The sequence below is a fragment of the Rhipicephalus microplus genome, chromosome 8, assembly GCF_043290135.1.
Source record: "Rhipicephalus microplus isolate Deutch F79 chromosome 8, USDA_Rmic, whole genome shotgun sequence".
NCBI classification, from domain to species: Eukaryota; Metazoa; Arthropoda; class Arachnida; order Ixodida; family Ixodidae; genus Rhipicephalus; species Rhipicephalus microplus.
The window spans coordinates 36,154,015-36,442,372 of NC_134707.1; the positions used below are offsets into that span (position 1 = coordinate 36,154,015).

The 288,358-nt window shown below is 44.4% G+C and overlaps 7 protein-coding genes and 3 long non-coding RNA genes across 11 annotated transcripts; 5 read left to right on the forward strand and 5 right to left on the reverse strand.

The window, feature by feature from the left end:
- The first annotated feature begins 19,628 nt into the window (after positions 1-19,628).
- On the forward strand, positions 19,629-26,900 carry LOC119164375 (uncharacterized). Its single transcript, XM_037416552.2, has 4 exons — positions 19,629-20,090; positions 20,594-20,630; positions 25,062-25,391; positions 26,456-26,900. The coding sequence occupies exons 1-4, from the start codon at positions 19,821-19,823 to the stop codon at positions 26,770-26,772; spliced, it is 954 nt and encodes a 317-aa protein (XP_037272449.2). The 5' UTR covers positions 19,629-19,820; the 3' UTR covers positions 26,773-26,900.
- Positions 26,901-28,252: 1,352 nt separating this feature from the next.
- On the forward strand, positions 28,253-31,005 carry LOC142768942 (uncharacterized). The gene is made up of 2 exons (XR_012885575.1): positions 28,253-28,895; positions 30,562-31,005. It is a non-coding gene; the product is annotated as an uncharacterized LOC142768942 (long non-coding RNA).
- A 5,379-nt stretch (positions 31,006-36,384) lies between these two features.
- On the reverse strand, positions 36,385-109,450 carry LOC119165321 (endothelin-converting enzyme homolog). 2 transcript variants are annotated; one of them, XM_075871544.1, is made up of 6 exons: positions 109,244-109,450; positions 106,651-106,691; positions 73,513-73,598; positions 43,291-43,728; positions 40,877-41,578; positions 36,385-38,296 (listed from the first exon to the last, which is right to left on the reverse strand). In XM_075871544.1, the coding sequence occupies exons 4-6, from the start codon at positions 43,687-43,689 to the stop codon at positions 37,313-37,315; spliced, it is 2,085 nt and encodes a 694-aa protein (XP_075727659.1). In that variant the 5' UTR covers positions 43,690-43,728; positions 73,513-73,598; positions 106,651-106,691; positions 109,244-109,450; the 3' UTR covers positions 36,385-37,312. The 2 variants fall into 2 exon arrangements, with proteins under 2 accessions (XP_075727659.1, XP_075727660.1); XM_075871545.1 differs by lacking the exon at positions 73,513-73,598.
- On the forward strand, positions 62,962-81,629 carry LOC142768943 (uncharacterized). Its single transcript, XR_012885576.1, has 4 exons — positions 62,962-63,052; positions 66,174-66,197; positions 72,030-72,079; positions 81,458-81,629. It is a non-coding gene; the product is annotated as an uncharacterized LOC142768943 (long non-coding RNA).
- On the forward strand, positions 101,722-103,855 carry LOC142768464 (uncharacterized). The gene is made up of 2 exons (XR_012885299.1): positions 101,722-101,963; positions 103,561-103,855. It is a non-coding gene; the product is annotated as an uncharacterized LOC142768464 (long non-coding RNA).
- A 3,839-nt stretch (positions 109,451-113,289) lies between the features above and the next one.
- Positions 113,290-128,577, reverse strand: LOC142768944 (uncharacterized). The gene is made up of 8 exons (XM_075871547.1): positions 128,344-128,577; positions 126,047-126,218; positions 125,235-125,472; positions 123,489-123,644; positions 121,455-121,758; positions 120,004-120,364; positions 118,745-119,093; positions 113,290-116,966 (listed from the first exon to the last, which is right to left on the reverse strand). The coding sequence occupies exons 1-8, from the start codon at positions 128,527-128,529 to the stop codon at positions 115,094-115,096; spliced, it is 3,639 nt and encodes a 1,212-aa protein (XP_075727662.1). The 5' UTR covers positions 128,530-128,577; the 3' UTR covers positions 113,290-115,093.
- A 7,773-nt stretch (positions 128,578-136,350) lies between these two features.
- On the reverse strand, positions 136,351-163,368 carry LOC119165773 (uncharacterized). Its single transcript, XM_075871548.1, has 8 exons — positions 162,987-163,368; positions 156,526-156,697; positions 155,815-156,088; positions 153,534-153,686; positions 145,386-145,707; positions 144,217-144,577; positions 142,658-143,006; positions 136,351-140,232 (listed from the first exon to the last, which is right to left on the reverse strand). Exons 1-8 carry the CDS (start codon positions 163,170-163,172, stop codon positions 138,321-138,323), a joined length of 3,729 nt encoding a protein of 1,242 aa, XP_075727663.1. The 5' UTR covers positions 163,173-163,368; the 3' UTR covers positions 136,351-138,320.
- A 72,695-nt stretch (positions 163,369-236,063) lies between these two features.
- LOC142768465 (uncharacterized) lies at positions 236,064-238,939 on the forward strand. The gene is made up of 2 exons (XM_075870444.1): positions 236,064-236,425; positions 238,692-238,939. Exons 1-2 carry the CDS (start codon positions 236,164-236,166, stop codon positions 238,919-238,921), a joined length of 492 nt encoding a protein of 163 aa, XP_075726559.1. The 5' UTR covers positions 236,064-236,163; the 3' UTR covers positions 238,922-238,939.
- Positions 238,940-250,239: 11,300 nt separating this feature from the next.
- On the reverse strand, positions 250,240-260,875 carry LOC119165337 (uncharacterized). The gene is made up of 9 exons (XM_075870445.1): positions 260,780-260,875; positions 260,200-260,309; positions 258,280-258,429; positions 257,465-257,586; positions 255,571-255,739; positions 254,960-255,082; positions 253,473-253,832; positions 252,033-252,128; positions 250,240-250,667 (listed from the first exon to the last, which is right to left on the reverse strand). The coding sequence occupies exons 1-9, from the start codon at positions 260,785-260,787 to the stop codon at positions 250,357-250,359; spliced, it is 1,449 nt and encodes a 482-aa protein (XP_075726560.1). The 5' UTR covers positions 260,788-260,875; the 3' UTR covers positions 250,240-250,356.
- Positions 260,876-262,739: 1,864 nt separating this feature from the next.
- LOC119165338 (proclotting enzyme) lies at positions 262,740-271,250 on the reverse strand. The gene is made up of 6 exons (XM_075870190.1): positions 271,212-271,250; positions 268,542-268,639; positions 267,345-267,486; positions 266,417-266,531; positions 265,186-265,325; positions 262,740-263,019 (listed from the first exon to the last, which is right to left on the reverse strand). The coding sequence occupies exons 1-6, from the start codon at positions 271,248-271,250 to the stop codon at positions 262,822-262,824; spliced, it is 732 nt and encodes a 243-aa protein (XP_075726305.1). The 3' UTR covers positions 262,740-262,821.
- Between the last annotated feature and the right edge of the window lie 17,108 nt (positions 271,251-288,358).

The window sequence follows — 288,358 nt, forward strand, 5'->3', positions numbered from 1 at the left end:
GTAAAGTTCTTCAATGCCAACTTGTGGCAAAAACACAAGAGGCACAAAGAACCTGAATCTCGAGATAACCGCTCCCACGCTATGTGGAGGCGCGCCTCCACATAGCACGGGATCGCGTGGTCCGCGCGCTTCGGCGGCTGCTAATAACACGCGCAAGTGGTGGCGAGAGCAACCACAGCTTCTTTTTGCGTCATTTCGAGGCAAGCAGCAGAATCATTCATAGCTAATATAAAACCAGCGGCAAGATGGTAACATCTTTTTTTTTTCAAGTAGATTATAGGCCTCTTGCGTAGTTGCCTTTCTTGTAGTTTTTTATTTGCAAATAGTGAGTGCATAGTTTACAATTTCATATTGTGACGGAGTCACGTCAGTGTAGCCATGGTGTATCAAACACTTTTCTAAAGAAAAAAAAACGTCCTAGCGCAGATGGCAAACAAAAGCGCAGCCCTCCCATCGCGCAGGGAACCAGCTTCTTGTAACACGGAAGGCAAGTGAACACTGGTGTGTGAATGATTTTGGGGCTTTTAACGCGACAGCGTTAAAGAGCTTGTTTTGCGGAAAACCCGCCGCTGGCGTCGGTTGCGAGCAAGAAATCGTCTGTGCGTTCATGACAGAAAAATCAAATTACCGAGATAGCCGTGGGAGGCCGCTACTTGTCCACGTGTGCGCGTGCGATCACACTGAAAAAGCCGTGCATTCGAAGAAAAAAAAATAAAAGCTCAAGATCACGAGGCGCAATAGTTTTGTTGTCTTGCCACCCCTCCCTACTTAGCTTCCAGCGCTTTCTTCGGGACGAGAGAAGAGATAATGCAATTGCAGCATGCAAAAAACCTTTGCAACTCCACTCACACTGGACGAATTCTTAAAATTTTTGCGGTGTTAAATTCGTGAGGTATTAAGCTAATCTAGTGAATTCATTCCATGGTTACATAAAAAAGTGTTTCACGGCCCCTTAACGCATTTGTTCGACAGGTGTCACTATGAAAACAAGCCCATTCGGCGATAACAGCGCGCGCTGGTCCAATCTACTGTGTGCGTCTTTGTGTGCGTGCGTGCGTATGTAAGAAAAGATAACAAGTATGCACTTACCGGTTGAAGCAGGGGAGTGAAACTTCCTATACCCTCCATGGAACGCGATATTCGCTCGCAGCGCCGGACGAACGCCTGGTGTTTGGGGGCGGTACGAAAACATGGCGGCGCATTGCAGACATGCACTGGGGGACGCCATCTTGATGAGGACTGAGGATCCGATTGGCGAGGGGGGGGGGATTCAGCGCCAAATTCAATTGGGATGCACCAGCAAGCCAAATTGAGCGAGTGGAAGGTATTCATATGGCGAGCACGCGACCTTCTTCCTGTTGCGCAACCCGCCACATGATGAAAACGGCCTTCATTGCGTTCTGATTGATAGTCTGCCCATCCACCTATTTGTGCACTACTTATTCTAAGTAAGACGTTGTTTTTGTTTACGTGTACACATAAATTAGACAAGAATAAAGAGCAAAGTTTGAATGTTTTATTGCCTAGACGTACGGTTCATGCAGTACAAATACAACTTGAATGTTTTACGTTTTTGGTCGCATACAAAAGTGGACCGCACATGCCAGCATGCTAATAACCTAGTATCAATCCTGTGCACATTGCCGCACATACGTATATACAAAGACAAAAGAAAAACAGTAATAACTATACACAAGTTCACAGCACGTATCCCGATATAAGTCATCCCATGAGTGGGACAAGATAATACGGCACACCGCACACTTAGGATGCAAGAGGAAATGATACAAAAACCATAAGGTACCGGAGTTAGACATTGCTACATTTTCTATTCAGCATCAGGTTTCTTTATAAAAGCTTAAGCAAAAATTTACAAAATACTGACGCCACTACAGAGTGTTCTCATAAAATAACACGAAAGGTTTATGCTTTCTTCAGCGTAACTTACCTATATTGCTTAATGAAAAAAACAAAAAGAAAATACAAGCAGACAAATAGTACACACAAATTTCCGCTTCAGAGGCAGAAAATGGTGACCTCAGCTATAGAAGTAGCGGTGACTCAAAGACTCAAAAATATGGAAGTAGCGCCTACTTTTGCGCACATGTGTGTCTTTTTGTCGTCCGTGTTTTCAGACTGCTCAGTTTTTCAAGACCTCAAATATGCAAACAGAATCCTAAAAGTTACAAAAAACTTCCGCATTTTTTGTGCTGCAGCAGATTTTCTGGTGCGTTGTTTAGCCAAGGAGATGTTCACGAAGCGAATATGCCACAACCGGCGAATCCTTGCAAAGAGGTGCACAAAGGCTTTCTTGCATTCTTCAGAGCAGAATTATTGCCTTCCCATACAACTGTGCAAAATGCCTGCCAAAACTCCACTCACATTAGGCAGGTGCGCCACAACACCGATATATTCCAAAAAGCAAGCTTCCATGGCCTTAATATCCTGAAAGCAATCGTCAGAAGGCATTGTTACATTGCCAAATAAATCTGAGGAGATGTTGCTTGCCTTAAACATAGCAAAATACTGGTGTGATGCACAAAGCTGGCGGTCGGCATTCTTTAAAAGGGTGTTGCACACGCAGTGTGCAACACCCTTTTACGGCACTTTTTCTTTTTGTTGCCTGTGCAACAAAAAGAAAAAGTGCCGTACGAGATATCCCCCAACATAGTAGAGAACGTTATCCTCTACTATATCATGGCTAACGGGCTGTTCCTCATCAGGAAGCATATCGACTGTTGGTGCTGCATCACAAGTAGTAGGAAGCGAATGAGGTGGCTCTGACATTTGTGCCAACACAGTGCTGCGATCCTGTTCACAGTTTCCTTCTGAAAAAAGGGCAACCAGTTTGCCAACAGAAATATGTTTGAGACCTGATGTGAACTGAAGCACATTTGGGTTGTCATTGCTGCCATGCTTTAACCTAAGAAGCCCGAAAAGGTTCTCCAGGGGGTCCTGCTGTAGCCAGCGAGTCAAGAGAACACGAAAATCAAAATCTTGGAAGAGGTCGTCCCAGAAGAGAAGGATAGCCTTTAAGGTGACCTTCCATGCCTCAACTGTGTGTGGTTGCGGGGGCCCGTCAAATTTCCACCTTTCAACCCATGACAGGCACTCCCGCAAAAAGGCTAGGTGTTCGGACCCTTCCGAAATTGCATAGCGTAACTTGTCACTGGCTTTTTTTTTACAGAAGAGCTATTCAGACAGTCGAATAACTTATCTATCTTCTCGAGAAAATCATCTGTTGGTTTGGCGGATGCCGGCAACACGCCAAGAGCAATGAATACATCAATGGCCACTGAGACCGATTCGCTCATCACCTGGCTGGCATATTTAACTTTCATGTTATTGAAAGGCTTCCGGTAAATGTGGTTGTCGGTTAGTTTCTTCGCCAATTTGAGTTTGAGAGGATGCAAGCTTTCGTATAGTTGCGTAATGAAAGACCAATCCACAATTTCTTGCCCGATATGGAGCTTCTGAGGTGCGCGGAGATTATTCCTTGTGCATTTCAGTAAGTGTGGTGTGTCATATAGGAAATAAATCTTGCGGCCTTCAAGCACAAAAAGCAGCTCTTCAGGCGTCACACCTAGCTTACTTGCCAAAGTGATGTTGCTTCCCCCCTGGTCGCAGATGAGCGCCTTCAAAAACAACCGGGCTCCCTGCAGCTGCTTGATTAATGTTATGATCAGATGATGAAGAGTATATGCGGGCGTTTTGGTCCTTGATACTGTGTAAGCAACAGGCTAAATCCACGTTTTTGAAATGCCTGCCACAAGTATCAGGAGCGCTGAATTTGCCATGGTTGATGTTCTTTGCCTACCGTCATCGGAGAATCCCATCACAATGTCATGCTTTGCATCATACTGCAGATGTTCCTTCAAGGACATTTCGTCAAATATTAATGCGCACGCACGATCTGTTAAATGCCAATTTTGGGTAGCTTCTTCGACGGCTTCAATAGCGGTTGGAATAACTCCGGGATTCATCGGAATATTTGATAACCACTGCTTTAGCGACCTCACAGTTGGCATGTCAAGCAGTCTTGACAAATGTCTGTACGCTTTCGGACCATGAAAGTATAAGTTTAAAGCGAACTGGTGGTGCTCGGGCGACCACCTCCGTCCTCTACGTTTCACGCCATTAATTTTAACTTGAGTCTCAAGCAATCTAAAGAATGTCTTGCGGACGTAGGGCCTGATAGCATTCAACGCCTCGAACTGGGAAAGCTTTTTAACCTTTTTCTTGCCAATTCTTGACAGTGCCTTCCGAAGCCTTGAATTTAGCTTCTCCAGGTTCTTCATTTTTCTGGCTGTCCGGGGCGAGCACCTAGAAGGCTTGTGTTGTCGACCCGCTGGATTGGAACCTGAAAGATTTAGAAAAAAAGCTCATTTATACTGTGTTTTTGTGAAATCTGACCATGATCTTTAAACCTAGTAAAAGTTCTAGCGGCTTTTAGAATTGAAGTGATTACTTCCATGAATAATCAGTTGGTCATATTTAGTTCTCGATCCTTCACTTATTCAAACTTGGGGCATTGGGAACAGGCCTCTGATAAGCACACTGCTGGGCATTGAGCCTACTAATGGCATGTATAAGCATCGTGGGCAACATGAAGCGTCAACTAATTTTTCCTAATCATTAGCATACTCCTTGTTAACAAACATTATTGGTTATACGTTTAAAATGGTATGTTTAGGAAAAAAACAACGAATTCATAGTCTTCTTTAAAAACACTAATCCCTCTTATAATAATAATAATAATATCTGGGGTTTAACGTTCCAAAACCACGATATGATTATGAGGGACGCCGTAGTGGAGGGCTCCGGAAATTTCGACCACCTGGGGTTTTTTAACGTGCACCCAAATCAAAGCACACGGGCCTCAAACATTTTCGCCTCCATCGAAAATTCAGCCGCTGCGGCCGGGATTCGATCCTGGGACCTGCGGGTCAGCAGTCGAGCGCCATAACTACTAGACCACCGCGGCGGGGCACTAATCCCTCTTACGAGGCAACAAACAAGCAAGAAAGGGATCGGACAAGCACTCGTCTCGTCCTGCCTTTCGGTATACATCGCTCTGGTTCTCGTCCCCTGGTTATGAACTAGCTCGCCCAGCTGATACCCTAGCACTTTAGGATCTGTTAAATGGTACGTGATAATAAACGGTAGCTGCTGGGCATTAATTTCTCTGGAATAGTTTTAAAGAGCTTAAAGAGCAATACAATTTGCGTACATGAGGGCTCAGTCTGTTGAACTTCTTCATCGGCGCTGTGAGCGGGCATTGCAGTGGTATTCGCGGGCCGAGGAGAGCCTGTGAAGAGAAATTGGCGGAGCACAGATTTCAGCGTGACATACATACAGCTGGTATTAGGCGTCACAATGAATATTTGCAATTACAATCACTCAGGGCGTTTTCTCACTATTAATTGGTCTCCTCGCGTATTATGTCTCAGTACGAGTAATAAAAAAAGTGTAAACACACAAAAAGAGAACGCTACGTGTCACTCACTAAATATATGGGTGTCCTAACTATCCTAAACCAATATTTTAAAAATCTTAATGCGATGTGCCTAGAACAGGTTAACATCGTGGTGCCCGTGATGGCCTAGCGCGTAACCGAATTCTTGCCAATTACATTTATTTGGCCCTATGAAAGTAAAAGTAATTTTGTAATAAGAAAGCTAATAAAAATAAAGTGCCTTTTGGATTCTTAATCTTAAAAGCGACTTTGAACTAGGGTGTCGTAGAATATATATATATATATATTTCTAAAAGGCCAGTTCTGTTGCTCCCACTGTCAGAGCTATCGCGCAATTGTTTTAACAGCGACACCAAGTTGGCCGCTACTCACTCCCCATGTGCGAAACAGCTGATAACGCGCCACATGGAGTACCCTCTCAAGTTATGAGGTCATTTTCGCCTTTTCCTGTAAAACGCTACGCCACGGGTAAAATAGCAGAGACAACTGAATCAGAATCGAGGAGGTTACATGTAGAGCGTTCTGAGTGAGATGCTTGCTCTAAATTTAACGATTGTGAAGCCGGCAAATTTTTTACTTAGCTAGCTATATCTACCAGCAAAATCATACCGGCGAATCCATGGATGCTGTGTACACCATGCGTTGGTATTGTTGGTGTAATCTGCGCGAGAATCTTAAAAATACTGAGTCATGATAACTCGGACAGGTACACATATTGAGTATTAAGACATTTCTGTAAATAGATGTAGAGGCATGAAAGTTTGTGCTGTTGTATGATCACTTTACAGTATTCCCACCTGGACTTTCGACGTGTGTCTGCCCATCGCCAAAGATGGAAACTGTTGGCACAGCACATCTTAGCAGCCTTGTCTGTCCAGGGTCTGCGTAGTCTCTGCTGGTGAAATGGGCAGAGCACAGGCGGTAGCTGCTGTAGATCTGACGAGGTGGTAAATGAGCCAGGTCCTGCCGTCTCGCATACTGAAGCCAAGCGCGAGATCTGGAAAATCAATGTGTGCGTGTGTAGTATTTAGGTTAGAATGGATTTATTTCCGTTTTCAGGCGTAGATGGATAGCTTTGAGTGAAAACTCGCATCTTTATTTGAAGTAAGCGTTATTTGATACATTTCTCATCTTCCTTTTTTAATTGAATTTTTGTAACCAAGACGACTTGTGATAGCAATCCTGAAAGCTAACTTTAAAATAAAATCTGTCTTTATTATTAAGAGACGCGGATACATGCTTCTACTTGCGCGATAGTAATGTTTGGTGGCAACGACCCCAGCTTTCCTCCTAATTCAAAATATATTTTTGCGTAGGCACTCTCTAGAGTAGGCACTCTATATAGTTGGTAGGCACTCTCTGTACTCTCAAGTAATGAACAATTTATTGGAACAAGATCATTTTCTTAGGAAAAAATGTGCTGTTTTCGTGCTAGTTAAGTTCATCAATTTATAAAGTATATATAAGTTAAAAGACAACGTATCAGAAACGGTTCTTGGCAATTTAGAAAATAAGTGATTCCTGGTTATCAAAAGGTATATTGTCATCACCGAGCCCTCTGTTCTTGCGGATGCGTTTGGCGATACCACATTCCAGCACATAATGGCTTTGTGGCTATGTTGTGTATAAACGTAAAGCAGCAAAATTTTCCAAAATTAGCACACTTTACAGTATAACACTGTTAGTGGCTCGGTCTACACGAAACATTCCCGTGAAAATATCTCCCACAAATTCACACCAGCTGAGAAGGTCAGCTTTCTCATTCGTTCGATTAGAATGATTTCAAAAAAGTGCTTTTGCAGAAATGTTCGCAAAAATAAGTCAGATTTCTTATTAGTTTGATTAGAATGATTAAACAAATTGCTTTTGCAGAAACGTTCGCAAAAATGTGGGTACTACAATTTTAAAAAATGTGCATCATTGGCACTTTGTCAGTGAGAATGACCAATATTAGATATCTTTTGTAAATATTCTAAAATATCACTTCGTTTGCCTCGTAGCATAGTAAGAATCACTTTTCTAAGCCGCTGAAATATTTCCAGCTTCGAGTAATCATTCTTGCAACTTAACGTAATGCATGTAATAAAATGCATAGCAATGTGGCTTCAACTGGTTAAATTACAGTTTATATTATTGAAGTTTTTTATATATATACCACTTCTAAGCGATTCGTTGGCGGAACTTATTAACTATAATTGATAAGTGTAGGAGTAACGTTTATAGAAAGTGTTTTACACTGTTCTCTTTTGGGAACAACATTAGTACTTTCAGCGATCTTGACAGCTCATGAATGACGCAGGTTGGAATGAATGATGTTCTAAAATAAGAAATGCATTCCAACACATTTTGATTCGAAAAATGTGACACTAAATTAAGCAATGAATAAGACACAGAGTGTTTCTTGGTATTGGTAAAGGTCATAAGATCAAGATTTTACGTATCAAAGTGAAAATGTGGCACTCGTTACTTCCTGAAATAACTTAAACTACGCCCGTCGGTCTGTATGAAGCGCCATTAAAAGTCTTCCAACGCTAAATATATTTTAACTAGCTCCGCATGCATTGGGTTTTCCACAGGTGCGCTTGTTTACATATTTATCATCATCGGCCTCATTACGTCCACTGCAGGACAAAGGCCTCTCCCATGTTCTCCCAGTCAACTCAGCTCTGTGATTGCTGCTGCCAATTTATACCCGCAAACGTCTTAATCTCATCTGCCCACCTAACCGTTTATCTCCCCCTAACCCGCTTGCCTTCTCTAGGAATCCATTTATTTACATTAGTTGACCAGCGGTTATCCTGACTACGTGCTACATGCCCAGCCTATGTCCATTTCCTCTTTTTGATTTCAACTATGATATCCTTAACCACGGTTTGTTTTCTCATCCACTCTGCTCTCTTCTTGTCCGTTAAGGTTACACCTACCATTTTCCTTTCTATACCTGCGTCGTCATCAATTTAAGCTAAACCGTCTTTGTGTGTCTTAAGGTTTCTGCTCCGTAGCTAAGTGCCGGCAAGGTGCAGCTGTTATATACCTTACTCTTGAGAAATAGTGGCAATCTACTTTTTATGATTTGAGAATGCTTCCCAAATGTGCTCCACCCCATTCTTATTCTTCTAGTTACTTCAGTCTCATGGCTCTGCTCCGCGGTTATTACCTGTCCTAAGTAAAGATGATCATTTACAACTTCAACCTCACCATTATTAATCTCGAAGCGCTGCTCTCTTCCGAGGTTGTTGTACATTACTTTCGTTTTCTGCAGATTAATTTTAAGACCTACTTTTCTGCTCTCCTTATCTAACTCCGTAATCATGAGTTGCGATTCATCCCCTGAGTTACTCAGCAATGCAATGTCATAAGAAAAGCACACGTTACTAAGATACTCTCCATTAACTCTTATGCTTAACTCTTCCCATTCTAGGCCTCGGAAAACCTCCTGTTTACATATTATGTGGCTATAAAAACTGAATCAGAATGAAGCTAGGATGAGGTATAAAAGGGAACTGTACGAGAAGGTGCACGAAATATAGTTATGCGGCTGATATAAATTGCTGAGGTCTAACACTGGCATATTTATCAGCATGACTTCAGCCACTCTGTTTGCCTTTTTTCGGTATGTTGCTGCTGCTAGTGGTAACAACTCTGTTGGTCAAGGTGAGAGTTTTTAAAATGTTATGAAGTATCAGCACATGAAGCTGTTCGATATCGGTTGCAATATGCTAGGAGCACGGGTCTGTGTGATCTAGTAAATGCTTTTTGTCTTGTTGGTGAATGCTGAGTGCAATAATCTGGGATTGAAAGATGATGCTGCGACTAGATGCGAATATTTTATTGATATGAGCATCGAGTGAGGGTACACGCTTTCTTGTCCACGCATATATGGGCGGGCACTTGCAATTTTTCTGGTACTTATATTTTTGTCCTAGAAATTAACAATTCATAGTTTTGGTTGTTGTTAGGATTTGCATCACACAAGGAGGATATCGGAGCATAAGTTTACCTGAGATATTCGACAATGAGCTGTACAGATACGCTACAAAAATATTGTTATAATATTTGAAAGATCAAAAGCAGCTGTATGTGGCAAGTTGTGGAGCAGATTTCGAACACATGGTTTCTTTCTTCGTGGTCTCTGGCATATACTTTGGCAGCACGAAAAACACAAAGTTAATGCAAAGGATCAACAGTGAACTCGAGCGCGTGCGCTAGAGTTTAAATACCAGCTATGTAAGTTCCTTGTGATGATGCACATAATAAAACATTGCATACTACTTGCCTGAAGGTGAAAGTTCGCATTTATTCGAAGTTACCTTAGCGATAGCTACATAATTGAAATTGAAATTGAAATTGAAATTGAAATTTATTCCGCAACAACAAAATACATGTTACGAGGAGGGCAGGTAAAAGCTGTGAGAACAGCTTGAGAAGCCCTGACCCCCTAGTACACAGGGTAGCACAGAAAGACGTGCGGCTAAGGACAACCAAAATAAAAGTGTTTCACAATGTGCACTAAAAAAAGAAACAATGAAAGATTACAATGAAAGATCACCGAGGTAGTCGCTAGATCACATTATTATATAAACACTAATCGGCATTCTTAGATGCATTGTTACTATAAATGCATCTAAGAATGCCCGTAAACCCTGGATGACCAGTCAGCTTACACGACAAGTTAAAAAGAAACACAAGATGTTTGCGGTGTTCATTAAAACGAGAGACACCGACGTACTAGCACAGTACAAATCACTGCGCAACCGCTTGAATAGAGAAATTAGAGTAGCGAGAACTGCTTATTACAATAACTTATTCGACAAAAATCTTTCTAAAAAGCCAAAAGAAAAATGGAGATGCTTAAACATGCTTTTAAATAGAAACACGATCGGCAGAAATATAACAAGTTTAGTAATTGAAGGCAACGAAACGTCCGGCTCGCATCTCGCTAACACTTTTAATAAATTTTTCTCTGAGGTAGGTCACAGTGATTTCAATGCTGGAATCTCTAGTTTTCTAGGCGGCAAACTAGGACCATCCTTATTTTTTGCACCAACAGATGAAACGGAAGTTTTTTCTATATGCAGAAAGTTAAAAGATACCTCTAGTCTTGATACGCACAATATTCAAAGTCGGCCAGTGAAGTATGTTCTTGATATAATTACGCCTTGTCTAACACACATTTATAACACCGCGCTTACAACAGCTCATTTTCCTGCTGATATGCAACTAGCCAGGGTGACCGTGATTTATAAGAAAGGAGACGCCAACGTTTTGGGAAACTACAGGCCAGTGTCTATTCTTCCGTATTTCTCTAAGGGGTTAGAACAACTAATCCGCGTTCGACTCAACGGCTTTCTTCTTAAACATTCCGTAATAACTGACTGTCAATATGGCTTTACGCAAAACAGATCTACGGAACATGCGCTACTTGTTCAAAAAGAATATATATTAAAAAATTTTGAGACACAGCTCTTAACTCTTGGTATTTTTGTTGATTTCAGCAAAGCCTTCGACTGCTTAAATCATGATATTCTTTTTGCAAAATTAGAGCACTACGGTGTACGTGGACACGCCCTTAACCTATTGAAGTCATACCTGGGCTCACGGTCTCAATACGTAGTCATTAACAATTGCGCTTCACAGACTCTAAGTATTTCAAATGGCGTCCCTCAGGGTAGCATTTTGGGGCCGCTGCTATTTAATGTATATATAAATGATATTCCTAATATCAGCACTCATGCGAAATACATTATATATGCAGATGACACCAGCCTATTTTTTTCCTCTAATGACATAGGACACTTAGAAAAAATTGCAAACGATGCGCTCTCATCACTTGCTATGTGGTCTTCAGTTAACTCTTTGAAAATAAACAAACAGAAAACGAAAGCAGTACTTTTCCTAACTAAAAGAAAACAAGTGTTTCTACCTCCCTGCTTATACCTAGGTGATACTGTGATCGAGTGCGTGGACACCTTTAAATCATTAGGAATAACATTCAGCAATACAATGTCATGGGATGCACATGTTAATAATCTTTCCTCAACACTCTCTAGAATAATTGGAATCACTTCTCGTAACAGATATATTTTTCCAACCAAAACAAAACTTACTTTGTACTATGCATTTTTCTATTCCCATATAAGCTATTGCCTACTAGTCTGGGGCAATACAACGGTGTCAAATATAATAAAACTACAAGCCCTACAAAAGAAAATGCTCCGCGCAATTGTGAATGGCTCCTACGATTCGCCCACTAAACATATCTTCCTACAATATAATATTGTACCAGTCAACAAATTATTCGACTACAGATTTGCATGTTTTTATAAAAGAATAATAAGGAAAAATGACCCCTTTTTTTCTAAAATTGCTCCACTTACGTTTCGCCACTCATCATATGATACTAGAGCCCAAAGTAGTTATGTATTACCAAAGTGTAGAACAAATTATGGTTTTTCTATGTTGAGTTATATTGTGCCAAATTTCTTGAACACATCATTTTATGACTGCCTGAATACTATGTCTCTTTCTGCCATTCGCAAGAGCATTATTCGGCAATATGTATCATTGTAATATCAAATGTACTCATGTCTTCATATGTTGTACCAATTCTATGTTATTGCTTTATAGTGAAATTACTGTTGTCAATTATGATACATAGGTCTTTTTTTTTTTTCAAGACCTGGAACAGTGGTTTTTTCTGCTTAGTGCCCTACTGCTGACATGTGGGGATGGCCAGGCTCGTCAAGCGGCGTAAAATTCGCTGCTTTTTTCTCGCCATCCCTAGTTTGTATGTTTGTATGTGCAAACTGAAATAAAGATTTTGAAGTGAAGATTTTGAAGCTAATCGCAATTTTTTTGGTGATATGCTAGATATATCAATGTTATGTTCCCTAATTATGCGGTTTAGAAGTGTAGGCAGTTGAAACTTTAACATTTGATTTCCGTATTTCGTTCTACATTTTGATATGTGCCACACTTCAGGTTGACGTACATTATAAGCAGGAAAATTTTTCTCTAACCTGGCTATTCTAGCAATCGTATCATTATTTTTCAATAAACCGAACTTATATAAACGGCTTAGTTTATAATCATATATTGATGCAACCTGAATGATGTAGTGTTTTTTAAACAATTCTGCTGTGTGGCTGCGATGTGGTAATTTAGAGGCAAGACGCAAAGCTTTCTTTTGCAAGATGGTAAGTTTGCAAACGTTTACAGTTGTCGTTGTGGACCATACAAGAAAGGCATAATTCAATAATGAAGAAAACAACGAGTTATATATGAGCATGTTTACAGAAACAGGAAAATAGTAGCAATGACGGCGCATGACGCCGATTATACGAGATAGTTTAGTAATAATATGGTTCACGTGATCATCCCATGTCATGTTTTGTGAAAAATACACGCCTAATGATTTAAAACTTTTGACGACTTCAATTTCTAAATTATTTAACGAAATGATGGGAAACTGAACTTGTGTGTGGCGGGGGTGAAATAAAACAGCTTTTGTTTTTTTTATGTTTAGTTTTAGAGAGTTTTCTTGGGCCCATGTGTTAATTTTAGACAGTGCGTTATTCGCTCGGCTACCTAGATCGCTGCTACATCTGCTTGAAAAAAACAAACTTGTGTCGTCAGCATATATAATGTAATGGGCAGATTCATCAATACGAACTATCTCATTAACGTAAAGTATAAAGAGAAACGGTCCCAAAATGCTTCCCTGCGGGACGCCTGTTTTAATGGATTTTGTTGCGGAATGTTTGCCTTGAATTACGACGAATTGAGTTCGGTGTTGCAAGTATGAAGTGATTAATTTGTGTGCAACGCCTCTTATACCGTAATGGTCCAACTTTTGTAGGAGAATTTTATGATTAATGAGGTCAAAGGCTTTTGAGAAATCAAGAAAAAGACCGAGTACCATATTTCGGGATTCAAAATTCTCTAGAATGTATTCTTTTTGTGCCAGTAGCGCGAGCTCAGTAGATTTATTTTTCCGGAAGCCATACTGCGCTGAAGTAATCAAGTTGAACTTGTCAGTAAAAGAGTTCAAACGTTTCAAAATTATTTTTTCCAGACCCTTAGAGAATACAGGTAGAATCGATATAGGGCGGTAGTTGGACATGTCATTTCTGGGACCCTTTTTATAGATAACTGTCACTTTTGCTATCTGCATGTTTCGCGGGAAATGTCCTGTGGACAAACATATGTTAAAAATGTAGGCAAGACAGGGTGCTAGTATGTCAATAACATACTTAACAGGTTTCATCTGAATATTGTCCGCGTCAGTGGCTTTGCTATTACTGAGTGTCAAAAATGTCGCTACTAATTCACTCTCTGAAATTGGTTCTAGAAATATTGTTTGGTTATTTCGAATATTCATATATTTTAAAGAAGTACTACTGGTTGTAGGGCCGCCAACTGACAAAAAGAAGTCGTTAAATGCATCAGCTAAATCAGGCCCTTGAATTTCTGTACCATCTTTCACAATTTTGGTTAATTCCTCCGGTGGATTATTAAGCGTACTGTTAATTGCCTTCCAAACGTTTTCTGTACGCCCTTGCGTTGAGTTAAACAGGTTCGAATAATATAGTTTCTTTTCATCACGAAGGCGTTTGGTGACAAAGTTTCGGTGCTTTTTAAATGCTTTGAGGGCTTCAGGGGACTTACTCACAATAAATGCCTTGAACAATTGGTCCCGCTTTCTTATAAGCTTAAGGCATTCTTTATTTACCCAAGGTTTCCGACTTTTTTTAAATGTTTTAAATGACTTTAGGGGAAAACATTGAAGGTATATTTCGGTGAACTTGTTCATAAATAAATCGTATGCCAAATTGGCGGCACTCGCTGCGAACACATTGCTCCAGGCGGTTCTGCCTAAGCGCTCTCTAAAGAGGGTTAGTGTTTCAGGATTTATAAGTCTATAGGAAAATTCTGCACGCACTTGTTTGGGTACGTTATTGAGTTGGTTAACAAACATAAATATAGGCATGTGGTCACTAATATTGTGAATCAAAGTGCCAGCCGTAACAAGGGAAGTATCAAAGTTTGTTATAAAAAGATCTAAGAGTGTTGATGACTGTGAAGTGATTCGCGTAGGAGCCGTTATAACATTTTGACAATAATGCGAGCTTAACATTGATTCAAGTTCTAATTTAACACTGCTCTCAGCTAACATGTTGATGTTGAGGTCACCACCTAAAATCAAGGCATATTTTTTTTCACTCACAAATTCTAACAGTGAGTCTAAAAAAGAAAAAAACAAACGGACATTATTTGATGGAGGGCGGTAACATACACAAAACACTGATGTACCACATCTAACAGTGAGTATTTCATATAGAGGAGAAATGCAGGAGAATTCAGACATCAATTCACAGTCTATTTTACTTGAGATTAGCATAGCTACGCCACCACCCCTTTTGCCTGTGCGGTTCATGTAGTATGATTTATAAGTTGGAAACGTAAATACATCATCTTCCGAAGCAAACCACGTTTCCGAAAACATCACAACGTCAAAATTTACTTGTGCTTCACTAAAAAAATATTCGAGCTCATCCTGTTTATTCCTTCCCGATCTAAGGTTGAAATGAACGCAACTGAGGCTTTTTTCACAACAAGTGTCATACAAGTTTTTAAGATTAATAAGGTCTATAGGTGCGGTTAAGGGAAACATGTTAAGACGAGTATCAAAAGAATATCAGGAAGTAAACAATGCAATGCGGGGTAACAGTATCACAGCTTATCAAGGTCACCCAAACGACGAATGACAACCGCGCTATCACCCTCTCTTTTCCTAACGAGAATCTTGCCATTGCAGTGCCATGAAAAACGATAGCCATTGTTCTGTGCCCAGTCTTTTGCGTTGCGCAGCAGCTCTCTGTTTTGCTGGGTCATGTTTTCAGTGATCGAAACATTCGAAGCATCTCTTAGGGCTTTCCGCCTTCCTAGCCACTTATCACGAATTGATTGCTGGGCAAATCGAACTATAATTCCGGGTGTTTTGTTTGGCTTTGCCGGAAGTCTGTGGATAGCGGCGATGTCATTCCCAGTCAGCTCTGGCAGGTTAGCAATCTTGGCCACATCATTCAACTTACACAGCAAATTCTCGTCTGGCGTAACCCGGATGCCGTGAACTTCTATGTTTAGTCTCCGACTACGAAACTCGAGATCATTCACCGTAGCTTTCAGTTGTTGAATATCACTTGAGGTGCAGTCCGCCTCTAATTTCCCAACGCGTCTGTTTAAGCTACTAATGTCCTTTTCCTGCTTAGCTTGACAGTTCAAGATGTCATCGTACTTTTGTGACAACAGCTGGATTGAGACCTTAATCTCACCAACCTGAGCCGGCAGCCCTGCTAAAGCATCAAGCCTCCTAGTTATATCTGCCAGGCAAATGGTTAACTCAGAGTCCATGCTAGTTTTCTCCCCACTTTTCGCTTTAGATGAACGGCAAGCAGCACATCGCCATGCCCTGCGACCGCTCTCTCCTTTAGTCTTAAATGTCGTCTCCGACCAGCCAGAACAACTGCCAACATGGTAAGAGGACTCACATTCGTTGCACTTCAGGACACGCCCATCACAGGGGAGGGGCTCATCACAAGACTGGCACGTGCTTGTCATGGTACGTTGTCCAGGCATTCACAGTAGCACTCAGTTCGCACTCAATTCGGGAGCATTCAATTAGGAAAAAGGCACATTATGCACAGAGAACTCAGCAAAGCACTGAAACACGGTGGCAACGGCGGTGGCGGTAAGGCGGTATTGAGAAATAAGCGAATTTACCAACCTGGGTAAGCAAAAAGAGCTGATTAGGCGAACGTCCTTTCACCGCCGCCGCCGCCACCCGTGTGTCCAGGTACGATGTCGACGCCGGAAACACGTAAACACTTCCGCAGGCTCAGTGACGTCAAGATGTGATTCCGTAGCCACGGCAACCGTTTTCAGGTAGTCTAATAAATGGAGGAAATTTGAACGTTGTAAAGGAGCGCCGCTTTGATAAATGGCTCCAGCGCAACGATTCCAACAAGGCAGGAACCCTAAAGCACCGGCCGCCGAAATGCAGGACACCAACCTGGGTAAGCAAAAAGAGCTGATTAGGCGAACGTCCTGTCACCGCCGCCGCCGCCACCCGTGTGTCCAGGTACGATGTCGACGCCGGAAACACGTAAACACTTCCGCAGGCTCAGTGACGTCAAGATGTGATTCCGTAGCCACGGCAACCGTTTTCAGGTAGTTTGGGTAAGCAAAAAGAGCTGATTAGGCGAACGTCCTTTCACCGCCGCCGCCGCCACCCGTGTGTTCAGTTCAGTTACGCATAGAGGTTAAAAAAGTTACACATACAAAAGACGCAGTCTCTGCAAAGAATATGAGTGATACATTCTTCAGTGACCTGCAAATTCCTGACTGCCCACTCTGTAACAAAATTGACATTCAAAGTTTACAGGGAAGAAATTTTGGAAGAGAAAACGTGTTGTAATGTATTAAAATGAATGGTACGGATATAGTGGCCAGATTTGTTGCAAATATATACGTATGATAACATGATACTTTTGCTGTTTCCGATATTCAGTGGGGACAACCAAAAAATGGCAGAGGGGTGAATGTGCATTCCAATGTGTTTTATGATTCAAAAATACAGCCAAAAGGCGTCCAGGACATTTCCAAGCTGGTGCGATAAGCGTCCCTTTCTTTCTTGTTATTCTTGGCGAGCAATAATGTCTCACAAGCGCGAGATAGTACCATGCAGAATTTCATGTCTGAAAACCAAGACGTGAGTACGAGGGACGTGGGATTCTACCATTTCGCCACCACCAAAATGCGACAGCGTGGTCAGGTTCGAACTCGGAACCTTCGGGTCACCAACCGAGCACCCTAACCACTACACCACCATGGTATACGATGACCGCAAGATTTAGGAAAGCTTTGTACTTCATGAGTTCAATGAATAACAAACAAGACTGGTGTGCCCGGCGTTGAATTTTCAGTCTTAATTCGGAAGCATGATGCAATAATTGTTACTGTCACGAAGGTAAAATGGGGCAAAATATCGCCATTGCTACGAATGTTCAGTGTAGGATGACAAATAGAGAAAAATAACTAATCTAGCAAGACTCTAAAGAGGCCGGAAATCGTTTATGTGCCCGCTTGAAGTACGTATATGCCTTAAATTTAGGGCAATAAAATGTGGTCACTCATGGAAAATGGTGCCACGATAAGCAGATGCCCACCAGGTTAAGAAAAATCTGCGGAGGGTAGAAAATGAAGCGGTTAACTTGGTTTCCGTGGTGGCTGCTCACACGCCCACTAGGCTATTGGTTTTTTGGGTTCACAAATTAAGCTCAGATGAAATTCGCAACTTACAAAAATGAAGATTCATGAAGCAAAAGTAAGGCTGGTTTTCATAGAGAAAGTTGTCGAGAGATCAGAACATGGGTCATTTGCGGCGCCATAGTTTTCCGCCACCGTCGGTGTCCATAACCAGTATAGCAAAAAATAAGGAAATAAACTTAGTAACTGGTACGACAACAATGTGCCCAATGAAATTCGAACCTTGATCCGCTGTATGCCAGCCCAGTACTTTTCCACTGAACTACGCCACTGCTTGCAACTCGTCTCCAAAATTGCCTTAGGCAGGCTTGGTGTCGGGAAAGGAACCACGTTATTGTGAGTACTAAAGCGTTTTAGAACATCAAAACACAATCAGGTGCCACACAATGCTAATTGTGTAACGATTGTCCATTCAATGCTCCAACTCATTACAAGAGGTTGTTCTTGATCCTTCATTAACTATGGCGCTTACCCTCTTCAGACCTAATTATCCATCGTCGTCAGCCACGACATAAAAAAAAATCGCGCAAAGCTTCTAGCGAGTGTGTAGCGGATACCACGCTTCTCCGAAGAATGAGGAAGGATAGCATATGAATGCTGGCCTACTACACAAAAAATGTTTATTTGTGGCGTAGTGGGTACCCAGCCAGTTTGCTTGTAGCAGTTACCCAAGAAGTGTTGAGAAAAGGCTCTGGAAGGTCACTTTTCGCGCTATCGCTGTCGCTCTGCTGCGTGTTCCACGCAGGTGTCAAAGTTTTCTTTTTTTTTATTAAACAAAACACAGTGTCTTTTTTTTTCAAAGATTAATTGCACAATTTTTTTATTTACACACGAGACTGCCTTGCTTAAGTAAGTGGGTTCTATCTGAGTGGGCGTGTTGAATTTTCTCCAACCACGTGAAATGCCACTTTACCTTCTTCACCTTGCTCACCTTTCATTTTTCAAGAACTGCGGGTGACCTCAAAGTTTACTGAATGTAAAATTTTCGTCAGCGTCCCGCAGATCTATTATGCTTTGTACCTGGCATGCCTTCAGAATGAAAAAGAGCAATACGTTCCGTGCAGAAACCTGCGCGTGAGATTGCCGACATGAGATTACGAATGGACGCCTTTCTAACAATCATGAAAGGTTTCAGTATAGTCCAAATGCGACCGAAGCGTGCAACTTCCATTTAAAGAAACGTGACTAACAATACCAAAAGATTGCTCAGGTTTTGAAGAACAATGTTTTAGATTGTCTAATACGTTCTTGCTGAAATCACGTGCCGTTCAGTCTGAAAAACACTACTCGGAAAAGCAGGATAAGAGTTTCTATCAAGAATATTGCTTCCCCTTTAGCTTTCTGGGAATAACTGTTAATTTAAAGACAAACTTGCGTAACAGGGCTTAAAGAAATAACAATACGAGCCTAGCCAAACGGAGAACTATATTGAAAAGCACTAAAGTTTGGAGAGATCTACCGGCAGCGACGGTACGAACACAGATATGAAAAACTGACGCTTTCGACTTTGTTACGAAGTCCAATTAATAATATCTGGCTTCCAGCCATCCGCCGGCACTCATAACGGAAGAAACATTCATCGCTGTCTGAAAGGTCCGCAAGGTTGTCGCCATTGCTTCCGAGGTTGATGAAACTGTCGCTTTCTTTTCCTTTGTCGATAGGATACTGTAATTTATACAAACACACCAGCGTTCCTCGAACCCATTACTTTATCGCGCGGTTCATAGTGCGTGCTGTGTTAGAGAAGCCTGCTTCAATTATCGTGGTGTTTGACTTGAAAACATTGCGTTATGTCCGCTTCACGAATATGTAAACATCATTGCACTCTTCAAATCACATTCGAGTTCTCGTTGCAAAGCTGAGAGCTACTGTGCAAATACTAGCTGTCACTGTGCTCTGTGTTTTTATCCGGAACGTGTCAAGTCTCGTTGCTGCTTTACATGTCAAAGTGAGCGCCCTTTAGGCGAAAGGCAGCTTTGGACTGTCAAAATACCAATGTGTCTAGCTTGATTTCTGAATGGAAGTAGAAAACAAAGGAAAGATTGTTCGCTACGAACACCAAGATGATTCTCTGAATTTTACGAACTTTCGCTACGAACGCAAAGAGGATTTCGTTAGTTTTACGGACAGCACAAGGAACGAACCAACTGTGTTCAAAGGGCTCCGGGAGTGGAGGATGCAGAGTTTTGAATGTTCCCGATGGATGCCTTGTAAATCTGCGCTGCTGACTTTTCTGATCACCGTTACTTCTACGTGTCTGGTGTTGTTTAACCTCTTCGGTGGCAAGGTCAGGTGAACAACCTTCTTTTTTTCTTTCATTTTGAGTTTTCACTAAGATAAACTAAATATATTGAATACGGTGTTTGCTTGTTAGAAGGGGTGATCACCATCTTTGTTGCTTTTTATTGAAGCCATTCATCATTAAGGGTAAATGGTTTTTGTCGTTTGAGATGGTTGTGCTTTGGCGTTTTTAACTGAAATATTAAAAATGTCATAATAAAACAAAAAATCTTAAAGCTTCTTATTTTTGTAAGTGGTCATGAACACGAGAGTTGAATCCAGTTGGGCAGGGTTTAATTGAAGTGGCACATCAGATATCTTTCTCCGTTATGCATTTTGATTGAAATTAAAGTGCCTACAAAAATAAATAATTGTAGCGATGATAATTATGATGCTGATAGTTTTGAGTTGCTTCTGGTCACAAATTTTACACATTACTTATTTATGTAGCAAAATTCCACTCTTCGAGCGAAGGTGTGGTAATTCAAAGCTTGTTTTTTTTCCTTGCAGTATTCACCCTGCACTAAAAGTGACGGAGCATTTTCTCGTGAGTTGTTTTCTATGTTAACAATCTCACAGTACAATCACATTGCCGTACTATTCAACTGTACTATCCCGTGTGTATTTGTTGATGTGAATAAATCTAAGTGAGCAGTCACAGTTACCCCGCTCGGCACGACAAAGACACGGCAAAGCAAAAGAGCAATGACACATATATATGTAATAAACAGATATTATCCATATAAAAATTTTGCAAGCAGTCAAATTTTTGAACAAATTCATGTATAATTACGTTATAACGTTGAAATTTAATCGAAAGATATTGCTACAATCTTTCAAAAACAAACTGATACATTTTAAAAGTGGTGGTTCAATCCACAAGAACTGTTGGAAAATGTGTTTTAGGCTGTATGTATGTTATATACCGTATGTTATGTATGTATGTCATATATAAAGGCTGTATGTTATATATCGGTATTGAAATGTTTGGGTAAGAAAATTTCACCATATCATTGTAGCGCTAGCGCTTTTTAAAAAAATTGAGCTCACATTATTGGTGCAAATGCAACCTTTATCCGTTTACTTTCGCACCATTACATTAACTTCGGTGAATGCGAGACCCTATGCGTATTTTATGAGTCTAGTGCACAAAAAACAGACGGAAACACGAAGTAGAAAAAAAAGGAGAGACAAGCGCAGACTATCAAGTGAAGCTTTATTGCAGGACCGAGGCACTTTATAAAAAAAGAATAAAAAGCAAGGGAGGGCAAAGGGGGAGGAGAAAAAGGCACGAGGGGCCAAACCAACAAAAGCTGGGCTACATCAGGAAAGCACACACGTCATGCAAAACCTAGATAGGTCAAAGTCTTTATCGTGTATGGTCACAGAAGGAACTCTGACGCACGACTCGGACATCTTGCTAATATGCGCAGCCTCGATAATCTCGCGCACTCTTCAGTTTTTGTGCCGAAACAGCATAGAATTGTCATCAAATAGCGGCACGCATCCAAATTTTCTACAGTGAGCATGCTAAATGAAGGCTGGAGTGGCCTTTCAGACAATTAAACTGTACTTGAAGTCCAATTTTTAGACAACGACTTTTCTTACCCACGTATACTCGATTGCATGACAAGAGTATGGAGCAGACAACACCGAGTAATACATGTTTCATAATTATGAATGTGACTAACATTGAGTGTATCTTGCTGGACATATATGTTATCCGCGACTCGCCTATCTACTTTGGCACATGATGTGGATAACTTGTTCCTGGCAGAAATAACCACTCGGACGTCATATTATGATGGCACCTCTTTTAGGTGGTGGGTAAAACTGTGAACATATGGAAGGGCAGCAAATTTTTTATGCTTTCCCTACATATCCAAGTTGCAACCAACACTAGGGCCTACCTTTATTTTCTTAATCTACTTTTCGCAGACCTTTAACAATGAATCTCGTGGGAAGCCTGCTTGTCTAAGTTTTCGGAACTGCCCAGCAAAACTTTTTTTCAAATAAATGAGTGCAGGATTTCTTCAGTGCAGAGCTAAAACAACAGAGTGCAATAACATTTTTAACCAGTTTCGAATGGCCGAATTTATAGTTCAGCGCAGGTTTCACAAACCGAGGGGTGTGGCACCATCACACATGCGTGCGCGAGAACTGTAGCTGTAGATCCAAAAATTGGATACATTGGTCCTTTAGGTGTTCCGAAGTTAACTTCAGGCCGAGACCACACTGCTCAAAACTGTTTAAAATACCTGCTTACATATCTTTAGCTCTATTACTGAAAAAAAAACAATGTAGTCATCGACAGAATGAAAAACTCATTACATAGGCCTGCATACATGCAGTGTTAGTCATATTTATAATTATGTATCATATATCACCACTGCTGTTTACTCCATACCCTTGTCATGCAATCGTGTACACGTGGGTCAGACAGGTCGCTGTCTAAATGTTAGACTTCGAGAAGATTTTAATTCCCTGAAAGGTCACTCCAGCCTTCATTTAGCAGCCCACTGCATAATGCGGCTGCGAGCCGCTCTTTGATTATACTTCTGTGCTGCTTCGGCATAAAAACCAAAGAGGGCGCTACCTTTTTGAGGCTGCGAATATTCGCAAGGCGTCGGAGTCGTGCGTCAGTGTTCCCTCTGTGACCATACACCATAAAGAGTTGACCTATCTAGCTTTTGCATGGCTTGCGTGCTTTCCTGTTGTTGTCCAGGTTTTGTTGCCTTTCTCTCCTCATTCTTTGCTCTCCTTTGCTCTTTTTTATTTTCCTTTATATATTGCCTTGGTCTTACAATAAAGCTTCAGTTGATAGTCGGCGCTTGTCTGACCCTTTTCTCTACTTTGTGTTTCTGTCTGTTTTTTTTTTGCGCAGTACACATATGGATCAGTGCCAACCTGCTGAACGAGCCATTCTTATACGTATTTTATTATGATTGCATTTAATGATGATTTACGCTTTTGCTGCCTCACTGCTTGAAGTGATGAACCTGCGGCTTATTAGTCGAGGAAAGGTTGTTCACTGTTGCTTGGGAGAGACCAAGTTGTCTTTTATCTTCACTCAGATTGAAGCCCGATATGTATGCCGCAAAATTAATGCGAGTGTTCAAGAAGACGGAATGAGTTCTTGCTCAAGCGGCACTATCATTCAACCTAGCCAAACGCAAGTCACCTGCGGCCCATTCAATGCGTCTGCCAACTTCAGCATTGGTATCACCACGCTTACGGTGGAACCTATGAAGCAATCGTCAAAATTGAGTACACTTGCTATATTCATGGCCGCAAAAAGGCACTGTGTAGCCTGAAATTACCTGGCTTATCACTAGCACGTAAGAGCGAGCCAACCGAAAGCAAGAAACAGCTGTAGTGTAACGTATTCGAAATTGTAAATACACGTTTTCATGACAAGCTGACTTGTCATTATAAGGTGGCGTGAAAATTTGAACATTTTACGTCATGCCGCTCTATCACAATTACGAGTGGAGTCGCTGCTCTATGCAACTTTCCTACGATATGCTCCAATCAATTTCTAATATTACTATATTTGGAGAGAATCAGCAGGATTCGATTACACACATGATACGTGGTTTTCAAGTCATGTTCTGTGGTAATCTACGCAGTGCACTAAAACATGCAGTACGCGTATATAAAATATGCAGAGCAGTATTGTGTGTACCTAATGTGTTTAAACGAATACAACCTACATAATCCCACCACGATGAGTGAAGAACACTAATCTCACACGGTGTTAGAACCTTAAGATATGTGCAATAAAATTTGAGAACAATTTGAGAACTTGCATGATTGAAGCAATCTGACGGTTTTGATGTGTCGCAGCAATAAATATTTTGATCGTGTACATAACATATGGTGAAAAACGTGGCTACAATCAAGAGATTATGAGGGAGCTATGTTTACTTTGTGTAATTCCAGTAGGGTACTTTCATTCAGACTAGATAATTAAATGCTCTTTCTGGTGTGAGAGAATGCATTACACTGCTATTTATGGCGTACTCCTGTTACTGATCTCCTTGTGCCTGGTATAATATTTGTGGTGCTCGCTGCAGGACAACCGCTTGGAGAATCTGCGGTTATGACGTGTTGTTATTCGCCATGGGACACTCTTTTATTGAAAGAAATAAAAAGGCAGTTGAAACATTGAGAAAGAGGTTATGTGTGCCCGTACTGTATCTAAAAAGCAGAGAGAGCAGTATACCGTAAAAACAAGTTGTACTGGCAGCAAGAATATGTAAATTAGTTTAGAATTCATAAGGCAGTCATTTCTATTGAGCAAACTTCACAGAGTCATAAAGGCTAAATTATTTCATTTTTTATTTCGATTCATTTTATTCAAAGCAAAAGTTTCACAATTTGCCAGGAATGCCACGACAAAATGCTGAAAAAACGCCTGACTAGATCGTGCCACCCTGGCAGACAAACTACAGACACACCAACGGGCATGTGTCGTACAGAATGCAATGGTAGATAATCACCCAGAATAGTTAGTTTCTCTTTCTGAAATATTGTCAATCAACTGGATGAGACATAACAAAGTATAACAGTTTCAAGGCCTTTCTTGTGTGATAAAGAAACACTGTTGAAGTATGGAAATACGCAATGGTCATGTCAGAAAGAGCATACTCCACATCGACGTCCAGTCAGTCTCTAATTTTCTTTGAAAATTGATAGACAAATTTTATTTGCTTGTAAACATCAATTTAGCACTGAGCTCTTAGCAAACAGCCTTGAACGACTGAATTTTTTCTGGTAAGCTTTCTTTCACAAACCGTTCAGACATTTAAATTTTTGACTTCGATGTGACGAGGCCTATAATTCTTGGAGGTATAAAACATTGTCCGCTTGACCATGTGATCTATACACGATCAAACGGGTGCTTCTATTATCATAAAATAAATGTAAAATGTAATAACTGTGGATCAATTCACACATTTTTAATCAATTTTCGCAGTCGCAGACCTTCCAGAAGTGCGGAACTTGAGTCTTGCAGCAACTACCGACAACTCCTTCACTGCAACATGGGAACGACCGGAAGGCAACTTCGACTATTATGTTATTTACATTTCAAGGAACAATGATGACAGTGAGGAGAACTCTCACGGCAATGCAGCAGGATCCTGCGCCAACGGAACCATTATTCACCGTGACCGGACTCAGTTGACCTGTGAGTGTCTTGAGACTTGTTCAAGTGTGACAGTCGACGTGCGCACGCACAGCATGGGACCACCTGAGCGCACTTCAAAGGGAGTTCCACTGCGTGACGTTTTTACCCCAGGTGACGGTAAGCAGACCCACTCGGCACCAGTATCTTCATGCCCTAACGCCAATGTTCGCAAGGACTGACACTTTTTGCTACTGCTGCTACTCCTTCTTCCCACAAACTATAGCGGATTGGAATAACCTAACGGAAGCGTTTTCCGAATGGCCGGGACCATTTTTGCAAATCGTGTTGCTCTTGTATTCCTTTCTTTGAATTTGATCACGCCCAAGTTGTCAAAGTGCTCTTTTTTATATCCCCCCCCCCTCTTACAACCAAAAACATTTTGTAAAAAAAAACACTTTGCAACCTTGTTCTCTGTTATTGACATATATTTTGCTCACCCTGCTTGGGTTTTTTGTCCGCAGTATTTTATAAAGAAAAATAAATCATTAAAAACTGTATGACGCGCAGCTTTCTTCAAACTCCATGTAAGCCCACTTCTACAAAAGGCAACAAAACGTGTCTCCATTTATTAGCCTGAATTCAATAGCTAACTTGCAGTGTTCATATTGTGTGGTTGCAGTGTAAGACTGTCAATGAAGAAGATTTTAGCTGAGCCGATCGGGCTATATGAAGTCCTTTAAATCAACATAAAGATCTGTGTAGCGAAGCCTCCGAACTCTAAAATGGGTTGAACTCTTGAGTATACCTTCTAGTGGGGCGACCCAACAAGGACGTCGCTCGCGCTGGGAGTCCGTGCTTGACCGTCACTGTTGCCATTGTGTATGCTCGCTGGTTGCCGGCTAATAAACGCCTTGACATCTGTATAAGTCAGCAAGATAAATGGAGAATCATTAGTTTAAGGTTATTGCTAAATTTCCGCCCGTTATTGCTTGAACACCACGACGCGTCACCAATACAGCCATCTGTGACAATTACATTCCTTGGGAAGAACATAATTGCAATCAGCCGTGAATACATTTGCATGTTCTCTGCAGATTTTTAATTAAAAAGCTCGTTTAGACTAGGGCCTAATAAAAAAGAATGAAAACAATTATTTGACACCTTTGAATATTGTAAATTGTCAGGTACTATAACTACCGTTTTACATGTCAAAGCAGGCGTCTTTTTCTCTTATGTTTCAGGCCAGGTTCCACCAGTCGACATTACCATGGTCTCACTCTCAGTGTCTGAAACACTAATTCACTGGGAACCTCCTCCGAAGATCTTTGGTGTGCTCACTGGATATACCATACAGACCTGCCACACCTTTGCACTCTGTGACGCCGATGAAAACGTGAGAGGTTGCATCGAGCACCACACTTCCGAAACATCCCTGAAGATTCACACCACTGCTGACACTCCCTACTGCATATTGGTATTCGCCACTGTGCGTTGTGGTATTGACACAATTAGCAGCCTTCCCGCTGCTCAGCTAATAAGGACACCAATGGACGGTTAGCACTTAAATTTTCTTGTCCTGTACGCGTGATGTGAATATTTCTTCAATGACTTTGCCATATTAAGTTCTGTAGAGTGTAAACCGAAAGGGGCAGCGCAGCCAAACTGAAAATAATATTTTTTCATAAAGATTCCCGTTTGCAATTTTTTGGGCCAGTTACTTCATCTAATTTTTAATAAATTCACCTTTGCAGCCCTTCCTGACGTGCAAAACCTACGATTGGTGTCTGCAGAAAACCATGCAATAACTGTGCCATGGGAACGGCCGCAGGCACAGTTTGATTGTTATCGTATTGAAGTCACTGCTGGTAACGAACATGCGAACAGATCTTCAGGTGAATACAGTATTGGTCGGTGCAAAAATGGCACAATTATTCATCCCAAGAAAGATCGTGTGACATGCGGGAACTTGGAAACCTGCAGCAACGTGGCGTATAAAATTAGTGCCTATAGAAAAGGGCCACCAGAGCTGCCTTCCTCGGACACTTTACTCCAGGATATTTCAATCCTGGTTGAGGGTAACTGTGAGCTTTCATTTTGCGCATAGTATGCGTGTTTTAATTGCATCTCAATATGCAGAGGTTCTAAATATACAGGCCTGAAACAGATGTATTTCTCGTACATAGAATGACAAGAAGAAATACTAGAACGAAGCTCCTTATGTTATTTGACTACCCGTCATATTCTCACAGTCTAGAAGCTGAGAAGGACCACCAGTGCTCCAAAAAGGCGTTTTCTGTCAAACACCTGTGTTCGGCACCCAAAAGAGCAAAAGTTACCGTAATGATGACCAGAAAGTGTTTCAGGGACGTCTAGGGGGGCTGTTTAGAAAAAAATGGACGCCGTAATTGTAAGCAGTGTGACAAGTGCTTACAAGTAAATGGCGTTGCCCTCATGGAAACAATATAATACATCATGAAACGGAAGAGCCTGCGATTTTTATCGTTCCATAATTGTGGACTACCTGTTCATATCAGAAAGTGTTATTGTAGTATAATGAGTGTGGGCATGCATCAAACTCTAGAGCTCCTTAATAGTGGTGACCTTCGTTATTATGCGCTTAAAGGGGAACAAGTCACTTTCAACTTGCCAGTGCCTGTCGAAACTTCCACAGCAATGATGTTAACAGTGCTACAAAAACATTGTCTCTCGTTCAGCGTTTGTGTGATCTATGTAGCCTAAGTCATGAGACATCAAGCTTACCCACTGTGCGCCATCCTATATCATTTTAGTTAGCTACAAGGAATCTGATGTCAGCAATAACATTACATCTATCTTGGCTTTGTTTGTAATCGCACGTAATGAAAACTACTAAATGTTTTATGGCCGCTATTCGAGGCACCTAACATTTTCATGCGGTCGCGCATCTCCGGGTTCACCGAGAAACATTAGCGTTGAGATGCGAACACCTGCGTCGACGGCAATGATGTCAGAACCACCTGCGACATTTAAAGGCGTGCTTGGCAAATACGTAGTGAAAATATGCATGACCTACGTGGCTTGTGGCTTTGGAGATATAGTGTGGAACTGCAAGTAGTATCGTACGTCATCGATGATGTTCGAACTCAGTGGTGCATCCGTTCCGTACTGCATGCTGTTGACAGCCACCTCCGAACGTGGTACCTACGTACTCGTCAGCCGACCATTAACAACGGAAATGACGGCGCCAATGTTTGGGGAGGCGGCAGTTTCATCGACGGCGCGTTTTGTAATACCACATACTTTTACTTCAGAGAGCTGAGACCAGGGTGTGCTATGCGTGCAATTTTCAATTTGCGCAATATTTGTAGTGTTCGGCTCGTCGTTTTAACGGCGCAGCTGCTCTAGGACTGGCCATGATGACTGGTGAGTAACCGCGTCCCAGATCTATAGCTCCGTTTCCCACATGCATCAATATATGGTGTATATGCCTAGGTTGTGGGCAGAGCGGTAAACGAAAAGTGAAACCACGAAACGAGATTCCGGCATGAATATGGCCTAAAGGCAGTGTAGCTAAGGAGGTATGGCGTGTGCACTTTACAAATACCAGACCACAGGCACCAACAAAAAATGAAAGAGCCTCAGAACAAAAGGCAAGTTGGACACAGGAGAACCAGACAACTGCTTCACCACATTTTACACCAGGTAAAAAAATGGTGAATTTTTTACGTGTGTTTTTTTGAAGTGCTCGATGATGAACAGGTGACATCTGTAGCGGGACTACTGAACAAAAGAATCATGCATGAGCAATTGTGTAAAGAGTCGGATAGCTATTGGAATGAAACGATTAACTTGAAAGCTATTTACACAACTCGCAGTGCTTGTGTGAGATCCGTTTGATATATTTATATACACCTCCTTAATCTCCGCAGCCTGTTAACTCATGCGTAAATTTATCTTCGCAGCGCATATACAAAAATCGTTGTTCTAGTGGGTTGCCTGGAATGAAGAGGCCGTCCCTAAAAATTCAGTACCCGGTGGGCAGGATAAGTTCGGCATCATGTCTATCTGTCGAGCCAGGCATCACGGTGACGTGATACCAGGAAAGCTCGTACCCTGGCACAGCAGGTGCTACATTGCGGACGACAAAGCAGAGCACGGCTATGACGACAAGTTTGAGGCGCCCACAATCGATAAGCTGTTTTGGCTGCTCCATTGGGACTTGCCGTAGGCCCTTCGGTAGTAGAGAAAAGAAATGTTGTAAGACCTCTCTGCTTGTGACACTTGTAGTTAACTCTGAAGCCGGGTGAGTTAAGGCTTGTAAGAAAAGCATACTGCACATAGAGGACCGCATAGGAAGTGAAATATCTCAGAGCAGGACCTTTCACTTCCTGCTCCTTCTGTTGTGCGTCAGTTTATTTCCTGCACACGCTAACAGGCATTGTTTCATAGCATATTGTTATCGTGGAATACTACATGTAGGAAGCAACAATGTAAAAACCAATACGAGGAGGTATAGTTCATTCGGAATACCTAGTAGATTGTCGGATTATGGGAGGTCTATAGGGACACATTAGCAGATTTCTAACATACGTTGGTAAAATGAAACAACCGAGCACCACAGTGTTCCTTCACCCTTCTAATTTGGTCATGCATACCAAAACTGCATATCAGTCTAACGCATTTTTATAGAATAAGGCAAGCTTATTCACGCATGCTTCTTTTATGCATCGGACTTCATTAGCCGTAATTTACGCAAAACTAGGCGGATAAAGAGTTCTAATGTCTTTGCTGCAGGATGTTTTATTATTATGTCTTACCGAAAGAAATGTTCTGGATCTATTTCTCGCGTAATTCTTTCCGTGAGAGTAGCGTTTCGCGTCGGAGTAAAAATAGTTCAAAAACATAAAATAATGATGGCAAGAACTACGTTAACCCAAAAAAATGCATTCAGGCCCACTGGTCATAGAAGGCTTGAGTAAAAGTCGATAAAAAAGAATAAGGCGTTAGTACAAATGTACGCACGCTTTTACAATGAACACATTTTTCACGGTGTTCTAGAGTACATGTGATGCCCCATATTATACGCTATTTGAATGGAAGCCGCCACAGTGGTTTGTGGTAATGAGTCTTCGTTGCTGAGGCGATGTTTGCAGATCAAATTATGGTCGTAGTGGTCTAAATAGGAGAACTGCCAAAAGAGAGAGCCCTTAGGTTCAAACGCGCGTTAAAGAACACCCAGTGGTCAAAATTTCAGGAACACTGAACTAAAAAATCCTTCACAGACGTGTACAAACGTTAGGACGCACATTTGAACTAATATTCTTTTTTTATATATCGTGTGAGATGTAGGACATTGCTCAATTCACAGGTTCTCATCACCGAGGAATCTCCTGCTGCGGTCTAATGGGTGCCGTTCAAAATGGTAACCGTTCAAGGTGGCCTCACATACGGCGGCGTACCGCTGTACATCGGGCGCACAAACCACAGTGACCGGCTCAACACCGGGAAGGTGGTCCCGACTGATGGTTGCCTCTACATACCTTTTTATGGCAAAAAAACACCGATACACTGAATACGAAGCACCAGTCGCCGAGTACTTTAACTATGGAGAAACTGCCTGAAAATATTTTGACACCTTGTCCCTCTCTGTAATAATGAAGCCTTCAGTAGAAGGCATGTTTACTTTTTCTCACATATTTATTACGAGTTAGCAAGTATATAAAAGCCTCGCAGAAAGTTATGAAAATAACTCAATAAAGCAATAATATCTGATAGTGCGTCTGATATTAATAAAAAAGCATGGCGCCTTTTTTATTCTTTTTAAAACAAGTTTTTATTCCACCTAGCTACTGATTGTTCAAATCATGAAGCACAGTAGTTGGGAGGGAGGCTTCTGCCTTGGTTGGAACGATCTCTTGAATTAGAATTGAATGAATTCAATGAAGCAATATTATTAAAAAAGGAAACGTAGCTAAGCTGCAACTGATTACTGATGTCGATTAAAAAAAGTCGGAAAGCAATTATTCACATATGAATCATGAGGGCCCGACAAGGGAGCGTCCGAATAAATAGTGTCATCAAGTCACTCTAAACATTCACTTCCTTTCGCCTGGCGTACAAAATGACACGTTGCGTCGCAAAAGCATCTGTTGTTAAAACTATGTATGCCTGTACAAAATAAAAGAACCACTAGAGCTCAAAACTTCCATAATTTGGAGGCAGTTCTAGTAGTAGTCTCTTCTTTTGAATAAAAAAAAAGTTATGCATGCCAGAACATATTGATTCTCAGATTCACGTCCATCGCATGCTGTGAAGGCATAAAAGTGACTAAGCCAGGTCATACCAGTAAATGTAAAAGTCCAGTGGCGGACTCAACATCGCCACCTTGTAAGTTGTAACTGGTACTTTTTTCCCGCCTACATGTATATATTATGACGTTCCAAAGATAGCTCAGTTGTAGGAAATTGTACGCTGCTCTTAAGACACTACTTGGCAAGCAATGTCGTGTTGTCTAGTTGTCAAGCGACTCTGCTTTGGACTTGGGAAACAATAGTTCAAGTCCAACCACTGCAAAGAAATTTTGATTCCAATTTAATTACTTTGTTATGGGGCTTGCCAGGTGTTCTAGAAAATGGGGAACCCGAAACGTGTAGTGTCACTTGTCTGTTTTGTGTGACACATGACCGCTGAAACCTTCCCATTATCTACCCCGGGGATCAATCTCAACGGTATGAAGCCCTTAGCCTCTAGAATTCGCTTGTCACCGTTTGATTACTAACTGTTCATGTATTTATCTGTATAAAGTGTCGCTGTTTTTCGCCGCTTAACGAACGCGCCCACCAAACCTCCGCGGTTGGCTAGTATAGATGTAGTGATCGATTGTTGACGCGCAGGTGGTAAGACTGAAACCCGGCAGTGGCCACAGTAGCCGCATTTTCGATGGCGGCGAAAAATCTCGAGGCCCATGCACTTTGATTTAGGTGCCAGTCGAAGAACCCAAAGTGGTGATTTCCGGAGTCCTACACTGCAGCTTCTCTCTCGCGGTAGCGTGTTTTCATGACGTTAAAGTCTGGCTGTTATTGCTGCACCAACCAAAGCAGTGAATCGACGCTGTCCACTTCATTGAGCCTCTTACTTAACCACTAAAAAAACGGCTGAGGTACAGCTGGCCAACACTTTAACTATCGTGTGCAGTGGATAATGGTTTGCCTGTCAGTGCCTTGTGACTTAGCGAAGCTGTAAAAACATTTTGTACGCGTGTTTTGTGGTTATGCGCTTGTCCTTACCATTTTCAAAATTTTATTCAGTGATACAGATATGCAGAAACGAACTGCTGTTCATGCGCAATACTTAAAATTTTGACCGACAGTTTGGTCCTTTTGTGTTCTTTAGCGAAAAGGCTCACGTACGTGAAACCTGCTTCTGCTCCCTACCAGAAGGTTTCTGCTGACCGTTCCCAACGACACATTTCCTCGACGTGTACAGCAATTCGCTTAACAGTCGATCAATTGGTGGCACTTTTACCTTCGCATTTACAATTTTCATGAAGAAATTACTGCTATCCCGTGTTTGCTCAAATACGCGCTTTTCCTACGGCCATTCGATTTTGTCGCTAAGCGCATAAATCATAGCATTTTTTCAGGCGCGCTCCTCTTCATTGTCGATCATGGCTTAATCTTCTGGAAAATATTGGGGGGCCCTTAGGCTTTGCGTTAGGGAGTTGAACGCGATAGCGATATTCTCTTCCCACAGTATAAGAAATACCATGTCTACATATGCGTGAGTGTCAAGCCTTTTTTTTACACGCATATGCTATGCATAACTTTTCTCCACGTTTACCAATTACGCCCTCTAGGAGTTCTCAGCGAGCTCCTCTTCATGCATGACAGGCGTGACATATGAGCCGCTTTTCGCACGCTTCTTATAGCGTGACTAATATGCTAACTTAAAGATGGCGCCGAGCATGTGCTCTACAGAAAGAAAGGGGCGGAGTTTCGTGAGCCTCGCTCCCTCCCAAATCTTTCATTGGGCACAGATACCAGTCAGCACGAGTCACTCTCTGCTTGTGTCACTCCTTCGAAGTAGGCTTTTCCCGCAATGCTATTCTTTCCTCTCCAACTGCAGCAAGCAGGCAAATCAGTTGCTGAACACTCTGCAGCAAAATCACGCAAGACGTTCCTGCCATTGATATCGAAGCTATTGTATTAACAAACGATTTTGGACAGCCCTGGTGCATTTTAAGGAAGAAAAGCAATATACCGTGTAAACAATTATCTTTCTATTAATTTGCACAAATTAACAAATGTTTTATCAAGCACGCTGTGCACGCTAAGCGTTTGAATAGAGCGAATCATGAGCACGAGGTATGAGATGATACGACAGTATTTACCTTTTGAAGCATTTAGTGTACACTGTTGTCGACCAAAAATACGCGGTCAAAATATTTTATTCTCGGTTTTTATTGTAAGACACGCGAAAAATAGATGCTACAGAAAGCGTATGAGCCATACACTTTTCTTATGCTAATAGTCTTCACTCCCAGAAAACTCGGTGCACCTAAATGATAGCTAAAAATGAATGACAGATTTTACAGCTGTAATATTCCTGCCTAACTGAGGAAACTTAAGCTGGTGTAAATTGTCAATTTAAGAGCGCAGTGCAGTGATCAAGTTCTTTAATCTATTTGTGCCCTTGATGACTCTTTGCTTCGGCCTGGTTTCATAACTGACTAGACGAAGCTAAGCAGGTCTTCATATGCTGCCGGATGTGTCAAATCTGCCATGTAATACAGGCATAGGCAGATCTCTAGTGCATTCTGCGGAGACGACTCTTCGCTCATTTCAATTCTTTTTTTGTTCAAGTCAGTTCAGCTCAAGTTTATCACAATTTACACATTCGATTACACGATTGAACTAGCACAGGAGGAAGTCCCAAAGTTTCAGAGAAACTGACGGGGGGACCTCCTATGGCGACATGAATAGAGTAATTACTAAAAAAGTACAGTAAAAGGTGCAAATTTGTGAGCAATGACTGATAAGCTTGAATAACAGTAAGAATACAAACATTACATAACCGGATAGTAATACATCTGATAGAACTAGGCAATGAAAATTATCAATAGCAGGGGATAAAACTAGAACAAAGCAAAATTAAAGAAGTGTAGATGACAAATGCTTATAGTTTTATATCATTTGCATACGTCACTCCCGCCAAAGATAAACCTTCTTTTCTACGCAGAAAGCTCTAAGTTTTATTGGGTCTTTCGACTGTGTCTGTAAAAAACATAACCTATGAAGCGCATATAAGGATAAGCGAGGGTGCAAATGACCAGTTAGAAACACATCACTGTCAGAAAAAAAACCGAAAAAAAGCAACACACCTACACACGCGTTGAAACACATCATCTCTAAGGAATTCACTAGTCCGGCCATAAAGCTGTTTGGAAAAATATGAAGGAATATATATAATAGAGATATGCAGACACAGTGTGTTATTAACACGACAGCAGGTTATCACCCTCCGCTAAACAAATAGTGCCCACCTTACACCCCTCACTTAAGACGAGCATTAATGAAACTGTTGCAAATCATTCATGTCGGCTGCCATAGAGTACGGTCGAAACACGACAAAAGTTCTTACTTATATCTCAATAGTTCATTAATGACAGTTCTGTCGTCTCAATATATGCAGCATCCATGTAAAACTGTTTCTCCCGAATCGTCAGAGCGCGTTCAATTTTGTCAGATAACACGTAACGGAGACAGTTGGTGTGCCTTCTCCACTCGCGTCGAACGTCAAGAACGTCTGTAGAAGTGAAACCAGCCAAACTGTTTGCACTCCAACAAACAGACCCTACCACAGCCTTCTGCTGAATCTGCAATAAGTATGGAGAAAAGCCGCCTTTGAAACGCACGATCTTCGAAAACCTTCTGCGAAGAAAAGTTTCATACTTCTCTCCAAGGGCGCGTATTTCTCTGAAGGGTCTGGCGACGCCGCATATTGCGGCTCCCCTATTTGGATTTGTGGATGAGTGATGGCAAATCCTTACACGTGTTCGCCGAGCAATTGTAAGCGTGTGATATCCGCTGCACACACGTACACGGCTCGCTCAGGCTTGCACATGACAAAAGCACGGCACGCAGACTTGCCCTCACGCTGACCTGAAGGAACTGCACGCTTGCTTTTGCTAAAAACGTCATCCATGGCTCATTTACATGCGCATCAAGCTTGAATTTACAGCTCATCGTGACATTAAGCGTAGTATTTTAGGATGTAGTGCATACTTCCAACTTTTAGTGGTGGTGGTCATAACAACTTTATTATTATAACTCCGGAAACATCGTGGCCTAGGCCTTGGCCGCCCCCGAGAGTGAACGGAGACCCTGTTTTCTCGTCACCTCGCGGGCTCGCTGGATGGCCCACAGCTTATCCTGGACGTTGGAGCGGCGCAGCAGAGATGTCTAACACGTCACAGTTTAATGTGGGGGAGACTGAATTTTGTTCTGTCAAAAGTTCACCTTTCCCAGAGAATTCACCTGTAAGGGATGCGCGAGTCCAGCCGCACACTTAGCAAGTATTAACTGGATAGACGTCTGGATTTATCCTATTAAAATGAGTAAGGTTGGGGACGGCCTCATGTTTACCACTTCTGATCTGTCGAGTTCAGAGCTTGGCAGTGGATAAATACGCCTAGGTATTTTACTTTGGGCTTGTGTTGTGTATATATCCTCTCACTACGTGGAAGTAATGGTGTAGTAGCGTGTGTATAATTTAGTATACGAAATGTAGTATACGAGTTAAGTGCCCGAATCACATATTCGGGCACTTCAATGGCAACGTACGCTCGTACCACACATTCTTATGGCAATATTTAATGTTGTATTGTGAAACGTACAGAACGCGTGTTTGATAAAGCATAAGTGTTACTTTCATTGCATTTCCAAGTAGAGGTTCTTTTTTTTTCACTCTATTCACAAGTAGAGGCGTGGCTGTGTGGTAGAAAGCCTGCTTGCCTCAAAAGCGACCCGGATGTGATCCCCACTCAGACCAAGACTTTTTTTATTTTTTTTGCACTTTTCTCGAATTTTTCGGTCACACAAACATGCTCAATTTTTATGTCACGCAAAGATAACTTTTCGCTCGCGTCTAGTGACGCCGAATTCGTAATTTCTGCGAAACGAGCTCTTTAACGCTGTCGCGTTAAAATAGGAAGTTAACGAGGATACCCAGCTGCTCCTAAGTGACTTTAAAGCGTGGTTTGGTGTTATGGTCAATCATTATTTCTTTGTGTACGTTATTTTGATTTCTAGGTCCCGTCGAAGCTGTTCAATACAGTGTCTATATTCCAAAAAGTGCGTAAACATTTACACTAACTGCGATTCATCTGTGTCGCCATCCTCGCCGAGAACAGCCTCACGTGTATTGCAGTAGAAATGCCGGCAGTAGCAATCTTTCATTTAGGCTTACTCTGTCCTGCGTGAACCAACTTTGTTAGCGCCTGAGCATGTTTCATTACGCCAACTTATTTTCATCATACCAGATTTCTTCTCATATTTAGGTACCCATCCTACCGCTCCAACGGTCACACGACCTTCACATTGTGCCCTACCACTGCCAATTGATATTATTTATTTGCGATTCCAATTCAACGGTATAATACAACTACGCACTTTTACTCTACCAAATCTTGAACACAATGAGTAATAGACGGCGAATAAGGCATATACAGCGGCCACAACCCTGAATAATTGGTTTCTTTCTTTAGTTTTACGATTGCGGTGGGGCGATGGCTTGTTTTCTTTGGGATTTCTGCAATTCCAACATTCAATGACTCAACCATTCACTCCAGCTACCATTCCGATGGTAACATTGTAAGCACTGCTAAGCGCCAACATGTCATATGCAGACATGCATAGAATCAACCGTTAAATTTAAAGTGGGATCTAGATACAGCGAGCTTCTCGCGAACTTCTTTCCTTCTCAAATTCATGCAAGGCTGTGCCTATAGTCTCACTAGGGACAACTTGCTTGGCGAGTAATATTTGTTAAAATATAAAGCGCTCTTCACACGACATAACATCATCTTTATCGTCCACACTACGCAACCCATCGATGCCCAATTATTTCTCGTTGGACACGTGGAACGTGCACCTGTTTCTTGGATTGAGCGCTGCACCCACGGGGCAGCTGAACGCCTCCGCAAACCTCTCTTGGTTATGCAATGGCAGGTTACAGCGGAGCATCATGGGTGGGTATATCCCACTCTTCCTCCAACTGTACGCGCCTTCCGAGCAGAATACGAAGCAGCTGGCCACGTAGAACGACTGCTCAGGCGTGTAAGACAAGATTCCTCTGGTCGCTTGCATAGAATTGTACGCGAGCCGAGCTTTCTCCGTGCCGGCCGTGTCGGCGAACGTTTCGGAGAGCGCGTTCTTACTGAACACAGCGTCCGATGTGTAATTCCCCAACAAGTTCTTGACGCAGTCCAGTCGCTCGCGGAACTTGCCGAAGGACTCCGTGGACCACCACGTCGCCGCGTCTCCGGTCCTAGTCAGGGTGCTGAAGAGCGGATCGAAGGCGTGCGTCAGTTCGTGCCCCAACACTTTTCCGATGGCGCCTGTTACGACGGAATGCGGAGTGGTACTCGGCACGAACGGTGCGTTCATGATGCCAGGTAAGATGGCCATGAGGTGGAACAGCGGTGCGTAAAACGCGTTCACACTGGAAGCGCCGTACGGAATGTCCTCGCGATGGACGGGAACTGCCGGGTCTTCCTTCATAAGACGCTTCTCCTCCTGAAGGCGCCGTTGGAACGTGCTGTAATGCCACGCTATGAACGGCTGCGTCACGTTCTGCTCCAAGAAGAAGTAGTATTTCTCCAGAGCCTCGTCAGTCTTCAGGTGTTCCGGCATGGCTAGTACGGTGATCAGACTGTCCACGTGTTTGACGGCGCCCTCGGCTGTCGACCGGTCCATCCAGGAGAGCTTGTGGAAGTTTGCCCTCGTGGCCTGCTTCACAGCCGTCCAGGTGCGCATCGTGTCGTTCACCTGTGGCTGCAGCTCCAGGCTGTCCAGCATCAGCCGAACGAAGGCATACGTGGAAACCTGCGTATTGTGACTTGGAAAGTTACGCGCGCTTCCGTACTGATCACCCTGAGAACTGATTGCCCTGATAACACTGTTTTATTACAACTAAAGATTGTCTCATCGAAAGATATTGAAGGTGACGGCTTGTCAGAAATGGCTCATTAATTCGGTCGAACGAAAAGAAAATGAGAACACGGCATTCGCCTTGTCACCAATTCCGCATTTAAAGTCGAAGCACTTCTTAACCAGCTGCAGGCTTTTTGACCATTTCTATCTCTGTATCTATCTCTAGCCACGTACCATTGGGCACTAACGTGGTCATGCCTCTATTTCAGACCTTAATTTTTGTGGGTGAGCATTTGTGTATTGCGAATACAACAAAATGGTCGTTACACGCTGGTTGTCGTGTAAGTCGCATAACCCTTTCCTTCAGTCACGCGTGCCACATATCTGCGTACTATGGCCGAATCAATGTGAGTAATGTTTTAAAGATTATATTTAGTTTGTACCAAACGAAGTCCAGAATTTCATACAATTGTGTTACGAAGCTTGCTATCGCATGCGGTGCAGTATTCGGCAGCTTTTTCGATGAGGGAAAGATGGGATGAACAGAAAAATAAGAATTCCCGATGAGATCCAAAATCTAAATCATGCGTTTAGCGTTCTCATCAATACGGACGTACGCCGGTGCTTAAATTAATTATCAAAAAGACCTCATAATGACCTCACATAGCAGGAAGGCTTACTGTGCTTGTAATGTTCCCTAACATTACATATCAACTCCTATGGCTTAACCACTGCCCATTCACAAGGATATGACTGAAACTGATTATTATGTTTACACAATCAAACAATTAAGTACACTTAGTTTCGAGTAATGCCATACATGTGCTAAAATACGAGCATCGACTTATCTTGACAGCATCGAACAGCTATATATGCGCGTAACTGACGTCGATGTGATTGATAAGCACACTCTCAGTAGCTTAGCCATGGGGGCCACAAAGCGTGAAGTTCATGAGTTGCTTCCACCCCTGCATCCGACTCAAATACGTATTTGTCTCGTTTGCTAAATAATTCAGTAATTGTTTCTTTCTAAAAAAACAAAAATGCTCGCTAGAAGTGTGCCATACACGTGAGTACTCAAAATGCATAACGAACTGCAGTAGTTCAGAAATCCGAACTAGTTGGTAATACATTCCAAATGTTGTCCTCCTGCAAATCTCGTCCTCCACATGCCTTTTGCGCTATATTAAAGTGCATAAAGAAATTGGCTTTAGTCGCAATGCATGACTTAAAGCAGTAAAAAATGCTATGAAGATCATTACACGTGCCCATTGATTTGCATACGATTACCTAACATGGTGAGTGGCATGTGCCGATTTTCGTTCATGTGCATAATTATCCTCGAGCGACCAGTTAGAAAAAATAAAAGTTTTTCGTTACTTAGTTAAGGGTAATTTTAAGTGCCCGAATGCTTCTCCACGTCAGAACATATTTCACTTGCGAAGACGACCATGGAATACGATAGAATTTGCACACGGAAGTTCTTGATATAAGAAAGACACTTTTATATGAATATTGCTGATTAACTTCCTGCGTTATACATCCATAACTAATGCTTCAAGTTGTGTTTGTAAAACAGCTGCAAAAAGGCATACTGTCTCTATAAAAAACACTGTGTATGTTTCGGTATTTTTTTGTTTGTTTTCTGGTGGGCAACAATCGCGGAACAGCTGCGAACTGCTTTGTCATGGTACCCGTAGCATAGTTCATCAAATTCGCGCGTTTCTATCTTCATGTCCTTGTGGTATAGCTTGAGTAGGTGATATATTATAACATAATTATTTTATTCACAAAATGAGACTTCTTAGGAGTCAGGTCATGCTCTTGGAACGTCTTGCTGTCTGGAGGTATTCTGGTTACTTTCATCACCGGGACTATCTTGTAAACAAAAAAACGCGATTTAAAGAATAGCCAATAAGTGAAGTACGAGCGTTTTACCAGAATGTGCCAGGTCTTAATCATCTGCTGAAGAAATCCCGAAACTAAAAGGTGTGGAATGATTTGAATTGAATACATATAGTGTGAGTGCATTTGTTTTCAGAGCTAGGAATTCAAAAACGTAATGACTAAGCCTTCCTTGTTAATGCATTGATTACTGGCATGGTGGTGTGAAACGTTCACAATGTGGTCTGAGCAATTACTGGTTGCGATCTTCGTAAACTCTTACTTCAGTATCAGCGTGGTCCTGGAGTAAGAGAGAAACAAAATGCTACATATTTCTACAGCCCTCGTGCTTACGGTTTCATGCAATCGAAGTCGTCCACAGACCATTATTGTCTTTTTTTCTAGCCGACGAAATGGGGTCTACGTTCATTCTGTAGTCATTTTTTGCAAATTAATCAATAGCACGGCATTTTCTCACGTATTGCCTTCAACTATACCTCGCCGGATCTCATGTGGCTCCGACTCGTCTTCTTGTGTCATGACGCTTTACCACAAAACGTTTACTTGACTGATCAATAGGGCAATGCCTTGAGGAGTTGGCACCTACAGATAATAAAACACAGTTTCTTCAACAGGATATGTACGAACCTGGGACATGATTTCCAAGCACTGAGTCGCGGACTGTATCCGTGCCTGAATGCCGGTCCCATCCATACACTCGACGAGCGAGGAAGACACCAGTGCTCGCAGGCTATAGAACGTCATCCAGCCTGTGTACAGCACCAGGTCGACGTAGCTGGACTGCTTGGCGTTGTCCAGAATAGCTTTGAGAAGCAAGCCACTGCCGTTGACCGCCAGGACGGGCTCTGTCTTGTTTACCAACCGGTCGGGTAGCATGTGACCGTTGATAACCTTCAGCCACTCGTCTACCGTACCATGCCCGGCCACGTCGTCTGCCAGCTTCTCGATGGAAGTGAAGTTCAGGGACACCCTCTGGCTTGGATAGATGGCGAACGCGGCCGTGACTATGTCGGACGCGGTATTGTGAATGCGTTCGGCAAACGCACTTGCCAAGTCCGTCGTCACCGATGGCGCCACGTGCATCATACACTTCTCCACGTACTCAGTGCCAGCTGTTTTGTTGTCGTCGGCATCCGTGACTATGTGAATCTCAAGCGCCAAGCCATACCGCTTGTCGGTCTTCAAGTCTGGCGTGAGGCTCAGCACAGCTGGCGTTGGGATACCGTACTCGAGCGACATGCCCAGAAGGTACTCCAGCAGGTCAAAGTCTGCGGGAAGCCTCATCGAGGGCCACTCGAAGTTGAACTTCCTGAATATGTCCAGCACAATCTGCGAAGGTACAGATGTACAGGTAAACTGCAAGCATCGAGCTCTCTCTTTTTACGCAACAGGAAAAAACTGCTGAGTTACTTAAACTTTAAGGAGAAATGAAAGCTCCTTGCACAGGAAAAATTTGGTTGGCTTCCAAGTAAATTAGCTCACTTCATGGCGTAATGCACCAGTTATGCATTTTTGGATGGCAATATTATTGTAGCGAAGTACTCTTGGTACATCTTTTAACTTAATAAGGGCTTTTGAAAAAAAGTTATGTAGCGCGAGGCGAAAAAACGAACACAGGAAAGGAGACACTGAGAAGACAGAGCGCTACTATCAACAACATGTTTATTTTCGACCTCCAAGCTGCTTTTAAGCCATAATTGTCAGGCGACCAAGCAGATAAGCACGTGTAATTCAGATACATCGACGACAATGCCATCTACCTACAACAAAAACGATAAATAGGACAACAAAAAACCTCACAAATAAAATCACGTATCACTGCGTACGCAAGAACGCCAGTTCCTTGGGTGCAAGGCAATTGAAGGCTTGCTAATACATACATCTCCAAGAGCATCAATAAGTTCGGCTTCTATGATCAACCGAGCCATCTCATCCTTATGCAGACCAACAATGATTGTACTCTGGAACAAAGGCCGGCAGCCACACGCGTGAAGGTGAAGAGCAAGAAAACCTTCTGGCGGCAGGTTATTCGCCTTGTAATTGTGTTCTCTCAATCGCTAATTCACACACCTACTGGTTTGGCCGACATATTTTTCCCACATGTGAACAGAATAAGATAAATGACGAACGAAATGCACTCCACAAATTTGTGTGTATGCCTTTTTGTGCACCAGAGACCTTTGGAGGGGACCTTTGACGCCAAAATGTTGGTACGTATGTCTATTTGTCTATTTCTCCACCCCTAACGATACCGAGAAATCTAAGCACCACCAGCCGGTACCCCAAACGGCCGACCGCATCTGCAGCGCTCACTAATGTTGCTCGAGGTTCAGCGTTCATACTTGTGCAATAGTCGAATGAAAAGAAATTATTGCGCATATTTGAGGCACCATAACAATACGTATATACTCTGTACGTGCGTGTATTACTATAAAATGCATACACAAGTAACTATAACGACCGCAGCGGTTATCACGCTGCGCTGACCATGCAACGCTTGCACGAAAGGCAAGTGTTTCCAACGTTTTTCTAAGACGACACAGTGATGGCCCTTCCTGTCACCTTGCGTTCTACACCTTATCGCCACCCGTCTCAGAGCCGCACGCTTCGCTTTCTAAGAAAACTGCCAGATAGCGCTCTTGTCTCACGTGTGTCGTGACTTGACGCACTCGTTCACTTTCGCTGCACACTCGAGGCACTCTAACGCAGTGCCTACAGGATACCATTCACAAGTTTTTTTGCGGAGAACATCAAATAAACGTTTTGTTCACTCTCTCCAGAGGCAAGACTATCGTCTTTCGACGACATTTGCAGAATAACATACAGACACGGGGCAAATTTTTGTTTCAAAATCTTCGCTTCTGTGGAACACGAAGAATTCGCGATGTACCTAAACGTATGCATTAAAGTTTGATTTTAAATTATTTATCTTCGGATTTATTTAAAGGTTTTATTTAAAGCTGGAAAACGAAAATAGTTTCTTTTTATTTTATTAGGCCATTTCGTAAATCAGACATTCAAGCTTTAAAAGACCAGCTCACCTTGACGTCGTCTCTACCCTCTTCGTAGACATTCGTGCAGGTCTGGAAGGCGGAGACGCTGGTGCGGACCGCTGCTACGGGGTGCTTAGGAGGCGACTGCTCGAGCTTGTTGAAGAGGAACCAGAGCACCCGATACTGTAGCACCCGGAACTGGCCCCCGGCACCCTGACTCGGGTACGGGTGGAGCCTGTCCCACTTGCCGCACACGTGCTCGTACATGTTGTCGCAGGGATTGATCCTGGCATCCACGCTGGCGGCAAGCTCCTCCGCGTAGTCGAAGCACTTCTTCGGGTGGTCGCAGAAGGGGAACGCGAGCTGTGACAGCTGGATGACGAGGAACCAGACGACGCCGTAGAGAATCCCCAGTCCGAGGACGACGTTTAGATTCAGGACAGTCATGTTGCAGGAAAAGGAGGGCGGTTACAGGCGTTCTAATCTCTGCAATTTCGAGAATGAAAAGCTCGTGGGCACGTTTCGTGTCTTCTTTTAATCATGGCGAATGCCCACAGCAAGTGATCGACGAAAATGGACTGAAATTTACAGCACAAATCAAAGGTAAGCGGCTTCAACTGCCTGGTTAAGGGTATAACAATGCTATAGTAACAGTGATAGCTTGTTTATGCATAATCTATTTCCAGAATTGGCCAAAAGTTTTTGTCGCATTCGTTCTCTGTTATATTGAAACCTATGTTACGAAACAGCCACAATTTCGGCTATGATGCGAGTCCCTTTAAAACAGGACATATAATACCACGTACATCCAGAAGAATTCGCGTTGAAATAATAAAAAAAAGCAACCAAGAAATAAACTTTCTATCAATATTGCCCGGAAAATTTACCGAGTTTCGCACTGGTGTTTTCAAGCCAGTAAAAACGTTGCGAGGCAGCTTTCCTTGTTAGTCTTCATGTTTATAATTAAGTGTGCATCACTGTGGTTGTTTCCTGTTCTATATATTTTGATCTCTTTTTTCATTACTTCCTTTCTGCTACTTTTTTCTGTCTACCTCAGGCTTGCGCTGTTTTTATAACTCTTTCATTGGATATGTTTCCCTGTTATTCTTTGATTGCCTATTACTTCATTTTTTTCTACACTATACTTTGCTCTTTCACCCTATTCTTTTTCCTTTCACCTCGCCGTCGCATCTCTCATTCTCCCAACGATTACTTCTTCTAGACTTTTGGTGTAATACAAGACACAAGAAGATGTTGTGCTCTACTCGCGTGCCTCGACAACCGAGTGGTTATGATGCTAGCATTGGGATCGTGGGTACGAGGCTATGAATCCTGCCTCGTGTAGAACTTTGTCACTGCGATAGCATTTAGGAGATCGCGCAAACGCAGTGTCAGTGCCGGCTTCGCTGGTTGTAAGGGGAAAATCAATGTTGTCCTACACTGAAAATTGGAGATCTATAGAATAAATACTTTGGTTCTGGTGGGAATCGCATCTATAGACCTTTAGCTTGCACGGTAAGAAGGCATGTGCTACAGTGACACGCAGTTGCGTGACACTCCTTCGAAACCTGCTACTGCGACATCATGTAATGCGAACATTATTATCCGTAAGGTATACGTATGGCCACAGGGTCGTGACGTGGGCGAAGGGAGCAGACTATATAGATCGAAGATGAGACTGTTTATACGGGCTGAACATGTTGGCGACAAAGGAAAAGTAAGCATACAGCGATATACACTGGCACCGATACCGGCGAACACAGTCGATCACTGACAGTGTCGATCAACTGACAAGCGGTGAAGCGCGTCGGCATTTGTACACGTGCCATCAAATGTTCCAGTGTTATCTCTAACGGGAACGTAGTTCCCAGATTGATGATGTTCACGGAGTGGGCGTAATCCAAACGAAATGGTCTACAACAGTCCCGAATCTTGTCGAACACTGCAGGCGCGATTTGCGCTGAAAGTTACGTACAGTGTAAGAGGACGATCACAAAACTTGAGAAAAAGAATGTGGCAGTATTATTGCGCTCTTAAATTGAATAATTGCACGAGGTGATAAAATGTGCTATACTTGCGCAACGAGCACGTTGTTTCAAGCTGTCAGCCCAACACAAGTTGTGCAGTTGCGCAGGTTCATGTGGCACCTTATTGATGTGTGGTGGCTATATCGCAAATTTGCAAAAGAAGGAATTACCGCGCCGTTGGCACTTGGCCATTGCACTTGCAATATCCATTCTAGTGTAGTCTGAAATGGTCAGTGTTTCGTGCACGTACTTTTTATTTTTATTTTTTTTTTGCTGCTTGGTTGAAGCCTCTGCGCACTGTGCCCGAATGTGCTGTCACGTACGCTCCCAGGTTAAGCACTAAACAGCCCACAAGTTCTGAAATTTTCTTTTTTTTTGTTTATTTTCGTGTGTTTTTCTTTCTGTCTTTTATTCTCTGAACGGGTTCTCCTACTCATCATGTGTTTTGCAGATTATGTGAGACAAATCTGTACACGTGTTTTGCGAGTAAAGCAGAAGATGGCCTAGAGCAAGAAGAGGGTAAAGAGAGCGCATACAGGTTATGATGTTGATCATCGGCGTGGAATAATGCTATACGAAACAGAACTGCTGATAATACTCTAAATTAAGCCCTACAATCCACAATTATTATCGTAAATGATGATGATGAAGTCTTTTTCGTTTCGTTGGCGCTATCCCACAAAAAAATAGAAGAATAACGGGTAGGCGAGGTCCTTGAATTTACTACGTATGAAGCTAAAAACAATGTAACTTTTTAATAGGAGAAAACAGCTTATAAAGTTCTTTTTGCCTTTAGTTTTTTTATCCCATATCTTATAGCTTCGATGAATAAATGCTCACTTCATTAGTACAGATGTTTACGCCATGAGCACAAGCATAAGTTAGAAATTTAGCGAATGAAGTTGTCCTGGTGGTCTTAAACATTACGGAGTCAGCCATCTCTAAATGGGAGGACTGAGACGTCCAACTGTGGTCTAAGGACCTAGCGTTGCATCTTGCTGCGGTGATTGGGGCTTGCGTCGTCATCCTGGAAATTAGCATGCTCGGCCGTATACTCTTGGCGTGCGACAGTTCGGGGGTTCACAGACAGAGGGGAAGGGGAGGGGTTAAAACAGACATACAAATAAAGTTTTATTATTTGCCTCTCCGAGAACGGAGATAGAACTATGGTCCGCCCAGGATGGCGTTGCGGTTACGGGAACTGGATGCGGTGGGTTCCGATCCCGACCTTGGTGGTGACATTTCGATGTACCCAAAATGGTAGAAGCCTATGCACTGTGTAACGTCGGTGCCCGTTAAAAAAATACCATATGGTCAATATTTCCCGAGTTTTTTCTACACCGGCATCTCTGATAATCATATCTTGCCTTTGAGACGTTAATCTTAGCTTTCGTTCGTGATAAGCGCATTTCATCTACAACACAGTGCACACATGTGCATTGTGTTACGCGGGGAGGTGTTCTGAGAGGTTGCAACCGACCGATGTGTGAAAAATCCTCTGACTCACCTCGTCTGGTCGACAGAATAAGCGTATTTGAATTTTTCGTTTTCTTTTGTTTTAGGCCGAGTAGGCAAAAAGAGCTATTGGCAGCGTTCATGCGATTTCATTTTTTTTTCATACCTCAGTGTTGTCAGTTTAAACAGGAAAGTCCCAGCAAACCTATTTTCATGCCTCTTGTGTTCGTGAAAACAACGGCATACATCCAGCGTTTCGCATGTACTAAATATTTAAAGGAATATTGAAATGACACTGCTGCTTTCTACGTCGTGCCAAAACAATAGTTCGTCTTGTCGACAGGACGCATGAGCTGCAGTGACACTTATGTGTGTTCATTCATCAGCACGCGTTGCTTTCGGCTCGGTATGAACGCCAGAAACGCGACTAACAAGGCATTCTACCTACCAGGTTCTTCGACAATGCGTGACTGTACATAAAAACCACGGAAGACATAAAAATCTTTGAATCGCTGAGTCCCATTCAAAATATGGCTCGCCTAACTGTCCTGATGGTGCTGGGTGTACTGCTCGTCACCGCTACTTGCAGGTCTGAAGATAAGGACTATGAATGTAGAGATAAAATTACCCAATGTTGAGTACGTGCTAACGGCATACTATTGCTCACCTAATGTTTCGTTGTCTCCGATTCTAAAGAAAAGTTTACAAAAGCCCCGTTTTTAGGAAAGCTATCTTGTATGATTAAGTTATTTTAATTATGGTAAGATCACATGGTGAAAGGCAAAACGAGCGCATGTTTTGAACCAACGGCTGTCCATGGCGCCTTATATTTCAAGCACCCTAGTGTGTCTGCGTTACGCTCATGTCACAGTGCTGCCATCATGGCCGTATTTTCAACCCACCAGATCAAGGTTACCAGATTGAATTATTAACTTCTATGCTGTTCCCGAGTGAATTAACCAGATTACCTTTTTTCGTGTTGAATGCAAGCGCGTCTTCTAGGCAGGAGTATATATTGATCATGCAGGGTATATAAAAATGTTTAGAAAGAGCAGCTAATTGCTTTAAGAGTTGATTGTTCACCGCCATGTGCTCAAAGAAAGTTCTGTCTTGTTGTCTAAGCGTAAGAGTTTTACGTACGCCACTTACAACGCCGAACACAGCCCCAAAACCTTACGTTGTTCAGTAGTAGTTTTACATGGGTGTTACAAAATTATGCAGAACGCAAGCTCGCAGTCTGTGTGGTCTTGCTCAAAAGATAGTTAGTGGTGCACACTAAGGATTTTTGGATAACGAGTTGTGAACGTAAGCTGATTTTTTAACAATGAGTGAAACTTAAAGCCTTTGGGAATAATGGATACAATTACTAAGTACTCAAGAGATGTGGCAATAGATAGCACTCTGTTTGAAATTTATTTTTAAAACCATTTACTTATTTATTATTACGATAGCAATTATATGGACACTCTCGGCAGGATTTCACCGCCAGTGTCGATGTCGATGTCATGTACCTTATATGTATACGGATCTACATATATGAAAACGAAAGAAAGAAAAACATCCCTGAAAAAACACTCCGGCGCGTGGAATCAAACGTGGGACCTCCGCGTTGTGAATACGAGGCATTAACTAGTGAGGCACCGAGAGCTATCTCCAACGTTGCGACGGGAAGCTATTCATATCTACCACTTACCACTGTTGGCGGGCATCTCGGGGGGGGGGGGGGGGGCACCGTGGCCTCCGAGATTGTGGGCGCGCGGCGGGTTTTTCTCCGGCCGTCCTAATCGCACGAAGAGCCCGTAGTTACAGAGGTGGGTGTGGCCCACTCTTTTCTGCGCACCACGGTGCTCTTTTGGTCAGAAAGGCTGCAGCGCTGTTTCACAGCTATCCATTTGTTTCCAAATGTTGATGTGGAAAAAGGACCAAGCAGGTCTCACCCAACACGGTAAAAAGGTTCCGCGGGTATGTCGCTTAATTGAAGATGGCCAGTGGGTAGCAGCGACGGTGTTTTACGACGTTGGCACACGTCACACGTGGCGACGTATCGGCGTACTGCGCGAGCAAGACCTGGCCAGAAGAAACGGCGCCGGACGCGCTCGTACATGCGGGATATGCCAAGGTGTCCAGCCGTGGGTGCGTTGTGAAGTTCGGTGAAAAGATAGCGCCACAAACGCTTAGGCAAAACAATAGGAAGGTCAGGCCCATCAGGTCGGAAATTGCGTTGGTATGGCATACCCTTTTGAATGACAAAGTAGAAGACGAAAGCATCATTTGAGGAGGATTCCGTACGGCTGATGATGTGAAGCAGCACTGGATGGCGCTTCTGTTCTTCCCCCCATGTTTAGAAAGCTGGACACTGGCAAGACAGAGTGCTCCGTGGGCTCGTCAGTGCCCTCAGGATTGTCGACAGGGTACCGGGAAAGGCAATCGCCATCATGGTGTGGGCGGCCAGATTTGTAGACCACCGAATATAAAAACTCTTGCAGGCGCAAAGCGAAGCGACCAAGGCGGCCTGATGGATCTTTCAGAGAGTTGAGCCAGCCGAGCACATGTTGGTCGGTAACTGCCGAAAATGGGCGTTCGTATAGATAAGGTCAAAATTACGCCACCGCCCATACAAGAGCCAATCAATCGCGCTGTGTGATCGATCAGTTATGTTCAGGAGTGGAAAGCAGGCAGCTGGCATATGCAATAACGCAATCATGCCCACGTTGTTTTTGAGCCAGCACTGCACCAACGCCATTTCCACTTGCATCTGTACAGATTTCCGTTGGGGCAGCAAGGTTGAAGTGTGCCAGTATCGGAGGAGTAGTGAGAAGAGCCACGAGAGTCGAAAACGCAGAAGCCTCTTCGACTCCCCATGAAAACGGGACGTCTTTTTGAGGAGCAGCGTAAGCGGCCTCGCTATGTGCGCAAAATTTTTCACAAAGCGTCGGAAGTAGAAACGTACTCCAATAAAGCTGCGTACATCCTTCGCAGTTCGTGTTACAGAAAAGTTTTTGACAGCGCTGGTTTCTGCCGGGTTTGGCTGTACACCGTTGGCGTCTACTAAATGGACAAGAACTGTGATTTGTCGGCGTCTAAAGTGACATTTGGACGAGTTGAGCTGCAGGCCAGCGCTACGGAAGATGCGTAAGATGGCTGAGCGGCGCTCTATATGAGTTTCAAATGCTGTTGAAAAGACGATGACGTCGTCCAAGTAGCACAAACAGGTGGAACATTTGAATCCTCTCAGCAGGGAGTCCATCTTTCGAAGGTGGCTGGAGCGTTACAAACACTGCTCGTTGAGCATCAGTTTTACGTTAGCTGTGTCAACAGTGGTGTTTATACACAGTCATATATTTTCAGCCTACCAGTGATCAGACTAATTGACCGCCCAATGTCATCACTCTGACAAATCCTCCAAGAACTTTGCTGAATTTGATGCAATAAATTTGACTAAAGACAAAGAAATCGAGTTCACAGTCTCATTATTTTGTAGCATCATTATTTTATAGCATCGCATGCGCATCTGTCCGTCTCAGTGGATGAGTGGTTAGGGTGCACAACTGCTGACCCAAAAGTCACGGATTCAATGCCGGCAGCAGCAGTCGCATTTCGATGGAGGTGTAATGGTAGAGGTACGTGTACTGTGCAATGTCGGTGCACATTGAAGAACACCACTTGGTTAAAACTTTCGGAGCCTTCCACTACGGCATTTCTCATTCGTAATGTGGTTCTGGGATGTAAAACCCCAAATAGTATGCATATGTGCATCGCTGCACCTAAAATAGGTGTCATTTGATATATATCAATGTTAACTGCAGAACTGCTATGGGCAATCTATGGACGTTGACTCTTGTCAAAATGGACATCCTCTAAATATTGTACAGTAACGAGGGCAGTGGACACGGAGCTAGAGAAGAGAAAAGAAGAAGACGCGCTGTGATTGCAGGCTTGCATTCAGTTAGCCCTTGCGCTAAATAAATCTTTCGTTCGCCAAAATTTTTGTAGAACTTAGACGTTCTCTTTTTCGTAGGACAGGGATCGTGTTTTGTAATTATCGAGTGAGACAACTCAATAAGGACAAATGGTGTCAGAAAGACAAGGTTAAAAAGGCTGTTAAGTGTTAACAAATAACCTTTGAATAACGCGTTCGATGCTCTCGAACGCGTTATGTGAATCGAACGCGTTATTCGAAGGTCGTAGGTTCGATTCCTGCTCACGGCTGGTTACTTTTCACCCACTTTTCTTTCTTCTTATTTACATTACATTTCTTCTAATAATTTCCCTATACATTCCTTGGCATTATTGCCTGGTAGATCTCATTATTATTGTGTCATAACACAGCAAAACAAGCCCTTAGGTATACACCACTTTCCCTTGTTCAGTAACGAGGGTCTCGTATGGGCAGACTTAGTGTCATTAGATTGTATACGAGGGACTATTGGTCAGCTGCCCGCTCGTAATAAGTTCACGTGCTACGTGACACCACAAAGGCTTATAAAATGGTGTTCCACACTCGCCGCTTGGCTACAGATAGCGCTGACTGACACTTCCACGTTTAAATTCACATAAACACAAAAAGTGGGTTGGGGGAGGTTGCTGTGATAGCTCAGTGGTTAGAGAATAAAACGCGTTATTTGAAGCTCTTAGGTTCGACGATTCCTGGTTATTTTTTCACCCAATTTTCTTTCTTCTTATTTACATTACATTTGCTCTAATGACTTCTCCTATACATTCCTTGGCATTATTGTGTGATATATATATATATATATATATATATATATATATATATATATATATATATATATATATATACATATATATAAGATATAACAGACAGTAATGCCAAGGAATGTACAGGGGAAGTTATTAACATTAATGGAATGTAAATAAGAAGAAAGAAAAGTGGATGAAAAAATTTCCAACTGTAAGCAGGTGCTTACAGTTGGAAATTTTTTCATCCACTTTTCTTTCTTCTTATTTACATTCCATTAATGTTAATAACTTCCCCTGTACATTCCTTGGCATTACTGTCTGTTATATCTCATTAATATTGTGTTAAAAACACGGAAAACGAGCCCTTAGGTATACACTTCTTTCCCTTATTTTATATATATATATATATATATATATATATATATATCAGTAGAAAATTGCGATCGTACAGGTTCTTTTGTCTAGGCTGGGAGGGCAAGAGCCAAAAAAATGCATTGCTGTTCTTTTAATCAACGCACAAAAAATGAAACTTGCCGCCACCTGATTGTTGAAATGCCGATCAGTCAGTACAAGTGTGTCAAAAGTAAACAGTCTTTAAATAGAATTATTCTATTAGGCAATTGGTACTAGGTGACAATGTGTAATGATGACAGCCATGATATAGCATTGACTTTCAGCTCGAGCGGTGCTTTCTAAGAAAAGAGGTAAAGAGGATAACTCACTAAAGCGAGTTGCAGAAGACGACCCATGCCACACTCCCAAGGCTTCACTCTAAATCCACCATGGCCAGATAGAGTGTGAAAGAGTGAAAACTGACATCGTTCATGTCGCGATGAGTCGAAGGTGCGGACGAGAACGTGTGGCGATCTTTTAACCAGCGTGGTCGCCCACCAGGTCCATTGAAAGCACATCCGAGAGCTTTTATTGAAGGCATTCGCCTAGTTTGTTTTAGTGAGGATAATACGTAGACATAATCTCGAGACATGATGGACGATTTTAAGGTGAGTCATGAACCACACAAAGCAGCGACCATGGTTCGCGAGTTGCTGGCTAAGAGAACCGGGCTATAGAGGACGACTCAGTTCGGGAACCAGTCACATCGGTACCACAGCTCAACGGCAATCCTCTAATGTTGGCATATCATCAGACACTGCAATTGTTTATCCTCTGTTGTAAAAGCCACAAATTAACATACAAATCTTAACTTCACCGGGTAAAGTTACTTAAAAAGTACGGCAGAACCCACGTACCTTGGGAAACAGCGTTATGCAAAGCTTGCAGAGAAAAGAATGAAGGCATGGGCCAGTTGTTGACAGTACTTGAACAGATCTTAACGTAGTGCATGACTACGCGGACACGAGAGAATAAGGTACAAACCGCAGCGCTGGGGTTTGTCCCTTCTTTATGTTCACGTAGTCGTGCGCAGCAATAAACTATATTGATTGATTGATATATCCAGCTTAACGTCCCAAAATCACCATATGATTATGAGAGACGCGCCGTAGTGGTGGGCTTCGGAAATTCTGACCACCTGAGGTTCTTAAAAGTGGTATTTACTCTTCACATGGCCAAGAAAGCTTTTCCCATGTCTCAGTTACGGGTCATTTTGGAAGAAGATTATTGGCTTCGATTGTACCGATCAGCATATCTATACTGATTTTCAATGTGAATAAAACTTGGACAGTGCTTGTGGAAGCGCGGTTTTCTTTCACGTGGAGGCCGCATAAAATGCTTGGCGAGAACTATGATTTAGACGAGTCACGCCTTTGTAGCTAACTCACATGCTTAATATGATATATATATATATGAGGTGGGAGTATTATTTCAATGAGCCAGTTAGTCTTCGTGAAGATATGGGATGTGGCACAACGGGAGCGTTGTCAACAAGGATAGATATAATTATTCCCAACAGTTTCGGGAGGGGTCCTCCCTTCATCAGGGGATGAGTAAATTTATTCTTGTCGACAACGCTCCTCCCATTGTGCCATATCATATATATATATATATATATATATATATAAGAGCAAAGCACTGCGTTGGTCGCCAATGTGAAGTTACTGGGCCACATGCTGCTTGCGGGCTACGTGTTTGAGAATTCAGCTATACACTATCCGCAGCTGCTTACAAGTGGTCATTCGTTTTTCTAGGAAACATCTTAAAGGTCTAACCTAGAAGTCGAGTAGGTTCCACGTACGTATCCTATATTATTGACATTTATTTGAAAAAAGGTGGAAATGGTATATTAGAGATGTTGAAGCGTATTTCGCCGCGCATGCTGTCAGGAGTCAATCCTACAACGTTTCTTGATATTAACGAAGGAACTCACTGGGTTACTGATGTTTGTATTAGGAAAAACACGAAAAAACAGAGGCCGAGTTTTTTTTTCTTCTTTTCCTTGCCTTTCTATTTTTATTGCCTCCCCTCCCCTTTTACTATGTCGGTGTTTCAAATCATTCCTCCTCGCATCGTCCGTTACCTCTTAAATTACTCCTTAATCTCCTCCACACCCTGAAATTACCCCTCGTACCTTAACTTTCATATGGTATGCAGAACTTTAATAACCATAACTTTTTTGTCATATTCACTTTCCTGCAATTGCAATGAAGAATAGGCCAGGCTTGGCCTTCAGCTCTCTACTTGGGAGCGACCCACCGCCTTTTCAAACACGCTCTGCAGGACATTGGTAAAGTTATTTCACACCATACTTAGTCCTTCTCACTTTCTGTTCCATCATCCTCATTCCAATATAGCTCCTCCTCACTTTCACTTTTCTTCCCCTCAACTTTGCTGTATTTACTATGCACGATAGTGCTACGTAGGAGCTGCTATAGGCACATGCCCCATTTTTTTCAGTACAAAATTTACATTTCACGCGTGGCTTTCAGTCGCGGCAATGTAGTGGAAGGAAACGAGCTGATCAGCACTCATCTACTCCATGCTACACCAATGAAGTTATGTTTCATATGCGATTACTGAAATGCTGCCAACACCACATTATAGTGCAAACACTACTGCAGAACGCAGCGTGGTTATTTTCGGAAAACTCGCCGTCTATTATTTATTTATTTATTTATTTATTTATTTATATTCAAATATGCGTTACAGGCTTCCATCGAGGCATTGTGTAGGAGGGGAGGGGAAGCACGAAAAGGGATCATGAGCATGTGTGCCAGTTGAGGTTCACGGATTATATTTACCTATGTAGAGATAACTTCAAGGTATCCGCTGAAGTATTGTATAGGGGGCACAAAAAGTGAACATCAGTAGCACTATCGTGATGCAATATGTGAGAACGGCCGTTAAGGTTGACGAGAAGGTATTTGCAATGGTGAATCAGAGACGATAAGAAAGTCACAGCTGCTTACGATTTGAGCCTACTTATGCTGGCGTTCACTTTACCATGCGGCATTAGGTAGTGTATGGGCGAGAATGTTTGTGTGCACGTTAACCCTTAGGGCTTGCGCGGAATAACAGCATGATCACAGCATAAGGTGTATGAGTGACCTTTGTGCAACCCGTTTGTATAACTTGCAAGTACAACCCACCCTAATCTTCAACAATCACTGCCGTGTGAGAGAGAGAGAAAAAAACTATTTGAGCATAACGCGGAGCATTCCAAATGGTCGGGCCCTATTCCAGGGGCTCCACTGGCCGTAGCCATCACATCTACCCGTTGGACCAGCCAGCGATGATCAGCAATGGCCGAGCTGGGCAGCGGTGCCTCCTGTTATCCCTATGTGTTATTCATGCTGTGGTGCTCTTCACTGTGATGTGTACACGCCCACATGATGTGAAACAGAGTTAGTGTAGCCCCACACCACGGACATATATCTCTGTATGCTGTGGGGTAGAATACATGTAGCCTGTGTACGTTCGTGAATGTGTTTGTTTGGATTCTGCGTAATTCCACCGATTCTATTACTGTGAGGTTCTTATGCGGTGCAGGATACAGTTGTCTATTGTCCTTGTAATGCTGAAGATTGTTTCAAAGTTAGGGTCTAGGGGCGTTGGGTCACTGCCGAGCTGTGATCTTTTCTGTGCATCTTCTTTTCTGTAGTATAACCGAACTAAGTTCGAAACAGGTTGAGGGCAAGTAGATGACACTCGAAAAGTGTCCACAGAAGAAATTCCGAGAACTTCTTTCATAATATCGCACTGACACACAAAAGTCACTGATATTCACGATTGTTGAAGACATAGGTGACTGTTACTTAACAAGCTTTTAGTAAGGCATGATCATGATCATATTACAAGTTAGGAATCTATTTCTTACATATAAATTCTTCATTTTGCGAAGTAGTAAAGTACCCGCTGCTTGTCTCCAGGTCAACAGGCGCTCCTACGCAGCTGCACTATCTATTCATGGTGCGCATGATGACAATGCTGCGGAGTCACCGCTGAACCTTTCGTCATAGCCAGGAATCTTTTTCACCAATACGTCACACCATTCGATCCTAGTTTCTCCTATAGCGTTGTTTAGCTATTCAGTGTTGCTATGTTACATCTGGTAACTTGATTAATCACCAGGCATGACGCCCGCATAAAGTATTCGAGTAGAAGATTATTTGACCATTCCTATCACTGGAGATGAAATCATGATCAGATATTTTTTTTTCTTTTCTTATCGTACTCGATGGATGCGATGATAGTGGCCGGCTGTTGGGCTGTGAGAATGGCCTGCCGTTCACGACATCTGACGCTGTCAATGCAATAGAATGGAACGAACGGCCAGGTAAAAAGCACAGAGTTTATCGAAAAAAAAATCTTGTCTGATACTCACGTCTTACTACTCTGTGAAACCCGTAATGTGAAAAAGCGTTACAGACTGCACTTACATTATCCAGGTACAGTAAGAGTATTACGTTGCTTAAACAGGTGGTTTTATTCCGCACCGCTTTTCAGACAATGAGCACGAAGAATTCAATTTATTCACCTTGCAGTATTGGTTCTGTAATGACGTAAGCTACAATAACGGATACTTCACGATGCTGCTGATAACAGCGGTGCCAATTGGTTTAACGTAAATGAAGACAACATATGGACGATATTCTGTGACATATGTAGGCGATTAAGTATACTAAAATCTGTTGCACTTGAACTTTCAAGGTAACATAACTTTTTGTAACAACTGTACCATGCTAATTTTAGGTGAACGTTTTTTTTTTCAGCTGATTCTGACAGAAGGAAGTAATGGTGTAGCACCTCGGTACCTGGCGCCCGTCAAAGAAGAAGTTGGCATTCACTGGCGTGGCGGCGGCAGTGTCGGAATAAAAAAAAAATTAAAAAAAGTAATACTGTTGGGACTGCATCTTAATCGTGTTAGCTGTGACAGTTATTGGTGACCCAATAAATAATCCACTGCCCTAACCAATCTGCATAGATCCCGCCGGCTCTTTCACCCTTTCAAGTGGTCCTTGCATCCAAGAGGACGCCACATCTGAGGGGTGTGGCAGTGGCTATACTCGAACATGTAAACCTGTCACCATTTTGGTCCAGCAATCTAAAGACAAGGTTTCTAAAGGTCGAAGCACACTTCCGTCTACGGCGAATCACCAGCCATAAGGCCTGCCCTCTCCAAGCGATCAACAATTCTGCCGATGGCATGGTCGATCGGATTCAGCCCCCCGCCGCGGTGGTCTAGTGGCTAAAGTACTCGGCTGCTGACCCGCAGGTCGCGGGTTCGAATCCCGGCTGCGGCAGCTGCATTTCTGATGGAGGCGGAAATGGTGTAGGCCCGTGTGCTCAGATTTGGGTGCACGTTAAAGAACCCCAGGTGGTCGAAATTTCCGGAGCCCTCCACTATGGCGTCTCTCATAATCATATGGTGGTTTTGGGACGTTAAAACCCACATATCAATCAATCGAATTCAGCCACAACTCCAGTGCTCATCAGCTAAAAGGTGTTTCCCTCGGTCTTCCAGGAGAAGTGTTGGAGACGTTACCTGTTAAATAAACTCTTACATTTCTAATAATGTTTATTTACATTTTGGGATATACATTTGGCGCCATTATCAGTCCAGAGTTCTAAACTGCGCTTTTAAACTTTTACTCACTCGTGTAAGCCTAACATGCCTTGGCTTTCATGTTTATGAAACCAAATTTTTTATCAGGCATCATTGATAATCTGGCATACAGGCAATAACTACAATGACACCAATATTATTAAGAAAAGTGAGTCAGACAAAACTGTAGTTTTTTTTAACAGAAGATAAGTTGTCCTGATGTCCTGACTGTGGTGAGAATCCTTAAAACGTTTCTAGGTGGCAAAGTTTAGGCGTTGTGGAATTGTTAATGTGCATACATTTTACAGGCATCCCAAATCCTACAATAATCATGATTGTTGGCAGTAATGAAATGACTGATACACAATGATATCTTAATAAGAGGAGTTGAAAATGGAGGAAAAATTGCAGAGAACTTCTGACAACATTTTTGTGAGATGTGAGCCAGAAGGACCTGTTTGGTCAAGTTGATTTGAGAAAGTTATGTTCTAAAAACGCCTTCATTGCCACACGATCTTGTGAAAAATTACGCTGTGCATTTCTGCCTATAGTTGTGCAAAGACAAATGGGTAAGTGTAGATTGTAGTAGGGCTACAACAACGTTCTTCATGGCGTCATAGGAACCACAAATGTACTTTTGCGGAGTGCACGATGCATTAAAACTAATTGAAAACAACAAGAAGGAGTTGCAACCCATCGAAACTGGCAGGAGACACGGGAAAGAGTGCGCATCGAAGGCGCGTACAATGGTAATAAAGAGAGAAAAGAAAAAAAACGAGTTTGCTTTCGTTCACATAGAACACAGGTGTCTCATCTGCTGTCGGTAACAGTTGCACTTTCACAATAATCAACCTCCCTCGAGTAGCCACTCCCGAGAGCGTCAACGAGAACTCACGCTGGAGCCGACAAGTCGTCAACGGGCCGACCCCAGTGTTCACGTATGAGACGCTGAAGGAAAGCGCAAGCACAGGAGACAAGACCCAGATCTTGGAGGAATAGAAGCCAAAGCTTCGCGCAAAGAAGGCAACCTGACCCAGAGTGTAGAGCAGGAGAGGCCGACGGTCAGGTCCTGTGGAGAGACACCCACAGAGAACAGCAATGGGGGCCAGCTGCAGCTAGTAACAACGTAGAAACGCATGCCGTGACTATGGTTACCAACTCTTCAATGGAAGTAGTCACGAAAGGGCGGAGGGGTGCGTACCTTACCTTATAGACAGCAAAATCAATTTGAACGCGATAGTGTCAAACAGTTCGTTTCACAGAAGTTCCGGCGTTGGTGGCGGTATCGGCGCCGCTAGATGCGAGTGAAAAATTGTCATCATACGCGTGACTTAAACATCAACAACGATGCAAATAAAATAAATAGTAAGAAAATTTATAGGTTGGAATGGCGATTGGACCCAAGTCATTTGGGTCCGAGTGAGGATTGAACCCGGGTCATTGAACTGGCGAGTGGATGTTCTGCCACACGGCCACGCATGTTTTTTTTTTTTTATTATCTTGCCGCTCATGTGTTTTATTGCCTGCGTACATACAACATTCACAATGAAATGTACATCAAACAAAGGACAAGCATGAAACATAGAAAAGAGGTAAAAAGCGTCAAACTTAACAGGCTTTTTAAAATTCCTTCATCTATAGAACGCTGTCTACATGATGAAGCCATTCGGGCACCTCTTGTTGAACAATTTGTGATTCTACGAATGAACAGACAGATTGAAAGAAGTATTGCCGAACCGGACGTGCATTAACATCAGCATGGCGCACCACCAATCCAGATGGCCATATACCGTACAGGCCCAGTAACATGACTAGTTCGAAAGGTATTTCTTGTTCATTTGATGCTGGTAGAAATCTGATGCTGTAGGCATCAAGAGGCAGATCCTTTTTCAAAGTCCTTTGGAGAACATCCCCGAAAAAGACTGCCTCCCAGTAGTCCAGCAAAACATGTTCCATTGTTTCCGGCTTTTTGCAGAGAAGGCAATCAACACCCCGAGGAACGAATAAGCCTTTTTCTTGCATCCATGTTTACACAGGCAAGGTCCTAGTGAGCAATTTAAAGAAAAGAGATTTCGCTCCAGGTGATACCTCCATTTTTTTACACGACTTCAGACATTCTGGCCTGGGCCTACACGATATATATATATATATATATATATATATATATATATATATATATATATATATATATATATATATATATATATATATATATATATCTATTCCTGTTTCCCTATATAATGTTCTCTATAGGGGAACAGGAATAACTACGACAGAAAATAGCGCAAAGAAACAGGGACACAAGACGAGGACACACGGCACAGCGCCTGTGCCGTGTGTCCTCGTCTTGTGTCCCCGTTTCTTTGCGCTATTTTCTGTCCTCACAATGCACCAACAAGCCCAAATTTCGACAGTGTTGAGGAATAACTGTTTCTATTAGATTTTTTATAACCTTTTACGCGAAACCGTACTGAGGTATTCCAATGAAAAACGCGTTTTTAGAAAGAGACATGAATCAACAACTTCTTTTAGGAAACCTTTAATGCTTGCTTTCATGCGACCAGATGCTACCACAAATTCTTGCAACCGTTTTCTAGGCCTAGGCTGTGTAACAGTACGTATGAATGGGTCTCGATTTTTTCGGAAAAACATAAACCGACTAACTAACTGACGGAGGTACAAACGATACAGACCAAGTCTACCAGCGCGAACCCGTCTGAATAATTAGTTCTACTTGTTCGCTCCCAAGGCGAACCCCACAAGAAAACAGCAAATATTCGATGTAGCTTCTGTACATTCACACGTGAACAATGCAATGCTTGAAGGACATACCAGAGCTTACTGACTAAAAATATGTTACAAAAGGTCGCTCTGGCAAAAATTGATAGCTGAAAACCCTTGAGTTGCTCAGCTTTTTCTCGTAGCTCCACTGCCTGACACCGCCAGTACGGTTCACTGCCACAGTAATATGCTAATGGCCCACCTAGGTATCGTACCGGAGTAGTAGTCCATGAAATACCAGCCACAAATTGTAGAGTCACAGGCCATTCGCCGTGCCAGTAACCCACGCACTTGCTCCAGTTTACCAAACTACCACTTGCATTACAATAAAGGTTCACAATTTTTGTGGTTTCAGCGATACTATCATAATCGTTACAAAACACAGCTATATCATCTGCGTATGCCAGTACCAGTACTTCAGCTTATTGTAGTTTGTACCCGACTATGTTACTGCTTTTCATGACTTTTTGGCAATGACTCTATATAAATTGAAAATAGGAGGGAAGACAAAGGACAGCCTTGTCGTATAGAACGTCTGCTATTAATTCGTTCCCCAAGAACTTTGGTGATGATTAGCCGAGTTTTACATCCAGTATATGCTATTCGAACTCTATCTCGAATCACTTTGCCAACATTGACATAGTCTAACAAAAGAAGAAGAATGTCGGGCAGTACTCGGTCAAATACTTTTTGTAAATCTGTCTGGATCATCGCGATGTGATCGTTTGTGGCATCGCAGCACTCCCAATACACTTCGTGCCTTGTGAATGTTTGTGAATATAGTGCACCCTTTAATTCCACATGTCTTGTGGTAACCTAAAATGTCATGAATAACTGTCTGCAGTCTCCTTGCTAACACTTTCGTCAAAATCTTGTCGTCGATATTTGATAGACTGATTGGCCTGTGCGATTTCACTTCACGTAATTTAACTGCGTTTTCAGTTTTTGGAATTAATATAGTATGAGATAGCAGAAAAGAAGGTGGCAGAATCTTTATGTCTAAAGCTTCGTTAAAAAACGCTGCTAGAATCGATGCTATTTCGTGTTTGAATTCCTTATAAAATGCGGCTGTTAACCCATCAGGTGCTGGGGACTTTCCCAAATGGAGAGCAATAATTGCTTTTGCCACTTCAGGTTCAGAAATAGGACATTCTAAGCTGTCTTTCCTGCAGTCTTCAATCTTTAACATTGATTTTACAAATTCATTCTTAAATTCACCTACGTTTACTTTACATTTATCAAATAAAGTGGTGTAGTACTCGTTGAAATCATCCTCTGTATATCTCTGTTCACTTGTAATGCTACCCATGTATTCAATCTGATATATAGCATTCCGCTGAGCGTTTCCTTTTTCGAAACCGAGCATTCTTTTGGTCGGTTTATCTCCTACGGTCATTTTCTCTGCCCTTGCCCTTATTTGCGTTGCACGATACTTCTCATTAATTTGTTCCAATTTGGACTTTACTGACCCTATATCATTTATGAATAAACCTGGCGTTTTGCTTTCCTCTGCTAGCAGTTTTTATTATTTAAGCGTAGGGTTCATTTTTCTTCACTCTTTCCGTGTTTTATTACACATGAGCGTTCTATAGCTTTCAATTTTATATTCTTTTTGAACTTTTCTCATTTCACTCCATATTTTTGGTCTCCACTGCCTATGTTTACCAACGCCTCTCGAACACTGTTCATAAATATTTCATCTTCCAAGAGATTAGAATTTAGCTTCCACGTGTCCCAGTCAAATGCTAGTCTACGTCACATACTAATCTACGTCCCGCGAAATCTGGGACAGTTGGTAACCCTAATCGTGACAGGTAAAGACACAAGAAACAGCTAAAAAACAGCAGTAATGAAATTTAAACATGCCGGGGGCTCCGTTATTTCATTACACCCTGTGTGCAGTTTCAAGCACGCTTTGCACATTGTGATAGATTCCACTCTCAGGGGGAATCGCTATAACGCGAAGCTGCCAGGAAAGAGCAAGCTTTTAGTCGAACACTGGAACGCGGATCCTATTGAACAAGCCAGTGGCGACCACGCCTGAGCTTAGCAAGCACGCAAATCATATTTAGGCACATAGAAGATTGGTTACAGTGGACGCAAGGATTTAAGATTAGGCGTCTGTTTTAAATAATGGAGCTTAGCAACCGGGCTCACAGGTAATAAGCGGTGTCTAATTCAATTTTTTTATCGTTTCATTTTATTTCTCTTCAATATTCGCCTACTCTCTTCAGCACTAACGCGAACACATACTTTACAAAACACTGGCAGGTGTTCTGAAAGATTGCGAAGAACTGGAGTGCAAAAAATTCTGCCTCAATCATTCACTCAATTTGGCTGACAGATGAGGTTGATTTGCTTTTAGCGATGCCTGAAGCATCACGGGTATTTTTTTTTTCTTTTTCTTAACAGACTGCGCGGAAAAATGCTGGTTGCAAAATACCTTAGATGTTGAATTTCTCGTATATTACTACTATAACTTCGAGCTTCATTTGTATACTGGAAAATAAATTCTTACGTGGAGCTGGACAACAATGGCATTGTTTAGGGCGTTTTGCGTCTGCTAAATAAATAATGGGACTTTCACACGGTATGTTTGTCTTTCACCTAATGTCAGAACAATAAATTTTCACTTCTTTGAAGCACTACGGACCCAGTAAAGAAAACCTCCTTCTCAGATATTTCTCCGACAATGCCTAACTGTTTATGGCATCCACAAGAGCCATATTTAAGATCTTGAAATGATAGAGTGCCAGCAGAGCTATGGCGCGTCTAACTTGCTTGACGGCGCTGTGTATGCTGCTTGTCTTTGCGACCCGCAGTGAAGGATGGAAGAACGATAAAGGTAGATATATAACTACCCAGCGTTTAGTAGATGTTTGCGGCAAATGATTACGACCTCAATGTTTGGTTGCTAATGCTTCTAAAACAGTTTTCACCCTCCGGTCGTAGAGAAAAACCATCTCACAGGATTGACATAGTGAAGTAACGGTTTAATTTTTTTTCGCACCAGTTAAGGAAAGACAAATGCATAATCTTGACCATCGGGTTTTCTTTTAGCGACGTCTGCCTCTAAGTACCCTGCTGATGCCGCGTTGCACTCGCGTCAAAATGCGGCCACCATCGCCGTAAATTGAATCCAGGTTTTCGAGATCGCCCGTGCACAGCTTAGCTTCTATAGGCTCTATCAATAAGTAAATAGATAGAATATTTTTGGAGTTTATTAGTAGCCCATCTTCTTTGTAGCATTATGTTTATCATGCAGTGTATTACCCAATGATGATCCTAAATTTAACATGCTTGGTTAGGTGAGGTGGATACTTTAAAAGCCCATTGTTTGCCATAATATTATCAAAGTAACTATGGTCATGCGTTCGCAGAGGAAGCGTTTCTCGTATAGTATGTATGATTCGGAATACAAGCTGGTAAAACAATGTTGCTTGTAAGAAAAGTTGCTCGACTGCTTCAGTCGTCATGTACACTCTTGCGCAGGTCATGGCTAAATCTTAGCTATATCCAAAAAACCAGACAAAAATGCCTGGTGTCCTGGTTATATCTGGCACTTTACGCCGGACCTGCTTAAGAGTGCACAACGCATGCTCGAGGTCTACGTGCTCTTGTTCATAGGTGGCGAAAACCACATGCTTATGATTTTTCGTAAGCCATTCTCAGAGTGGAGTCAACTCCCAGCAACAAGCATGAACAGAACGAGTGAGAATAGAGGTTTCACTGAACAAATTATTAAGGCATGTTGCAACATTTCACCTTCTGATGCAAATATTGACAGTGCAGATATGATTATACTGCTGTTGAAGTCCACATTTCAGCAATGTTTCATTCCTTAAGACAATGGGTTCTCCCGTTCCTTGCTTCTTCAAACTCCGGGCGCCGAAACGGTGATTACGTGTCTTTATTTGTGATTCGTGTTTACGTGCTGCTCATGCATTCGTTTCAGACTGTCCCTAAAGGACTAGGCAAATGAGAACTGACTTCTCTGAGCAAGCAATAATTTCACAAAAACTAAAAAAGAATAAAATGTAGCATTCATGCTGCATACTATCAGGTCAAATAGCTTCTCTTTAGAAGTCCAGACTTTCAACCACAAACTGACTGAACTACTTTTATTTTCTCACCATCCTCCTCCGCGAATCTCTGTGCTGCTCAGTATTCCCTACAGGGCACACGCCTCATACACTCAGATGCATAAAAACTAAAACCTAATTTCTTAACATGCCGGATACATTTAGAACATTTGTCTGACGATTGTGTTTATGTATTATACAATCATAACTTACCTTTGATATATTTTACGTTTCAGAACTACTAACTTTATACTGAAAATATAAATCCAAGCACAAATCTTAAAGATCAGTTTCAGACACGACCGCATTAGCAAAGCTGAGCTTACGCCTTCTTGCCCAAGGAATTTTTACTTGATTATTTCTGTTTAGTTCTCCTTTTTAATGTTTTTCTGTTTCTTTGTTTTCACTATCTCTCTTTCTTTCTCTTTCGAAATATTTCTCCCGCCTTAAACTTCTTGCTTTCATGTCCCTTTTCTGTCTCCCTATTTGCCTTCTTTATGTGTTTTTTCTTTATTTATCTTTCTCTCTCACAAAAAATTCTTTTGTGCATTCCTGTCGTTTTCTTTTTCTCTTCCGCTTTCTATTTCTTCCTTTTCTCTCTGTACTCCTTATTTTGGCCGTCACAGTTGCGCAAGAGAAATCAGCGCAGGTGTTCTGGTATTGAAGCAGAACTTGAAGATGATTATGCGAAGAGTTCGTGGTAGTAAATTGTAATGACAATTTTTGTTAGCAACTCATCACAATTATTCAGTAATAAAAAGCTCCACTGATCATTATATTGTTAATTGTTACTATAGTGGTTAAACGTGGTACAAGCTTCATATCCTCAGATAATGACCGCGCTGTTTCTTTAAAATCGCATTCCCGATGTGCCCTTTGTACATTATGTACGATTTCATATCCTTCTTAATATTATTTCACAGTGGTTTTAGAACATGTTGCGATTTTGAGAAACGTGCACTAACGTCAATCTAATAAGGAGCAGAAAATGAGTTAGCATTATATATATATATATATATATATATATATATATATATATATATATATATATATATATATATATATATATATATATATATATATGAAAGCAGATGCGCTTTCACATAACAACTGTTTATTATGCTGATGTTTTGACGGGAACCCCGTCTTTTTCAAGGCATAATCAGACGGGGTTCCCGTCGAAACGTCGGCACAATAAACAGTTGTTATGTGAAAGGGCATCTACTTTCATATTTATAACCTTGTGGCAACCGAAGTTATTTTTCTGCATATAAGCCTTATATATATATATATATATATATATATATATATATACATGTGTGTGTGTGTGTGTGTGTGTGGTGTGTGAAGACAATGGCTAAAAAAGAACAGGCTTCTGACGTTTCCTACAGAAGCCTGTGTGTGCCTCGTCACCTGTGAAGACACAAATCGAGTCATTGATTTTTACTCTAGGTTTTGACAAATGAGATAACTAGTGGGAAAGCCGACGCCAGGTAAACTGTACGTGACAACTCTAGCGAGGAACATTTGTTATGTTATTGTACTGTGATTATATAACAAAAACTGTAGCTACCAGATTACACGTCATATTTAACATCGACCAGCGTCTGCCCCCACTGCTCTGAAAGAGGGAAACATGTCGGAAGATTGGAAGCATATTGACAACCTCGCTGTACTGCTCATTCTAAAAATCAAATGTTTCAGTGGTGATCAACTTGATAAACAACAGTGCTATATTGGTTCTGTTTCGTGACATGCGATTTAGGAGTCACCATTTCATTTTTGAAGTAAATTTTAAATGAAATTTTTCAGCGGAATGTTCCCGTACCAGGTCGTCAACCATTTCTTATAGCATAAGATTTCATTGTGTTTTCTTGCTTCCAGGACCAGAAAAACTGAAATATCCTGGTAAGTGTATTCAATCAACTGCCTATTCCTTCATTGTTTCATTGTTATGACTGCTTCATTGTTATCATCTAATGAAACGAGCCAAAGATCCACAGAAGCACGACAGTTGATGTTTGACAGCCATTAAAATTTCACGAGCGCAAATCTTCGAGCTTCACGAGTGCTCGATGTTCAAACAACCACCGGCAGAATACCGCTAATTGAAAATAGCACATGAGCAATCGTGAATACGGTTGTTTTGAAGACGTGCAGCTTTAAACGCGTTACCAGAAATAGTACTTAGCGAGACAAACATTGCAAGGCACTCAATTTCGCTGAAATGTATCACATGTGTCGTTTTGTACAGAGAGCGAAACAGCTTGAAAACGGGACAAAGAAAGTATGGCCAGACAACGCAGGCACTTGAGTTGTGCGGTCATTATTTTTTCTTCGTCCCGTTTTCGCACTGTTTGCCCCCTCAGTATATGTCATGCACCTAGAGGTCTTTCAAGACACCCTTCCGCATTTAGTATCCTGAATTGTTTCTCTCCATCATCATCATCATCAGCCTGACTACATCCACTGCAGGACAAAGGCCTCTCCCATGTTCCGCCAGTTAACCCGGTCCTGTGCTTGCTGCTGCCAATTTATACCCGCAAACTTCTTAATCTCATCTGCCCACCTAACCTTCTGTCTCCCCCTAACCCGCTTCCCTTCACTGGGAATCCATTTAGTTACCCTTAATGACCAGCGGTTATCCCGTCTACGCGCTACATGCCCGGCCCATCTCCATTTCCTCTTCTTGATTTCAGCTATGATATCCTTAACCCCTGTTTGTTCCCTAATCCACTCTGCTCTCTTCCTGTCTCTTAAGGTTACACCAACCATTTTTATTTCGGTCACTCGCTGCGTGATCCTCAATTTAAGCTGAACCCTCTTTATAAGTCTCCAGGTTTCTGCTTCGTAGCTAAGTACCGGCAAGATATAGCTGTTGTATACCTTCCTCTTGAGCGATAGTGGCAATCTACTTGTCATAATTTGAGAGTGCTTGCCAAATGTGCTCCACCCCATTCTTATTCTTCTAGTTACTTCAATCTCGTGGTTCGGCTCCACGGTTATTACCTGCCCTAAGTAGACATAGTCTTTTACAACTTGAAGTGCACTATTACCCATCTCGAAAGCTGCTCTTTTCCGAGGTTGTTGTACATTACTTTCGTTTTCTGCAGATTAATTTTAAGACCCACCTTTTTGCTCTCCTTGTCTAACTCCGTAATCATGAGTTGCAATTCGTCCCCTGAGTTACTCAGCAATGCAATGTCATCGGCGAAGCGCAGGTTACTAAGGTACTCGCCATTAATTCTTATCCCTAACTGTTCTCATTATAGGCTTCTGAAAACCTCCTGTAAGCACGCAGTAAATAGCATTGGGGGAGATTGTGTCCCCCTGCCTTACACCTTTCTTGATTGGTATTCTGTTGCTTTCTTTATGAAGCACTATTGTAGCAGTTGATTCCCTGTAGATTTCTTCCAGGATGTTTATATATACTTCATCGACGCCCTGATACCACAGTGTCTGCATGACGGCTGATATTTCTACTAAATCAAACGCCTTTTCTTAATCTATGAAGGCTATGTATAGTGGTTGGTTATATTCTAAGCATTTCTCTATTACCTGATTTATAGTATGAATGTGGTCGGTTGTTGAGTAGCCTGTTCGAAATCCTGCTTGTCCCTTTGGTTGATTGAATTCTAATGTTTTCTTTACTCTGTTAGCAATTACCTTTGTATATAGCTTGTATACTACAGAGAGCAAGCTAATCGGCCTGTAATTCTTCAAGTCCTTGTCATCTCCTTATGTATTAAGATGATGTTAGTGTTCTTCCAAGACTATGGTACTCTTCTCGTCAGGAGACACCTCGTAAACAGGGTGGCTAGTTTTTCTAACACAATCTGTCCTCCATCTTTCAGCAGATCTGATGTTACCTGATCCTCACCAGCAGCTTTGCCTCTTTGCATGCTCTCCAAAGCTTTTTTGACTTCTTCTATCATTACTGGTGGGGTGTCATCTGGGTTACTGCTAGTTCTTATATTATGGTCGTGGTTGTCTTGGCAATTGTACAGATCTCTGTAAAACTCCTCCGCTATTTCAACTATCGTATCCATATTGGTAGTAATTTTGCCTTCTTTGTCCCTTAGTGCATACATCCGATTTTTGCCTATCCCAAGTTTTCTCTTCACTGATTTGACGCTTCCTCCATTTTTCAGAGCGTGTTCGATTCTCTCCATGTTATATTTTCTAGTACCGATGCTATAATCTTCTACTGCCTGGTCTCCAGCCTGCTTCTTCCCTACCTTTGCATTAAAGTCTCCCATCAGTATTGTATTCTGTGTTTTTACCTTACTCATTGCCGATTCCACGTCTTCATAGAAGCTTTCAACTGAAGCGTCATCATGGCTGGATGTAGGCGCGTAAGCCTGTACCACCTTCATCTTGTATCTCATATTCAGTTTAATTACAATACCTACCACCCTTTCACTATTGCTATGGTATTCCTCTATGTTGCCAGCTATGTTTATGTGAATTAGGAACCCCACTTCCAGTTCTCTTCTATCAGCCAAGTTCCGATAGTAAACCATTCTGTAGCACCGTATAGGCCTCATCAGTCCTCCTGATCTTCACTGAGCCCTATTATATCCCATTTAACACCCTCTAGCTGCTCGAATAGTACAGCTAGACTTCCCTCACTAGATAAGGTTCTAGCGTTAAACATTGCCTAGTTCAGGTTCCAATGGCGGCCTGTCCGGATCAAGAGATTCTTAGCACCATCTGCTGCGTTGCAGATCTGACCACCGCCGTGGTCAGTTGCTTCCCAGCTGCTGGGGACTGAGGGCCGTGAGTTATTTGACGCATGCATGTGGGAGGTAGTGGCCAGATACTGCACCGGGGTGGCCAATCCTTCTCTGGCGAGGGAGTGCGTTCCCAGCGGTGGTTACCGGTGAGGCCGCCCCCCTGGCCTCGTAATGCAGTTCCATCACTACGCGGATTTTTTTTTATCCGGTTGGGAACTGCGCGGCACCGGGACTTGAACCACGGACCTTTTGCATGCGAGGCCGATGCTCTAACCACTACGCTATCGCTGCTCCCCTCTCCAGCTAGTGAGCAAACTTAATACCGTAACCGCATCATTTGTAAGCCACTTATCCCGCTGATATTTTGGACCTGCGTTCTTAGCTCAGCAATCTCGAAATCAACTTGCGAAAATATATATCAACTGCATTTATTGTGACTTTAAAGACAGACGCATACGTAAGAGACAAAGAGCGCTAAATTTTAACTGCTTGCATTTGTTATATTATTATTTCTTTCCAAAAAAATATTCACCAATGATAACCATACTTTTAATGTTTATTCTGAGTGGGGCTTCACGTCGGCGCAACACAAACTGCATTGGAAGTTTTGGCTGTTAGCAATCGTATCAAACATTCGTTGCGTGTGCAAGCAGTCGATTGCTACGCACACCATCCTGTACATTGTAGGCGTCCCACACCAAGCGTTCGCGTCAGCGGGTGGCGGCTTAAGTTAAGCCCTGGTCATATGTACGCCCTGATGCGGGTCAGCGCGTGGCTTTTTCACATGGCGTCGCAGTCCACTGCTACGCACGCCACCGTGTACATTTTAGGTGTCCCACACCAAGCGTTCACGTCAGCCAGTGGCGGCTTAAGTTAAGCCCTGGCCGTATGTACGCCCTGATGCGGGTCAGCGCGTGGCTTTTGGACGCGGCGGCGCAGTCCATTGCTACGCACGCCACCTTGTACATTGTAGGCGTCCCACACCGAGCGTTCGCGTCAGCCAGTGGCGGCTTAAGTTAAGCCCTGGCCATATGTACGCCTTGCAGTGGGTCAGCGCGTGGCTTTTTTGACGCGGCGCCGCAGTCCACTGCTACGCACGCCACGTGTACATTTTAGGTGTCCCACGCCAAGCGTTCACGTCAGCCAGTGGCGGCTTAAGTTAAGCCCTGGCCGTATGTACGCCCTGATGCGGGTCAGCGCGTGGCTTTTGGACGCGGCGGCGCAGTCCATTGCTGCGCACGCCACCCTGTACATTGTAGGCGTCCCACACCGAGCGTTCGCGTCAGCCAGTGGTGGCTTAAGTTAAGCCCTGGCCATATGTACGCCCTGCAGCGAATCAGCGCGTGGCTTTTTAATGCGGCACCGTCTTCGTATAGAGAGACATTGCGCTCTGCCTGGCATAGCCGCGTATCCAACCTTTCCATTGCGATAGGACGCCGTACTTAGGCAATGTCAGGCCCTTAGGTGACGCTACATTCAATACGTTACGCTGACTGAACAAGCGAGCTTTCTCAGGTCGCGCTTGCGACGCGCAGCGCCTCCTTAGCGCAGACACATTAGCTCTATTTATAGCAAACTCAAAACACCTGAGCAATAGCACTCAATATTTGCGTAAGGCAGTAGAGTATTTGTCGCTGTTCTTTGTTTTCTGAACATAAGTCAATGTTCCGGCTTTACAAGCACTTTAGAGCAAATGTTAAGATATCTTTCTTTTTGCACAATAGCTATTATAAAATGTGTATTTATAGCTTATTTAGGTATGCTGTGAAGCTTATTGCACTTATGCTGAAGCGAGAAACAAAGTCATCGAATATTTTTGGATATTTCCAAGGTGAGATGTTAGGGTGGCTGTTATTGAAGCGTGATATAGACTTACCGAAGATGTTTTATTTATTTTTTGTAGCACTAATTCTAAGTGCATTCCACCTGCAAAATATACATCGTACTGCGAGCGGCAGGTTAGGCTGTGGGTTGTTTGAGGCATCAATAGATCCCTTAATGCAGGCAAAGGGGTTTGATGATGCTTGCTTAGGTAACAAATTCAATTGCTTGATTACACAGCAGCATTCTTGCTTACGCCTCTCCCTTTTCATCTTTTGCTTATTCGTATGTTTCAATGTTTTCGTGTCTTGAATCGAGTTAATTCTTATCATTTTTCTTTTTATTGCAGTCTTCTTGTTTTGCAGAATTTGGCAAAACTTTTTTTGTCTTTATTTTTATCTCTTTCTTTTCCGTTCTCAATTTCACGCGTTTCATGTGCTCCACTTGGCTGATCAGTGTTTCTATTTGACCGTCGAATCTGCTGTACTCTGAAGGAGGCATCGCTAATTTTGTGTTGCATAGCCATGTGGATGCATTTTCCCCATGCGTAGTTTTGTCCCCTAGCAAAAACTACGATGCCTTTGAATTCCACATGCCGAGAAGCTCGTGGCCGCAGTCCATGTAAAAAATATCTAGACATAATAGAGAAAGGCACTGCTTTAAAAAATATTTCTTTTTTTTTTGACAGGGTCCGAATATCCGATTCGCAAGTGAGTGTTTAAAAATTGGTGTGGGCTTTTACATATCAACTGTTTACTTTATTCGCTTATTTGGAGGTTTTTAATGGCCCTTTTACGGGACTTGTAGGCAAGAAATGCAGCTTCATACTAAGTCCTACATCCAGGCTGCTCTCGACATCTTCCACTGAGTGGCGCTTTCACACCCGTGTAAAACTGGCATTTGTATATCTATAAAATACCGTTAATACAGCGCCTACTCTTTAGAAGTACAAGGTTGCTGCATTTCTGTATTTAATTTTAATTAAATACAGAAATTGAATAAAGTTATTTAAGTGAATATTTTTAAAATAATTGAATAACTTTAAGACACGATCTTCTAAGCGATGAACAGTAACAACCACTTCATGTTTATCTAGAACCTTCAATAATGAACAACAACAACTAAAGGTATTTGCATTAAATATATTTGGCATAGCTCTTATTGTCAGCCATTTTTTTTCTAGAATGATTCCTGGACTGGTTTCGAAGGTGCGCGCCCCAAAGAGTTTACGGAGTACGTATCTTGTGTTATTGCCATTTTTTCGAAAAAAGATTAATGCCGTAATTTTGTCGGCGTTTTAGCATGTTGTTGCCGCACACGTTTGGGGTCACCAAAGTCATTCTGTACACATTTGCGTTTCTAGTCGTTCTCAAGTTTTCAAAAGTGGCAAAAATGTGCATGCATGACGCTTGCCTTGTAGAATTCATGCTGCACATTTTGGTCCGGCTGTGTCAGGCTTTGTCTCGATGCTTTCTTCGTGCGTCAATGCCGGCAACGTTACCTAGAGTTCTTAGCACGTCACACGAAACTCTACCGTTAGAATAGCTTTTGAGATGAGCGGGTTCATTTTTTATGGGAGCCTGCCCACTCCTCAAGCACAACCAAGCTCACGCATGACCTGACTCGAGAATTGGTCGTCCGAGGAGGCGCAGCACAAAGCCCAGTGACCGATGAAGGACATGTAGTAAGTTATGAGGAAATCACAAAGCATTACCGAATAGAAAGGGCCCACGCACCTCGCTAAGCAAGCAGCAGGCCAGGGCATGGCTCCCTTAGCAGAAGAAAACATTCTCCCGAATTCGGTTGGTTATCACTAAAACATCCCGCAGCAATACTCAGTTCTGTGTAGGTATTGTCAAGAAAGTGTCGACATAAATCATTCAAGACTTGCGATAGAGTGGACAAGGCAACATGGAAAATACGTTAACATACAACAGTGGGAGGCCCCAGTCGTAAGCAGACTCCAAGTCATTCTGCCAACCGAGGGGGCCGTCAGAACAGAAGGACTCATGTCTGCCACGTAGAGAGGAGAGCCGACTCTTTCCGATCTTGCCGTTTTCAATAGGGGTGACATCGTTCTTAGCTCCGGCAGAGTTAGATTGAAAACACGTAGAATATAGTCTTGCGATCAAGCCCAAATGTAGAGCACAGACGACAAGTTGCGCAAGTTTGCTGGGAATCTACAAACGAAGAGGCTGCGTTCTGACACAATCTATCTGCCGCTGTAAACAAATAAAAAAAATAATCCAATCAGTTTGGGTTTCAATTTAGGTCTAAATTAGCGTCAACGATTTCTTTCAACTCTATTTTGAATTTGTTATGGTTACAATTTATGTGCGACCGCTTTTATGTTTTAATTATTCCTTCCATGGCCAATGTTCCTTAGGGCGAGCGAGCCATACGCATAATATATCATACCTGAGATCGACAAAAGTTAGTATGAGAGAATAAAGAATCGGACTAATATGACTGCTTGATCATAACAATAATGAAGTGGAATTCGCATCGCGTACGTCCTCAAAATCATCGCTCCAGGCTAGTGTAGCTCATACCAGTACACCACGGACCACAGTAAGCAGGTATGCATTACAGTAGATCGGTATATATAACCAGGAACTGTGAGGACAGGCATTTACTTAAATACGAGAGTGTAAACAAAAACTCACAAGCGCAGCGTGAACCCGAATGAAAAGAATCGCTGGTATCGGAACGCTGGTGTCGGGAAGTTGTATATTGCAGCAGGCACCGGACACTGAAATAATATTGGCAGAAATTACGCAAGTTTTCAGAAATACCCGTCATCAAATTGTAAAATGGATCAACTAATGCAGCCGAAGCACACACTTGAAAATATGAAAAAATCAGTCCAGCACCTGTCAGCGCAATGCGATCAAGTACTTGTCGAGATTAGAAATCAATAACCTAAAATATCTATTCTAAATAAAAGAATTGAAAGGGCTGAAGCAACCAGTGACCCTCTGGAAATTCAAAAACTACGACAGCAGCTCAACTACTTAGAGCATTGTAGCCACCGTCAAAATTTTGAAATTCACAATCTGCCACATAGCAGAAACGAACACCTGTTTGATAAATTGAACAACCTATAAAAACAGTGAAACCTTGCCAAGCACACACTACCTAATGTTGACGGCCTCAATAAGCTTCCACCTAAGCCAAGTAAAGGACCAGCGGTGCTCGTTCGCTTGGTGTCACTCCGTGTGCTCAGATTTGGGTGCACGTTAAAGAACCCCAGGTGGTCGAAATTTCCGGAGCCCTCCACTACGGCGTCTCTCATAATCATATGGTGGTTTTGGGACGTTAAACCCCACAAATCAATCAATCGCTTGGTGTCACGCGTCACATGACACGAATGGGAGGAGGGGGATGGATGGGAAGGATGACTAAAACAACAAGAAAGAAGGCAGGAAGGTTAGCCAGGCACATGTCCAGTTTGCTACACTACGCTGGGGGAATAGGAAGGGGGAGTATAAAAATGAGAAAGACCAAAGAGAAGAGAAAGAGAAAAAAATTATTGTTAGTCAATGGGCTGGCGCTTATGCAGTGGTGGCACTACACAAAAGTCAAAGGTGTTCTGTAGTCCTCAGAAAGCCTAAGACGGCTTTGACTGCCTTTTGAGCCGACGAAATACGAGGATGGTGCTGGAGTAGCATCTGCATAGGGAGTGGTCGATCGTCCAATTGTCGCAATTTGTCAGAAAACTTCTGTTTTTCAGAGGCAAATGAAGAGCGACGGCATAGCAAATGGTCAATGTCTTCTTCGGTGCCGCAGACATCGCATTCCGCATTGTTGGTCAATCTAGTGAGGGTTGTGACAAAATACTTTTGTGAAGGCAACTCCCAACCAAAGGCGACAAAGAAGCAAAGCTTCACGTCGATGAAATCCGGATGGAGGTCGAAGTTCCAGACGAGGGTTTATTTGGCAGAGTATCGCATGTTTTACGCTTGGGGTGTTCCACTTCAGCAGAGATAGACTACGTGACAGGGGACGAAGTTGCTTTGCAACGTCTGTCCTTCACAAGGGAATCGGAAGGGAAGAAAGGAAAACAGGGGGAAAAGAACGGCAGGGAGGTTAACCAGCCTATAGGCAGCCGGTTTGTAACCCTGCGCATGGGAGAGGGATGGGGGAGATGAAAAATATAGAGCAGAGAGGGAAGAGAGAAACACAGCACATTCAGCAGCACACGCGCGCACACTCAGTCATAGTGCAGTCTTGTCTTTCGTGGTGTGTGATGTTGCTGTTACAGTCGCTTGTTGAAGCCCGTGTCGCGTAGGAATCGGAAAGAAGTGCTCTTCTTGGTGGGATGTGCGAGCCGCGTTCTCAGCGTAATCATTGCCACTAAACCCCCAATTACCAGGAAGCCACTGAAAATTGACCTCGTGGCCTGTTTTTGGGACGTGGTGAAAAAGCTTGACAACTTCGTTTGTTAACTGTTCGTGGCAACTTTGCCGAAGCACTGACTGCATGCTCTGTAAGGCTGGTTTTGAGTCGGAAAACACAGCCCATTTACTCGGTCTCTGGGATTTTATGTACTCGAGGGCACCACGCAACACCGCAAGTTCTGCCACGGTAGACGTAGTGACGTGTGACAACTTCATTCGCGGAGTGATTCCTCTAGCTGGAATCACCACCGCACTGCCAGAATCAGACGCTGTGGTTGAACCATCGGTGTATGTGTGCACGTAGTTATTGCACATTTCGTGCAAGAGGTGCAAGCTCAATCGCTTTAGGGCTGATGAAGGCAAATTTGATTTTTTTTCTGTATTCCTGAAATTAAAAGGCGTACTTGCGAAAGTTTCAGGCACCACGGAGGATACACGAATTTTTCCGCAGGCGTAAAACCTGACGCAAATGATGTACGATGCGCACAGCAGAAAATTGCACTCAATTTCGTGCAGGGCCTCTCAGTAGCGAGGGTTGCCAAGTGGTGGAAACGATTCTTAGGATGTTACCTAAAGTACGTACGCATCGTTTCAATGTTGATGTGCTTCATGATCGAGTAGTCCTGTGCAATGGCAATGGTTTCAGCTGTCGATTCACAGCGGGGTAAACCAAGGCATATCCTAAGAGCCTGGGCTTGAATATTTAGGAGTGTGCGCAGGTTTGTTTTGCACGTGTTAGATATAACAGGTAGGCTGAACCACAGGAATCCAATAAATAAAGCTTTGTACATCTGTAGCATAAACTGGACAGACACTCCCCAACTTTTTCCGGCAAGAAACCTGAACAAGTGACAAATGGCGGTCAGCCGCTTTTTCTCGTAGTTTACATGTGGGGTCTTAGGGAGACGAATGAATGGGAAGGAAAAGTCATTTGAAGACGCCGAAATCAGATGACTACTTTCTAGATATTCCGACGGCAGAAAACAAGAAGCTTCTATAGCTGATGGGGTACAGGGCGCAAGAAAAGCACTATGAGTTTGTATTGCAAAAAGAAGGATAGTTGTATGTGCGTCACAAGTGAGTGGGCGATCCGCATTGAACAGGAAGCGAATTAAGATACGATAGAGTAAGGTCTTGTTTAGTTAATACCACCCCATTTTTTTCATGATGGCAGGATTACATAGCATAAGTTATTATAACAGCTGTGACTTCAGTTTTGTTTGGCGGTGTCGCTTTTTGAAACCTAATGATCATTTCTCTATTTTTTGTGTGAATAGCAGGAGCTGAATTTCTATGAGCATAAAATTAAAAACTATTTTGAATGTATTAGATCGAAACTGTTTTGGATGCATTAAATCGTGAATTTGAAATATTTGAATTTACAGAGACGTGCTTTTTCTCAGTTTTTGGTGTCAATTATCTCGACGGTTGCATTTGTGAAAGAGTCTTCAAAAAAATAAAGTCGCCGAGGTGTTGGTTATTACCTTCACATTAAAAATGTTTACTTGTCAAAACGTTAACTCCACCGACTTTCTCTGTAATAATTTATAGAAGCATTTAATTCATCACGTGTACTTGAGTGACACTATTAGAAGCAAAGACTCCCCAAAGACTACAAGAATTCTATGAGCAGGAAGCAGCCTATAATGACATGACATCATTTGAACTACACCGAAAATCAAAGAAACTAAAACTTTGTAGGTGCACAGCAAACTCTAGTTCAAGCCTTTCAATAAACGAATGTTCCTGACAGGAGCTTGGCTGCCGTCTTTCCCAATTAGTCAAGCGACACTGCATTTCTTTCAGTCCAGTCAAGCTTGCATGGAACTTGGTTTACTCATACGTACACACGAAAAATCAACACCTGCTCAAATAATGGATCCAAACTTACCCGTTGCTTTTAGAAAATGCTGAAAAATCTTCGCAAAGCTAGAACTCCCCGGGTTGGCACACCACAGAGCCGCGTAAAACATGTCTTGCCCGATGAAGCCTTCTTCGACAAATACATGCTTGATTTGTTCGGCGTCGCCCACTGCGGCTTCCGTTCTCTGGCCGCCACAACCAGCTGTCCTTATCTTACCCGTAGTTGACACGCCAACCAAGTGAGATAGGTGAGCGCGATCCAACTTTTGATATAGCTAGGCGAGGCGTGAGAAGGGGCGGAGGCGAACGCAAGTGAACCACTTCCCGCGCTTCGCCTGATTTATTATTGCACGAATTATTAAATAAAAAAGGCATGTAAACAAAAGAGAACTTCTTTAGAGGGGTATTCATTTTTTTATTTGTAAAAACTTGTGAAAGCCAATAAACCAAGGCCTTGAGAGCCAATAAACCAATGCCCAGTGCCTTAAGAGTAAATAAATGTAATGAAATGAAGTGAAAACGCGAACATTCGCATCAACCCTACATCAACCTCACTCCATTCAACCGGACCCTAAGATTCACGGCAACCGCTACGAGCGTGCATGTTCTTTGAAGCCGAAACTAGCGCTCAGTTTTTGGTGCCTGCCAGAACCACGAAAGCTTTCGAAGCTGCTTTGAAAAAAAAACATACATTTGCAGACGTAATGCTGGTGAAACGTCTATCCTGTTTGCAGTGCTAGCTAACTACCTTTCAAAATATTACATATTGTCTCGTGGTAATGACGGTAACGAAGCAAGCAGTCCGCGTGTTAAAGAAGAAACCCTTTAGTTAGCCAAACTTGGGGCCGGCAAACCGAAAGTCAGCGTACAGCAATACACACCAATACCGATAGCAGAGAACAGAGCGTCGGCCGTCAATAATGTGATCTGCGGCAAGACGCATAAGCATTTATGCTAGTCACAGCGAACACTCGAACATCGAACATTATCAGCAATGGTCACGTTCGTTCGGGAATGAACGCCGTTCTTCCCGCGTGCGTAGTCGTGCCTAACAGACAATTCTGAACTATAATATGAAATGATCTCAGTCAATTTTGCGTGGTTTGCGTAAGGGATTATGTACTCGTGCGGTGTGCCAACGACATAAAACATAGAAAGAAAGTGACGCGCGTAGCAGCAATATCTATGTCCTCCGTCGTAGAACCTTTGTGCTATAAATAGAGGTATATATATATATATATATATATATATATATATACATATATATATATATATATATATATATATATCTGCATGATTGGTTTACGTAGCACTGTCCATGGATAGAACGCACAAGAAGTGATAGATGGTATGGAGAAACGCAGGGAGGTTAACTAGAAAACAAGTGTCTGGTTTGCTACCCTGCACTGGGGAAGGGAAAAATAGACGAAATGAGAGACGGAAAGGTAAGGAAAAGGGAATGAAGGAGAACGGGACGGAAGCGACAACACACAAATACACGAAAACGTCCCAAACGTTCGACGAGGCAGGTCGATCGTGGAAACTCGCATGCACAAGCGCTACACATGAGCCTACCGTTTCTGGTGTTCGCAATGCCGATGTTTTTGTGGGCATCTTTATGCAACTGTAGTAATAATATGTTGAAGATTTACATCTACAAAGCACGATGTAAATGTAAGAGACACCGGAGTAGAGGGCTACGAATATTTTCATCAGGGGTTCTTTAAGGTGCACTGACATCGGATGGGGCACAGGCTCTTCACCTTTCAATAAGTGTGTTACCTGCAATACGACGTATTCTTTGAGCTCGGCCCACCGCGGCGTTGGAAGTTGCAATCATATCAAGGAGTACTGCGTAAGTTAGTGAAAAAAATAACTGCAATTACACAGGAAGTGTCACTGCTATTTCTCGAAAATTTTGTTACCTGGAGATATATACATCGCGTGGGATAAATTTTTGACAGAAGTAAATATTGTAATTTCCGCGTGAAGTATCCAGGAATTGTCTATGATAAATATAGGTGGATTTAATCCGATATAATTAACTAATTGTTAAGCGTGTATTCTTTATTTGCAGCTTCCTAAAAATAATGTGTACATAGACGACATTATAGTCTTCTCCAAAACAGAGGCTGAGCATCAGGACCATCTGTCTCAGGTGTTAAACGCCTTGAGCTTGGCACATCTCAAGGTTAATTTTAAGAAGAGTGTATTCTTTCAACAAAAAGTGGTGTTTCTTGGAAGAGTCTTCGATGGGAACACCAAAAGCACAAAACAAGAGTCCGTCGAGAAGATCTCCCAGTTGAAGAAACCATATGACGTCCATTCACTGCGTGTGTTTTTGGGATTGGCAGGACATTTCCGATCTTTCATAAAGGACTTTGCTGTCAAAACTAGATGCCTCACGCGCTTAACGCAGAAAGAAGTTCCCTTTGAATGGAGTGACGAATGTGAGAGAGTCTACCGTGACTTGGTGCACAGAATTTCTTCTGACCCCGTTCTGCGTATACCAGATTTCACTTTACCCTTTGAATTGAACACTGACGCCTCACATTATGGGACTGGTGCAGTGTTGTATCAAAAATGTATTGAAGCATCTGGCCGAGAAAAGCGACACGTAGTCGGTTACTACAGTTACACTTTCAAGCCGTCTGAAACAAACTACACTACTACGGAAAAAGAAGCACTGGCGGTTCTGAAGGCCGTTGACTACTTCCGCACGTACCTGGAAGGTACGAAGTTCACTTTGTTCACCGATCACCAGGCACTCACTCATCTCTTGAATATGACCCAAACTAAAGGGCGTATCGCCAGATGGGTGAATTACTTGCAGCAATTTGACTTTACCATCTCGCACCGACCAGGACCGCTTTTAACCGATGCAGATGCTCTATCAAGATTGATGGTACAAAACAACACAGAAAAATCTGAAGAAATCAATGAAGTGAAGCTGTGGGAAGGCTCAGAACAACTGGTTTTTACGGAAGGTCGGTATCAAGTCCCACCAACTCTTGTTTCCAAAGTGCTTTACTTGTACCACGATAGCCCAGAATCTGGAGGACACGACGGCTTTTGGCGTACCTACAACAAGTTGGTCAAGAGGTTTACGTGGCCTCACATGAAGAAAGACGTTAGTCAGTACGTTCGTTCATGCCATGTGTGTCAAGTACACAAAGTCAAGTATAAACAGCCTACGGACACCATGATACTACCTTGCCACTCGAACGTGCCTTTTGAAGTAGTTCACCTGGATTTCGCCGAACTTAACAAGAAACGGGAAGGAGTCAGAAAAACGCAAGCTTTTCTGCTGGCCATAGATGAATGCACCAGGATGGTCGCGGCACGAGCAGGAAAAGAAGATGCAAATAGCGTCATAACCCTTCTCGAAAGGGACATGTTTAGAACTACGCGGACAATCGTATGCGATAACGGCCCCGCGTTCAAGAGTGAAAAGCTAGTAAGATGGGCTCGAGATCACAATGTATCGATCAAGTTCTGTGCGCCATACCATCCTGCGGCGAATGGGCTTGCAGAACGTGCCATACGGGACGTGAAACAATACATCAAGATGTACGATAGTTTTCCTGGGGGATGGAAATGTTCTTTAGAAGCAGCCGTAAAACATCATAACCGATCCTACACCAGTGGCTTGGGGTGCAGTCCACAGTACGCTTCTACAGGAGAGACCCCTATTCTGCAGGCAGACCGTGAGTTGGGACTCTTGGAAAACCTCAAGATTGTCGAGGAGAGGCAACAAAAATCACAGGAGGAGAGGTACCGAAAACGAATGAAAAAGAATTTCGACAAGAGGCATCGAGCAGACATGCCAGACATTCAAGTCACCGACCTCGTACTAGTGAGAAAAGGAATAAGAGATTCCAGTGCCAAATTTTATGGGCCTTACTTTGTGACCAAGACAGCCACCCAGAACGGAATTTTGAAGACTGTCTGGTACACTGGTGAACGTGGATCTGTTGAATGTGCTTCAATTGGGAATGTCTTCAAGTATTACCCCAGGAGGGGTAATTAAAAGAAAGCGGGAAGGGTGAAGCGGTATGAGCCTTTGGACAGAAGATGAAGAAGCGCGAGGGCCGGGGCAGGAAAGAAGAGGAGGATGAAGTGAAAGATAAAGCAGATTAAGATGGACGCCAGTTCCATACTGAAGCTTTAATGCTGTTCCGTTATTTTAAGTAGGAACACTACAATATACATCGCGTGGGATAAATTTTTGACAGAAGTAAATATTGTAATTTCCGCGTGAAGTATCCAGGAATTGTCTATGATAAATATAGGTGGATTTAATCCGATATAATTAACTAATTGTTAAGCGTGTATTCTTTATTTGCAGCTTCCTAAAAATGAAGAGCCTTGGCATGCGTCTGACTTGGAGCCCCAGTGCTGTTCTGTGGACACTTGGTATACCGATGACTTTTCAGAATAAAGTACAAGAAATTTTTGAAATGTCAATAGTGAACGTACCGTCTTAAGAAAAAAACCATACAAATCAGTTTATGAAAACATCCGTGTAAAAAGGCTCGTTTTTGCTGTGCTATATGCACTCACATTCACTCACTGAAGCTTAGCACACCAACTGCCTGTCGCATTTCTGAAAACAAAATTATGATTACGCAGCAACCTTCAAGGGGGCGAGGTAGTCTTAACATGTCACTCATTGTTGTCACAGATTTCACAGAAGGGATATATAACAGCGACAGATTTTATTTTGTTCACACTGGCCAACATCTGCTAGCTTTTATACAGAGTGAGCAGTTTGGGAAAATTTACGGCCTTTTACATTAGCAAAAAAAAAAGTATTTCGTGTTTCCAGCAGCGTTTCCGCATTAAGGTGACCATTGGATCACCCTTCATCACCTCGAGAAGGGCACAGAAGAGCTAATGAAGATTAGCAGATGCCAGCTTCATGCGGAGTAGTCCGACGAAGATAGCTGCGTCGAGAATACCACGAAACCACATAGCTCAACCTAATAATAGAGAGTTTTCGAATAGGGGCCCCAAAGCCCTTTGCGTATGGACGCTTTAGGTCAAGCAGGAGTGATGATTTTTCGAGTAGGGTCTGTGGTGCTTTGGACACTCTCCATATTCTAAGTCACTCTAGTCTCCCTATTCTTTGTCACTCTGGTTTTGGCCGAAAGCCATCACTTCAGTGGTTGCAGTCACGTTTGTCTGACCCAAAGCTTTGGGGGCAACCTTTGGGTCCCCCACTAAATTTGAGAAATGGGGTCCCCAACCCGACATTTATATGCGGTTTGGGTTTTGCGTATGTGCAGTGGCCTTGATGCTACTTATTTGGGGCCCCAAAACTGTTCGAAAACTTACTATTGTTTTTTTGTGTGTGTGTCCATGCAACGCTATCCCTGAGAACCAGTCGCTCCTGTACACCTGCTTTTTGCTGTCAGATGCTGCTGGCATCATAACACGAATGGAAGTTTTGTCGTACTCACCAGGCTTACATCCGCGTGAAAATCAATTTTTCGTGCCTCTAAAAAATACTAAAATAAAAACCAATAAAATCACGCCTCCGAGATTCAGCAACCAGCACCGTTAGTCTCGAAGGCCTACTCAAGTCGCTAGCGCAGTGCTGCGCTGATCAGATAAATCGGAAATGGTTCTCAGACATTTAGTGCTCACATGAATTGCAAAAAATGTGCCTGTGACATAGGTCTCGCTCTGAAATGCGCGAACTCAGTTATTGTTAAACAATATATATACGGATGTTATTTAGGTCAAAGCATACCCTCAACTGCCGTGAATGAAAACGCGGGACTATAAAAACGAGTCAGAAAAAACTGGGCTTAGATATTCAACAAGCCGAGCCCTTGCCAAACCTCATTACGTATGTGGCAAAAAAAAAAAAACAATTGTGGATGACAACGCAGATATTGCAAGCCAAAAACTCATATCAGTAAAGCATATCCTTCGAGAGTGACGATGTAAATATTACAAATATTCAAGGCCGTAACGAATTCGAAAAACCTTTCTGCTAAGCCAAAAGATGGCACAACTCTTCAGGCAGGCTTGTTTGAAAACAAAAGGAGCAGCGTTATCTTGAAAAATGGCGCACTCGCCGATATATCTGCAGTTGAATGCTAGTTGCCTTGAAGGCCTTAACAAACTCGAAAAAAACTTCTTTACAATGCGAAAAGATGGCAGCACTCCTCAGGCAGGTGGTTTTGGAGGTTACGGGAGATTCGGGAAAGCTGTTTTGCTGCTCAAGAAGATGGCAGCACTCTCCAGATAGATTTTCTAAAGGGTCAACGAGCAGCGTTATCCCGAAGACATTACATCCCTCGTCCTGCTTCTTATCTACTGTAACAGGCCTCAGTTTAAATAATCAATGATTTGAACACGGGTTCAGCAAACCAGCTTCCTGCTTCAGAAAATTGTTTTATTTTTTCATCAAAAACGAATAACATCCCCGCTTCCCTGTAGAAGCTGTTGCGGGTTCATGAGTTTGACGAAGTTTAGTTTTTCCTATTGATTTTTGTTTTACCGTACTGTCAGCGCAAAAGAGAGGGAAGGGGAGGGAAGGGTGGTTTTATTTCAGTCTCCGATCAACCTGACGAGCCTTTCTTTGTTCCCTGGCAGCGATGGCGGCAGCTTGCAACAAGGTGATCAATAAAGTAGTAATCTTGAGCACAGTGGGAAGCTGTGCTCCAGTCCACCGCTGATGCTTTTACTTCCGACAAGATTTGAATTTGTTCGAGCAGTCAACTATTCTGCGCAAGAGCGATACATTTTCATTTGAGAGCTATCTGCAAATGGGTTTCAAACGGAGTTTCGCCCCTTTCCTCGCGGGTGGCGCTTCTGAATGCAGCCAATCCTCTGGTGCGACAAACTCTCAACGAGTTATGAAGCGTGGAAACTTGGGCAAGTTGGTAGGACATAACTGAATGTAGGAACAGCGCAACCTAGAAGTAGTTACTTCGTAACTACGGAAGGAGGTAAAAAACAAGGACATAAAACAGCGCTGTTTTCCGTCCTTGTTTTTTTTCGCCTCCGTAGTTACCAAGTAACTACTTCTAGGTTGCGCTGTTCCTGCATTCAGTTATCTCCACGAGTGTGTGTGTCTATGTCTCGCGATACGAAGTATTGCGATATATTATTACTTATTATTTTCACGGAAAATGCTTTATATGCTTTCTGCTAATTTTGCTGCTCCATGCTTTCTTCTTGCTGTTTATTTACCCTGTTATTTAGGAACCATTGATGTTACTGTGACGCGCGCGTCACTAGAGGCACGCGTTTTCGTTTTCAAGGTTTTCAACCAAGCAACGTTTTTTTTTTTTCATTCGCTTTAGAAGGGAGGTGCTGAAGGTTTACCATTTCGAAAAATGTACCCCCTGCACTACGTCAATCTCATGAACTTGACCACTGTTTAAGGAATTGCGCGACTGTACCACCAAAAAATTATCTTTTGTACTTTCACGGACTGCTGTAGCCCTCTCTAAAGCGAAATAGAAAGAGTCGACATCAGGTGGGAAGTGCCCCAGCAACAGCGGCGCGGAATGCAGAAAAAAAAGAAAAAGAGGTGAAAAAGTATGTTTCAGAACCATCACGCGAACGCTTATCGGGGCGAGATGCGTAGCGCTGCAGACAGCACCGCGCCTTATGTATATATCAAGATTGTCGATTAACTGCAGATCAACGAGCGCGGCGTTTTCAAGATAATCCTGCTCCTTCCCCCTTTCAAGTCAGGGCGCCTGAGAAGTGCTGCCATCTTTTCTCTTTGCAGTAGAACAGCTCTCTTGTGTCTGTCATGGCCTCAAAGACAACTAGCATACAAATCGTCAATCTCGCAGGACATGCTTCGTGCACTGAGTTGTAAGTTTGCAATTTCTGCGTTACCATTCATGATTTCTTCTCTTAGGTCAACGTCAATAAACTTGGTCAAGACGCCGGCTTGTTAAATTTGAAGGCTCAGCCTTCACTGCCTTGCTTTGTAATCCTGCGTTTTGACGCAGAGTAATTTATTCTTCGCAGAGGTGTGAGTACCACTTGTAGTTATATTTGGAAGACGACTGAGGCCACCTACTTGAAAAATATAAATTTAACGCCTACTAGCCCAATAGTCAAAAAGTTTATTTCTCCGGGAAATTGTTGATGGTCTTCAAGGCTGAAAGGTGCTTTAGAGACGGCTTGCTTCACTATCTGAAGACCCCTACATTTCAACCACGTGACATTCACAGGAAAATTGGGCCCACCAGTTGAAAATTATATGTGAGGCACAACGTAAGACCTTCAGTGGGGATTAGATATGAGTTAGAAAAAGATTCGCATGATCCTTAAGGGAAGTGTACTGGAATGACTACTTAGTTTCATTTCATTTCATTTCATTTATTTACTCTCAAGGCCGAAGCATTACAGAGAGGAGCGGGTATACATCGTACAGAAAATCAGGAAATACAGCAAATCAAAATTATATGCGCACAATGGCGATCTGAAAACCATAAAAGAAAAGAAAGACTGCGTGATGTGAAGAAGAGGCAGGGTGATTGTAACAACAATGTTCAACATGGTTGCGTCTTTGAATGACACGCGCACCCAAAAAACTAAAAAGAGAAAACACAGCGTGACTTAAGTGGCGAATTTACGCGAAATGGCTAGAGAGGGAGTTTTTAAACAAAGTGAGGTCAGTGATAGCAGCGATAGGGGCGGGAAGGTGGTTCCACTCATTTGCAGTTTTCGGGATGAATGATTCAAAATATAAATTCGTGCGGGCGCTAGGAACGCCCACTTTAAACTGATGATCGTTGCGTGAGGAAACGTACGATGGGGGCTGGAAAAGAGTGTTGCTAAAAGACGGAATACAATGAAAGATCTTATGGAACAGGCAAAGGCGAGATATTTTACGCCGCAGTGAGAGAGTGGGTAAGTGAAGATTGGCTTTCATCGAGGTAACACTGGACGTGCGATGGTAGTTTGACATGACAAAACGTGCCGAGCGATTTTGAACCGCCTCGATGCTGTCAGCGAGGTAATTGGTATGTGGATTACGGAACGGAGTTGTGGAACATACGGGTAGCGGCATTCATGTTCGAAATCTTTCGAGCAGTATTCTTGCACCTCAGCATTCGGATATTTCTGTGAAAGAATAACGAATGTCTCCCCATCCTAGTAGATAGCCGTTCTTTCTGGAAGAGCCCTACGCACCAGAGAAAGCTCGCCACCCAGGTCATTCATGCGGCAACACTATAAAATGGGGCCATTGTAAGAGGGCTCAACCCTCGCAGACCTTACATATCGAATGAGCAAAAATGTTACTCGTGCTGCTTTCCCTTTAAAAGACTTCCTTAGGAAATTGGCATAAATTCACATGGAAACGCTTATAGAAACGTTTCTCACCCAAGTGCATCGTAACTAACACACTAGGAGCGTCAGTTTCAGTTTCTCTGGCACCGCGGTCTGTAAATTTGACAATTGATCTGCCAAAGCACGCAAGATATTTTCAATTTTTAAAATTTGGCTTGCCATAAATTCTGACGTAGAACAACTTTGCGATATGAACAACCACCCTAAAATGAATAATGAAAAGTTATTTTAAATATTTCATCAAAGGATATTTCCTAACTGATCTAATTCATGGCGAAACCTTTCCGGATCGACCTGAAAATCGGCTGCGAACATGGCAAGTGTCTATTCATTCTAGATAGTTAAAGAAAAGCTTTGGTTCATAATAAATTCTGTATAATTTAACGCTAAGCAACACCGCTATTGTTCCAACAAATGGTTGTATCATCATTCTAGTTTTTCGGTTCAGGTCAGAAGGTAACCTGCCAGTGGTGACTGCCAATTCCCACAAAACACACTGCAGTAGCTTAAAAGTTAAGGCCCTGTGCGTTAAAAGTCAAGAACGTGGGTTTGTTTGCATGCCGTAAAGGTAGCATTTAAGTGCTAGTGCAATCACAGAACATTCTTGTATTTACGTTTCGGTGCGCTTAAACGTAGGCGTTAAAATTATGTGAGCGTCTGCGCCAACAGCTATACATGAAATAACACGTGGAGTTTTACATTTCCAAACCCTGTATATAAATAGGAAAAACGCTGCTGTGACGCGTTGATCGTATATTTAGCCAATTCGTTACTTTTTAGGGCGTGTACATCGAACAGCGTCGCACATAAAACGGAACTCTAGCATATTGCCTCTATCAAAATGCAGTTTGGATCAAACCCACAACCTTTTCATGAAAAGCCGAGCGCCATATTCATGGCTTCCGCTTGGTGGATTGTTTGCCTTAAATTCGAACCAGTCTTTCGGGGGTCATCAAAGCCCCTAAAATACATATTCGTAGCCCGTTTAGAGCGGGTGTTTTTTTTTCTTTATTGTTTTGCTGTAATATGAATACGCACTATCTCCACGCAAAAACCTAAAAGCCCACCTCTGCGCGACTTGGTTAATGTGCCTTTGAAGACTAGAGCTAATTTAATACAACGTAATCATCATATCCGTCGTATTATGATGAGCCGACACAAAGTGTGTTTGGTTCTTCGCTTCTCAGCGTTCGGTGAGAATACCTGTCCTTTCTTCCGAGAAAGCTGTCAAACTTCCATTCGATCCCGGCAAACGGAAAGCAGGATTGCAATTTGGAGGAGCCCTGGAACGACCAATGTACTGTAGACACAAAACTTTACGTTTGTCTAAAATGTAAAGCACCCAAGAGTCTAAAAAATTCTCGCAACCACATGCAATAGGTGGGGGAAAAGGAGGAGGAGGAGGATTGAAAGATGAAGGACAGGGAGGTTAGCCAAGGTGAGGAAAAAGGTTTCTTTTAAGTACGTTGTGGTATTTAGTGGGACGGGGCTACAATCACCCCAGCTTAGATGACGGCTTCGAGTGAATAGATACGGGCACCTTCATGGGCGTTCCAGGTGTCCCAGAGTTGACTGGTCAGGTCGCGGCTGAGACGAACCACCTCCCATCGCGCATCGTGTTTAGACACTGCCATGTCTACCCGATTCGTAGAGGACTGCTGCTCGCTACCTGTACTCACTCGCAGCCCCTGCTTCAGCTACGCTCTGGCACCACATACATAATGGTCTGCAGATCTTTAGATATCTGGGTAACAGAGACGTAGGATCATTGGGATCAGGTTCGTGGGAGTCTATAACGGTCTCCAGGCAACCTCGCGTTTCTTCTTTAGTTCGCCGTGGAGTTGTGGATATTTACTTGTCTTTAATCTGTAGTGTTGTGTGATGTCTCTGAAAGTGGTACCGCGATCTCCCCACGTCCGTTCCCGCATCGCTCTCGAGATGGGCGAGACATCGAGTCGAGGCGTGGGACTGCAGTGCAAACAACCAATAGATGGGCTTTCACATTCAGCAAGCCGGGTCACTGCAAACCTCATTTACGTCTGCAGCAAAACCTAAAACTCGGGAATTCGAAAGCATCGTTGCAAGCCTGCAAGTAATCGCACTAAACCATGTCCTTCAAGATTAATAGTTTGGTTGCTGGTCGCATTTGAGGTCATGCTGAACTTGAAAGAAAAAAAGTGTTGCTCAGTGCAAGATGATGACAGAATTCCGCGAGCAAGCTTGTTTTTGGTCTCGGAGGCTATAATACACTTGGAAGAACTATTTTACTGCCCGAGAAGATGACAGCACTCTGCAGACGGCCTCGTTTGGGGTCTCGAAGGTCTTAACAAATTCGGAAGAACTGTTTTACTGTGCAAATAGATGGCAGAACTTCTCAGGCAGGCTTATTCATGTTCTTTCAGCCGATAACATATATATACTTGGCAGAATTCTTTACCTGTGCGTGGAAATGGCTGGGGTCCTCACGCAAACTTCTTTGTGGCCTTGGAGGCCATAACAGACTCGAAATAACGGATTCACCATGCATGTTGACTGCAATAACAAGGTGTAAGTTTGTATAAAGTAAAGGCAGCACCGTTGTACTCGAGCACAGTTTTCTTCTACGCTCGAGTTCACTACTTTGTTCGTCACATTGATGCAAGCTGCCGCCATCGCTGCAAGGGTGTTCAGGTGGACTGAAGAATAAAGAGGAAACTTTTTTGACGCTTCCAGTATGGCAAAACTACGGAATTAAAAAAAACTTCATCACGCTCATCGGCTCGCAGAAGTTCCCTTAGAGCAGCGGTGATGAAAAAAAAAACGATTTTATCGTAAGAGGAAAGGGCTTTATAGGGGATAACAACATAAAAGAGAGAACGTCATCTGAATCGTATACTGCATTAGTCCCCATTTAGGCTATTTATATTTGCCTAATCGCATCAGGCTTTCCAGTATCCACCTGAACAAGGAATGTCATCATTGTGCCTATGCTATTCATTCATATTCGTTCTCCGTGTTCGTCTTTTTCTTGCTTCTGATGGACCTACCCTGCTAACCCTAGACGCTCTGTTACAAGCAAGGTGGCTGCTGCGTGCTGCGTCGCTTCATTCCTTCTTCATTCAGCTATGCCGCCTCAGTCGTCTTCTTCAAACAGTGTACTGGCATCATTTTCATCTCGTCTGCACCTGTCCATTCTTGTTTGAAATGGCGTCTCCTATTCCACCTCCCCTATTTCTTCAATCGCCCGGAGACCCGCCACTTCCGTGGGTGGACTGGAAATTGGTGTTTCAGGCCTACGCAGACGCGGCCGGGGAGGACGCCAGCAAGCCCGAGCGTCGCAAGGCCCTGCTGCTCAACGCGTTGGGCCCTGCCGGGTTAAAGCTCTTCTATACTTTGGAAGCCACCAACGCGTCGCCGACGCCAGCGTCGGGCGATGCCTTCAAGAATGCTGTTGCTCTTTTCGATGAGCATTTTAAAGATGTCTCGTGTGATTATCTCGCACGCGTAAAATTCCAAGAAAGGCGACAATTGCCTGGTGAGCCAGTCGCCGAGTTCATTACTTCTCTTCGAACGCACGCCGCGTCGTGCGGCTTCGACACGCTGGAGGACGATATGATCCGCCATTAGCTTCTCACCGGGGTAGCCTCGCAAAACGTCCGCTGCCGCATGCTTCAAAAGGGCTCCTCGATTTCATTATCCGAAGCCCTCTCGATTGCGAGAGAGGACGAGCTTATTCGCTTCCAGTTGGAGCAATTCGCTCCACATTCAGTGCAGCAACTTTCTGCTGCGGGGGGCCAAGGTGGCGGCTCTTTGTTTCACGGGACGCGTGCATATGGCGGCCCTTCATCTTCGTCTCGGCGCGGCGGCCAACATGGACGCCCGCCTGCACAGTCTTACCGTGGCGGCCAACATGGCGGCCTCTCTGCGTCGCGGGGGCGAGAAAGCCGGCAATATGGCGACCCCATCCCGCCAAATTCTGGTTTTCAGGAACAGCACCGAGCTCCTAACTCGCGTTTGCAATTTTCTTCTCCAAGAGCAACCGCGCATTGCTTTCGTTGCGGATCGGCTCGGCATTTAGCCAGTTTGCGAAGTGTCCCGCGAGAAACCGCACTTGTCTTGCGTGCGGAAAAATCGGACAATTTCAGTCCGTATGCAAATCCCATCCTCGTTGCCATTGCTGTGTTGGAGGCTGGCTGGTCCCGACGAAGCAGAAGACGGCCGACGGAGACGTACGCGGCCGGCGGCGACGCCGACCAGCCCGAACACGCGGGTTGGCGCGCAGCGCCAAAGAGAAGAACAACAAAAGCACTCCACGGTTACCCAACACACACTGATTTTATTTACAGTCGCCTTGAAATCCTAGATGCCCGAGTGGCGCCCCCTGGCATCCTCACATGTCATTCCGAAACCGAAACCGAAAACCCAGAACACAAGAATCGTATCACTTGTTTTCATAATATGAAGCCGTTTATGTTGCACTAAATCCAATAGTACTTTATCCGTAAACTTGATTCCTGGTTTATTGGAACTCTTGCAATATTATGCATGAACGTTATAGCCATGTCATCAGGTGCGCATATTAAAGCGATAGCGTTAATGGGGTCATTTCGCAGAAAATGCAGCGTCGGTATAGGCGTTGTTGATTGCCAGCGAACAATCAAAACGCTATGTGCGACCAAGGATTTGAAAAAGATGCAAATAAAATAAAAAATTTTAGGTCATTATGGTGACCCAAAATGGCACGGAGGGGTTGGAGTTGGTTTCGAACGTGGGTCACTTCCATGGTATGCGAATGTTTTACCTCACAGCCACGCATCAACTTGCCAATCCCGTGAGAATACCTTCTTCTGCTTTGAAATGCCGTGAATGTAAGTGAATGTATCTTGTGCTTTACAAGCAAATGTTCCCTTTATATTTACTACAAAATACAACATGAACTACTGCAGTGATAATATGTTGTGCAAGCGCCCATATTGCCATCAGACGCAAAAATATGTGATTATCGTAATGAGTTCGTGGTTTGAAGTCGGTAACACACTTTAAAAGGCAGGGTGCACGTTAAAGAACCCCAGGTGGCCTAAATTTCCGGAGCCCTCCACTACGGCGTCTCTCATAATCTTATAGTGGTTTTGGGACGTTAAACCCCACATATCAATCAATCAATCAACTTTAAAAGGCACACACGTTACTCTGCCTATTCACTTGAGGCCACCTAGTGGGTGCATAGCAAGTTCGAATAACTTTCATGCACCGAGGGTTTGACGTATGCACTATAGACAGGTTATCGCTATCGCGTTCAACACTTGAAGGCGAAATTTATGGTCCTCGCATTTTACTGTGGATGTCACTTCCTGGAAATGTGGGCCTGTTCATGAGGAAATTCAATCTGCCTAGAGAATCATTTATCTCTCAAGACCATTGAGAATCATGTCTATAAATAAACATTTAATGATAGGCTCGTAGGTGTCAAATAAACCGTTGTCAAATATGCATTGTGACTTGTCGCACTACAGTAGCGTAATTTACGGGAGCACGAGGACTTAACCACTGGGAATGAAAATGGGACGCTACAAAGCAGACTAGTAAAAGCTTGGCTTTGAACTTGAACAAGCCATGTTCTTTCCTACTATTATTTATGACTACGCGGGAACAAAAGTAGTGAATGGTAGCAAGCCTGCTACACATAGTCGTGAAGCATGCGCTTCGAGATTAATAATATGGATGTTAGAAGTCTTTAAGGCCACACTCGTGTGGAAAAAATTGCCCGCAGCTTCCCTCGGGGGAACACTGAGGAGGATGCGGAGCATATAATTGGTTAACGGGGTGTTAAAGTGCGACTTACTTGGGTCGATGGCTAAATTGGTTAACGTGGTTGTAGGAGGGGTGTTAAATGAGTGAACACGTACGACACTTATCCCGTTTTCGAAAGTCCGGGTCCTCTTGTCGACGCTTACGTTTCAAAGCGGCCAAATCCGGTGCTGCTGCTTGACGCTGACGTCTCTCAGCGGCTTCACGTTCTCTAAGTTGAGCATCTTCCGCTCGACGCCGACGTTTACGTTCGGCGTCGCGAGCTCTTCTCCGCGCTGCCTTGTCTTCAGACGACGACTTGGTTGTGGTTCCGCCAACACTTTGGCCGGCGCTGGTCGAAGGGACGTCGATCATTGCGACCTCGGACGTCGACGTGCCGTACAAACCAACCGACGAGCGGCAACTGAGCGAGCGAGCACCGACCTTGAGTATATATACAGCGCGACGGCGCATGCACTGTCAGCTGTCGAATGTTCGAGAAGGGGGAGAAGCGCAACGGCGCATGCGCGCGCGTCAGCTGCCGATGTTTTCGAAGCGCGACGGCGCATGCACGCGCGTCAGCTGCCGATGTTCTCGAAGCGTGACGGCGCATGCGCGCTACATTATACAGCTAGCGAATGTTCGTGAAGAGGAGAAGCGCACGCGGTGTGTAGAGGAGGAAGGGTGCACAGATGGTGGAGGAGTGAAGCGCGCGCGGTGTGTAGAGGAGGAAGGGATGCACAGATGGTGGAAGAAGGAGGAGGAAGCTTGCGGACGGCGCCGCACTACAAGCCTCGAGTATTAGATGCTCCGCATCTAAAACGTGTTCTACTTTGCAAAAAGATGGCAGCACTCTTCAGGCAGACTAGCTTGTTTTGAATTCTGCGTGTTAGTTTAAACTCGGCGTGATCTGCTCAGCCGGTAGAACATGCGCTTCGAGATGAGCTATTTTGCTGCTTAAAGTCTTCGAGGCCATACAACTCAAGAAAAAACTGTACTACATGGATGGAAGATGGAAGCACTTTTCCAGCTCTTTCCTTACTTTGAATTCGGTGCGTTATTTGGCCTTGGTGGCATCTGCTGTGCCAGCAAAGGTTCGAAATTCTTCATTGTAGAAGCTAGGCGCCACGTTCGATGCCGCATTCCGCTTGCAGCTGCAATATTGCAAATGGTTTGAATAATTATTTTTTTATTTCATTTCTATTCAAACTCTGCAACAGGGCTGAACCCGTAGGACTCCCCAACAAATGTTTATGGTTCCTCTGTTGCTTATTGCTCTTGAAGCGAATGCTTTACAAACTGAGCAGATCGCACTGACTTCACAATAACGCGCCGACTATAATGTAACCAAGTACGCCAGAAAGTACTGCCAGCTTCTCGCAGAGTAAAATAGTTCTTCCGAGACGGGTATTGCCTCGTAGACATCCAGCACCCGGATAGTCGATCTCGAAGCTCATGCTTTAACGGCTGAGCAGCTCGCACCTAGTTAAAAATAACACGCGAGTTCAAAATAAGCAAGTCTGCCTGAAGGGTTCTGCCATCTTCTCGCTGAGTGAAACGGTACTTTGGAAAGAGGCATGGCCTCGGAAATAACACACCCAGATAGTCGATCTGGAAGCCTATGCTTTACCGGCTGAGCAGATCGCACTAAGTTCAAATCACCCCACCGAGTTCATGATAGTAAATTACTGCGAGGAGTGCTACCATCTTCTCGCGGAAAAGAACACCTTTTTCGAGACGGGTATGGCCTCAAAGACACCCAAAACCCAGATAGTTGATCTCGAAGCGCATGTTTTATTGACTGAGCAGCTCGCACCAAGTTGAAATTACCGCACAGAGTTCAAAATGAGCAAGTTCACCTGAGGAGTGCTGCTATCTTCTCAGAGAGTAGAACAGTTCTTTCGAGATAAGTATGAGTTCGAAGAATTCCAGCACCCAAGTAGCTGATCTCAGGGCGCATTCTTTACGGGATGAGCCGATAGCACCGACTTCAAAATAACGCGCCGAGGTCAAAATAAGCAAATATTTCTGAGGGGTGCTGCCTTTCTCTCACACAGTAGAACAGTTGTTTCAAAATATGTACGGCAGCAAGGACTTCTAGCACCAAAAAAGGTAATGTGAAAGCGTATGCTTTACCGGCATATCTGATTGCACCGACTTTTAAATAACGCTCTTAGTTCAAAATATGCGAGTTCGCCTGAGGGGTGCTGCCATTTTCTCAGAGAGTAGAACAGCTCTTTCGAGATGAGTAGGACCTCGGAGACTTCCAGCACCCAGGTAGTTGATCTCAGGGCGCATTCTTTATCGGCATTGCTGATCGCACCGCGTTCTAAATAAGTAAACTCGCCTGAGAGTGCTGCCTCCTTCTCGTAGAGTAGAATAGTTCTTCCAAGATATGTATGGCATCGAGGACTTCTAGACCCAAGAAAGTTGATCTAAAAGCGCATGCTTTACCGGCTCAGCCAATCGCACCAAGTTCAAATTACCGCGCCAAGTTCGAACTAAGAAAGTTAACCTGAGGGGTGCTGCCATCTTTTCAGAAAGTAGAACAGCTCTTTCGAGATAAGTATGACCTGAAAGACATCTAGCACCCAGGTAGCTATTCTTAGGGCGCATTCTTTGCCGTGTGAGCCGATCGCATCGAGTTCAAAATAACGCGTCGAGGTCAAAGTAAGCAAGCCCGCCTGAGGGGTGCTGCCATCTTCTCGCAGAGTAGAACAGTTTTTACGAGAGTGGTACGGCCTCGAAGACATCCAGCACACAGATAGCTTATCTCGAAGTGGATGCTTTACCACTTGGTGTAGTAGGTTCGCAATATCTGCGTTGCATTAAGGAATATTTTATCCACACGGTTGAAAATAATCATAGGCATTTGGGTGCCCGGTAAAGAACCCCAGGTGGTCAAAATTTCCGTAGCCCTGTACTACGGTGTCTCTCATAATGAAATAGTGGTTTTTGGATGTTAAAACCCACGTATCAATCAATCAAATTATTCATAGGAAAGGGTTTGTTTTGTTCAAGTTCAAAGCCCGGCTTTTACTGGCTTCCTTATGTAGTCCTAGTTTTCATTCACGTTGGTTTATCCACCAGGCCCAAGCTATGAGCCTGGTGGATTTTAGGCATTTATGACGTTTTTCTTTTTATTACACAAATATTCATTTGAAATCAGTAAACCCTTTTTTTTTCTAAAAACATGCTTTTCTTTTTTGCTTTGTGCAGTTGCGCGAATAGTGATAACTCACCGTGTAATAAATATTTTCGTGTAAAACTTTGTGTGGTGTTTTTTTATATCTAGAGCTGTGTGGTCAAGCATAATTAATGAAAACGAGCCGTAACTTTTCATGCTATGTCCATGTGCGGGAAAAAAAAACCCTGCCGGATATCGTTCTTATTAGTTTTTTTTATGATAACGCACCTCGGCTTTGAGATAAGGTGATGATGGTGCTTAGATGCACAGGCTGTTGTCCTCACTACATACCCGCCAAGTAACACTTATATCGCATCGACCAAGTTTAACTTATGACTGTTGGGGCAACACGCATACTTCAACACACTTTCATTTTTATATGAAAAATTTTTCATTTTCAGCAACTTTTTCATTTTAAACATTGAAAATAACTAACCTTTACACAACGAAAGTGCAGTTGTATCTTTCAGACTATAACTGTGAAAATTTTTATCGAAGGTGGTCACCTACCCTAAAGAAGAAAAACGCGTCACTGTAGTCACTCATAGTGACGTTGACGGTAACAAAACTAAACTAGACACATAAACAGCAACAATATCAAACCCCAGAGAAAAAGTATATCCCCGAGAAACGAATAGAGTAGAAAATTATTTGGTAATAACTCATCGCAACACCTTGAATCGCAAAGAAGAAAAGAGATATTCCTGGGCAGTTTTTTCCACCGTGTTTCTGGCGACATTCACGAGAGTCATTACCTAGAAGTGGGCCGTAGCTCTGTTTAAAACGCGTTTGCAGCTCTAACAAAATGATGCGTTGTTCACAAAACTGTTGATGATAGCAACAAATTAAAGTAATATAGGAAGTAAAGGCAATCTCCTTCATCCCAGAGAAAATTACATCATCGAGAAAAGAATATAATAAAAAATATAAGGTAATAACTCATCGCAACACCTTGCATCGCAAAGGAAAAAAAAGATATTAGGGAGTTTTAGAATACCGTTTGCTAGCGCTGCGGGCGTTGCGGGCGTAGCGGGCGCCACATGAGTTTTAGAATAGCGTTTTCCCTGCTGCGATCCGCAGCGCACGATCGTAGCGACAGCGTAGCCTCGAAACCAGCGCTTGCGGGCCACATGCGGGACGCTATCATCACACGCAATTTCGGATTTTTCGCGTGCGGTCCGCGAACGTCGACTCGCGTTACGACGCATGCGCAGTGGCAGCGACCGCACCGCAAGGGTTCGCGATGCGCTATTCTAAAACTACCTATTCTTGGGCAGTTCTTTCCACCGTGTGTTCATGCCGTCTAGCTCAAGAAAACACAGTTTTCATAGAATACTGCCTTCGAATTGTGAAGTGGACGAAGCGAGCAAACGGGGTGTTTAGTTGAAACTCTTTGTTCGGGCGAAGTTCCGGCCGGTAAACGGAAAGTCAGAATACTGATAAATTCTGGCATTGACAGCGGCGAAGAGAGCGTCTACTGTCATCAAATGACATGTGATAACGCGCATTGGTATTTATACATATACTGTCTTACATTTCAGTGCTATCGCCGGCGGCTACGTAACATGCAGAGGTATCTGTAATGTTTTTTGCTGCGCGCATAATCGCATCGGAAGGTTCTACGATTACCTAGATGTTTTTTTTTACATAATCGGCGTGATTGCGCAGGGATCGCCCGATATCACTGGCCGCGCGATCGGGCAGCGCTTGTCTACCGGCCATGACTCGTTATCTTGCTTAGCCATAGATGACGCCGAAGCCAAACGTGCTTTCTTCACTTGTCGGTTGATGGTGCTGTAGGAAGCCGCCGCAGAGTGTAGGCCACGCGTTCACGTGTTCCCTTTCATAAAGAACGAGAGTGTGCATCTCACTACTGCTGAAACACAAGTCTGGCATTAAACATTCATAAATTTTGAAGTCGGAATCTTTTTCATATGTGTAATGCTCCAGGTCTGCCATACGTCCTGTCCTTTAGAAAAACAGAAAGTAGTGCAACCCAATTCTCACTGATGGCGTGCTTGCGTACGCAGTGGCGCCATCTCTCGCAGGGGTGCGGGCAGGATCCGGATGTTTCACAAGTGTTTCTCGCGATATTACGGGAACTATTGCAACTAATTGGTGGTTTTTGCTTTAGCTCGTATTATTTCTGATCCTGCCAGTATATTTCGCCATGCTTTTCAGAATTGAAGGCATTGTTTTATGCCTGTGTCGATCACTGCATGACTATGTGATATGAGAACGAGGGTGGGCAAGCCGAACATGTAAAGCGATACGGACATCAAGAATAAAAAAAAAGGGTGGAGCGTGTGGTTTTTATTTCACTACCAAGTGATATTTCAACGAAGTCTTCGTAGGAAGGCTTCAACAATTTGTGTTTTATTTGTTGCCGCCGGCACGAAGTATTCATATAACTACAGAGGTATTCTTACACTGCCAGCCTTGGAACTTGTCGTGAGCGACTATGGCATTTGTGCATCACTCAAACAAGCACTCATCATCGAAATTTCCGGTGCATGTCGTGTACGGAGAAGGTAAAATTAGAAAGAAGCCTGGTCTTGTTGAGTACATAAACCAAGAAACACTTTTTTTATTTTATCTCCAACCAAAGGGACGTAAACACGTAAAAATAAAACTGCTCAAACGCGAACAAAAGTGGTTACGCAACTTTCATTCGGTACTAACTGAAAGCTCTCCGAAACGCGTGCCAGTCCCGTATCTGCAAGGACCCAGCAAACCATGAGCCTGGATTTTCAAAAAAAAAAAAAAAAAACAGAAAAAAGTGCTGCACATAGCGCACGTACCTTCATGCTACCTGTGCCAGCTTCTTGCGCGTCTCAAAGACCAGTCAACAATTGACAGGGAGCCCGGTGTCGTACACAAAATTCCGTGCACCGAGGACTCGTCATCGTACAATGGCGAGACATAAAACCTACCTGCATGACTCAGGCAGCACGTCAACGACGTTCGGAAGCTGAACAAAGAGCGCATTGCCATCGCCGAACAATCCGAGACGTTTGACCACAAATGCAACTTTATTTGAACTCATGGTCAACGTGGAAAGTGAGACCAACTGGCGGTGAAGATCACTACTCGTGTTGTGAAACATTCAGCGAATGGCACAAAGCTTCAAACACACCCCTTGGGACACTCTCTCTGCGGCATGCACGCAGACTATACTCCCCGTCAAAGCATGGGGTTATTGACCATCGCGCGAGTGCCTAGGAGACATCATCACAATCAAGCCTAAGGAAGGAATGGAACCTCATTCTTAGAGCTTTGAATTGCGGGCACTTTCTATATTAGCGTATTTTAGCCTGTCTAGCACACCGCTATCCTTGAAATGCTGCATAACGAGGTTTGAACCGCGCAGGCGCATGTCCGAAAACACACGGTGCCGAGACATCGGGTTTTGGCCTGTTTATTGACTTTGGTTGGAGGTAAAATGAAAGTTTTTTTTTATCCTTTTACCCTAGTGTGTTATTTCGCCTATCGTAAAAGCAAACTGTCCCGTGGTCACATAGCCTCATCGCGAGCTTTCTTTTCGTATTATTTCAATATTTTTTTTCAGTTTGCTTGCAGTTTTATCTACTAACTTATCTGCATGATACGCCCCGCAAGTCTGGCTGGTTTTGTTTTACTCGCCACTGCGCAAGACGGCAAAAAGCGTAAAGACCTACGAGTTAACTGCTCATGCTCAGCCTGCAAATAATAAACGCCTCGCGCGAATGTAAGCCTTTCTTCATTGCTCCTGCTAAACCACAAGAGCAATACAATATGGAAGAGCAGCAGCCTGGGTGGATCCGTCACCGTAATAGTAAGACTAAGAAAAGAGCACCACCTGGAGATGAAGATTCCCAGTCAACACTGTCAATGTTGACGGCGGCTGGTAGCTCTGTGCTGGGTAAGGTTAAGTTATTTGAGCTAAACTTGTGGCAATGTGGTGTGAGAAGGTGGTTTTTCGTAATGATACTTGTGTCCCTGGTCGGAAGATTAGACTACTAGAAAAGCGTGCCCGCCCACTTCCTGATTTAAAAAAAAAATGAATACGGCGGCGCAGTGTGTCGTTCTGGCAGCTCTCGTTACGCAAATAGCTGGCCTTCGTGTGCATTAACCGGGGTCTACGAAGTCGTGCAGTGCGTCATCGCAGGGTAAACAAGCTGTCCCACCGGTTTTGGATTGAGCTCTTGTCTTCATATGGGAGACGACGAAATCTCGTTCACTTTGGGGAAGTGGTAGCTACCTTGCTCGGCTGCTGACGCAAAGATCGTGGGTTCGATGCCAGTTGCGGCGGTCGCATTTTGGTAGAGGCAAAATGGTAGAGGCCCGAGTACACTCTAAGCCAAAAATGGCCAAAATGGGAGCAACGGCTGTTTTTACTCCTTCAGACCGACTGTTACTCTCCGAAAAGACCAAGCGGAACAAGATGGCCGACTTGTTCGAGAATGGGGGAGCAACTGTATTCATCTTAAGTTTGTAAGGGAGCAACGGAAGGAGGAACCGCTGTAAATGCTCTCGTCACGCAACGGTTACTCCCCGGCAGGACACCGCACACAAATATGCATGCCGCCCACATTGATATTCATGGGCCAGATTATTGTTTGTTCTGTGTGCCAAACTTCACCAAACCAAAACAGTGATTTATTTTAGCATCCGTAGATAATAAGATAGCAGCGCTGGCTGAACACAGAAGGCCTGAGAATACAGTACGGCAAATACCTAACACACGCAGCAGCAGAATGGAGAGTTGGCACGTCAAAGCGGACCGAACGCCGAAACACGTGCAAAACAACGATAAAAAATGCCTAGACACGCCGTTCGTCCGCGAAGCAAGGGCGTCAAAGTCGATCAAGCACCGAAACACGTGCATAAGGAGCCCCCGCCCAAATATATCGGACAAAAAAAAAAAAAAAAAAGCGGACCCAGACGCGCTTCTCATCAGCCATACACTTAGTAGCACGCTTCACCTTGTAGTTTGAGGGCAGAATGACAAATCTGCGCCATCTGCGCCCGCACGACAAGTGTGGCGCTAGTGTAGCAAACGATGTAAGTTACAAAGTAATTTTTATTCAGTGTTTATGTTGACTAGCACTAAATAAAAAATTACACTCAACTTTTTATATTTATTTATAAGTTTTAGTGTACCTCAGTTTTTTTTTATAATTGTATTAGGAGAATACACTGAAATTATTGCGCTGACGCCTGTGCTGCCACTGCTCGACGTTTTTTTTTTCGGCGCAACTAGGTTCGCGTTCGCACTACTTACTCATTTACATATGGTCTGTGGTTGGCGACCACATGGACGTGTGAGCTTGCGAGCTATGTTTTGATCGTGTGTGTGTGTCGCAGATTTGCGTTTATACTTATTCGTGATGAAGGTTAGTGTATATTTATCTTTATGGAGCGCGAAGTAGTTGTGGATTTTGCTGCTGGGTGGAACAAACACATCGTAAAGACGTCTTCAGCTATCTGCAAGCCTGTTCGCTCGTCGGACAAAGGACTGTGCATGCATCAGCGTGCAGGTGAGTGGCATTTGCAGCAACATTTAATGCTCTTACAATACATTGTTGAGTGGTTGCGCTATTGAAAGAGAAATGATTTGCTCTTATTCACCGTATCCATTGCTAGCCGTATCGGACTAAATTACCTCTATTACCGCCTGCATACTCTCTTGCTTCCCCTGTCACCACTGCAGTGCCGGTGTACTTTTGCAGTTAAAAGTTCATTTCCGCAACACTACCTCGCTTGAAAAAACATTGGGGCGGGGTTGTAGCTGCATTCATACTGGCACTTTTCTACCATTGGCTTTATGTAATGTTAACGGCTGAGTGTTGGGGCCTTGGGCCGCATTTTTTAGAGATGTAAAGTGTATGTAAATCAGTAAGTGAACAAATCATTGTCGCATCACTTCACTGGCATAGCCAGGCGGTTGCGCACAGAATTTTTTTAGGCCGGGCGTAGGGAGCCCAAATAGACGACCATATTCGCTTGCCCGGCCTATTCAGATAAGCGGACCCCCCCCCCCCCCTCCCCGCACGCCTAAAAAAAAAAAAAAATCTGCCCACATCACTGCGTCACTTGCTTCACCTCTGCGCTGAACGTACTATTTTATAAGCGCACCATCAAGCGAGCAGTTTACATATTGACTGAACAATTGGAGGAGGAATGACCCAAATCTTTCAGATTTCTTTAGTGATGCAAAACCTTAGCAAAACTGAATATTGTAAAAGACAATCATAAATGCTGTATGTTCTCGTTAGCGCTGTCATTATTCTGCATTATGAAATCTTTATGCGCTGTGAAAACTTGGCATGCCGTTGAAGTCACATATCGAGGTTAATACCAATCGACGAAAATTTCGACAACCTCAATAACGCCGTTTGGGATTTGCCGCTGGCACATAATTAGGCTGATTCCCACTTGGCTGTTCTTAACCTGACTTCACTGCTACCAAATGAAACAATATTTGATGCATGTCTTTTACTTTTTTTTCAGGGATATGACACAAATTTGGTTATACTGCAGATAAAGATGCTCCCAACGATGCTAAAGTACAGAAAGCAAGTGAATTTTGGTAAGTGCAGACTTTTTGTACTACGTATATGAAAGCATCGCTTTTTAGGGGCAAACTGTGCATGTGTTGGCCAGAGAATAGTTCATTATGCCACATGGTTACACTGGCACTGACAATTCGACATGGCTCCGCTGGCCCGTGTGTGTGCTCACACTGTTACCGTTAAGATAAAATGTTTATGTTTTCATTGCATGGATTGCTGTTTGTACTAAAAAGCCAACTGGCAAGATTTGTTTACGCTGGTACTCCTAGAAGTATGCTTTCCCTATTTACATGGATTTTGGCTTGCACAAAGCATAACACTTGGGCCTAGATTCACAAAGCTGTCCATGCGCAGGCCTTCATAACAGCGTTTCTTGACTTGCCTTTACCCTGTTTTCTGCAGATGTTTCGTGGGTTTAAAAGTGCCACAGCATGTTGACCTCCCCCACTCTGAAATATTCGCGTTCAAAGTTCCGCAAGAGTGGGCTTTACTTTCTTGTGCACCTCTTTGCTAGTCCAAGATACTGAAGTGTTATGCTCTTACTAGAGGTGGCAGTGTTTCTAATGTTTGTATTTCCATCACATTGACCAAGTATGCGATCTTGGCTTGACTGGCAGCACATCCTCAACAAATGTCTTTGTGGCACATGTAGAAGGCAGTACAAAATAAATAGGCAGACATTCACACCGGGAGCTAACTTCTAATAATGCTTTTTTTTTTTTTGGAAACCATGGTGTGCTTATTCCAATTTGTCTAACAAGCAGTAACCTGTTTGGCTGTGAACCAACAAGACGTTGAACTAATAAAAGCTTCACATCTTGTTGCTCTCAAATATATATGTATTGGCAAGCTATCTGTGACACTGTCAAACAAAGAATCAGAATATCTGTGCATGCCTTAAGATATATTGCTTCGTTTACATATCTCGTGGCTGTGACTCGTCAACCGAGTGAACAAATGCACCCTAGTTTTCTAAATTTAAAGCATTTTTTGAAGGTAGCACGGTCTACATTTATTTGTCTATAGTTTTGTCCAGCCGTTTGCGTCAGGTACAAAGAAATATACTGAAGATTATCATGCAGCCTCTGCAAATGGTTGCTTTCAAGCAGGCTTTGCATGCTTGGCTTGTGCCTACAGGTATTGCACAATTCAAGACGCAGCAGCGTATGATAGAACAGTAGAATCAAGAGCAACTATGTGCACGAGCTTTTAACATGTATTTTAACATGAGCGGACAGTACGTGTTATTTGCCACACACATGACCTCATTTAGAATGCCCATTGGTGAATGGGCTCATAGAAATGTCACTCAGCTGTGTATAGGAAACAAGTTAACTGAACCTAAGGGTATCTTTAACTGCTACAAATATGCCTTGTTGAGGTGCTGCACATTTTCTTCCAGAATATTGCTGTCTGAGACATCATGTGAAGAGCGTCTACCACATCAGCATTTATATGGCTTGCCAAGTAACGTTTGGCCGAACCTTCCTTTTTTTCACATTTCGTTTTGCAGTAGACATCCTAGAATGTAAGCGCTGCTGCAGTGTTTGTGACTCATTGTTATGAATTTATTCTGCCATGTTTAACCTCACACTTCTATTTTTTTTCTTGCAGCAATGAGATGCTTCACATATGCCTGCGGTGACGTTCTGCTGCGCTAGCCTGATGGAAACACCAGCTGCGAAACTTGAGTTCTTCAGAATTGGAGAAGTTGCCCTTCTCTCACCAATGATGACACAGACTGCCCAATGATAGAAATTCAAGATTGTTTTTCCACGGATGACGCAGAAAACCTTTGATGTATTATGGTGTTTGTTTAGTGCTGGCTGTGGTGTGGCGAAGTCTACTTTTACGTGTGGTCACACGTCGCCTCATAAAAAGAACAATAAAGCATTTATTTTCCTTTCAATATTGTCCACTTTTTGTGTTAGAAGCACCCAAGCAGTGCTCTTCCAAGGAGCTCTCGCCATGTGTTAAGCATGTGACAAGCATACTCGAGATAAATACTCATTTCCCCAAGGAGCAACTGGAAGCATGTGCAGTTGGTTTTCAGAGAGTAACTGCGAACACGTGGGAGAAACGGTAAAGAGTAACTGTTGCTCTTAGAAGAGCAACTGGTGGGAGTAATGGTTGGTCGGCAGGGAGCAACTGGTGGGAGTAACTGTTGGTCGTCAGGGAGGAACTGGAGGGAGTAACTGTTCATCCCCCGAAGGAGGAACTGAAAGGAGAGCAACGGTTCCTCCCTCTGCAGTTACTCCTTTTAGGAGAGTAATGGGAGTGGCAATGCAATTGCTCCCTGAAAGGAGCAACCCCTATACCCCTGTTGCTCCGTTTTGGCTTAGAGTGTACTGTGCAATTTCAGTTCGCGTTAAAAAAAACACCAGGTGGTAAAAATTTTCGGAGCCCTCCAAAGTCTCGTAATCATATCGTGGTTTAGGGATTTCAAACTGCAGATGTCATTATGAGGTACAGAGAAGCGTGGATTATTATATTGTAGTAGCATTTAGCTTGATTGAGCACACAAGCCTACAACAATCTGAGCACACAAGCCTACAACAGTTCCGCCTCCATCGGAAATGCAGCCGCCGTAGCCGGGATTCGATCCCGCGACCTGCAGTTCGGCAGCCAAGTAGCCACTAGACCGCCGCGGTGGGGCAAACCTGTAATTGAGGTATTACATAATACAAAGTCCTACAGTAGCATGACTCAACTTCACTGCCCAGCATCTGCAACCCAGTGCCACTGCAACGGACATTATAGTGACGAGTCAACACAACTTACTGGGCTTGCAAACTGTGTTTTGTATGCGACTCACATTTACTAATCGTTGCCTATGCACAACAATATTAGTAGGTCACAGACTGCTGTCCTAATTAGACTTATGCCTATGTCACTGTTGACATATGTGAAATCGCCCAATGGATATCAGAATTATGAAGTGGTTTTTCAAGACGGTGGCCCTAAAAATACATTGAAGATGTTCAAAAGCACAACGATACTCTGTGGTTCTCAATGCCTACATTTTTATTTAGAGCACTCACACAAAAGTTTCTACAAATCACATCTGCCCTCCTTAAAATGGCCTAGTTGTCATTGCGTCCCGATTTTTTGACACTGCTACCTGTAACCCCAGCGTTTTCTACAATACTTACTAAAGGGAATTCTGGCCCTCCAATTATACAGAGGCCATAGGAATAACGGGTAATACACGAATTTGTCTAACCTTCATTTTTGTGTCTTTGAATGCACATTTGGAGTTGTTTATCACTGTACTTTGGTGCTTGTTCCAGAGAAGAAATCGATTGTCACAACTTTTAGAGCCAATTTGAATTTGTAGGCATAAAAAGGTTAAGGTGGAGAAGTAGAACTGATGGACATTAGCAGTTCCAGGCGACACAGAGCTGTAAGTATGAAGCTCAGACAAATCTGTGACCATCCTTCCCATGCAGGCCAAGGCATCATGCGTTGCAGCTCCCGTAGACATTAGCACGAGATTCCTGTCTAGAGTATTATTAGGAGACTATGCTTGTAACCACCACTGATGTTTACCACAAGGGTCAGCACTGTGGCTACTCTCCGTCACTGTCACCCAGACCTGACACTTGGTGGTGCAGATACTTGTCTCGAGAAACCACAGTGACATTCACGTGTTGGAGCAGCTGCTTACAATGTAGGAAGTGCCGGCGCACGGACAGATGTGTTCCAAACTTGGAACTCTCTAGTGTGGGCACTTGAAAAAAGTATCTTTTTTTGAGACAGTACCCTCTCTCTACTCCCTTGAATCATTCAATTGCCTGTGCCTGCTGTTTCAAGCTTATGGATTGCATAAGTGTGCGTATTTCTTAGCGTGAAACAACTATATCATCCCTGTGACTCCCCACAGTGAATAAAGTTTCCAGCATAACCACACACATTGCACAAAATTTCACAAAATTTCAAGTGATGTTCAGTTCCACAAAATTTTTGGTGATTACACAGAGATTTTCTTACTAAAACAGTGCAAGTGGTGCCACATAGAAGCACAGATTTTAAATGCAGTGAAATTTCACTCTATTAAATTTATTAGTGAGAGGTATAATCATCACAATGCAAGCTCCCAATATACGGGGTTTTACAACCGGAAAATCACAATTATGGGGGATGCCAGAGTGAAAGGCTATAAACATTTCGACTATCGGGTGTTCTTTAGAGTGCACTTGCATCTCACGGTACCCGTGCCTCCACCATTTCGACTTCAACAAAATGTGACCGCCACTGTCCGAATCGAACCCACGACCCTTCGGATCGCGGATTCGCTCACATTCCAGATTAAACTGCTACGGTGCAAACTAATACAGCTGCCAACTCTTCAGCCTACAAAAGATCGACAGCTAGTAGTGACAAATTGCGTTTATGAAGACGAGCTAGGAAATAACGCGATCAAAAAAGGTCGAAGATTAGACGGCCCTAGGAGTTTCCGAAGGTACGAATTCACGCACTGAGGAAAGAATCGGCACAGTCTTCAAGAACGTCAAAATTACAATACAAGGATAGTCGTCTGATCGCAGGATCAATAATTCATTCGCGGAACTTCACGCTCGGAGCGGCTGCCCTAGAAGCGACCTACAAGCAATATATATCTTCGAGTCTGGGGAACGAACACCTTTATCGGCATTTCAACGACCAAAAACATGCACAAAACTGTTCAAGACGTGGACTACTTACTCCATTTCGGGCCGCGGATTCCATTGGCTGGCTCATATCCACTACGGAAAAAAAAAACAGCGTCAACATTTCCGCCGTTTCCACGCAGTTTCGAAGCTGCAACAGGTGCTATCACTGCTTCTATGAGTGTATTTAGGCTAGTGGTGTCTCAAGAAGGCGCTAATTGTTCCACATGGATCGACGAGCAGAGATACAAATGATATGTTTATTTGCAATCGTCAGCTGTTTTCTTAGGTGCTGTTGTTGCCACACCTAAGGAACCTTAAGAAAACGCTTTTTTTTTGGAAAAAGGCAACCTTGAAGGTTACAGTTTATACTAAGCTATCTCAACGAAACGTTAAACATCCTAGGTGCCTTGGAACACACAGAACATCGCACATATGCGAGTGATCACAAGTTACGATGCGAACCAAACCCTTGGCTCAAAACGTAGGTTGGCTTACCAGGCCCGCATTTATAAACACCCGTTGTCACGAACAGACAGATTTAGTGTAAAGCTTCTGAATCGCTAAACAGCTCACACTCTTCACCAGATGATCGGTGTGATTTTCCACGCTGCGTTCGGGAGTGATTACTTCTCGATGTTTCATCCAACGCGTGAACGTGCGTTGAAACACGCCAACCGGCGTGGGCAAAATGTCGCAGCACACGCGCGAAGGGAGGTCCCTGAACCCCAATTAAGACGGAAGAGCCGGAGGAGGCAATTTGATACCGCTGCAAACGAAAATGCCAACACACAGGCGCGTCGCATCACGGGACATGGCAGGGGACGAACGACGCCAACCACGTCGGTAGTGTTACCAAGTAACATTGTTCAGCGCCGTTGCGAGCACGACAGTGCGTTCTAACAGTGCTTATGAGAGTCACGGCTAATGACTTACCGTTTAAATTTGTTTCCTACGAGAGATGCTGCAACTACTCTACGCGCGCTTTAAACGTTCATATCGATCACGCTGGAGCCGTAACGGACGAGGATGACAAAAAAGAAAACAACCAGCCGTTCATAAAGTCGCCGCTCTACCGAATACAAGTGCACGCACGAGTAAAATTGATGTTTCGATTAATAATTATTGCTTACTTCAACCAAAGTTTTAAAACAACTTGCAACATAAAAGACGCAAACAATCAAGGCAGCTTCTCATTGAAGCAGTTTTTTCTTTCTTTTTGAAGTGGCGTAAAGCAGGTTTGGGTTAGGCGCGCTTTTGAACATGCAATGACGAAAGGAAACCTCTTTGATACGAGTGTGACCAGCTTTTCGAAAGAAACCAGCTCTTCGATACGCTATTGGGGCCAATAATTGTTGATATCGATGCACGTATGCAAAGATATATCTGGTGGCTTGTTTCAAATGAACAGTCGAAGTTTAGTGGGGGCGTAGACAGATATTTTTTTCGGAGAGAGGAGGGGAGCCATCTTTGATTATTGGGGCGGCACCCTCTTGAAATGATCATTTCTTGCACTCTAAGCAATGAAGAAAAACAATTGATGGGGGGGGGGGGGGCGAACATGCGTAGTGTGCCACCCCCTGGCTACGCCCCTGACGTTAGGGGTCGACGGAAGCCGGTCGAGCGGAAAGAAGCGTTCCAAGTTCTTCGCGGAAACAAAGAAATGGAAGAGTAACAAGACTGTGCTCTCCAAAATGTTCTTGAGCGCACACAGCCGGCACATTCATACACATAACCAGCCATCAATGACGTGACGCACATACCCACACACTGGCTGGGTGTGTGAATGTGCTATGTGTTTATGCTTAAATAACTAATTAGCTATCTTGAGGGCGTAGCGTATGGCCCACTTGCGCAACTGAATAATCCACGATGATAAATACATATTAGATCAGGTGATACTGTTTATATTATAAATAAGCGTAGGGGATGACGTCTAAAGGAGAAAGTATAGCTGCTTCCCGTTCAACTGGTCACCCTTTTGGTGGTCAGTTCAGTTGTAATTGACACGAACTGCTAGCTAGGGCCAGTTGCAACTGAAATTAACTCTGACCAGCTAGTTCCCAACTGGTCAAGTTGATACCAGTTAACACCGGTTGAAACCAGTTGGATTCCCATTTACATGTCTTCACCTGAGAATCGCCAACTAGCGCAGCAACAAGTTCCTAAAGAACTAGTATGTCATAGTCATCCTATTTATTCCCAGCGAGGATAGCTATTCGCTGTTAAATTGTTCGCCCGTTCTCCTGGTCTAGCGCTCCCAGCCATCTGCTGCATTTGGTACTTTCGGCAGAAGTGTGCGAAGACAGAAGGCGTAACGACTCCAAACATGGCCATGCCACATGCTAGGCCCTTGGGCTCTACTTCAAGCATGAACGGAAGCTTGTAGCTAACGCGAGGTAGAAACTGCGCCCAACAAAAGTGTCGAGAGCCATGTGCTCCACTGCTCTAGACGGGTGTGATTATATCCGTCCATACCATGGTTCTGGCACGTAAAACGCGAGGATTCGTTCCCACAATTGACGGCTTCTTGTGCTAATGCAAAATTTCAGTATTGTCTCTGTACTCTGAAGAACTAAAATTTCATTGCTACCCGCTACAGTCGAAAGACGAATCCTCCAGTGAAAATATTAAAACACATAGCTCACCTTCACTTATAACAGTGGCAGAACTGTTGGCAGAACTGTTCGCACTGTCTGGCCGGCACCTGGCCCGCCAGCTTGCCATGCCAATACGCAGATGCCCGATCGGTGAATCGGTCATCCAAGCAACTCTGCGCAAAAATGCGAAGTGCCCACCGCGAGTAGAAGCCGCACGAACCCCCGGCCAGCACAAAATTTAGCAGTGATTACTTATCGACCACGTGACTGCCTTTTACAGGATCGTAGCCAGACATTTTTTCGGAGGAGGAGGAGGAAGAAATATCGACACCGAGAATGGGTCATGTGAGGGGAAGGAGAGGGTGGAAGGGAAAAGAAAACAATGGGCCCTTGGGCCGCTAGGTGGCCGAAAGTTCTTGCGCTTCGGCATGGCCGGTCTGGAGGGGCCCGCTCGCTCCGTCGCGCGCGCCTCCATATCAGCCGTGGCTTCAGTGACCCTAAAGGCACCGTCCACGAGCCGAAGTTAGTGTTTCGGTCGCGAGGATCACGGAGCAGCCTCCCAACACTCCCGAGGCTCAGTCCCCGAAAACGGTAGATGGGGCTTGTTTGGGCCATTCAGTGTGGGTGAGAAGGGGATTGGTTTAAGTACTTCATGTATGCTCGTGCGTGCGTATGTAGTACACATTTATGTGTGTTTGTATGAATGCTTGCGTTCGATGTCTGCGGTGACCACAACAATTATATATATATATATATATATATATATATATATATATATATATATATATATATATATATATATATATATATATATATATATATATATATATATATATATTTGGATTCGTCGGGTTAGCGGGGCCGATGTCAGTTTTTCTCAATGTCTGTTCTCGCCGTTTCTCGGTCGATATCAACGTTCAAACAACTGTGACGCATACCCGCCCGCAATTATGTGCCACACGTGTCTGCAGGAAAGGCTTTGAGGTCGTAGGTGTCGGGATTTTATCATTATTCGTGTCATGACAGCACAGCCACAATCGTCAAACCATCTTACTCTCCCATGCTCATTTTGGTCTACCCCAAGTTGAGGAGATGATTACGAAGGCATCCAGGAGCAAAGCACGCAAGTGTTAGACGTCTGGATTTCTGAATAGACGTGTGCAAGAGTGCGGGACTGTAATTTGCGCCGTTCTGCCAAATTCTGAGTGCCTGAGCTTCTGTTCAGATTACTGTGCGGAAGGCGATACTTTTGTCTTCTCGGAAAAAATGTTGCGAGTTTATTGTACGCGCTTGAGGTATCCATAACGTTCAGAACCTCATCGCCACGCCGTTCGGTAGCTACGCGGTCGACAACTCCTCGCGCAGTTCTGTGGGCCCACTCGTTGAGACTGGATGGAGTGCCCCCATCTTTCCTTCCGAAAATAGGAAGGACGAAGTTTCCTAGTCATATAGAGCTTGACTAAACAGAGCACAAGTAGTCTCCCTTAAGCAAAGACAGGCACAGTCTTATAATATTCTCCGGCAGGGTGAAAATATTGGTTCGACATAAAATATGTGGATGCTCTTGGCAAAGCATGCAAGAAAGAAAGAGTATGTGCACTCTTGAGCATACTTTCTGAAAGTGTGATTTGCTTGGCCCTGTCAATTCTCGACAATGGTTTACAGAGATGATTGAGTCTCACGACAATATCCTCCAAGTCCTGGCTGTCCGGTACGCCCATGAAGGGTCTAGGAGACTTGACCTCCCTGTCCTGATTTGGGATTAGCCAGGCAGGTGGCGACACGCCGTAGAGGATGTAAATAAAGTTCTTTCCATCATCCTGTGGCCTTCCAGTCCCAACGTGGGAGCAGTCTATTGCCTACTGAGACACGCTGGGCAGGACCTCAGTAAAGTGTACAATGTCATAACATTCCCTCATGTACACACGTCGCAGTGAAAATATACAAATAGAGAAGTTATGAAAAGATTGACGAGTGCGGCGAGTTGGGCGGGTTGGTAACGATGCATGACTAAGAAATCTTAGCGCCACAAAACGGAGACAAAAGAAAGAAACGTAGACAACACGAGCGCTTTTAGCGCTCGTGTTGTCTACGTTTCTTTCTTTTGTCTCCGTTTTGTGGCGCTAAGATTTCTTAGTCATGTATGAAAAGATTCTTTCACAGACAAAAACGCACGGCGAGTTTCTAACAATAACTGCACGTGACGTCACAGAAGCAGTCCACGACTATAACATGGTGCATAAAATGGTGTGAATGAAGACTGTATAATCACGCTGTGATCAACGTTCTTCACTGTGATCAAGATGCCACTCGGACTTTATTAGGTCTCCTTGCATGGATAACAAGTGAACCAGCATACGATGTATTGAAAAACACGCGACACCACAAAATTTGCGTCACACCATGTTGGGGATCTAATGGGCCTGTTTCAGTGACCTGAGTGCAAGGCATCTACGATATGATACTTTCATATTGGAGGACAAGAAAACATTGCAAAAGTATTTGGAAATATTAGTAAATTTCTTAGGTACCATAGCGGGAGATAAACGCGTCAGATTACGTATACATAGTCTGATGCATTTATCGATAACCTGTAATCTGTCTATAATATATATATAACCGATGAAAGCAATATATATATTTTACTTTGGTCGGTTCGTGGTGGCTACGCGATGACGGTCTGTTGTTTATACTGCAGCACAAGCGATATCCGCATCGTCTGTATGTTTTTTCCGTGAGGTACCACGTCGTTTGTACGCGGAACATCACAGATCACGGAATATAACACGCGCAAGTGGGCCTGTCAAGTGCCATTCTTTAAAACGAAAGTGTTTTGCGTCTGGCTCCAGTACGGCTCTACCAAGGTATTTCCGTCACGGATATCACGTTGTAAATTATATACTAAGGAATGGCAGCGACAAAAACTATAAGCACACGTTCTGGCGCTGGGAATCAAACTTACCGCACCTCGTTCTTCAGCGGCGCTGTACGAAACGACTCGGCCACAACGCGCACCTTCTTCAGCTTGCTAACGGAGAGCTGTTTATAAACATTAACCGCTGGCGGCACTCCGAGAGTGGCGGCTTCAGCGTATTTTTGTTACCACTGGCGAGATGGCGCAAATGATCTGGAGGGTGCGCCTTAAATGTCGTCGTTTCGCGCGCATCCACAGGACGTGGCCTCCCGTGCAACCCACCCTAATCTTTGGGTGGGATGGTTTCCAACGTCTCGAGATTAACGTCTCGAACACGAAGGACGTGTCCTTCGCTAACGTGGCCACGCTTACGAAAGTAGCACGTTGCCCCTACACTAGAAACAACTGACAGTTGTTCACGCTTGTGTTGTGTATACTCTTTTCGTGTGTCCTTTCTGCTCGAGTAATGTACACAGCAAGTTTCGAGCGGGTTGTAGTTATTCGCGTGACATTACAGTTAGTTGCTATAGCAAGCATTCCTTCAACCTTGTGGCGAAACAATGCACAATATACGCGCAACTATCTCTGTGAAGACAAGTTTCACCTTTGTGTTATGCTCCGCCACGGTGGTCTAGTGGCTAAGGTACTCGGCTGCTGACCCGCAGGTCGCGGGTTCACATCCCGGCTGCGGCGGCTGCATTTCCGATGGAGGCGGAAATGTCGAGGCCCGTGTGCTTAGATTTGGGTGCACGATAAAGAACCCCAGGTGGTCAAAATTTCCGGAGCCCTCCACTACGGCGTATCTCATAATCATATGGTGGTTTTGGGACGTTAAACCCCACGAATCAATCAATCAATCAACCTTTGTGTTACGCTGATTGCTATGACAAAAAAAAGCAGAACACTAGTACTCACTAGTTACTAAGACGATTGGCGTCTAAGTGGCCATTTCTCAAATTTATCAACGACTGTAGCTCACTACTTGCTGTCAGCGAGATAATTTGGTCACATTGGCGTATTCCTAAAATCCGGCTAGAGTTTGTTGGAGTTTCATGTACACTGCCTTAGATTAAATGTGAACATAAAGACGGCTACACAAGAACGAAGAACCTCATACGCATGCATAAGAGGTGATTTGCATAACACAACCAACATGCAATTGTTGTAAATGTACATGCGATTGTCAAACAGTATTTCAGATTTTATTGATATATTCCACATGACGTATACTTAGAATACAATGAGATTAAAAAGCGCAAAAATGCACGCACATACACATTATATATAGATTTCACATTTTCCCAGCATGGGAATGAACAAGTGGATTACGAGACCAGCGTCGAATAAAACATGCCACACCGTTAAAAATAACCGGCGCCTAGCCGATTATTACAGCCGGCTCCCGTTGACGGTGCATGTCGCTTCATGTTCCAAACTGTGCCGGTGACTCATAGACCAGGCGGGAAATTAAGGCAGGGAGAGGGGGAAGTATGAGAGCGGCGTTACAGATTGGTGCTGTATCTCCACGTACCTGTACCAAATGCGCCACAGTATAACCACACAAGCAAACTTCGTTGAACGTCTAAATTCAACCAGCTCTAGTACAAAGAAAAGATCATATAGCTCCGGTAGTATTAACTACGTGATGGCTTGCTTGTCTTTATCGCACCATAAGCTACAATGTGAGTACAACGTGGAATATATAAATGGAAACACTACCTGGATAAGTTGCGTTTTCAATCGAGAACTCAAAGAAAATTTAGGAAAGGACCGGGCTTGAACAATCTGCAAAGCTGTTCATTGCAATTCTTACAGAAAACCACATTCACTGATACTGAAAGAAATGTGGCGTAGTATACAGTGCCAAAATCAAAGCTTTCCCTTCGAGGGAGGGTACAAGTAGGTGGAATAAATTTTATTCAATAGAAAGAGCTGACGGCAAAGTCATCCAAGGTTCGCGACTTGCTTAGTTTAAGACACAGTAGGTCTGGGCTTCATGTTTAGCCTTGCTTACCAAACGTCGTTGAACGGATATCTCCAGGCCTTTCACCTGCGTCAATTTCTAAAACTACATCGAACATGATAGATGAACTTACAAAACGATGAAAATAGGTGGGGACTAAAACATACCAACTCCTCTCCGCTGGCGTAACAAAGCGTATACAGTGGTTATTGAATACCAGTGCAAAGATATGACTAAAACAGTCTGACTCTAAGAACATGAGGAACAGACAGCTGATAGAGGAACCAAAATCATCTTCGAATTAAGTAAACAGGCAAAGCTGGATGTAGGCAAGCGAGCAAATCAGGGCTAGTCTGCATTTTTGTTAACAGTAAGATATAAGAACAAAGTTGTGCAGGCCCCAGAACACGCAGTACTGACTAAAAGTGAAACTAAATGAAGCACAGTCGGGGTCAACAGGAAGGGTCGTGTACATAGGGCTCAGTGACATTGTGACATCATTTTTGAAGTGGACAGTGCCCCCGTACAAGGGACAAGGAAAAACTAACATTGCAGTCACACGATGGAATGAGCTCAGGCAAGATACAGGCAGCAGGACGTCGCTGACAAAGTCCTTTGTCATGCGTAAAATAAATTGAAGTTAATGATAAATTTAATCGATGTAAGCAGCTATGTACGTGAGCTTTACGATACCTTCGAATCAAGCTCATTTAGTACTTTAAAACAAAGACTAATATCGCTTGCCGACTTAGTAAACAAAGTTATGCTCTTCATGTCTAATACTCTCATGTGAAAGTGGTTCACAGCTGCACTCTATTGCAAAGTTATGTGCACATTCACAGGGCCCAACGTTTAAAACGCCACGAAAATCTTGAGCTCATCTAATGCACATATCCTGACGTAGCAGTGATGACTTATCTATGTGGAGGGAACAAGACCGTTTGTCCTATAATATAAGATGAGCACATTAGCAATGCTGACCGCATTTTCACAGAGACTCCACATCTATAATGTCTTCAATTCATTGATGGAGCTTGCCTAGCGTGTCTTCGTAGCGTTTCTGCTGTTCGTTGTAAACCGTTCTCATCATGTGACTCACCATTGAAATTCGCATCATGTAATGATCGACATTCAAATCAAAATTCCCACCACGAAGGTCACGAACGTGCAAGTTTCTGAAAAGGCGTTCCTGAGTGGCTTCGTCCATGAGGCCAGTCCGGACTTCGTCCCTGACATTCGAACCAGGACCCGGTGTAGTGGCCCTGCGGTGAACTTTCGCCCGATGGCCCAAAGTACTAGAAACCAAATTTTTGATCGTTTCTATAGCTCGGTCAATCACATCCGTGGAATACATGAAACGTTCGAAAACGTGTTGCTTGAAATCAGGAACATCCATGGAACGCCGGAGTCTGACGCTCTTGTCGAGTGTGAGATTTTTGTCGAAATGCTTCACGACTTTTTGTGGGTCGCCTTCAGCGGTCGCGACCAGTTTAACTGGCCATTTTTGTACTCGCTTATTTCTGCGAATAATGGATAGCACTTCGGGAATGAATATTGGCTCACGCAACTTGCCGCACGTGAGCCTGAAATCCACGAGCCAGCGGCACTTTGCGAGAGCGTCGGGCAGGTCTTCGTAGAATGTGGTGTTGTCGTCGGCTTCCAGGTTGGTGATATGAATGTGAAGCTTACGCAGGCTTTCGTTCATGCAGCAGAAGCGGAAGAACCAGAACGGCACCGGACGCTTCAGTGACCATCCACTCATGGTGAGCGAGCGAATCGAGATACTGGAGGCAAGCCCGTGGAGCAACAGGATGGAGACGAACTCGCAGCATGAGTCCGCCAAAATTACGTTGAGTTCAGTCAGGCTGTTGCTCGTGGCGGCGAGAAGAGAGACCCCCATAAAAGCGACGTCATATGTCCCGGGCACAGACACTTGAATTTCCAATGTCTCCAGCGTCTCTGCTACTGCGAAGAAGGGTAACAGTGCTAGAAGCTGGCTGAAGTCAAACGAGTGACTTTTGAGCATTTCTGTAGGAGAATCGCCAAACAAGAGATTCAACTTGTGGAATGTCACATCGTTGCGGACGGCAATGATAAGAAGATGCAAGTCTTCGCCGAAGTACACTTTGTTAACGCGTACTGTGGCGACGGAACTTCTCTGGGATCTCGTCGAGCACTGACCCTGTCGAAAGGCTTGGTCGACAATCTTCCTCGTCACGTCGGCGTGACTCATTGATGGCGAAGGCAGTACTCGACCAACATCAAGAACTTCGAGGGTCCTGTTGGCGTCCAGTGCGTCCACAAGAATACCAAGGTGCTCGCAAGTAAGGTCGCCTCTGATATATAATGCCTTAAGATACTGCTGTCGACCAACGTCGCTTTCAGTGGTCTGTATTACCGAAGTGGGTTCTGAAGCCTCCTTAGCGCCATTTCTCTTCAGGCCTTCCGCTATGGCTTTAATGCCTCGTGTTGTGATGAACGAATTCTGCAGATTTAATACTTCCATTCGGGCTTTTTCTACAAACTTGCTTAATACGAACTTATAATAGCGTCTAGGAAGAGTCGAGTCCATGTTGATAGGTAGAGAAAGGTGCTTAAGATGAGTGTTTGCGTTGACTAGGTCACAGAGTTTCATGAGCTCCGAAGGAGTAGTAAGCTGCTGATTGATATAGACTTCGACGACTTGTTCATTTTCACCCAATCGTTCCAAGATCAGTCCCAAATCGCATGGAACATCAAAATGAGCCTGTTGCAGACTTCTACACCCGGGTCCGACCAGGAGTTGGGACAGTTGCTGGCTTCGCTCGAAGCACGATTCGGGATCGAGCACAGAGATGGAGACGCACTCGAGGAGCGGCAGACCCTTAACAGCATCAATAAGGCCTTCCAAGTTTCTGAAAATGAATTCAGTGTACCTTTCAGATGCAATGAACAAGTATTCTATATCGACGTTCTTGGACATGTTAATTCTTATCTTGCCTGTACAAAAAGCGTTATTTCCTTATCATGAGCTATTTGATTATGACAGGTTTGGTATGATGAAGTTTGTTCAGGTCCTGAAGAGCAACCATAAGTTTGACGTAGGTGACTTCCACTTTGGACAGTAATGTTTAATGTCCCGCCGTATTGTGGGCCTTCTGGACGGCCTGTCTTTTATTTAAAATAACTCCACTGTGAACGACTCGCCTCCACGAGTTTCTCTCTTTGATGAGGATGATAACTGTCAGTGATAACACTGAAAGTTATCATCCTGAGTAACGATTAATTGATTTGTATGATGTAGTTTTCTGAACATATTGCTAATAAAGTTTCCATTCATTTCAGTTCTTCGTAATAATCTTAGAGCCACCACTCGAGCTCTGACGAGCCTGGTGCGTTGTGCATATCGATATATTGATTCAATGAAATATCTTTATTGAATATGGACAAAAAACTATTAATTGTCTGGCAGAATAATGGCCCGCGCTCAGGTCTTCCATGCCACGACGTCAAAGCCTTGCCTTTGCGTCGTTTCACGGACCTAACCTCACGGTGAAAACACGGTGAAAGCCCCCAAAACAATCGATACCGTATGGTGTTCTTTAAAGATTCTTCTTGGGGTGTTCACATGAGTTCTGAGTTATTGATAAAGTTGCCACGTTAACAGCCAATGCTTTCTAAACCACAGTAAACCACCTTGTTTTACCTCTCTGTGATTGTATCGCGCGTTTGATATACGAAAGTCTCCCCGCAACGCTTTTCAATGACTTCATTATTGCTGTATATTTCACTTTTGAATAGATTGCCCGGAACATTTTTGTAACTTGCCTAATACGAGTGCAATTAAAAGGCTGTTTCACGTGCTTTATCTAAGTGATTTCTTTCTCATTTCGTACCTGCGAGTTCGCTGAAAGCGACGTAAGGAGTACAAGGAGAAAAGAAGTTACATCCGTTCGCTAGTTCACGCCATGACATTGAGCACTTTCTTGGGTCTTTTATTGGAACGAGCGGCTTACTTCCGGTGTGATCAAGACCCTGATGGTGTAACTGTATACTTGTAATTCTGTATGGCGCGTAATTCTACCAATATAGAGCTCATGTGCACGCACGTCACAGCATGGTACGGTGGTCGGAGTGACTGCACATACCAAAAGTAAGTCAATTGGCGAGGTATGTGTGCTTATGACGTGGTAATATTGGCTTACGACATACGTTTACAGAGGAGAGTGTGATTCATTTCTCACACTGAAATGGTGAATTCCATACCGTAGGCGCCACGCTAACACTTGATTCACGTTTTCTCTAGGCCCTCTAGTACCGGTAGCACTTTTCGACCACATTAAAAAAAAACGTCGCGGTGCCACATTACCAATGCACTTTAGTCGTAAGTAACCAAGGGGGACGCCACAATGAAACAGACCCACTGAACGCAGTAAGTACAATCCCATACTCAAAATACACTGCAACCTGCTCCGAACTACTCGTTACGTTGTTACGGCACACGTCTGCTGACTGAATGGTTCTGAATCGGATCTCTGCAGCGGCCGCCTTTCGACGGAGACAAAGTGAATCTAGATTTAGCTGCGCGTCAAAAAAACACCAGATAGTCGAAATTGTCGCGACCCTCCACTACGGTGTCTCTCGTAGTCATGGGTTCGGCACGTAAAGCTCTACAACTTACTGCTGTTATTACCTGTCGGCGATATGGCACATCTTTAGCGTGAGCTTCCTCAGGAACACGTTGCTTGCGACTAGCGCGGCGAGGCGGCAATCGTCGTCTGGGTGCGTCAGGTACAGTACGAAGAGCGACAGTTCGGTGAGCTGAGTCACGTGACCGAGAAACAGAAAGAGGTGGCGCCCTCTAAGCAGGGTTTTCCCACTGACTCCCAGTTCGAGAATCTTGTAGTCTTTGTGGAGGTGATATCCCCGACAGAACTCGCCAGGAGACTGCGCCACCTCGGTGAGGTCCAGACGCACTCGTAGAATGCACCGGTGCGCTCGCAGAAGCCACGTGATAAGACAATCTCGCTCGTAGAGGAACTCTGCAATAGGACACGTGTTCAGAGCTGTAGAGGCATTTCGATTTCGTGATGAGAACAGTGTCGCGACACTGTTGTCGTACCGGAAAAAATTTAAACATTCAGACTTGTATTTTCATATTACATCTGCGTAACTATGATCAAGCATAGATATACGACATAGATCTGCCAGTAAGGATGGATTGTCGGTGGAGTCAACATTTTCGCAAGTGACCTGGTCTTCTCCATGGGTGGAAATTCGGAGGCGCAGCTTTGAAGAATACAAGGCCATTTGTCTAAACATTGTATCCACGACACTACACGCTCGAGACTTTTTGACCTTTTCACACCTATGACATATGGCTGGTTCAAACATATCTCGCAGCTTTGGTTTAGATCACTGCAGGTTGTGCTTTTGTACCCTCTACGACATCTTACCATAAAACAGGGTATTCAAAATAGAGCTTGTTTGTGCTCCGAGATATGTCACTGCAAAGTTTAATCCTAGTTTGCGTCATTACGCATTCAAGGCCGTGAAGATTGTTGCATTGTTCAACCCCGATGTGACGCGCAGTCATTTTTCGGTACCGCCAGTGGGTAGTAGAATAGTAACCGCTGTCATCTTGGCCTATGCCTTCAACGCATTGTCAGATTGAACGATGCACGCAACCGTCGCGGCACATCGTGGAAAAGCATTTCGCAAGTGTTGAGAGAGGAAGCATGCGGCAAATCCTTGTAACTACGTTCGTACTTCACGGATCCTAAAATGATTTTTACTTGATCCGCGAGGCAGTTTACTTCTTTGGTGAAGCCATTCGATAATTACTCGAGAACGCGTTCCAGGGCTCATCTAAAGCCGAGTCTCTGTGAACATCCAAAGTTCGTGTAACTGCCCGGGACTACATATCGGAACACTATACTGTACAGCACTTACGCTCGGGCTCTATGCCCATTTCACGCGCTCTGTCACGGATTGCCTCTGCATTGGCTCTCTTGAGAAAATCTCTGTCGACGTGATGCATCGAAAAAGATCCAGGATGAATAACCGCCATCTCGATGTCGTATAAAAGTACAAATCTGGCTATCGTGTCCTCGAAGGACAGGAGCCAGCAGGGCTGTCGCTCGCTGTGAGAACACCACGAGTCCAGCTCCGCCGCAGGCTTTTCGTGGATAGCTCGACGAACGTCCAGTACGAGACGCTCAAAGCTTCGCCAATGTGGAAAGACGGACGGGGCCTTCTCGTGCAGAAACTCTGAGAACCCGGTCAGGTAGTGCGAGACGGAGGTCCCCGGTGCCTGCACATGGGAGAAGGTTTGTACCGGTTTGATTGCAAGGCCATTGTTGGTTGATGTCGCATGTATCTAACTCGGCCTGATGGGATGGGCATCAAGTAAAGGGCTTGCTGCTTCGTCAGGTGTTACATAAAAGAGCAAATGAACAATGAAAAAAGAAAACTATAGAACTTTTCCCAGAAGGATAACTGGGTGCTGCCCTAGATCTCTCCGGGCTGTTGTGGTGAACATGCATAAACGTCCAGAAATTCACTGCCGAGGCTGTGATGTCAGTTTTTGTGCTCCCGCGCAATAACCGAGAAAGGAGAGGATCCTCCTCTTCATTAATAAGGTCTATGGACTTCCGAGACCCTTCTATTAGAAATTTGCCCAATATTTTGGGCATAGGGATCCAGCGTGCCACAGCTTTGAAAGCGCTTCCCTGCTCCTAGAAAACATGTTATTGGCTGCTTGTAAAACCCGTGCAGCCATCTAGTGAATATGGTCGAAGTCGGTGCATCTCCCGCCTCTCGGGAGCTTTCAAAATGGCGAGATTGAGCATGAATGGCTTTTATAAATATTCATTCTTGGATGTCCTAAAGCGTATTTGAGCATTGATTTACGCTCTTAAGAAGTTGAAGCACACAGACCAGTTCATGTATGAGCAAAACATGTGGTAGTGTTTTGCATACGTTCTGAAATTGGCAATGTCCAAGATATTGGACATTGGGTCGCAATGACTACAAGTATACTACAGTTTGTTCGGGCGCTCTTGTGGCGCTATACCGAGAGTGATATGTTTTTCGCTGTAGTTTTCGTATTACAATTGAGTTTCATGTATTTTATTTTGTAGGTAATAGGCCACGTGTGAGGGGTGCTAGTAATTCTACGACTGAGAAAAATTTACGGACTCTGAATCTTTACCTTTGCGAGTTGAACGCAATACTGAACGCGATTGCGATATCTGGTCCCCAGTTCATTCTCTTTAATGAGTAGCCTGTATTTGAAGTACGTACAAGGAACAGAATATCGCTATCACGGTGAAGCCTTAAAGGCGATAAGGGTCCCGAAATTTCGCCACAACTTTATTTTACGTATATATAGGTGCACTTACTGGTGGCGATTGCTTGCCAGCCTTCGCGATACGCAGTGTGTCCGCAGTGCTCGTTGCGACTACAGAGCTCCGAGGCTTGGTCCTTGTATCGTGACGCTGCGACTGAGCTCTTCGAGGCCTCCTGGACACCAGTTGTGGCCGCTTGAACACCCCGTCGAACAGTGTAGAAGTTCCAGGATTTTCTTCCACCGGGCTGTCGGGCTTGGAGCGTGATCGCGGTGGTCCGCGAGTCCGGGCAGGCACGGATGGTGCAGACTCGGAAAGTGCCCTCTTTTTGTGCTGCGCATCACCCCAACGCTGTTCTCTGTGAAGAAACGAAAGAAATGAACCAGTGGCATTACGATGATTGCGCATCGCTCAAGCTGCCGACAGCCCACCTCGTGCAGTTCTGAATCGCGGCGATGAAAGAACTTGAGGCGTCCCTGATCTTTAGCTTCGGTGTCTGAACAAGGTGTGGTTTCGAGCGAGTTGGTAGTACATGATCAGTTGGCTGGTACATGACGATCAATATATTTGCAATAATTCTGTTACACATTTCCCGCCTTCCATGAAGGCCTTAGGCAGGATCGGGAGGCATAAACACATAACGCAGCAACACAACACAAGCTCAAAAAAAAAAAAAGCCGCCCCGATCTTCTCACAGGCGGACCTCGAGTAAATGTGTCGCAGAGTGGGGGTGGGGTGGGGTATGACGTGAATATTGCATAATTGGGTATAATTTGGGAACGCCTAATTGTGTTTGCGTCTTTGCTACTCTTATTTATTCAATTATGGAGAAGCGTTGCTTTCAACGAGTGGTGGGACGCTGATGTTAGGTTCTGTCCCGCTACTAATTGAAAGTACTGTTTCTTCCATCACATCTACTTGAGTGAAGCAAAGCGTCAAGTCAAGCGAAAGCCATGTAAAGACGTCCTTGACTGAATTCCGAACGCGCGCTCCGCCGCTTATATACACACTAACCACGTTAGAGGGAGAGAGAATTACGGGGAGAGGTCCACACCCTCACTGCGCATGCTCGGCTTGCTGAACGCATGGTGGTGTCTTATCCTTTGATGGCTCCTGAAGCGACAGTCTTGCGGGTGTCTTCCTGGGCCCGCACGAGACGCGAGCATGCACAGTGGGGTTGTGGACGGCTACGCCGAAGCGCGACATCGTGCGACTAAGAAATGCTCTGCTTCCAAGGGGAATAATAAAAAGAGATAAGTACTTGAAGTAATATACAGCGAAACGATGACATTGGTAAAATTGGCAAAAAAAAAACAAATTGAAACAAACCCTGTGGTAGTAGTTTGGAAGTTTGCGGCTGTCTGTGTCTGTTTGGTGCGCTGTTGAAGAAAGTTTGCGAAAGAACCAGCTGACATTAAGCTTCAAGGTCTGGTAACAAACCTAACAAAGCCAATAGGGCTTTTGCCCCCTTGTATTTCTTAGGTTTACATCGTGTTTCGATAGAAGAGCTTGTGTAGCGGCTTGTTGGTATATAATGAATGAAAGAGGCACAGCTGTAACTTTCTCAAAGATGTCTGAGAAAAGCAACAGAAAGTAGATAGCTTTGGTTCAATTAGTCGAGCGAAAAAAAAAAAGACATTGGCAGAGACAAAACAAGAGGGCACTATAGGCGCACCGAACGTGGGAAAACATGAATACTAGGAATGGTAAAAACGCGAGCACCCTTTTCTTTACATGCAAAATTAGAATTGAAGACGAAACATGTGCAAGATAAAACATGTGTGAGGAGAATGTAGGTATATACTTGAAAAATCCTTGAGCGTTCATTGAAGCCGAATGCGTTCGAGTTCTTCAACACAGAGACACCGTTGGAAACAACTGCTTTTAGGGAACTTTGCTCCAGCGACACTTCCTGTTCAAGGATACCCAATCTATTCCCGGTCCCCGGGGAATTTATGGTAAAACAAATAAACAAGAACAAGCACTGTAACGTAGCATTATTAAGAACAAGCACACAAACGTAGTCCCGAAACATCACTAAGGCATTGTCTAACACATTCACAAGCAAAACCATCTCTTCTCGTTTACCTGTAAGCTTGAACGGCGGGATTATCTATCTGTTCACTTGGATCAGCAGTCCCGCCGTTTAACCGAGCGCCAATCTCGTCCAGAATTCGCTGCGCAGCTCGCCATCGAGAACGCAAATGGTGAAGGCGCTCTTTCAGTCGGGTTTGTTCACCAGAACTGCAAAGCAGTAATCATTGAGGATATATAGTCTGTTACGGCAGAAACAAAGGACACTGAATCCAAATCTGAAGAATTTACGAGAACACTGGAAATGAATGCTCAGTGTGCAAGTATACATCAAAAAGAAGACGTTTTTGACGTTTTTTGAGCATATACAGCAAGTCACTTGTCCAACGCAAGATAGGAGCTCGTGAATCTCAGATTCGACAGCCAGCCGGCCATCGTTTCCTGAAGCGCGCTTGCCGTGACACAGCTGCACAGTATGCATCTACGTTGTCGTCCCTCGTCACCTGCAGCGGTGAATTCACTAAGTTTTCGAGCCTCCCGTGCTAAGCGAAGAAGAAGAGTGGGAGACCGAGGAAGTGCTTTGTGTTTTCTTATGCGGTCGACATTTAACCACTGCGCAGTTCGTTCTTTTGCGCGTCGAGGCACCGCTTCATATCACTGTTCACATGGCAGCTGCTTTTACACCCACGTTTTCACGAGCAACTTACAGGTTGAGTTAATCAAAATCGGCGGACCTCGTCACAGTTGGTGTGTGCGCATTTGTGGATTTATGCGCAAAGATTACCTGTGTGTTAAGCACTGGCAGAAAACAGGCATATATATTGTGCCTTTGCACGAAACAGTGAAATATTCTCGGTAAACGAACCTCTGTTCTAAGTAATAAGCATTCCTATAGCTAAAATGTGACCACATCCCTGCTCATACGTGCCCACAACGTGCACCTTAGCAGAAAGTTTTGGTTTACTTTGTTTCGTTTATCTCTGTAGCACGTGCTGCTGCTACAAGCGTGAACGCTTTCCTGGTCTGCACGTGTTTGATAGTGCACATGGGTGCGCATAGCTTTCTACACAACACTCATCTGAAGTTTGTGTTCACATTCAAGACCCGACGCCGCAACATGATCAGAAGCCGTACTGAGTTTGGAGACATGGACTAACTTCGACTACATTGGCTGTTATGACGTTCAATATACAAATCGCGATACGATTATCCCTCAGGACTCAAAGCAATGTCAACCATTCCACAAAAAGCTCCACTAAAAAGAGTTACTGATTTAATTATTTCTTGCTGGAACACATCAGCGTTACGGGGGTATTACGATGGCAAGTTAAGTGTAGCGTGAGCACAAGCTCCCACTCACCACAAAAAGATTTCGTGCAAAAAAAAAAGTTTTCAGCGCAGTTGATAATTTGCACGTACCCGTTGATGTGTCCTCCTAATAAAGTATAGGAGGTGTTACGTCCCGAAATCAGGTTTTGTTTGTGGGAGACACCGTACTAGAGGGCGCCGGAAATTTCGACCATTTCGTGTTCTTTAACGTGCATGGGCATTGTACAGTACACAGGCCTCTCTCATTTCGCCACCACCGAAGTGCGACCGGTGTTCACGTGTCGTCTTTCTTTCTATTATCATTTGGGTCACCGTGAAGCACAAACTTCTGTAAGTTGGATTCAAATATGTGACTGCAAAACTGAAGAGTCGCTGTCACTCTAAACACAAGTAATCGGCTTTAAATGAACGTTTTGAAATTGCGTCTACTGCAATTACAAGTATGAAAGATTGCTTTATTATGCGAAATACCTTTTCCTCGAAGGGGCAACCTGCTCATCTGAATGGGGTCTTGTGCAGTCTTCTTGCGGAGTCATTTGCCCATTCGCTGATGTCTTGTGCGAACGTGTCCCCGATGCATTAGCGCCATTTTTGCGGAGAAAATGTTCTTCCGAACCGTCGTTTCCGTTCTCCGTAGCCAGGCGACTCTGACTGACGACAACGGGCTTCAACTCTGAGCCGGACGCCACAGTCAATTCCTCTCGTACCGCTGAAGGTTGGGTGAACGAAATTACTGACTCAGTGAAAAAAATACAAAAATTGACAGCGTAAACGAGGGTGCCAACCCAAACGCACAACATGCAGATGAACGACACTGCATTTAAAGCAAACTTATTAAAAAAGAAATTATTTAATCATTTATTTCAAGGTCCGCTCAATTCACGTGAAAGTCGAGTAACACATTAACTTCAACCCTTCATCTACTGAAACTGGCAGGAGTATGTTCGATGACGTTTTTCCCATTGGTGACACTGTCACTTTACCGAGAAATAAGCTCTAAATAATACTCTCGGTTAATATTAACTATGCTGCATGATTGAAGAAGGTTTACACGGCAACATTGTTGATAACCTTCGAAAGGCTTTCACACTTGGACCTAACTCTTTACCTCTTAGATCTGCGATGGTAACGTACTGTTGTCAATAAGCGACAGAAAAAATAAATGGCTCTTCTGAATGCAGATGTTATAGTTTGCCACTGCACCAGCAATAATGCTTAAGGTGCTGCGAGAATACTGGCAACCAAATCACAGTCGTATCATTGTCATTCATAAGATAACATACCCCGAGTACTTGCATTGTTGCGATTCTTATCAGGACTCCTGCTAACTGTCGATGGGTTAAGGTTTCTCCTCGACGACCGTGGGCTGTCAGGCCGGACCTCTCTACTTTCGGACTGTGATTCAGTGGTCAACCATTCCAGAGGCTGATGTGCATACTCTCGAGGTAATTGTTCCTGAAACAGGTTTAGTATTTCCCTAAGGTAGTTCATGTCAGCAGCTGTGAACATAGATGGCTAGCCATTTGGTACTTACGTCTTTTGTGTTAGCCTATGGTGAGTTCTACCGTATGTGTTAAGTCAGAAACGACGAAACGAAAAGCAGTTGTAAACACTGTAATAGACGCTTCCAAACCAGCTGCATCCTATTTGTACAGACGACGTCCTCAAGAGCGTTGTCTCCTGAGTTGTCACCAAGGAAACATGAGTCATCGCTTTCCAATACCACGGGATTTCTGAGTGTGGTTGTGAACACACATTTAATGATGCGACAGTTTATCGAAGCAAGTAGATACACGGGCCGCAAAATAGAAGCCTTTCATATAAAGAGCAAGAGAGTTGGATGCACTAACTGTTCATCTATCAGTCTGTTTAACAACAAATTGGCGGATATGCTTCCACCAGCTACAGGTGACTATAGCACTGCATTGATTGATTGAAGTCCTTGATTGGCGTTGTTTTGGTTACGCTGTCACATGTCCTGTTTGGTGCGGTCATACAAAGTTAATAGGTTTTTAACGCGACAGTGTTAAAAAGATGCTTTGGAATAAAATTCCGGCGTTGGCATAGGCATCATTGGTTGTGAGTGAGAAATCATCTTGTCCATCACCGAAAACTTGAAAACTATCAGTATATAAATACTAATAGTTTATGGGTCTGAGTCTTGATTGAACGCAGGTGGTTTGCGTGGCAAGCAGGTGTTATACTACGCAGCCACGAGCCTGGTTAGAAATGACTTCATCTGCTTAGCAATTCATTGAAAACTAATGGCTTACAAACACACGTGCTGTACACAGGTTTCGCCGTAATACTGTGCTGTAATATCGCAGTAAGTATACTGCGTGGAACAAGCGCGCGTACATCACCGTCGGGTGTCAGAGCATGTGATTATCTAATGGCTTTGTGGTTCAAGGGGACACTGAAGTCGAATAACAATTTACGTGAGAGTGAATGCTCAATGTATTACAACGTGCAAAACGACGGTATTGTCAACAACAGAGCCCTGCTTGCCCAGAATTTAAGGGAAACACACAAGAGTACATGCACCGTGGTAGGAGATTCTCAAAATGATCCCGATGGCATCAGACAAACCGCCTAGAATTAGCCACTAGTAATTAATGTAGCTGCACTAAATAAAAAAACTTCCGTGCATAAAGAGATGCAATAAAATGTTGCTTGTTCGTTTCTGCTTGATTCGCGGAAAAAAACTGCCGGACGTTACTATGGAAAATGGCGTGAGTAGCGGGGTGCAATTGAAACAAACAAACAAAAAAAAACGTCTACAATCTCGAAGTTAATGGCGGGAAATTCATCAATGGCATTGTTGCTGCTGTGGCTCCCGCTGCTTTCGATCTGCTGCTACTAGCGCAGTACAGCTGGGCAACGTTGTGCACGGCAACAGTGACGTGAATCAATCCGGTCGGTCGGCTTCTTGAGGCGGGCAATTCGAAGTGCGCTAAGCCGATGCGGACCACTAAAACGTATTTTTTTTCAAAATAGGCCCTTACTTGGCACAAAAGTAATACTACGAGGTTTCTGGACCGCTATTTCAACAATGAACGTCGACTTAATAGTTGCCTTGACGATAGTTATAGCGCGAGAACAAAACGACGACACAGAGACAAGAAGGACTCTGTGTCGTCGTTTTGTTCTCGCGCGATAACTATCGTCATGCCATACCAACTAGCCCAAGCTGCCACACTTCTAAGTTAATAGTTGCCTTTAGTGTCTCTTTAAACGCGAAGCTTAAGGGTAGCCCAGTTCTTTAAAAGCTGGCAAGCTCAATGAAAGAGCACCTGTTTTCCCAGCAGGAGGGCTGACCTCGATAATACCTTCCTCGGGCCAGTGGTTTTGATTATTTGATATTTTTACCAATTTTTGTGCGCATCACACACAACGTCAACATGCGAATGTTTCGGCGAAGCGAGCTGTTAAACGGTATTTTCTTTATGCCACTACTACAAATCACGGCGGTTGATGGTTCGCAGCTGTAGCGCACGGAAGCCACGCAGAAGATAGTTATGCCTCCCACTCTTCAGAAATTCTAAATCACGTTGTGGACGTCTGGGACCACAGCACTCACCTTCACGGTTGCCACGGTATTAGTAATCTCGGACAAAGTCGCCTGCATCATCTCCTGGATGCCTCCGCCGGTAAAAAGCACTCGCCCGTCGGTACCTCGTTTCGGGTTCTTAGGTGGTGACTCACTGTTTGAACCATACCGCTGGCGGGTTCTCTTCGGTCTCCAGAGGTTTTCAACCTTGTCCATTCCTCGGTATTACGCTTCGCAACTCCGAGCCCGACAAAGTTGCGTGTGTACTCGAATATAAACGTGCAATAAATGGGAGCTTCATCCGCAACTATCGCCGTTCCTATGCAGATATAGTTTGCGTAAATGCTCTAACCAATCGCTTTCGTTCGTTTTCGTGACGTCAAGCACTTCGGCATGAAAAAGATAGGCGATCGAACTTCGCCACGGGCACATGTGTAGATCGCTGTTTACTGATATAAAACTTCAACGTCCCAAGAAATTTTAACACAGATTGTGACATCAGCATCGGCACAAAGATATATTGTGTCATGGAACGGCAAGAAAGCCTAATTGACGAGTCCAGTATTTCGAACGGCTTGCATGCGCTTCACCTAAAACAGATTGTCACGTTTTAAAAGTAACCTTAAACGAGGAACCGGGCAGGGTGATTGTCTGCAAATCTTCGATAATAATATCTCGGGTTCCACGTGCCGAAACTCTGATATAATTACTAAGCAAGCTGTAGTGAAGGGCCCCGCAACTTTTTGGCATTGGTGTTGTGTAACATACGCACACATTGTGCAGTACACGGGCTGCTAGCATTTCACCGGCACCGAAATGTTACCGTCGCGGCCGGAATCAAACACGCATTCACTGTGGTGTTCTAGTGGTTATGTTATACCCTACTGCTGACCCAAAAGTCATGGTATCAAATCCCAGCAGCAGCCGCCGATACATTTTCTACAGAGGCTCAAATGCTGGAAGCTCGTCCACGTAGATTGAGGTGCAGCTAAAGAACCCCAGCTGGTCTGATTTCTGCAGCTTGCCGCTACAGCACACCTCAAAACCACATCTTTGTTTTGGGATGTTTAGCTCCCCCAAATTTTACTACATCATATGAAAACATCGAGAAACAGGGTGTAATTATTTGCCACAACAGTAATCTTATCTGTTTTGCGTTATTTGATATATTGCCACACGCCCGGCCTATTCTGGCACTGAGTGTCATGCGTGTTATCAGCGTGATAACATTTTTGACAGGGAAGTGGCCAGAGCCACGTTTTCAAGAAAGAAATATTATGACAAGCCAGACGATGATTATTGTTGTAAAAAACGCACTCGTTTTAGTCAGCAGTTTTTTAGAGTGTATGAAATTAAAGCCACGGACCTTCGTATCACCAAGCGAGCACCACGTAACCGTTACACAACTGCGGCGGGTTTGTCTGATCACCTCGCAAGGCTAGATGTGCCGTCAAATTAGAACACCGTTTTTATCTACCGCTACAGTGTTTCTAGCGAAACAGCGTGGGCGCTGATGGTAGAAAAATGAGGGGGCACAGCCCTCGGTATAGACTTTGCTGCAATGCGTCAGAATTTTGTCGGCCGCACACGGCAAAGAAGTGCCGTGGTGATAGGCTGAACATATATGCTATTTTGCTCGAAGCACGCCTGAGGGCGCTGCGGTATGTTAGCGTATAATTGCAGTTGCGTTGCTTTATTGGATATTTATCGCGCTTCATTATTAATACCATGGGGCTTAACGTGTCGAAACCATGATCTCCTTATGAAGCACGTCATAGGGGGGGGGGCTGCGTAAATTTTCACCATCTTGTGTTATTCAACTTGCATTGACAACGCACAGTGCAAAAACGTGAAAAGAACACAACTGATTATTCGCACATACGGTCAAAAAGAACACCTGATTAGAACGCTATGGAATTGTCAAGATCTGCAGCACAAATTTTGGTTGCGCAATAATCTCTGACAGTAGAGCGGAATAGCTCAGCAGCTGAGTGGGCCAGCAGGCCCAGCGGGAGCGTGGAGGGGCCATCATATACCACGTATACATAAGAATGAAGAGACAGCTATTCAGAAGGTATATCTACGCAAAGTGTTTCATATGTACCACCTTTAAAACAACTACCTTTTTTCTTTTCTTGCGCACGCAGGTTTAAAGCTTAGCTGGTGTCGTATACTTTCTTCTTACGAGAGCAAAACTACCTGCAGAATGCTTCCCTTGTGCCCGGAAAAGCTTCTCAAACACATGACATAGTACATTGCACTCATTACAGACGCTTACAACTGGGACTCGCTCGCTAGATTTCATGCCGACTGGTTGTGTCCCCGTGATCTTCGACGACAGCGCAGCTCTGGCCGACTGGCGCACCTACGCCATCTCCTGCCGCCGACAAGAGCTCTCGCTGAGTGGTGCCTCAAAATTCTGCGACCGTGTCAATCTTTCCTATCTTCACCTTACTTTCGTATGTGGCTATCCCTGTGCCTCTCTCTCCTCCTGCTCCTCTCTCTATCTCTATACATTTAACTCCTATCCTTTTTTTAATCCTTCTTTATCCCCCTCCCTCGTGAGCTACTGTTGAGGTGTCCTTCCCCTGAGAGACAGTTACGGGGCTCACTTTTGTCTTCTTTTTATTTAGGAATCACCTCCCCCCTCTTACAACACCTGTAGAAGCGAGTTCGACGCTCAGGAATACCGGAACGCCACTCCCGCGTGGACACAGGGCGTGATGTTCTGCAACCATCGAGAAGCCTTTAGGAATCTGTAGGGGGTGTTGGACGTAGGCGGCTAGATAGATAGATAGATAGATAGATAGATAGATAGATAGATAGATAGATAGATAGATAGATAGATAGATAGATAGATAGATAGATAGATAGATAGATAGATAGATAGATAGATAGATAGATAGATAGGAATGCTCAGTGTCTGTAGTACGTCGGGACATGAACTAGCAAGAAGCGGGCCGCTCCCACGTCGAGACAGATAGCCTGGTGTTACGAATTCGGGTTTGATGGCATCCCACCGCTGCCATTACTGTTAAGAATTCGGGTATGATGGATCTCACCGCTACCACCACTCTTAGGAATTCACTTTCTTGCGATGGTAGCGGTAGCCGAGAGCGGCGAGCAGTCGAACAGATTTCGCTGAAGCCTTCGCCCAGAGGCGGAGTAGGGAGGCAATCGTTGTGAAAACAGCAACAGGGGGGAACGCTTACTGTAGCAAGTTATACTTTTTACAAAGCCGGCCAGCACGACGACGCCGGCTGGGGCAAAACCCCTACAAACATGGGGCTGGCAAGGTCCTAAATAACATATTAGTTTTTTTCTTCGAGACCAGTTCCCGGTGCTTGGCGGAGAAGCCTTCCTCGAAACTTCACGTGGCGTTCTGTAACGTGGCTCGGCGGAGGAAGCACATGCACTGCGCCGTGCTCTCAACTGGGCTGCAGAAATTAGGTGCCTTTTTCCTCTTCTAAACACCACCACCACCACTACCACCACCACCACCACCAGTTTTCCCCAGAACTACGCGGTAGCTCGCCGCAGTCTGCGTAAAAGGTGGCGCTGGGAGGGGGGAGAATTCGCCGGAACAGTGCCCGTTCTCGTGGGAAGAAGCGCTCCCGAACGAGGACCATGTCTGTGCCATAACAGCATTCCCGCCGCCAGACAATGCATCCGGAGTTTCGAGCCGTTTAGCTCGGCTCGCAAGGAGAGATGCAGGTTGACCGTTGATAATTGTAGCTGTTCTGCTCTCTCCACCCGCGGTGACTTTTACAGCCCCGCAGAGCATCCCAGGAACGATGGAGTCGAGCACAAAGCCAAACAACTCTGGCCAAAGCAAGCGCCATCTAAATGCTGATCAATTAAATCGCCACACTGGCAGAAACGAGAATATTTCCTCCAGATTAAACTGAGCTAAAAACAAATAGCATCACGAGCAACGTATCTCGGGAATAATACACAATGTGGACACACTTAATTTCAAGTGCAATGCCTTTGACAGGCACTGCCAAAGCTCTAAACTGGTTAGCTATCTCTTTTTCGGGACCGTTTATAGCTCTCTCTTCTTGCGACAGAACAGGATTTCCGATGCCTTTAAAGTCAACCAACTCGCCTGAAGGTGTCTCTTCAGTTCGTAAAGGTTCGGTCTCCCTTTCCAGGATAGCCCCTGTTCCTAGGCCTTCGTAGCCGGCCTCCTGCTCTTTTTGACGTCATTCATTCTAATCACGTGCGCTGCGAAGCAGCTCCGTTTCTAGCGCTTTATGATGCATCTCAGCGTCCTTAGCTACGCGATGGCCCTCAGCCCCTAAATTATCGCGATGCACCTCAGCGTCTGGCTCTGTCCGACACACTTCGGCGTCTTGTACCTTGTGACGGGCCTCAATTTCAGGCGCCTCGCGACTCTCCTCGGCGTCCCGCTCTCTCTTGCGCACTTTAGTGGCTTGTGCTTCGCGACGGGCCTCAGCCTTCATAGCTTTTCAGCATGCGTTATCTTTACGCGCTTATTGACGCGCTTCTACTTCTAGCGTTCTTCGGCGAGCCTAATTTTCACGCACGTCCACCTCCATTGCCTTACGCTGCGCCTCATCTCGCTCTCTCGTACACACGTCGGCATCCTACGCTTTGCGATGGGCCTAGATTTTTAGCGCTCTGCTGCGCGCTTCAGTGCTTTACTTGTATTCTCGACTTTCGCAGTCGACAGGACTGAGGGCAGCATAGTGGCCGAACAAAGGGTGTTTAAGCCTATCAATGTCATGCGCTTCCTCCGTGATTAAGCGCTCCAATATGCCTGCGATGCACGGAAGTTACGTGGCAAGCTTTTCCGACCAAAAGTCTGGCCTAACACCAACATCTTTGCCGATCTTTTCAAAATTGATGAGAAAAGACACAATGTTCTCGTCTATTTTGACGTGTTCACTTCTGTATTGTGCTCGCTGCCGCTGAATCACTTCAATTTTACGATTAAGCTCTTCCATTCTGAGGGAATATTTCCTCATTTTTCCACTCTCCTCGGTCTTCCTGTGTTCATGTCTTTGAGCTTCGAGCTCTTCACGGCATTTCTCGGTGTTTCACTCTTCGCGACTCTCCTCCGCTTTCTGCTTTTGCTCACAAATGAGCTCCCAAAATTTGTCAGCTTCCTCGGCCATCACATTCTCTGCTCGCACCACCTCGGGAATCGCTGCCGTTGTTTTAGCGGACCTTGCGGAAATCCCCATGGCTCTATAAATTTCAAGGAGATCCTGCACAAGCTGCTGCTCTATCACGATCTCGTCCATCGGGATGCTCTACTATTGATATTCACCATACTCTAAAACGAATCTCATGGTTTAAAGCACGTGAAGTGAATATTAGTTTATAACCAACAAAAACACAAAACACTCTCCTAGCATCTGCCTGTACTTGAAAGGTCTGGCGAAATAAACAGTAAACGTTGGGCACTCACCCGGCGAAACTAGCCGAGTACGGTCCAAGTCGTGGCTGTCTTCGAACAGTGTCGTAGGAGTCCTCTGGCTTTCAGGGATCCGGTCCAACTTGCCAATGATCCGGGGTAGCTTCTCCCAGCTTGCCGAACGATGAGAACAGGGTGACGTATCCCTGCGTATCTAAACGCTGATATCAGGTTGGTCGCGCTCGAGCTTCCAGGGGATCGACCCGACGTGTCAAACGTAGGATTGCGAGTCCCAGCGTAGCCAAACGCTTTCACGGCGGTCCTCCTCGTGCTCAGAGATGCGATAAGACTTGCCAAAGGTAGGGTCACGTATCCCGAAGCTGCCAACCACTGTTATAAATATGGGTTCAATGGCATCTCACCGCTGCCACCACTGTTGACAATTTGCTGTGTTGTGATTGTAGCGGTAGCCTAGAGCGGGGAGCAGTCGATTATACTTCGCTAAAGCCTTCGCCCAGAGGCGGAGTGGGGAGGCAATTGTGAAAACAGGAACGGGTAAGAACGTTTACTGCAGCAGGTTATAGTTTGTACAAAGCTGGGCAGTACGAAGACGTCGGCTAGGGGGAAATCCTTCGAAAGATGGGGCCGGCACAGCTTAAATTACATTTTCTTTCCTTTCTTTGAGACCAGTTCCCGGCGCTTGGAGGAGAAGCCTTCCTCTAAACTGCACGTGGCGTTCTGTGACGTGGCTCGGCGGAGGAAGCGCCGTTTTCCCCGGAACTACATGGTAGCTCGCTGCTGTCTGCGTGGAAGGGGGCCCTGGGAGGTGGGAGAGTTTGCCGGAACAGTGCTCGTTCTCGTGGGAAGAAACGCTCCCGAACGAGGACCATGTCTGTGGCATAACACTAGCCTCATCATGGGCCCGTCGAACTGTCCAGAGTTCGGGTTATCAAGTCTGTACTGCTTAGTCCAGCGTCCCACTTTGACGGTGTAACGTCTTCGTCATCCCGTAACGTGGAGCTGTGCCAGTGCATGCGATCTACTCGGACAAAATCTGATCAAAGCCCGCAAGTGTTGGACGTCTGCAGATTTCTGGATAGATCTTGTACGAATGCAACCAATGAGCGTAGCTCCGCAGAAATGGGGGCGCCAACGGCTATATGTGCGTTTTGAAACCGTTTAATAAAGAGATTGCAATTAAAAAATTCTGGCTTTCGCTTGGTCTTGAACAAGGAGGACTGCCTTGCGCTTGTGCGGGGGTATCTCGAGGGGCTTGATCAGAATGGCCTGCCACGAAATTAGGCTAGAGGCGCGAAACTGCTTGATGTTGCCGTACACATCGGCATCTTTTCATATGTTACGCGGGGAGTCATCGCAGATCTTTTGAACCTCCACCAGCAAGTTGACGTATTGTCTCCCTTGACACCGTATTGTCCTCCTAGCTTGGTGAGACGGGAAATGGGCGTGAAGGAAATTCGAGGTAAGATTTGTTGTTGTTCTACAACATTCAGCTTTGGAGAGTGATACGTCAGCTTTGCAGAGAGCCCGGTGTATCACATTCTTCGCTAGAACGCCCCAGGACAACCCGAGCTACCTGCACACCTGCACGCTCTGCCCGATGACGAGTGCTCTGTGCGAGAAACTTCCGATGCGCCTTGCAGACGTGGGCTTCTTTTGCACGTATGGAGGCACGACTACGTCCATGATATCGCTGCTAGCTTTCACGAAGGCCGTAAGGTGTGAAGCGGATGTGGAGAGTGTTGACAACGTGCGCAACGTGTCAGACCAGGGAACGGAGCAACCAGCGGTCGGTCGACCGCGGTGATGCGATAGTTTCGAACATCGCGGTAAAGCACGTGTCATTTGACGCCGTGCCTGCACTCGCCGGTAGCAACACCTGTTTTTTTTTTTTGGCGCACTTGTTCGGATCTAGGTATTTTGGCCAGCGGCGTTGGCGAAGCGCCGGCCTAATAAACTCCGCACCTAAAAACTAAAAAAAAAACGTTCTGCCACAGGGAGTCATTCCTACACTCTCATGCTCTGCGGCGTGAACCAACTCCGCCACAAAGCGTAAATCATTAGGTTGCTAACGAAGGATTATTTATGAATGCTATTTACCACTGGTTATACTTAGGCTCGGGTCTTCAGCGTGTTGCCACTGGCGAGAGGGCGTGAAGGATCTGGAGGGCGTGCTTTGAAGGTTGTCGCCAAGCGCGTTTGTACGTCGGTAAGGTTGTTTGTATGCCTCGGGTTTTCACCGCAAGTGTGCGCTGGAAGTGCATACTGTACGAAGAACTCTTGCTGCTTAATTGACCACGATTGCAAAATGAGCGCACTACTTCTACAGAAGAAACGATTGACAGACGTTAGCGCTCGTCCTGTGATACTCGTACGTTCGTTCCGTGCGTATTTTGTGTTAGAGCACTCAGAGTTGTTAGTTCGTGCTCGTCCGAGTGCATGCTCTTTTCGTTCGTTATTTCTGCTTGAGGAGCTTGCTGCAAGTTTTCGAGTGGCTTTCTGTTCTTCGCTTCATATTACCACTTATTGCTATAACATACATTCGTCCGACCTGATGGTGAAACTTCACAAAAAACGCTCAACTACCTCTGTGAAGAGACGTTTCACTTTCGTGTTACACTGACTCCTGACAGAGATCATACAAGTTTTTTTTTATTGGGTATCTCAAGCAAAAAAAACAATACAAAACACTAGTGCTAAATAGTTACAAATATAGACTCCATCTAAGCGGACCATTTTCAAATTTATAAAAAACATAATGCTCGCAACTTCCTTAGGTCAGCGAAATGCAATTGGTCGCATCGGCATATTCGCGAATTCTGACTAGAGTTCGCTGGAACTTGGTGTATGCTGCCATAAATCAACTGTGGACATTAAAAGGTTTGCACGAAAACGAACAGTCTGATGCGCATAAAAGTTATTAACGTAAAACGACGAACATGCGATTGTTTTAAATGTAGAAGTGATTGTCACACCTAGTATTTTATTTTTTATTGGGATATCCCACATTGTGTATACTTGGAAGGTAATGCTCACAACAATATTAAAAGGCGCCAAGATCTTAAGCGCACACATATTATATACAGATTTCGAATATTGCCAGCATTGGAATGAATACGGGGATCATGAGACCAGCGTCGAATATATGGCACGACAAGCCATTACGAAGAACCAGCACCTAGATGATTACTGCAGACGGCTCCTGCTGGTGGTGCATACCACTGCAGGTGACGTGGTTTGCCAATGCTTCAAGCGGCGTCAAGTCGACTCTTAAGAGAGGGAAAAAATTGAGGCAGGAAGAGAGCCAGCAGCGGCGTTCCAGACAGATATTAAACATCCCCGTAGCTGTACTAAATACACAGTAATTTAACAACATTAACCAACACCAACGAACATCTAGCGTCGACCAACTAAAGTAAAAGGGAACGAGCGTTGAGCTCCATGGTTATTACTAAGTTATGGCGTGCTTGTGCCCTCCGTATCATTAGGTGAGAGACCCACAATAAAAATATATACGTCAAAACACTTCCTATATGCTTAAGGGTTCCAACAAAGGAGTGAAAAAATCAAAGCAGTGACCAGGATTGAAGAATCTTGAAAGTTATTCTTCGCATATCTTACAGTAAAACAACCCCTCATACTGATAATATATAGGATCTAGTCTCTAGTGCCCACACATCACAGCCTTTTGATGGTCATGAAACATTCCTATTGAACAATGCTGTGCATAAAATGCAACAAAGAAGAATGTCTTTCCCGAGAAGGTATTGATATGAGAAATAAACTTTATTCAAAAGACAGAGCCTGTGGCAAAGTTGTCCAGTTGCCTTCATTCTTGGTGCAGGAAACTGTGGGCCTAAGCTTTATTGTTAGACTTGTCTGCCAGACGTCGCTGGTCGTCAAGATTTTTCACCTACGCCTACTAATAAAATTACCATGAACATGATAGGTAAACTTACAAAATAGCGAAAATGTACTGGGTCTAAAAAAATAAAAGTGCTATAAAAAGAAGCCCAATCGGGGTCAGCATGGACGGTTATGTATTGTATGTAAGTATCAGTGATATTGTAAAACACTATTTGTGAAGTGGGCAGTGCCACCCATATAAGAGAAAAGGGAAAATAACCACATTGCAACCACACGATGGAATGAGTTCGTGCAAGATATGGGCAGAAGAATAATGCTGGCAGAAGCCTTTGTCATGCATAAAATAAATATAACCTAATGATAAATAAAACGAATGTAAGCAGCTATGTACGTGAGCTTTATGGTGCCTTAGAATCAAGCTTATTTGGTACTTTAAAACAAAAAGCAACATTACTTCCCAACCTAATGAACAGCCAAGCCCTTTGTATGCAAGGTAACAGCCACAATCAATTACGAAGTCATATGCACCTTCACAGGGCGTAACGTATAAGTCATATGCACCTTCACGTCATACGCATCTTCACATTACGTAACGTATAACGTAACGTAACGTACCATCCCTAGCTCGTCTAATATACATATCATGACGCACCAATCATGAAATATTTGTGGGAATGGAACAAGACCGTTCGTCCTACTATATGAGTCGCTGGACAGGAAAGCAACTCTGACCACGTTTTCATAGCGGCTCCACATCTATAATGTCTTTGAGTGATTCTCGGGGCTTGCTCAAGGAGTCTTCGTTGCGTTTTTGCTCTTCGCTGTAAATCGTTCTCATCTTATGACTCACTATTGAAATTCTCATCATGTAATGATCGACATTCGCACCACCAAAATCCAAAACCTGAGTGTCACGAAAGTGCACGCTTCTGAAAAGGCGTTCCTGAGTGGCTTCATCCATGTGACCAGTTCGGACTGCGTCCCTGACATTCGAATCAGGACTCAGTGTGCCGATCCTGCGGTGAACTTTGGACCGATGCCCCAAAGTGCTAGACACCAATCTCTTAGTCGTTTCTATAGCCCGATTAATCGTACCCGTGGAACACATGCAACGTTCCAGAATGTCTTGCTTGAAATCGGGAACGTCCATGGAACGGCGGAGCCTGACGCTCATATCGAGAGTGAGATCCTTGTTGAACTCCTGAATGAGTCGTTCGGGTGCGCAGTCAGCGGTTGCCACCAGCTTTACTACCCGTGGTGGCACTCGCTTGTTTCTCCTAATAATGGATAGAACCTCGGGAATGAATACTGGCTCGAACAACTTTCCGCACGTGAGCCTGAAATCCACGAGCCAGCGGCACTTCGCGACAGCGTCGGGCAAGAGTCGGTAGAATGGGGTGTTGTCGTCGGATTTTAGATCGGTGACATGAATGTGAAGCTTCCGCAGACTCTCGTTCATGAGGCAGAAGCGGTAGAACCAGAACGGCACCGGATGCTTCAGTGACCATCCACTCATGGTGAGCGAGCGAATCGAGATGTCGGAGGCGAGCCCGTGGAGCAACAGGATGGAGACGAACTCGCAGCACGTGTCCGCCAAAGTCACGTTGAGTTCAGTCAGGCTGTTACTTGTCTCTGAGAGAAGGGAGACACCCAGAAAAGCGACGTCATATGTCCCGGGCACAGACACTTCTATTTCCAATGTCTCCAGCGTCTCTGCCACTGCGAAAAAGGGCAACAGTGCTAGAAGGTGGCTGAAGTCGAACGAGTGACTTTTGAACGTTTCTGTAAGGGAATCGCCAAACGAGAGATTCAACTTGCGGAATGCCACATCGTTGCGGACGGCAATGATAAGAAGATGAAAGTCTTCGCCGAAGTACACTTTGTTAACACGTACTGTGGCCACGGGGCTCGTTCTCTGCGAGCATACAGAGAGCTGACGCTGTCGCAAGGCTTGGTCGACAATCTTCCTCGTCACGTCAGCGTGACTCACTGATGACGAAGGCAGTACTCGACCGACATCAAGAACTTCAAGGGTCCTGTTGGTGTCCAGGGCGTCCACAAGAATATCAAGGTGCTCGCAAGAAAGGTCGCCTCTGATATGTAGTACCTTTAGATATCGTTGTCGAACAAGCTCATTCTCTGTGGCCCGTATTGACAAATTGGGTTCTGAATCCTCATTAGCACCATTTCTCTTCAGGCCTTCCGCTATGGCTTTAACGCCTCGCGTTGTGATGAATGAATTCTGCAAATTTAATACTTCCATTCGGGCTTTTTCTACAAACTTGCTCAATACGAACTGATAATAGCGAGTAGGAAGAGTCGATTCCATGTCAATAGGCAGAGAAAGGTGCTTCAGATGAGTGTTTGCGTTTGCTAGGTCGCAGAGTGCCATGAGCTCCGAAGGAGTGGTAAGCTTCCGACAAATCTGGACTCCGATGATTTGTTCGTTTTCACCCAATCGTTCAAAGATGAGCTTCAGGTCGCATGGAACGTCAAAGTGAACCTGCTTGACACGCCTACACCCGGGTCTGACCAGGAGTCGGGACAGTTGCTGGCTTCGTTCGAACCACAATCCGGGATTAAGCAGAGAGATGGAGAAGCACTCGAGGAGCGGCAGACCCTTAGCCGCTTCAATAAGTCCGTCCAAGTTTCTGAAAATGAATTTAATATACCTTTCAGATGCCATGAGGACCGTTTAAAAATATTGATATATTTTTCTTAGACCACATGTAGTTTGAGCTTGATATGTAGAAAAAGCAGTATTTCATTATTATGGTCTACCTGATTATCACAGTTTCGGTATGTAAGGCTTGTGCAGGTCTTGAAGAGTGACCCTTAAATTGACGCAGGCTGCGTCTACGTCAGGACAGTAAGGTTTATTTTGCCGTCGTGTCGTGAGCCTTCAGCAGAGTTTGTCCCTAATTTAAGACAACTCCACTGTGACAAACTCGCCACCACCAGACACTTTCTTTGTCACAACCTATGAAAACCATGGTAACAGCCAAATCCAGAGTATTGATTCATTAAGTTGTACCCTGATTTTTGAATGTATCTTCCCAATAAAGTTATGATTTTCTAAGGAGCTTAATGCATAGTGAATGACCAGATGAAAAAAAATTAACGATTGTTTGACAGAATAATGGGTCTGGCTCAGGTATTTCATGTCGCGACGCCACTGACTTGCCTTTTTATGTCTGCATGGGGTTGCTGGACTGTCTAGAGTTGGTCAGTTACTTGGAGGTGCACAGAGCGGCTTCGCACCTCACCGAGCGAATGCGCTTAAAGTCCTCAAAACGATTTTCACCAAATGGTTTTTTCCAAAGTTTTGTTTTGAGGCATTCGCATAAATCTTTAGTTAATAATAACGTTAGAGTAGTTGGAATTTCTTTAGTTAGAATAACAATATATTCTTACTAAACCACAGTATTTACTTCTCTCTTTCGTGAATGAGTTGTGCCTTTGATAAATCAGAGCCAACCTGCAACACTCTTCGAACTAATCTTTGAATGACTTAGGATTAGAATGTTGTAGGCAGCCGACGGATCTAGCCTTAAATATTTTGCAGGCGATTGCCCCGCCCGGTTTCCTCATTGCTAATTTAATGTAATTTCCTTTTGTTTCCTAACTAAGCACAGGCAGGCCCTAAAAATTCGCGCTTACGACGACGTAAGCCTGCATAAGCTGGTGGCCTCCTGTGCTATTCCACATGCAGTATTGTGCTGGTATTCCGAACTCACTGCACCACACCCAGAACATAATTGTCACTCATCACTAGTCACACGCGAGGTCTGTAGCATTCGAAAATTTCAAGAGACATCACGACACCTCCTTCCCGAAAATCCTGTGACAACACGGAAACACAATATCAGTCACGCTACCGCACGGCAACCCTAAATGTTGCAGTTACTCGAATAAACCTTGCCGATCTTTCCTAAGGTCACGGTGCACTTAGGCAAATAGTGTTCAACATCCCCGCTTTCTTTCAAAGAATTCGTCATTGCAGTTTATTGCCTTTTGAATAGATTGCCGGGAACATTTTTAAAGTATGTCTTCTACGAGTAGAATATATAGCAAGGCCGTGTCGCACGCTCTAAATGAGTGATTTCCATGTGTGCCTGTGAGCACGCTGAAAGTGACGCAGGGACGAATGACACGGGAAAAAAATACGTCTGTTCCTCAGTGCACGTAATGACTTTGAGCACTTTCTCGATATTTGAGCACTTTCTCGATCATGAGTGTGCTGGCGTTATTGTACACTTTATGTATTTTTATATTATGCGCAACTCTGATGCTATAGAGCTCAGTGCACGCATGTCGATGCATAGCATGGGGGCAGCACTAATTACGCATACACCATAAATGGTCAATGTGCGCCAATATTTGTCCTCACAAGTGGACATATTGACTTTTGGCATTAGTGTAAAAAAGACAGTGTGATATATACCTGAAAGGGAAATCGTTGATTTCATGCCGCGTGTGGCATCCTAACACTTGGTTCACATGTTTTCCAGAACCTCGACTACCGATTGGCAGTATTTTATGCTCATTATAAAAAAAGCATTGCAAAGCCACATTAACAATGCAGTTTAGTCGTTGGTAGCCAGGGGGACGCTATAGTTTGAAGTGGCTTTGAAAAGAGGAAAAGGGAAGAAAAAAGCGCAGTCCCGTTACTGCCTCTCTCAATGGAGGGCACCTCAACAGTTATGCGCAGGGAAGGAGGGAATGAGAATTAAACAGAAAGAAGGAAGGGATAAGATATAGTTGGACCAACCTTCCGTACGCAGTAAATAGATGCCCTTACTGAAAAAAAGAGCGTAACCTGTCGGCAACCATTCACCACTGTGGTCTATATACTGGTTACGGCACACGTCTGGTGACTCAAAGGTTTCTGTATCGAATCTCTGCCATGGCTGCCACTCGATGGAGGCAAAGTGCTATAGGCCAGTGAATCTAGATTTAGGTGCACGCTGAAGAACCCCAAATGGTCGAAACTGTCAGGACCCCCCACTACGGCGTCCCTCGTAGTCACATCATGGGTTCGGCACGTAAAGGTCTAGCAATTACTACGGTTATTACCTGTCGGCGATATGGCACTTCTTTAGCGTGAGCTTCCTCAGGAACACGTTGCTTGCGACTAGCGCGGCGAGGCGGCAATGGTCGTCTGGGTGCATCAGGTACAGTCCGTAGAGTGACAGCTCGGTGAGCTGGGTCACGTGACCGAGAAACAGAAAGAGGCGGCGCCCTCTAGGCAGGGTTTTCCCACTGACTCCCAGTTCGAGAATCTTGTAGTCTTCGTGGAGGCGATATCCCCGACAGAACGCGCCTGGAGACTGGGCCACCTCGGTGAGGTCAAGGCGCACTCGACGAATGCATCGGTGCACTCGCAGAAGCCACGTGATAAGACACTCTCGCTCGTAGAGGAACTCTGCAAGAGGACACGTGTTCAGAGCTGTAGAGGCATTTTGATTTCGTGATGAGAACAGTGCCGCGACACTGTTGTCGTACCGGAAAAAATCCTATATTGAAACTTCTATTACAATTATAGATACACGTAGTTAAAATGAATGACCAATCGATGACACTGAAACCGTCCAGTAAGGAGATGAAAGCTTGAATGGGTGAAGTATCGGGGAAGTGAATGTTCGAACAAGCGACCCTGTCTTCTTCGAGGCTGAAACATTGAAGATGCAACACTGAAAACTAGATTGATTGTTGAAACGTTGGCTCCACTGACACTCGAAGTTCCAAGAATTTTTGCACATCTTCACACGTGACCCCTCCCAGGAAGCATCAGCGTGGAAGTTTAGCAAAGTATAACATGATCACTCCAAATCTAATCGGCAACTTTGGTATCGCCATAGGTTGCGATTTTGGTTGCTCTAAACCTTTCGCAGAGAATTCAGGCTGTTTCATATTCAGTGTAATGGCCATCTTGACATTCAGCACTGGGAAGTACACAAACCTCAGAAGAAAACAATATGTATCCAGGGGGATATATTGCGAGACAGTATTCGTCACTTCAAGCCATCAAATTTACTAAAAGCAATAATGAACTCTTAAGTCGCAGCCGCAAGCGGGCATGTTTGTAATGAAAAGTCGAAGGTGGTAGTGTTTCTGCACAGTTCCAAGAGAAAAATGTTTTCTAGCTTGTCTGCTCCGAGATATGCCAGTGCAAAGTTTAATCACGGTTTCCAAAATTACGTATTCAAGGAAAAGAATATCGGCGTAATGTTCCTCCCTGATGTTACGCGCCGTAATCGCGGCACTGAGCAGCCAGTGGCGAAAAGGTAATTGTTATCAACTTTGTCAGTGCATTCGACTTGTTGCCAGAATAAACACCGCACTCAACTAGGCGATCAGCTTTGGCACATCGGGGAGGAGCTGTGTGCCAGTGCGGAGGAAGAAATTTCTTAAAGAATGCAGCAAATCTTATTAATTACGCAACGCTAGTACTTGAATGATTTTTAAATGTTTTTCCTTGATTCATACGCCAGTCCGCTCCTTTGGTGAAGCTATTTTATGATTAACTGTGAACGTCCCCGGGGCCTGTCTAACATTGGGCCTCTGCGTATACATTCAAAGTTCCTATTAGTGTCGGGGACTACATCTCAAACACTATTATGTACAGCACTTACGTTTGGACTCCACGTCCATCTTACGCGCCCTGTCACGAATCGCCTCTGCGTTGGCTCTCTTAGGAAAGTCTCTGTCGACATGATGCAGCGAGAAGGTTCCAAGATGAATCTCCGCGATCTCGATGTCATATCGAAGCAACAATCTGGCTAAGGCGTCCTGGAAGTTTAGGAGCCAGCAGGGCGCCTGCTCTGTTTTGGTACACCACCAGTCCAGATCCTTCGCAGGAACTTCCTGAATGACACGACGAATGTGGAGTACGAAATGCCCAAAGCTTTGCCATTCTGGAAAGACGCGCGGCGCCTTATGGTGCAGAAACTGGGAGAATCTCTTCAGTTGAGGTGAGACGGAGGCCACCGGTGCCTGCACATAGTAGAAGGTTAGTACCAGGTAGATTGGAAGGTCATAAGAGACTTTTTTAAATTGTAAAGCTTGCTCTCCTGCTATGCAGTTTTAACAACTAGTTGCGACTACTGCGGAAATTGCGACCGTTCAGTGTTTTACAGAGTGCACTGACATTGCACAGTACACGACCTTATACCATTTCACCTCCATCGAGATGCGATTGAGGTAGCCGCATCGGGCGTGACAGTCGCCTCTGTGGTCGACGGTTGAAGAGTCTGTACATCGGCAGCCACTATTACAAGCCACAACAAGAAAACGGCTCAATACCTTGCTACGACACTCGCTTGTCATTTATCGGAAGTCTATGTCATAATGCTCGATAGATGAACAGCCAATTGGACTTGCGGAAAGTCTATAGATATCACCAGAAGTGAGAGCGCTGCCGGATGGTGGCTACACAGAAAAATGAGGCTGATTTGGACCAATTTGCTAAAGCCTATACCCGGCAGCAAGGTATACCACCAGTTAGCCAGCGTTCTCGGGCTTCTTACACCGCAAAAGTAACTGAAAATGAAAGTTTTATTGCTTCTAAGAGCTTATTTGCGGACTGGCTGCCTCAGGATGCTAGAACTGGATTACCTTAAATTTGGACAGTGTTCCTGAAGAGCGTTAAACCCTTCCCTTTAAACGAGCTCCATTGCCTTTGGCGTTTTTTGTTCACTTCAATTCATTTTCATTTTCATTTTCATTTTATTGTATTTTGTATCATTTTCATTTCAAGTATTTTGTATCTCTATGTTAAACATATAAGTACCGATTGTGTTACCGTTTGTGCACTTTTTGGTGGTGATTTCCGGCCAACGCTCGCGATATGCTCCAGTTTGTGCACAGTGCTCGTTTTGGCTGCAGAGCTCTGAGGCTTAGTCCTCGTAGCATGACGCTGCGCCTGCAATCTTCGAGGCCTCCTGGACACCGGCAGTGGCCGCTTGAACACACCATCAAACAGCGTGAGAGTTCCAGGACATTCTTCCACCGGGCTGTCAGGCTTGGAGCGTGATTGCGGTGGTCCGCGAGTCTGGGCAGGTGCGAACGGTTTTGACTCAGAAAGAGCCCTGCTTTTGTGCTGGACATCATCCCACCACTGTTCCCTGTGAAAGAGGGGGAAGAAATGCAGTCACTTTGAAAGATTGCGCATCGCGCGAATCGCAGTTGCACCCTCTAGCGCAATGATGTATTTGCGGTGACGAAAAAACTTGAAGCGTCCCTGATCCTTAGCTGTGGTTGTGAACGAGGCAATGGTTGGGTATAGCTAGTACTCCATGGTCAACTATAGCTCATGATTTATTATCAATTTATTTCTGTCTATACATCTTGTTTCATATACTGCTGGCTTTTATTGAAGGCCCCATAGGCTGCAAAGCGGCAGAAATAAATAACGCTGCAGCCCAACATTAGGTAGAAAAAAAAGGAAGTGCACCAAGTAATTTAAAGAGAAACAGCGAAATTGGCAAAATATGTAAAAACAACAAAAACAAAGTTCATCGACGTAGCGCGTTTAGAAACATAGGGCCAAGGGAATCGCCAGAAGTGAGAGCGAACGTAAGAAATGGTCGAGATGGTTTTTTTGCACTACATTGCAGCACGTGTGGCTGCAAACCACTTTTTCATGGTGTGGTAATCATAAGAAAAAAGGAAACAAGGTGACAAGGGAGATTATTGAAGCAGTAAAGATTAGTTGATTAGGGCTGAACTGCGTCAGTACTCCTTCTCTCTGTCTTTGTGAAAAAGAATCGTCGTTTTTGAGATCATAAGTTTTTAGCGCATGGAAATAGAGGGTTTTTCATCTGTTTATCCGTTGTCTTCGAATTTCGTGAGCATATATATGTACGCTCCTCGAAATAAAAATTTTGTTGGAAGTAAGCGCTCCCTTCTGTCCCTTCCCTTGTCCTATGTTTCTAAACGCGCTACGTCGACCACTATGTCTTACCAACATGCCCAACTTTATACTCTAGTCAACAAAAACAAATTTTGTGGTTGTCATTTCGAAGTTCGCGCCTCTCCATGTCTGTTTCATCCATTGTTCACGTAAGTTTGCACAAGAAGTAATTTACCTTGAGGTCTGGTGTTTGGTAGTGACCCTCGCACATGATCAATAAGATTCGTGTGACCCTTTGTATTACTTAAGTTAGCACCGTATTTCACTAGAAGAGCTCATGTAGCGGCTAGTGGGAACATAATGAACAAAAATGGCAGTGCTGAAACTTTCACAAAGACGGCAGAAAAGAATAACAGATATGTAATGCGTTTAGGTAATTTAATGAAACGAAAAAAAGACATAGGCAGAGACAAAGGCAGAGGGCACTATGATGGTGATGATGATGATGATGATGATGATGATGTGTTGTGTTTACTTGTGCAAGGGCCATGGTTGGCCATAGGGCGCCAGGACTATAGCTAGATAATGATGAATGGTAATGTATGTCATCTGTGTAAGGGCATAAAATCTTGTGCACTAAAGGTGCTTAAAACTTGTAGATTTAGTAAAACTATGACGGTGAGGTTTAGTGATTTAAAATGGAGCCATTGATCAGTGTGCTTAACCGCCGATACCAGATGAAAGCACTATGGCCTTTCAAGAACCTTTGCAAGCAAGGGTTCGCAGTGTAGTGCATTCGGATATAATTCCGAAGCAGAACTCTCCTTGAGAGGATGTGCTACGAATTCCTTGTAATTGTCACTTTTAATGCGGCAGCATCTTTCAAAAATTTCGAAGTATCTTTTTTGTTTGAAGAGTGGTTCATTTCCTAAAAACACCGCACGATGAAGTCTCTGCCGGTCCCCCTTTCACCCAAGAGGAAATGAAGCGACTCATTAAGGCCCAGGACCAGACCTCTCAAATCCTGGCCGTCCAGAGGGCCCGCGCGAGGGCCGTCAAGTTTAACCTGATGGTCCCCGAGTGGGCCTAGCTAGGTGACGCTGAGTTTACTCGCGTCTATTGTGGACCGAATAAAGTTGTTTCACTCACTCACTCACGATGAAGCAGAATTTTTTGACGGTATAGTTTAAAAAAGCGCTTTCTCCTTTCAGTTTCTAACTCGCAGCATTGTAGCAGGACATGGAGCACAGTGAGTGCTTCTCCGCATCTACTGCACACTGGAGGATCTGCACCAGACAAGAGGTGACTGTGTATGCCATACGTGTGCCCAATTCTTAGTCTGGTAAATATTATAACGGTTCACCTATACTTTGTTGTTGATGGCCAGTTACCAATAACTAGCTTAATTAGATGGAGCTTGTGTTGTGTCTGGCCATTCAACAAGCGTTGCCGGTACATTATGAGTCGTTTACGTATATACGGCTTAATATCCATTGTACCGACAGCCGCGGAAGAAGTGGCAGTGTCTGTGTGAACGGTCGGCCGGCACGTTGCCTGCAACCTCCCCGCGTCCTGGCACCCAGCATATGACTATCTGTTGATCGGAAGTGTAAATGGTGCACAGAAGAGAATAAAAAGATATATTCACAGGATTCTTTTGGTTTTTGTGAAAGTTTAAGGGTTTTACGACGCCTAAAAAGTCCTTGTATATGGTCGACCTAGTTATATTTAATTCTTTCAGAAGCTGTCAATATTGCATAGGCCTCGGCTGTTCATATGACTGTCTCTGGGTGCAAAACTCCGGCATGGGAGAGAGGTGATCCGATGGCTTCGTAAGACACACCATCATGAGACTTAGATGCATTAGAGAAAAATTCAGGACACGAAGATTTGTGCCGTAATTCTAAGCATGACATGTGAATACGCGCAAAAGGCGTGTTTCGTAACTTCTACACAAGACAAATCGCACTCTACAAGCTGCCACTGCCACGGTGGAGGCTGCACAGCAGGAGCCATGAGAAAACGTCCTAAAAGTACGATATCCATTTCCTCCGCCAGGCCTCTAACTCGAAGTGAGTACGGCTCTCTCACTGCAGGGCGATGATGGAACAGACGAGAACTGAACATATCGTTTATGGTCGGATGTGCTGAATGTGCCTTGCTTCCACTTACTTTCAAAAAATACACAAGAGCTGCGGAAGTCCTCTGAAAGTGAAGTGACCACTCATTAGACTGTACACAAAGGCTCTCAACAGTGCTTGTTCTGAAGGCTCCTGTGGAGAGGCGAATACTTTGATGGTGGTTGTATCAAGGATCTTCAATATGCTGGGTGTCGCAGACTTATAAATTATCGCCCCATAATCAAGGCAAAGATGTACAAGGTTTCTATACAAACTTAGTAGGCACTTTTTGTCACTACCTTAGGTAGTGGGTGAGAGTACCTTCAAAGTTTTCATAGTTTTCATGCATTTGTTTCTGAGAGATTTAACGTGCGGTACAAAAGTGAGCTTTGCGTCCAGAATCAGGCCTAGAAGTTTATGCTCCGCTACTACAGTCGATTGTTGACCATGTATGCTAATTTCGAGATTGGGGTGGAAGCTTGTCTTACAGGAAAAAAAAAAACTCAGGTGCGTTTTTGTTGTAGATTTAAAGTGAACCCGTTCTCATCTGCTCGTTCAGACACCTTGTTCAGCCCGAGCTGGACCTGCCATTCACAAATCGCGAAATTGCATAATTTGAATGCTATCTGGATGTCATCAACATATGTAGATTGAAACATAGCTCGTGGGGTACTCAGACGCAAAAAGAGTACAACTAAGTACACCACCCTATGGCACTCCAGTTCCCTGCACAAAGAATCGCGACAGAACATTTCCAACCTTTACACGGAATGTGCAGTTTGTCAGATAACTTTCGATTATATTTAGCATTCGGCCTCCTATGCTTAAGTGTGAGAGGTCTCTTAATATTCCAAATCGCCACGTAGTGTCAAAGGCCTTTTTCTTATCGAGAAATGCAGATAAAAAGAACTGATTGTGAAGCCAAGCTTCACGGATTTGCGATTCGATACGTATGAAATGGTCGGTGGTTGATCTACCCTCTAGAAAGCCACCCTGGTATGTGTCAAGCAATTATTAGACTCTAGAAAATGTAGTAAACGGCAGTTGATTGTTTTTTTCAAACACTCTACAAAGGGAACTTGCCAGTAATATTCGTCTGTAACTTGAAGTCCAGGATGGGTCTTTTGCCTGTTTGAGAACTCGGATTATGTTAGCCTCCTTCCAAGAAGATTGGATCTCACCGGAAAGCCATATAATGTTCTGAAGGGAAAGGAACGTTTTTTTTTGTGTGTTTCGAGGGGTAAATTCTTGCCGCTGTCTGTCTCTTTCTTTCTCTTGTCCCTCGTTATTGGCCCTGTTTTTTTATGTGAATCATGTCGTACCAACTCGCCCAAGCAACCACGTTAGTAAATTCTTCATCATCTCATACAGTACCCGATCTTTACCTGGCGCAGTCTTATTGCAACTGTTTAACGAAGCCTGCAGTTGTGCTAAGCCAAATGGTTGATTGCTTTGTTTTTTACAAATTTCCGTTCCAGTTTTAGTTTTTTTTTAATTTGTGCTCTGTATCTTTGGAATGTAATGGAGTAGTGCGAGGCACTGGATATGTGCTCGAAATGTGCGAAAAGGAAGATAGCTTGCTCTTCAAAACATACATGTTTGCTGCCCTGTAATTCCTTTCACCTTATTCCATAATTTCCTTTCATCAGTGTAAGAATTGATACTGTATATAAAACTTGCCCAGCTTTCTCGTCTTGCTTGTCGGCGCGTTGTCCTTCCCTAGGACTTAATGTTCGTAAAGTTTTCGAGATTTTCTGCCATTGGAGATTCACGCAGCCTACCCCACGTTTTGTTTTGGATTCTCCACGCTTCCATGCATTCATCGTTTCACCATGAAAGACGTCGTTTGCCTGACAGTCTGCTTGTTTGTGGAATACATTTGGTTGCAGCGTCGACCAAAAAAGCAGTGAAGTAATCCACAGCAGCCTCTATACTTAACACACTCATCTCATTCCAGGTTAGGAGAGTCACTTTTTGAAACTGTTCCCAGTCAGCTTTTTGGGTGAGCCACTTGGGAACCTGCGGAGGGCATTCATTTGCAATTGTAGTGCTTAGAATTATAGCGAAATGATCACTTCCATATGGATTGTTGATAACTTTCCATTGGAGGAGCGCAAAAAGCGATGGAGATAAAAAGCTAAGGTTCATAGACGAGTATTTGTTGTTCGTGATATTGTATTATGTGGATGTTTCCAGATTTAAGAGACATGTGCCAGAAGAGGACAGCAGTTGTTTGATTAGATGACCTCGCGCATCACTCCACGAGACTCTCCATAAACTGTTATGCTCGCTGAAGCCTCCAAGGAGAAGATACGGCTCTGGAAGTTCATCAATTAGGGACTAGAATTCATGTTGAGTTAGCAATGCGGAGGTATGTAGGTACAACAAATTGTCACTAGTTTGTTGAATATAACAGCTCGAACAGCCTCTGCCTCAAATGTTTGAAGCAGTAAATGTGGATAGGCTCTTCTTTTCAATAATGGCAACACCACCAGATGACGTGACCGCATCATCTGGGTCCTTTTGAAAAATTAATGTAATTGATAGAAATTTGGCGTGTTTTGAGTTTAAGTGTGTTTCTTGCACACACAGCACATTTGGTGTATGTTAGTGTAAATGTTCCTGGACATTGTCGAGGTCCCTCAACAGCCCTTGGTCGTTCCATTGTAGTATTTGTGTCATTTTAAAGTTATGTGGTGCTGTGTGTACAAAAAGTGTTGCCTTAGGTTACAGGGTCTTTTGGGGGCCCTGTACTTCCGAGTTTTTTTTATGGTGTGCTCCCAAGAGTTGCGCATATCCTTCTGCGTCTTAGTCGCCGGAAGAGTGGGACTTGTATCCATCACCTCTTGTGAGGTGGTGAATGGTGCCAGTTCGGCAGGCACGTTCACAAAACTTTCGGACCTAACGGCGCTTGCAGTGGTCCATGGTTCAAAAGACACGGGAGTCTGCCGACCCTGTTTGTCAGGTGGCGGAGCATAACAGGCTGCTCCAGGTGGGGTCGCTGATGGCGCGACCGTGGCCACACTCTGTGTGACATTCGCGGGTGCAGAAACATGTGGCGCGGCGCCCCGGCGCGTCACATCTGCGAAGGAGGGATAAGAGGAGTTGTTCCGTGCAAAGCGTTTACGTGCCTCTTGAATTGACAGATTGAATTTGATATTGAGTTCTACTATTCGTTTCTCTTTTTCCACGTGGGGCACGATCGCGGGTAGGCAGGGTTATCTCCTTCACAGTTCGAACAATGAGTTGCTTCTGAGGTGCAGTTATCGCATATGTGTTGAATGGATACACACTTTGCGCAATTGGCGCGCCCTCTGCAACTCTGCGATCCATGCCTGAAAAGCGGATACTTCAAACATTGACGAGAATTGGAGATATATGGCCTTGCACGGAACTTACAGTAGCCGGTTTCAATAGAGAAGGTGATAACTATGTGTTTGGTAGGTGTTTCTTGTATCGTCGTACAATAATTCTCTGTACCTTGACTACATTCTGGTCTTGCCAGCCCTCTGACAGTTCACTCTCAGAGAGTTCGAAAAGATGATAATCAGAAATGACGCCGCGGACTGTGTTCATTGATCTATGTGGGCCTACTGATACTGGGACGTCCCCGAATGCTACAAGTTTTGAGAGATTGTCATACTGAAGCTTGTCGCGGACCTCCAGAAGAAGGTCACCGCTTCCCATCTTGGTGACAACATATCCTGGGCCATTTGCTTCCGCGAGGACTTTTGATACAAGAAAATGTGAAATTGATCGGATCGTCTTACTTTCTTTCTGGCTATGCCATGATACTTTGGGAAGGATTGCTTTGGTTTGAAAAGTACATGTTCTTCGGTGCGCTACCTTTTCGGGCGGTAATCAGGGTGGGAGGGGAGGTGTGCCATACATAAAACATAATGTTTGGCGGCGATGGTGACCCCCCACCACCCAGCCCAACATGGGGACGCTGCAAGGTAGAACAATTCAATACGTCAGCCATGCATCACTGCTATCGCCATATGTAACTATTCAAGTTTGAACAATTACACAAGGTTAAGCCTAGCCGCCAGGAAATTTGGAAGTAAATAGAAAAGATAAAATGACAGGATACATTTAAAGAGGAGAAAAGACGAACTTGTAGGGAGAGAGAGATAGGAAAAGACGACTGTCGATTTCCCCTGGCTAGGCCAGCCCAGGGGTGTCGTGTATACGTGAAGCCGGGGCCAAAGGGGTGTGTTGCCTCTGCCGGGGGGCCTTAAAGGTCCAATCATCCAGCATCGGCTCAACACGCAGGATTCCCTTTTCCCCGCACACGGCTAAGCCACACACGCCGAAGCGTGGAAGAAGGTCGAAACCCCCCCTTCCCCCTCGCCCTCCCCCCTAGTTGGCTCGGGTCCAGGGTGTTGCCACACACCAAACGCCTGCTTTAGCAGACGCCCCTGCGGGGCAGATGGCACTATGGGCACGCCGAACACGGGCAAACATTAGTACTGAGAATAATAAAAACGCGTGCATCCTTGTTTCCTGGAAGTTTACCTTTAACAATGTGCTAAATTTGAATCCGAGGTGAAAAACATGCGAAACATAAACCACGTGTGAGGAGAAAAGTAGACTATATAAAGAAGATAGCTATGAAAAAGAGAAAACGACCTGCAGAAGTGTGGCAGCTTGGGCTAGTTGGTATGACATGACGATAGTTATAGCGCGGGAAGAGAATGACGCAGAGACAAGAATCACACAAAGAACACGTGCACTTCGTTTCCTTCTTGTGTCTTTGTCGTCGTTTTGTTCCCGCGCTATAACTATCGTCAGGCCTGTAGAAACCTTGTCTCCAGTGGCGTTTCATGTTCAAGGATACTTAATCTATTCTCTGCCCTCGAGGCATTTTCGGTAAAGGAAACAATTAAAAAAAGTACATAGGAACGCAGCCCCGCGACATCTCTAAGGCAAAGTTTAACGCTCGTAAGACCAGTGAAACCCGTCATTTCCCATTTACCTGTAAGCTTGAACGGCGGGCACTTCCGTCGGTGCACGTGGTCCAGCAGGCTCGTTTAACCGAGCGCCGATATCGTCTAGGATTCGCTGCGCCGCTCGCCATCGAGAGCGCAAATGGCGAAGGCGCTCGTTCGGGCGGCTTTGTTCGCCAGAACTGCAAAACAGCAATGGTCGAGGGCCGTCATGTTACGGCGGAAACATTGAAGAAATACTGAAAAAAATGTAAAAGTTCTTACGAAAATCCTGAAAATGAATGCTCGATGTGCGATCACATCAAAAAGCGTATTATCGAACTTTTCAGCAGACAGTCTTCTTCGTGAGCGTGTGCCAAGCCACTCAGCCAACTGGAGTCCAAAGCAACGACGTCGTGACTCCTTCATTGAATAGCCGGACGGCGGTCGTTTATTTAGGCGCGCTCGCCGTCACATAGCTGCACAGTGTGCACTTATGTTGTGGTGCCTCTACCAGCAATGAATTCACCTCTCATGATGCAGACAATATAAATTTTCCAAAAAATTGAGGTTATGAGCTATACCGTGCCAAGCGACGAGGAGGAGTGGAAAGTGCCAGGCAGGCAGTCAGCCAACTACGTGATCTAACGTGCAGTGGTATATCAGCAGATAAATTATTGTTACGAACAGCCGCGTAGCCAGACGGTGGCACGTCAGGCCTGTTCCCTCTCTCCTCCCCTCCTGAAATTTTTTTTCGTCTTGGCATACAAGGCGAAAAAGGAAAAGTTGAAGGGGGTGCCAGTTCCCCCCATCCCTTCTCTGGAAAAGAAAGTCTGCTTACGCCCCTGGTTACGAAAGATATATAATGCATTGTTTCATAGGCTTTATCGAGGCATAATGGAAGGTATTGCAGCTGAAGTTGGTCACTTTGTGTTCCCCTATTGCGTCAGCATTCTACCGCTGCTCAGTTAATTTCTTTATTCACTCCGCGAGGCAGTGCGTGCATAGAGTTTCACAGCTGTTTCGTAGCTCAGTGCCCACAGCAGATGCTTTCACATACCCGCTACCACACGCCATATACAGGTTGAGTTAAACTAGATTGGCTGATTCCTCGACATTCGGTGTGTATACTATGGGAATTTAGGTAGAATGCGTTATTGTGTGTGAAACGTTGGGAGAAAACAGCTATAGATAACCTTTGTACGAAAAACAGTGAAACAGTATCGGTAGATAAATCTCTCTTTTAAGTAATAACCAGCCCTACCTAAGATGTGACCGCATCTCTTGTCATAGGTGCCCACAACGAACACTTGAGCAGATTGTTTTCATCTACTTTATTTAGTCTGTCACTGCAGCTGTGATGCTGAGTGTGAATGAATTCCTGGCCTGCACGTGTTCGAGAGTTCGTAAATGGGTGCGCATCGCTGTTTGCATACCTATAATTTTCTACACACCATTAATCTGATGCCTTGGTTCAAATTGATTAAAATGATTTAAGCACCTACGAAACAATATTATTAGAAAGTGTACGGCTTTCGGAGGGAATCGACTAACAAAACTAATCAAATTGACTGAGCTGACTAACCAAGAAATCAAAAAGAGGAAATTGACATGGGCCGGGCATGTGGCACGTAGGCAGGAGGACCCCTGGTCATTAAGGGTAACTGACTGGATTCCCAGAGAAGGCAAGGGGTTAGGGGCAGCCTGAAAGTTAGGTGGGCAAATGAGATTAGGAGGTCTGTGGGTATAAAGTGGCAGCAGCAAGCACATCACCGAGTTGACTGGCGGAACACGGGAGAGGCCTTTGTCCTTCAGTGGACGTAGTCAAGCTGATGATGATGTGGATGAATAACTTCGACTACGCAGGTTGTTGTAACGCTCACAGTACACAATGTGAAATGATTATCCCTTCCGGCTCAAAGCAATATGAATTGTTCTTCAAAAAGCTCCACCGAAAAGAGTTATGGTCTAATTATTTCTTGCGGAACATATCAGCGTTAACGCGAAAATATGATGGGCAGTCAAAGTGGGAAGCTAACACCAGCTACTACTCGCCACACATGTTTCTTAGCACAGCCTCAGATGACGCGTGCGCAAAGAAGCAGCAGCTGATAATTTGCGCCTATTGTTTCACGTGTCTTCTTGCCTTCAATTAGTTTTATGGGCCACCATGGCAGCACAAACATTTCCTACTTATAATAAATATATATAAATGCAAAGTTGAAGCCCCACCAACAAAGTAAACAGAACTATTCGCTGTTCAATAATCGTTTTAAAATTGCGTTCACTTGAATTACAATTATCGAAGACCGCTTCATTAAACCGAAATACCTTTCTCTTGAAGGGCCAACCTGTTCATCTGAACGGGGTCCTGTGCAATCTTCTTGCATAGTCATTAGCTCCTTCGTCGACGCCTTGTGCGAATGTGCCCCCGATGCGTTAACGTCACTTTTGCGGGCAGAATGTTTTTCCGAAACGTCGTGTTCGCTCTCTGTAAAAACGTGTCTCCGACTGTCGACAACGGGCTTCAACTCGGAGCTGGAGGCCACAGGAGAAGTCGACTCTTCTTGTATCACAGAAAGGGGGGCGAACGAATTTATTGTGTCTGTGAAAAAACAAAATTACCGTATTAGGAGTACTAGCCCACGTGCACAGCAGTCAGATGAACACCGCTGCATTGAAAGCAAAAAAAAGTGATGTAAAAATTATTCCATCCTCCATATTAAGGTAAGTTCATCTGATTGTAACATCTGAATCTTTTTTTTTCCTTGTACGATACTGCGTCACCTTACCGTGAAATAAGCTCGAAATAATACACTGGGTCAATATTTCCTATGCGGGTTGATGGAAATTATACGATCATATTGTTGACAACTTTCTAATGGTTGCATTCCGGTTCAAGCTTTGGAGCTCTTTCTTGTTGCATTTCTGAAAGCAGATGCCTCAGTTTACCACTCCACCAGAAATGATACTTAATGCAGTGCAAGAATACTGCCAAGCAAACCGCGGTTGTAGCACTGTGATTCATTACACGAAACTTACCCCGAGTACTTGATTTGTTACAATCCTGACCGGGACTGCTGCTAATTGTGCATGGCTTAGTGTTTCCACTCGATGGCCACAGGTTGCGAGGCTGTATTTCTCGGCTTGCAGACTGTGATACACCGGTAAACCATTCCAGAAGTTGATGTGCATACTCCCGTGGTTGTTCTTCCTGAAACAGAATTTTGTGTTTCGCTTAGACAGTTAATTTTGCTCGCTGTGAACATAGATGGCTAGCAATTTGGTACTTATGTTTAAGGAGCTTGTTGGGTATGCTTGTTATGCTCGCGCCTTGTCCGGTGGACGCTGGCGTGTACACCAGTGTTGCCAGTGTTTCCTTCTCTGGTCACCGCTCGAGTGTCCTCTCCGGTGATTCCAACAATGCTCATTAGATCGCGCGCTGCCAATCATGGCCTAAAATTACGGCTTGGTGGCGTTAGCCACCGTCCGATCTAAAGGGTACAGCCATATCAATCCATCCATCCATCCATGTTGGCATTCTAAAGCCTGCTTGCACACCTCCCCACGACTAAATACACTACGTTCTCCTCGCTTCCTAGGCACGGTAGGACGTCACAAGTTTCGACGATCAGTGTTATGCACGGGCACTGATATCCTTCCAAGCCGCCTCACCTGCCGACTCTCAACCCCATTGTAGAACGCCTCATAGCTGTACGTCTGCCATTTTCGAGGGTCAGACATTTGAACCAGAGCAGCGGCCAGTATGGCACAGAGTATGACACGCTGCCTTCAACGTCACATCGTGAGCCGTGTCATTAGGAAGCCTTCCAACAAAAATGGTCTTAACAAGAATCGTCCAGTGCACCTTTGAGCAGGCTTCATTAACATCATTCACTCTATGAATACAGCCTTTATTTTTTTGTTAGCCTATGATCAGTTATACTTCTCATGCTGAGTAGGAAAACAATGAACCGAAAAACAGTTGTCAACAGTTGAATGGAGGCTCCCAAATCAGCTGCACCAATTCGTACAGACGACACGCTTATTATGAGCATTGTCGCCCGAGTTGTAGTCCGTATATGCATATGCGTTCATCTATGGACCTTCACCCCTTCAGACGGGGTGAAGGTTCGTCGCACGCTTCTTACTATATATGTCAATGTATGGTCCTGACTTTGCACTCCCCACGCCACCCTAAAGGCAGCCTTCCTTCTTATATGTCAGTGTATGGGGCAAACTTCTAGCCCCCGCATCTTAGGTGACTAGAAGAGCAAGCCCCCCTCCCCCCCCCCCCCTGCACACACTTAAGCATAGTTGGCTGATAAGCTTGTGCAGCTATGTGAACATTCGATTATGCATGTTTGGAAAATTTTCACTTTGACGCATTGGATCAAATCTCAACAGAGCCACTGAATCTAATAACAACAAATGATGGTGTTTTACGCCCAAAACTACGACAGTAATTACGGAAGACGCCATAGTGCAAGACTCCATAAACATCGACCATTTGGGGTTGCTTAACGTGCAGCTAAATATCTGCCGTTTGGACATCTGTAGCGGCTATCACTGTCTCTGGTTTAACTCGAACATGTATGCGCTGGAAATCAACGTAAAAAAAAAGACCGAGGATCACCTAGCAATGGCCTAGAAACAATCTACATCCCCAGGCTAAAGAATGTAAACAGCTTAGAAGCAACCACACTTCACAATAGTCCGTTTTCGCCGTTTCAAGCTTTGTGCCGCGTAGTGCGGAATTCGCCAGTGTTTTCAGTAGCCTCGAGTAGCTCAATAACAGAATAAGCCCATTAATATATCACGATGGTATTTATTTTGGGGCTTCCTAAACGTGCAGTTTTTTATCCACCTTATAGTGAGCTAAGGCTACTCTCTCTATATGCTGATAAATGTAAGATCGCACGGAGGAACAGAGAGTAAAAAATGGTAGAACTTTAACCGGAAGTTTATTATGTCACATCGTCATGTGCATTGCTTTCTCACTACTAGCGATGTTCAATGGACGTCATCAGTGATCACAGTACAGGAAGCCTCATATTAACTGCACATGACGTCACGGCGCACAACATGGCTCCAACCTGGCAGTTTGGATGACGTCAAAGCAGTGTATTCACGCCTCGATCAACCTGTCTCAGTGTGATAGCGACGTCACTGAAACGGCGCTCGGCCTCTGTGCATGAATAGCGAGAGAACCAGCGTGCGATGTACTGATGGCACTAAGGGTAGTTGCCAAAGTGTGAGTCACACCACGGTGCACCAATGTGGGCATCTGAGTGACGTTCCTGCAAGCCATATATGTATCAAATGCACCTGCTAAGGCTTACATCTGTCCAAACCGATAGTTAGATGGAATATGATTAAGAAAGTAACAGCGTAAAGGGAGTTCATGGCGTCAGGATATTGGTTGAAACTCAGTGACAAAGTTGGGTAAGCTGCACTGGTTATTCTCAATTTGGTCGGCGATGCTCGATATCGTCACGTGGCTCGTGATGCTAACGAAGGCAGCAGCCAGTATGTCCAAGATCAAACTTGTGACCAGTAAACAGAAAGTCCGATTACAGCAGTGCACTAAATGACACTGATAGTGGTGAACAGAGCTTCGGCCCTCGGTTAACTGACAAGCGGTGAAGCACGCCGGCATTTATACATGTGCAGTCGAATATTCCTGTAGCATTATTGCTAGCGACCACGTAAGTTCGAGAATAATTTGTAATGTTCGCGTCACGCGCATTCTGAACAAAAAGATCTACCACAGTCCAAAAGCTTCTCGAACACTGTAGGCACAGTTAACGCTGAATAATATTCAGAGTGTAACGAGGCGACAACAAAACCTAATGAAAGAGTATGGAAAAATGAATACAATTTCTCCAGTAACGACATTAAACGTTATCGCGAAGCTACCAGGCATGCGCATCAACTTGAACTCATTAATGAGGTAAAAGTGCCTCTATGGGAACGGCAGCAACTAAAAGGCCGCCATGTACGTGCTTTGTGTAGTGACCTCAAAGAAACTGTTATTCCAATAAAGTGGCAACGCACTTGTCTCAGCAGGTTGATTGATTGATATGTGGGCTTTAACGTCCTAAAACAACCATATGACTATGAAAGACGCTGTAGCGGAGGGCCCCGGAAATTTCGACCACCTGGAGTTCTTTAACGCGCCTTCAAATCTGAACACACGGGCCTACAACATTTTCGCCTTGTCACAGCTGGTTAAAACGAGGCAGGGCCACAATGCATGCTGCGCCAGGAAGCCTTAGAATTGCGTTCACTAAATTAGCCCTCGCTTCACTCGTCCGTTATTTCCTTCAGCAGCTCGGAAGAGTTCAGCGTATGACGCATGCACCGTAGCGCGATACACTAACCCAAAGCTTTGCGTACGCTTTCCCAAAGCTACTATAAAAGCAGCGAGTGTCTGAGCCCTAGCGTGACGTCCTGCTACCATGTGTATTCTGGTATTGTCTGAACGTAACTAGCGTTGAATATTGGTAAGGGATCATATTAAAAAATATTGGAAACGTATCGGCATGCTCCATAGCAAATGTCGTCGAAAGATGATAATCGTATGCCGGCATTCTTTCCTGCATAGCGTCGCCTTTTCTGCTCAGCCTAAGAAACACTAGAATCTTCAAATTACGTATCTGTTTTTTCTAGTAAAGGCACACACTACCTAATGCCTACAGCATGCTGCCCCTCAGATATTCGTAATATTTGGTTTTTGATCTAAAATGTTGAAAAATATGAACACAAACACTGCTTGAAGACGTCTGGACGTTCAGGAAGTGCTTAAACATAGGCCGGGTGGCTGAATAATGTGACTGACAGAAAGACAGACTAAAAATTTCTGTGTTGAAGTATGGCAAGAAAGACTATGATCTTTGGAAATACCGAAAGCAAAATAGACTTCAGTTACCTTGCTTCCGAGGGATCGCTTTTTAACAACATATTTTTCCACGCACTGCTGAACCTGTGGTTGAAAATCCGCGTTAAGTGATGAGACTAATTATCGAGGGATATTCGATACATAGGCCGCAAGATAGAAGTCTTCCATATCGAAAGCGAGGGAGTTCAGTGTACTGTTTAAAAATCTATTTAAAAAATTAGCGTATCTGTTTTTCCCGTGCTACATGCAATGATAGCACTGTATTGATTGCAATCCTTGACTGATGTTTTGGTTATGCTGTTAATCACTGACAGTAACTTGAACTCCTTGATGCGGCTATACGAGGTTAGCTTGTTCTTGATGCAACAGCGTTAAAGGGCCCTGCAACCCTTCATGAGCATGGACAAAAGAAAAAAAAACGTTGCCAGTGTTTATTAGAGGTTCCACAGAACATGCGAGCCAAATACTATAGCGCTTCACCGTGGCCTGGAATTCACAATAAATTTTCGAAATAAGCTAAAAATTACTTTTCTTCTCCAGACAAATGACGGAACAAGATAAAAAATCACCCATCTCAGCCTTTGTATGGGCCATTTTCTTATGTGAGCATGGCCGTTACAGAAACCTGCGGTAAAGGCTGCGGTTGAAGAAAGCAAACAAAGAAAACGTGGCAAGGGCCAGGAGGCACACGTGGCATATTTTCTCCCCACGTGCATAGAGTTTCCTAATATACACTAGAGGGAACACTGGCGTTAGTGTTTTTGGGAGCTGCAACGCACGGTGCTTCAGCGAGCATAGAAATGATAGGTTGGACACACATTTGTTTATTATTCGTACTTCTGGCATGCGCCTGGCTCCGTGTGTGTTCGTGTGGCAGCAGTTTTTTTTTACGAAAAATAAATTAGCAAATGTTCAGTGTTCGCGCTTCTCAAGCCTATTCTTTTAGGCTTACCATTTTGAATTGGGTCACGAATTTCAAAAGGGTTCATTCTTTCCTTCAAAACAAAACTATAACCAGCAATAAAGGAAGCCGCAAGTACGATTCGCCGTCTGCAAGTACGAAGAAAAGGCGAATGTGTGTACTACCCATCATTCCCATGGTCGCTGAACGATCGCAGTGCCAGAGTCCCCGCTAGTTAATTTTAAGAAACTATGTCCGTGCCGTCCTTGCCTGCTTATCTTCACGGCGCTTTCGTGGAGTGAGAGAAGAGAAAATGCAGTCACAGCGTGTTACTAATCTTGTAACTCCGCTCGTACTGTGCAAATAAAAAAAGTTATGGTGATGAATTTGTGAGTAAATAAGCTTTTTTAATGAATTGATTCCATGACTACCTAAAAACGTGTTGCAGGGCCCATTTAAAGAGCTCGTTTCGCAGAAATTACGGTGTCGTCGTCTTTGGTTGCGAGCGAAAAACCATTTTGTCCATCACCTAAAAAGTGACGTAAGTAAAAAAATTAATAAATACTACTTTCTCTGAGTGAGGATTGAATGCAGGCCGTTTGCGTGACAATCAGGTGGTCTATTAAACCAGCCACGAGCCTGCTTGGAAATAACCTAATCTGCTTGGAAATGCGGTGAAAAAAAAACGCGTGATTTACAAACACACGCATCTTGGGAGCAGCTCGCACAATAGATGTAAGATCGCGTTTATATTGCGTGGTATACAAGCGTATATTGCCGTCGTGTGTCACAAAATGTGCTTATCGTATTGGCTTGGCATTTTGAAGCCGGCTACCCGTTACAAAAGGCACAAAACTACTTCCGCGCATACCCTTACGACCACGTAGCGAGTGTAGAGCGAGCTAGAAAAGATTTGAGGATCATAATTGTTCTTGGTTCAAAACATGCTACCCATTGTGCATAATGCAGCCATATGCGAAGAAAGCTTCACCGACACAAGCCTCTTTCAACTTCAACGATTACATTGAAGTTATGCGCAATTGGAACATCATACAACAAAAGGTATGCTCTAAGTGGTTGAAGTATGCACGTGGAACATGATATCACTGCCATTCTATATGATGTTCAGCTTAAATGTTGCCCAAGGTTTTAACACCTGACATGACTCAGTGACAGAACGCTGCAGAAGGCCTGAATTCTGTTCTGCCTTCGTACCAATGGCTCAGATTGCCCCGCCGTGGTGGTCTAGTGGCTAAGGTACTTGGCTGCTGACCCGCAGGTCGCGGGATCGAATTCCGGTTGCGGCGACTGCATTTCCGATGGAGGCGGAAATGTAGTAGGCCCGTGTACTCAGATTTGGGTGCACGTTAAAGAACTCCAGGTGGTCGAAATTTCCGGAGCCCTCCACTACGGCGTCTCTCATAATCATAAAGTGGTTTTGAGACGTTAAACCCGACATATCAATCAATCAACCAATGGCTCAGAATAATATTTCGCAATTTTTCGCGCAATACCCATGACGTTGACAACTGAATTTCTGCGAAGCGAGCCGTTCAACTGCATTTTGTCCTGGTCCCAATTAACGACAGTTGCGGATTCACAGCGCTGGCGTGCGGAATGCTACACCTAAGATAGTGACACATCCCATTCTTACAAAATATTATAGATCACGTGGTAGACGACTGAGGCCACAGCGCTCACCTTCACGGTTTCCAAGGTGCCAGTATTCTCGGAAAAATATGTCTGCATAATCTCCTCGATGCCTTCGCCGGTAAAAAGCACTGGCCCATCGCTTCCTCGTTTCGGGTTCTTAGGTGGTGACTCACTGTTTGAACCATACCGCTGGCGGGTTCTCTTAAGATTCCAGAGGTCTTCAGCTTTGTCCATTCGTTCGTGTTAGGCTTTACTCCCGCAGCCGACAAAGTTGCGCGTGTACTCGGTCACGACCGAGAAATAAATGGTAGCCCCGTCCACAACTATTACCGTCCCATACAAGAATAGTTAGCGTAAATTACCCAACCAGTTTCTTTCCATCGCTTTCGTGACGTAAAACGTTTCTGCAAGTAAGAGATAGCCGAATTTTTCGGCACACATACATGTTTGAATACTTGGTCACAGATAGAAAACTTCAGCGCATCTACAAACTTTAGCATAGATTGTGACATCAGTAACCAGACAAAGATAGTGTATCATGGAACGACAAATTTTTCCTTTTCGATAAATCTAGTTATACGTGTAGCTTGCATGCGCTCCACTTTCAAAACTATCACGTTTGCGAGATAATTTGGAAAGAGCAGCCGGGCGCGGCCATTGTGTGCATGTCGAAAATAATGATATTTGGGGTTTCACGTTTCGAAGTTACGATATGATCAAGAGAGACGGCGTATTAGAGGGCTCCCGATGGTCAAAAATCGGCTATTCTTGAACAAGAAGTGACCTTTCGCCCCCACCTAAATTCAACTGCCATGGCCGGGATCAAACGAGTTTAGCTGCCCCGGTGGCTGGCGTGGGAGAGCAAGGGGTGGGGTAGAATCAAGGCCGCGGCAGCCGAATTTTCGATTTTCGGCGGAAGCAAGAATGTTTGAGGTCCGAGTACGTGAATTAGGAGCACGTTAAAAATACCTGGTGATCGAAATTTGCTGAGCCCTCTTCTACGGCGTTCTTCAGAATCACGCCGGTGTTTCGCGACGTTAAACGCCAACAGTTGTTGTTATGCGATTGAAACCATGACCTTGAAGTCATAGTTTCGGAAATATTAACTTGGAAAAATTGAAGAAAGGCTTGTTTTGCGATTGGAATTGCTGTATTTTGTTAAGCCGAAAAAAAACTGCATTTCACAAAACTAACGTCAAAACTATTGTTCTAGTAGAAAAAAAAAAGCTGGACCTAAAGCAAACTTGATCAATCGGGTTTGGTAACCAACACGTCACGCTTGTTTGACGTGCAGGTCGCGGGATCGAATCATAGCTGCGACGGCTGCATTTTCGATGGAGGCAGAAATGCTGCAGGCCCGTGTACTATCTTTTGGCTGCACGTTAAAAAACTCTAATTAGTCGAAATTTCCGGAGTCCTTCACTACGGCACTTCTCACAATCATGCGCTGGTTTTGGGGTTGATATACCCCATATATCAATCAAATAAATCAATTGTCGTGCTTGTTCTTTTTGTACACACCCTGCAGTTTGCTTTGGGTGCGATTCAGTTTATTGATAAATTACATTTACTTACCAAGTACGCTCACATTCGGCAAGGCTATTCCCCACTGTAAAGGAAACCGTCCCATACAGCGTGTCAACAATTTTTGAAAACACATCTTCTTTCTGAATGTTTATGCCAAAAAGATTACAAATGTTTTAAGTGTACTCATGATAAAAAGGTTGACATGATAAGAACGCTGTGCGCTCAAGATCCTGTTCCACAGAATATGGTTGCGGATATGTCTATGACAATTTTCTGACGTAGTGGGCATGCGTCAGCGTTCGCAAGCAAGAAGAACGTACTGAAAATGGATGTACTGAAATGGACTACTTCTCCTGGCGCGATCCGCCTGGTCAGCGTCCTTGCCGTCTAATGAATTACCACTAGACTCCTTTTTCCGCAGTGGTATCGACAGCATTCCCGTAGCACTGGTACCTACAAATGGAGGCTTCATCAGACTTTCAAACCCTCAGGTGGTTCAAAAGGAACTCAAGACAACTTCAAATCATTTCCAGACCATCACAGATGTGCGCCCATTTGGGCGAGGAGGTATCTTGTGTAGGTCGCCTGATCAGACCTGCGTGCAGGATCTTCTCAAATGCACCTCCTTTGCTGCTACCCCGGTGAGTGCTTTCATTCCGCCTCACCTTGCATGTACCAAAGGCCTTGTACGGGGAGTCGACTCCAAGCTGAGTCCAGCTGAGACCCTAGACAGGCTCTCTGGAGCAGGCGTATTTTAATTTACCGGTGTAATCGCCTAGTCGACAACCAGAGGGTACCAACCGAATCTGTTATTGCGACATTTGTGGGCACAAAATGCCCATCAGAAATAAAATTATGGCCACTGATCTTCCGAGTAGAACCCCTCGCTTCTCGTCCGATTCAGTGCAAGAACTGCTGGAGATTCGGCCACAGTGCGGGAGGATGTAAATCTAACGTTCGTTGTCGCACCTGTGGAGAGAGTCATCCTTCAAGCAATTGTACTGCAACAGTGGAAAAGTGTTGTCTCTGTGGGGGCAGTCACTGCGCCGACAACTCCGACTGTTCCGCTCGTTCCCGAGAGGTTCAAATCCTGGAACTTATTGACCGCCGCCGCTGTTCACGAAGGGAAGCCATTGACATAGAGACAGGGCTTTTGGATACTCTGGTATAACAGCGCGCTGCACTTCCAGTATGGACTCAACCCTATCGCAGGCTATTGAAACTGCTGTGGAAAAGGCAGTGAGTAAGGCAATGGTTAAACTAATATCTAACCTTTCCGACTGTTTAGTGCAAATTCTTTCAAGCCAGATTGGACAAACAGTACAGACTGGTACAGAACCTGCAGTATTACACACTACTAGTGACGCCACACAGCTGCGCAATGTAGTGATGGACGAACTTTCTGCATCTGCAGGCAAGGCTAAGCAGCCAGGAACACAGGTGCACTTGGACCGACATTCGCCTCGGCCGAGTACAAGTACTGATACAGATATGGAACTCGATATAAGAACTAATAAACGTACCAGATCCCCTATCTTCACCGATCTCAAGTCCAAATCTAAACGGAATGAATCAGCTATTTCGCGTGAAGATGCTGACAAGGGTGCGACATGCGCCTCTGCGGTGCGCTCAACACCATAGGTCAGTTGAGGGTACTGCAGTGGAACTGCCGTTCTATATTCTCAGCCTCAACCGACTTACATTACTTTTGCAATAATTTTAATCTTGATATTATAATTCTCCAAGAAACTTGGCTTACACCAGATAAAAATTTCCATCTTGCAGGTTTTCGTTCTTTTCGATTAGATCGCCCATCACGTGGTGGTGGTTTAATGATCCTTGTATCAAGTAAATTATGCCATAAAGCGAAAATTTCTTTCAGAATGTTAGACTTCGATTGCGAATTATTAGCATTAGACTTGTGTCTCCCCGGATACCACCCTTTTTCAATCGTAAATTGCTACTTCCCCTCCGGTGCGCAAAGCACGCGTTATCTTGACAGCGTTTTGGTAGCATGTAGAAAGGAAATTGTACTCACAGGAGACTTTAATTCACACCATTTGTCTTGGGGTATAAGGACAGATTCTTGTGGTAGGCGACTGTGGGAATGGACTATTGATCACAGCCTCTCCTGTCTGAATAAAGATCATGTAACATTTGTCCGAGGACAAACTAGCTCAGTATTGGATTTAACGTTTTGCTCCAATGCAATCAAGATTTTGTCATGGGCTGTTCTGGATTCGGCAACTAACAGTGACCATCTTCCTGTAGTTTTTGACATTACTTGTCCAACAATAACTTTAGATCAGCCAAAACGCACATACATCAACCAAAGCAAATTTCAAGCCTGCCTCCGTTCTGCCATTTCCAAGCTTGGAAATGCCAGTACTAAGGAGATTGCATCTACGATAGGTTCAATGCTGGAGGGATCTAGAAAAAATTCTGAATTTTCTATTCCATTCAATAAACGATCCTCCTCTCGTTGGTGGAATGATGAGTGTACGCGCGATTATAGAAGACGAAAAGCCGCTTGGAAAAAACTTCTTCTTAATTAGAGCCCAACAAACTGGAAAGACTATCAATTCCTTGCTGGCGTATTTAAGCGTACAGTGAACCGCGCGAAAGAAGAATACGAGAGTAGACATTTTGATTATCTTTCTAAATCAAAGAATAAGCGTGCTTTGTTCGCTTATCTTCGGACAAGAAAAGTACTACCAGCACCTTTAACGTTGCAGTCATGTGTCTTGACGCCGGTAGAAATGAACACTTCTCTAGAAGACATAGCGCAAGGTTTAGAACGCCGCTTCACTGCGAATTTTTCGGCTATTCAGTCCGTTCTGGTAAACTTGCATGAATTTCCAGAAGTTTCTTTAGCTGAATTGAATCAGACAGTATTATGCTTACCGAGGACGGCTCCCGGACCAGATGGGATTACGAACTCTATGTTGAAATGTTTACTCCAGGAATCGCCTAATCTTTTGCTAGAACTAGTGAATTACTCTTTGGGGAATGCATGGATACCTCCAGAATGGAAACTTGCCAAAATTGTATTGTTGCTAAAAAATGAAAATTATGCATACACGTTGGATAACATAAGGCTGATTGCACTGACATCAAACTTAGTGAAATTGGTTGAGAGAATCATCAATATACGAATTAATGAACTTATTACCATGAGGTCTATTCTAAGTCCCTGTCAAATTGGGTTCAGGGCTGGTTGTTCAATTTCGGATGCCCACGTTGACTTAGAAAGTAGGCTTCAATTAGCTCGGCTACATAAAAAATATGCTGCTTTAGTTACCTTAGACATCGCTAAAGCATATGATACCGTGGAGCACTGTATTTTGATAGATCGATTAGAATACCTTGATTTTCCATCATACATAGTAGCGTGGGTTCACAATTTTCTGGCAGACAGGAAATTTTATTGTTTTAAAGATGGGTTTTCATCATCTACTCATACCCAAACGAGGGGAGTACCGCAAGGCTCGGTGCTTTCCCCGGTGCTATTTAATTTACTAATGAGCACCATCCCACGTAAACAGGATATAACAACTTATGTTTGTGCAGACGATATCGCATTTTTTGCAATGGCAGATAACATTCGGACCTTATATGAACGGCTGCAGACTTACCTTAATATATTGGAGAGCTGGCTCGATGGCAACAGCTTTTTACTTAATCCAAGTAAATGTGCCCTCCTTGTTTTCCCGCTGCAATACCCTGTGAACATCTCTCTGTCTTACCATCATGAGGATATACCACAGGTGGAATCTGTTAAATACCTTGGAGTAATTTATCACACATCGCTCAACTGGCGATCTCATATCGAATATATCGCCGGAAAAGGCGTGCGGGCCATTGGCATATTACGTAGGCTAAGTAACTACCGCATAGGTATGAGAAGAGACACATTATTAATGATATATCGCATGTATGTTCGTCCCATTTTGGAATTTGGTTGTGTGCTTTTCTCTGGAGTTCCAGCTTACAAGTTGCGGCCTCTAATTCTTCTGGAAAGAGAAGCTTTACGCTTATGCCTTGGCCTTCCCAAAACAGTCGCCAACAATGTGTTATATCTCGAATCGAGGGTCCCTCCGCTTTCTTGTCGAATTCGCCTTCTGACTGTTCAGACATTCTTAAGAATTTATGAATCACCATTACGACATTCAGAAACAGCCTTTATTTCCACCCCGGAATCATTTTTTGCTGCCAGATGGCCGCGATTTCACACGCCACAAATTATATTTGTGCAAAATTTACTGGAGCCTCTAAACGTACGTATATGCGACATCATGCCGAGTCGTTATAATTCAGCCCCGGTAGAAATTCAATTCGACGACATTTTTCCTAGTAATGCCAAATTACTTCCCCATAATATTTTGGATGGTTTACTCCAAGATCACCTGCGCCGTATTACAACGAACGTTATTATTGCTACAGACGCATCGCAATACGACGAAAAGTCAGGGGTTGGTATTTTCAGCCCTATTTTAAATTGGATTTATTCCCTTCGACTACCCGATTTCATACCCGTTTTTGTGGCTGAGTTTCTGGCAGTAGTGCTCGCCTTACGCAAGTTAGATACAGCAATTACATCAGCTGTCATAATAACAGATTCCCTATCTCTTTGTGCGGCACTTTCTGTTGGTGCTGATAATCACGTAACAAAGGCGTTCCGTGCATTAGTACCTGCGCATTTAAGAAAAGTGCGATTAGTTTGGGTGCCTGGACATAAGGGTTTGTTTCTTAATGAAATAGCAGATTCCTTAGCTAAGTCGTCAATCAGCGAACCAATTCTACCGCTCTGTCCATCATCCGCTTATGTGACTGCTGCTCGATTCCGCAGACGTACGCTTATGCAAGTCTTTAAAGGTTCAGCACTAACAAACTCTACAGAATATCGCCATTTATTATATCCCTGGCGAAGAGACTTTTGCCGCACTCGAAAACAAGAAGTAGGTATCACAAGGCTGCGTTGCCGGGTACCAAATCTAAATTTCTATAAACACAGGTCTGCTCAGGCACCTTCGCCACTGTGTGCATTCTGTGATGAACTGGAAACAATAGACCATTTCTTTTTGACCTGCAGGCGGTTTAACACATTACGAAAAACCCTATTAGAAATACCTTTGCGTGGCATTGGTATGGACTTATCTCTGCCTGTCATTTTGTCTTTTGGAGCTTCCATTTCTGGTTTCTGTAATGGCACAGTATGCGCGGCCGTCCGGGACTATATTGATGAAACTAATAGGTTGACTAATTAACCAGTTTCATTATCTTAACATGTTCACCTAATTATATACGTATAAAATCAGACTAATGCTCTATTCTAAGAATAAATTTGTTTATGTAAATATTTCTATGCATTACATTAAGCACCACACTAGCCTATAGGCTATCGGTAATCTTTCTGTTATACCTCCATCATTCTAAATCTGAACAGTAAATTTTAAAGCCACTCGATTCTTGGCCAATCCCCCACAGTGGGTATGCGCCACTAACGATAGGAGAAGAAGAAGAAGAAGAAGAAAATGGATGTAGACTGATCCAAGCGTCAACCTCCCAAAAGAGTGAAAACACCGGCAGCTGCTGTTCCTGCAACCGGGACACTATACGAGTCCGCTGGATTAAGGAGGAACTCCTTAGTTTTAATTAGTATGGAGCTGACGTTTCCAAGCGTCGAAGGGCCCATACCTGTCGTGAGTATTAACGCCATTACGCGCTTGGTGCGAAGTCGAATACGTCGAAAGCATGCAGGAGCTCCAGAACCACGGTGGCAGTGGGGCCGGTGCCCCCACAGGTTAGAAACCAGAGGGGGGGGGGGGGGCATTACATTCCCCCCCCCTAACATTTGCTACGACCCCTCCTTAGCAAAACCAGATATGTATTGCTTAGCAAAACCAGACATGTAGTCCGGCGTATTGAGCAGCTCGTCTTCGTACTGTGGCTTCGCTACACCGATCGAAGGAAAGCTATGACAGCCACCATCAGTTTGTCGCATACTGAAAAGGAGACTTTGTAAGGTTGTGGACGCCACAACGTAAACGGGGCCTATGCGAGAAGTTTTTACCCCAGTACAGTGGCCCATTCGTCATTGTTGATCGCTTGAGCGATTTGACATACGTGGTAGCACGGCTGACATCAGCTGGTCGTTGGTCAAACTGGACCCAGCTGGTAGATTCCGCTCGCCTTAAACGGTTTGACCCTAAACATTCCGAGTGATTCATACTCGCTCAGTGGCTTTGTCTGGGAGCCGGGAAACGAGACGGGTATGAGTCAAGAGAGGAGGAAGACGTGAATTGGTGCAGATACCGACGCCATTACATGACCATCAACCTCGCGCCCACCTAATAAACAAACACCCTTCGACTTTAACCATAACAATATATATATATATATATATATATATATATATATATATATATATATATATATATATCCCTGCTCATGGTAAGTTATTTCTTCACCCACTTTTCTTTCTTTCTATTTACATTACATTAGTTCTAATAACTTTCCCTATACTTTCGTTGGCGTTTTTGTCTGTTAGATCTGATTACCAGTGTGTCAAAAACACGAAAAAACGAGCCCTTATGTAAGCCCTTCTTTCCCTTGTATATATATATATATATATATATATATATATATATATATATATATATATATATATATATATATATATATATATATATATATATATATATATATATATATATATATATATGTATATATTCATATATATACTATTGTAGCACGGTCAAGTGCATTGTAATGATGATACGATACCTTTAAAGTAATTCCAGAAATTTTATTCTTACCTTTCGTTGCTCAGATAACTCCCGGGAGCAGATTAGACAAATAATGAGAAGAAATGACTTCCGCCCTAGTTGAAGAAGGTTCACGAGTGACACTGATGAAAGTGACTGCGTGGCAGGTGCCCATGATATCGTTAATGTCCACTCTATGACCACCTACGGCGCTTTCGGTTGCCTGCAAAGTTCCTGGGCCCCACCGCGGTGGTCTAGTGGCTAAGGTACTCGGCTGCTGACCCGCAGGTCGCGGGTTCAAATCCCGGCTGCGGCGGCTGCATTTCCGATGGAGGCGGAAATGTTGTAGGCCCGTGTGCTCAGATTTGGGTGCACGTTAAAGAACCCCAGGTGGTCGAAATGTCTGGAGCCCTCTACTACGGCGTCTCTCATAATCATAGGGTGGTTTTGGGACGTTAAACCCCACATATGAATCAATCAATCAAAGTTCCTGGTCATTCTGACTTTCGATGCAGATATACAGTGGAGGACCCACCGAGCCGCATCAGCAAGCGACACGTATCAATGTGCTGCTGTCATGCAACCACCTTGTGTACGGGAAAGTAACCGTGGAAGTCTCATTGTGCAGAATTATTTATCATATTTAGGAAATCGCCGAGAGCGGATAGAGAAGTGTTTGGCGTAACATTAGGAGGCAAGATGACACATACGATGATTGAGAGTGGACACCCAGTCGACACTCCAGGATCGGGTGAGTAATCAACACTTCAAGAGTGGAGTGGACATTAGCAAAAAAAAAATAGGACGGCAAGGGGCATGAAATGCATCGAGCAGATAACGGACATGTCTGAACACAGGGGTGATGACAGGGAGTGTAGCTGCCTTATTTAAGTGATGACCTTGCACGTAATAGACGCGGTGTGGTGAACACGATAATTCGTGTATGAATTGGCCATGCGATAAACATGTGCTCCGTCTCCTGCTGTCGTTGCAAGCGACTACGATGATGATATTGACGAGAATGGCAAACAGTTAATGGCTAAATATATATGATGCAGAAAATGCACGACCCCGAATAAGGCCATAAATGTGCCTATCCCTAGTGTTTACTTTCCTGGCGGTGCCTTCTAGCCCTGTATATATTCAATATGTGCAACCAAGTTAACTACTGCACTAAACAGCTTAAACACTTCTGCCGCAGTCACCTGCATTCGTCTCGGGACCACGGCTTGACCATCGCCGCCGCCAGTGGTACAGAAGGATCGCCACGTTGCTGCTGTCGACACTTGCGGTGTCCATCCTTCTGGTGGTGTTCGTCTTCCTTTTGACTCGGTCGCGGGTGTCGCAGAGTATCAGCGAACCCTGCAGATCCCCATCGTGTCGACGCTTCATGGACCTGCTCGAGGCCTCCATGGACACCACTCGGGACCCGTGCCAAGACTTCTACGCCTTCGTATGTTCTCGCTGGAAGCCAGGTAGGTACTATAGAATGCACTGAGCCCGAATTCTGAGCTTGGACGCACAATGAGAGAACACAAATGGCTGGGTCTGACCATGGCCATGTAAGTTTTCCGGAACTCAAGAGGAGTTTTTTTTCTCCTGGCAGCGACGACACGACTTATGTGTGGAGCGCTTCAGGAATCTGGCTTTAATACATCTAATGTGACGTGATCACGCTCACAGAAATGCGCTAACTAGAGGCCATAAGATGTGTAACAGTTTCCAAACATGGGTTAAAATGAACAAAGTGTACAGCATTATATTTAACAGATATGCTAAGAAGTAACCGCTGCATTTACTTAAAAGTGCTAAAACATTTGGCACCCTTAGCGTGCAGTCCAGCAGAGCTCGAGAGAGGGCACCACTCGAGTTACTGTGTATGCTACCTACGATAGCATATACAGAAACTCTAGACACCACCGTCCCGCCGAGCAAGCGAATGCTCCTTTCTCTGCGCCGCCTCTGCACCGGAACTGCGCTGGCATGGAGCTGCTTCGTTGCGTGACTACATCTGATGGGGGAAACAACCTGACGAAACTAGATAAAGGGTTATGTTGTAGTAACAACTCGGCAACTTCAGGAAGACACAAAAAGGAGAGGAAAGAGCGCTGTTTCCTGTTCTTTCTGTCTCTTCCTGAAGTTGTCGCGCTGTTACTATAAAACATAATCACGATGAACCAACTTGCCCAAATTAAGCTCTTGTTGGATAAAGGTCAGAGAAAAGTAGCGTGCATGCCGGACATCGAGTATGTAGACCTGCTTAGCGAATTTAAACTCGTGGCGGGGAAATCCTACTTTCTTAGCTCAAACATTGGCGTCTTTGACACATTGGTTAGCGGTGCAGTTTGAACTTTACGAAAGGGGACCACGGGGGGCCCTTGCGATGCACTTTCTGAGGTTTCACAGTAATTAAATAGAGTTGCCTTACGTTTTTATTTCAACAGCCAAGCACCCTCAGCATCTGTCCGCCACGGTGGTCTGAGGGACGATCAGTGGCGTAAATAATGCAGGAGGGGGTTCTGACCCCCCTTCTGGCTGGGCTGGGGGGGGGGGCGGGGTGTGCGTTCATGCTAAGGGGCACACCCTTTGCAAGTGCCCCTAATTTTTATATTTGTATTTGAAACGTTGTACTTGAATTCTTTGACAGTAAATGATTGCACACTCTCTGTGAACTGACTGTGAAATCAGAAGCCCTCCATTGTAGAGTACAAGCTTCCTGAAATGCTCGTGTCTGGTTAGTACCACTTAAAAGTATCATCTAGTTTTTACTTCATTAAAAGCAAACACATTTTTAAGAGCTAAATGGCCACAATTGTTAGATGCTCGTCCCCCTTGTGATCTTTCTGAATGTGTGCCGGTAGCTACGATGTTTTGTGGTGCTAATGTATGATCTTTTTCCCAACTATTCATTTGTAGACGCGTGTCCGAAACAAAAGCACATACTTAGAGGCAACCACTAATAGACGTAAACAATTCGCTGGCAGACGATTGCTCTTTAACTCGATAAATCAATTGGCAACACTGACGAGTCAATATAAAAAATTATCTTGCAATTTCAGAGGCTGGAGGACGCACTTTCTTGGAAGACGCGATGCTTGCCTTACAAGACGAGGTCATTGAACATGCCACCAATGCAAAAGTTCCCGCGCGAATCCAGAACCGCTTTCAGAAGGCCGTTGCGCTGTACCATAGCTGCCTTGTCGTGGGAGAGAGTGCAACAGGTTCGTTCAGAAAATTCCTGGACGTGGTGATGGGATCACCATGGCCCGAAGTCAACAAGAGGGTCGATCCCATTGGAATTCTTCTCGACCTGTCCTTCCAGTGGCGATGTCCAGTGCTTTTCTACACCTTCTACGCCCAGGTTACCTCTTCCACCAGCAAGCTCACGTTCCTCGACTCTTCAGTGGGCTTGGACTTTCCCACGCTCTTCGCCGAATACAAGTCACGGCAGGACCACAGTCGCTACATCTGCGCTCTGTACGTCGAGCTCAACAAAGGGTCAGATCATGCAAATGGTGACAGGGACTCGGTGAACCACACTAAGTGGTGCAATGACCTGGCTCGCTTTCAAAGAGAGGTGCTCACCGAGCTGGAGCCGCACTCTCACGAATCCAATGAGACATCGTATGCAAACGTCTACCAGTTCGCCGCCCAAGCGACTCCGAGTATCCCGGGAAAGCGTTGGATACGAGTCGTGGCGTCTCATGCTCGTCAAGGCGAAACCATCCTCAGTTCTACTCCGGTTACAGTAGACAACCCGGCTTACTTGAAAGCCCTGACGGTGATTTTAGAAAATAAGCCGAGGAAGGAGGTTCTAACATTTATCGGCCTCACGATCGTCCAGGTAGTCGGACGCTTCGCGAGTACCGGTCTGGCAGCCCTTATATACAACGCAGCGTCGGCGGTGGGCCGTAAGTATCAGAGGACGTACTGCTATCACCTGGTGGACGTTGCCCTGCCTGCAGCTCTGGGCAATGAATATTTATTTGAGGACCAACGCATTCATAAGGTCAAAGAAGTCGCCGACGTGGTTGTTGCTTCCTCCATAGCAGGGATCCGAGACGCGACATGGTTTACTGCGCAGTTCAGAGGCGAGTTAATCGAGAGGATAGGCCAAGCGCCACTCGTATTCGAAGGTATTTTACGAGAAGCGAATGCTACAAGCGAGAACTTCACAGTCGAGAGTACCAATTTTTTGGACAACGCGAGGAACCTGCCTAACGACGTGTGGGCGCTCTTCAAACAGCGATACAACGCCGAAGGGAACCAAAGCAGTGGCAAATGGACATATCATCCAAGATATAACTTAAGCATTAAGGAGAGGCCCCTCAGGCTGGTCGTGCCAGACGTGTACATGTCGAAAGTAGTATTTCCGGATGACGCTTACGAGAGCATTACCTACGGGACCTTGGGCTCCCTCGTAGCTCGTCAGGTCGCGTCAGCTGTGTACCTCAAGGGTCAGACTGACGACAGCAATGCTCAACAACGCGATCGTTTGACCAATGGGCAAAGCGGGAACAACGGGACGGTAGAATGTCTGGTAGATGAGTTTGAGCGTCGCCAGAATGTGACGGCAGCGACGCTGGCGGAAAATGACAAGTCCGCGCTTTATGAAGCCTGGGCGAGCCTGGCACTAACTTTCGATGCGTACCGGTCCAGTCCTGGACTGCCCAAGCTCAGCGCTGGTTACAAAGAGTATTCGCCCGTGCAGCTGCTCTTCATCACACTGTGCTTCATCGGGTGCGTTCAGAAAACAGATAGTGACAGCAGTGTAACAGGTGTCAGCGCATCTTCCTGGTGCAACTTCCCTTTAAGCGTGTTCAGGCCATTTGCGGAGAACTTTCAATGCCAAGCGGAAAGCCCCATGCACTCGACGAGCGCGTGTAATGCACTGTAAGTTTGGAGGATTGCTTCGAACATTCATTTTACGTATACATTTTCGCTCATAATACCATATTTGTGCATTATGCGGTGTAGGTTAGACCACCCCTCGTGCATCGATGACTCGGCTAGTACAGGTTTCATCCATCAGAACCCATGTATAGCAAAACGAAACGTATTGACTGACTACAGAAAATGATGAGAGAGAAAAAAAAACACGAACCTTCTTATAGCCGTGATTCAACATTGCGATGTAGCTTATATTTGAGAATATGAATTAGGTTTTTTGCAGTGACAACAATATGTGTTGCTTGATACCCAATATTCCAGTGTCAACGGCTATTAAACTATCTCAACCCATACACGTACGTCGTTTATCTTGACACGCGCAAAACTTGTCTACATCTGTCTATGCAACAAAGCTCCTATTTATTCTAAAAATGAACGTGTATATTACAACGTTTTCTTTAACTATTTCTGACTACACTTCATCAAAATGAGTGAAAATAACTGGGAAATAGGAAACATTGAGAAATTAATTATGATTGTCATTTCCACCTTACCGCAACGACAAATGATATGAAACACTTTCGTCCCGAGTCACTGTGTTATTCACTGATGAAGACGAAATAAATTGAATCAACCAAGTACATATTATGTTGACGATATTTAACGATGGCTTAAAGCGGTGCATGCTGTTGTGATTGGACCGGCATTCACTGGGGAGGAGGAGGTGGGAATGGCCTAAACAGATGAGCAGGTGTGTGGGTCAGCCGCGTTGAATTAGTGGCGATTGTGGCCGTCTGCTCGCCTGAAGGTCTTGGGTACGATCCCGGCCACGTGTTACTAAGTGTTTCTTAGATAAGGGCTTTAGTCTAGGCAGCTTGCACTGCGATAACCTATCCGAACATATTACCTTAAACGACGTTCTACAAGTTTTTTTTAACAGGAACATGTTATGTGCCGGTGTCCACCAAGACTTTGGTAAAAAAGTATTTCCATCCCGGAAATGACGTCGAAAATGTTTCGTCTGCTGGTGTCCTACCCAAAACCTCTCTGACTGCAAGAATACATGCTGATCATGCTATCTTTCACAGCACAGTGACACGCTATGAAGGATTTACAAACGTGGCTATAGATATGCCGTCGCATAAGCAGCCGCATAGGCAGCGTGTTCCTAAGTGGACAACTCCGCCATCATATTTCTTTCTTGAATAAAGTTGGATGGATGGATGTATCCGGCTGTGCTCTTTAAATTGGGTGGTGGCTCGCACCACCTAGTCATAAAGTTAAGTACTATCACTGTGTGCTTAGGGATTGAATTTCACTCGCGCCTCGATTGTAGCCACGAATCAGTTGGCCTCCTCTTGGTTATTTCTACCCGTTTAAAGTCTATTTTGCCTTCACTGTCCCTAAACACCAATGCTTTGAAAAATTCGGCGCCATCATACGACTCGCTGGTCACGACATGAACAATGTCACAATCCCGCCGTCCACGTCATCAAACACCCCTACTTACGCCCTCTCTCAGAAGGCAGGCTTAATAATTTGTGGCACTATTGAATAGGACAGCTAGAGCCAAAGTAAAGTGCCTCTCCTTTCCCAGCATAGCGTCTATTCCTTGTATGAGAGGTTATGTTGGAGCCTTGTAATGCACCCGTGACATCCCGAGCAGGCTATCAATGGTGGCTAATGAACCATTTTGTTCGCTTTACAATATCACGAGTTTTGCGTCCTTAAATCACGATATGATTATGAGAGACGCCGTATTGAAAGGTTTCAGAAATTTCAGCCATCTGTTGTTTTTTTAACGTGCACGGACATTGCATAGTACTCTTGCTTCCATCGTTTAGCTCCATCGAAATGTGACCGCCTCAAGTGATATCGAACCCCCGACCTTCATGTTAGCAGCCGAGCACCATAGCTACTGTTTCACTGAGGTGGAGAAAAAAACATGGTTTGTTAACACTGATGCATGCTTTTCGCCGCGCGAATATACTGCCTTGGCGGCATAAAAACCACCATGTTGGAGTCACCTATACTGCTTCCATGGCGTCATGCGCAGGCTATTTGTGGGAACTTGCCACAACGCTCTCTTATACCTCGTTTTCCTCAGTTCTCATTTAGTTCAAACTGCATTTCAGTGTGACGTCATTGATGGCATTTCTGACCACAAAGCTGTGCACATATCGCTTCCTTCCCGTCTAATTAAACAGCAGCTTAGCGTTACGCCGTTTCATGATTTCGTTCGTGCTGATGACGCTTCTATCACAGATGTGCTAGCTTCGAACTTTTATTCTTTTCAGGCAATTTGTAGTATTGGTCATGTTGACACTTTAGTTAGCGCACTTGAGCTTGTCGTGAAGCCATGCATTGATCAATTCATTCCTCTAAAGACCAAAAAAAGAAATCTGCAGATTCCTTGGATGAATTGCAGCTTGCTGCAAACTTCACGTCGCGTTCGTCGTCTGCGCCGTTTGAAAAAGACAGGTAATCCGGACGTTGCCAGTGGCTTTAACACTGCTGTGATAGATCTGCGTAAACAAATGGAATATGCTAGGAACTTTTGTTTTCAAATTGAGCTTCCAGCGTTATTATAATCTAACCCGCGCAAATTCTGGCCTTCTATTAACCCCGCTAGGACCGATACAGTTTCCTTTATATGAGACAGCAAGGCAGTTTCGGACCCCATTAAGATAGCCAATGCGTTCAATACCTATTTTCAGTCAGTGTTCACGAACGACATTAATGTTCTCCCTTCGCTTAGAACTTCAAATACAGAGCTGTCTGTCGACGATCTGGTAATTAGCACAGATGGTATCCTAAACTTGATTCTCAGTTTAGATACGAAGAAGTGCACTGGCCCCGATAATATTCCGAATAGCTTTCTGGTGCGATATGCTCTGTGGTGTTCACGTTATTTGACCATCATTTTTAACAAATCTTTGTCTTCAAGTACAGTTCCCGAGTCCTGAAAGTTAGCCAAGGTCCTGCCTCTGCATAAATCAGGAAACGGACAACTCCTCTCCAACTATAGACCCATATCACTTACCTCAAATTCCGGAAAGCTACTCGAAGACATCATTCATAAACACATAACTGAGTTTCATGAAACAAATAATCTTCTGTCCTGCACCCAACATGGATTTCGTCGCAGCTTCAGCACAATAACGCAACTGGTGGAATTTTCGTATGATATTATTAGTATTTTAGACATTGGTAATCAAATTGATGCATTATTTATAGATTTCTCGAAGGCTTTCGACACCGTCATACACAGCAAGCTTCTAGGTAAACTACAGGTAATTTTAAATAATCCTCAATTGATTGACTGGTTAGCAAGCTTTCTAAACTCGCGCTCTCAATTCGTCTCATTCAATTCCAAGTCGTCCTCAGCCGTAAAAGTCACATCTGGTGTCCCCCAGGGCTCCGTTCTGGGTCCACTTTTATTTTTGGTTTTTATAAATGACCGTCCCAGCAATATTAGGTCCCAAGTTCGCCTGTACACCGACGACTGTGTACTTTACCAGGTAATTAGTTCTCCTAATGATCATGCCATACTTCAGGATTCTTTCTTGTAGTTTTGTTCTTGGTGTTCGGACTGGCAGATGCGCATAAATTTCCAAAAAAACAGTAGTTCTGTCCTTCAATAACAGCCATTCACCATCGCGATATGCATACTCCTTCAACAACATCGCAGTTCCCCGAGCACAGACGTACAAATTCCTTGGCGTTATGCTCACACACAACATGCAATGGTCGCATCACAAAGACCACATTACGTCTAAAGAAATAAAAAGTTAGGTTATTTAAAACGTACATCATCTAAATCGCCAAAATCGACCAAATTACTAATGTACAAAACACTCATCTGCCCTATATTAGAGTACGCTTCGTGTGTGTGGAATTCATACAAAGTGGGTGACGTGAATAAAAATGAATCTGTTCAAAGGAAGTCTGTTCGCTTCATTTTTCATCGCTATGACCATGATTTTTCGCCCTCATCTGCAATGAAATCTTTGAAGTTATCACCATTGTACGCTAGGCGTGATATTGATTCTTTGAAACTTTTGCACTTTTTATGTTCACTCACCATGCCGGCTTTCTAATGATAATTACATCGTGTATGCTAATACTCTGCCAACTAGACGTGGTCACAATCTTAACATAAGGTCAATCTTCGCGCGTAATAATATGTTCAAATACAGTTTCTTTCCGAACTTTATTGTCTACTGGAACAAACTACCAGGTTCGGTTCGTGAAATGAATATGTCAGATTTTTCGGAGGCACTGGGATGACATTGTTGTCCTCTTTTTTTTTTCATTTATGTACCCAGTTGTGCTTAGAATGTGGCAATCATTGTTGTGATTTGTTCTGATGAACTTGTTTTGATGTTTCTCATATTCTTTCCTACTGTATGTACCCCACTCCTGCAATAGCCCTGCATTGGGCTGCAGTAATTGAAAATAAATAAATAAATAAATAAACTCGTGGAGCTATTACCATTCATATATATTTTTTCTTTCACAGCGATATTGTATACGCGTATAGTCTAAACTATGGTTCGTCCATCCTTTGTGCGTAAGAATATCTAGCGTGTACGTTCCACAGAAATTGGATGATTCCTGCTACTAATCACCGATTAGCTAAAAGTGAAGGCGGACACAGAGGTAGCAAACACCGATGGACATTTCTGAAAAGACGTAACCTGTAGTTGAAAAAGGTATTAACAAATTGTTGGCATTAACCTACTTATGAACTCCTGGCCGGAACACTTCAGCTTCGGTGGTTAGGCTTTCGCCAAAGCAGCTTTCGTGGGGATCTGAATCAAGACGCTCGTGACCATGCTCACTTTTCCACTTCAACAAGTATGGGGCTTACAAGACGTCCTAATGTTATCCCATAGTAGAGTAAGATGATGATGATCATGACCTAAACGATCGGCTCACACTCATTCTGGGGGATTGGTCAAAAAACGATCCTTTAGATAGTTGATTACATATTACTTTTAAATCTAATGAATTAAAAATGATTGCAACAAATCAAATTTGACTAATTGAGATATTTGCAATTAAAACCGTCTTGATTCAATTAGGAATGTTTGTACAGCAGAACAGATATCCCGGTGACAATGACCCAATGAAGAGGCTCCCAAAGAGAGAATATTATAATCGATGAAATTCATTCTAATACGATTAAAAGACGCTTTAAGACTGTTTTTCCTCAGTGACTTGAAGCCAGCACACGATCAAATATAATGCTAGAATGTTTCATCCTTGTTACAGAATGAGCAAAGATGGGAAGGAGCCAGGCCAGCTCTAAGCATGTAGTAATTTAGTTTTGGAACTATACAGCGGGATTTCGTTAAAAATAACTTTTTCTTCGCGTGTTCACCAGAACTTCCCACACCAAGGGAACAAAAGGCATCAATGTTCGTTTAGGTGAGTGATTAATGTTTTACCAGAGTCTTCAGTTATGGCACGCCTTCGACATCTGTCACGTAATAGGAGTACTGATTTGGGAATAATTGGAAGTATCGGACCACTGAGTGCGGCTTTCATCAGAGCGTCCGCCATTTTATTCATTTTTATTCCTTTGCGTCCTGGAACCGAGATCGGTCGGATTAAAGTTAAATGAGTTGGGACCAGAAAATGAAACGTGCGCAATAAATACCAGTCACTATTGAAGGCGAGTACCGAACACAAAGATAACTAATCGGTAACTATGACCACACTTGAGGCTGGCGGGCTGAGCTTTCCCGAGTGCTCTAAATTGTTCACCACTTTTCTAAGCGCTCTAGCCTCTTCTCACACACACATATTCTTTGAATATGTGCATTTGAAGAAACGAAAAAGAAGGTTCAATCAAAGTCTTAATATAGCTGTAAGGAGGTAATTTTAAACAGAAATTTTTATTTAATTTTTGTTGTTGCTATAATAATATTGAAGATGTGTTTTTTCTGCCTCCTTCTTGTTTTGAATATTTATCACTTGAAATGTATCTAAAAAATCATGTAATGAATTCTCGGCGAATCCTCCTGAGTGAGTACGAACGAGCCAGGCTTCATTATCAATATAATCACTGCCCGGTGCTGCTTCCCCGATTCCTGCCCAATCCCCAACAGTGGGTGTGAGTCATAGAAGAAGGTGAATAAGAAGAAGCACTGAAAGCCACCTCGATTCAAGTGTTCCAGTCACCGTAAAGACAAAGTGAGTATTATGAAACTTTGTGTGACCTGCGCCGAAAACGTAACCATACATCCTTAGTTTACTTTAGTATGCAAGCTGCTTCCCGATGTTCATTTTCCCACCGTTACAGTTGTCGTCTGTCTAAGTGACTCAAGGTAATGCCTATGTCATAGCCGTCAGCGATTTTGCTTCATTGTTCATGCATCACTGGGTATTCGATGTCATCTGTGCTTATCAGCGTCTTCAGAGACCGTCTCTAGTAGCGACACTATCCAATTTAACTGTTGACCTTATTTCCCTGCAAAGTGAAACACTGCTGCGTTCCCAAACAACTTGACCTAACTAAATGGAGGTGGCTGGCAGTGATGCTATCTTTTTTTCTTATCAATAAGTAGGTATACAATGTTTTGCGTGTATCCATATGCCCCTGACTGTCCATAGGGCTCACCGTTATACTCAATATGAATGTTTTCCATCACAGTTCTGCAACTTCGTTGGCAGTTCCTGCAGTATTTTCGTATTCTGGAATTGGAAATCGGCAGACGCTGTTTTGACAGACAGAGGCCAAAATGAGATCGAGCTCAAGACACCGAACTTCTCATGCTCACGAAGGCATTTCATGTTGCCGTGTTTCGGAGCCACACCCTATTTACTTCCGGCACGGTCGACCACCTGTCGGTGAGCATGTTGCTGTTTCACACAATTAGTAATTGTGTTTCTTTATAAATTTTGGGCTTTTGCTTCCCAATACCACTAAATATTATGGGGACAGAGCAGTAAAGAGCTTCAAAATCTTGAACATCCTGTGTTTTTTAATGTGTGCCTTTTAGTCTGTAGTATTTTGTTAAAAAAACAGAACTCTCCAGGATTTTATTTCTATTGAATGACCACCACCGGGACAAGAATGCGATCCCACCTCCCACTATTTTCAGTTTAGCAGTCCCATCCACCATCTCAAAATTCAGATGGACGGAGCATTTTACCAGAAATAAAAAAAATGGTGATTTTCTAAAATTGTCCGGACCTTAGCAAGCGGCCTCGCTTACTGGGAGCCAACTTGCTATTCTAATTTGCTATCTAACAGCAAAAAACATCAGTCACTGTTAAGGCCACACGGCTTCAAGGAGTTGTGCATTCTGAACAAGCAGGCTTCAGGAAACAGAATTTCGCAAACAGTCATTCGCAAAATTTCGGACAGCTGCATTACGCTCTCCAAATGTACTGTAAAGTCCTACATAGCCCTATGTAGTACTATGTAATACAATGAACAAATCGCTGAGATTTCGGAGTGCAGGACAATATGTGAACTGTTTGAATTTCTTAGCCACAGCACAGCTCACGGCTCTGTTATATTATAGTGCGTATAATGCGTTAAAGCATTCACAATTTTTCTTGAGCACTTGATTTAACAGTACAGGCATCGGTAGTCTATAATATGCTACGCGCCTTCATTTCTGGGTGAAGTAAGAGCGGAAGGGCTTAGCCAAGGTGAGATTTAGTGGGAGTTCACCACCACCACATTCGAAAAGTTTCAATATTTTCACGAGTACAATAACATGCGTAATAGGAACGTACGCATGAAAACGTATAAAACATAGTTAAATGCCCCCATTCCACCTACCACCCGCCATCACTAATTATGGATACATGGCTGTATTAGTTCTTAGTAGTCGAAGCGGCCGGATCCATAAATGTGCGCTGTGGTGTGTGGTCCAAGCCAGTTGCGATCACTGCGTTGAACATAAGTGCTGCGGTGTAAATTATAACCATCGAATGAGAAAATAGATATAGTGCACAGCCAAAAAGGAACTACAAGTAATTTTTTGTCTGTTGGACATCGCAGGAGCACCGAGTTTGGAGGATGGAGTTCCAAACTTCTACATGTAAGTCTTTTTCTCCTGACGTTTTCTTGTTCTGTGCAGACCGTGACAGTGGTGTAACGATACGAGTGCACGTTGACCCCCATGCAAAGTTTACGAATTAAGTAATTGTCTTTGGTGCTGCTAATGTTGTAAAAATAGGGAGCTTGTTGTCAAAATAGGGAACATGAAAGCTCCGTGCGTCAAAAGACGATAGTCTTCTTTCGGCAGTGTTTTTCTTGCTTAGCGTTGCATTTTCAGCGCAGCGCAAAAAAAACAACAACAAAAAAACAAGAACAGTGCGGTATTTACAATTACGTATCTGCGTATATTTTAGTAGTGAAACATGCCACCTAATACAGATGCATAGATGTTGCGCCTCAGATATGCGTTTTAATCGCTTTTTGATCGACAATATTTTCAAGTATGAACGCAGTCACCAGTTGAATATGACTGGGCGTTGAGCGAGTGCTTAAACTTTGGCTGGGTGAATGAATCGTGTGACAGACATACGATTGGACAGACAGACAGACAAAAATTTTGCGTCCAAGAATCCGAAGAAAGACTATCGTCTTTCAAATTTTGAGATTCTCATCGAATTCCATGCCGGCATGCGTGTTTGCGGCGAGATGCTTCACGTCAAATATCGCCACGTTTTCATCGAGACGTTTTATATCGCTTGCAGGTTCCGTCTTTCCCACGTCGGCGTCTGCGCTGCGCTCATCCTGCTCGCCACATTCGCCCTCTTGCTCGTGTCCGCCATCTTGTTTCCGGTGCTCGTCAGCTCGCCACGTAAGTACAGTGTACTAGAAGTACACTTTACCGTAAGCAAGTCGATCCCCGTCCGGTCATGTGTACGTGCATTTCAGACAATATCGTGCCGCTGAAAACAACGTGATCAGCTGGTAAGCCCGAATTCAAGGCTATCTCAACATTCAAGAATCTCTAAGTTCACGTTCAAGGAGAGAATTCAGTCCCGGCGTCGGCGGTTGGCTTTCGCTGGAAGCGAAATAATAGAGACCCGTATAATGGACGATGTCAGCGCACCTTTGAAGAATTGCACATGGCGGGAAATTCCGGAGCCCTCCGCTACGGCGTCCATTGTAATCATATCGTGGTTTTGGGACGCAAAACCTCAAATACTAAAATTATTCAAGCTCATGAACTTAAGAGTGTTGTCTAATCTACTTGCTGACTCATAATGTTGGTAGACTCCGCGAAATATTGCAAGGACGCAATTCAAGCAGGAAGGAGCGGCACCGCCTTCGAGTTGATCTTTTTTTCGACAGGACAGAAATGTATATGTCCACGCAAAAAAGAGCATATATGCATCTCTTCCAAATAAAATAAATGGTGCAGATAGCACCAAGTCGTTCAAGGCCTGGTCACAGCTGAACTGGTGGGCATTTCTGGTCCGGGCTTAACTAGGCTATTGCCTTTTTAACGCTTTCTTTCCCCCGTCATGCTATTCTAAACTGTACAATGACGTGCTTGCTTTTTTTCTGTATCTGTTTTTTCTATTTCTTTATTTCTTTCTTTCTTTCTTTTCTTTTCTTTCTTTTCTATTTCTCTCTCTTCTTCCCCTCTCACTTCTTTCTTTATTTTTTTGCTTTCTCATTCTTCTTATCTCCCTCTCACTTTATTTCTTTCTTCGATTTTCTTTCTCAGTTTCTTTTTCTGTCTTTTCTATTTGCTTTCTCTCTCTATCTGTTTTTTTCTACACTACTGCTTTTCGTCCTCCTTAATCCTTTCCTCCATTTCCTCAACCTCTACAACCTTTCCCATCCTTTCGCTATACTATACTAACAAGGCTACGCAGTGTTCTGCTAGAGTGCCTGTATATTCGAGCGATTAAGACACTTGCCTTTGGATAGGAGATGAACGGCATGATTTGCTTGCCGAGAATATCTCTTTATCTTATTTTCTTTCTACCTGCTTCTTTCTTGGTTAGTTTGTTTGTTTGTTTGTTTTTCTTTGTCCCTGCTCACTTTCTGACCCATTAAAGTTATTTTATTCCACGCTCAACTAATGCGCAAGTATTTAGGGAGTGAAGTAAGAGATCAAGGACATAATAATATTATATAGTCATAATAAATATTCCAGAGAAGTATTCATAATATCCAAGGCTTTATGTGCGAAAAACAAGACATGATTAGGACGAAGAAGATAGAGGATGAAAGAACAGCTGTCAGTTCGTAAAGATTCCTGTACGTACGACACTCGACATACCTGTAGCATAACGAGCTCTGCAGCTATAAAAGAAGCAAGGAATCAAGAACAGCAGTAGAACCGCAGTTTAGCATATTGCAGTTGCCTACTGCTCCAACCTACTGTTTTTATAAATAAGGCAACCGACGGCTTACTTACGGAGACGCGCTGTTTGTTGTACACGTTAGATTCTTCACTAATTGCCCTTCTCGGCTTGCACTTGACCACCCAAACCACAGTGGTTGCCAGGAATATGCAAATGCATCCACACGTACACTGTCTTGTGAATACAACCCGTCTGAGGACAGGAAAGCTTTATGGTAATACACATGCATGATGTGCTCATGCAAACTTATAGTGTGCGAAAAGGCAAGGTACTGATGAGGAGCTTTTTCTTCGAAATGGATCAAATCCAAAACCGAAACTAGCTCACATAAGGCTCTATTGGCGCATACTCACATTGCATACAGCTCACATTGGCTTTATTAGCTCATATGGAAGGAAGGTTTGCTGCTTTCTACTCTGCTGCGACGTCACAAAATTATTTTATATCTCTTTAAGCTCCGCTGCGGTGTCAAGCAGTCCGGAAACGCTGCCGAAGAAACTAATTGGTGAAAAGTTATTGAAATGTTTTAGCATCGATGGGCAGTATCGGTTTGTCAGGCGCCTATCCCACATGACCAATCTTAGTTTACCTATATTCGTTCCTCAGTGTTGTCTGTATTTTGTTGTGTTCTCGATTCATTTTTCAATTTCAGACGCCCAGGTACGCATTCGAGGAAGAAAATACACCGGTACGTCATACAGTTTCTCTCCTTGAATCTTGCTTATTTTTTACACGCCTTGGCAATGACGACGGGTGTTTCTCTTATATAAAAGTATCATTAACAAATGGGCTACATAAGTTCATGCCTGTAAAGATGTACAAGTTAAAATTGAAACGGGACAGTTCTATCAGACACGACACTTACCCCCGTATTCAGAAACGCTGCTTTATTTGATCTTGACTTGCTACCGACTTTGATGGAGCACAAACGCGTTTCGAACGCTCTATCTTTAGGCGGAGCCAAGGGAGCACAAATGCACAGACGCGTTGCCAACGCGGTGCATTGAAGGCGATTTCAAGTCAAGTTCAAGTCAAGTAGCTTTTCTGAATACGGAGGCTAGAATGCGATGTGGGATAGCAAAAAACCCGCTACAATATGTTTTCATTAGAAGCTCAAAAGAGACATATTTTAGGGGCGAAGCTCTTTATAGCGGCACCCGTTCGTCCCTCGTAGCCGTGTTTAGAAAAAATTTATTGCCACAAACGTCAATAACACTCAACAGAACATTTTCGTCTTAGACATACTCTAACGATGATGACAAGACAGACGTCATTTACATGAACATGGATATGAGATGACGTTGAAAAAACATGTACATTCGATGGTTCACTCAAACACAACCACAAAATACTTCAAGGTAAACAAGAGACAAATAAAACATAAATATGTACATTTTGCATATTTTCATAATGGCAAGACATTTCTGCCGGCACATCGACAGATCAGCCTACCAATACCAGGCCGGCCGAAAGACAAGTTTCACTCGTCCGTCATAGACCGACACAAAAGGGCAAGACCAGTGCCGAAGAAGTTCCTCTTCACCAAGGAAGAAGAGCTCCTCCGACAAAACAGACAGCAGCTCCGAGTACAATCGTTCTAGGATCGGGTAGAGCGCGCGGCGGCGGCGGCCCGCTGCAACCGCCTCGCAGCGGTTGCGCCAGAGGCAGAAAGCGCCGGCAACAATGAGAAGACAAGCGAAGCGGCCTCGCGAACAACGCCCAGAAGAAACAAAGCGATTTACTCTGAGGCAGTGAAATCCAGCATGTACGGCTCTCCAAAAAACGCGAGCAATGATACAATGCCTCAGAAAATGCTGATTTGTTTCCCAAAGGGAGCAGTTCGGACATGTTGCTGACTGGACTATTCTCCACCTTTCGAGGCGGTCGAGAGTGGGAAGTACACCCCATCCCAGGCGCCACATGAAGTCCCGAAGGTGTCCAGGCAGAAAAGAAGCCGTTAAAGAGCTCCAAGACACCCGTCTACAGCGAGCACGGCGGGCTGGCGGGACCAACGGAAGCAACAAAGCAGCAGTTGTCTCAACTATGTGGTTGTTCAAAACATCTATGCCAGGACAGCTCGACTTGACATGGCGAAAAAATGCAACAGTTGTTGCATAAAACGCAGGAAGTGTTATTGACTGTGGCCCCCTGTTAAGTTGCGCATTAGGCATCAAATGGCGAAGGTGAGTACCCAGAAAGTTGTATGCAAGCGTTCGTGCGGGAGATTCCTCCCCTTGCACTAGGCGCAAAAGGAAACGCAGTGCCAGCAGCCGACAGCGTATGGACACTGAAGGGAAAGCAAAGCCTCCTTCAGCACGCTGCTGTCCCAGTGCCGCGCGAGAGACCAACTCAGTGCCGCCTGACCAAAAAAAGGAACACAAAGCAGACTGCAGTGATCGCACGATACGTAAAGATGGTTGCACGACGTGAGAAAGGTACCAAATGCGACCGCAAAATACAGTCTGCGCGAGGTACCTCCGCTCAAGAAGCGGGAAGTCAAAATCCTGTGCATCCTGAATTTTCAGTCTTACTTCCTCGAGAGCGTTTAACCAAACAGATTCGCAAATGCCGTAGTGGTTGTATGAAATACCTAAAATACGAAGGGACGCGGCCGGCTGAATGGGAACACCGGCGCTAAGCCTGGAGTTTGGAGAGCCAATGAAGAAATACCGGGATTTGGAGATGTTCAACGCTGCACCTGAAATGTCGCCATACTGGGAAAATACATGCAGGCTGCGTGAAAGGCTATCTTCATCTGAAAGGTACAAGGTTATATCATCAGCGAAAGCTGTGACTTTCACGACACCGCTACCAGGAAGCGCAAGACCCCGGACACGTGAATCCGCGTCAAGAGCACGCAAGTATGGCTCAAGGCTGAGGACAAATAGCACAGGAGACAATGGACATCCCTGACGGACCCCACGTGTTATGGAAAAGGCAGCACTTTCCCAACCATCCAGAACTAGTGTGCTTTTCAGACCAGTGTACGTATTTTTAATCATTTCCACAAACGAATGAGAAAAGCCGAAGGCTGTGAGCACATTAAAGATATACGCGTGCTCTAGTCGGTCAAACGCTTTTTCCTGGTCCAAAGACACAAGGATACCACGCGCAGATCGCGACAAAGTATAAGCTATGATATCCCGTGTCGTATATGACAAGCTGTGTATTTCTCGTGCAAGCACTGATGAAGTCTGGTGATGACCTATTAGGGTGTTCAACAGACCCCTCAAACGTTGAACGGCTACCGCCGCGAATATCTTATAGTCAACGTTGAGGAGCGTGATAGGTCTCCAATCTTCAGGATTAACAGAGGAAGCATCACCCTTTGGAATAAGCACAATGCGTCCATCTCGGAAACTTGATGGAAAGACACCGTCCTCGTAGCATCGCCGGTTTACCGCGGTAAATGTAGCACCAATCTCATCCCAAAATGTCAAGTAAAACTCAACAGGTAAACCGTCTGGCCCTGGGGCCGTTCCACGTTTCATAGATTTCAGTGCCACCTTTACCTCTTCAGCCGACGGAGGGATGTGCAGGCAATCTGCAGCTTCTTGAGGAATACGGGGCAAACTTCTAAGCATTGGCGGTGTTTCATCACAGTTAGTCCGCATGGCCGAACACGACATTGCTTCAAAATGCGCCAAGAAAACAGATCGATCACGCGTAGGAAGCCGCTGCGCAGGTGGTATTTGTGCTGTCATAGAGACTGGTGACTCTGATTGCCCAAAAAAGGAATGTCTCGCGTAGCGCAGCACCTCGGGATGTGCACATGGGTTGTGTCTACAGCGCCATGCTGCTGCCGCCAGGGACGAAGCAGCAGTCAAGCGCTGAAAGCGTTCACGCAGTTCACGCTGCCACGCTCGCATCAGAGGAGAAGGCGTCTCGGCGCGCAAAGCAATGCGTAACTTCATCGCGGTATCAGCAAGCTCTTCAGAAACGCGTCGACGAAGCGAACGCCCCTCTACTGCACAGCGCAGGCGCCACTGTGTTTTAAGCGCATCCCAATCTTCAGGACCAGACGCCGTGAGCGACACACGTATTGCGCGTGACAAATCTGATCTTGAGCGCGCGTCCTGCAGGACGCGAACATCAAGACGCCATGGCTTTTCTGAGAAAGAAAATGGAACTTCGAGCTTCAAGACAATAGGCCGATGATCAGATACGTACACAGGAGAAGGTGGGAAGGACGGAACGCATAAATCAGAGACAAACGCCTCTAACGCTCGTGGGATATAAGCCCGGTCGAGCCTGCTGGAGGATCGTCCACGTCGCCATGTCCAAACAAAGGTATTTCCGTGCACTACATTGTGCGCGTCTAGTAATGAAAAGTGGTGGACAAGGCGGCGAAGCTCGCGTGAATTCCAAGCAGACCGGCCCCAGCCAGGACCTTGTACATCGGTTCGCGTATTTAGAACGCAGTTGAAGTCGCCAATCAAAATGACGTCACGACCGTCAAGAAAAAACACATCCAGGTCTCTAAAAAAGTCATTAGACTGTCCAGCTTGCGCTGGCCCATACACACACAGTATCCTTCATCTGAAAGAAAAGTAGCTACAGTCTAAAGCCAAAACCCTGCCCACGCCATCGTAAAAAGCATGATGATCCCTTAATAGAGCTCGGTTAAAAATAATAATACCTACTCCCGTAAAACGAGATGTAGCAAAAGAGAAATAACAATCTAGGTTGAACCTTCGTTTAAAAGCAAGCACGTCGGATAGCGAGAAAAAATTTGTTTCCTGGAGGCACAAAACATCACAATTTGCAGCGCGGGCGACACTAATCACTTCAGCCTGCTTTGCCGGACTGCGAAAACCCTGAACGTTCAATGAAATAATATGCAGTGTAGTAGCCATAATAAAAAGTAAAGACTAACCTGGACGCATAGTTCTAGACGGTGTCCTGGAAAGTGTCCAGGGGACACTTGCTCGACCAAATTACAACGCACTGTTCGACCCTCCAGAAGAGGGTCGAGGTTTTTTGGACCGTTGGGATTTACCACGGCCATCACTGCGTTCATCGGAGCAAGAGCTGGAAGTGTGCCCTCGCTTTGTTTCACGTGGAGCTCCCATTTCAACGTCAAAATCGGCAAGGCTAGACAGTCCGATGCTACTATCCAGTCCCAGGCTGAAGCCGTCTTCCGAAGACGTGTCCTGAGGAGGTAGGGACTGAGCCGCCGGCAAGCTTGGATCCACATTCTTGATGCTGGCAGCACTGTCCGCGTCTCTGCAGTCCGGTGTAGGCGCCCTTTGTGTGGGCGATTTTTTACGTGTACGACGCGATGTCGAAATGGTCGGAGCGGCCGCAACAGAAGAGGCTGTGGTGTTTTCGCCACTGTTTTCCAAAATAACCGGGGTCGTAGGGCCAACTCCAACAGCAGCAGCCTGATAACTGGGGTCATTTGTGCACTGAACATCAAGTGGCGTCAAAGAAGAGACGCCGACGCCGTTTTCAGGGCAGTGCGTTGCGTCTTTCGAAGCGCACGGTTCCTGCACCAGCGGGGAGGCCGACGCGCCAAGCGTCGCATCGACAATCGCGCTTTCGTTGTGCGCTTCGTTTGAAGGAACTTGTAGGGGTGAGGCCAGCACAGCGTCGGTGACCTCCTCTGCGTCCCCCGAGTCGGTAGTTGGTTCCATTGCCGGTGTCAGTGGTGGAAAGGCACAAGCGGCAGCGTCTGAGTAAGAGCGGCGGACAGGGCAAACCACAGTTGGGTGGCCGTCCCCGCAGCGTCGACATGGGCGGTCACATCCTTCACTAACGTGACCGTGCACACCACAGCGACCACAATACGGTGTTGTGCACTGGGCTCGTAGATGGTCCCCTGAGCCGCATCTTCGACATACACGCTGGAGACCACGGTAGTCAAACGTAGCACGGTGACCGGAGATGCGCAGGTAGTTCGGCACAGGATTAGCGGCGTTCATCTCCATTCGAACATACCGCGTTCCAGTGAGTACGCCGCGTCGCCCGCTCATCAAACCACTGGTGACAGTGAGCACCTTGCCATATGGGGATAACGCTTGGACGAGAGCTTCGTTTGAGACGAACGATGGCAGGAACAGGCAGGCGACGTTGGTCACTTGTGGGCCAACGGGAACGACTTGAACATAGTAAACGTTATTCAAAGAATAACGTTTACTATGGTTCTCTATGGCCGTAGCAGTAGTCGTAGTGTGTGACCAGTATTACATTTTGACCTCCAAGGTGGTGCCGGGGAGAGATTTCTTCTGTGCGTTGTTGAACAATAAAAGATAGTGCTCAATGTACATGCCAATGGCTGCTGAGGGGGAATGCGAGACAGAAGAATTCGGCTTTTAGTTAACCCGCACGCTGCGAATTTTTTATTGTTCAACAACGCACAGAAGACAAGAAAGGGTTGCTACGTTGTACTCTCTGGGCGTAACCTCCTTGGTTTTAAAAAGGTTTAGCGAGCGTTGGGCTGCAGTACCACGAGTACAGTTAACTAATATATAACTTGAGCTCGAGGTGGTTAAAGGTGGGAAGTAGACACGAAGCGCAAGCCATAAGAAAGTGTGCGTGTACCTCCTCTCGTTCAGTCCTTTGAATGTCCGCTGGATGACGGTGCTTCTATATAAAGAATATATGCTGAAAAGATGCGAGATGGTAGTACTTGGAGTGTTGAATAGGTGGACGAACGCACACACAGGCAGGTGCATAGACGGATGCACAGATGGCTGCATGGACGAAGGGACGCATGGACGGACGCAGGAGCGGATGCATGGACGAACGCAGGGACGGACGCACAGATGGACGTGCGGACGCACGAACAGACGCACGCACGGACGGGCGGATGGACGCACGGGCGGCCACACAGACGCACGCATGGATGGGCGGAAGCAAGAACGAATGAACGAATGGATGCTTCGCCTCACTATCCATCATTCACTCCGTGGATATGCTGCCAATTTTTTTTTTGCTAGACACAATTATATGACTTCACATGATTGCAAAAGTCTTCTGTCTGTTGTGAATATATTTTTGCAAGTGGGCCCTATAAAAACAACAAACAAGAAAACAATTCAGAGCATATCGACTGAGTTAATTATGATGAAGGGGGCGAAGCGTCCGCCCGTCCGTCTGCCTGTCTGTGACGGGCGGACGGACGGACAGATGCTTCACTCCACTCATCATTCACTATATGCCGTGAATTTGTATACGAAAACCCCTAGTGCCATCTTGTGATTTTATTTCCAAGGACATACACACACAACGTTGTCACGTGAATAATTCTTAGAACTAACTATAAGTGGCTACTAGTACAACATGCCAATACTACCACAGATTTAATATACTGACTCTATAGAAAAAACTAGACCGGAAAAGCTATCACCACCAAAGCGCTGCAATTTTCGAACGTTGTCATCGTTGCCATCACAATACTTTAGATAAGCGTTGAATTTAAACGTTTAAAACATTCAAATGTTTCCAACACAAATCGTAAACAAGCGTTTTCACGAAATAAAAATAAACGAAAATTGTATAACGTTTATCAACTACTTTTGGGAAATATGCAATGGCCATTTATGCAATTTACTCAGCACGAAAAAGAGCATTTGCAGGTTTCTTCGGTTTACGGCGTCATCATCCTTGTAACGTAGAGAGCGGGGTGGTGTGGTGCAGCGTGCGGCCGATTGCGCCGACTTGTTTGCGTGCCGGTTGAGTCGTATACAGTGCCTTGTCTTCCGGGCTTTTTTGTTGCCGTCAACCAAAAACTAGACTTCATGTGACAGTCTCTCGCTGCCATGTAATAGAAATCCACGAAACAGAAAAAAGAATGTCAGGTTTTATCGCAGCATGCAGTGGCAAGCACGATTGAATGACACCCGAAAGCTGACAATCGTTCCATTATGGCGCCACCCGAGCGGGTATAGGTTTCAATTCATGGTCTCTATGAGGACCTTTTCCTATAGCGTCTGTATATAATCTCTATGGCTACTACGAGCGAATGACAAACACCCTTAGAAGCTTTGCTCCTAACACACAAAACAAAACCAGTGACTAACTAAGCCATGTTTCTGGTTAGTCGAGTTTACTTCAATAGTTGGCAATTCTGAGAAATAATCGTTAATGTGAAATGTTCAGTGCAAGAAACTTATACGATATCGATCGCAGATGATTTGAATGAATGATTGCTTAGGGGAGATCAGTTAATTTGTGAACGACTGTGTGATTCACATCTGATGCACTTTTGACCGTAACAAGAGTGTCAAGAGTTGAACACTCGGGCAGCCGGTCACACGCTTTGCCATGTTTGCGCGTTATAGCATGTGTGAGGTTCGTTACGATCGCTCGATGAATTGTGGTTGAACTTAGCGTATTTCCCACTGCACGCGGAGGCCACGAAAACGAATTCGTGGACGCAACAAACGTCATCGCCACGACCACCGCCAGCAGCAACAGCAGCATCAGTATTCCACCTGAATGCGTGGACAAGCCCTGCTTGCCTGAATGTAAGCATAAAACATTTGCAGGTTATTCTACTCCTTATTTTTACTGGTAGTGGCCCTAGCTTGTCGGCGTTTCTTAGCGTCGGTGTATTTTTTGGATTAACTTGCTGTTTCGCGCGCTGCCGAGAGTCCACCTCATCGGCCGCCACGTAACATCTTATTGAGGTTTGATCTCCCAAGTGGCCAAGTATTCCAGCTGCTCACAGTCGTAAAAAAGCCAAAATTGACACGTACAGTTCCGGGTGGCAGACAGGTCTGCTAGAGCTAGTTGACTGCAGCGCGTAAAGAGGAAGGAAGATAAAGGAACAAACAACAAAAGTGCTGACGGCACCTTTAGCCTTTGCCTGCTTTCCACACAATTTCTACGCGGTAACCTGCACCAAGTGGCCCTTCTAGACATAGTTCATGTCTCCTAGAGTTGCGGCCCTCGGGTCTCCGTCTAACGCCAGGGCCATCCTGTCAGCCCCATTCCTACTTTCATTTGGTACCAACAAAGATTTTTTCGTCCCTTCAAGTGAAATCAATTAAGTTTCATTACTTATACTGACAACTAATTGGCCTTTATTTTATGTGATGTTAATTTTCAATAACATAACTATCCGAAGAACTCTTTAGTTGAAACGGAACTCATGAATTCTGTTATGTAGAAAACTTGTCTGAATGTTAAAAACAGCAGGAAGTAACTGCTCTAGCGGAAGTGCTTCGAAGAAAGTTTACATTGAGCTAAGGCCCCTAAAAAGAAGGGGATCATGAGTATGCGCAAATGGCTTATGTTAAGTGGCAGGTTCCCAAGAGTTACTGAAAATAGTGCTTATAAACTTGGCAATAATTAGGTGTGGTAATCAAGGTCACTGAAATTCACTCGCTATGCCTCCATGGGTCATGGGCAGTGAAACCACGCTACCTTGGAATATTTATGACACATGGTCAAATTACATAATTTTCATATTTCACTATACTAAGATTAATAAATGAGATACATTTGCTCGAATAAATACTTTAATACCTAATTTATTTTATACTGTGTAGTTATTCCACTAAACAGCGCACTGGCGAGAGAAGTTTGCTGGGAATTGGCTCCACAGGAAATGTGAGTGCGTTTACGTTAATGGGTGACATTTGTAGTATGTTGTTTAACTCTGAAGGTCGCAAACATTGTATCGTAACGGAAAATTTATTCATGGACTATGTTGGTAGGCGGAGTGGCAGCTCAACTTGTGGGCAAGTCTTGGGTGGGCCCCAAGAGCTTTTGTACAGTCAGCAATAAAACACCTTGTGGGGATAGTTGCTCTGTACTGTGCAAAATAGTGACAATGCGACGCTAAGTAAAGAAAAAAGGACAGAAAAGAGCGGTAACTTTTTCTTTTGTGCTCGAAGGACATGCCTAAAGCAACTAGATTTGTCTCAGAAAATAAACAAGATAAATATTCAAATAAATACAAATAAACATGTGGTTAGATTTATTCGACATTACTTGAAAGCCGCACCCGTGCAGGCATTTAACTTTCTCGTTTTATTTATTTCGGTTTTCTCTTTCGTTGGTACTGTTTATTCTGCCTAAGTATGTAAAGACATCTTTTGTAAACTTCTAACGCGACGTCCTTTTCAGCCTTCTATTTCAAGGCGCAGCCGCAGGGCCTGTTCAGCTGGCAGGTGCCACCGTGCAGCGATTTTTACAGCTTCGTGTGCACCGAAGACCTGCTGAACCGGACTCACCCGCAGTGGCTGCCTTACAAGCACGCGAGCGTCGGATATTTGTACCGTTCTGCACTGCGCTACGTCCGAGGTACTTCACGCGAGAGATGTTTTGCGAGCGGCACCACATTTTGTAAAGGGCGAATTGTGACCTGGAATCTGCCGCCGTGAGACTAACAGATGCGCGGATATATGATTGAAATGACTCAAATGACAGAAAAAGATAAGCTAATCTCGCAGCGATTCAAGAAGACATGAAAGGTGCAGTACACTGCGGAAGTTTGAAGGGCTCGCAATGGTCGAGAAAGCTCGCACAGACTTTGTTTGGGAGCATAAATGGGAACTTAACTTTTGCATAAATGTTACAACCTGTAGAGTCCCCACATAAAATAAAATCATCACACGTGATAGAGCAGATATTCGTATTTTTTCAATGAAGTAAACACCTTGTAAGCGTTTACTGTTGGACGTATACGTTTGTGGAAAGCGAGTCTTGTGAGATGATTCCATGGGCGATAGTGCAGTCAGCATGTTGATCTTGCAGTAGCGAAGCAGGGAAGTAATTCGCGTTTTTATCGGTCCTCCCGCGGGTTTCATGAAAGAAGGTTGCCGAGTCGCAACTCAGCGATTACAACTCAAAGAGGTCGCTGAAACGGTTTTTTTTTTCACATTACGTTCTTAATTAGATCCTTACTGGAGCGAATCATTGACACCACAATTCCATCCAAACATTCTTTAGTAACGGATTCACGAAAAATAAATAAATGACCTCCGCCTATACTGCGTGATTCACTCTCAACTACCTCAACTCTTCCTTACAACGTTCGGCTACACCTTCACGGAGTCTGTGCAGCGCATTCCACAACCAATACGATCATGAGCCACAGTGACGTCGAATGGGCATAGCATGTCGCTTTATGAATGGGTCGAAAATGGGTTTCGTCGAGAGGCAGCAATCTGCCACAATTCGCAGCTTTAAAGTGTTGTAATAAATAACGCAGTTTTCACAGAGAGCTCAAATTAGTTTGTAAACAATCCTTGGGACTTCGTCTACCGGTCTACTGTGTTTGCACAATATTGTGAAAATTGTTTCGGTGTCCCTCTAAAACACACAATAACCGCACTGGAAGTAAAGAAAATGCATTAATGTATGATAATTTTTGGTAGTCGGTACGCCTTTTGCAGGTGCGATAAACAGGTGTCAACAGTTTTCCCCAGTGTTGCGCTATCGCGTGGAAAGATGGGTCAGAAGACACATAAGTACACAACTGAAAACTTATCGTATAAAAGGTGTGAAGAAGTAACATGTTCACATAACGTTTGATATCAGTGAGGCTTTAGGTTTGAGTGAAGACTTTCGTTTTCGCTTGACAATAAAGTCAAGTCACCTAAGGGTCAACTAAACTCGTAGAATGGTAGGTGACAGAAATGCAATGAGGGAGGCCAAACGTGCAGATGACCCCCTAAAGAACTTCCCTAATAATTGTTCGTTGATACTAAGCGAAAGTGAAACCAACAAGCCTGTTCGGAACCACTAAGTGCGTGGAAGGCAATGCTTTGTTACAAGAGTGTCTTTCTTGTTTCGGCACGGCAGAAAATGTCAAGGGGATCGGCACAATGGACACCGCCTTGACTGAAGTGACTACCTTTGTGCACAACTGCACGTCCCCACGTAAGTAATTATTCGCATATAGGCAGAATTTTGTATGTGATAACCAGATGAATCCTTCATTTCCGCATCCACACGCGGTGCCATGACTATGACTGGCACTCACTAATACTGTCCAGGTTAGTTCTTGCACACATTATTGCTGCAATGACACGAAACACAAAGACAGCGCCCGTCTCTGGGCCGGCTGGCGTTTTTCTCAGTAGTCCCAATACATAAAATCACACATTTGTGTTGATACAATATTTGAGAGATAGGCAGGTAGCAATGGCTGCTGCTCTAGCGCTATTGTGAACGCACGTGCAAGAAATATGTAGTAGGTTTGTGTCCATAAGCGTGCACATGAGCAGGGCAGGGGGAGGGGAGATGACGCAACCGTAGTCATCAAAAGATGGCGGATGCAAAATGTGCTCCGTACATTGACCAAATGGAACGTTCGGACGAACCTTCTACTCATCTGGAAGAGATACTTGCGCACGCCTGTCACAAATGCGCGCGCACGGGGGAACAGAACAGGAGGGTGAGCTGCGGATCATTGTAGTCACTTATGAGGAGAGAAGTGCAAAATCTGCCTCTTAAGTTGTCTTCACCAAAACGGAGTGTGGCGGCGTCGAATATTCAACACCCTCCCCTGAATGGGAACCGAGCGGACGCCTTTGTACCCACCAGCAGCAAGTCTCTCACTTTTCTGCTGCTTCAATGCTGTTATGTTAATAAACTCTCCACATCACGTTAAAACCGTTACCGGTTATTTCCTGTTGTTTTATTATCGCTATGATTTTAATCGTTTTTCCACGCAGCCGAAGATTTTGGATTCACTCGAACAAGTTCACCGACAACCTAGGCTAATGTTGTGGTGTGAATTTCATTGTTATCAATTTCTATGATCAGCGATAGCAACCACCACATTAAACACGCTCGAGCCAACACTCTAAGCTGTTTAATAGAGTTCGAAAATTGAGAACATGCCCAGTTAACCCAGCGTTCCACGGTGGTTGCTTTCCGTTTCACAGAGACGCCTGCTCGCACCCGTGAGACATTTCTGTCCGTGCTGGAGTCCATCGGACTTGGAGGCTTTCCTTTCCTCCAGGAGCGCAGAAAACATACCTGGAGGCTGGACGAGCCAATCGCACTGTCACTGAGGCTACTGGACGTCGCTCCCTTCTTTCATCTCAAGCTTCCCGACGTGCACGCTGAGTACCAAGATATTCTGGTTAGCGAACTGATGTTCTGGACTGCCCGGCTCATCTCGATTTACATCAACGTTCTCTTGATTTTGTAGTATTTCATTTCTCGACACCATACAAATAATCAGAGAGAATATTTAAGTAATACTAATACTTCATTGATTGAGCTGTATGTAGTCTACCCTGTAGCAGTATAAGCAATGAATAGAGATATAAATATTTGGCGCGTGCTCTTGTGCGTGCACATTTGTTGCAGAACTGTATAGATAACAGAAATGGACTCGACGAGTTCTCCCTCTCATTGCTCACACTTGGAATGTTTTGAAGCTGCTTTATTATGTCTCACTTCAGTTCTGCTTAGCAATGGAAATCTTCTTTCAGTCTCTTCTTCGTGTGTTAGAATTTTGCAACTTTATGACCCAACAAAATGGGGGCGCTTCGCGTGTGATTTAAGAAAAATTGCCAGTTTTCTCACATGATTTTTTCGTTTGACGTTGAATGCCACGACTGTAGATTATATTGTTCATGGTGCATTACGATCAATTATGTGAATGAAGTACATGTCACGAGTGATACAATTGATAATTAAGCATCACAGTTGAGTGCGCAGTGCAGAAAAAGTAAAAAGCTTTGGAACAGCCAGGTTTTACGCACTTTCATCGTGGTCTCTGGAAGATATATATTGTAGAGAATAAAAGAAACAACTCCATTTGCATAGGGTGGAAACTGCGAGTAAACGGGCGACATTGTCATGATCATCGTCATCAGCCTTACTGCATATATAGCATGACAAAGGTATCTACCATATTTCGCCAATCAATCTTGTCTTGATCTGTAATCCCATATGCTTATCGAACAAGCTGCCTCTGCCCAAGCGCTTGGCTTCTCTTGGACTTGGAGTGTTAGCGATCAATGGCCATCTTGCCTTCGTGCTATTTTGTCAGTTCCTCAGCGGATGTTTTACCAGGGTTGGCGGCTGGATTCTTGAGTGCTTGCAGGCGCAATTTCCGGCACTACAATGTAGACCGAATTTCACTTGCCAATGCAGCTGACGAGGCGAAGCCCTATCGTGCCCCGCCTAGAGGTGCACGATGCAAGCAAGCACCTGGACCGCCTCATCAGCACCTGGTGGGCGCTGAGAACTCTGATGCCCTCACTGAGACGGCAGACAATGACTGACATAGAGGCCACCCTCACCATATTTAAGGACATTGCGAAGGCAAGTACGGCTGGCTGTGAAGAACAACACGGCTACCGGTTCTGCCCCAAGACGTGAACTTAAATGTTTGCGTATATGTGTATATCTTGGGTTTCCTGTCCTGACACTAAGATCATGAGGGATGCCGTAGTGGAGGGCTCTGGAAATTTCGACCATCTGGTGTGCTTCAACGAGAACCAATTTCTAAGCAACTTAAGCATTTTCGGCACCTTAAGCATTCTTGGCTCTATCGGAAAAACGATCTCCAAAGCCGGGATTTCTTCCCACCTCTTTAGGGTCAGCAGCCGAGTACCATAACCTCTAGTCAGCCACGCAGGTCATTTGAGTAAACGTTTTACGCTGGGCCAATGAGTACGTTCTCCTACGGGCGTAAACAACGCAATGCGCAGGAAACACCATGTTCTCTAAATTTTTCGGCTGAATGACGTACGTAAATAAAGAAGAATCCTATTGCAATAGTTAGCTTCAACCCGAAGGTCACGGGATTGTTCTCGGCTGCCGCGGCTGCATACAGGTGGAAGCGTCATGCTAGAGGCCCGTGCACCTGACCATTGGTGCTTAAAAAGCCCCAGGTGGCTGAAATTTCTTGAGCCTGCCACCATGTTATGCTTCGTAATAATATCATGGTTTTTACGCTTAAGATACTGCCAATCTGTGTTATTAGTAACAATATCATCATTACTTTTATAGTAATAATAAACATTATATTTCCGTACTGTAGATTGTATACACTGCATGTAGCATAAAAACTGCACCTTCTTTGTCAGAGGGCAGCAAAGCCATTTAACTAAGCTTAAGGCAGTGCACTGCAATACTGCAATACTAATCCATCTTGACATTAATTTTTACTAAGCACCTATTCCTTTCATGGCAAAGGCACTCACTTCCTTTAAGGGTCAGATGGTTTAGGAAATTGCTAGACAAATTACTCTGCTGCAACAACGTTCCACTCCTGGAATTTCACCGTACATATAATAGACGGCCACGTCTAACAGCCCTTGCAAGTATACTTATTGGCAACACAAACCCACAGGTGGATTTGAGTGTAAGAAAGCCAGGTGCTCGGTTTTTTTTTCTCTCGAACAACCACACTAAAGCACTACTTCATTCAGATAAGCTTAGCTGAAATTCTTGAAGCCTACAAGAAAAGCCACGCATTTATATTTAGGACTTGCCACAAAAAGACTATGAACCATTTACCTGAAGGGAACACTGATGGGATGCGAAGCAGCATCAATGCGCATGGCACTGACCCGGTTGAAACGGGCGTCGATGCGGGTGATGGAAGAAAATTTTGAAGCAAAACTCAGTGCAGCGTTTACTCGAGTAAGCAGTTATTTGAATCGCGAAGGCACGGAGACACGGCAGGTGGGACGCGTTGAATACGCTTGCGCTCAGCTTCGTTGGCTCACATCTCGTCGGTGTTACCCGTGTGCCGCCTGTATTATCGAACGCGATCGGTGTTCTTGACTGGCACCTCGTCGGTGTCGCTTGTCTTCCACTGCGGACGCTTGCGTTCGGTTTCACTGGCTCGCGCCTCATCTGTGCTGACGTCGCCATTCGCGAACGTGATCGGCTTCGCTAGCCATCGCAACACCGGTGACAGCCGCGAAAGGTACGCGCCCACTAGCGGGAAGCATGCCGCGACGGTGTCCCGCCCGTCGGCGCGATGGCGCAGGAAGCAGCGGCTCACTGTCCACATTGTCAGCGCCGCGCCCACCCACCGGCTCGCGGCTTCTCGCCGACAGATGAAGAGAGGTGGCGTGGGTTAGAGGATGACCACGGCAGGAGTGGGCTAGAATGCTGCGAGCGGTGCAGATGGTGGAGGGAGCGAGTGCTGACACGCTGCGAGCGCGCGGCAGGTGAGGGAGAGAGACGTATCCGCGCACTGCTAAGAGGGCGTGAGCTACTTGGCACCGCTCCAACTCCTGCGGCAAGGTGGTGGTGGTGGAAACATATTTATTTATTTAATTACATGAAACTTTCTGCGGAGAATCTCCGAGTAGTCGGACATGCTTGGCTTGCGGTGGGGGGGCCCTTAGTCCAGGGCTCCGCTTGCAGCAGCCGCTCTGCGGGCCCGGTTGATCAGACTCAATTGATCTTCCAGGTTCTCGCTGGCCAGCAGCTCCTCCCATCGCTCCGCTGTTGGATTTTGTACTGGTTGTAAGGCTGTAATGGCCTGACACTCCCACGTGACGTGGTACAGAGTGGCTTTAACTGAACACCATGGGCAGAGAGGAGAGTATGCCGAGGGGTGCATTTTACTCAGGATGTGCAAATTTGGAAACGTACCGGTTTGAATTTGCCTCCAGCTGACCGATTCCTCTTTATTTAGTGTTCGGTGTGGTAGCGAATAAGCTTTTCTAAGTCCTCTGTAATGGTTTAGGGTGGCCGAATAGTCGCAAGGGACCGGAACGAGTTCCTCAGGGGCGGAGTTGGAAGGTGCTCGGCTCGCATACCCTCGAGCTACCCTATCCGCTGCCTGATTCCCCTCCAGTCCCATGTGGCCCGGAGTCCATATAATCCGATGCCAAATTCTGAGTGGATGTGTAATGGAATGCTCGCCAGTGTCTGTAACGCTCATGATGACGCTGAGAGCGGGTTGGCTGATGCGCCCCTGTAGGTAGTTGCGGCAAGCTGCTTGAGAGTCCGTGAGAACTGTCAGCGACCTTCGTTGTCTGTAGCCGAAGGCGAGAGCGAGCGCGATGGCAGTTTCTTCAGCATCGGTGATGTTGCGGCACCGCACGGAAGCGCTGGTTCGTTCTGTGAGTGTGTGGTCCACGACTGTGGCTACAGCCTTATTGTTTGCATGGTCGTAGTTGGCGGCGTCAACATAGTACGTAGTGTTTTTGTGTGCATAAGTTCGCTCGAGGGCTTCCACTCTGGATTCCCTCCGGCCCTGATGTAGTCGGGGATCCATATTGCGGGGGATGGGAGCGACCTTATAAGTGGCACGAAGTTGGTCCGGAATGGGCTTGCGACGAGCTGCGTCGTGAAACTGGCTGATGTAGCCGAGGCGTAGGAGCAGGTCACGGCCTGTAGGTGTTTGCTTGAGCCGTTGCGGTTGTGTGGCGAGTTGCGCTTCACAAATTACTTCAAAGGTGTTGTGTAGGCCCAATGCGAGGAGCTTGCTAGAAGGAGTACCCGGTGGTAGCTTGAGTGCCGCTTTGTAGGCCTTGCGGAGCATTGCGTCTACTTGGCCCTGTTCGCTCTTGGTGAGGCGTTGGTAGGGCAAACTGTATGTCACCCTACTGACCACGAGGCTACGTATGAGTTTCAGGGTGTCCTCCTCGCGCATGCCATGGCGACGAGTGGCTACCCGAGATATCATTCGGGCCACTTGCAGTGTAGTGGTGCGGAGAAGGGAAAGTGTGTGATTCACATGGCGGTTCGACTGTACCCACATGCCTAATATTCGAATAGTAGATTTCTCTGGGATTTGTTTGCCAGCAAGGACAACCTGGAGGCGGGAGCCTTGGTTGTTCTGCGTCGATGGTGGGAGCTTGCGTCGATAAATTCGTAGAAGCTCAGATTTTTCTGTTGCACAGGCCAGGCCTCGTGCCTGTGCGTATTGTTCGACGCATGTGGCTGCCTGCTGCAGGTTATATTCTTTTTCTCCAAGGGACCCCCGCGTGGCCCAGACGGTGATATCGTCCGCATACATTGCGTGATGGATGCCATCGATGCAGTGGAGTTCATGTGCCAGGCCAACCATAGCTACAAATAAGAGTAGCGGGGAAATCACTGAGCCCTGCGGGGTGCCTTTGTTCGGAACCTTGATAACATCTGATCGGATGGAGCCGAGACCGACTGTGGCAGTGCGGTCCGACAAAAAGGCGTGAACATAACTGTAGACGCGCTGCCCACAATGAAGGGCCTCGAGGCCCTCAAGTATGGCCTGGTGGCTAACGTTATCAAATGCGCCCTTAATGTCTAAAGTCAAGATAATGTTTTCTCCTTGCTGGGGGGCGTTATCAATGACTTCTTTTAATTGTAGCAGTACATCTTGCGTTGAAAGATGTGCCCGGAACCCGTACATTGAGTGCGGAAAAGATCATTGTCTTCGAGGTAATCTTGCACGCGATTAGTGATGACGCGCTCGAAGAGTTTACCAAGGCAGGAAGTGAGGGATATTGGTCGGAGGTTTTCGATCTGAAGTTTTTTGCCCGGCTTTGGTATCATTATGACCTCCGCGTGCTTCCATTTAGGAGGAAGCGTGCCATGTTGCCAATGATCATTGAAAAACGCCGTGATTTCTTGTACGGCGCTGTCGTTGAGGTTCCTGATAAGGGAGTACGTGATTCCGTCTGCCCCAGCAGCTTTGTTGCGATTGCTGCTGCGAATGGCTGCGTAAACTTCGTCCACCGTTATTGGTCGGTCGAGAGTGTCATTGGCACGTCCATGATACGCAGCTTGAGATGCGGGTGGGTAGAAATCGCCAAAGCATTTTCGCCGGACTTGATCCAGCAGCTCATCGTCAGTACCCTCAAAGGCGTGTATGAGGCGCATGACTGACTTATTCGTCTCATTTTTTGTGCGAGTGGGGTCCATCAAAGCGCGCAAAATGTGCCACGTGCGGGCCGTGCCCAATGAGCCTCGAAGAGAGTCGCTAAACTGGGCCCAATTGAGTCGCGCCAGTTCTGTAGCATACTGCTCTGCCTGAGTGTGATTGTGGCGATCCTTAGCTTGAGGCGTCGGTTATGTTTTTGCGTCCTCCATCTGCGGATGAGGCTCCTTCGGGCTTCCCACAGATGTAGCAGATGGCCGTCCACTTCCGGCAGTGCAGGTGTTCTGTTAATGGTGGTGGTCCAACGCTCTAGAATTTCTTTAAGTTGGGTGCACCAGTCGGTGAGGCTTTTGAGGCTGTCGAGTGAATATTCACTCTCACGACGAAAGGCGTCCCAGTTTGTGATGCGTGCTTCTCCAATAGACCGACGCGCTGCGCTCTCTGTAACTTTTGTGCGGAGAATGAAGTGGTCGCTGCCCAAGGATTTCTGTAGGTTGTCCCAGTTATAGTTTGCACGGCCACGGGCGAAGGTGAGATCGGGGCAAGTGTCCCTGCACACACTGTTGCCGATCCGGGTAGGGAACGCGGGATCCATAAGCAGTTCAAGCTGAAATTTTTCAGTGGCAGCCGCAAGCTGTTTGCCTTTGACATCCGAACGGTTGTAACCCCAGCGTTCGCCGAGAGCGTTGAAGTCGCCGAGCAGTAAGTAAGAGTTCTTTTCCCTGGGCCAATCGGCAGGCACCTTGGACGAGGGCATGGAAATCAGTGTTTTTTTGCTTTGGGGCGCTATGTACGTTGACAATGATGATACTTCGCTTTTCTCCTTTCTTTTTTTTGCCTGAGAACTAGCTCCACAATCACATGTTCTATGTTGGTGTCTGGGATATTGTCTAAGCCAACTGCGGTTAGCGCTTTGTCAATCAGGATGGCTGCTTTGCCCTTTGTTTGACTATTATAGGACTCATAACCTGAAAATATGGGTGGCGTTCCGGGCTCCTGAAGCGCTATGACATCTGGCCGAGCAAGGTGTGTGTTAATGTACTGTTGGAGGAGGCTCCGCTTTCTGCGGAAGCCGCGGCAGTTCCATTGCCAGACTTCTAAATGTTCGCCAATGAGTGGGGCTGTGCTGCCTATGGTTAATTCGTTGAGTGGAAAGGCGTGGGTATCGGAATCTCGGCTTGCGACGCCGATGTAGGAGTGAGGGTGAGGGCGCTGGGTGTCAATGCGGGGGTAGCGAGGATTTCGGATGCATGTGATTCCAATCCTAGTCTATGGTAACCTTGATCTGTCGTGGCGTGCGAGCTACGAGTGGCCCTCTTCCTGCGTATGTTTTCGCCTGTTTCAGCAATTTGCGCCTCGAAGCGTGTCTCGAGAGAGTCGAGGCGTTCTCCGAACTGCGTGAATACGGCACTGAATTGTTGCGATAGCTGCTGCGCGAGCGTTGAGAGCATTTCGCGTAACTCTTCGCGTGTGACTGTGGTGCCCGACGCAGCAGGAATTGATAGCGCCGTTTTAGGGGTCTTCTGTCTCTTGGGGGAGGTTGGGGGTTTTTTTTCGGGGGAGTCGGGCGGCGATCCAAGACGTGCCATTAGGGCATGAAGTTGAGAACTGTCCTTTACTTGACGTGCCCTGACGGCCGCCAGCTCCTGTTTGAGTTTTATGTTTTCCGCGAGAAGGTGTTCGTATGCGGTGGACAGGGTATTGAGTGGAGCGATGGGAGGATCTACATTTGCTGACCAGCTCACCTTATTGTCGGCACCGGCTGATAGAGTGGGATTGGGCTTCTCATTATGCTTGCTGGAGGCGTGCTGGGACTGTTGACAGGTGGGTTGCTGCTCCTGCTGCTGCCCCTTGGTCATCTGATTTTTCGGATGATGTCGCTGCTGTGGTTGCTGCTGTTGGCCAGGTTCCACAGAAGGGAGGGGCGGGAAGGACTGTGACCTCGAGCGTAAGTGGGAGTGGCTGCATGAGGTCTCGTTTTCCTTGCTGAACCACCTACGTTTGGGAGTGGGTGGGTTACGATGGGGGTTGCGACCCCTGGCTGGTGCTGCTGGTTGAGGAGGTGGCCGTGGGCACGGGGCCTTCAGTCTCTGAGAGCACTCTTTCGCGCCCGTTAAGTGGGCATCTCCACACAAGTGACATTTGGGAGCACAGGGGTGACCGTCAACGGGGTTGAGGATACCACACTGCCGACACACGGGAGTGTTTGGCGTGGGGCATACGTTTGAGCGGTGCCCCGGTTGTAAGCAGACTTGGCAGGCTTGTCGCGTCGGCTTGTACGGATGGCAGGCCACCTCCCCACCGTAATACAGTACATATCAGGACAGAAGGGGGCCTTCAAAAGTGATCACGGCAGATTTGGTAGCACCAAGCATTCGTGCACTCCCTGCGTGCGCACGCGGAGGTTGGCGGTGAGTTCTTCCGGAGTTGTGCCAGGGTCTATCCCATGAATAACTCCCCGCAAGGTGCCCTCAGGGGCCGCCACATAGGTATTGAATTCATAGGTCTTCCTCTCAAGCGTGAGGGTGGTGATCCGACGAAGAATTTCGGCCGTCTCAACATGTGGCGTGCTGGCAATGATGATGTTCGACCCGGGGCGAGTACGTATAATGAAATGATCACCAGTACAATGTTGTCGTGAATTGCCCGCCAGTGCTACGGCTCGGGAGATTTGATGCGTAGTGAAGTTCCGAATGGCCAGGCCCTTTTTCGGGTGCATGATGATCTTTATGTCCGTGCGTGGAAGCGGCGGCAGCTGCCTTCGTAGCTGGCGCGGCTTCGTTACGGGTGGTGGTGTTCGCGCCGGTGCGACGCCGGCCGCGTCTGCCTGCGCAGCAGGAGCGCTCGCACCCGCAGCTGCCCCGGTGTTGACGTAGCTGGGCGGAGTGCTTGCAGGACCGGCCGGCTGCATCAATTCCGCTCGAGCTTTGTCGAATTTTTTCTGGCGTTGACGCTGGCGACGGGAAATCGCCAGTTTCCAGTTGGCGTCGGTGTCGCTCGCCGGTTCCAGCGATGCAGACGATGTAGGATGGTGCACGGCAACTTCATCTTCGCTTGCCGAGGTGAGCTCGTCGAGGTCGAGAGATTCCGTGTTAACATGGGTGTCGTTGGGGCTGAATGCAGGTTGAACGCATCCGGTAGTAGTCACGTCAGCAGTTGGCGTAGTGCTAGCGTCCTTATTGTTGTGGAAGGGGTCCCGCCGTTAGGCCTAGTCACCCGTACTCGCACAGGCGAGCTGGGTCTACGCTTAGGCCTAGTGGCCCAGCGCTCACATGGGTCCTTCTGAAGGCGATAGAGCAAAATGGAGATGCTCTACAGCCTCGGGAAGGGTGTGCGGTTCCCAGGACAGTTAAAACTTGATGATCCGACACAGTGCCGGCGACGATATCGAAGTAATCCGGTCAACGAGAGCACACGTTCGGCGGAGCGCATGCGACGCGCGTCCGCTCGCTCCGGCGTCCAAGCGCGTCTCTCTGCGGCAAGGTGCGCATGGAGGGACAGCGTCACACAGGCTAATCGAAGAGTTGCTTCGCATCTAAAAGCACTTGTTTTGCACTGAAACCCACGCGCGACCAATGCTCCAACTGAACGAAGTGATATTTACCAACGTTAGCGATCTTTGTCATTGGCGACCGCTCAAGAGTCTGTCCGCCTCTGCTCTGCAGCAGTCACGGTGCCCGACTGCAGACGCGAACGTCGTAACTTTAATTCCGGCCTTGGCGGCTGCATTTCGATAGAGGCGAAATGTTAAGGGCCCATGTGCTGTGCGATGTCAGTGCACATATTGAAACACCAGGCGCCCAAATTTCCGGAACCCTCCACAACTAGCGTTCCCCATACTCACATCATGGTTTTGGGATGTCATGCCCTGCATATTATCAACATTATTATTACCGCTTATGTGACGCCGGCATTACATCTTAAAGCTTCCATCCAGAGTGTCACAGTAGACATGGGCAAGGAATAGTCTCTTCATTATATCAAAACGCGCAAGAACGAGAAGCCCTGGCGGCGGCAATATGTAATTATGGACATAGACGCGTGAGAGGTTCCCCTTCAGTGTCGGCGAACGTTGGTCGAAGCATCGCCACCCTATGATATCAATGCATGGGGCTAAATGTCGGCCTCCCCTTCCTCAAGAATCGCATAGCCCCTCTATCTCCATTATAATAATTTGTAGGGATGACTGTACCTCCTTTAGGTGACTAAAGGAAGCAGATACCTCCCCCTCACCCCCTCTATTATGCGTCCACTTATGGTTATCGGTGCGTGCTATCTTGTGCACGACGAAAGCTAATGATCCTCGATGCAGCCATTTTGATCGTTGTACTCGTTTGTATTGGGTTCAGCATTGGTGCCTCTTCCCTTTCTTTCCCAGGCGTCTGCTGACACTGAAGTCGTCGCTGGACATACGGTGCGCACCGCTGTGGAGGATCTACTGCCCATTCATTATGTGAGTGGGATAGTACGCAGCGGCGCTGAAAACAACAGCACTTTAGCAGGTGAACTCAAAGCACGTGTTAGGGCATTGAAATCTTTCCTAAACGGTGTCCGAAAATGCTTTTCAGTACTCAGGGCCATGCTCAGAAAACAGAGTGGTGGTTGCGTTGCGTAGACGTTATTGCTTAATTATGAACAGCAGTCACAATGGCCTCACGAAAACTTATCCGATCTTTGTAACCTCGTTCTGGTGTGGTGAAAGAACATTTTAAAAAGAAGAACGCTAACAATAATATCCCTCGAAGTTAAATTGGGGTGTCAGCCCCGGCCTAGGCATAGGCCGCGAGCATTTGGACGCGGGCGGCTTGCTCGGCTCGATGGATGGCCAACGGTTGTTGTTCTGATACGGAGCTGAGCAAAGCCTCCTCGCTGCGCACCTTGCGGTTCGAGGCTACTTCCTCGCGGTTTCTGTTGGTGATATATATGTAGTTTACAGTCGAGAATTCCCGCAGTATGTGGGCCAGTGTTGCCCTTGAATTTGTCTTTTAAATATAGATAAGGGTAACAGAGACGAAAGATAAGCGGGCTTGTGAAAAGCATATACTTTATGAAGGACACATCTGAAAACGAAGTAATTTCAAGCTGCAATAACTGTTTAGCTGTTCACTTGAAGGGCTCTACAGAAAAGCCGTGTTTAGAAAAAAATGTAGTGAACGATTTAGAGTACTTAATACTCTACTATGGGAGAGCATAACGCCGTCCCAGTGAGCGTGAATAGAGGAAGTGTTAAAGCAATTTAGAGTAGTGTGTTTAAGAGAATTTTATTTCTGAAAAAATTATACATACACAGAAGACATTTATATGTTACATTGTTCGTTAACAAGACATTGCTATTATATCCTAAAATACATTCATATGCACAACAGGAATTGTTTGTACCTGTAAAGTACTGTGTGATTAGAAAGAGTGGTTAACGATTTAGAGTACTAGGTTCGCTACCATGGGAGAGCTTATAGCCGTCCCCATCTATTATGAATCAGCCCATTGGTGCCCCCAAACCTTAAAAGGAAAGCAATGCCGGGACCCACTACCTCGTAGGGCCTCCTTATCTGACATAGTTTCTCTACTGTTTTTGTGACCATGTATTACTACAGGGATGATAGCAGCCGCAACATAAAGCGCAACCCTTCAAATTCTTCTAGTATCCTTAAAACCATTTAGAATACTTTACAAAACGTATACTTAGAAGCATGCACATCTCAAACATGGTAATGGAGAAATAAAAAGCCACAGCGGAGGACACTTCCACAGAGCAGAGTCCGTGATGAGCCGTTTCAGCTTCACTGCTAAGCGTCTGCCCGGAGTGTTTTGCGTACTGCACAATAGGAGATTTGCACAAATAACACACGAGTCAATCCTAGAACATTCTGATAGCTGCATGGTGGAGACTGATACACAAAAACTGAACGATAAATTAAGAACTCACTTCACCGGTTGAGTCCCTGCATGAAGTATTTGGCTTGTTGCACCACAGGAAAGTTCAATTACTAACACGTGGGCCCACCCTAGAGCATTTAACACCTCATAGTTGCATGGTAAAGAGTGGAACGTGAGAACTGAATCACAGATCAAGAACTGACTTCAATGCTTAAGCACCTGTACGGAGGGCTTTGCGTACTGAACCACAGGAAACTTTTATATATGTATACCACTCACGCACGAGTCAATTCTAGAACATATAACACCTCATAGCAGCATGGTAGAGACTAGAACGCGAGAAAAGAATCGTAAATCAAGAACTCACAAATGCCCAAATTCAGAACTGTTCCATTGCAGTGGCAGTGGGAGAGTTTCCTGAACACCGCCCTCAAAGGTGCCCGTAGCTTCGAGCAGAGCTCGCTGGTGATGGTGGAAAATATGCGCTACGTGCGAAAAATAGCAGTCATCATGGGTCAGTACGAACTGTAAGTAACCCTTCTTTATTGGTAATGAGCTGCTTGTTACTGTTTCGTGATTTAAAAAAAAAACATCGGTGTTCAGTATATGATAGAGGCATGAAATGAACACTTGTAGCTGAATAAGAAGATCCTAAGCACGGAGCCAGTGTGCCGTCGAGTCTAGTTGCTTTTGACTGTACACCAGCTGAAACTAAGTGCAAAAATAAAGCAAGTAACTTAACTTGAACCAGAAGCATCAGTTTCGTACCAGTTCACCGAAGCACATCTCAGAGGTGGCGTCGAAGGACGTGCTCTGTGGAGATGAGTGCAGCCAGCAGCCACAACTATGTCAGCCGCTCAAAATGTCTCAATGAGATCGATGAATAACTTTTCATCAACAATCCTGACAGTTCGGCCATATATTGAGTAAAGTTATGCTCTCATACTATAAGTACCAAAAATAAGTCTTAAATACAGGAAGAACAGTAGATTTGTGGGTTCCAGAAGACTACAATAAATATTCAAAAATAAAAACGCAAATACCTGACCGTATATGCATTAGAAGAAAAAAACAAGAGTGTCACTCTGTACCAGTCTAACTAAATAGTTCCTAAGGCTGCACTCATACCATCAGTACGCGAACCCAATGATCTATTGCAGTAAAACAAATAAATGCATAAGTCAACCTTGAGGGGCCCTAACAGGTAGGTAGCAATGTTTTTTTTTGTTTTGAATTCTGTTTAGCCCTACCTTCTTATGTTTGGGTGTCACGTGTTGAGTGTGCAAACCGTTATACTGTTTACCGAAGTGACAGAACTGGTAGGATTGGTGGTGGCGTCTTGCTCGCTGTTAAAGAATCCATAAATTGTTCTCTTGTGCCAATCAACTCGAATTTAGAGCTTATTTGGTGTTGCCTAACAATTAGTTTTAAGAAAATATTATTAGGTGTCTGCTACAGATCCCCATCAAGTGACTCATCTTTTTGTGATGACATTCACGACAGTTTAAATGCGGTTACCATGCGTTTCCCGGGAGTTCAAATTATACTCTTGGGTGATTTTAATTTTCCTGACATCATCTGGTCTCATTCGATCCCTTTTTCTAACCCCTCAACGGCTGAAGCCAATCGGTTCGTTTCAGTTTGCTCTGACTTCGGCTTATCCCAGATAGTCAAACTTCCAACACGTGTAACAAAAAACAAATCATCACTCCTTGATCTGATTCTAACGACATCAACTGATAAAGTTTCTACAGTAACACACATGCCAGGGCTGAGCGATCACGACATCCTGCTCTTCACGATTACAACACCTCATCAAAAGATAAAGCGACAGCGGAAAAAGATTCGAAATTATAAAAAAGCTAATTACGAGGCCATCAACAATGAACTGTGCCTGTTTCTGGCCACTTTTTTACCTAGTTACCTAGAACGCTCCGTCGAAACTAACTGGTTCATTTTAAAAAATAAAATCGGTGAGCTAATAACCAAATATGTCCCCCTTCGGACTGTTTACGCTAACAATAAATCACCATGGTATAGTACATATTTGAATCGATTATCCAATAAGAAAAAACGTTTATTCCGCACAGCTAAACTTCACTCAACACCGTCTCATTGGCTAACATACAAAAACGCTGCAAGCTCATATCTCATAGCACTAAAATCAGCCAAGTCTCCTTCCTTAAATCCACGCTTCCAAACTTAATACAGGCTAACCCAAAACGCTTTTGGGAGATTATCCGGGGAAATGCTCATAAAAATGGTATATCACTGCTGACAAGTTCTGGGGGCCCTGTACCGGAGCATATGTGTTCTACTCTGCTCAATGAAACTTTCGCTTCGTCATTCTCATCACCTAACCTTCCCGGTCCGATGCCTGAGATCCATCCTACTCAATACCACTCAATGCATCCCATAATCTTCAACTCCACTGGTATCAAAAGCATCATTCAGAAACTAAAATCTAAAGCATCATGCGGGGTAGACGAAATCAATGCAATCTTTTTAAAAAACACTGCTGAATATTGCTCAATCATACTAGAACATATTTACTCGCAATCTTACAACTCGGGTACCTTACCGTTTGACTGGAAAACTGGCAGAGTCATCCCTATTTACAAATCAGGACCATCCCATGACCCACAAAATTATAGACCGATTTCTCTTACATCAGTGCCTTGCAAAATTATGGAGCATATAATTTACACACATCTGGTTAATTTTCTCGAACATAACAACTTCTTCACAGCTTCGCAGCATGGATTTCGCAAAAACTTTTCCTGTGACACTCAGCTCATAGCCTTCACTCATTTTCTCCACTCTAATCTAGATGGCGGTTTTTTAACAGATTGTATATTTCTCGACTTCTCTAAAGCATTCGACAAAGTGAACCATGCACTGCTACTTCATAAACTAAGCGTTCTAAACATCGACACAGCTGTAATTAATTGGATTCGCGCCTTTCTAACATCACGTGTTCAGTTTGTAGCCGCTAACGACGTTAACTCCTCATTGATTCCTGTTGATTCTGGTGTCCCGCAAGGGTCTGTGCTTGGTCCCTTACTATTCCTAATCTATATTAATGATTTGCCTACTAATGTCTCTTCGAAAATATGCCTGTTTGCAGATGACTGCGTCTTGTATAGAAAGGTGACGGATGCCGCAGACATTTCACTAATTCAGGAAGATCTTAATAACATAACTAAATGGTGTCAATTATGGCGTATGGAATTAAACGTTAGAAAATGCAAAAGTATGAGGATTTCCAGTGCTGAAGTGACTTCCCCTACTTACACACTTAATAACATCCCACTAGAATGCGTAACATCGTACAAATACTTGGGTGTCCATATTACCAATAACCTTTCATGGAAAACTCATATTGATTACATAGCCACCAAGGCCACTAGCACATTAGGATATTTTCGCCGGAAGTTTCCTCAAGCGCCATCTTCATTAAAACTACTACTGTACACAACTTTCATTCGTCCGAAGCTTGAGTATGCATCGTCAGTATGGGACACCGGATATCAGAACCACATAAAATTACTAGAAAAAATACAAAATCGCTCAGTCCGCTTCATTTTAAACAATTACCAAAGAACTGCGAGTGTTACTAACATGAAAGACATTCTACACCTTCCATTGCTATCACATCGCCGAAAACTATCTCGACTCTATCTTTTCCATAAAATCTACTACCACAATTCATATTTACATTCTATGCTTCTTCAGCCACCGCCGTACATTTCATCCCGCATTGACCATCGCCAAAAGGTAAACATTCCACACAGCAACACCGTCGGCTTTTCACACTCATTTCTCCCCACAACGACCAGAGACTGGAACAATCTGCCTGCATCACTCACAAGCATAACTAACACCAATAATTTCAAAATCGCACTTCAAAGTTTCATTTCGAGTTAACATCGTTCAGTGTTTGTTTTCATACCTTTAATTTTTTTTTTTTTTTTTTTTTTTTATGCTTCTCGTATTCTAGTTTTGCGAGTGGCTACTTTTTGTACATTATTTTTTTTTTTCATTATATCTCTTTTGGCAGTGCATCCAATGATAAAATCTTGTAATTCTTCCAGGACAGTCCAGTGTTTTGATTGCTGTGTTATTCATTTTGGTTCATTGGCCTTTGTTCTTGTAACTGATATTTGTTTAAAGCGTCATCGTGATAATTCATTTCTGTATTTTTAAAACTATAACCAAGTTATTATTTAAGTTATTATTACGTGTTAACTTTCTTCTTTGCCCCTCCCCTCTTCAATGTACGTTTGTACCCTGAGGGTATTTGAAATAAATAATAAAAAAACATGACTTGCGCATGCACTATGCTGGTTCCCGGGTACTTATATGTCTTGTTCCTTTCCAAAATGAATTAGTTTAGAGTTAGCGCTCACTTGTCGGTTCCTTGTTCTGTGTTTCGTGCGTGCTAAAGGGAGTTATAATAGTAATGATCTATTGATTATGCCACTGACACTCAGTGACAAAGCCGAATGGGAAAGCCGCAGTAATGTCCCACATGGAAGCAAGAGCTTTTTGCGCGCTTGTTCACGCGCGACCCTGATTACGACTCTGTATACACGTGACGATATAAGCTTGAACCTGCGAAACTAATTACGCATGTTCAATCTATAGGTGCAATGCTCACGGACTGAAACTCGAACACATAGCGCTAAGTTACATTCGTGCTTTGATATACAGCATCTACAGTCGATGGCATATCGGTGAATAAATACAGTAGGGCCAAAACGGCAACATTGCGTTTAGCGGCCCGATCTGTAGCGGCATGACACGAATATTGCGAACCATTGCTTACAGAAGTTGTGATACTAAAATTAAACAGCGTCGCTTTTAGGTCCGTGAGTTGTGTACGTAAGGGCTGGTCAAAAGTTCCCAGGCTACTATTCCGTGTCTTGCTATGGCACTGTAGCCTATAATTTTCTTGAGCCTCTGTACATTCTCTGCTGCTATCAATGACAGCGTTTTTCGTTTGCCGCATCACTCATCGACCGGTGCCACAGGCGGCACCTGCTCAACTTCATGGCGCTGTGCGTGGCCGACGAACTGAGCGCGTTCTTTCCCGAAAGTCACACACGGTCGAGCCAGGCTGTACGGTTGCCGTACCGCGATCGAAGCTTACCGACCAGGCCCCAGCTGTGCCTGCGTCTAGCCGAGCGGACCTGTCCGGTGGGCGTGGAGGCGCTGCTGCTGCAGGCCGTCGCCGGAACCAACGTTCGCGAGGACCTCGTCAGAGAGGTCAGGGACAGTCTCGAGATAGCTCTTCTGGTAGACTTTGGCGGGGTTACATACTTCGAAGGTCCATTATACAGCCTCCCCCCCAAAAAAATACATAAAAGAACTTGACGGTAATTTTTTCCATCCGGTTGCCTTCTTTTCGTCACACTTCGTGACGCCATCAATCTAATCGTGTGGCATAATGACAAAATAAGCTATCGAGTGGTTCATATATGAGGAATGACGGTTGCGAATTTCCTTATAGAGTATTTTTATAGGCTACCGCAGGGCCGTTCTACCTAAAATGCACCTCCCGTTCTGCCTCGTAATGAATGTAAAAAAATACAAGAGTGATTAATGACGACCATGAAGACCAGTGAGGAGTATACGTCACACTGCTGTTCTCACGTGAGGATAGTGATTGTTATTAGATTCACTATCCTCACGTATAACAAATGTACAATAAATTGAAAGTTTCTGAAGAAGGAAAACATTTGTGGTGCATCTGTTACACTAAAGTAACAGTCTTAGGCGTGCGCAAAAAGGGGGGGGGGGCGCAGGGTGGGGGACTACCTAAGAACTTAAGAGTGGGGCACAATGCCAGCCCCGGCCACTGACATAATAAAAAAGGGGGCGCTGCGACTTGCCCTACCCTTATCCCCACTTCAAAATGGAACCCTGATTACGTCTACACTCTGGAAAAAGTTTTTAGAAAGGTAGCAGCTGCAAGCAGATAAGTTGTAACTGCGTTGCTTACTACTCTTTTTGGACGGTTACTAACCCATTGATACCCGTTTACTACCTACGTTAGTAAACAGTTGCTAGCTGCCACCGTTACTAACTTTTCGCTACCTGTTTACTACATTAGTAAACAGTTGGTAACTGGTATAAAAGACATTGTAACTGCAGCCGTTAGTAACTTTTCTGCCCTGTTACCATCTTCTTTCTACCCGGCTGTTGGCTGTCTAATCCAAAATAGTAGGTGATACCTATTGCGAATATTTATGAGAGAAGTTGTCTCGACATATAATTTTTAATTGGAGAAATGACGGAGAGATATCCATGGATCAAGAAAAAGAAGTGTTGTTTCAAATGACGCAACTCAGACATGTAAGCGTCATTCTAATATTGTAGAAACGGAGAAGTGCGAGTCAACGATAGGCAAGCTTTACATGCGTTTTAATAGACAATTACTGTAAAGTCAGTAAGTTCCCGGCAATTAACAAGACTAGTAGGTGAAAGTTACCCAGATGAGCACAATTATTCCGGAGTACCTCACTACACCGTATAGACCTCATCTGTCCTCCTAACCTCACTGAGCCCTATTATATCCCATTTAACGCCCTCTAGCTCCTCGAATAGTAGAGCTAGACTTCCCTCACTAGATAAGGTTCTAGCGTTAAACGCTACTTAGGGCAGGTAATAACCGCAGTGCCGAACCACGAGATTGAAGTAACTAGAAGAATAAGAATAGGGTGGAACACATTCGGCAAGCACTCTCAAATTATGACAGGTAGATTGCCACTATCCCTCAAGAGGAAGGTATATAACAGCTGTATCTTGCCGGTACTTAGCTACGGAGCAGAAACCTGGAGACTTACAAAGAGGGTTCAGCTTAAATTGAGGACGACGCAGCGAGCAATGGAAAAAAAAATGGTAGGTGTAACCTTAAGAAACAAGAAGAGAGCAGAGTGGACTAGGGAACAAACGGGGGTTAAGGATATCATAGCTTAAATCAAGAAGAAGAAATGGACATTGGCAGGGCATGTAGCGCGTAGACAGGATAACCGCTGGTCATTAGGGGAACTGACTGGATTCCCAGAGAAGGGAAGCGGGTTAGGGGGAGACAGAAGGTTAGGTGGGCAGATGAGATTAAGAAGTTTGCGGGTATAAATTGGCAGCAGCAAGCACAGGACCAGGTTAACTGGCGGAACATGGGAGGGGCCTTTGTCCTGCAGTGGACGTAGTCAGGCTGCTGCTGCTGCTGATGATGATGATGGTGATGATGATGATGATGACCTCACTACATTGTGTTTTCATATAATATCAATGTTTTAGCTAGTAAAACCCCCAAAACGATTATTACCTTTTACCCGCCGATAAATTGCCTGTTTGAAAGTTTCAAATGCACTGAGACTATGTTAACGAGTTCGGTACCATGTTTTCACTACTGTACGTTATGCCTTTTTGAGACCCTTCTCCAATAAATAGATATGACATACGATTTTGTGTAAATGAAGAAAATTAAAAGTCTTGTGCTACGTCTACAAACACACGTAACCAAGTAGCACGATATAGTTTTCTGGACTCACATTGTTTAAATTTACCCAGAAACACAAGTGTTCAATTGTGCCAGACAAGCATCTTCAAAGTAGGGGCTCCACGCTTATTTCGATTTCAGCTGCGTGGTAAACTTTCAAGATCTATATACTTTCTTTTCGATTTTCGTTAGGCTTGTCCGCACAAGATTATCCGAAGTTGCGTAGTAATGAGACATTAACGCACAAAAGTTAGCGATGGAGAAATAAAATGGCAAAATGAACAGGGTAGTATCACTTACTTTTTCTATTCTTGAAACATTTAAAAGCTACTAACCTTGGTTGATAACGGCTCGGGTAGCAAAAGTTACTAAATGCTGGTAGTAACAGCAAAAGTAGCAACTGTTACCACTCTTGCCATAACTAACTGCGTCTATTTCCAGGGTTGTAACAATATGCGATAAACCATTACTACCACAAAGTTAGCATGTATACTTCTACCTATTATCTCAAGAGTGTGTGGTAGTAGTAATGACTCTGTCCTATGCGTTTGTGAAGTACGCGAAGAATCGTCGTGCTATCGGCTAAGCTGTCGCACAGAGCAGCATTTTTAGAATGGGATGCTGCTTTCACGAGAAAGTTCCTGAAAGTCCTTTATGTCCAGGCACTTCCTTCGCGGTTCACGCTGATGATTCGTTGTATTTGCCTCACGCAGTTTTCCTGGTGGATACCGCAATTCATTGACACCCTGGCGTCTCACGCAAGGCGGATGTCCTGGCTGGGCACTCAAAAGGCCACGGAATTGGAGAGTATCGTACGCTAATTGTCATTACCCTCTGCTTACCGGCATAAAAATTGCAGTTGTCTTAGATCTACGGCGCCACAGCTTATATACAAGTCGGACAGTGTGCTGCCAAGACCGTATCAAAGTCTTTTTTTGGGGAAATACGGTGCGTGAATTCGGTGTCTCATTACAGAACCCTTCCTCCTTTCCCGGTCGTCGTGCTTCTGCGAGCGAAGCCCCCACCCCCCCTCACACACCAACCCACTAAGCGCTGTTTGAAAACTCACTGCGGGGTTTTCACACCTCCCCTTTTCCCGTCAGTCGGCGCTTTAAACGTCTTTGAAATTCTAAATGCATCGTCAAAATTTAGCCTTGCATGCTGGATTCTGCACAGTATGCTTCAATATGTTACATTAACTAAGTCCTTTTATTTTCACTAGGATCTAATGAGTTAGAAGGCCCGGCGTATGGGCTAGTTGTTAGTTCATGCTCCTGTGTGTCTTACCTGTGCCCATGTACAACCGACTGTTTATTCGACGGACACATGACAAATATGTCACGATCGTATGTGTTATACCTGTGCTTCTTTGTGTCTTTTTTCGGTGTGCCATTCAGCGTGTCACAACTGTCAATCGGGGTCTAATCACGCGTTAGGCCCACTTATCGGTTCCTCGACGGGTTCATCTTCTGGCCGTAGTTGTCGCATTTGGGTGACGCAGGATGTCACGGTCTTTGCTTAGATGTGGGCTAAAAACTACCCTCACAGGGCATGTGGAGCTTCATGGGGTAATTCGACCCGTAAATAAATTCGTGTGGCGAAGCTGCGTCGTTAATGCAGGCTATAAGAGCAGAAAGTTTGGAGAACCTCAAGCATGTACCTCGTGTCGGGGTCTCAGAAAACAAGCGCACCACCTTCTCGACGTCGTTTGAATGATGGACGTAAGCGCGAAAAATCAGAGGTTCTAACCAGTCAAAAACAATTTAGTTTCAGTTGAGTCGTTAGCGCGTATAATACAAAAAGGTTTGTTTTCTCCAACAACAGCATGTCGGGAACTTCCCAAGGCGTGGGAGCATATCATACAGCACTTTTGCTAACATATAATCAGTGCAGGGTAGTATACGAACAAAAAATCTTATGCGTGCTGGTTGTCTGCGCCACCTGTATTGCAGATTAACGGCCTGAAAGTTGAAATAATGTTCTCTGACGCCCTTCTTGGAATTAGCGTTGACCTGAGTGAAGTAGAATGCGGCGTAAGTACAACAGCAACCTCATCATTCTCTCCTCTATATATAGTAAGCTTTGACGTATTGAAATGAGATGGCAAGTGCGCATGCATTCAACTTTGTACTGTATCTACTTGTTATTTTGCGTTCCAGTATGACAGAGCTCTTTACAAGCACCATCCCATGCGCCAGTACTCTGAGGCCTACAAGCTGCGACTGGATAAGTACTACCTCAGCGGCAATTCGACTCCATTATTCCGAAAGTAAGTGACCCGTGAAAATTGCCTGGTTCGATGATAAAATAGTAACCTCTGTGTAGCTGAGAATATGGGTAGGAAAATAGGGTGAGCACATGATGCAACTTCAAATTTTGAAGTTGAAATCAATTAGCCCCTTCTTGCCTATGATCTTACCGAAAGTGATCCTTCAACATAACAACTGGTGCATAAGCGCTTACTACTGCGTTTATTTTCACTATTCAATCGTATCTTTTGCGAAGTTTTTGGCTTAGATATTGATAATTTGATGTCGTAATTCTACAACGATTAGTTGTGTCATGTACTTTGCTGAAATGAAAACTGACCTGCTCGTTTTTACCTATCAGGTATCCCCCAGCAAGCAGCTTTGAGTACAGCGTAGTCTACGACGAATACTCCAATGTTATCTGTAAGTGCTTACATCACTTATAGCTTGTATTCTTGGGCCTAGACGGCTATTTTACCGAGTGTGATAGCGCTTGTGTTTATGAAGCGCGATAAAATAGAGGGATCAGGAAACTACAGTCGAAGAACAGACGCTTAACCCTGCGCGTATCTGTTTTTCGTCACTGCGCTTTTCCATGCTTTTTAAACTTGAGCGTTGAAACACGCTCATTGCATAGTTATAACTTGTCTCTCTTCTGCGTTCTCTACTCTTTCAAAAAATAGTTATTCCAGAGCCATCTTATGTTTGGTATATCTGCACGTAAACTACATGAAAAATTTGATTGATATGTGGGGTTTAACGTCCCAAAACCACCATATGATTATGAGAGACGCCGTAGAGGAGGGTTCCAGAAATTTCGACCACCTGGTGTTCTTTAACGTGCACCCAAATCTGAGCACATGGGCCTACAACATTTCTGCCTCCATCTGAAATGCAGCCACCGCAGCCGGAATTCGATCCCGCAAGCAGCGGGTAAGCAGCCGAGTACCTTAGCCACTAGACCTCCGCGGTGGGGCGGCATGCATGAAAAGCTTAACGGTTCTGTGACATCAACTTCACAAATACTAGGTATAAGTTGTGTAGCTAGAAAGCTTTATTCTAGTCGTTTAACACGAGGGCAACTGTTTTTTGTCAATCTTATTTTGTATGTAGCCCCGGTAAATTTCAAATAGAAGCAATAGCTTACAGCTTATGGTATCTTTCTTTTCCAGTTGTACCACTCAGTTACTTTGGACTCGCCTTTCAAGCACCTCCGCTATTAAGGTAATCAAGACTTCATGATTTAAGCAGGCGAAACTTGCCTGCTCATACAGTCTAACACATTTCAAGCACGCCATATTTATAGACATTTACGGTAGTACCTATAGGCTATAACAGTTCAACTCTATGTTCAGGGTCACGCTTTCCTTGGGGGTGAAGTTTTAATCTGGATAACCAATTTGATACATGTACGCGTTAAGCATACAGCCCAAGGGTTTGGAAGTTATTCCACTGTCCGGCGCTACACAGTGGCCCTATAAAACATTCTTGGGGATTACACGCATGACTTTAATACCTATATTTTTTCATATAGCCTTTAACTCAAAAACCAAGTTGGGAGCTGACATATGGTAACTTATTCTGAGATAAGCAGGACGAATTGAGTAAGTGCCTCTGACAGGCTGGTAGACATTTCGATAGGACGACCTCTCTTTGTCAACAAGCTGCCTTTCATAAAAAAAGGTCCTTTTATCAATACGTCAGAAAGCCTGTCTGAGGCACTTCCTCCCTTCATTCTGCTTATCATACTACAGCTGTTAAATATGACATCTACGTATTAAGGAACCTTTTATGACATACATAACTCAATAGAAACAGTCAGCTGTTGGAGTTCCTTTTGCTGCGATAGTGCTGACATTGACTCTCTAGCCAGCTATTTCCAGTCCCCGTTGCCGGGTGGAATTGATAAGGCGCAAAAACTTAAGCCAAATGTAGCCGAAGTATACCCATCCCATAAAATATTATCGCAAAATTCGTAGCCAAATAGAACAGTAGGGGTATTACGAACAGGCTTGTTACTCTTGATGAATAAATAGAACCATCTTCTTGAATACGTTACACCAAAAATTTCAAATTAGTCAGTCAACAGCCATGGTGCCCACTGGAAATTTTTCTCGCCAAACGGGTAGGAAATAAGCCTATTTGGCTCAATGTAGCCACCAATGGCAACTTTGCCCGGAGCATCATGCGTTATATGCGCATGAAAAACCTGTGAGGGCTGCTCACGGTCGCGGCTGGCACAAAGATGAAACGCGCTGGTGGTTTTTACTACGCGAAATGCGCATGGATAGTCGCCCGAGGGTGATGCCTGGCTCCGGCAAGAAATACAATTTTTACAGGCTGGGTATAGTCGCACGCGATTGCGCGCGCTGTAACTTAGGAGTGGATTGGAAGGCTGCTTATACCATCACCTGTGACATGCTTTCATTGCAAAATGTAGCGTTAAAGCCACAAACAGCGCGAAGGTCACTTCTTTTGATGCTACAGCCCCGTTTACGTACAGTGCCATTTTTTTACCTATACGCCAGGCGGCATGCTAACGGAGTGAGCTTCATAGTACCAATCTTCTGAAATGCATAACATACAAATTTCTTAAAGCTAATTTGTTTCCAATCTGCCTAACGATTTGTAGAAATGCCATTCTTCGCTTTTTCCTTGTGACGAAACTACGACTTTTTTTCTCAAACACAAGAAACATGGACACTTCATTTAAGGAAAACGAGATACGATTAGGCCGTACCAAGCTGATTACCTTTCTAAACAACTTAACGAATTGCCTGAGCCCCACTTAGAAGCCCCATTCACGCATACAACCGCAAGCCGTATACTACACCGCGCAAAGAGCACTCACTACCAACTTTTTATTGTGCGTAATGTGACTCGCATAATACGCGTACTATGAACGATAGTCTTAAGTATACGTGTGTGTGTGGATATGTGCGCAAATGAGGGAGTGCAAAAATTCTACCGAGTAACCTAATAATGAGAATTGATTAAATTTGTCAACAGCTATTTAACATTGATGATTGCTCGAAGACGTCACATGAAGTCAAGTGTCGTTGTTATTTGTTTTCAGAAAGTTTTACGTGGTGAAGATGTTACCTGACCTTGTTAGAACTGCAGCGAGAATTCTAGCCAATGCGCATGGTGAGTGATTCCTTCATCACATCCCATATCGACCATCTTGATTTAGCTTGTTTATTACCTTGGCATTAGTGCTGGGTGTATTTTTTACCTACTTCAAATCAAAAGACTTCCTTGTCCGACGTTCTGTCACGAGCCCCTCTTTTAAGGCACGAGTGAGGTTGGAGTTTTGTTCGTCGCTTCCTTATTTCGATTTTCAGAAGCGAACTTCCTTACGCTGTGGCTCAATCCATCCTTCGTCCTAGGTTGTCGTAGCCAGCTACACAGCATGTCGACGCAGTGAATGATGAGTGGGGCGATGAGTTTGATAAGATGGCGGTCGGTCGGTCGGTCGACGGAAGGACGGATGGACGCTTCATCCCTCTCATTATCATTCACTCTGTGGATACGCTGTAATTCTTTGCGCACTTCCGGTAGAAAGAAAAGATTGCTTTAATTTAAACTACCTTTTGTAAATAAGCATCCAAGATGCCAATATTGAAACCACCGGAACGTTGCATTGCCGAACGTGGTCCTGTCATTACTGTTTGTAACAGTCGGAAGCATTACAGTCATGTGCTATGCGATGCTACTGGTGGCTGAACCATAGTCATGGTGTCGTGACGTGGACAAAGGGAGCAGACTGTATGTTCAGGGTAAACTGTTTATTGGGCCGAACTTGTGACCACGTAAAAAGAAAGTCAGATTAGAGAAGAAGCTGGCACTGATAGCGGTGAACAGAGCATCGGCCGTCGATCAAGACACAAGTGGCGAACCACTTCGGTATTCACACATGCGGCGTTGACTATTTTAGCTTTATCACTGCTTCTCCTGCAAACACTGGAATAATATCGAGTGTTCGCGTTTCGCGCGCAATCGTAACACATTTGATATATACATATATGTATATATATATATATATATATATATATATATATATATATATATATATATATATATATATATATATATATATATATATATATATATATATATATATATATATATATATATATATAATATATATATATATATCATTATCATCAGCCTGACTACGTCCACTGCAGGACAAAGGCCTCTCCCATGTTCCGCCAGTTAACCCGGTCCTGTGCTTGCTGCTGCCAATTTATACCCGCAAACTTCTTAATCTCATCTGCCCACCTAACCTTCTGTCTCCCCCTAGCCCGCTTCCCTTCTCTGGGAATCCAATTAGTTACCCTTAATGACCAGCGGTTATCCTGTCTACGCGCTACATGCCCTGCCCATGTCCATTTCCTCTTCTTTATTTCAACTATGATATCCTTGACCCCCGTTTGTCCCCTAATCCACTCTGCTCTCTTCTTGTCTCTTAAGGTTACACCTACCATTTTTCTTTCCATTGCTCGCTGCGCCGTCCTCAATTTAAACTGAACCCTCTTTGTACGTCTCCAGGTTTCTGCTCCGTAGCTAGTTACCGGCTTGATACAGCTGTTATATACCTTCCTCTTGAGGGATAGTGGCAATGTACCTGTCGTAATTTGAGAGTGCTTGCCGAATGTGCTCCACACACACACACACACACACACACACACACACACACACACACACACACACACACATATATATATATATATATATATATATATATATATATATATATATATATAAATATATATGGGGTTTAAGGTCTTAAATCCACTACATGATAATGAGAGACGCCGTAGTGGAAGGCTCCGGAAATGTCGACCACCTGGGGTTCTTTACGTGCACTCAAATCTGAGCACACGGGCTTACAACATTTCCGCCTCCATTGGAAATGCAGCCGCTGCAACCGGAATTGATCCGCAACCTGCGGGTCAGTGGCCGAGTACCTTAGCCACTAGACCACCGCGGCGGGGCTCAATCGTAACAGAGTGATCGACAATGATTGCGAACCTTCTCGGACAATGAGGCGTAGTTTGAGCTCAGAATTACTGTCTCAGGATTTGTGGGCGGAAACCAGATCAAACAAAAGTGAAAATAAGCAACGCGCGTGGCTATGTGGTTAACTGAACCAAAAAGTATAGTGGCTGAATGAATCGATAAAAGAATCAATTGCTATTGGGTACCAAAAATAAGTTTGCAGTGAGATGCATTGTCTTTTACTACTTTGTCACCGCAAAACCTTTATGCTTTTTGACTTTATTAAAGTGCATCTCCAGTATTCACGCCACCCTTATCCTTGAAACACAGATTTCTTTTAAAGATTTTTTGTGAATCAGAGGCCCACGGTACGGCCTAGTGCTCTCCCATAGAATACAAAGTACTCTAAATCCTTCACCAGTTTTTTCTTAACACATTTTGATGATGGTTTGCATTGCTCGTTTCTTGATGCTGTCAATATTTTTCCAGATCCCAACAGAATGCCCTTGTTCAATGCGAGACGGCACTGTGCCTTGGGTGCATACATAGCCCACCCTATTCCTATTATGCTCGAGGTAACATTTCAACTCGATTACAGCTATCTTATTTTTTCATTTCTTGCAAACATCCCGCGAACCTAAAAAGGATATTCTTGTGGAGTTGATTGCTTGTTCACCTCAGAAGCACAACATTTATGAGTCCTGCTGAAGTGTCGTCCTATTTACATTTACTATAGTAGTTTGTTAGACATCGTTATTACTAGAAAAATAAATTATGTTTGTCTAAATAAAGGAAACAACAATTAGAGTTTGGCTCAAAGTAACTCTCAGCTGATTTGGCTATTGCATTGTTCGTATAACGAGACATTTTCGTTGTACTGAAGTGTAAAATTCACGTAATGGTCACTCTACTGCTGCTTGCATCAGTCAGTCATACGACGATGCTATAATTTATTTTTAGAATAATATATTGAGTGGGTGCAAGCTCAAATCATTAAAAAAAATTCCAGTTGATATTCAGGACTTAGGCATCATAGGTTTGGATGGTGGAAGCGCACTTCTCAAACCAGTGTGTGTGTGGGAGAGACGTTCTAAATATTTTAGAAAGTAAAGCAGCAAGGAACAATAAAACTTACAATAAAGTATTGTTACACGTTTTTGCCGCTAGCGTAGGCATGCTCCTAGTATAGAAATTGTAAACAAGAAATCACTATGGCGTGTTTCGTTGGGAAGCTTCTGAAAAGTGTCACTTGCAAGCGTGTTTTTGAAAGAAGCAGCCCCACTTCTAAATAAGGGTAAATTTAAGCGCTCGTTTTCGTTTGTTACATACAGTAATAATGAGAACTAACCCAGACTCTTGCCAGGAGAAGTATAGAGAATGTTATTTAGAACAATTGCAATATAAATTGAAAGAAAGAAAAGTGGACGACGAAGAGATAACTTGCCACCAGCGGGAACTGAGCCTGTGATCATCGAATAGCATCGGGCATATTACTCAAAGGTCATAGATTCGGTGCCTGCCTGTGAAAAGTTGTCTTTTCATGCACTTTTATCTATTCAAATTTACATAACAATTACTTCTGATAACATCCCCTATGCTCTCCCTGGCATCAGTGTCTGTTAGTTTTCACTGATATCTCGTTTAAAACAGACAGTCTACCATATTTTCATCCTCATCTTTTCGTTATCACGAACCGTAATGGCCAGGAAATACATACCAAACGAACAACTGTAGCGCCACCCTAACAAAACACGAATCTGATACGGTTGAACGAGTGAGCTGATTGACTGACTGACGCTCAGGGCCATACAGGTGTGTAACGAAACTACAAACCTTGACAATTAAGATTTGGACCATTTGGATAGTATATGCACTACTGCACTCTTTTGCAGAGCGCAGACGTTTATTTTCGCTTTAATCATAAAGCGAACTTTGCGGCTATGCAATATGTCCTACTAATGGCAGCCACCCACTTACAGAAAACAACGTGATCGAGCATAGTATGCTTGCGCTATGAAGTGGAAAATGTAGACTCAGCTGTCTCGATATAGACACGGCCGATGAGCAAGCCCCAGCACGTGCAGCTGGGACCTCGTTTCCACTTGAAGCACTTCCGGTGCTGCCTTAAGTAGGGCGGGTATGCATCGCAGAGAAACGCACTTGTGAATTAAGAAAGTGGCCCATTGCATGCTCAACAAGGTGTAAGCATGCACTCAAATACAAGTGTTCGGCGTAGAAAGCAGCCTCCCTGCTCGGCTGCAGGGAAGCGACGGCGAGGACGAAGGATTGTTTGAGAAAACGAAGTTTTGGACTAAGAGAGCGAGTATGTCACAGAAAATGCGTGTATCAAGTCGTATTTCGCTTGTCTTGAGGGGGAAACTTTTTAGGGCCTAGAGTTGTCCGGCATCCATCAATGTATTGGCGTCCACACTCTAATTACGATACCTGCTACACAGTTGGAAAAAAACTACCTGCGCCATCCGCATGGCCGTCTGTCCGTCCATGCTTTCTGCCGCCAATTCATCTGTCTTTGCGTGCGTCCGTCATTTCGTTCGTCGTCTGTACGTGCTTTATACTAGTCATTGACTTCAACGTAGACATTATGGACTTTAGTACCTAGTTTCGCCCAATCGTCATCGTTGACATCGGGGAGGTGCGTGATTTTTTTTTTTCTCAGTCCCATGTTAGGCTGCCTAATCCGGCTTTGCTGTCACTGCAGAAAATTCCAACTGAAGTTCCTTTACCGAAAGCGTCGAAGTTGCTGTAAATCCGTGCCCTTCGTTTGTGTTGATATAAAAAATGCGTTTAGTTTGTATTATTTGCCTTACGTCCATGATATTAACACTGGAGCTAGGACACTGAATTTCATTAAGGGGAATAATAGAAAGAACGTCCTTGGTCTTGCAGAAAATGGAAGGAATCAAGCACTGGATGTACGAAGACATCATGGCCGACCATCTGGCACTCGCTCCTTATATGGAGGTAGGCGAAAGTTTACTTGAACTTTCCAGCCCTGAAATTCAGCTTAAAGCTCTGCAGGTGACTGGTATTTGAGTATAAGACGTGAAGACGAATGTAATATTGTATTTGTTTAGATTCCATGTGCCTAAAACCACAATCCCATTAAAAACACACCGTGGTGGAGGACACCCACAATTTCGAATACTCTGGGTTCTTTAACGCGCACCTATATCGGAGTACAAAGGCCTTTAGCTTTTCTCCTTTATTGAAATGCGGCTGCCACTACCGGGATTTGAAGTCACGCTCTTCATGTCAATATTTAGAGCACTGATGTGACAAGGATTATCTTATCTGTAGTAGTGCGAGAACGTATGAAAAGTTGTGATTATTTATTTATTGCTTGCCTACACTTATTGCACAATAATGGAGTTAAACTCCAGAATGACTGAATCTATCTAGCAGGACGTAATAAGCAAATTTGTTGAATAGGAATAGGCAAAGAAAAAATCATATTCGTGACATCACTGGTCGAGGCCTCCTGTGAGAATCAGTGAAGTACCATTTGAAAGAGTATGCAAACTAAAATGGTTGGTTTTTTTTAGTGAATAACAGATATAAAGGCATCCTTTGTGACAAATATATTAAGTGTATTCATTGAGTTAATGATAGTTTGACTATTATTCGATGTGATCAAGAATAGCGACTAGCAGTTTTTCAAAGTCTGTGGCATGACAATGACCACAACCAGAAGTGTATAGCAGTGAAGTAAGACCTTCTCTTTCTTATTTCTTTCCTCGACAGCTATTCCTTAATCTGAGCCAGACGGCTTCCACTGACCCGAATCTCCTTGCACGTGGTTTTTCCCCCTACAATTCGGAGCACGTGGCCTTCTTTTTTTACGTAGAGGTGATTGCGCCTTTGATTCTTCAATGCCTTTTTGTACAATATGTCGCTTTACACAAAGCAGTAGAACCTAAGGATTGATTGATTGATATCTGTAGTTTGACGTCCTGAAACCTTAATATGATTATGAGAGATGCTGTAGTGGAGGGCTCCAGAAAGTTCGACCACCTAAGGTTCTTTAACGTGCACCCAAATCTGAGCACGTGGGCCTACAGCATTTTCGCCTCCATCGAAAAGGCAGTCGCCACAGCCGGAATTTGATCCCGCGACCTGCGGGTCTGCAGCCGCGTACCTTATCCACTAAGCCACTGCAGCGGTGCAGTAGAACAGAAGGAATATAAAAAAAACATAGCAATAGGCGAGGTAAGTTTGTACACTTTTCGGCCAGTCAATGTCTGTTATGTGCTTCGCAGTGCAATCAGAGTCACAAGGGCTCTTCCGTAAAGTTGCTGCAGTTTGTGCACACACTGCTTGACAGGCAGCTTTCATTGAAAGCCTAAATGACCAAACGTGTAACTGCCGAAATGCTTGTGAACAACATGATAAGCCACTGCCGTTAAAAAGACACTGAGAAACTGTTCAGGTAAATGTATATTCACGGTGGTGCGACACATTCGTGTCACTCGAATGCTCAGCATTTCATTTCAATTATACTTTTTACGCCAAACACTAGGCTTGTGCGAATATTCGAATGCTTCGAATATTCGAACGAATAGTTGAGCATTCAAATTCGCTTCGATTCGAATTTAATGTGTCGAATATTTTCAAAATATTTGCAATGAACGAATAGGTATATATTGATCCGCCTATCAATGCCTCTACTAGTGGTTTCATTGCAATATAAAAGTGATAAGCCGTGCAAACAACTTTTCGCTAAAAAAAAATTGCTTTGCCGCGAAGCCCCCCATTAAGTTTAAAGGGGCCTTGCAACACTTATTGAACATGGTCAGAAAACGCTGCTGCTCGGTAGTCGAGGCTGCCGAGAACACGTGAGGCAAACACAGCCCAGCGTGCCGCCTGTAATTCCCAATCAATTTTCAAAGCTAAAACAGCTATCTTCCCTCAGCAAATGGCTCTACAAGCTCAAAAAACCCCTATCACAGCCGAGAAGGAATATATGGCTCAAGTCACAACCATTGGCTGATTTGAGCATGGCGCGCTCGTCGTTACCGGGGCCGCCGCGGGAGGCCGCCACTTGTCCAGGAGTACGTGCGCGATTGCAGTGAAAGGCCGCGTATTCGAAGAAAAAAAAAAGGTGCTCAAGGTCACGAGGTGCGTGTGACGTATTTCCTTGTTTTCTTACGCCGTGCTATTCCTCCCAGCTTAGCTTCTAGCTATTTCGTCGGGACGAAAATAAAAAAAAAATGCAATTGCAGCATGGGACAAATTTTGGAACTCCGCTCGTACTGGACTGATTCTAGAAACTTTGCGGTGGTGAATTTGTGAGGCAACAAGCATGTTTACTGGCTCTATGGCTACTTGAAAAAGTGTTGCAGGACTCTCTAAAGGAATATTTTACCATCAAATCGATTCTTCATTTTATTAAGCTTCTTATGATGGCTTACATGCTCCAAGCATAATAAATGTTAAAACGTTAAGTATCTTACAGGTTATCACTCGCATCCTACCGAAACTACTACTCAAAGTTGTTTCAACTTCCTTTGAACCAAAGAAAAAAAACATTTGAATAGTACCCCTATTTCAATTGAAAAGAAGTATTGTGCAGGTTAGTTAAGTCATGATAAATATTCTATTTTTTATACTATATGTAATAGATATCATTTGAATTCAATTTTTTTGAGCAAAGTCAGTATTCGCTTCGAATTCGCTTCGAACCTAAAATTCACTATTTGCACAAGCCTACACAACACCATCAGAAATCAGTGCATACCGTTTGCGTTACCATTGCAGTGGTATTACTAAAATCATTCAATTACAGTGAAATTATTTTTGCTTGCTGCATATACATGTGGGGGTTTGGACGCAAGCAATGGTTATTTGCAACTAGGACTTTTATCGCGCAGTCGTCCTGCGAACCGTACACGAACCATGCCGGAAAGCCAAGGAGCGGCACCCTTCCTTCGCAAATCAGGTCAGCCATCTCTCCGTTTAGTTTGTATGTGCGCATTTTTGAAGAGAAAGAAAGCGCGTTGTTCTCACTCAACTATGCGAATGCATTTAACTGGTGAACAATTGTAGCACGTCTAGGCACATGCTTTCCGTTGTAGTTATCTCTTTCAATTCAATGCACTTTGTGATCACGTGAAACTTCTAACTCTAGTCGGTGACAGGCTGAGAACAAAAAGTAAGGCGTACCACTATCTATGCCCGTCTAATTATAGCTGCCAGCTGCTATGACATAATGGTGATGACGAACTAATAAGACGTTCACAGCATCACCCTCGGTGTTAGTCATTTTATGCAGCTATGTAGTAGATTTATGACTACACAGCGCGTTTGAGGTACACCAAAGCGGTAGCAGCAATGGCAGTGTTTTGCAACGCTCCATAGTGTTCCTAGTTTGCGAAGTGTCAAGTATCAACTCGGTGGAAGCATCAAAAATATGACAACGGGGCCTCGTGGTTGCAGTCTATATTTATTCATATAGGCTGTCACCGGACTACAGACTTGATTGATAGCTATGACCATGTAACAGTAGACTACAGTAGCTGTACCAAGCGAACGCGTCTGGGCAGTTCATAAAGGCCCTGTAGGGAAGTATCATCTAGGTAATTGCAATGATGCTGCTTTCAACTGTTCATTTTCTAATGAGGGTGGTGCCTCAATGTATAAGCCACCTCCGCTGTTGAGACGGGAAGAGACAAGTTACGATCAGGTTTGTCGCTGCAGTGCGCGTCGGAAGAAATGCTCTTCACCGCTGCGCTTCACCGCTCCGCTTGCCCACTCCACTTCCCCGCTCCATTTAACCGCTCACCGCGCTGGATCATAATTCAATCCTTTCAATATACCGTTCAAACTCCGATTGACTCCAGTTAAATATACGTGTGAGAAAGCACTAAATATTATCTGCGCGTGCTTAACGCCAGAAAACCGCAACTTCGGCCTTCTGGTCATGTGAAAGGCAGTCTGAACTTGTGGTTTGGAGGGGAGACGATTGTAGTGGCAATGCTAGAACACTGGCGCCCTCTCTACCGTATTTTATTTGCATCACTGAATTCCAGGAATGTGTGAAGAGAAATGAGGAAGAATAAACTTTCCGAAAAAAGAATAAATGCAGGCAGTAATGGCAGAGCCCTCAGACCAGGGCGGCTTGCTGGACATGGTCAAGCAAAGCTACTTGGCTCTGCGTGGCCTCATCCGCAAGCCATGCCTCGCGTTTCCTGTGTAATCCATGCGTGTGGGCTGTCCGCATGTGTGGGCCTCTTGTTTCACTTCATTGCTATGTCGCCGAATGCATGTTTCTCTGAATTGCGTGGGATGTGGAATGTGGAAGTTTGTTGACAACTGGGCGATTCAGAGTATAAAATTGAGATGAAATATCTTGTCAAATTATGCATTCATAAAACTACTATGGAGAACCCTGGCTATAGATAAATTTTGAATACTGCTATAAAGTAAACGATGGCGATTAGGATGATTATCAGTATACGAGCATATTATCAGCAGTCCAATTTTGCGCGCCCAAGTGAAATATGTCACGATATGGGTATTAACAGAGACTATATGTGTGCTCAGTCGTGCTTGTGGACCAGTGACTGACCATTTATACCTGATTGTTTCTCGTTTCCAGGGTCAACGGGGCGCTTTCTCAGTACGCACCATTTGCCGTCAGCTTCTTCTGCCCGTACGGTTCGGCTATGGCCAAAGAACCGTGCAATCTGTACCGCCGAAAGGCAAAGTCTGTGTACCTGTGATGAAAGTAGCACTGTTGCCAATGCCCACGAATCGCCGGAATTCGATGTTCTCTTTTCCTGCTGTACCCAGATTTATCAGCGTTTCATAAGCATACCGGGTGCAGCGTTAGAGGTCAAGCTATTATAACGCAATATAGACGTCTTGTATTTATTTTATTTCTTCTTAGTTTATTTTTAAAAATATGAGTTAAAAGAAATAGGCCCCATTGCAGTAATTTCATTTGTAGCCTGGCGCCCCGCCGCGGTGGTCTAGTGGCTAAGGTACTCGGCTGCTGACCCGCAGGTCGCGGGTTCGATTCCCGGCTGCGGCTGCTGCATTTCCAATGGAGGCGGAAATGTTGTAGGCCCGTGTACTCAGATTTGGGTGCACGTTAAAGAACCCCAGGTGGTCAAAATTTCCGGAGCCCTCCACTACGGCGTCTTTCATAATCAAATGGTGGTTTTGGGACGTTAAACCCCACAAATCAATCAATCATTTGTAGCCTGGCAGAACAATGTTTGATAAAGTGTGACACGCAATACTTATGATTATGTGTGATTACGAATGATACGTTCAGAAGCCTCCAAGTCATGGTTCGTCCCTAATAAGAATGCCTCCATGATTTTATCCTCCGAAATAGTGTTCGATATATCACTTTTAAGTACGTCGTCTTGTCGCCAACCACATCTTACCTGAGCATTTTTCGTATGACAGCGTTCATTCGCTATACTTTGTGCCAAATTTGGAAACAAGCTAAATGCTGCGGTGCCCGGTGATGGTGCGTTAGCAAGCGTTTGCTGGCTCACAAGAGCTATAAATAAAACGAAACCGCTTATAATTTTAGATACCATACTGATAAATCTATTTGACAATCAAACAATCTTTGCAACACGCGTTACGGTCAACTGTCTACAAAAATGCGTAAAATTTACCTTATTTTGATGCCAAAGTAATAGATTCGGAGACCAAAGAAAATCAAGTAGAAATGTTAGAATTTTTTTATGATTTTCAGCGGCAGTATTTTGTAGTTAGAAGCTGAGTGTGTAATATTTCTTCCTTTTGTCACTAAATATTTCTTCACTGACCGAATTGAACTAGCCGGCGATTATACACGTGTTAGTATTGAGTTACAGGAGGAGATTCCTAAAATTGTTAAACAAGCATTTTGAAATATTTGTCGAAAAACCACACGTCCAAGGTCTCGGGTAAAACGGTACTCCCTTCACCAAAACGATCGCGTGTAGCAAACCGTAAAAACTGGAAGTGATATCATTGAACCATATTATATAAACCAGCACGAACGACAGCACAAAAAGTGGATACTGCGAACACTTCTTGGAGTGTCCCCCTTTTTTCTGTTGCCTCCGCTGCTTCAAGAATTATGGAACCATACCAACTAACCCAGCTGTCGGTCTTGCTACGATATAAAGAAACTTTACCTAACTAGAATTCTCAATTCAACATTGAGTGTTCGTTATTTCTACCTCTGCAATAATGCATAAAGATAGCGTAAATTAACTAACGTCTCCAAGTAAAAAGACCTTGTGGGTTCACTTCAAAATTCAAAATTAGCAATAAGTGCTCAGGCAGTTTTCTCATTCCGCCTCACTATATTAGGTTATAGCTAGTGCCTAAAGCTTAAAAAAAATCACAACTGAGATCTTGGTAGCAATTTTCTTTTTTAATATAGGTTGTATTTCAATTTCCATCAGAATATAAACCATGCTTTTAAAGAAAATAAAAAAAAAACGAGCACGGTCTGAGCTGAAGTATATACATCGTTCTATGCTGTCTTCTTTGAACCGGTCGAGCGGCTTTTCTGAATTTCATTTTCACACAAGCGACCGTTATTGAACATAGGTACACGCTAATAATATATAGCGTTTAAAAAATGTTGAACGCGCTAGACTTGTGTCAAGTAATTAGAAGACATGAAGGTCTCAAGTCTCAAGGGGGCACAATTGCAAGGTATGTCCCCCGCAGTCTGAACATAGGGGGGCACGGACTCCCCTGACCCCTCAGGCCCATGGTTTACGCCAATGGTTGTCCTCAAAAGAATGTCTGCTCTACCATGTTCAACTAAGCAAAAGCAACAACAATATTTAGGTCTAATTTAACCTATTTCTGTTTTAGGTTTCGATTCCGTCTACCCTTGTACCATAATTTTCATGTGATAGTCTGACCCCATGACCGTGGAGCATTTTCATTTATTCGATGCCTTATGTTTTGTATTTCTAGACACTGTAGTTCTGTCTACACCCGGAGTTTATAATTACTCTAGGAGTTTATATTATTTATAATTAGTTTATATAATTATATTTAGTGTATAATTACTCCAGGAGCCTATGATTTAATTTCAAGTTTACTTTAAACGTCCTGCTACCCGGTTTCCGGCCCATTTATCTTTGTGAGCAAGTGCCATCAGGCAGATAATAGAATCTTCATTGTCACCTTCATCAGAAAGCCATGCCGCAAAAGTAGGACAAAGAAGAAGAGGAAGACAGCTGGCTCGGTATACGCTACGGTGGGTTGCGCCAGGACATCAAGGAAAAACCAACCAACCCACCTTCAAACGAAGCCAGCGGTCATGGATGAAGAACTGTCTGAACTAGAAAGCGGCGCTGTATTGAGAGACCATATCCTCGATATGATGAACGTTTGCCACCGAGACCTGGTGGGCCAGTCGGCTCTCGGAGGGGAGCTGCGGCAGGTCACCGCAAGCAGTGGTGCCGAGTGGTCGCCAGACACCACTCTAGTGCCGGCACCATCCGATGGCAGCGTAAGTCTGGGGCAAATCCTCTACGGCAATGCCACCGCCAATGACCTGCTACGACTGGCCCAGAAACAAGGTGAGCGCCATTTCTTCCTGGTTAAGGAATGTTTTCAGCATTTAGACATATATATTGTCACGATTATTAGCCGTAAGCAGGACAGAGGAGGAAGAAGTAGTGGGTGTTCCTGGAGTTTTTCGGAGACAACGACGTTGCGGTGTCGGAATTGAAGTGCCGGGCCGAGGAGAAGACCCGAGCATCAGTTGTAGAGGTCCAACACTTCCGCCAGTGTCGCAACGTGAGAAGGACAGGACGCAAGGCTTTGTTTCGACGAGAACAGCAAGGCACTATTCGCACACAAGCACCAAAACCCAAGAGCAGACGCGCAACGTCGTCGTCTTCGGAAATCGCCGGAAAGTGCCACTGATTCTTCCTCCTCTGTGGTGCTTACGGCTAATAATCGTGAAAAAGCAGAGCAAAGTGTCCAAAGCATGTTCCGACTGCTAGAGGCTGCAGATAAAGATGGTGTTGACAGGAACATTTTCTGACGATGACTGCCATTTTCCGGGAGTTTTTTACCGCCAAGAAAATGGTAGAAAACATGTGTGTGACGCTGTGTTGAGGAATTACTTGGCAAAAACGTCATGTGCAGTACCGGAATGGTGACATTAGCAAAATAATGTGCCCTCCGATACATTGCACAAGTGCGCCTCCTCTTCGTCGCACCAGTTCTGCTCAAAAGCCATGTCCACCTACTAGAGTGTGACATAGAGACAAGTACAAAACAACGCCGATGCTCCTTTTGTATTTAACTGCCTCTCAGAGACAACAGTCGGCAAATGCATTATTTTAGAAAGCGATATTCACAATTTTCTACTGGAGAAATCACTGTCAGCATGACTTGTGCCTCTCACGTAGGCAGACGCAGACAAACAACTTTCCTATTAAAATACTGTGTTCCTAAATATCCTCATTAGCACAAGGAATTCATGCCAGGTTGAATGCTTTGTTCTATTGCTTTGCTACATGTGCTATTGTTGCCTTATGCTATCGTTTGAATACTGTGCCACTTTTTATTGCATCATTGGACCCTATTCTAGCCTTTGGCTATGAGTCCAAACAGTTTTTTACTATCATTTTGTAATTGAAAATAAAGTGAAATGAAATGAAAAATAAAACAAAATAAATTTACCAAGTTTTGAACAAATGACGACAAAAACAAGATTGACCGCTCTCCTGCGGTTTTTTTTTTATGTTCACGTAGCTCACGTTAGGTCGTATCATATGAGATGATGTCCCGATCAGCCAAATGAACGTACTTTCAATCTTCTTAACCGAAATATCAAGAACTGTTGCTAGTTTCTTGAAATTAGCGTTAGACGTAATGTTACACAGCTGCGCGTTTGTTGAGTCAAGCATGCGATCATGGGTCTCATCACCATCAGCGCACGAAATATAGGGTCTCTTTTTATAATCGCGAACACCCTAAATGCCCCACCAAACACGATGTGACCATCGTTGTATTCATCAACACGAGAAACGCAAAAAAAACCAACATTGCCATGCATTCACATCACCCTGTTACTTCATCATGTCCAAGGTAGTGGAAATCTGCAACGACACTATGACGTCACACGACGTTGTGATCACGAAACTTCATGGCTTGGTTAAACGTGAGCTGATCTCAGATGCACTGCAAAACCACAAAACCACGTGAGTTGAAAAAAAGCTAACATTGCCTGCAATCCCGGACGCTATGTGAAATCAAATTCAGTGCAGAAAGCTTTAAAGTTGGTAGGAATGAATAAGTTCGACTGAGAAGAAAACAGAAGAATATGATCGATTTTTCTTAATTATTTTCGGCATATAGTTCCCTGAAATGAACTAGAGGGGGCTTTAGCACAGTGATTGTTAAGCTACCTCGGGAATTATGGGTAGTACACAAAATTGGCTAGTCTTCATTCTTGCGGGCCTCTAACATGCTTGTGGCTTCGTTGATTGCTGTGTTTTGGTTTTGTGTTGAAGAACAGGAGAGACGGTTGTGAACTTTGTGACCCGATTTGAATTCGTCAGCCTAAAACATTAAGACGGTGAAAGGTCACTGCTGTAGATTTGCTGATAGTCGTCTCGTGACAAAGCAGCTTCAAGCCACGCTAAGCCAAACACACCAGAAACTACGAATATTAGAGAAAGTTTTGAACTACCTATGATTACCATGCTGGCTGATGCACCGTGTGTTGCAGCTCCCGTAGACACTAGCGCCAGAGTTTCCTGTGGTGTGTTTGTGAAAAACGCTATGGTCTTCGGCAAACTCTTAAGGAATCTCGTGACTTCACTTTCGCAGGTGACGGCGCGGCCACGCAGAGCAAGTCCGACGAGTCGATGGACACCGACAGGTGGCGCTCCTTCGTGAAAATGGCGGCCCGCCCTCTGTTACTCGCCACGATTGTGCTGGTTGTCGCCATCGTGATTGCGTTCGCGTACGCCATCATTACTGGCGCGCGCGTCGATCGAAGCCGCACGAAGGAGAGTCTGGCGCGCGCACTGAACGACACGTATGCCAGCGTGGGCTGAATCGTGGCTACCAATGCGTAGGAGGAGTTTTGTTTGTAGAACTTTATTCCTTGTTTCCTATCATAGTAATCTTTGACTTCCCATTTTTGTGCTCGAATAAATGACTACGCTTCTCTAGCAGGATGAACAATCATTCGATTCCGAAAATTATCCTGTGTATGTGCCACACCGGCGTGCGTGCGTCATCCCAGCTGCAGTTTTAGTGAAATAGGTTGGGTTTTAAAGTAGTGTGATCCACGCCGCTATCCTGAAAGAATAATAGTAATATCTGAGGTGGAACGTCCCAAAACCAGGATGCGATTGGAACAGGCTTTATATCGGTTGTCTCCGGAGATTTCTTCAATCTGGTGTTCTTTAACGTGCACCTAAATAGAAGTACACGGGCTTCAAGCATTCTCGTCCCCATCGGAAATGCAGCCGCTGCAGCCGGGATTCGATCCTGCGACCTTCGGTTAAGCAGTTGGGTGCCATAACCACTAGAACACCGCGCGGGGCATCCTGAACGGAATCCTTACCGAAATACTGCTGGTCACGCATGTGATTTTAATGAGGATATATGTGTAATGGAATATTGAAACAAGGCCGAGCGAAACCTATTAAGTTTTAAAAATGTCGAAGACGTTTCGGCTTCCGCGCAAGAAGCCTTTTTCACGGTGGCTCGACTTGGCGAACTCTGCCGTTTTTAGTACGAGATCAATGCACACCCGCCGTGGGAGCATGTCGTCATTCCTATTTAGCTTTTTTTTTCTCAAGGTCTATATGGGAAACGACTCCAGAACTGATGGAAGGAACTATTTCTCTAGTGGCACTACCACGGTGGTCTAGTGGCTAAGGCACGTAGCCGTATAACCGCAGGTCGCGGGATCAAATATCGGCTGCATTTTCGATGGAGGCGAGAATGCATTAGGCTCGTGTGCTCAGATTTTGGTGCACATTAAAGAGCACCAAGTGGCTGAAATTTCCTAAGGTCTCTACCACGGCGTCGTTCATAATCATATGGTCGTTTTGGGGCGTAATAACCCACATATAGGACGCAATACTCCACAATCAACCATTTTTAGCTATTATGCTTGTGTTGACTCTCTAAACCTTATGTTTAGTAGTAAAGATGTGTTGCGCAAGTGTATTGAAGACAGCGTTCTTTGTGACGTCATTCATGTGATCTTTAAGAGCCCTAAAAGAAAAATTTCCGGCCTCGGCGATATAAACAGTCTACAAACGTAATCCTCCAAACAACGCCTGGAAACTTTTCTCCTTCGTGAGCTTCTCTTTCAAGTGCTCCAGTTTTGCTCCATTTCACGGGAGTGAACAGGCACCGCGTGTTCGTCACAAATCCACAGAATTCGTTCTAACGCTTCGCCAACAGCTGGCGCCACAGAGGACGTCTCCATCGACTTGGGGCTTGAATCTTGCGCCGTGAGGCGTCGTGGCGAGTGCGAAGTTATGCAAAGCCAACAAAACAAACAAGGTACCCACGTTGGGAAAGTTCATGGCGCACTGTGAATGCATCAGTGGCACTGTGTGTATGTAACTATTGCCGCATTCGACCTGCAGAGGAGAGCTCGCACAGCCAGAGAGGAAGACGAAGCTCTTGCCCAGTCCTCTTTCCGAGCGCCTTTCATTTTTAATTAAAGTGAGCTCTTCTATATCGAACTCCTGCTGTTTCTGCGTCGTGACACTGGTGGAGGAGCTGGGTACATATCCAGGACACCTTCCAACAGCCCGGGATCTAGTCCACAAAGACTTCCGCTCGTCGAAACACCCGTTCACCGCGCCAGCCGCCGCCTGTTAGGCCTGAGCCCAGAGTTCGGTCCTTGGACGGAAAACATGACCGCGCCGGGAAGCAGTTGCCCCACCATGACGAGCCCAAGCACGACACAGGTGACTGTTTTCACCCGTAAAACTCCTGTGGACTTTCATGGCAACACATATGAGGACGCAGATGACTGGCTTGAGGAGTTCGAGCGCACAGCCAACGTTAACGGGTGGAACGCCGCACAGAAGTTGGGGTACGTGTATTTCCCTCTTCAAGACGGGGCTCGCACGTGGTTCACGAATCGCGTGTGGTCAACGTGGGACGAGTTCCGGCGGAAGTTCCTGGACACCTTCGCAAACACCGAAAGGCGGGAGCAGGCACAACGACTCCTTGAATCACGGATACAAAAGCCCAACGAGTCTGTTGCAATGTTTGTTGAGGACATGGCTCGTCTCTTTCATCGAGCCGATCCCGATGTGTCCGAGAACAGAAAGATCAGCCACCTCATGCGTAATGTTAAAGAGCAGCTGTTTGCTGGTCTCGTACGGAACCCACCTTCAAGCGTCGACGAATTTTCGAAGGAGGCGACCGCCATAGAACGCGCACTACAGCTACGGTACCGCCAGTACGACCGTCCAAACAACAGCGGACAAATCAGCGCAACCGCCGTGACAACCATGACACCTGACGAGCGTTCTTTGCGTGACCTGATACGCGAAATTGTACAAGAAGAGGTGAAGAAGCTCGCTGCCACACCGAATGACTGCGCGATTGCGTCGGTCACAGAAGTTGTTCGCCAAGAAATAAGGCAAGCACTTTCACTTTCCGAGCCAAACACTGAAATAGTTAGGCCAACATATGCAGATATTCTCCGTCGACAGCCTAGATCTAACGTGCCGCCACCTCAACAGTACCACCAGCAACAGCCGCCGACAGTGCCTTGGTACTACAGGGAAACGTCGACGCCGATGCGACCCCCACTCCGCAAAACCGACATATGGCGTACCCCTGACTACAGGCCCCTGTGCTTCCATTGTGGGAAAGCAGGCCACATCGTGCGGTATTGTTCTCATCGCGTGCAGGGTATCAAGGATTTCCGTCCACTACCCCTCAGCGCTATTTCGACGGAAGACGCAACGTTGAAACGAGCGCGATGATCCCGCGAGACGTTTCTCCTGGGTTCCGGTCACGCTCGCCCTCCCCAGGTCATTTTCCCCGATCTAATAGGGGCAGCACCACGGACATGGCGAGAGGAAGGTCTCCCAGTCCACGCCGGGGAAACTAAAAGCAGCGACCTCAGGGAGGAAGGTTGCGAATTGCCGAAGATATGAAAATCCCCCATTACCGCCGCATGAAGTGCCGCACATTTCGAATGAACCGACGAAAGACGAGATTGTCACCGCTGACATTACACTTTCAATTGACGGTCACGACGTGACCGCACTGGTCGACACTGGTGCGGACTTTTCAATAATGAGTGCGAATCTGGCCGACCAACTCAAGAAGGTAAAAATGGAATGGACGGGGCCGCAAATTAGAGGAGCCGGAGGCCAGCTGCTGACACCTACCGGAAAGTGCACCACACGAATCAAGATCGGGGATTCATCATTCGTGGCAACCTTCGTTATTCTTGCTGAGTGTTGTAAACAGGCCATCTTGGGTATGGATTTCCTGCAGGAGTACGGTGCCATTATAAATATACCGGACGGTGTACTGACCTTCTCAGCGGACCATAGCGCAGTGCTGCAGCGCAAGCCCATGCGCGTGATTGACGACGTGACCATGCCACCGTTGTCATGCCGCCTCGTCTCTGTCACGTGTAACACACAGCATAGTGGAGAAGGTGTCGCGGAACAAATATCGACGCTTTTACTCTCTCGAGGAATCGCTATTGCCAGAAGTCTTGTCAGTGTAGTGTCTGGGCAAGCAGAGGTCCTGTTGACAAACTTCAGCAACGAGCGTCGACACATTGCAGAGGGTACCACAGTTGCATACTTCGAAGAAATTGTAGAATTCCGCGAGTGCTTCGCAGTACAACAGGCAGAGACACCGGCCGCTTCAACACCACTGCTTGTCGACGTGAGCACAGATTTATCGCCAGCGCAGAGGCAGAGTCTTCTAGATATTCTCGGCCAGTTTGAAGATTGTTTTTCGTCGACCTCGAGGGTAATCAAACGCCACTGACAAAGCACCGAATTATAACGGAGGAGACGGCAAGACCAATTCGACAAAACCCATACCGCGTGGCACCGAAAGAACGCGAAGCAATCCAAGAACAAGTCCAGAAAATGCTCAATGATGACATCATTCAGCTGTCAAAAAGCCCTTGGGCATCACCGGTAGTGCTAGTTAAGAAGAAAGACGGCAGCTTACGCTTCTGTGTGGACTACCGCAAGCTGAACCGCGTGACAAAGAAAGACGTATATCCACTACCGCGTATTGACGATTCACTTGACAGGCTGAGGCATGCACGCTTCTTCTCGTCGGTGGACCTGAAAAGCGGTTATTGGCAAATCGAGGTCGATGAGCGGGACAGAGAAAAGACTGCTTTTGTTACGCCTGACGGGCTTTACGAGTTTAAAGTCTTGCCCTTCGGATTGTGCTCAGCTCCAGCAACATTTCAGAGACTGATGGATACCGTCCTATCAGGCCTCAAGTGGCAGACGTGTCTGGTATACCTCGACGACGTCATTGTTTTCTCACCAACATTCGAGGAACATCTAAGACGGCTGCTATTAGTATTTCGAGCAATACGGTCCGCTGGCTTATAGCTGAAACCTGACAAATGTCATTTCGGCTTCAAGGAACTCCGATTCTTAGGACATGTGGTGAGCCATGAAGGTGTTCGTCCGGACCCCGACAAGATCAACGCCGTCCGAAAATTTCCGGTGCCAACAGAAAAGAAGTCCGTAAGACGTTTTCTTGGCCTTTGCGCCTACTACCGCAGATTTATCGCCAATTTTTCGCACATAGCGTCGCCCTTAACACGCATAACGAGAGACGATGTTCCATTTTTATGGGGCGAAGAGAGACAAGCAGCATTTCACGGTCTACGACAGCGCCTGCAGACACCCCCTGTGCTTGCTCACTTTGACGAGGACGCTCCATCCATGATCCGCACTGATGCCAGCAACGTAGGTTTAGGCGCTGTACCCGTCCAGTGGCAAGACTCAGCCGAGAGAGTGATTGCATATGCAAGTAGGACGCTTTCCCGTGCCGAGTCCCATTATTCCACAACGGAAAAGGAATGTCTTGCTGTAGTATGGGCAGTTCTGAAGTTTCGCCCATACCTCTACGGCCGTCCCTTCCACGTAGTCAGCGACCACCACTCTCTTTGCTGGCTGACCAACTTGAAGGACCCATCCGGTCGCCTAGCGCGCTGGAGCTTACGCCTACAAGAATTCGATATGACGGTTGTCTATAAGTCGGGACGACAGCACTCTGATGCTGATTGCTTATCCAGGTCGCCTATAAAGCAAGATGATGTCTCAAAAGATGAGGACATGGCATTTTTAGGAGTGGTGGACGCGGTTACCACTTCGTCTAAGCGGAAAGAAGACAGTGAGTTGCTCCCTCTTATCAATTTTCCTAACGGCCAGTCTACAAGCGTTCCCAAGATATTTGCAAGGAGCCTGCCATCATTCTGCTTGCGCAGTGGTGTCCTATACAAGAAGAACTTTGCCACAGCGGAAATGCCCACTTACTTGTCGTCCCGACATCCATTCGCGATGAGATCCTGAGCGCTTGCCACGGTGAGCCAACCTCCGGCCACCTTGGATACACGCGCACATTGGCCAGAATCCAACAAAAGTACTACTGGCCGAAGCTTCCAGGCACTGTAAAGCATTACGTCCGCACGTGCCTCGATTGTCAACGACGATGATTGCCACCTTTAAAACAAGCCGGATTGTTGCAACCAGTTCAAGTGCCCACCATGCCTTTTGCACAAATCGGAATGGATCTCCTTGGACCATTTCCGACTTCGCATACTGGAAATAAGTGGGTAATTGTCGCTACGGACTATCTTACTCGCTACGCAGAAACAAAGGCTTCATCAAGTGGAACCGCAGTAGAAGCGGCACGATTTTTCATTGAAAATATCGTTCTGAGGCATGGCGCTCCTAGAATTATAATAACAGACAGAGGTACCGCTTTCACGGCTATACTCCTCAAGTCAGTGCTTGAGTTGAGTGGAACAGCGCATCAAAAAACTACCTCCTACCACCCACAAACCAACGGCTTAACAGAACGCCTCAACAAGACAATTGCTGATATGCTTAGTATGTACATCGACGTGGATCATGAAAATTGGGACGACGTTCTACCATACGTGACGTTTGCCTATAATACGGCGCAGCAGGAAACTACACGGAGCACGCCATTTAGTCTTCTATATGGCCGTGAAGTGACGACAATGCTTGATGCCATGCTGCTGCACGACTGCGAGGATACAGACACGGATGTTCAAGCCTTTACCCAACGAGCTGAAGAGGCACGGCAGCTAGCACGTGTGCGAATCGCCCGACAGCAGAGTTACGACGCACAACGTTATAACCTGTGACACCGATACGTCACTTATCAACCTGGCGAGAAAGTGTGGGTCTGGAGCCCTATTCGCCGACGCGGCCTTTGTGAAAAGTTACTGAAGAAGTACTTTGGTCCCTACAATGTTATACGGCGCCTAAGTGACGTGAATTATGAGGTCATCCTTGACAGTTCCTCGCGAGCTCAAAAATCTGAAATCGTACACGTTGTGCGGATGAAGCCATATTGCAGTGAGCCAGTTGCGTAATACGTCAACTATAGATACACCGCGTATTCTGTAGCCGAGCATCGGGTCGATGCTCTTCCTGGAGGGAGGCAAATGCCGCATTCGACCTGCAGAGGAGAGCTGGCACAGCCAGAGAGGAAGACGAAGCTCTTGCCCGGTCCTCTTTCCGAGCGCCTTTCATTTTTAATTAAAGTGAGCTCTTCTATATCGAACTCCTGCTGTGTCTGCGTCGTGACACTATTATCTGTCATTTCACGTCCAAAAAACTTAATACATTATTACGAAAGACGGCGCATTGGAGGGTTTCAGAAATGTTGACCATCTGGCGCACTTTAACGTGCAGTTACATCGCACAGGACAGGGTCCTCTACTATATCCCCTCCGTCAAAATGGGGCCGCCACCGTCGGGATCGAACCCGTGACCTTCGGATGAGCAACCGAGCACTCTAGCCACTGCTCCACCGAGGTGGACACGGTGTGTATGTCAGCTCATGGCATCGCTTTTGGTGGCATAAACTATTAGCGCTATCATGTGCTCCAGAATTATACCCAACTACCCGGACACATGTCTAAGAACTCTTATCTTACGGGAGCGTGCGTGATGAGTAGACTGGTCCACGCCACCTCTTGTTTCCAATATATACGGAAGATGCCACGTGAAGAGGGACGAAATGTCTGCACTCTTCAGTTCTGAACTTCCCACGTCGGAGGAAGCTCTTTCTTTTACTCATGAATTAACCTGGCTTTTGGAATGTTCATTGGGTTTACCCGCGTAGCTATAGCACAAACGCTAAACAGCATACTGATACAACGGCTTGTACTTACCTTGACGTTATCGAAAGTGTTGCCTCTGGACAGACCAGTCGCTCCAAGATCCGCCGGCGAGGAAGGGCATGCAGCACGTGAAATTGATTATCACTAAGCTACTCATCAGTCGATTCAGCACGGTAGAAATGGATGTATAAGAACACTTACAGAATAAACGAAAAAAAAAACATCGCGAGCAGAATATCGGAGGGCTAGCTAAAATCCACACAAATCGATCAACTTCGACGGCGTTCTGGAAAGCGTCCGACTTGCCAGCTTATCAAAGAGCCGGAAAAGATGCGCCGTAACTTCGAACGCTGTCTCATATCGACCACACGATATGAAAAAGAAAGCTTAGGCGGCACACGCTACTGAAAAGTGCCCGGATGTGTCGCGTCACTCAGTCAGCCTTTCCCACTTTCTTTTCCCAATCGGGTTCCAGGGCGCTGCAAAGAAACGGATAAGGAGAGACAAGTTGTATTCCAGGACTGGCGCCGCGATTGCCTTTGAAAGAGCGGCACCAACTTGCATTGCCGCTGCCACCCTGCTAGCGACGACAGGTGCTAACTGTGAAACAGTTGTGTTGTCTCGCGTATGAGAAAGGTAGTTGCGAGGGGCAGCCACGGTGCCATACCAAACTTTTTAAACGGTTTAAATACGGGCAGGAATTTCATATTGTCTCACTGTATATCACACGCTGGTGACAATCAGCAAGCAATCCAAAAATATTTCCTTGATTGCGATGGTCGTGAATTTTCATAACTACAATATTGAATGTTTACCCATTTAGAACTTCGTTCAGCTATCTATGGTTATTTATTTATTTATTAGTTGTAGCTTGCATAATGTAATGCCACTACTTTTACAGGGTCAGCGTAAGGAGAGACAAAGAAAATGACAAAGGACGAGTAAAAAATGCGTGTAATTACAGGATTTGTGGGCGAAAACCGAATCAAACAAAAATGAAAATAAGAAACGCGCGTGGCCATATCGTTAACTGAACTAAGAAATTTAGTGGCTCAACGATTCGATAAAAGAATTGATCACTATTGGGCGCCAAAAATGAATTTGTTGCCAGATGCATAGTCTTTTACTACTTTTGTCACCACAGGCACGCCGCGGTGGTTTAGTAAATAAGGTACGCGGTTGCTGACCCGCAGGTCGCGGGTTCGAATCCCGACTGCGGCGGCTGCAGTTACGATGGAGGCGGAGTTGTTGTAGGCCCGTGCGCTCAGATTTGGGTGCAGGTTGAAGAACCCCAGGTGGTCGAAGTTTCCGGAGCCCTCCCCTACGGCGTCTCTCATATTCATATGGTGGTTTTAAGACATTAAACCCCACATATCAATCAATAAATCAATCAATCAATCAACAATAGCGAAAAAAGAAGAGGGAAGACCAAGAAAAAGAAGCGCGCGCGGGCACGCGAGATTGGAAGGTGGGCGCGGGCGAAGAAGAATTTTGTCTAAGGTGGCGGAGAAGACGACGGATGGTTGAGGCAGCCCGGGTCTCGCCCAAGGGCTGCAACGCTTCGAGAGTCGCCCAAGATTCTACCTCGGCGAGCTGCCATCATCGTGCTCCGGTCGTCCAGCTGGCGGTTGGGGCAGCGAGCGGCCGGGACAGGTCAGCGTCATGCCATCGACCTTGAACGAGCCCGGGATCGCGGCCATCCGTCTGCACGACATCGTCCCACGGACTAGAGGGGCCTGGGAGGTGCCCGAAGTTCCTGTTGGCACCAGTCTCACCGCCGAATGGGAACGACATTCATGTGCCTCACCTCGTTTGCGAGCGTCCTTTTATACCGCCAGGGCCGACGGACGCAGGAGTGACTACAAATGCACGTGGGACTTGGCCGTGCTATACGAGGTGTTTACTATTATTTTCAGAGGTCCTATGGGTCTATCGTTAGTTCCATTTCGATTAGTGTACATATTTTTACCTGTGCTTCTGGTATTTGTACCGTTAAGTGGATTGAAGTGGCCCCACCGTAGCGGTCCAGTGGCTAAGGTACTCGGCTGCTGACCCGCAGGTCACGGGATTGTGTCCCGGCTGCGGCAGTTGCATTTTCGATGGAGGCGAAAATGCTGTAGGCCCATGTGCTCAGATTTGGGCGCACGTAAAAGAACCTAAAGTGCTCGAAATTTTCGGAGCCTTCCACTAGGGCGCCTCTCCTGATCATTTAATGGTTTTGGGACGTTGAACCCCACATATAAATCAATCAATGATTGAAGCATGTTTATGTATCACGCCTTGAAACCTTCATGTGTCAATCCCGCTTGCTCAAACAAAACGCGTCGGGCCAAACCCACATCGTGACAGTTGGTAACTCTGTTTTCAGGCCATGAGGTATCTTGTTCTAAGTTGTAGTTGCATTTTTGTGTTATGGAATTCCACTGCTACCTGCATGTCATTCGTATTGTTTATGTATAGGTGCTAGTACGTTTGGATATTATTCACCACACGCATGCGAGTTTTTGTGCATTGAATGCATGTAGGGTGCTAGAGGACTAGTCAGGTGACGTGTGTTTGAACATCACCTTTTGTAACAACCACCATGGCAATCTTGTATTGTTGCACGAATGAATAGATAAACAAAAGGAAGCTAGCCCACTCTCGATGGCGGTTTAAATACGCCGCATCACACTAGGAATATCAAATCAACATTATAGCAATTATACCTTAAGACAGCATATTGAACAGAACACGCTCTGACTAGCTTGGACGATATGTTGAGGCCTTATAAGTATCAGGAGCCATGTAATTTTCGATAATTGGCGTGACGTGACGATACCTCACATTACTGTGTCGGTTGTTGGGGTCACCACGAATGACGGCAAAAATCGATGTAGTTAATAAATTAGGTCAGTGAAAAGCCACGTGGCACAAAAGTGATGTGTGTGCCGGTGACGTACCGAGAATTAGGTAATATCGACGTAGTACGATGTCCCGACTTCACCCAGAGATGTCATCGAAGTTTTTTTTTTAATTTGTGGTGTCACCGTAATCACATGACATCATCACTGTAGCAAAGGTGAGCTGAAATCGGAAGCAGGCGCTTAACGCCATGAGGTGCAGGAAGGATGCCAGGTCGCAGATATGGTAGGCATTATAAAACTACGAAAGTTGCAGGTTCGAATCCTGCCGGTGGCAAGTGATCTTGCCTCCAACTTTTCTTCCTTCACATTTATATTAGTTACTTTTTAAAAACATGCCCTATGCTTCCCTTAGCATCATTCTCTTTTAGTTTTCATTATAATGTTGTGTCTAACAAGAAAAACGAGTCCTTAAATTACACTTCTTTCTTTGAAGTTAAGTGCAGCAATTTTTGTGACTATAGGAAGAGAGAGAGGATTAATACAATCGACTGAAGAGAAAAAAGATGTCACTTTCTCTTCGAGTTGTGCACATGTACATTAGAAATCATGCTACACTTTTTGGTACCACTGGGAGAGCGATTCACAAAAAATTGCGCTCGTCGTAGCCTACTGCGGCTCAAGCTGAGCGAAAAAATACTCAGGTGGCCTTATTCGCCCTTCAATTTCTAAATTCACCCGGATTGAGACTGACCAAAATAGACAATGAACTAGTCTACCTGGGACTGGAGCTCACCGAAATTTTACTTAGCCACCTTCTCGCTTTCTGAAACCAACGCACTTGTCTCAGTCTCAGTGATCCTAAGTGAGTGAACGTAAGAGGGGGGTTTGCCGAAAGATGTACGCTATAGCTGCCGCCATACAGCGAGCTTATAGTTAAAGTTTAGATTGCACAGTCATTCGACCACTAAGGCAGACAGAGCAGAGACCATTTTCAAAGAGAATTGCAAATTATCAGCGCAATAAAACAAGAAAGAGTACTGGTATCACAAGCATAGGTGAGCGTTCTGTGCTAAGCAAACTCCGTACAAGTTAGTCAATGACCGTTGACACATCGGAAACGGCAAATATTCATTCGATGCTACCTTTATTTTGTAACTACGAAGCACGCGTTTATTGTCAGATAATGACATTTCATAAACTACTAGACAGCAAGATTATCTACAAAGGAAAAGAATGAGCTATGAGGAGCAGCAATTCTCTGCGGTAACACTTCCGGAACCTACTGCTGTCACTTCCGGCCGACGGAAACGAGATTTCTGACAATCTTCATCGCGAGGTCCTTGTACGCTCCCTTGTGGTAAAGAACGATTTGGCCACCAGGAAAGTGACCATCAGGCTCGGGGAAGTAGCCGGATTCGGTGTAGACTTCCGTCTCCGGAATGAAAGGGAATTCCTGCTGAAAATCGCTGCCGGATGCACTTGTGGGACCAGCGCTGGCGGCAGAAGCTTGTGGCGCGCTCGTAGTCGGGGCTTGGAGGAATAGCTCCGGAAGGGGCAGTTTTATCGCTGAGTCGATGTCGAGATTATGGCGTCGACGAACTGAGATCAGTTCAAAACGAACACAGCATTAGATTGAGTGATTCATACATCACGATGGATTTTACAATGCGCTCTTTGTCACCTTTTTTAGTACATAGTGGGAATAATTTTCCGTGACTGTAAGCTTGGAAGCGCTAATATTAATTATTACATGCTTCCCCGTAGGCTATGCTTCATAAAATTACTGACGTTGTTTGACATATTTGCTGAAAAAGTGTCACGCAGTAGTGATGCACTCGAACATATCTTTCAGCTGATGTTCCTTTCAAGTCACACAGAATGCGTTGTAGATAATTTGCCTGCCTGACTGAGTTTTTTTAGCTGAGCTCTTTTAAAGCCACTTTCTTAACAAAATATCTGCGAAAATATGTCAAACATTTCACGTGATTACTAAGATTCCTGTCTATGTCACAGTCTTCAGTACGCATCATTTCTTTGGCCAGCACGGCCTGCTTCCCCACCCGAGCTAGTGCCTTCAGGACAACTAGTATGTACAATGAATAAACATAAAAAATTCCGCCATATCCACGAAGTGAATGATGATGAGTGGGCGAAGCTCCGAAGGTAAACCTGGTAAACCATGAATCCTCTGTACATTTTGCCCACTCGATTTTATTACATCGCTCCCCCTAGCGTACGTCGCCGCACTAAATCGAACGATTGCCTTCAACCAATGACACGCGCCATATGTGACATCATTCCTATTTTATAAGATCTCGCGTCTTTCATCAACTACAAGTACCGCTTTCTAGTTTATAACATCTTGCATCTTTTCATCATCAGCTACAAGTACCACCATCTAGTAAACACTACCAAAACTAAACGAGAGGTGGCTACATACAGGAGACGGTACCGCCATCTAGTGAACACTGCAAGAACTAAACTAGAGGTGGCTACATACAGGGGACGGTACCGCCATCTAGTGAACACTGCAAGAACTAAACTAAAGGTGGCTACATACAGGCTACAGGGGACGCACAGCCCACGCCCTAAGGAGCTTCGCCCCTAAAACGAATATTGCCAACGCCCTGATGGCTTCCAATTCTTCGCTTACAGTACTGGTGCATAGAGCTCCAATGAGTACTATACTGGTGCAAGTCTCTTTGTGTGCAATAGCGCGCCTCTCGAAATGTCTTGCTTTCAACTACACTCGTTTTCCACATCACCTACGATTTTCAAAGGAATGCCCTTCGCACAAGACAGCAAGTGTATACTGTGAGTGTGTCGTCAAGTCACCGTTTTGCTCTTCGCACCGACAAAGATGACCTGCTCAGGTCAATTTCCGCAGCACCTTTTTTTCTGAATTTGTTGTAGCGTGGTCTTAACATGTTTTGTATTAGTACCTGAGAAACGAATAAACCTTACCGCATGGCACCATTTGGTAACGAAGTCTGAAGCCAGCGTGCTCTGGTCGATGGGTGCCGTTTGCCACAAAAGTTATGACCATTGCTCCCGTGTCCACTGTAAAAAAAAATAAGGAAAGAAAATAAAAAAGCAAAGTGCAGAACTTCATGAAATGTCCTAATTGTTTTGCAAAAGCATGAAGAATCCTTCTGCGAATAAATCAATTATTGTGAAAAAGCAGCCCTATTTTTGTTCGCCTCTGCTGGACATGTTAGAAAGGCAGCGTTCCTGCTCCCATAAATTATGCAAGGCTAGATCCGCCGGGTACCTACAACATCCTCAACCTCAACCTCAACCTTACAGTCTCCAGAAACAACGGCAGGGACATCGACGTTCTTTTATTAGAGAACTTACAGACTGAATAGCGTATCATATTATCCTCTTAGGTTTAGGGCTTATCTGAGTATGCAAAGTAAGTACGCGTATTTATTTTTTGAAATTGCGCTAAGAAGGCTAGCATTCTCTTATCATCACTTCTTTCGTTATAAATAGGAGGTTGAAGTATAGGGGAATACAAATACAAGTCTTTCTCGAAACATTGGGTTTATCCGCATTTGATGATTTATCATAATTTTAAGCGTCCAGTTTATCTTGAAAATGTGAAGTAACATCCTTACACACTTCTGCTTCTATTCGGATCATTTTAATGTGGTAAAAATTTGGAAACTCGTTCAAATACGTCATAACCAGATAAATTTGCTCCCGTATGCCGGTGTAACCGTCGAATATTAGAATAAATGATTAGCTCTGTTGATTTCGTTTAACATCTCCTTATTTAAAAGGGACTAAGTATATATCAGTTTTCTCAGTGCCAAACCATTCGGGAGTAAGCCATTTCACGAAAGGAGGCCCTCGCGAAAAGAGATTATTCTTGCCATTATTCTATAACAAAGCATGTGCGTCATGATGTTTATTTACAAGTTCGAGCAGAAGTCAACGCTTGAAGTGGTCATACATAACCAAACATCAAATGTTGATGAAGCCAATGCTTCGAGAAGAACATGTCTTTGTCAAGGCGAAGACAAGTCCACTGTTTGAAAGGTTGGCTTCAGCCGAATTTCTGGTTTAGAAACATCTTATCGCCTTGAGATAACTTTTTTTAATTCAGCAAGAGTTCTATGTGCCAAAGCCACGAAATGATTGGAGGCATGCCGTAGCCTTGTGATTTTGTAATTTTTACCAGACTCTTATACATTAAGGTGCAGTGACATTGAACATGGCACATTATCATTTATCTTCCTTCAAAATCTGACCACTGCGGCCACAATCGTACCCGTGACCTTCTGGTTAGATTGCATCGTACCGTTGTGCCACCTGGTGGCCATTAGTTTAAGGTTTTCTTTAGCGTTACTGTTTCGGTAATGTAGAAAGCAGTCGCATATCATGGGCCATGAAATTTACCCATTTCCAAAGAGTCCGGAAAGTCATCTCCACAGAAGGGCTGGACGCCCAGCATCAGGAAGTCTGCCTGCAGTGGTGACCCGAAGCGAAAGTCTTCGCAGCGATTGGTCACCGACCTTCCTGGGTCCAGAGCATTTCCGGGAGCGGGATCGGCGTACACACCGAACGGGCCATCTTTGGCTAGGCGCAGTGCGCACGCGCCAGCAGCCAGCCGAAAGCAAATAGAGTATCGGCTGAAGTTGGGGTAGCCCCTCTCTAGGCGTCCGCTTCCACTTCCGGTTGAAGGGCTGTCACTTCCGTAGTTGAAGGTCGATATGACACCAGTAGGATCTTCGTGGTACTGCAGACAACCGGAAGGGGCTGTGACAAAAAGAAAATGCAGTGTATTCTATGTTAAAAGCGTTGGGGCTATGAACAAATGGTCACTCGAGAATTCGACGCATTCTCCTTAGACGACCAGAAGGCAACAATCACCTTCATTTTTTTTCTGCCTTTTTCTCTGTCGCAGTCGATTGCATTGATGACGAGTGAAAGCTCTCATCACCAAGCCTGGTCTACGCTGCCTCCGAAATCAAAGGCGCTGAAAGTTTAGCGCACATTGCGCTACGTTCGATCGTGTGTTGTAGTATCGTCGAGATCAGTACACGTTTGAGCTGACGACGTTGCTATGTGATGACGTCACCATGTGAGGTAAATGTATATGAAGTCACCGCGACGTGACGACCACGTCGAAAATTTGGGCATGTGATGCCGTCATCACGGGATGACTATCTTTGCTCACTTGGACGCCGCCGACGCCGATCGTCTCTTTTCACGCTTGATGAGGCACTCTAGGCTTTCTCTCGAATATTGTGCGACGCGATGTTATACACTGCGATCGCGTTTAGCATGCCAGATTATAAACCTACCGCATATCTTCAGAGACAACAAATAAACCTTTCTACTTCATTTCCCGCGTTCATGAACAACTTCAGACTCTCCAACTTGATTTAGGCGAAAATGTAATCCACATGTTAAACATGCGTATACCATAGCAGCCTGGCACTGCATTTTTTCAGCTCGGAAAGGTGTACCACCTCCTTTGTTGCAATTGCGGGCGTTATATGGTAAGGCGCCCAGCTTGAAATGCGCTGCATCACGTTTGCGAATACGCTGGACTAAATTCTTCTCAACATACAACATACGATGACCTTTACAGTAGTTAAGTGCGAGAGACTGGAGAAAGTGCAATTAAACTCCCTACCTTACCTATACTGCCTCTGTAGTTGCTGTGGCTACTGCAACCACAAAAGACACTTGTTACGTCTATTCTCATTACCAAATTATCGAAGATACTGACGCGAAAACAATTTATTGCCGAGAAAATTTTGCCGAGTGTTTCGTGTCATGAGACGCTTTGTGGATGATGCAGTGAAGCAGGCGCGATGAGTTTCATGCAGTCTAAGATGGAAAGCCAGCCAAAGAAAAACTACAATTGTTCTGCTCACCTAATCTCTGGCTGATGCACGGCAGCTGGATTACTCTAATCTTCCAGTTCCGTTGCGTACCGTTGGGAGCGAGGAAAATTGACAGTCTTACCGGACCACTTGATTGGCTCACGCTGACGTAAACTGCAATGAAGATGCAAAGCCAGTCAAATTAGATAAGATAGTACACTCAGACACAAGTACAGCACATCACTGTTTTTCGATATCTTGTATGCCTTAGGGATTTCCTTTCTCTTTATTCACACACACACACACACACACACACACACACACACACACACACACACACACACACACACACACACACACACGCACGCACACGCACACACACACGCACACACACAAACATACACCCCCACACGCACACACACGCACGCACACACACGCACACGCACACACACACACACACACACACGCACACAAACGCGCGCGCGCGCGCACACGCACGCCCAAAGCTATTTTTCCTACTTTTGTAGGCCAACGTGTTACGAAAACAAAAGCTAAATAACTTACGGTTTGATTGTTCTGACAGTTTCAGCATCATATTTATACATGATAGAAATTGGCGCAGTTTTTTTACCGGAATAATCTAGCAAAAGTGAATAAATTACCGTGTTGTCCGTTGTTTAGTCCACATATTAAGGGTACCACGCTGTTTTCATCCTGACCGCTGACGTGGAATGCATCGTGGCTGCACACACCAGACAAGTGGGATACGTCGGGACCAATTATGTCTAAGCGCTCCATGTTCAGTCTCAGCTGACACACTGTTGGGTCCACCTGTGGAGAATATAATAACCAGTTCGACAGGGAGCGTTAGGTTTACGATGGTAAAATTTTGAGAAGTATACAGCATTAGTAATATAAGGATGTTTAGTTACTTCGGTCAAGACTCCTGACCATGACCCACAAGTCATTGCGGCTCTGCAGGCCTGGTCAAGAGTCGATGATTGGTTTTCCAAGTTCAGCGCGAATAGTCGCTCTCCCACCAACAATTTTTTTATATTTATTTACAGATACTGCAGGCCCTTCTCGGGCCTATGCAAGAGTAAAAACAATGAAAAACAGTGACAGAAATTTGGGCATACAACTTGACAATACATCAGTGTTGCTTGAGGTAATTTTAAAACGTACAACACACATAAGGGAAGGCGTAAATATGCTTAAACAATCGAGTGTAAGCATATGGTACGGTATGCATACGGTAAAAGAACACAATGGTAATGTCTTCCGATTTTGAAACGACACTTTAACCAAAGCTTATATTACAAATACGCTTAGAAAACATCTCTAATGACACAGAATTGACCGTCTCTTCAAGTAACATATTCCAATAAGAAATTTCTCAAAGAAACAAAGAAAACTAATGCAAACTATAGTGGCTAATCGGTTGCCTAATAGTCTTACCGTGATGAATTCTCGCTTATCGTTTGAAAGGCACTTGGATGTAGTGTTTCCGCGTCATATTGAAGTGACCATAGAAAAGCTGATAGAGGAATTTTTTATCTAGATGTGACCCTATGCTGCTCGAGTGTTTCAAGGTTTGCCCTATTACGTAAAGTGGTTACACTCGAGTGACGCGAATCAACAGAATAAATGAAGCGCAAAGCTAAATTTTGTACTCTTTCAATTTTACTTATTAAGTATTGTTGGTAAGGGCTCCAAATGACATCTGCATATTCCAACTTAGGTCATACTAGTGCCTTATAAGCGTTTATATTCACAGCAGGAGAAGTATTGCTCAACTTTCTTTTCAAAAATACCAAATTTTTAAGTGGACCCCGACGAATGTTATCAATGTGTGTTTCCCAACTGAGGTTGCTTGTAAGTGTGACACCTAATTATTTAACCTTGATGATTCAACAGCTCCATAATTGATGATGTCATCGACTGAACATCACATAACGTGTATGTATACGTGCGTAACGGTAACAAAACATGTCTAGCGCGTTTATCGTGTAACGTGCCTGTGGAGCTTTGTACATTCCTAGTGGCTGTTGTGCACTCTTCAATCACTGTCAATGTACGTTTTTTTTAAATAGCTTATAATCAATAATCGAAGGGCCACGCAGAGTCAGTAATAATTTTACGACCGATAAGTTACCCACCGAGGATCTTTAACGCCGGCCACAAACAAAATTATTCATTATATTTGAAGTAACAATGACTTAACTTTTTTACACGCATAAACTGTTTCTGTCAGTAGAGATCGGCCAAAAGTGAATACCTTTTGTAGATTTAGTTTTAAAAGAGTCGACGAGAAATCAAATTGACCAGTCGGAGTACGTAAGGTAGTAATTGTGATTTCAGATGTATGGTGAGCCTTACGGCAAGCGATCTATACGTCTCCTTCAGTAGATATGAAAGTCTTAGAAACATGTTTTCGGCACTACAAGCCCTGCATGACGCTCAGAGCACTAGAGCGCGCTACCCGCTTAAACAAACACATCGATAATTCAGGCGTAGTTTTCATTCTTCGTGAATGGAGCAGCGCGTCCTACTTACTTTGTAGACCGTGACAGAGCAGAGCACACCGTTCGGACTCGGAGTCAGTGAACCACCCATGGATGCTGGGTCTACGAAGTAACTGTTGTTTCGCGTTATGATCTCACCGCAAGTTCGGGACACTGTATGAGGCGAGAAGAAAAACGTGGTACTATTGAAGTTCGAGTATTTGGATTCTAGTCCTCACAACACAAGTCTGTGGGGCACGGTGACAATGACTTAACGCTGACAACACCACATAGCCCGAGAATAATTGTGAGCGGCAAAGGAAAAAAAAAGAGCATTGCAACAGTCTGGAGCATGTACAACTATCGCTGAAAAGTGAGTCAGTGTGACCAAAGAATTTTGCTTATGCATACGCCGAAAGTGAGGCAAAACTTGAGGGTTCTTTTTTACGTGGGACTTGTTTCTTTGTCAGACGTGGTGAAGTGTAGCCAAAGGACAAGTAATTAGGCCAGGTAAATCATAAGAAACACAGGTTTGTTTTAAATGTAATGTATTATTGAGGAAAATGGACGTAAATTTTATTTCACGCCAAGGAAATTCATATCAAGTTAGGTCGTTGAAATAAATTACAGTGAGGAAACTGTCTACTGTAAATTATTTACACTTTAGTCACTTCAACTACACTACACTTTAGAGCGCCAATTAATGGCTCCTGCAATTTCTTATCTTTGATTGCCATACGGCTTCCTTATCTTTTCAACAATTAGTTCTAGAGCAAAACTGGCAATATCAATGAACACAACTCTTCTGTTGTGCTGCTTTGCAAGAGGAGACAAATCTGCATGCGATCATTCACAATAAATCATTACCTTGGCAGCAAACGCCGTAGCCTTGGGCACAGCGTCCGTTGGCGACACCGCCGTGTAAGTTGCATTCCGAGCTGGTCAGACAAACGCCGTTGAAACCGTTTCTTGACACGCAAGGCTCGTTGGCGAACTCGACCCAGTTGAAGAAACCCCCTGAGAGTGGTAGCCAGGGTCATAAGCATGAAGTGCTGTTATAGTTCTAAAGCGCCTGTGCAGGCTGTGAGTGACAATTCTAGGGACACGTGAATAAATACAAGAGCAAAATGGCGTTAGCACGTATACACGCTTTCATTGTGGCACAGTTTGGATCTGCACTGAGAAACGAGCATTCAAAAAAATTGTGTGTGTGTGTGTGTGTGTGTGTGTGTGTGTGTGTGCGTGCGTGTGCGTGTGCGTGAGTGCGTGATTGTCCGTGTGTGTGTGTGTGTGCGTGCGTGCGCGTGCGTGCGCGCGCGTGTGTGTGTGTGTGTGTGTGTGTGTGTGTGTGTGTGTGTGTGTGCGCGTGTGAATATCGCTGTCGTGCTCACGTCTTAAAGGCGAAGCTTAAGAGTCACCGATTTTTCTTAACATTTTTGTATTATATGTTAAGATTTAACTTCTCAAAACAGCGATATGATTATGTAGAACACTGTAGTGGAGGTCTCAGAACATTTCGCTAATGCGCGATTCAATCTAGGTAATATTCCATGAAAAGAAACACAAACAGCGCAAAACACTGCTTCCGACCAAGACTAACTTCGACATAGGTGAATCTGTGCTTTCAGCTGGCAGTACGATAGTGCTAGCTTGATCCTGCTGGCATTATCGCACCGTTGGTGCTTATCTTCTGGTCATGCCTGGCACTTCGAAGAAGCACGTGGTGCGATCACAACAGCTATAGCAAGATGACGCCGACTGAAAGCACTGATTCATCTAGTGATATTCAAGGGATGTCGGAGTTAGACTGGGCCAAATACCCCGTTTTCTGCTCTTTGCGCTTTTTTCTACGTGCTAACAGGGGCTTCTAGCATTCCGCTTTCATCTAAATGTGGCTGTCGTCGCCGTGATGCGATCCCTCTATTCGAGTCAGCAGTAGAGTCCTATAAACACTATACCAACACGGCGTCTCTCTATCTCTTCTTTTTTTTGCCACTTTTTGACAAAACATTGCACCTGAGTGTTTTCAGCGTACGTGAGGAGTCGCACCTGCTGCCAGATTTTCAACAAGGTGATTTCCTCGTATAGCCAAGACGTGTCAGCGTACACGCCCCAGTCAAGGGTCAAATCTCTCTATAGTTATTGATTGGAATGTGCTGGAGAGACTTCATTTTCGCACAAAAGTCTGATATGCGCTATGAAACGCTCAAAATGCCCGCCATCGCGCTTCGGCGTCCTACGTTGACGGGGTCTATAGCTGCATGCTACCATACAACTCCGTTGCAGAAACAACGCCCTGCATGATGGTCACCGCTAATGACATATATAGGACGCAATAAATTGATACACCGAAACTTAGCATCCTGGCCGGCCACCCTTGGTGGACTCTAACAATGATGATGACACGGAGGTGGATTCGTTTGAACACGCACTATCTCACGCCGTTATCAAGCCTTACAAACACTTGATAACCGACTAGACCGTGAACACTCGACGACCGTGTGCAAGATATCCCTTGAAGATACGAGCGTTGCAGCACTGTTCACCGGGCAGAAGTTGTTCATAAGTTGGTAACGTAAGTGTGTAACTGCAGGATTAGTTAATTGTTCGAACGATTAAGAGTGTGGCGCTGGCTTTATAGACACATCATGATTTAAAGTGAAAAGCATTCCTAAAACCTCTTCTTCTTACGTTCGCAACAACTGAACCACTTGAAATATGAACTGTTTCCGTAAGATGAAATGTTTTCAGTTACATAAAGAATAAAAAAAAAACGAATGAACTTACATCTTGCGGAACGGTGCGATGTGATATTTGTACCATCTTTATACTTCTGGACGTATGCGCAGCTCCGCATATTCAACAAATGAAGACAAACCAGTGATGCATAAAGCTTTCTGAAATATTGAACAATATTTAATAAACGTCACAACTGAGGTCCTGCTTTTTCTGTTTCGTGAAGAAAAATTTAGGTGAATACTGATTGCATGATAGCCAAACTGGGTCTCAGCCACCCCATTTGGTTGGGGAACCTCTAGGAGGTATCAACTAGACAGCGATGGTTGACTAGTCGTATGAGCTGTGCTGAACAAAATGATCGAAATAAAATAACACTTTATGAAAATTTGAAAGTTTGCATGAGCGAGAAGCACCTAGAAAATGCAGCCATAAATAAGCTTTCTCAACGTTAGGCATTATTAAAAGGGAAAACCTAACCTATCCATTTTTGGTCAATAGCATTTATGACACACACAAAATTGGCCACTAACTTGCGATTTCCGAGAAATGTAAGTTAAATGCCTACATCAATTAATGCCTAGTGTTGAAAGCGTCTCACGATAATAAATAAAAAAAGTTATATACTCACCGTAACATGAATGCGTCGATAAGCTAAGGAACACGAGATCAGCGAAGTGTTGTACAGCCGTAGACAGACAGGTAACCGTTCTTTCCGCGGCCTTGCGTAGTTCTGCTCTGCGTGTGTTCTTGCGGAGCACCATCAAAGCAGCGAACATCAATGGTGAGAAGAAAACTTGAAAAACTACCCGCACCCACTAGGCTTCCGGTTTCCATAAAGCGGAGTGCGCCTCTACTGCACGTATATTAGGTGGTCGGACCATGAGAACGCTACATTGCAGCCGTTTACGCCGATCCCTTTGTCTATTTAGTGAAGCATTGTGCACTTATTTTGAACTTATCAAAGTGCACGCCAAATTCAATATTTACACATAAAAAAGCGCATATTGGTGTTAGTTGTAGTGACCTGCTTCACCAGTCATTGTATGGAGAGCAATCGTTGAGAATTAGAATGCAAAACAAAGTAAAGGGGTTCAAAAGGAGCCGACGCACACTATTTGCGAAATAGGCGTTGTCGAAATTGACTGACAGAGTGTGCTAAAAAACGAAGGGCGCGCTGCTTGCAATGTCGAGTGCCAGGGCAATACAAGGTGGGCGCGGATTGGCGGTCGCTTACAGATTGATAGCGACTAAGCAGTATGTGTAGAAGACAATCTGTCTCTTCAACAGTTCATGCCACTTCAACAGTTTTCTTCATCGAGCTAGGTCTAGCCAGTGGTGAAGCCAAGGGATGGCCAGGTCATGCTTCCCTCCCTCCTTCCACTCGAAATATTCTTGTGCTATAAGAGGCACAACCCAAAGTGACACTCAACCACCGGCCTGGCCCCCAATCAAGTTCAAGAAAATGCATTCCATCCCCCTTTTCTCCTCCAGAAAATATTCTACCTACGCGCCTGGCACTAGCATGCGGACACTGCTACTTTCGTGCTGTATACCAGATAAAGACGCCGACGGAGTTGTTTCAAAAGCTTTTGCAAGACTGAATTTAATTTTGACTAGGGATAAGTTCCTCAAAAGAGTACAACGTAGTCCCCATGTGCTACACTACATAATATTTTTTTTTTTGGGGGGGGGGGGGGGGATGGTTAGGGTCTCATGAGCAATAGCTTCACACGTGGTGCTGAGTTAGATTTTAATTGTGTCTGTTGATGTAAATAGGTTATTCAAGGAGGTTCTGCTTGGAGAATATGGCATAAAAAATAGCTGATCTTTCCTCGTGTTGAAATACTATAAATATACATAACAGAAAAAAAAGGTTCGCAGCGTAGTTCTCGTGAATATTCAGGTATGCGGAGTGCTGTGTGTCAAGGGACGAGGCCTTTAGCTTAGGCAGTGTAGCAAGCGAGAATGCAAACTAAATAAATGATTAGGATCGGTGTTTTTTGAAAGGAACGCATGTAATTTTTCCTCGTATCGCTGATATGAGAACATAGGAAAATTGAAGCTTTTTGTTAGTTAATTCAAGTCGTCGGCATTTACTTACATTTGTATGGTCATTTTGACGTTTTTTGTTTAGTGACAACACCGGAGAAAAACGTTGGTAAGACGAACCAGTGTACTTGAAGTTTTTCCTACGTTCTAGACGGCGCTTAACTGAAGATCGTTTTCATGAAGGGTTGCACGTGGTTCGACTAAAAAGCTTATACATGTTAATAGATCAAGTGACACACACATTTGAATGACAACAATGATAAAGGTACGTGGACAATTAACTCTAACAAGCCTGTACTTACTAACAAACCTCATTCCTACGTTTTGTGTTCCTTATCGATTGGTGCCTCTTGCGTACTTAAGAAACAAGTATGAGGTGAGTATTGATAAACAAACCGTGGTTAAACTTTATCCTGCCTACTGTTTTACTCATTCAACTCGGTTTAAGCGCGCCGAAACGGTAATCAAAACGAGAGGTAATGATAACGTCGCTTTGCAAATACGTGCCTTAGATTTGTAGTGCAGGCAACAAGCCCTAATTTGACATGTCAAGCAGAATGTTTTAATCCTGTTTCATAGTTATACATAATGGTCTGATACAAATGAACCAGATAGTATTCACTAGTCTTCACCGCGTGGATACAAGATGAGCCAGGTGCCGTACAGTACGTTGTCGAGTATCCACGGCACCAGGGCGTCGAGTCGGGTGTAGACGCCCGGTACTTCCTCGTCCGCGCAGCCTGCGCCGTAGGAGACGATGCCCACTTGAAGAAAGCGGCGGTTGTCGGCTCGTGCTATGGCCGGTCCTCCCGAGTCGCCCTTCGATGCCGCAAACAGAAAGCGGCGAAATAGATTGATTAGAGATATCAAGCAAGCAGAACGTTTTTATTTTTTTTTTTGCCTGAGCAGGTCCAAATAACTGTATTGGTAGTTCAGGAATAGTGCTAAGCCGCTAACGCGCTTCATATGCAATGCCCCCATAATTATTCGTAGTCACTAATGAATATTCCATGATGATGCAATGTTTATTCATTGAGGATGAGTGCATACAAATATTCATAAAAACACGCATTGCTGAAAACGCGAACCAGACGTTATCAAGCCCAAGTGCCCGAATCGATAGCTAAGGAGGAGAACCAAGAAGAAGAGGTATATGAAGGCCAGGAAAAAGCGCGTATGGTTTGCTATCCCACGTACTATTGCATTAAAAAAAACGCGTTAAGGGATCAAAATACAGGAACGAAAAATAAGTGAACTTACGATATATTTGCGCGACGATAAACAATACTCTTGGTTTCTATGCAAGTTGAAAAAAAAAGATAGGTTAGTTCATATGTATACCTTAACAACTTGATAGCCCTGGACGCAGGATTTAAGGTTTGCTATCCCACGTACTATTGCATTAAAAAAAACGCGTTAAGGGATCAAAATACAGGAACGAAAAATAAGTGAACTTACGATATATTTGCGCGACGATAAACAATACTCTTGGTTTCTATGCAAGTTGAAAAAAAAAGATAGGTTAGTTCATATGTATACCTTAACAACTTGATAGCCCTGGACGCAGGATTTAAGGCGTATCATTTCCGCGGGGAACTCGACACATCACTAATCTCATTACTAATGAATGCATTAGTCGGGTCATGGAAGCAGCTGTGGTGAGCCCTAGAGCACACGGACAGCCGCTTAAGGCGTACGGATGAGGTGTCCAGAATTTGATGGACGCGAAATTGCAAAGAGCACTCGTGTGCCCAAATTTAAGTCACATTAAACAATAGCCGGTCATCTGAACTGATCCGAAGTCTTGCAGTAAAACGTCCTTCATAAAGATATTTTGGTATTGTGAGGTAAACCGTGGCAATAAAGCATGACAGCTGCATTTTAAAAGAGAACAATAGGGTACGCTAGCTGTTGCTTGTGTCAATTGCAGTGTCCGGTGTGCGAGAAGAGAGGCCTCGTTTTCTTTATTTACTTTTTGGGTACCTATATTTACTAATATTTTATGGGAATTACTGTTAATACCGGTGTACATCTAAAGTTTGCCTATACACATCAAAATTATTTTTCTTTTGATCTCATATGTTTGGCGAATGTCGTGCCACACTAAGATGTGCCCCATGTTTCGGTGGCAGTATGTGGCATGTCATATTGATGCGGTCGCCATTTGAACGATGAAAAACCATATTCAGCTTTGAATTTGAAAAATAACTTTCAAAATATACTGGCGCTTAAAGATACCGGAATCAATTGAAATCGCTATTTCAAAACTCGTGTTTTAGGTGAACGTGTACATTGAATGTAGCAGTTCACGAAGTCCAAAAGCGCGCACATGTTTGAATGTATATATGATGTTGGTGTTTACAACGTACATGAAATATATGACTGAGAGAAGAAAATTTTTGCGGGCGAACTTTCTTTTTATTTGACGCAATCTCGAGGTGATTTACTTACTGTCGACAAAATATTTAAGCCATAAAAACTTCTGGAACCCTTCACTACGGCGTCTAAATTAATCATATGGTTGTTCTGTGACGTTTACCTCCACATATCAATCAATCAATCAATCAATCAATCAGTCAATTATTAAATCAATGAATATTTCGGACATACTACCGTCAAACGGAAAATCGCTGTTGAAAAGGGAAGCGCGTGATCATTACTGTGTATTTTTTCTTGTAACTGAACCGTATCACGGGTATTTTTTGTAACTGCACCGTGTCATTTTTTGTAAGGGTAACCGTGTCATTTATTCACTTGATATTTTCACGCACCCATTTGATAACGGTATATTGCATCGATGCTGTAGATGAATCTAGCAAATCCCTTACCATATATACAATAGCCTACCTTCATTACTATAGCCTAAATAATTGAATCAACGGATAAATGTGCGAACAGTTTCACATAATACCACCAAGAACCGCATTTATATTCTGGTGAATCGGAATAAAAAAAATAGGGTTAATGACTCAGGTAGCTCCTTACCTCGCAGGCATCCGTTGTGTTCTCGTGCGCGCAGAATTGCAGAGTCGTGTTGTAGCCGTTGCTGGCAAACTTTTTCAAGCACACCTCGTCCGACAGGACACGCAAACTAGTATAGTAAAGAAGCTTCTGTGAGGGTCCAACTGCAATGCACGTACAAATATATGAACAAGGCTCTCCTTGCGGAAGGTAACTAGTAAAAAGCAAATGCCGTGAAAAAGATTCCACTAGGACTTTGTAGAGTGGTGCGGAGAATAGTTGAAAAGGAAATGTCTGTGGAGTCAACATATCGACAAGAAGACATGTGTTCATCAGATCAGTAACTGGGAAGTTTAGCAAGGTGTTTATTTGTGCCTTGCCTACCCCCCCTCCCTTTCTATCACAACCGTCTTCTAATTTTGGCGCTCAATAGCTGACCCGAAGGTCGAAAGATTGGATCCCGGTCATTGCGACCACATTCAAATGAAGAAGAATTGCTATAGACGTCAATGGATTTATATTCAAGTGCACCTTAAAGAACACTAGATTGTCTAAATTTCTGAAGCACTTCACCACAGTGTCTCTTATAATAATATGGTAGTTTTGGGGCGTGAAACTCCAGCCGTCATATCACTCTTTCGTACCCCCAAAAGTGTAGGAGAGCAAGAGCGTAAAAGGGGTAGGGATACTAATGATGACTGGTTTGTGCAACCAACGAGGCTTGCCTCTGCTACTTTACAGCCTCCTCGTGATAATAGGTACAGACAGGACGAGGCCTTTATTACATAACTCCTCAGTTTTACAGGTAGATTTATGATACTGACGACATTGTAGTTTTGAGAAGAACTGCATTGCACTGTTAGCGGCAAGTGGCAGTTTCAATTACACTGTGAGCACGGTAAAAAACTACGACTGTTCATAGTTGTGTGCCTACAATATTGAATGAAATACATTCAGTATACCAGGTAGACGAGTAGAATTAGACAATTTCCCGCCTCTCTTCAAAAAGATCTTTTCTAACCGTGCTTACTAACTGATGATGAAGCGAGAGTAGAAGAGACGGCGATATGTGTAGAAGTATCAGTAGCAATATGATACTGTTACACTGAACGGCTGCGACTTTAATTTTTAATATTGCTGGCGAAACATACAGTGATTTTTTTACATTCACGAATCCTTAAGCGTGTTCTCTCTATCCTGTGTAACAAATTTGATGGTCTTTTCATATAGAGTTAGTGCTTATAAAGGTATTTACATTGCTTGAGAAGACCCCAGCCAGCCACCCGCACATGCTTGTGAAAAATGTCGACGGGCTCCAGGGAGATGCAGATAGCACGTGTTCTCGTCGTGAACGTGAAGGATCGTTCCACCTGAATTGCGTGATACCAAATATATACAAAGAACAGCAACGCCTGAATTAACTTCAATTTTATCTTAAATTTGATCGTAAATTGGTATAAATAAATACCACTTGCTATATTGCAGCAGAGTGATACATTTTTTATAATGATTAACTTGGAGACGTTCGCTTAGTTCATCACGTGGCTAGTTTCTCCAGGTGTCGGATGCTGACAATGGTACACACAACGACCATATGAACACAAGAATAACACTGACAGTGACGCGCGCCCATATAAAAGCAAAATCTATTCATAGATTCGTCAAGGCGTGTTGTCCTAAATGGAGACTAACAACGCATTGGTGTTCCGCATTGCAGAAGCACCCCCTTTTCTATGGGCCAAGGAGGAATAAGGGCACAATGTATGCTTAATAATTGCATGCTGCTGTTTTAAAGATGTTCTACTACGCAAGGTTGTGCAGCCGATTTCGTGCTAGATTTTTAGCGCTGCAGCTAAAGTCATATGAATCTGAACAATGCATACGCATGTCATTTGCTATAATGTCAGGCTATACATCTGTTGCGCTACAAGACATATTACGGGTTGTTATCAGCCCTCTCAATGCTAGAGACAGCGGCTTGCAATCAGGTCGCGATAAGTATTTTGTTCCAATGGCTCTACATAGATGAAATTCAAAGTAAAAGATACTATACCATAATGCCCCTATGGTTATGACAGCTCTACAAAGATGAAATTCAAAGTAAGAGATAGTACACCATGATGCCCCTATGGTCATGACAGCTGGTCACGAATGGCTATCACCTTTCAAAATAGCTGTCTTACCCTTAGCAGGGCGATGTCGTTCACAAAGGTGGTTTCGTTGAAGTCTGGGTGCACTTTCATTCGGTCCACTCTCCAGAACTCACCGTCCAATTTTTCCGTACTGTTGTAGTATGCCAGTATTCGCGTGGGATACGTGTCTTTACTGTGTGGAGAATGGTAACACAGCCATTAAATTGTGTTTTCTCTTCTATGACGGTAATGTTAGCCTCCACAGGATGATTGGACATTAAAAAAGATAATATGCAGAATATACTTAGAATAAGCGAGAAGCAAGTACGAGTTTGAGTGCAGCTGCACGAGTTGCGAATAAAAAGAAAGTGTATGCACGATAACGTGGGTAGGGGTCCGCGTATTGTAGCAATAGCTAAGATTTGGCAGCGGTAATAGTGACGAGTAGCCCTCGTTATCAACGCAATCGCCAAGTTATGAGAGGTGAATGACAAGACCTTTCGAAAGAAAGAAGTGTACGTTTAGGGGCTCGTTTCTTTTGTTAGATACATCGTAATATACAGAATATCTCATTAGGACTACTTAAAAAATTCGTGGGGCATAACTACTCAGAAACATAAAGGTATAGATGAGAATAGCGTTGTTCCAGGTATCTTGCAACTGTTATGTTTGGCGCTACAAGTTTTATTTCAAGAAGTCAAAAAGGAACTAGGCAAAGAAAACATTTTGGTAAGACAAGGTTAGCATATATCTACAGTATAACGGCTGATTCAGCTGTTTTTCTGAATACGTTGTTTACTGAGGCCCTTGTGGAATTTATAATGAGAGAAGCATCATATATAATTTCAAAAACATTCTGACAGGAAGGATGTAGCGCAGCAAACAGGCGTGCAATATACACTGACTGTGGTGTTTTTCTGAAGGTTCTCGCTCCACAAAAATAAAAACGTGCGAGTCAAACAGACGCAGGGAAGGTTAGAATGAAGCACTTGCGATATTTCTCTCACACAGTGTTTCACTTGACATCTATTTTTTTGGAAAACATCAATATTCATATACGATGTTAGCTTATGTTCAAGAACACCAGATGGTCAAAAATTTCCGGAGCCCTGCACTGCGGCATCACTCCTAATGGTATCGCGGGTTTGGGACGTAAAATTTGAGACATTGTTATTATTAATATTATTATTATTATTATTATTATGTTTGTAGAGAAAACATTAGAAAAATTAGATAAGCTCCACTCACTGCTTGATACAATGGGCAGCTGTGAGGATGTTCCTTTGCGTTAGAATAGTACCGGAACAGGTAGTGTAGTTTCCATTGGTCTTTATTACCAAAAACACCTGTGAAAATGGATATTCTTAAAAAATTATTGGGTCCGCACACGTGGATTATCGAAAGTTCATTTCAGTGCCAGTCGACTTGCCGGCCACCTACGTTCTAGGTTATACCAATGAACTACGACTAGACTGCGACGTAAAGCGAGCTTTATTTTCCACTAGCACAGCTCACAGACAATGCTAAACAAAATAATAGTGCTCACTGAACGACAATGATACGCGCAAAAAAAATTATATCGCAAAGCATGACGCAATACTGAGCTTGAAGACACAGCAGACCACTGTAAATACAACGATGCATATGGAAGTGGTGTCTTTTTCCGTTTCGTGCTTTGTGTGTGTGCGTGTGTGTGTCTGCGTGTGCATACGCGCGCGTGCGCGTTTGCTTTTTTGCGTGATCTTTCCTTGAACCAACCATCACCTAAATGTCCGTTACCATTTCACATGGTACAAATATTACAAGCATGGTTCCAACCCTGCGAAAAACTAAACACGAATGCCTTTGGTGTTTGCTTCGCCGCAAATGCTGACAGGTAGCAGCATTTTCAATATATCACTTTGTTAACCTAAAAATATAAAACTTCTATCTACGAACTATGAAAATGAGTACTTCATTTACTTCTTCGGTTTTTCTGGAGGACTACGGTGGTTTCTACCAGGGGTTGGTAACCTACAGTCCGCAGTGCGGTATTAGCCGACCTCCGGCCCGACATCAACACCACACTCTCTCCCGTTTTCACCTCTTATGTGAAGGCCGACATGGCCATTTCAAGGCAAATGTCGCTACAGAGGAACAAAAAAAAATATTGCTTCCAGTTGGCATTGCCACCTCTCCAAAACTGACACTTAGCCAGATAATATCTTCGATTCCCCTCTTTGCACAGGCCAAAAAAGGACACAAAAATTCTTTGTTGGAATATTAGGTCCAGGATGGACCTTCGTCAGAGAAAAAACCGCCAGGTCTGCGCGCAACGCGCAGCACAGTCACACGGAAAGCTGGAAGAGCGGCCTTTCAGAACCTCTTCTAAACACTCGTTCGGTAACTGCAATAAGTAGACTTGCTGGGCACCCACTATGCCAGAAATAATCAAAACCTTGTGTAGTAGGCAAGCATTCTGTTTGTTTATTTTTTCTCGAAAATATTGCACATTCCTACACTGGGGAATACTCTAATTCTATCTTTCGTCATTTTTTGAAGAAGCGTGGTATCCGCTGCAAATTTTCAAGGAATATCGAGCAAACTTTTTTTATGCAGCGGCTTGCGGAGAAAGATAAAGAATTACAACTGAAAGTCGTATGTGCGCCACAGTTAGAATGTGATCAAGAACACGATTTTGTATAGAGTTGGGATTAGTCCACTTTCTGTTGCCTGTGATTACCTTTATTGCCGTTGTCTTTGTTTTTCCAGGATTTTTACTGGACGCAAAACATAAATGTTATCTAAATAGATCTCATAAAAAAAACTTACCATCCATGGTAGCTGACTACGTGCAGCGAGAAGGCCATTTACAATCCTTGCTGTCGGGCCAGCTTTACCGCACTCTATTTCGAACAGCCATAAGACAAGTGAGGACGGGAAAAAGAACGGCCAAAATAAACCACAAGTAAATTAGTTGAACTTCACATACTGCGACACCCGAGTAGGATACCACAGGTGACATCTGCTAAGAAGGACCGACAATAGAAATATGAAAGAATGTTTTCTACAATCTTGATAAATTCTAAAATAATGAAATTTGCCCACCAATAAATAACTAAATTTACGAAGTCCCACACTGAGTGCTCAATTAGTTTTTCATATCATTTGGAACTTTGAACTCGATGCTGATCGATTGATTGATTAATATGTGGGGTTTAACGTCCCGAAACCACCATAAGATTATGAGAAACGCCGTAGTGGAGGTCTCCGGAAAATTTGACCACATGAGGCTCTTTAACGTGCATCGAAATACGAGCACACGGGCGCACAGCATTTTTGCCTCCATCGAAAATGCAGTCGCCACAACCGGCATTCCATCCCGCGACCTGTGGACTATCTTGCGTTTTTGTTGTGATTTCTTCATACTTATGACAATACAATTTCCGCTATTCAGAACTTCAAGCCCAAAACACATGATTCCTTAAGAATAGAGCAGTTTAGACGTTGCATGTGACATCATCCATTTTGAAGTAGTCCAGCGAATAAAGTTAGTTACAAATACACCGCCGAAGCATTTACAGCTAGGATAACACACATTTTATTTGCACTGCCGAACGGTTGAAATACTATTGCGAGAAGCGTGAAAATGCAAGATGTCACGGAAAAGAAAAAAACAAGGAAAAAGAAACGCAAATTCAAATTCCCGTGCATTGCAAAACGATCGTCAAAGGTACGAGAAACATAGTATGATCTGTAACTCACCATCAGAATTTATTGAGAGTTCACCATTAGGAAACTGAAAGTCGATGCGTGTGTCTGTTACTCCACGAAGAAGACGCACGCTCCACTACTTGTGGCTAGAATTCAAGGTATCACTGAATACCTCATTAATGATTGAGAACAACTCAGAATGTCAGCACAGTCAATCTCACTCACCTTCGATGAGTGGAATGACACCACAAAGTAGAGCATCATTGGCCAATATAAATGAGCATTCGCAAGGAAATGTGAAGCGCCATATTTCTTCATACCTGGCAGCTGTCTATTAAGCAGTCATCGGTGTGAACATCTCTCCGAATACTCTTGCCAAGTCCAAAAAATAAATGCAGGCAAAAAGGTGTTGCTGCGGCGCTAAATAAAACTGTTTATATCACATCACAGCTGCCACGGCTTTGTTAGGCCGAGTTATAAAAGCTGCTATAAAAATAAAGACACCTGTGGTCATGCCGCTGAGTGCGTTTAATGAGACTTTTTAAAGTCGGTTTTCACGACCAAATTGTCTAAATGCAAAACAATCATCATAGCTCTTTGGCTGCTCTTTTCCTGCCTGAACAAGTGACGAATCCAAATAAGCTGTGGTAGTAAGCGCCATGTCCCTTAAATGTTCCTCTGAAACTGCACCTGATTCCTTAAAATAAAGCATGACATAAACGTAGCACGTACCTATAAAAAGTGAATAACAAAGCTACGAGTCAGCTTAAACTAAAAAAAATAAAGTAAAACCTTGGTGATACACTTGCGGCTTATACGAATTTCGGTGTGGTAAGAATTTTTCTGTGGTCCAAGACAAGGCCCACTAGCCTGCAATGTAATGGAGTATGGTTGGTGCGAACCGATTTTCTTCTAGTGATGTTTCTACAAACGCAGGCTATACCAGTGATGTCGCGGAAAACGTGGCAGTCACGCATGTGCACGAAAACCCAAGCGCGGCAACACAATGTCACGCCGCCAGCTAATTATCGGAGCGTTGCAGCCTCCGAGCCAGTGCGCACATAACACGGGAGGCCTTAATGTGCCTTCTTGTGTATTTCCGTTTATTTTGCTAATGACTTTGGCGTCCATTTTCGTTAGGCAAGATAATAAAATGTAGTCTATAATTACGTTGTAAAGTGCAGTTTATAAGTCGACCTTGACTCGGGCATCCAACCTTGATCATTATATACTTGTCATCGGCCCGTGCCCCAGTGTACACCCAGTGTATGTCCAACCCCCACCGTTCATCTATCATCCGTCCAGTACTTCCACCATCCACCCATCATGTGCCCATCATTACCAAGATGGTGGGTGCTGAGTCCTATCATGCGCACAATTCGGCAAATTTTTAATAGAGTTATTGGAAAATGAGGGCAGCTTTCATAATCTGTCGCCCCGCCTTTTCAAAAGGATAATCCTGTAATGTTTTAATTTTATTCTTGCTTAGGATGCACATTACCTTATTGGCAGAAGAAAATACACTAATATTTACAGAAGCTAAAAATGTTTTTATTGTTATTTCCGAAAAACCATGTTATAATCAGAAAGTATCGTAAATATAAATTGTTCTAACACGCGTGATTCTGTCCTGTTCGGCCGAGGACTCCATAGATGTGGATACGAGTGGCTCAGAAGTCTTCACTTGGGGAGCACGACTGGCGATGGAAGAAATAATGTACGCCAGGGCTCCCAGGACAACAATCAACAGGAGTGCTCGGAAGGTGAACAAGCGTTTGTACGCGCCGTAGAAATTGCCTCGGTGCAGCGTGAAGTACATGACCATGAAGCCTTGTTGGAATTCCTACAGTTACCTGCAAGGCACAGAAATGTTTACAACGTAGATACATAAGAAAACAACAAAATGATATCACGACGTTACAACACTGCAGTAATCATGTTGTAGTGTATAAGAAAAAATACTTATAGTAGTTACTTTGCAGTACACAAAGGGGGATGGGCACGTGTGGGCCTCTGGCTGTTAGGCTGTACACAGGTCACCATGGTCGCCTCAGTGCCAGCGTTCCTTCGTACAGCGTGGTGACGAAATACGGTGGCGTCACGCAATGCGATAGCTTCACTGTCTGAAACAATATGGCGGCGGCGAGATCAATAGGTGTAGTCACCCTGTGCAAACAAACAATGGCAATGCTCTGTGGAGTGCCAGCGCTTATAGCGTGGCCATGCACGTAGGGACGAGATGAACAGGAGCTCGTGGTGGGTGCTTCACATGGTCTGCTACGACGATGTAGCGCGTTGCTTTTGCTTCGCTTTAGTACAGAAACTGATAATAGACATGACACATTCTGAGCAATATCGTTGGTGTACACTAGAAACAGTAAAGGTCCCAACACAGATACCCGTGGAACTCTCGAAGTAACAGCTACATATTCAGATTGGGAACCAGTACTTTCGATACGTTGCATACGGTATTGTAGATAACACCTGATCTAATCAAGCAATGCAGGAGTAATACTGAGGAATGAGAGTTTATGCAGCAGCAGAACATGGGGCACAGAATCAAGTGATTTCTGGAAGTCCAGGAATATGCAGCCCGTCTGCATCCCAAGGTCAAGTGAGCAAAAAAGATCATGACAGAACTCGACGAGCCGTGTTGAGCAAGAAATACCAGACCGAAATCCATGCTGCCATTCGGTAAAAAAAATTCCTACTTTCTTGATGCTTCATTACGACGCTGTAGACTATGTGCTCCGTTGTTTTGCTGCACATGCTCGTTAGAGAAAGCGGCTTGTAGTTAGAGACAATATTTTTTGGGCCACCCTTATGGATCGAAACCAGATTAGCGACTTTCCATTCACTAGGTAAACAAGAAGTACGCAATGATTTCTCAAAAATTAAAACAATGTGGTGGGCAATTATATCCCAGCAAGCCTTTAACACGTAAGACAGTACACTGTCAGGGCCGTTTGCAGGAGAAGCCTTTATTCTGTCAAGTAACTTAAGTATACTACCATGTGTTACCACCAGCTCTGGCATTGTTTCAATGACATTGTCAGGAATACACGGTACATCACTGGGACAAGGGTGCGTGAAAGAAGCTTGAAAATAGCAATTGAAAGCAGAAGCTTTATTGGTGTCATCAATTAAAAATACACCGCCTTCGTTTATGCTCGGGATGCCTATTGATTCTTTGCTGATTGATTTTAAACACTTCCACATTTTTCCGGGTTAATTTGTAACTTTGGGCCCAATGTTAGGAAATATTTTTCCTTTCTGATCATGTTATTCGCTTTTATATATTTTCTAAGTGACTTGAGCCCCAAAATTACACCAGGATTGCGTTGCTTTCTATAAGCATTCAAAAGACGATGTCTCTTGATCGATCATTCGCTTGACTTCAGGAGTAAGCCGAGGCTTGTCACTGCGTTGTTTGGCAGACAAATGTTTACTTGGAACATCTACTATCTGCTTTAGTGTGAAGCAAAATGTATCCCACAAGGCGTTTAAATCTGCGGACTGAGCTAAATTATTGAATTCTCGCTGAAAAGTGGCAAGCTCATTCGATAATGAAGCATTTATTTCTTCACCAGAAAGACATATCTTCCTTGGCCGATCATGCGCACAAGAAAAGGGGACTATCATAACGTAGGCCACAATACAGTCACGGTCACTAATCTCAGGATTAACGCGTTATCATGCACGACTGATTAATATGTTGCTGTTACTTTGGAAGCTCCACGGGGATCTGTGTTGGGACCTTTGCTGTTCCTAGTGTATGTAAATCAATGATATTGCTCAGAATGTGTCATGCAAAATACGTCTGTATGCAGATTATTGTGTGATTGTTCAGCGAACTGGGAGCGCAGAAGTAACACAGACACGAAGCAAAGAGGAGGCACACAGCATGAGCACTCAACTAGCCCACCTTTCCATGCTATTGCGATCATTGTGTGGTTTACCACTGTATTAGATTCACCTACCACCATCACTACTTTCAACGCGATTTAGACAGTATTATGTGCTGGCGTGATAAGTGGCGTACGAGTCTGAACCCTAGGAAGGGGCAGTGCGTCTCCTTCACTCGTTAACGCGACCCATACCTGTTTATTTATACATTAGATGCCATCCAGCTAACGCGATCAACTAAGTATAAATACCTTGGTGTTTAGTTTTCATCAAATCTTAGCTGGACTAAGCACGTTGAATGTGTCACAGCGAAATCTTGCAGAATGTTAAACTTTGCTAAACGGTACCTCCTGTTAGATCCTCTTAAAATCAGAGAACTAGTCTCCTTTTCCAATGTCCGACCTATCTTAGAGTACGCCTGTGTGGTGTGGGACCCACAAACAAAAACTGTCTAATATGCTCGAGATCGTACAAAACCGCGCAGCTCGTTTTGTGACTAGGAACAATGACTTCAGGGTCAGTGTCACTGCGCTTAAGGATAGGTTAGCGTGGGATTTGTTGGTATCACGTAGAAAAAACTTGAGATTAAAAATGATATTCAAAATATTGAATGGGCTGTTCAAAATAGATAGAGAACCTTACCTTTCACCTTCACAACTTTTATCTAAGAGAACTGACCACCCTCTAAAATTAGGATAAATTTTTTCCAGAACAGATATTTACCGATACTCCTTTTTTCCGCTCACAATCTCCCAGTGAAATCGGCTTCCCCGGGAGATTGCAGACTGCCGCACTAAAGCATCTTTCAGGGACATATTGCTACTGTCATAGATGCAATATTGTGAAGCTCTGCTTTGTGTGTTCATCTTGTTTTTGAATAGTTCTTTTATGTACGCGTATGTTACGCTGTGTACTCCTTCCCCTGAAATAATGCCCTCAGACACTGCAGGTATTTTCTAATAAATAAAATGAATAACGGTCCCCCCCCCCCCTGTGCTCATGCGTGGCTTCGTTTTTATGCGCGTCTGCACCTAATTCACTGGAGCTCCATGGAGTGCTGTCGCGGATATCTTTGTTCCCCCGAAGAGTGGAAGACTGTGTATACAGCGCGCACACGGGTGCGTGCCCCGAAAAGACTCCCACAAAATTAAGTCGCACAAGAAAGGCAGAGTCTAGCCGAAGGTGTGCGCTGCGCCATTTTGAACCGGCCATAGCAGCACAGGAAGTCAATTCTCGGGAGACGGGGAAGTGAATAGGGGGCCTGTCTTACATTGCTCTTAATCATGTTCAAGGGTAACTAAGCTGGCATGCCACTCAGAAGGCCATAATGGTAATTGCACATGAATTGACTGAGAGGCATTGGCGGCCTAGTTTTCATTTGCATGAGTGGCGGCTTTCAATCTTCAGGACAGACGTACCATGGTGGGCTTACGCAGGCAGTTTTTCTTTCTTTTCGCTTTCATTCGCGATAGACACACGTTTCGCATTGAGAATTTTTTATTTGAATCTCTCCTTACACAAGGTTCATGTCAACCAGGACGTAACGGGAATGAAAAAGTTACGTTTTTACCACGTGAATAAAATTACGTTACCATGAGTGGCTCTAGTGTTTTCTTTTTACTTTGCTCTGAGACGAACCCCAACGAACTACAAAAATCAAGATCGCTTGTATTTCTATCTTCTCCCTCTGTCTTTTGTCTGCGCTTAAACGTTCTGTTTTAAGAGATCTGATCAATCAGATTCCATATCTTTTTCTGAGAATCGCTTGCGTCCCTCAAAGCAGCTACAGTGCGGCGTTGGCATATCTCTTCATGGGTACACTATAACGCTTTTAAATATTACTTTGCATTAGATCAAGTAATTAGTGTATTCTGGTGTCAGCCTGAGTGTCAAAAACTTGCACGCCATGCCCATCGGCATTCATGGTTACGAGTAATACCAGTACCATGTGGTGTTTATTTAATTCCTCAAACAAATTTGTGAAAGTTTAAGATAATTTTAGTGGTAGCTATGCAACTAAACTTGATCAACACATGTATAAAACCTACTTTGCACATTTCCTATTTAAGATTTATATAGTTTAGTTTATTCTGCTGTACCACCGGTCATGGCTGTACACTGGGCAAGTATTGTAAGATGGAGAACTAGAGTACATACCTGCTCATTAGCTGCATCTTGTAAGCACCGTGGGTAGCATTGTTTAACGAAAAGAGTGGTAATCACTGTGTCTTGTACAAACGCTTGTGTTTTCGAGCTGTGCAGCAAAACAGTGGGGAAACTGAGTCACTGTAGAGCAACGTGACAACATTCACCTATGCTCGCGCCCGTGGTGCTCCTCCTCAAACCTACAATTTCCCCTTGCATCCGTCTTCTCCCCCACACGCTGAGCTCTCTTGAAGGGGAGCGTAATACTGAATTTCGTGTACACAGACTTGCGGCCATTTATGTGACAAGAGCGTATCTGTTCGCACAATTGTATGTTTAGGCTTACTTCGTGAAAGCATAGAATGAACAGCATCTGGTTATTGTGAACGCCACAGTATAGCAATTGCAAGCATATGCTTTTCAAATAGCGCTTGGCTAAACTATCTCCAGTCGTAAAAAGTAGATAAAAGCAGCATTTTGCGAGCGCGATACAAAGAGGAAAATGATGCAGCAGAGGGATGTTTTTTGTATGGTGGAAGCTTTGCTCCGAAAACGAGTAGGAGAGCACTCTTCAACGACTCAATTTTTTTTAAATACCGCAGTGTTTTGTGGCAACTCTGTTTTTTGTGTTGAAAAGCGATGCTGAGTTCAGAACTATGACTCTTTTGAAACGTCATCAAGAATGATAATACGCTCACCCCCCAAATTGCTTTTTCCGCAAAATATAGATGTAGAGGGTCCACTTCCCCTTCATAAAAAAACTGAGTGCAAAATAACGTTCAATTTTAAAATTGGCTCTAGAATTTGTCTACTATCAAGCCCGGCCGTGGTCAGGGACCACAATTTAGCCATGACACGTGCGTCGTCATGTGCTTCGTGAACTTGAGCCGATGTGCCCCACTAGGCTTGAGCACCTGCACATTGTTCACTTCTTGAAGCCAAGCTGAGGCATGCGGAAATAGATCCATAGTACGCTTAGCTGACCACGAAACAGTCGTTGACTGAAACACAGACGTTTTCAAAACGAGCGGCTGGTTACGCCATCACTTGCAAGGTATTATCAGATTTTGTGGCTGAACACGAGCTTCTAAAAATATTGATTGTAAACTAAGTGCACGACTAAATGTACTGATACTTCACCAGCTTGTTTGTGTGCATCCAAGCATCACGCAGCATAACAGACATTATCAGTGTGAATTGAGTGGTTAAGTCATTCAGAGTGTTTGATTGCTTTTTGTCAGAACCGAAAAATAGCTGCGAGGGTTTCACACGTTTACCTATATACTAACAGTTTCTAATAACCTTTTGTATGAACCATAATGATCTACACCGTCATTAACGAGCACCACATTCGCTCATAACAACGTGTGGTTACAAAGTGTGTGTTCGGATATCCAGATGCTATCATTGCCGCACTGTCAGTGTCAAGTGAAACCCGAACAGCGGCAAGCCTTCACGATAACATAGCACGTGCCGCCCAGTTATCTCGATTGACAGGCGTGCGCACCTTTTTTGGCAGTTCTGCGCATATATGCATGCCTGTTCGTGGCGATAAGGGGACGGTGCGCGCTATGCCATCACGAAGGCTTGCGGCTGTTCGTGTTTCATTTCACGCAGGAAGTACAAATGTGTGTGCACCGCCACTACACCTATATATGAACAGATCAGGTTTTTAGAAATGTAAAGTGGACATGAATGAATTAAGTGCAATTGACATCACTCTAAGCTCCGCAGAATTTATCAATTATTACCATCATTAACATATAAATCTCGGTCACAACATTCGCCTTTCCAAGCTTCGAAAAAAAAAAAAGAACCTAGACCAACGAATGCCGATCGAACTTTAGGTGACTTCAAGTTCACGTCTTAAATGCGCAATATGGATGTGTGAAACGTATAGTCGGGCCCCGTCCAGATAAACGAATCGCGGTAGCCAATGCCCTCCCTGACTAAATAAAAAAATAGTCCCACTCACGAACAAGGCCATGTTCTCTGGAGGCATGTCCACAGGTCATCCGGTACACGACATCTGTTCGAACCGCGAAGCCATTGGAGCAGGCTTGTGTGCACCTGCTTTGAAGAAGGAAATGTCGTTGTCTTCCAAATATGTCCAAGTAGAAGTCATTTTAAATCTACGGGTAATTATTTCACGAAGCAATGGAGATCAAACGATAACCTGACTGTCAAATTAAGATTATTAGAGGTTTTACAGTTGACTAACATGAGGTATAGGACTAACATGAGGACTAACATGAGGTTGCACTATGCGGCTGACGTGAATAAGCCATGCAGATCAGTAGGGTTGAGAGCTGGGCTAGTTGGTGATATATTATTTTAACATGTGGTGTAGTAGCGCAAATTCTACGCAGACAAAGAGGAAAACAAAGCACGACATTTGCTACACTCGCGATTAATTTTATTTCAGAAAAAGCACTTCCTATATAACCCGAATCCCGATAGTGACACAGAAAAGGTCTACGAACATGGAATCATTTCCAAGAAGAAAAAAAAACCCCTTCTATTAGGTTAGTATACACGGCAGACAAGCTTACACACCTTTACATAATATAACAAAGACCGTACTGAATTTCATTACCAACATTGGCGTGGATTTACACTTGCCTGAAACAGAAATTAAAAAAAACTACCCACCAACACACAAACACCCAGTTAATATAGCACACGTCAGTTATGCTTAAACACTTTTGGGTGAAACAAGGTATGACAGAACTGAGTATTATCGAACAAAAATACATTTTTGGCGGAAACTTACTCGTGCCCGAATCAGAATTGGAAACAACATGAAAGACAATGTGACACATGGAAACGCCAACCTCAATTGAATTCCTTCGAGGAAGCTGGCTTCTCGGTTTCTTAACGACACTGATGAAAAGCGACGTTTACGTGTCACAGTTTTGAAACTTACCGTGTCAGGCAACGAAGCAAGCGTGATGGGAAGCGCATGAGATTCGTGCACACCGGGTGGTCCAATACACACTGTCCCTCATATTCTGGAACGTCCTTCACTTAACGCTTCAGCTTCACTTGAGAAAGTCGATGAGAGCACCTTCTATAGACACGGCAAGTCACTGCTTATCTGCGATATTCTGCTGCAATTCTTGAGTAGCACAGCGTCATTTTCAGCCGGGCAGTGGTGCAGTGTTCAACCCTATCAAGTGAAGGGTGAAAGTGGAGTCGAGGAGCGTTTGTGAATACGGGGATGTGTCTCCCGTATTCGTGAAGCTGAGCACGCCGCGAGATACGAAGCTGCCAAACACAGCCGAGTGCGAGACTGAAGCAACGAAAGTGCTCACACTTTTGGTGAATCAACTTAAGAATTAGACGCCGTGGGTGAAAAAAGCAACAGCCGGTTTTCGGAGCCACGCCGTAAACGAGACATGATACGCTCTTATCAAAAGTGGCACACGAGTGATGTCATCCACACGACAGTGTGAGCGTAGTGTCATCACGCCGTAAGCGCATCATTAAGGGAGGTATACTGCAAGGCGCCTTGAATTTCGATCTACTTTTTAAGGCGCTGAACGGGCTACTTGCGCCTAAAGTATAGGTACCGTTCAGTCGAGTTTTCCAATCTGACTGCAGCGCTAAAATATTTTTATTTATTTATTTATTTACAGGATTTCTGCTGGTTTCAAAGTGAAAGCCATAAGCAGGAGTGGGTAACATATAAATACAGCACGCTGAACATTTTTACAATATATGACGCGCAGAGAATGTCGCGGACACACAGGTTTTAACGCGGTAAAAAGAAAAATATACAGTGCATGACATGCGATTGCGCATAGCATAATACCTATATAAGCGCGTACTAACATCACTTGTGTACTAACAGCGCAACGTCACAAAACAAAGATTACAAATATGGCAGGAAGACATGCTATAAGTTTTTTAGCTCCGATAAGAATGACGCCACTGTTGCCGCCTCCACAATCTCACCAGAAAGGCGATTCCACTCGCGTACAGTTCGTGGGAAAAAAGAGCCCATGTACAAGTTCGTTCTGCAAGAAAATTCCTGTCATTTTTTTGAGTGATCCGTCCGCGTGGGTCGTCGCACAACTTTTTCTATATATGCACTTGAATCAATGCCAAGCTTATCGTGGTAGAGCAGATACATATATTTTAGTCTTTCGTGATATCGCCGCCAATGTAATGCTTAAGTTCGCTGTCTGAAGCAAAGCAGTGACTGACGTAAGGCGATTGCATGAGCGAAAGATAAATCGAGCAGATTTTCTTTGTAGGTTTTCTAGTTTATCAATATTTTTCTTTGTGTATGGGTCCCAGACTACGCAGGCATATTCCAAAAGGGGATGAATGTAGGTTTTATATGCTAATAGTTTTATTTCTTGCGTTGACTGTCGTAACGATCTTCTAAGATATCCAAGCTTTCCCATGGCTTTCTTTTCTAGAAAAGTGATATGTTCATTCCACCGGAGGTCTGAAGTGATTATTAAACCTAAGTATTTATAACAATTTACAGCCCTAAGGCAGCGACCATTTATTGAATACAGGAAAGTAAGTGGTGCCTTCTTTCTTGAAATTGTCATTGAGACGGTTTTTGTAGTATTGATGCACATCTGCATCAATGCTACAAAAAACCTAGCGGAATTTAGCCTAGCGGATAAAAAAAGAAACCTTGAGATGGCGTTCGTGAAAATGCATCTGTCAGTGGATGGTACCCGGGATACATTGGGCACGCGAGCAGGCGTCTCTTTTCTGCGTGCCTCTAACAGTGAATGTCAGAAACTTTGAGACGGAAAAGTGTGAGCAACGCAGCTCCCTCCGGTCAGCGTGCGGTGCCTATAGCGGAGCCTGGCGAATATTGGGCTGCTCATGAGGCCGGCCGAACGGGACGCGTAATTGTTGCCAGCATTTCCTTCTTTATGAGGGGCAGAAGTTGGCACGTGTTGCGGCGCAGTATGTAGTTGGAAGACTGCCCGAAGTGATGAATGATAACGACTCTCGATGCAAATGCTACATTCACCTTAATTTTTTTTTTAGCTTCAGGCTTTCCCGTACTGGCAGCTTCAGCATTCTTTGTATATGCCTACAGTCCAGTGGTATTCTATGAGGCGAGTGTCGACGAAAAACCTCAAAAGCGCCACAGCCTATGTATTTATTTTGTTTTTATTTGTTTTTATTTTCGCTTCAGGAAACCTACAGTAATGGTACCGCCTGCATTGTATCCTTTGGCATAACCAGGCAGTGAATGCTCTGAAACTTTTTTTTTTTTTCAATATAGTCCACAAAGGTGAGAGCTAACCAAATCTACGCTTCATGGGGGCAAATGAAAACCCCAAAAGTGAGAGAAAGGCTGGCGAGTTTGTCACGAAGTTGACTGTTGTAGCATCTAAAAGCCTGCGAGGCGAGAACAGGAAATCTTGATTTTTCAATATCTTCCCAAGTGGGCCACTACGGCTTTGGGACGCTGGGCTGATCGACGCCCACGCGATAACCTTCACATTACGATGTTCTGCGTGTTACAAAAATAAAAAAAAAGACGGTAAATCAGATTCATTGCGTGATTTCTGTCAAACGTATGCCGTGCTATATTAACTATCGCTCGTCATTCATGCATCAGAGTCCCATTTGTCGCCTTCCTCAGAGCGAGCTCTTGGGATCGCCGAATGTCGCGACTACCACGGAAGGCGATCACGTAAGCAAGCACCAGGATTATGGCGACCAGCACGAAAGTGACAAAGCCGAAGGAGCCCAGTGATGGGCCGAGGGCGGAGCGCAGTCGCCGGTTGAATGACGACGACGTGGCATCCCTGGATTCCTGCCTCTTCTTTTTCGTCTTGCACTTCGCGCTTTTGGCACCTGCGTGACAGATGGTGAATGAATGCTTATGAAGGCTTATTAGTAAACATTATTTATGAATATTGTTTATTAGACATTCAACAATATTAGGACTTGGGAAGACTGTAGAACATTCCTCGAACGAGAACATTCATTGTCGGCATTCCCAACGCGAAGAATGCAAAAAAACTGTTGTGATCACGTGATAACAGCATATGACATTATCTGTGACATCATCATGAAATGATCGACTATGATGTTATCAGCTAACTTACGCTTAGTCAAAATCGTATTATCTTAGGCGAATACGTAAGATACCGTGTAAGTTTTGTTATTTACTGTGGTTCTGAAAGCAGTGCCCTAGTGCAGCCACGGTTATACTCTGGACCCTGCACTGACTTGGAAAGATAAAGAATGGTTGGCTCATCCGAAAATGAGATTAGCTACGGGCAAATCACCTTGCTCGGAGTTGATACCACCATCAATATTAAATTGAGTATAGTGCACGTTCTTAAGGGCACACCCAAACCCAACATGCACGCCCAATTTCAACACCCAACACTGTGCAGCGGTGCACATGCCCGCCATGTGTCTAGTAAATGTATTGAATAAAACTCGGGTTGTGCCTAGCTTACCTGACCGCAATACAACGTATGTCTTGAGTGTTTGCAGGCCGAATACTTACCATGATTATCGTGCGCGTGAGTGAAGTAGAGGAGTCTGACGCCATTGTAAATCCTATGTGTGTGTGACAAGATCAATTAAACCGACAAGCTAGAGCAATGAAAAGCATAGATAGCATAACTTGTAGTTTTTAGTGTTGTATAGGGATTTAAACTGGAATTGGGAATAAATGAAGCATATCAAAAAAAGCCCCATTTTCGTAAAAGAGATCAAAACCCACAAAATCCGATCTTGCGCGTTATGTGTGCGGTCGTATTTGCAAGTTCAGCACACTTGCGTGCTAACTGCAGACGTTCCGGTAATGGAACCCCCCTTCTTCCTGGTAGTGCCTTTGAGGCAGGTCTACGTTACGAAGCAACTTAAATATTCTTGCGCGCAGACGTGAGCAAAGCGTTCTCATTTATGGGGCAAAGCTTCATTGCGAAAGCCACCTCTGTTGTACGTAAATACAGCGAGATTCGTCATGTACGCAAAAGATGGAGATGAAGCAATGAAGTGCTTCTCACAACAGTCTGCTATGGTTTGCCTACTTCCAGAGATGAAGGTAAGAGAAAAGCAGATCTTCCAATGCAACGTAAGGAGTCCTTGTTTATCCTCAAAACACATGCATATCCATCACCTCACTCAATGAAGCAAAAAAAAAACGCGATAGATTCGGCTGAGTAAATGTATACGACACAAGAGCAGCCCCTTTTAGATGATTAAAGCAGAGGGCTACCCTATTTCCCCCTTCCTTTCGGACGCCCACATATATACGTTTTTACAAGTGGTCAAGTTACATTCAAGGCGGTATTCTCCAAGCGCAGTGCCGCTGGTGGGATACACCATCCAAATGATATACTGGAATATACCTTTCCGTCGGCTCAATCTTAGGCGGCTGAGCTTGACGCTGAGCCAGCTGCTTCTAGAAGACGGCTTGACTTCCTGAGTCGGAGCCGCCATGGCTTCCGAGTTGGGGATCTCGAAGTCCTTCACTGGAATCGCGGCGGTCTTCGAGATGGGGATCTCGGGGTCCTTGGGTAGCTCGCGGAACGCGACGACTCGTTCGGGGTCAACCGGTGTGGCCTTGCACGACGATGCGGCGTTTTCGGCAGAACAGCTTCCGAGCTCCGTGACCGGTTTGCGGAGCAGACCTTCGCATTCGAGCGCTGTCTGTTCCATCTTTTGGTGCAGGAAACCGAGTTCCTGCAGGACGTCGTCCTGCGTGACATGGAACTCGCCGGAGGCCCGTAGGCTCGATTGTGAGCAGATGCTTTCGGTGCGTGACAGCTCGGTGCTGTCGCTTGTCGGTTTGCTGCCCATGCTAGCGTCGTCCTGTAATTCGGCCATTTTGTCCTTCTTGTACCTTGTCGATGGCTTATGCCCGCTACGGGTGATTAGAGTAGGGTAGAGCCTAATAACTGTGGCATACACCCACGCTGAGAAATCGACCATGAACCGGGTAGCTCTGAAAATACTTTAATTTTGTTAGCTTAAACCTGTAAAAATAACGAGAGGGGTTACTTTCTTGCCACGCCTTTTTTGTTCGTTGCGCCTACGCTCTACGGGCAACGGACCTTGAAACTGGCGGTTAATGTAAGAAAAAAAATGTTTTTTTTTCAATCGACCCGAAGAATAACAAATCACTTTGTCGGCTAGCCTGGGTACACACGAAGATTTAAGAGGAATTCGTTTGACAGCTGTAAAGATAAGCGATAATATCATAAATGCGGTCAACTAGAGGGATGAATTTCAAAATAATAAACTTTGATGGAGAATAGTTTTAGGAAGGATTTTTGCTGGCGTGCCCAACGAAACCACATATAGTGAAGAAGACAATACTCTTCGTTGAGAAGTCGGTGGTTCTAAAACTTTTTTTTTAATTTTAGCAATGCCCTGGATGGACACAATAGTATAACAAACAAATATGGAAAATATGAAAGCCGCTGAGATGAGATAAAACTAATCTTCAGCCATAGCGATAAAATTACAAATATTATAACGATACACTTTTGGTAGGTTAACAAGATAATAGCACACCAACTTGTGCTGTTGCTCTCTGCTTTCTACATATATGACCTGCCAGGACTGAGGTGGGGGGTGGGCTAAGCATTGAACTTTCATGCCTCCCTTCAAAAACGTTCATCACCGCACATGCTGCATAGGGTGACCATGGAATAATATACATCAAAAAATAGTTAAAATAAACCTGCCCCCAACACGAAAAAACAGTCTTGTTTCATGTCTGGATCACATACACAACTTGGGTTTGGCCAAAAACCAAATGAATACATGTGTTTAATAAGGTGGGAACAGTGTTTGCATAGATAAGACATGACTTGGCAGCGATAATTGTAAATTTGCACTTCACCAACCTAATAGAAAAAATATTACTGTTTGATTTATTATCAATCATTTGAATTGAATGAGGAAGAGAGGCTGAAGTGGCAAGTATGATTAGTCCGGCCATCATCTGAGGCCCTCAGCGTTGACCGTGCCTTCCAGATGAGTGCTTGGCGGACCTTAGAGGTCATCAGGCAATCAAAGTGGCAATAATAGCTACTTGTTTACTAGAATGGGCAATTATTTTGGCAGCGTCAATTATAAACACACACACAAAGAAGACATGAAGACAAGATGAGCATTGAAGAGCAACTGATTTTAAAGCTGTAGCATGAAATAGGCTATTTCGAAGAAATGGTTTCGGATTAGTTGTCAGCATCATTGGTTACTTACTATCGTACGTGAAGTGAAACTTGGAATAGGTACAATTAAATAAGCAATATAAGCTCTTATGTTCCAGTTGAATCAAATGCCAGACTTGCGCGTGGCAGGCAGGCGTTGTACCGCAGAGACACGCCAGTGCTCTGTGTTTCCTCAGAAAACAAGCTATGTGAATGACATGTACTGTGAGGATTGTCGTTATCGTAATCACTATGGCGTGGCACTAGCACAGGATCGCACAGGTTTCAAGCAAGAAAGAAATGCATTGCACAATGACAGCGTGGTTATCTAAAAAATAAATATTTGGTTTGTTACCCTGACAGGAAAAGGGCTAAGGGGAGACAGAAAAGTGAGGGAGATTTGAGAGAGAGGGGGACAAGGACAAACGAACACAGGAGTGTCGTAATCGTTCGACAAGGCGGGTTGCTCGCAGAAACATTCGCTCTCCTTGTTTTCTTACGTGAGGTGATTACAATTTTTTTAGAAGAGCATCGACAAAATGTGAACCAACGCAGCTCCACGTGTTACCTTACGCACGCACCATGGGTACCAAGCCAACTCGCCAGAAGAACTATGTCGTAGGAGGCACACCAAAACTGCGCTTGCTGTAGGCCTTCTAGGATGATAGAAGGGGCCAATCAACAGAAGTAGAAACGTTGCTTGACGCGAAGCCAGGCTGAGAATCGAGCGGGCCATGCGAACAGTGTTGAATTACGCTATCACGTCCAATACTTCAAAGCGAAGCCTAACCGTCCGCTAAGTTTTAACTCCAAGACAACACACAAACACGTTAAGCAAGTGCACGCGTGTGAGTACCACGGGACACCACGTTTCGCATGCAAGATTCACATCGAAATACTCATCTCTTTTTAGGGTAGATCAACGTGAGGAACGCTGTTATCGGTGATAGGCAGTGGAGAGGATCAAGGTTCAGATGCAAGGATCGGGCGGCCCGAGAAATATTAGAAAATTCGGCTCACGTCTTTTCCAGTAGCACCATTATAGCGACTAACTTGTGAGCCCTTACAATTTTTACCGCTTATCGTGTTCGAACATTTATCTCCCATCGAGTGCAGCATCAAAAACCAATGTAACTCATTGTAATGAGTCATCGACATTGCAAGCGATATTATATCTCCTTGCCTGTGGGCAGTGTGACCCGAGTTGGTTTCAGCCATCTTGATATCACGTGACTGCAGTCGCAAAGAAGCCAGGGACGTGAGACATGCGCAAGCTTGGATTTCAGTATATATTAACACGGTGCTGGGACAACCTCGGTTCACTTGGTCCTCGCCACCAGAACAGTTCGTACGAAATGCCGCGTCCTGGAGCATGGGAGCGGGGTGCCCGCCCGGCCCGCAAAATCTTTAAAAGGGTTTGGCGTCTCTGGGAGATGCGGCAGCGTAAGCAAGTTACGTCGCCCAGGGGACGCAGGACTGCCCAAAACCAGCCCGGCACCATCTCCTACTTTGGTAATGTCTTTACTTGTTACTGCAAAATAATGTAGCGGTGTAGTAATTCTCACGCAAAAAAACTCTATATTAAGAAGTTTTGTTCGTTCTGTAGCTTTCTTTCAAATGAATTTGAGGCTATGGTAGGGCTGTGACCACAAGAAAGAATGTGCTTTAGTTCTTAAGCTTCTGTTGGGTGGTGTAGCCCACTTTCGTGAAGTGGGCTTCGTTTTCGACACGACACGCAATGTCGCGCGCTTGGCATTGTACTGGAAGTGTAATGGCCTTGCGTATATAATAATGAGGCATGGCTCTTGCATTTTTTAAAGCAACTCTGCCTGTTTCTGTTAATTGGGTAGTTACGAAAGGTATGTGCAAAAGTCTTTATAAATATGGAGGTAATGTGTTCTACAATAATTAATAGGCGCAGCACGAAGAACGTACTTATTCTCGTAGTTGAATTCCTCGTAGTTGCTTCCCATTATCCTCGTAGTTGTATCCCAAGTACTTCAGTTATTTCCGTTATTCTTAGCAGAAAAACCTTCCGTCATGACAAGCTGCCTGTATCACCGTGTACCGTTCATTCATCTCGTTCAGTGCACCTGCTTCACTACTTGATCCTTTTGTTGACCAGCACCTCAGCACGACCAGCCCCGCTCCTCACAC

Bases quoted from the DNA above. Each gene is read 5' to 3' on its own strand.
- LOC119165337 (XM_075870445.1), bottom strand. The intron at 255,083-255,570 runs GTAATTTATTCA...TCTTCATTGCAG, and splicing joins ACTAAACAACGGACAACACG to TTTACGTCAGCGTGAGCCAA. The intron at 252,129-253,472 runs GTAAATTTCATG...TTTTTTTTACAG, and splicing joins TCCGGACTCTTTGGAAATGG to TGGACACGGGAGCAATGGTC.
- LOC119165773 (XM_075871548.1), bottom strand. From the start codon at position 163,172: ATGGACAAAGCTGAAGACCTCTGGAATCTTAAGAGAACCCGCCAGCGG. The intron at 145,708-153,533 runs GTAAATGGGAAA...CCTCTTTCACAG, and splicing joins CCCGCCGTTCAAGCTTACAG to GGAACAGTGGTGGGATGATG. The intron at 140,233-142,657 runs GTAATAACCGTA...ATTCATTTTCAG, and splicing joins AAGTGCCATATCGCCGACAG to AAACTTGGACGGACTTATTG.
- LOC119165321 (XM_075871545.1), bottom strand. From the start codon at position 43,689: ATGACTGTCCTGAATCTAAACGTCGTCCTCGGACTGGGGATTCTCTAC. The intron at 41,579-43,290 runs GTGAGCTGGTCT...GTACCTTCGCAG, and splicing joins AGGGTAGAGACGACGTCAAG to ATTGTGCTGGACATATTCAG. The intron at 38,297-40,876 runs GTTCGTACATAT...CACAATACGCAG, and splicing joins GCTTGGAAATCATGTCCCAG to GTTTCCACGTATGCCTTCGT.
- LOC142768465 (XM_075870444.1), top strand. From the start codon at position 236,164: ATGGATGAAGAACTGTCTGAACTAGAAAGCGGCGCTGTATTGAGAGAC. The intron at 236,426-238,691 runs GTGAGCGCCATT...TCACTTTCGCAG, and splicing joins ACGACTGGCCCAGAAACAAG to GTGACGGCGCGGCCACGCAG.
- LOC142768944 (XM_075871547.1), bottom strand. From the start codon at position 128,529: ATGGACAAGGTTGAAAACCTCTGGAGACCGAAGAGAACCCGCCAGCGG. The intron at 125,473-126,046 runs GTATGTTATCTT...CCCAACCTTCAG, and splicing joins CAACAATGCAAGTACTCGGG to CGGTACGAGAGGAATTGACT. The intron at 119,094-120,003 runs GTAAGTGCTGTA...GTCCTATTGCAG, and splicing joins AATGGGCATAGAGCCCGAGC to AGTTCCTCTACGAGCGAGAT.
- LOC119165338 (XM_075870190.1), bottom strand. From the start codon at position 271,250: ATGATGCTCTACTTTGTGGTGTCATTCCACTCATCGAAG. The intron at 268,640-271,211 runs GTGAGTGAGATT...CCATTTTCACAG, and splicing joins TGTCATTCCACTCATCGAAG to GTGTTTTTGGTAATAAAGAC. The intron at 265,326-266,416 runs GTAAATACCTTT...CGTGCATTGCAG, and splicing joins CTGGGGTCTTCTCAAGCAAT to TTGGACCCTCACAGAAGCTT.
- LOC119164375 (XM_037416552.2), top strand. From the start codon at position 19,821: ATGGAAGTAGAAAACAAAGGAAAGATTGTTCGCTACGAACACCAAGAT. The intron at 20,091-20,593 runs GTCAGGTGAACA...TTTTCCTTGCAG, and splicing joins TTAACCTCTTCGGTGGCAAG to TATTCACCCTGCACTAAAAG. The intron at 20,631-25,061 runs GTGAGTTGTTTT...CAATTTTCGCAG, and splicing joins AAGTGACGGAGCATTTTCTC to TCGCAGACCTTCCAGAAGTG.